At 44.7% G+C, this 288,358-nt stretch overlaps 1 protein-coding gene across 5 annotated transcripts; it reads right to left on the bottom strand.

Moving 5' to 3' along the window:
* Positions 1–66,499: 66,499 nt before the first annotated feature.
* Positions 66,500–262,221, bottom strand: LOC138295917 (uncharacterized). Of its 5 annotated transcripts, XM_069234543.1 has the most exons (6): positions 262,034–262,221; positions 238,542–238,685; positions 182,688–182,912; positions 164,113–164,217; positions 138,269–142,175; positions 134,960–136,020 (listed from the first exon to the last, which is right to left on the bottom strand). In XM_069234543.1, exons 5-6 carry the CDS (start codon positions 138,435–138,437, stop codon positions 135,266–135,268), a joined length of 924 nt encoding a protein of 307 aa, XP_069090644.1. In that variant the 5' UTR covers positions 138,438–142,175; positions 164,113–164,217; positions 182,688–182,912; positions 238,542–238,685; positions 262,034–262,221; the 3' UTR covers positions 134,960–135,265. The 5 variants fall into 5 exon arrangements, 2 of the variants coding, with proteins under 2 accessions (XP_069090644.1, XP_069090643.1); XM_069234542.1 differs by lacking the exon at positions 182,688–182,912; XR_011203713.1 differs by lacking the exons at positions 134,960–136,020; positions 138,269–142,175; positions 182,688–182,912 and adding an exon at positions 66,500–67,094 and having other exon boundaries at positions 262,034–262,201.
* Positions 262,222–288,358: the final 26,137 nt, after the last annotated feature.

Genomic DNA, 288,358 nt, shown 5'->3' with positions numbered 1-288,358 from the left:
TGGGAGCCAGTACATGTGTGAGGTACATTGCTTTAGTCAAAGCAAGGTCACAAACTCCTGCCTCTGCCAAGAAGAGACCTCAATATCCTTTCAGGGACTTTTCTACTGGAAAATCATCACAACCGCTGCCCCTGTTGGGTATCCAGAAGTAAATTGTGGTCCCCGTTCAGTCAAAATGTCTCTAGTTTTGGACGCTGCTCTCACCTTTCTTAGAGGAACAAAGTTTGTTCTAGCACACATGGTGCATACAGAACAGTAGAGCATAGGGGAGGAAAGGGCAGACTCTCAAGGTATTTGCATATATCCTGCTCAATAGATTTCCAAAATTGAAAGGGGCACCCTAATCATGTTCTAATCGTCCTGGAGAGCATTTCTCCATCTGATTAGTCAAGCTCCATCGAGATAAAGAGCTGTATATTGGATTTCCATGGAACAGCCACCATGCAGTGCTCCACTGGCCTGCACCCCATTTCATGCTCTTATTTTTAAATGTGTTACTGGAGTGCAATTAATCTCTGTTTCCCCACCGTCCCTCACTGAGGTTTGGCTAAGGGCTGGGAGTGCCATAGGAGTCACCTGTGGTAAACATCATTAAAGTCTTCCCCAATAGTGGGATGGGACCACAACTCCCTTCTAATATTAGCATGCGGGATCCATGAAGTACGTCTGGTCAGGGGTGTCAGATCCACATTCATGACTCCATATAAGACCTTACACACATTGTTATTGAAGGGGGGCTATTTTGCAGTCCTCCATGAGGGTGAGTTGCCTGCTTTTGCACCGAGATTCAGACTCCCTACTTGAAAAACAGACGACAGTTTGCACTCACCAAAGAACCAGTTTTTGAAACAGTTGCTCCATCAGCTTGTCGAGTGATGGGCTATGCAGTTGTTGATCATCACAGCTAGAAACTATATCACACACCATGCCAGTGTGTACCTGACATACTACAAGGTACAGTCTGTAAGTTACATTATCGCAAGTCGGTACATCGCCTAACCACTACATTGTATTGACTACACCCTACTTTTTTGCTCTACTCAACAAAATAAAGGTGTTAAAGGTGATGTAGTGGTCAGGTGATTTAGAGCGGGTGACACGACAGGCAATGTCCTGTGAGGATCATGCTATCAGTATCATCAGCAGAGGTGCAAGTTAGTGCTGGCTCCAATTTCCATAATATTTAACTCAGAAACTCAAATGTTCAAAACTCATTATTATGACTGGATTATGTATTATTTAAATTAAAAAATAAATAAACAAATAAAATAAAAACTGACCTTGCTTCTCGCCACACCGCTCCTCTCCTCCGTCTTGCTGCAGGCACCGTCTCCCAGCCTGCCCTGCTACCAATCCTGATGCTTCTGAAAGCAGCGTCAGGATAGGCTGAGAGCACCCAGCCAGGGCACTCCCACGCAGACTGGGAGCATGTGCAGGCTTTCTCCAGCCCGGCAACACAGTGCTGGGCTGCAGGGAGCCTAGAGCCATGTGTGTTTGGCCGGCCTGAGACGGCCAGCCAAACATACATGCGCACTGAGGAGAGTTCACAGTGCACTTCCCACACTGCTCGTCACTTGTGCGGCCCGCCCCTTTAAAAAAACGAAACGATAATAAACAGGGTTTATTATCATTTTGTTTGTTAAAGGTTTTGCAGCTTCTGCTGCTGGTGGGAGGTGGGAGAGATGACACTCCTCTGTGGAGGAGCCGCCACTGGTGAGATATGAGAGTATCAGAGGCCCCAACATTTTGTGTTGCGCCATGGTTGGAGAACACAATTTCACTCTGTCTCAAAGAAGAGTGGTGCACACGTCATTCGGCATGTTCCCAAAGAAATAAATAATTAAGGGCCAGATGTAGCTACAGAAAATTTTGCGAGTTGCAAATTGCGAGTCATACCGACTCGTAATTTGCAACTCGCAAAATTGCATGCAGAAAGGTGTCTCAGACACCTTCTGCGACTCGCTATGGGGTCGCAAAGACCCACCTCATGAATATTAATGAGGTGGGTCGCAAATTGCAACCCCATAGCGAGTCCCTGCACTCACAGGGATGATGGCCTGCTGGAGACAGCAGGCATCCATGTCTGTGACTTCTTTTTTTAATAAGGCAGTTTTTCTTTTTGAATTGCAGCCCATTTTCCGTAAAGTTGCAATTCCAAAAAATTATGAAACCATTTGGTTTCATTTTTTCAGAGTAGGCAGTGGTCCATTGGACCACTGCCTGCTCTGAAAAAATATTTACGGTGACATTCACAAAGTTTGCGAATGAGTTACCACCCCCTTCAAGTGGGTGTTAACTGCGAATTGCTTTGCGACCGCTTTCGCGGTCACAAAGCAATTCTGCATTGCGGTGCGAGTCGCAAATAGGAAGGGAACACCCCTTCCTATTTGCGAGTCGGATTCACAGTTTGCGAGTCGGTACCGACTCGCAAAATGTGAATCTGCATCGCAATGGCCATTTTGCATGTCACAAACTGCGTTTTTCGCAGTTTGCGACATGCAAATCGGTTCCTACATCTGGCCCTAAGTTCCTTAATACTTAAGAAACCAGGAATAAAAGGTCTACTTTATTATATTATGTGTTCAAATTGCACTTTATGCACCAAGAAAAACAGATCACAGATGTTTTGTGCAATTAAACATATTTTACAAAGAGTAGTCAAAAAGAATCTTATTTAACAGCAATAAGTAAAATGGCAAGTAATGCCATTTTATAATACCAGATTAAAGAGAGAATACATCTCGATATATATGGACATACATTGCACTCTCCACACCTAATACCTCAGCAGAGTAATACCCACTTGCAACCTGAAGACAATCTTTGAGTGTTTTGAATATATTAACAGATTGAGCCACTTTTCTCGATTGCATAGAAACTATTTCCCCACTGTAACCTTTCTTTTTTAATTTTCGCATTGTGTCATACTTTAGCGAGTACAGAGCTGTTGCTCTTTAGAATATAATAGTAAACATATTCTATTCATTCAGAAGAGAGCAAGCAAGGGATGAATCGTCTAGACATTAAATTGCCATAGAAGCAGAGCAATGGGACATGCACTTAAGCAGATAACGACTTGAATTTCCAATTTATAAATAAAAAGCCATTTCTTATTACATCTGTCTCAAGTAAGACTTATCTTTACAGTAACATCCTCTGCCTCCATTCTTTGCTCTAGTTTAATTTGTAGTTTCTCCTCTGTGGATGTTTTTTCTCAGCTATGTGTAACCATGACGACCGTCTCCGCACCACCATCAGTATTCTTCCCTATAACTTTGCATCCGGGTCCAAAAAAAAGATATAAACAAATTCAGTCTTGAGAGTGACCCCCTCTGGAATTTGTAGAAATATATTGTCAAGAGAGAAGGAAGAATGTGTTTCTATGGCGTTCTGGAAACAGTAGGCATAGTTATCTTGCTACTTTGCTCTCAGGAAATGTGGGGGTGGAGGTGTGACATGGGAAGGCTCTGTATGCTGGTGAAAACTCTGCTTACAATATACTCAAGTGGAAGTTTCGCAGGACACAGCAAGCTTGGAACCAAGGCCACAGTTCACCAAAAGTTTAAGTAAATTCAGGAAATGCTCTGACAAGCTCAGATTTATTCAAGGTAAAGAGGACCCTATGATCCCACTCTAACAAAGCATACACGCTCTTGAGGTCAATCCAAGGGGAATTGAGTGAGTCAATTTGAAAGATTGAACCTTCTTGATGCTCACTGAGAAATAGTATGACCCTCAGCTGTACAAGACAGCTCTATATGTGTATTTAAATTAATAAAGTGTCTGTTGAATTTAATTTTTGCGCTATGCAAAGACATGTAACAAGACCGAACTTCGTCGCAGGTTCTGACCATAGGATGGCTGATGCAGCTTTTTATCCATAGAATTAAAACTGTAGCACAAGGGGCACAAACTACAAATCCACAAGTATTGGCTGCATGATAAAAGAACAATCCGTACAGTCTGTAATTATGCAGTGCTCAACAATTAAAGCATCCGCTACTCAAAAATGTTACAAGAATGTCAAGAGAAAGCCATCCACAGTACAGTATAGTACTAATGTAAGCACACAGATTGTAACTTTAAAGAATGAGATACAGTTTATGAACTATAGCTCTTTGAATGTAATTGATGGTTTCTTCACTCAACCCACATCTGAATCATAATAAGAACAGCCATTGATTCAGGCTACAACAGATTCATACTAAGAACAGGTAACACGTTTCAACAAGGCTATTCAGCAGAGTGTTCAGCAGATTTCCGAATATAGTAGTGTTCGATGCAGTAAAATGAAAACTTGGCATCTCGAGTGTTGTTAATTGGATTCAAAGTTAGCAGAAGAAACACAATGCTACCCCCCCCCCAACCTGCCCATTTTAAATGAACACTGAAAATATGAAGGTACTAATGCAATACCAACACCCAGAAAACCAACACATTATACAGATGGATATGTTACAAATATTTTATTACATCATCAACATTAAATAATGTTTGAACAATTTTCTAAATATTCTTGAAACAGCAGACAGGCTGAGCAGCCAGTGCTGTCGCTGCACTCACAGATTTCATTTGGGACCTTATTCCATAACAAAGCAGGGTGCATGTGACTGCTACTCTGTTTTGTCCCTGGACCCCCATGGATGATGTGACAGGGACCTGATGTCAGGAGGACCCTGCTACTGAATCCACATTTTGCATAAGAGCACAATGATATGTATGGACTGCAAATGTCCTATTGGGATCTTTCACTTGTGGTAAAAATAAATGTCTAAACTGCACCTCTCGGGCATTTCATGAGAGTGGAGAACAGGATCTGCAATGCAGAAGACTTAAAATTCTTCCCTATACCTGCATTGCTTCATTGTCCCAAGCCGTCCAGCATTGGGTAAGGACCACCATGAGTGAATGGGGAGTGTACCAGTGGCAGATTTCAGTGCATTCATCTGTGAATAGAACATGGGCTTTAGTGAGAGTTTCATTTGGTCTGGGATGGCAGGTTGTGGGCACTGGCATTTATTTTTTGGACAAGCACTTATTTTGTCATTATCATACTTTGACCCAGAGCAACAGAAAGGGAGAGATATTTAGAGTTAATATCGAGTTAAAAATATTGGGAGACATAAATATCGGAAATTAAATATCATGACACACAAATATGTTGAAGCTCAAATATCGTTAACAAGAATATCATTTTTTGAGGTAAACTAATATTGTTTAAAAGAATATCAATGTTTTAATATCATTTTCAGTGATATCGTTGTTAAAAATATAATCTTTAAAATTATTTTAATGTTCTTTAGTTAATATATTTTTATGTATATCATATATTGTGTATATTGTTTGTATAATGTTTTTTTTTTTAAATAAAGATTGTCATTTTAAGTGATTGAAAATGATTGATTTGATTATTAAACGTAATTTAAAGGGTATAGCGGGTTCTTGGGCTTGTAGGGGTATAGGGTGGGAAGTTAGTTAAGTAAAAATTAATTAACCATTAATCAATAATTATTAATTCATTTTTTAATAGATGTTTTGCTATGCAAATTATGAACTGTTTCACTTAAAATTTAGTTGTGGGGGGCTATGTTTGTAGAGGTTTAGGGAGTGGAGTTAATTAAGTAATAATTAACATTTTATTATAAATTGTTAATTATTTAATTGATTGCTAATTATGATAGAACTGGAATACTGATTTATTTTAATAATATGTTCATTGTGGGATACTAGGTTTGTAGGGGTCAATGGTTGGAAGTTAAGTAATAATAATTATTTAATAAATAATTATTAACTGTAATGTAATCATGTAATTTATTTTGAACTATGTAACTTATGGAGTACTGATTATTTCACTTATAGTTTAGTTGCGGCCTGCTAGGCTTGTAGGGGTATAAGATGGGAAGTTAATTAAGTAATAATTAACTATTCATTATTATTAGTAAATGAAATATTTAATTGAGTTTTAAAAATGCAAGTCATAAATGGCATCCCTAATTATGTTTCTTATATTTTAGTTGGGGGCTGCTAGTTTGTAGGAATACAGGGTGGGAAGTTAATTAGGTATTATTTAATTAAAAATGAATTATTCATTAACAATGTTATGTGATTTTAAATATTTAAATAATGGAATAGTTATTTAGGTGAGGGCATCTAGGTTTATAGGTGTATAGGGTGGAAAATTGATTAATGAATAATTAAATAACAAGTATGTATGAATTGATAATTATTTTATTGTATAGTAAGTATATTAACTGAATTATTGACTTTAGAACACATATGTGTGTGTGTGTGTGGGCTAATATATATATATACATATATATATATCTTCCCCAAAAATGAGCTGGTGAGATACGGGTAGCCCTCCAGCTACCTGTATGTAGCTCTCTTGTATGAAGTCCAGCCTTCAAAATTAAAAGCTTTTTCTTGTCTGAATTAATATGACTATCAAATTTGAAAAGTGTGTGTTCAAGACAGAAAATGTGTGTATTTTTGGAACTCCGAAGCTGATGTTTGGAGAAGAATAATGGTTGAATTTGAAAAATGTATTTAAAGCTGATATTTGAGTGATAAATCATTTGGTGTTGGGTAGACTCACTACTAATATTATTGTCTTGGCACCATAGGTTTGTAGCTATAGCTGTTAGGTATTACCCCTGTAAAGCTATTCCAAATTGCGAATCTACTTTTGCTTATAGCTGGCAGCCCTCCCTGATGTACTAAACTGATCACTGATGCTAATCTTGCATAGGGTGGGCACTACTGTAGTCTTGTCTGATGTGGTGACTATTACTACACTACAATACTAATAATATTAGTAGCTCATGATGATTTTCATTGGACATAATGAACATAAGTAGGTCCGACTTATAAAAAGATCTATCTATCTATTTATCTATCTATCAATATATAGATATAGATATATCCATAGATAGATGGATAGGTATATATATCTATATCTATATACATATATATCTGGGGAGCGAGGTGTGTTGGAGGCATGCATCAAGACAGTGGCTTGTGTGTGCTTGTGGGCTTTGTCTGCCTGAGGAGTTGGTGTCCCAGAATACAGAATTTTGTAATGCCTCTATCAAGGATCACCTGTTCCTCTGCCCCTGAGAGCCCGGAGGTTGATTGAGAAACTATCATTAATATTACCAAAATTACTATTCCTTGTCACCTTTGACTTTTAGAGGTATTTTGAAATTTGTGCAGTGCATAAAGAAAATCTTTGCAGCACCTTTGGAAGTGCTTTTGAAAGTTTTCAAAGACCATGCAGTACTTCTAGCTTTATTGTTGGTCAGGCTTGTGGCGTGTGCGGTGGTGGCGGCGGCTATTAGCCTCGACTGGAGGAGGAGGTAAGTGGCTGATTTATTTATTTATTGTTGCGCATATTCAGTCTGATGGGTATACAGATTATAAATAAGTAATCAGTAGGCTAATTGGCGTTGCTGTATAGGAAGCTGTATAAGCTGTCTTGATCTGCTCAAGTTGCCTGGAGCTGTCGGAGTTGTTGATGCTGTTGCTAGGGCAAGGGTGTCGGCGGACCCCTCTGTCAGGGTGACTCAACTGGACTGAATTGGGCTGGGCCAGGTGGGCTTAGGCCAGTCTCACATCTGTGATATTTCAACGTTTAGCCCCAAAGGACTGCCAATGTCCTACCATCTGCCTTACTATTAGGAGTTTTCTATCCCCTGCTTACTCCCTCCTTTGCCCCTTTGCCCCTTGCTTTCTTATAGGTTGGATAAACGCAGGAGGAAGGCAGTGGACAAGACAAGTGCCCCCTCCATTGCAAAGAAGGACACCAAATCAGCTGGGGGAAATGTGTTATGGACAGAATCAATGACCTCTTGGGGAAAATTTTAAGCCCCTCTGGTGAACCCATTGCCCCCAAGGGTATTGCCTCACTAGCTTTGATCTCCACTCAGACAAGGAAAAAAAAGCCTGAAGAAGAGGGTGCCAGAAATGTTCATAACAAAAAAAAAGAACTTGGTCTGCCCCCCTCACACAACCAAGGAGGGAAATTCTTTGAATATCAGTAAAAACACTCAATGTGACAACCCTTATGTCCTGGGAGTGGCCAACCCTGATATGCTATGTGAGAAAAGGTTCTCCTTTTTCTGTTCTCTTGATGAAGGCGGGCTGAATGAGGAGGAGTTAGAGTCTACTGACTACATTACTCAGGCCAGTGAATTAAATTATATTGGGAAACATATGGGGGCATTTGCATGGCTGAGAGATGAGGCTAGGGACCAGAAATAGGTTGTATTAACCTTGGAAGGTAAAAGTTAAAAGTGGGTGATTTTAAAGGGTGTCATGAAGTCCCATTCCCATGTTGAGATCCAGCGGGAGATGAAGACAACAATACCTAATACCCCTTCCCTAGAACCTCCTTTACAGCAAGCGGACTTACCCCCAGCCCATATGCTTCCCACAAATCACAGGGGCCTGAGGTTTGGGGTCCGTTAAAAATCCTCTCAGGTCCTTCTAGCCATTTAGCATAGCTGCAGCCCCTACTGCAACCACAGTCCTGCAAATTTTGCAAGTAATGCAAGCATCCAGTTTCATCTACAAACTAAATGGAGGGAGGGGTCAGTGATTTTGGGGTCATTGGGAGCACAAGTGATGACAATAATACCTTTTTTTGAGGTTTTGATAATGGTTCCCGGTTTGGCTCTAATCAGGCATCACAGACATCTCAGAGCAAGGGGTCAATTTCTTATTGATCCAAGACAAATTATCACATCAGATCTCCTATGGTTAATCTGGACTTACCTCCTGACTCAGCCCCGTATGTATTATTCATGGTATCCCACCCCCTAAAGGAAATCAGTCTGAATCATGAAGCAAGCTTAAAAACAAATGTGTTCAATGGTTGCCGTGCAGGATTGGCATGGCTAATGATTTACAGCCAAACCTGATCATGGTTAGAAGGGTCAATTGGGTGGGTAGAGGACATAAGTCACGGGACAGGGATTGCATTGTGATCAACTTCCGCAAGCACGCCTGAGAAGATCCTTCATAGCTGCTCTAGTATCCCATTTTGCCTAAGTCTTTCATGATTGTTCCATTGAATTACATTTATAGGCAACCTAGGATTGTCGCTCCTTTAGAGTATCCACATCCCTTTTGTGGTATGGTTGGGATCGATTCACCCATAAATAAACATGCTTGACTCCGGTCTAATGACAGATTTATCTGCCAAACTGAAATTGACTGGAGGAGGGGAACACAATAGGATTGTTGCAGCAACCTGAATGGTCAGGATTGACTCTCCCTAAATAGCCCACAGTATGTTACTAGGGCATTGTTACCACAGAGGTGTGTACAAGTCCAGAGAATGACCAAAAACTGAGAGTATTGTCCTGGAACACGGCAGGCCTCAAAGCCAAATTGATCAGTGAAGAATAGGGATATTTTATAGATAGTTTTGACACATATGTCTTACAGGAGATGTGGGCTACTGATATGGTCCACAAGGTGGGGTTTCTCAACTTTAGTGTAGAAGCCTCTCCATCATTCTCTGGTTGCCAATCAGGGTGACTTATTATTTGAGTTAACATATAACTGAATCGCAGTCTTAAAAAACATGACAAACTTTAAGGACTTGCTAGCCTGAAAAATCCAAATATAAAAAAATCTGTTCTCCTGATTAATATATACAAAAGATTGTCTTCTCACAATCTGGACTCCCCGACTAGCACAGCCCTAGACAATTTCTTGGAAAATATAGGGGCATCAATTATCTATTACTTACAGGGGATTTGAACACTACCTATAAATCACTTAAAGTAATCTCAAATGTTGCAAAAGGACGTGGATGGGGTACGGGGAGTTCCTTTGCCATGGTGAATATGCCATGAATACAAAAGTAGCATTCCAACTAGCCTCATTGGCTTTTAAATATGGCTTGCGAGCCTGTAATGAGCGTTCAACATCATGCATGGTATTAAGACACATATATAAAAGAGCTAATTGCAGAACCAGAATATATTACATCTAACTGGATCTATCTTTCTAGCGCTACCTGATTGATATGAGGATGACTGACAGACTAGATAGTAATTACCATGCCTTGATATTAGAGCTGTACCCCTCGCCCCTCTCCTCACAGTCCTGACTGGAGGGTAAGATAATCCATCCAACTGTCCTTAATAATAAGAGAAGGAGGTGAAGTGGTTCGTGATTGAGAGGAACCAAGCTATTTTAGCAATAGTATACTCTATTGTGGAACAACCACATGAAGAAATTGAGTGCGAGTCAATCTTAAAAATGTTTTATGAACTTATGTGCAAGGTTAAAAAGTTATTTTATACGGTTGTGAAGTGTTCGGTGATAAACAAAAAGAAGAATAGTTTGATTATCGCTGTAAGGCAGCAAGAATGGAATTGATGGGTGCTATAAAAAATGGATGTAGAGCTACTATGCCATCAAAAGGGAAACAATACATTGCAATTCAAATGGAAGCCAAAAGCAAATGGGGAGTGGGGTTTTGAAGGGATCTAGCTGCAGCAGCCAAACAAAAAGATAGTAAGCAGTTTTGGCACATACTAGCAAAAGCGTTGAAGAGCCAAATCACTGAGTATGGCCTTTATCTTCAGCCCCAGACTTGGGTAAATCATTTTAGTATATTCTACCTGTGTTATGCAGGCAGCGAGCCAGGAGTAAGTGGAGCATCCCATCCCAACACACATAGAGAGACACAGGATGCAGATTTGATTCCTTTTAGTCTGGAGGAAACTGAGCTAGCCCTTAGTTCTTTACAAAGCGATAAAACACCCAGACTAGATACAATTCCAGACGACTTCTTTGTTTATGAGCCTGAAATATGGAGTGTCATTCTTAATCAATGTTTTAGTGCCATCTTTAAGGGTGCTGAGGTACCCAATTCCTGGCAGGGAGCGGAGGTAGTACCAATATATGAGAAGGGTGACAAAACCGAGCCAGCTAATTATAGGTCAATTAGCGTAATTGATATTTCATAGAACCTATTCTGCAGGCATCTGTTGTTGGGACTACAAGATTGGTTAAATGAGGACAAGTTCTTCTCACCCCTACAGGTGAGGTTTAGGGAAAACACAATCACTGGTCAACCAATTATTCAGGTTTTTAATAATAATATGGAAAGAACACATATGTGTAATGTTTGTGGACACATGTGCTGCATTTGATCTTATTCCTGGAGATAAAACAGGGGCATCTTTGGAGCAGTTAGGGGTTTCAAAGTACTTATTAGACACTATAATTAGGCTCCATAAATATAACTGTGCCCAGATAAGATTGGGAAGTAAGGATGAATTAACAGAACGTGTAAGGGTGAGCAGAGGGGTTAGGCAAGGATGTGTTTGGTCTCCTACTCTGTTCACTCCTTACATTTATGGCCTGATTGAGACTCTAGCTCACTCCAATGGTGACCCCTAAGATTTCTGGCCATCCAGTTGCCTCCTTGCTATTTTCTGATGAAATGTTACTTGTTTTCAAGTCCCCAATGGAGTTACAGAATCTTTTGGATCAATTTGTGGTGTCATGTGGGAACTTTGGATTGAAAGTGAATGTCGCCAAGATCAAATTTATTGCATTCAACCGGGTTAAGTCATTTAAAGGCAAGGTAAGATTGGGTGACACCCTTTTGGAACAAGTAGAGTGAAAGGTTTACAAAACACAGTAACCTGGGGTCTGCAAATCTTAAAGAGACACATTGAAGTACCTCAAAACGAGATACTGGCTTCATAATAATAGACTTTGGTTGAATCATAGTACTGTTGGGCAGCTAACAGAAAGGTTTTTTGATTTTGAAGACCAAATGCACTCTGAACAATTTCTGAGCAGAATTAAACCCCTTCAAGCAAACTCTTTTTATCTGAAATTCAGATATGGTATATTGCCAGTAAATGGTTTTGCAGTATATGGAATGGTGGCAATATTCCCCCAAAATGTTCATTGGGTGAGGCTAGCTGTGAAACAAAATATATATATATATTTTTTGCCCTAGATAAGCTTCTATTAGGAGAACTGGGGTTATCCTGAGTTGTTTTCTTCCCATGAGACACTTGAAGACTATCATCAGAATCCTAAGAAGTGACAGTACAGAACAGCTAATCTAAATACCCAGTTTATGTCTGGTGTTTAAGATGTAAAACATTGTAGTTAAGTGTCAGGATGTGCAATGAACTCTTGTTGCCAATGTTTTGTACTTAATTTTTGCACTTGCACTTTAGGAATCTAATTGCATATATGTATTTCAGCCCTGTCCAATAAACTGTTTTATTTACCTGGGAATGATCTGTACTCACTTTTTGCTCTTGCACTTTTCGAAATCCATTGCATTATGCATTTTATTCCAGTTCCATGAATTGTAATATTGATATTAAAACAGATGAAACCGGAAAGAATGTATTGTACAAACTACTTCTGCTATCAAGATGTAATTAAGTGATATTAATCAATGAGGGGTTAGTACTCTAGGGGCCTCTTTTACAAGGCCCTAATGGCACACTGCACCACATGCGTGTCATTTTCTTTTACACTCCAGTGGCGCAGTGTGCCTGCCCGTATTTACAAAGCCATGCAAAGCCACCTTGCTTGGCTTTTCATGACCTTGGAAATATGGCCCTCTTTCATGCATAGCTCAGAAAGGGGCGTTCCATGGGTGTTGCTGTGGGTGTTCCCATGCAACACCCATGGAACCTGATGGAATCTGATGCATTCCCAGATTTACAAGGCTGGTAATGCATCAGATTCCTACACCAGCACAGGGATGGCGTTAAAGTGGGGCAACAGGGAGAAATAACTTTATTTCTCCCCATTTTGTTCCTTTTTTATGTGTGCTGCTTTCAGCACCACACCTAGAAAGAGGAAAATGCCATTAATAATAGTTTATGTGCAGGAAGGTGCTCCTACACAGGGACCCCAGTCCACACCTCACACCAAGACTATCAGGGACCTGGGGTCAGTGGCATTGGGCACACCATGCAGGGGACAAAGGCACAGGGCAACAGGGACATTGGGAGGACCGCTATGCGCCAGGGGGAGGATAGGCCCAGGGTACCGACTCTCCAGGAGGCACTCACCAATGTCCTGGGGGCCTACCAACAATCCCAGGACACAATGTGCCAGATCCTTAGCAACATGCAAGAGAACATGCGGCTGCAGGAGGAACACCATCAGGAGATCAGGGAGGACTTGCAGGCTCTCAACACCACCATGATCACCATAGCAGGGGTGGGGGCAGACATAGGCAACATCATGAGGGAATGGACACAACACCAGCTGGCCCCTACCACTAGCCAGTCTATTGACCAGCCTCCACTTCCACTGCAGCTAGTGGGCAGAAGGCCCTGCCACAGGACCCACAAGCCACCAGCATCCCTCCCCCTGCAGAAGGTGAACCACCCAGCAAATGTTCCCTGCGACCCAGCCAGAAGGCAGAGATACTTGCCAAGACCAAAAGCACTGCCAGGAATTGAGGCTCTCCTGATTGTCCCCCTTGTGTCTCACCCTGTCACCTTGTCCACTTCGAACTGCCTTTGTTCCCCTTCCTAATGCCCCTTGGACACTGGACCTATGCTACAAACACACTGGAACAATTCCTTGGATTTTCCTCTACCATCACCCCATTCCATTGCACTGTTCATACAATTATTTGCACTACAATAAACACCATTGAACACAATTTGAGTGACACCATTTTATGTGTTGAAAATGTGCATTTATAGGAACCGTCACATATAGTGCAAATGATCTGAAAACTAGCATACAAATGATGACCTGTAGCTGTCTGGACACTGTTGTCATATCACCAACATCTGTAGAAGGACAAGCCATAGGTGCCAGACAGTTGTGCTGCAAAGGACGTGAATGCCTTCATGCTACAGCCACAGAGAAGACATCAATACTCTGAGTAATGGTGAGTTGTACTGTCTCACCTGTGTATCATTGAAAGTACTGACGTATAACTGATGTTATTTTGTCCACATCCTCATCCTCTGCCTCCTCACTGTCCTCAGGGTCCACTGCTGCCACAGGGCATCTCCAGGCCCCTCCTCCTGCAGAGAAGGCACATGTCATCTGAGGGCCAGGTTGTGCAACATGCAGCACGCCACTACTATCTGGCAGACCTTCTCGGGTGAGAAGCACAGGGATCTCCAGGCATCTGAACCTGGCCTTCAGGAGGCTGAAGGTCCTCTCAATTATTCTCCTGGTTCACCCATGTGCATCATTATAACGGTTCTCGGCCCCTGTCCTGGCATTCCTCACAGGGGTCAGGAGCCACAATAGGTTTAGGTAGCCAGAGTCACCTGCAAATAGTGAGGGACAAAATTTAGCCTTACGCAATCCTATGGGGATAACACTTGAAGGCATACACTGACATACAGTGGGTGGGGACTCTGGCTCACCTATTAGCCACACCCTGTGCCTCTGTAGTTGGGCCATCACACTTGGGATGCTGCTATTCCTCAGAACGAAGGCATCATGCACCGACCCAGGATAGTTTGCAGTGATGTGGGAGATGTACTGGTCCGCCAGGCACACCATTTGCACATTCAGTGAGTGGAAACTCTTGTGATTCCTGAACACAAGTTAATTCGGGCAGGAGGGGATAAACTCAATATGTGTACCCTCAATTGCCTCAATAATACTCTGGATATGTCCCATTGCATAGAATCCAGCCTTCACAGTGGCCAAATCTTCCACCTGGGGATTTTTTTTTTTAGCTCCACATGTGTTTCACCAAGGCAGACAATACCCTTGCCAGCACAATTGAGAAAATTGGCTTTGACATTCCTGCTGCCAAGCCCACTGTCACTTGGAAGGAACCAGTTGCCAGGAAATGGAGCACAGACAGAACCTGCACAACAGGGGGGGGGGGGGGGTCCCAGTCGGATGACTGACAGCTGATATCAGGTCAGGCTCCAATTGTGCACTCATCTCTGTGATTGTGGCCCTGTCCAGTCTATAGGTGAGTATAATGTGCCTGTCCTCCAGTGTAGCCAAGTCCACAAGAGGTCTGTACATGGGGGTTTGTCTCCTCCTCCTATTCGCCCGCAGTGGTTGGTATCTAAGGGACACAAGAGTGAGTAGGCCGTCAAAATGTGAAGAATGGAACCATCACCTCAGTGTGCATACAGCATTAATGTGATGGGACAGTGAAAATGGCGATGTATGTACAATTTTCGGCAATGACAGAGTTATGGAAGATCTATATGTAGTCCAGCACCATGAAATGGCGACCTTCTATCCTGTACCTAGGGACAGGTGGAAGTTGGGCATCGTGGCAGAAGGCGGTCTTGCACTGCCGTGCAAATCCTCATCGACTAATATGGGTCTCTATGGAGTACTGTGGCCATTGGGGATCAGCGTCAGCAGTGATGGTGTACACCGCCATGGACGTGACCTCCATTTTCTGTCTATAACCTCACTTGATTCCTGACTTTCCACAGGACAACACCTACACTGCCTGTGCTGCTGTGACCTGTGTCTGGAACCTACCATGGCCCCTGTGACCGGGGAAGGGCCCCTTCCGTCGCTTTGGAGGAGTTAGAGCACTTGGCAAGTGGGGTCCTACCCAAGTATGGGCAGCTGTATGGGCCTCCAGACCAACAGGTGAGTACACTTTGGGCATGATGCATGTGGAAAGGTTGCATGGAGATGTGTGTGCAAGCATCGTGTCATTTGGGGTGTATGTCTGTAGGAAGTGTACATGGTGGGCGCCGGGGGATGTGTGTGCCAATGGAGCTGGAAACGGGATTTGTGGGTCATATGTGTGACAGGCTGGATTGTATGTGCAATGGTGTCCTCCTGCCTGCATTCCCTCTGCAGGTCAGCCCCCATCAAAAGAAGGGATTGTGTTGTGCCATCGCCAAGGACGTGGGGACCATGAGGGTCTACAGCAGGCGGAGCTTCCACTGCAGGAAACAGTGGGAGGACCTGAGAGGCTGGGCAGAGAAGACCACGGAGGCCCAGCTGCGGATGGCCTCCCAACGAGGAAGGGGTGCCCTTCGGAACCTGACCCCTAAGTTGGCCCGCATACTGGCAGTGGCCTACCCTGAGCTGGATGGGTGCTTGAGGGAATCACAGCACCCACAAGGGGGTGAGTTCTGTGGGCATTACTACAATAATAGGTAGGTGGCATGGGATCCAGGTGGTGGGTGTGAGTTAGTGGGTGCCCCTTAATGCCAGGACAGACATTGCAGTGTGTTTCAGCTGAAGGGTAATGGGCGTATGGCAAATGCAGGTAATCTAGCTCATTTGCATTCCATGTCAGTCAGTGATTTGTGGGTCTCAGGGGGTGTGCAGTTGGCAGTGTTTGGCCCTCATCTTGCTGTGGCATCTAGCCAATTCAATGTCAGTGCAATGCATAGTGCTCAATCCTGATCCCTGTGTGTGACGGTGCTGTGTAGGTCAACTGTGGTGTTGGTGCTGTAATTGACCCAGTGCTCCCTTTCTCTCCCTCCCCATTTCTCCTTCTGTCATCCTGTCCATGTGTGCATTAGCATCATCTTGTAGAGGAGGAGGGGCACCGGCGACAGAGGGAGCTGCATCCCATAGGACCCAGGTGGCAGAGTCCACGACACCGAGTAACCAGTGGGACGGAGGGCGAGGGTAGCACCACGGCGGAGATAGGAGGTGACAACACTGACTCAGATACCTCTTCCGATGGAAGCTCCCTCTGATGGTGGCGGACACCTCTGTGACCACCCCAGCTGCAGGCACAGCTACCACCCCATGTACCAGCACTGCCCTCCCAGTAGCCCCTCAGAAACTTGTCCGTGTCCGCTCACCTAGGAGGGTGGGCATCTCCTTCACCCCAGCCATCTCAGGCCCTGCCCCAGTGACCACTGCTGCCCTGAGTGAGGAGGCTATTGACCTTCTAAGATCCATCTCTGTAGAGCAGTCAACTATTGTGAATGCCATCTAGGGGCTGGCATCCCAAATGCAGAAATGCAATGCATTCCTGGAAGGCATCCACAGTGGATTGGCAGCCCAACAGAGATCGAATCAGGCTCTGGCCTCCTCTCTGATGGCAGCCATTGTCCCTGTTCCTACCATCCCCCCTCCAACTACCACTTCCCAGTCCCCTCCACCCCAACCCATCCCATGCACACATACAGACAAGCATGCACACAAGATTTCACACAAGAGTGGATCAGTCAAACACAGGCACCACACTTCAGTCAACAAGCACTCACTCAAACAACAGAGAGTTGCACACACATCCACATCCACTGCATCCACTATCCCCCCTCCTCCTTCTCCTCCACCTCCTTCACAGTCACATCCACAATCAAATCTGAATGTATTACTTCAACAGCCATCACCAGCATCACCACACCAAGCAGCACACACATCTCACCAGCAGACACCTCTACAACATCCATCCACTCGTCCTCTGTGTCCTCTCGCACCCTGTCTGCCCCACCTTCCTAAATGACCCAAACACAGGCACTCAGACACCCAACAACCATCCACCTCATATCAGCACACTGCCCATGCATCTGCACCCAAGTCCAGTAGATGTACTCCTCCAACAACCACTCCCTCAACCTCCACTCCCATCCCACCTCCCTCATCCCAGCCTACTGTCCCTAAGAAGCTTTTCCCTGCCCACTTGATCTCTTCCCCCGGTCCTGCCCATAAGAGCAGGGTCCCAATGAACCAACCCAGCACCTCTGCCAAACAGTCAACAGGGAGAGTGGAGGAACCTCCTAGTCGTGGAGGCAAGATAGTGAAGGATCCCACTCCACCTGCCAGGAAAGGGAAGAATTCCACTCCACCAGCCAGGAAAGGGAAGGATCCCACTCCACCAGCCAGGAAAGGGAAGGATCCCACTCCACCAGCCAGGAAAGGGAAGAATCCCACTCCACCAGCCAGGAGGGGTAAGGTTCCCACTCCACCAGCCCAGGGGGGTAAAGTTCCCACTCTACCATCAATGCAAGAAAAAGTTCCCACTCAACCACCAATGCAAGGAAAGGTTCCCACTCAACCACTAATGCAAGAAACGGTTCCCACTCAGCCATCAATGACAGGCAAGAAGTCCTCACTTCCAGCTGGGACAGAGCAGCCCTCACCTCCAGCAGAGGCTGCCCAGATGACACCTCCCCCAGCAGAGACAATGCAGCACTCACCTCCAGCAGAGGCTGCCCAGGTGACACCTCCCCAGCAGAAACCATGCAGCCCTCACCACCAGCTGAGACACAGCAGCCCTCACCTGCAGAAGAGGACATGTAGGCCACCCTCCAGGGACTGTTGTACAAGGAGCCCCCTTCAGGGTCAGTGGGCAAGTTCCCCACCTCAGTGACTGTGATCTTGCACTCCCCAGCATTGGGAAATGGGCATGGAGCTCCCTGCAGAACCAGTGGGCAAATTCCCGACTTCAGTTGAGGTGCCCCCACTTCCCCCTGAGGTGCCTGTCCACTTCCGTGATGATGCCACTGCACATTTTTGTGCGCAGTTAGTAAGGAACAAGTTGGGGCTTGGACTGTGGCAATGTGGGCCTTGTGTACTTTGGACTGGGCATTGGACAGTTGTTTATGTCTATCTGTTAAAAATTGGTTCATATGGTGGCTTTTGCCTTGCAAATACACTTTTAGTACTTCTGACCTCTAGTCCTTGTATTATTAAGCTGAGTGTCACATGCCATTGGTTTACGTCTGCAGCTGGTTGTGTGTATGGTGTGTGTGTGGATGGGGTGTGTTGTGCGTGTGTGTGTCACTCTCCTTTTCCTCCCTTCTTCACTTGTGTGCTAGGCAGCTGTATTCACCGTCGTCTTCTTTGTCGGCATTGGTGTGAGCATAGCGGAGAAGAGTATCGGGAAGACTTGAAGATCCAGTTCCATGGCTGCGTTGATCTTCTCTGTGTCTCTGTTGGTGAGTCTTTGGTCTTCTGTGAGGTGTTTCCGCCCCAGTGTTGTGTAGCCATTTTAGAAATAGCTCCATGCACGTTAGTTTGACACATTAGGCCGCTGTGCACTTTAACCTAGATATATTTTATTCGGCTTTGCATTGTTATTCTTACAATGACCAGTTTGACGGTCTTGTTTTATTTTCATCTATCTAACTGTTTTTGCTCAACTCAGCACTGTATTCTCAAACAAGACATTCTTGATCACTGTGCTTCAGTCAAGGCTACAGTTTGGTACATTGCCGGTGAACGTGGTAGAAGTTTAGTCTCCAACATTTGTAGAAAATACACATCCTTACGTAGGGACATTTTCTTAGAACATCAGCTGTGTTATTATAAAAACACTTCCTAGTCCCATTACACGTTAAGAGGGAGATTCCAGCCAGGGAACCATGACTGTACGCTGATTGCTGAATGCTTCGCTACAGATGCTAACGCAGACTACAGGCCTTTGCTCAGGTATGAGGGTTAATGTCCTCCCGGGGGAACCTGAAAGGCAGAATTAGAGCTTAACATGCTGTGCTCAGATTATGACTTAGATAGGAAATAGTCCATCCATCCTACTGACAATATGATAGCGTTATTCTTATGCTTCACTCTTCTCATCACCATTTTAATATTGTCATGTTGTGCCGTCCTGGTTATTGCAGCTCACGCTTTGCTATCTAAGATGCAGTCGTTTTATTAAACCTATCATTGAAACATATACCGCTTCTGTCTATCATTTGTATATGAGACTGTATTGTGAATGAGAGAACCGGATGTGACCTGAGTGACCACGACTTCCCTGAGAAGCCTAATATGTCATGCGCTCGGCTGCCCAATCATCCCTATCTTCTGGTAGAGATGAGGCACTGCTAGTTAGCCCGAGCAAAACCCGGATTTAGAGCGACAGGTGTCAGACTCAGTCTCCCACACCGTGGGCGATCTTGCTGCTCAAAATCCAGTAGTCTCATTAGAATAATGAGAGCCTACGCGACACCAGAAATCGTGGCAGTGTGCTGTGTCATAATGTGGTGGGCAGTACCTTGTCTTCCGCCTGGCTGTTGATGGCTACAGCCGTGGTGTGTGGTGTTTATGCCCTGGTGGATGGTGAGGTACATTGGCTGTCTATGGGAGTGTCACTGCAATGATCATAATTTGGCGGTAATTGTCGCCAGCCTGTTGGTGGTATTACCGCCTCTTTAACAGTCACCGCCAATGTCATAATGACCACCTATGTTTTATATGCAAAGCTATGGAATGCTCAGTCATAAGATAAATGTTAGTCATGTGATGGACCAAAAACCAATTTGAAATATATGTTTTTACATTTCAATATACATCTAAATTTTAAAGAATGGTCTGAAAAAAATTAATCTGATTCATAGAGTTATTATTCCATATAAATGATCACATATTTTCTTAGGAAGTATTGTACACAAAAGTGGGCTAACAGATTTTTTAATAGCTGGAGTTTCTCAACAGATCACTTCTAACTGGAAAAATGCTGGAAATATCTGCTTTATATGCTGGTAGTATACTTGTTGCTTCAATTATAGATTACACAGAACATATATTTCTCCTATGACTGTGGTTACTAAAATAGAAGATGTGTGTTTGCCTTTAACAACATTTCATAACAAATCTAGTGTTGCAAATACTTCTTAAGATACACCTATTAAAGAAGTGAATAAACCTCCTTGATTCTATTTACTAATATACAAATATTTTGTTACTGACCCTGACGAGGTTTTGGATGACCTGTTTGATTTCATCAACGGTCAGGGGCTCATATAGGGGGTGATTCCGAGTTTGGCTGGCGGCGGGCGGCGCCAGCCAAACGGGAACCGCCAGAAGGCCGCCCGCCAGCCCAGCAGGAAACCCCCTTCCATGAGGATGCCGGCTCTGAATGGAGCCGGCGGAGTGGAAGGGTTGCGACGGGTGCAGTTGCACCCGTCGCGATTTTCAGTGTCTGCGTGGCAGACACTGAAAATCTTGGTGGGGCCCTGTTAGGGGGCCCCTGCAGTGCCCATGCCATTGGCATGGGCACTGCAGGGGCCCCCAGGGGCCCCACGACACCCGTTACCACCAGCCAGGTTCTGGCAGTCAAAACCGCCAAAACCAGGCTGGCGGTAAGGGGGTCGGAATCCCCATGGCGGCGCTGCCTGCAGCGCCGCCATGGAGGATTCCCCAGGGCAGCGGGAAACCGGCGGTACACCGCCGGTTTTCCGTTTCTGACCGCGGCTGTACCGCCGCGGTCAGAATGCCCATGGGAGCACCGCCAGCCTGTTGGCGGTGCTCCCGCGGTCGTTGGCCCTGGCGGTAGTCTACCGCCAGGGTCAGAATGACCCCCATAGTTTGTCCCTGCTGATGGGCGTGAGGAGCAGGAGGGGTTACTCCAAGGGGAACATCCTGACTTCTTCCGTTGATGGGCGCAAGGTTGTTGCATAAGCCAAGGAGAGAAGGAAACAAAAACATTGAGGATGGCTCATTGAGTGGGGAGGCTTGTACAAGCGGTGAGGAAATCTTGAGGACTAACCTAGTGTGGGAAACCTAGAGGAGAAGCCATGCAAGAAGGCTGCCTGATATATCCAACTTTCTGTGCACTTTGGCCTCACAGGCTTTAAAATGTAAGCAGCATAATTCTTCCAGGCGGTCCATCTAGTTGGATTTGGCTTCCAACAGCTCCACTCCTCTGAAGGCTTTTAGACCCACCGCTTTGCCCAGCACAGTAATAAGGCTTGGGTGATTGGGTTAACTCATAGTCATGAGTCTTACGGACAACTGATATTTCCCACTCAGCTGCTCTTGCGGATGCCATTTCATGGTTGTCATCGAAGTATTAAGTAATATGGTGGCCATGAAACTCCTGAAAGGAAGGGTACTGGAGGATCTCCATAGGCAGTCGCCACATGGGTGGCACAGCATTCCATGACATGTTGATTGTGTGCGCATTGTGATCGGAGAGTAGCCGGTCAAGGTTGTCCCCTCAGAGTATGATGTCCAAAAGGGTTGTTGATACTAAAAAGTGATCAAGGTGCACATACAGGTCATGTACCATTGAGTAGTAGGAGTAGACTCAGATGTGAGGGTGGACAGACCTCCACGGATCCACTAATGCCCAGTGATGGACCTATTTCGGAAAGTGTGCTGCCTGTGTTTGAGGGGTGAAACTGAGTGATGGGCAGGAGCGATCTGAGGACATGTCGAGCAGGCAATTACAGTCACTGGCAAGGATCCATGTGGCAGTATGTTAAAACAGGGTGGAGTCACTTTCCATCACTGAGGTGGGTTTGTGGCTTGGCTGCGGGGGAGTTCCAAATGGTAATGGTGAACGGCTACACAGTTATGTGGAGATGATTGGGGCCAAACATCGAGTGGGGATCAGGGTAGGAGCGAGGTGGGGGTTGGGGGTGAGGGCCAGGAGTTAAGGATGGATGAGCCAAGTAAAATTATGGAGTTTGCCATTTGTGGAGTGACCAGCCAGGGAATCTAGGATCCAAGGTACAGACCATCTGTTGCTTTTGATCCCTCATTGGTCGTGAAGATGTGGGGGTCCGGTCCTCCTCTGAAGAGGCAGCACTGTTCCTCAAAGATGCCACTACCTGTATTGCCTGCTGTCTGTCCACGAAGAGATGTTCAAGGGGAGGTGGCTTTGTGGATTTGGGGGGCAGGGAGGTACCTCAACACTCCCAATGTCACCTCTGCCATCCCTTTACCTATGGTTGATGGGGCTCCTCCTCTGGGGTCTCAGTAACCTGACCTGATGTCGATCTATCCAGTCCCAGCCATGTTTAGAGTCTTTGAAGAAGAGACTTGCCTTCTGACAGCAGTTTAAGATGGGAGGGGAATGGTAGGGAATATTGTATTCTGAGTTCGCAGAGTCTTTTCCTTGTGCTCAGAAACAAAGTTCTTTGGTCTTGCATTGCTGGTGTGTAGTCAGGAAACAGCATTACTGTTCAATTGGGGCCCAACATCGAGTAGGGGTGAGCGCAGGAGGAAGGTGGGGGTTGGGGAGGAGGGCCAGGAGCTAAGGATGGGTGAACCAAGTCAAATTATGAAGTTTGCCGTTTGTGGAGTGACCAGCCATGGAATCTGGGATCCAAGGCACAGACCATCTGTTGCTTTCGATTCCTCATCGGTTGTGAAGATGTGGGGGTCAGGTCCTCCTCTGAAAAGCCAGCACTGTCCATCAAAGATGCCACTGCCTTTATTGTCTGCTGTCTGTCCACAATGAGATGTTCAAGGAGAGGTGGCTTTGTCGATTTGGGGGGCAGTGAGGTACCTCGACACTCCTGATGTTGCCTCTGCCATCCCTTTCCCTGTGGTTGATGGGGCTCCTCTCCTTGGGTCTCAGTAACCTGACCAGATGTTGATCTATCCAGTCCCAGTCAGGTTTAGGGTCCTTGAAGAAGAGAGACTTGCTTTCTGACAGCAGTTTAAGGTGGGAGGGGAATGGTAAGGAATATTGTATTCCGAGTTCACAGAGTCTTTTCTTTGCACTCCGAAACACAGTTTTTTGGTGTTGCATTGCTGGTGTGTAGTCAGGGACAACATTACTGTTCGACTGTCTAGTTTTTGGGAGCCTTCAAATCTCACAGTCCAGAGGATGGCATCTCCATTTCTGTAGTGGAGCAGTTTGGCTAGGACAGGGCATGGGGGTGCTCCTGGGATTGACAGCCACCCTGTGCACCCTTTCTAGGGTGAAAAATGGAGTGAGAGCTGAGGGGGGGGGGGTGCAAAGGAACTGAACCATTTGTCCAGGAAAGTCAGCAGATCATTCCTTCCTGTCCCTCTGTAATGCATATAATAGAAAAATTGCTTGGATGGGGAGGCCCTCGGAATCCTCCACAGGCTCCTCCAGGGTACTTACTTGGTCCTGGAAGTCCGGTAGTGCCCGTTGGGCATCTGACATCTGAGGCTGCAGTGCTGAAAGTTTGTTTTCACCCTCTGCCACACAATCCAACAGTTTTCGCTGGTCATCTCTGAGGAATCCAAGTGCAGTCATCAGGGTACTTACCTTCGACTCCATGGAGAGACAGGAGCTTTCAATGGTGGCAAGGATCTTATGCAGTTTATCCTTGGAGGACAGTGAGTTGTCTACTGAGTAATTGGCAAGAGGAGTTTCTGGTGCACTTGTCTGTTGTTTGGTGGCCGGGTGTGCCGATGGAGGCACTGCTGACCAAAGAGAGCCATAGTGGCAGTAGGGCTCCAACCAGGCCCTGCAAGAAAGGGGCTGGATTAATAGATTGTCCTCTGCAATATTAGTTGGACTGCCAGACGGTGAGGGCCATGGCCAGGCCTGCAGCAAGGGTTCATTGTTACTTGTGAGCTTGCGATGTTCCAGGGGCATTAAGGCACCCAGGTCACTGACAGCCTGTGATGGGAAGAGAGTAGTTGGGGTGCTGTGGGGCAGGGCGGCAGGAGATAGCCCATGGGTCTCCAGGTAGGCCATAAAGTCTGATTGTCAGGAGACATGGCCACCTTAAGGTGGAAGCAGTTCAGAGGGAGAAGAAGTTAGGCCGAGCAGGGAGTCGGTGGGGGCAGTGATTACAGTCCCCTCCTGTAGTGTTTGAGGGCCTCCTCTCCTGTTGCTGTCGATCAATCAAGAAGGGGCACCATCACCAGTGCATGTTGAGAGCTGAGGGAAGTGAGCAGAGTCTGGTATGCCCCAGGGGGGCAGGAGATGTGCCACTGGTAGACCTGCCAAGTCACTTTATTGGGCCCCCCTCTTCTTGCCTATCAGTGCCTGTGCAGTCACTTCCTCCTTTTGGTGGTGAAGGTGGAATTCCGGGGAGGCCATGAGGACCATTTGACACTGTGCTGAGAGCCAGCTGGGCCCTTTGATGCTGTCGGCGAGGGCTCCACGTCACGCCTCTCCACCCAATCACATTGCCTGTAGTAGGGGGGGGGGGTCCTCCTCCCCGCTCCAATGGCTTTTGGCTTGTCTCCACAGGGCACTCTTCACATGCCACCTGCAGGACCAAGCAGGGTCATTGGGGCCTCTAAACAGCAATGCTGGGCTAGGGCTGTCAATTCCCACTGGTCCTCAGGCACCAAAGACAAATTTGTGCCATGCTCTGCAAGGCCTTACGAACTTGAGGCCAAGGGGGAGCAGAGTGACCACTGGGTCCTGATGCACAGGAGGGCCACTGCCAAGCTCCCACTAAAGTTGATGTCTCTGTGGCTGCTGGATGAGTCCTCCGTGGCGTGCAGCTGTTCCCCAAGTCCTCCCCCATGCTCAAGCTGCCCAGTGAGGAGCAATGGTGGGCCCTGGGGGAAAACTGCACAGAATTAAGTTGGCTGATGGCACAGAGTTCTAAGAGTGAGTGACCGCCATGTTGTCAGGCCAAGCCACGCCCCCTCATATGCAAGTCAATGTTATGGTGTTTTCAAGACATCCTTGAATTTATCAATCCAGGAAGGAGGTGAGGATTATGCCTCTGCCTCCTCCCTCGATTGGCTGAACCTGATAATGGCTCACAAGTCTGCTAGTGCCTTGGGACTGAAAATAAAGTGGCATGAGAACTGGCAGATGGCAGCCTCAACAGATAGGGTCTGCGTGGGCTCTTCTACCCCGCTTGATATCAAAACAATGATTATGCATGTTGGGCAAAAGGCAGTTGTCAGCCACACATTCATACTGGGTACATTAAATGAAAACTGAAAGCACAGTCCCTTCAACGGGAACAGGGTTTACCGGCAAACACTTTCAGAGAAACAAGACTTCTTGATGACGAATTAGTAAGGCATAGCACGTAGCTCTGAGTTTCGTAAGTGCTCAGCTTTGGCAAGTCTGGCAAGTCTGGGGAACATGTTGGTAAAAATATTGTAGGAATATTTGATTCTGCTTAAGGAAACAATCCACAGGAATGCTCCTGGGTAGATTCTGAAAACACAAATAGGAACCTACAAAGCCATGGGGCGAGCCATCCCTGCTCTTTCTTCCTGATGGAAATGGTCAAAGTCACTACACCTTCAATATTATCCTCATTGAAATTGTCATGGAATTGTCAACACCATCCAAAAGAAGAGTAGTACATGAATGAGGTTGAAAGAATTTTGCTCGTATAAATATTGTGTCCTAAATATTGTTTATGAAATATCATGACACTGGTGTTATTAATCAAATATTCTACACCTATTGAGTCAATATTTATATAAATGGTATTTAGACCACAATATTTCTGTCATACATTTTTTCTGTATATACAATTCTAAGAGGCAACACTCAGCACCCCCTGCAGATTACTCCTTTCACCCATATTGCTTCCTTTAGTACAATCATCAATAGCCACATTCAGTCATTTAGAAATGGTAATGATCATGAAGCTAGCTCATCAGATCTATTAGTTCTTTAAACTGTCATGTCCCTCTCCCCTTCAATGCTTCTTCCTTCAATAAAAATTTCACTGACCCTAAGTTAGCAACACATTCACCACGGACAGTCTTCCATGGCTTTTAGGGGCATATTTATACTCTGTTTGCGCCGAATGTGCTTCAAAACTTTTGACGCACAATCGGCGCAAACCCTGCCCCATATTTATACTTTGACGTCCGACCCCGCGGGCGTAAAAATTCCCCCATGTGCGTCATTTTTTGGAAAGGGGAACCAGCCTTGCGTTAATTATATGCAAGGTAGGCGTTCCCTTGCAAAAAATGACTTTAATACCTGTGCCCCTTATTTATACTCTGGCGTCATTTTGACGCACAGGAGGGGGTGGGCCTTAAAAAACGGCGCACAGCCTGATGGGCGCCGTTTTTTAACGCCTGGGTCAGGGCAGGCGTTAAGGGACCTGTGGGCTCGGAAGGAGCCCAGAGGTGCCCTCCCCTGCCCCCAGGGACACCCCCTGCCACCCTTGCCCACCCCAGGAGGACACCCAAGGATGGAGGGACCCATCCCAGGGAAGTAAAGGTAAGTGCGGGTAAGCGTTTTTTCCCGTTTTTTTTTGTGGCATAGGGGGGCCTGATTTGGGCCCCCCTACATGCCACTATGCCCAATGACCATGCCCAGGGGACATAAGTCCCCTGGGCATGGCCATTGGACAAGAGGGCATGACTCCTGTCTTTGCTAAGACAGGAGTCATGTTACTGGAGGTTGGGCGTCCAAAAAAATGGTGCAAATCCGGTTTGAGGCCTGAATTTTGCCTCAGACATGACTTGCCCCATTTTTTGACGCACAACCCCCATTTTCCCATACGCCGGCGCTGCCTGGTGTGAGTCATTTTATTTTACGCACACCAGTCCGCAGCGCCGGCTAACGTAATTCCATAAATAAGGCGCCCGCAAGGCGCGTTGGAATGGCGTTAGTCGGCGGTAAAATTTTTGACGCACAACTGCGTTGGCGCAGTTCTGCGTCAAAAAGTTGAAATATGGGCCTTAGGGGGTCATTTTAACCCTGGCGGTCCAAGACCGCCAGGGCTAAAATGACGGGGGCACCGCCAACAGGCTGGCGGTGCCCCGCTGGGCATTCTGACCGCGGCGGTTTGACCGCGGTCAGAAGTGGAAAACCGGCGGTCTCCCGCCGGTTTTTCCGCTGCCCATTTGAATCCTCCATGGCAGCGCAGCTCGCTGCGCCGCCATGGGGATTATGACAGCCCATACCGCCATCCTGTTCCTGGCGGTTCGCCCGCCAGGAACAGGATGGCGGTATGGGTTGTCGTGGGGCCCCTGGGGGCCCCTGCAGTGCCCATGCCAATGGCATGGGCACTGCAGGGGCCCCCGTAAGAGGGCCCCACAAAGAATTTCACTGTCTGCATTGCAGACAGTGAAATTCGCGACGGGTGCCACTGCACCCGTCGCACCTTCCCACTCCTCGTGGGAAGGTAGTTTTGCACTGGGCTGGCGGGCGGCCTTTTGGCGGTCGACCGCCAGCCCAGTGCAAAACCCAAAATACCCTCAGCGGTCTTCCGACCGCGGAGCTGTATTTTGGAGGGGGAAGTCTGGCGGGCGGCCTCCGCCGCCCGCCAGACTTAGAATCACCCCCTTAGTGTCTTATAGTACACACTAGTTTCCTAGCTCCTAAACTAATTAGAAACACACCATATGAGGGACTCATGCCAAGAAGACCTCTGCATATGCAAGAGAAATTAAACCCTAATCCTCACAATCTGAAAGGGTATACTACCCACTTTGACAATCTGCCTTGACCTTTTTGCAGTTTCTGTCACTATACTTCATGAGAAATAGATAGCAAAAAAGTGATCCTGTTATTTCCACTTCTGGGACAACCATCAGCTAGTCATTACCTTCCTCTTGACCCAAGTCCCACAGATCAAGCTTGAGCCCTATCTCCCTCAGCCACAGCTAGGCAAATTCATGCCTCCTCATATCCAAAAATCAACCCTCTCTCCTTTGCAGGTCAATATCACTGTTTTGCTGTGATGGTAAATCTCAGTTCTTTGGGTTCCATGATTGACTCCAATGTTGATGATACACAACTGTTTGGGACGTTTAATGTCCCTTTTCACAGATACACCAAAACTGAGAGAAATATGGCCACTGTAGAACAGTGGATAGTTAAGTACATTTTGAAAATAAATAGAGCAAAAATGGATGCCCTTCTTGTCTGGCCTCATTGTCTGCTTACATCGCTGAGTCACTGACCTTGCCGCTCCTTGTTTACTCAACCATCTAGCCACCATATGCTATTTCAACAGTGATCTCAGTATAAACATCCAAGTTAGGGGGTGTTTTAACCCCTTAGCTGCTGGGCCTTTCCCCCCCCCAGTGCTGAGCCCTTTTTTGGCTATTTGGGGTAGTTCGCGCTTAGGCCTTCATAACTTTTTGTCCACATAAGCTAACCACGCCAAATTTGCGTCCTTTTTTTCCAACATCCTAGGGATTCTAATGGTACCCAGAGTTTGTGGTTTCCCCTGGAGGAGACCAAGGAAATAGCCAAAATACAGTGAAAATTTCGTTTTTTCCAGAAAAATGGGAAAAAAGGGCTTCCGAAGAAGGCTTGTGTTTTTTTCCCTGAAAATGCCATCAACAAAGGGTTTCTGGTGCTGAAATCACTATCTTCCCACCTTTCAGGAACGGGCAGACTTGAATCAGAAAAACAAATACCCCATTTTTACTATTTTTGGTGCTTTCAGCCTCCTTCCAGTTAGTGACAGGAATGGGTGTGAAACCAATGCTGGATCCCGGAAAGCTAAACATTTCTGAAAACTAGACAACACTCTGAATTCAGCAAGGGGTCATTTGTGTAGATCCTACAAGGTTTTCCTACAGAAAATAACAGCTGAAATAAAAAAATATTGAAATCGAGCTGAAAACAACAGCCATTTTTCTTTATGTTTTACTCTGTAACTTTTTCCTGCGATGTCAGATTTCCGAAAGCAATATACCGTTTTGTCTGCTGGACTCTTCTGGTTGCAGGGATATAAAGGGCTTGTAGGTTCATCAAGAACCCTAGGTACCCAGAGCCAATAAATGAGCTGCACCCTGCAGTTGGTTTTCATTCTATACTGGGTATACAGCAATTCATTTGCTGAAATATGAAGAGTGAAAAATAGGTATCAAGAAAACCTTTACATTTCCAAAATGGGCTCAAGATAAGGTTTTGAGGAGCAGTGGTTATTTGCACATCTCTGAATTCCGGGGTGCCCATACTAGCATGTGAATTGCAGGGCATTTCTCAAATAGACGTCTTTTTTACACACTCTCTTATATTTGGAAGGAAACAATGTAGAGAAAGATAAGGGGCAATAACACTTGTTTTGCTATTCTATGTTCCCCCAAGTCTCCCGATAAAAATGATACCTCACTTGTGTGGGTAGGCCTAGCGCCCGCGACAGGAAATGCCCCAAAACACAACGTGGACACATACCATTTTTTTGACAGAAAACAGAGCTGTTTTTTGCAAAGTGCCTAGCTGTGGATTTTGGCCTCTAGCTCAGCCGGCACCTAGGGAAACCTACCAACCCTATGCATTCTTTAAAACTAGAGACCTAGGGGAATCCAAGATGGGGTGACTTGTGGGGCTCTGACCAGGTTCTGTTACCCAGAATCCTTTGCAAACCTCAAAACGTGGCTAAAAAAACACGGTTTCCTCTCATTTCGGTGACAGAAAGTTCTGGAATCTGAGAGGAGCCACAAATTTCCTTCCACCCAGCGTTCCCCCAAGTCTCCCGATAAAAATGATACCTCACTTGTGTGGGTAGGCCTAGCGCCCGCGACAGGAAATGCCCCAAAACACAACGTGGACACATCCCATTTTTTGACAGGAAACACTGCTGTTTTTTCCAAAGTGCCTCCCTGTAGATTTTGGGCTCTAGCTCAGCCGGCATATAGGGAAACCTACCAAACCTGTGCATTTTTGAAAACTTGAGACCTAGGGGAATCCAAGATGGGGTGACTTGTGAAGCTCTGACCAGGTTCTGTTACCCAGAATCCTTTGCAAACCTCAAAAAGTGGCTAAAAAAACAGGTTTTCCTCACATTTCGGTGACAGAAAATTCTGGAATCTGAGAGGAGCCACAAATTTCCTTCCACCCAGCGTTCCCCCAAGTCTCCCGATAAAAATTATACCTCACTTGTGTGGGTAGGCCTAGCGCCCGCGACAGGAAATGCCCCAAAACACAACGTGGACACATCACATTTTTTGACAGAATACAGAGCTGTTTTTTTGCAAAGTGCCTACCTGTAGATTTCGGCCTCTAGCTCAGCCGGCACATAGGGAAACCTACCAAACCTGTGCATTTTTGAAAACTAGAGACCTAGGGGAATCTAAGATGGGGTGACTTGTGGGGCTCCGACCAGGTTCTGTTACCCAGAATCCTTTGCAAACCTCAAAAAGTGGCTAAAAAAACAAGTTTTCCTCACATTTCGGTGACAGAAAGTTCTGGAATCTGAGAGGAGCCACAAATTTCCTTCCACCCAGCGTTCCCCAAAGTCTCCCGATAAAAATGATACCTCACTTGTGTGGGTAGGCCTAGGGCCCGCGACAGGAAATGCCCCAAAACACAACGTGGACACATCCCATTTTTTGAAAGAAAACAGAGGTGTTTTCTGCAAAGTGCCTACCTGTAGATTTTGGCCTCTAGCTCAGCCGGCACCTAGGGACACCTACCAAACCTGTGAATTTCTGAAAACTAGAGACCTAGGGGAATCCAAGATGGGGTGACTTGTGGGGCTCTGACCAGGTTTTGTTACCCAGAATCCTTTGCAAACCTCAAAATTTGGCTAAAGAAACAAGTTTTCCTCACATTATGGTGACAGAAAGTTCTGGAATCTGAGAGGAGCCACAAATTTCCTTCCACCCAGAGTTCCCCCAAGTCTCCAGACAAAAATTATACCTCACTTGTGTGGGTAGGCCTAGCGCCCCGACAGGAAATGCCCAAAACACAACGTGGACACATCACATTTTTTCATAGAAAACAGTGCCTACCTGTGGATTTTGGCCTCTAGCTCAGCCGGCACCTGGGGAAACCTAGCAAACCAGTGCATTTTTGAAAACTAGAAACTCAGGTCTCCCGATAAATATGATACCTCACTTGTGTGGGTAGGCCTGGTGCCCGCGACAGGAATAGATCACACAATGGTCAATGTTGGTCCTTACGTGAGGCAGCTGTTGACCCTGGGGTGATCCATTCCTGACGCAGGCACTAGGTGTAGGCACTCAAGTGGGCTAGTGTTTTTATCAGGACAGGTGAGGAGTCACTGGGTGGTAGGAATTTTGTGGATCCCAGCATATTCCTGTAGTTTGTGTGACAGAAATGCGAGAAAAATAGAGTTTTTATTCAACATTTCAGCTTTGCAGGGTATTCTGGGTAAGAAAACTTTGGGGAATCCACACAAGTCACACCTCTGTGGACTCCCCCGAATGTCTAGTTTCCAGAAATGTTTGGGTTTAGTGTGTTTCTCTATATGGTCGCCGAATCCAGGACCAAAAACACAGGTGCCTGACTTACAAAACCAGTTTGTTTTGCCATAGATAATTTTGATGTCTCCACAATACGATTTGGGTGGTGGAATTTGGGGCTAAACTAAATTGGGAAGCTCCCAAGAGAGCACTTTCTCTCTGCTTGCCGCCGCATTCACCTGCTCTCTGAGTTGGGCTAACCCACTATTACCCAGTTGCACAAACAGCTTGCGAAGGGACAGCAGGACTGTCCTCATCACCTCCCTCATAATGTACAGGAAGAGGAGTTATCGAATGGGACTCCTCCGACTGAAAAATCACTCCCAGAGTCTGCACCATTGTCCTATCCCTCAGATGCTGTCTCAGTATCTGATGTCTCAGTCTCTGATCCTATGTCAGAGCGGTCCTCTATAACCCGAGTGCAGGCAGCAGTCATCCATCAAGATGCCATCTCTGCTATTGGCTAAACTGTTGCTCTAAAACACTAGCCTACGTAGACAGTCACACAATCGATGGTGTGTGTGAGATACGTGCAACAGTAGAGGCCACCTTACCTGCGCTTCTTCCCTCAATCAGCACGTTCTTTCAAGACACTCAAAAAACACCTTGTCACATACCATTCGTCACAGTCTTTAGCGCCTCCTGCGCCCAGTCCAACAATCATTATTGGTGCTCCCACTCCCTTCTCCTCGGATTCCCTCATTACCACCCAGCAAAAGTGCCCTTCATCTCTCCATAGCCGCCCTCCACCCGCACATACATTTCATTGGTATTATAGCGCAGGTAATGGCTGACTTTACTAATGTACTCAGCTATTTACATAAAATACAGATTTGCCCTTTGCAGTAGGCATATAAACCTTCTGCGCTTCTTTATGGCACTAAAACTGCCACTAGACAAGTCTGACCCTTTTTCCCCCAGGGAAACCACACACATATTGACAAAAGTGATATATATATGACAGCCAACCACCTGAAACTCAACTCAAGCAAAACCGAAATAATCCTCTTTGGCCCACACAAAAACACCTGGGACCCCTCATGGTGGCCCACCACGCTAGGCCCTGCACCCACCCCCGCCAACCACGCACGCAACCCCGGCATCATCCTAGACTCCTCCCTCTCGATGACCCAACAAATCAATGCTCTCACCTCCTCATGCTTCAACATACTCCGTATACTGAAAAAAACATTCAAATGGATCCCCACAGAGACCAGAAAAACTGTCACTCACGCACCCATCACCAGCAGACTTGATTACGGAATCGCCCTCTACGCCGGCACCACTCTAAAACTCAAGCGCAAACTACACGCATCCAGAACTCAGCAGCATGACTCATCCTCGACCTCTCCGGACACAAACACATCTCTCCACACCTCAAATCCCTCCACTGGCTCCCCATTGACAAAAGGATCACCTTCAAGATCCTCATCCTCGCACACAAATCACTCCACAACACAGGCCCTGCCTACCTCAATGAGAGCCACCTTCCACACCCCCACACAAAACCTCCGCTCAGCTGACCTCTCTCTCGCCTCTGTCCCCCGCATCAAACACACCACCACCGGGGGCAGATCCTTCTCCTACCCTGCACCCAAAACCTGGAACGCCCTCCCAAACCACCTTTGCAAGACCCAAAACCTACTTCTTTTCAGGAAGGGCCTCAAAACCTGGCTTTTCGAACAGTGAACCTCCCAGCCCCTTTCCCTCCTCCCGTCCCCCCCCAGTGCCTTGAGACCCTCACGGGTGAGTAGCGCGCTTTATAACTCTCTTTGATTGATTGATATATATAGATCTATCTACAGTATATATATATATATATATATATCTACATAGATATATCTATAGATATATCCATGTACATAGATATATCTACATAGATATATCTATATATATAGATCTATATATAGATCTATTTTTTTTAGTTGTTGTATGGTTTCCTTGGGGGCCAAAATGGCCCCCAGGGAAACCCTACAACATCTAAAAAAAAATATTGCCCCCACAGGGGGTCGCCCTGCCCACGGGTCTTTTTATTTTTATTTGTATTTCTTTTTTTTTTTTTAAAAAAATTCCCCGGGGGGGCACCTACCTTTTTTTCTAAAAAAGTATGCCCCGGGGGGGGGGCGGCCCGTTTTCCGAGGGGACCGGCTCCCCCAAGTGAAATCCCTGGCGTCTAGTGGTGTTTCCTGGCCCCCCTTTCTTACAAGGCCTTTTGAAAGTTTTCCTGGCCCCCCGATCGCAGCTGTGCTGCGATCGGGGGGCCAGGAAACCTGAAAGTGTGCTGCGTGCTGCGACTGGGTGCCAGGAAACACTTTCAGGAAGGCCTCGTAAGAAAGGGGAGACTCTCCCCTTTCTTACGAGGCCTTCCCGAACGTGGGGAAGGCCGTTTTCCCCATTGAAGCAGGAAGCGGCCGCAAGGCTGCTTCCTGCTTCGATGGGGAAAACAACTTTGTAACGTCAGCGCGCCTCGCACTGGTCACACGTCACAAAGGGGTGGGTGGGGGGCAGGGGGGAGACACGGAAGCTTCCGTGACTCCCGGGGAAAGAAAAAAATAAAAATCCTCGGGTGCGACGCACCCGAGGATTTATTAATACCCTCCCTGGTGTCGGCCACTGGTCGTGACCCGCACCAGGGAGGGAGAGTGGGTGTCGGCCAGTGGCCAACGCCCGCAGTAAAAAGGTTAAATGTGATTTCCTTCAAATCAGACAACTCAGGAAGGTCTACTCTAACGACTAAGCTTGAATATGAGAGCTTCCTACTGTTTTTCACCCCTACATATCTACTGAACAAACTCCAAACAATCCATAACATGAAATCAAAACAATAGGACAGGGCCCTTAATTTGTCCACTGATCCTTGCGTTTCGCAAGGGATTCTCAGAGGTTCTGCCACTCTTTTACAAAATTAAATAAGATTAAAATTAATATATTAAAATTAATAAAGTATATACAAATAAAGAATCAAAATTAAACATTTGAAAACCTTTTCCATATTTGATTGTGAATCAAACAACATATTTCATTATTTGTTGTTGTATTTTTGTTTTTGTGTATTGTTTTGAGATTCAAATCATAGAAATTGCTTAGGTTGGGGGAGTCCCGGCTTCCAAAAATGACTCAGAGGTGGTCCACAGAATCCATTTATCATTGAGTGCTAGTACACAGAAGTTAAAAGGTTAAGAACCACTGATCTAAAAGAAGGTCATGGTGTGTCAGCACTTAACTAACTTCAATACACCCCATTAGATGTATCAACTTCAAAATCCTTTGCATAATGTGCAAATGACTTGAGATCTTAGACTTCGTATACCACTATACCACTATAAGAAAATCACATTTTGCATGGCTAACAGTTTCTTGTAGTCCCAAGCTCCATGTAGTGGACAGGGACCACCTATACTGTCCAGTGAGATGACCATCAAAATATAATATTTAGTACCAGCTCTTGAATCTTAACCACAAATAGTACTGACCCACTTCTCACTCTCTAACATCTCTTAATACTGAAGCAGTAAATCTTCAATGTGCTTAACTTATTTATCCCTGAGAAAACGTTCTACCCAAATTTCAAAACACAAACATTAATTGGTTCAAAAGCCATCTCAGTAAAGAAAAAGACATCACCTAAGCCCTTGCTTATTTGGTAATGGCAGCTATAATCCAAGCTAGTGTAGGACAACTATAGTACTTATTGAGCCACATTATGAACTGCAAATAACCACCATTATTCCACAAATTAGTTATGCAACTCTGCCTACAAAGAACATTTTCAAACTCATAGGACAGCAAATCATCCACCCTTAAGAAAATCATTACACTACTTTTTTGAAAAACTATGGGGCATATTTGCAAGAAACTGATGCATCAGAGCTGATGTGCCAGTTTTCCTGCGTCACCCCTGCCCCAACCAACAACACTATGAGTGTGCCTTATTTACCATGCGGTGCACCATGGCAGTCATTAGGAAAATAGGATCAGAAATGTTGATGCTATTGTGATGCTTTGCTGCACTAGCTCCAAAGATTTTGATGCTAGTGCAGCAAAGTGCAAGGAGGCCCATAGGTTTCTATGGGTGCATCATTTTCACGCCTGCTTAGAGCATTAAAAAAGCCAAAAATTACGCAGTGAAATCTTATGGATTTCACTGCACCATTTTTGCAGGCCCCCTACGGGCGGAACGTCCCCTTTGCATACATTATGCCTGGCGCAGGCATAATGTAGAGCAAGGGGGTGCAAAGTGGCACAATGGGAGTATGTTGTCACTTTGTAAATATGGCGCAACAAAAAAGACTTCCTAACGCCACATTACTGTTAAAACAAATGACGCTAATGTGATGCAAGAAGGCACTTGGGGCTGGTAAATTTGACCCTACAGGGAGTGCAGAAATATTAGGCAAATGAGTATTTTGACCACATCATCCTCTTTATGCATGTTGTCTTACTCCAAGCTGTATAGGCTCGAAAGCCTACTACCAATTAAGCATATTAGGTGATGTGCATCTCTGTAATGAGAAGGGGTGTGGTCTAATGACATCAACACCCTATATCAGGTGTGCATAATTATTAGGCAACTTCCTTTCCTTTGGCAAAATGGGTCAAAAGAAGGACTTGACAGGCTCAGAAAAGTCACAAATAGTGAGATATCTTGCAGAGGGATGCAGCACTCTTAAAATTGCAAAGCTTCTGAAGCGTGATCATCGAACAATCAAGCGTTTCATTCAAAATAGTCAACAGGGTCGCAAGAAGCATGTGGAAAAACCAAGGCGCAAAATAACTGCCCATGAACTGAGAAAAGTCAAGCGTGCAGCTGCCACAATGCCACTTGCCACCAGTTTGGCCATATTTCAGAGCTGCAACATCACTGGAGTGCCCAAAAGCACAAGGTGTGCAATACTCAGAGACATGGCCAAGGTAAGAAAGGCTGAAAGACGACCACCACTGAACAAGACACACAAGCTGAAACGTCAAGACTGGGCCAAGAAATATCTCAAGACTGATTTTTCTAAGGTTTTATGGACTGATGAAATGAGAGTGAGTCTTGATGGGCCAGATGGATGGGCCCGTGGCTGGATTGGTAAAGGGCAGAGAGCTCCAGTCCGACTCAGATGCCAGCAAGGTGGAGGTGGAGTACTGGTTTGGGCTGGTATCATCAAAGATGAGCTTGTGGGGCCTTTTCGGGTTGAGGATGGAGTCAAGCTCAACTCCCAGTCCTACTGCCAGTTCCTGGAAGACACCTTCTTCAAGCAGTGGTACAGGAAGAAGTCTGCATCCTTCAAGAAAAACATGATTTTCATGCAGGACAATGCTCCATCACATGCGTCCAAGTACTCCACAGCGTGGCTGGCAAGAAAGGGTATAAAAGAAGGAAATCTAATGACATGGCCTCCTTGTACACCTGATCTGAACCCCATTGAGAACCTGTGGTCCATCATCAAATGTGAGATTTACAAGGAGGGAAAACAGTACACCTCTCTGAACAGTGTCTGGGAGGCTGTGGTTGCTGCTGCACGCAATGTTGATGGTGAACAGATCAAAACACTGACAGAATCCATGGATGGCAGGCTTTTGAGTGTCCTTGCAAAGAAAGGTGGCTATATTGGTCACTGATTTGTTTTTGTTTTGTTTTTGAATGTCAGAAATGTATATTTGTGAATGTTGAGATGTTATATTGGTTTCACTGGTAATGATAAATAATTGAAATGGGTATATATTTTTTTTTGTTAAGTTGCCTAATAATTATGCACAGTGATAGTCACCTGCACACACAGATATCCCCCTAACATAGCTAAAACTAAAAACAAACTAAAAACTACTTCCAAAAATATTCAGTTTTGATATTAATGAGTTTTTTGGGTTCATTGAGAACATGGTTGTTGTTCAATAATAAAATTAATCCTCAAAAATACAACTTGCCTAATAATTCTGCACTCCCTGTATATCTCTCTATTCTCAAGATCTCACTTGAAATGTAAACAGAACACTCTGATTTTACAATGATTTATATAACACTTCTACTCTACAATTCTATCTTGACCAGCAGACTCAAAATACTGAAGGTTTTTCTTTCATACCATACCCTATTATACTCCTCAAATGATCAACTGCAAGAATTCTGTGCAGCTCTAGAACTCGTGATGGATGTCAAGAAAGGACTGGGTCGTCCAGAAACACTAAGGAAGCCTTAGTCCCTCTATTGATTGACTTAAAAAAGAGAGGATTATGATAGAATGCAGCACTGTTTCTTCTTGATCTATTGGCAGCTTTTAGTGTTGTCATGGGACCATATTTTTCTTTTTAGATTACCCTGTATATGAGTCAAAAACTAGACGCCTTTCAGTCTAAGAGATCCCAAATATTCTGCCCGCCTCAGTCACAGTCACATTCTAGAGTTCCCAGACTCTCCTGTAGGGTGCAAGGGTGTCCACAAAGGCCCCACGTTTTAATAGCATATCTCAGTCAAGTTAGCACCCCTTATATAATACTCCTTTATGGAAACTCATTATTTCTGTCTACTCCCCTACAAAACAGTAACATCTCTGCTCATTTACATAAAACCAGCGCTTTTACTTTTACTTTATGTAGAATGAACACCAAAACATCCATATTCAACCTGTAAATACTATGGTAAGCCTACTGGCTTCTTCAAATCAAATGGAAACTAAATGCAGAAATCAGAAATCTCCAGTTCGAAACCTGAGACCACATCACATCGGTGCTACATAACCTACATTGCTTACCAGTTTGATCCCACATGAGCTTTAAGACGAATACATCAGACAAACGGCAGTAGATTGAAGAGGACAGAATTCTTTGAAACCAAGGTAGTAAGATTGCTTCATAACCATGCTCCTGAGTGATTCTCAGCATACCCGCTCATTGTCTCATATCATCATACTGTTGTAAGCCTGATGTGTCCCGCAATCAATCTTCATGTTTCCATTTTCTGTTTTGCCTAACTGCTTTGTTCAATGTGGCAAATTCTAAATTAATATGACACATATTTTTGAGAGGTGCATTTTTGTACAGATGAGGCAGACTGTAGCTAAATGAAAGGACATGTTAAGTTAAACGAACAGATTTCAATGCAAGCAAATGCAAATATAAGATGATAGCTGCTTCTGGAATGACGTCTACAGATTTCTTACCACCAGGCAACAAACGTGTGACTATTTTGATCAGTATGCGCACATGGCCACATACTGTTCTTAATTACATGTTATGGATCTCTTGAGTCAGCTCTTAAAATCACCGAAGCATAACATTTACAGAGTTACACCCTTTCCCCTGTGCTTGACTCGTTTTCCCTCACCCTTTATAACCCTTTCATTAAGTATTATGCTGAACAGGATCTGGTGAGAGCACTAACTGTGAAAAGAGTTTCTTCAGAAACTATTGTATGTGGCCTATTCCCCATATTGATAAATTACTTCTTTGGCAGCCATAGATTTTATAATTAACCTTTCGTAAAATGCATGTTTTTCACTCGTTTGTAAACTATATGTTATTTTCATCCATTGCCACTGTTATTTTGTGCTTTTTATTGTTCTCAGTGCAAGATCAGTGCATGATTGAAAGAACGTGACAAACAACCTTTACCACGATCTGAGCCCCTCATTGCAAGTTAGGCGGGACATAGCAGGATATTTACCACGCATTAATACAAACATTTGTAATCCAACGGGACTCTTATTTGCTCGCGTTAGAGCTATTAGCGTTGCAAACTTCTTACCGGACTTTTATTGCCACATAAACTAATAATGAAAAGTAAAACATTTTCACATATGCGAGCAGATTGTCGCCATGAGCCTGAAGGAGACACAGAAAAGGAAACCGAAGTTTGCAGTGAAACTTAGTGGCAAAAGTGCAATGATCCATGTTACCGGCAAGAGTGCAATTATCCATGTAACCAGCAACAGGCCAATTATCCATGTAAGAGGGTCACTGTCATGCAAAGTGCTCGTCTTCTGCCCATGGCGCAAGAAATAAAAAGATGAGGTAGTTCAGAAACCAGCTGAAAACACAGAGCCTTGTATGTTTTCAGCAGTTTACCACTGCACTCGAGGAGGGCTAAACACCAGAAAAGGCATGACAGTCTTGAACGTGTAGGAATCTATCCTGGGAAAACAGCCAGGGTGTGATAAATATTTTACAAGTCATAATTCAGCACGGATCTGCATTTAGTCTCTCGCATGTAATTCCCCATGTGGCACAATACAGTTGCTCCAGCTCTTCCACGTAAGACCGTACACCCTAACATAGGCCCTCATTACAACCCTGACGGTCGGTGATAAAGTCGTGGTAATACCGCCAACAGGCTGGCAGTAAAAAAATTGAATTATGATCACGGCAGAAACCACCCACACAGACAGCCACTTTAACACACCGACCACCATGGCGGTAGCAACAAGCACCGCAGCGGTAACTGCCAACAGCCAGAAGGAAGACAGTATACCGCCCACTGTATTACAACAGGCCTATCCGCCACCTTTTCCGGGGCAGTACCAACGACATCAAGAGCACAGCGGAAACAAAACAAAGAAGGCAAAGGACTCACCTCTGGAGACTCAAGGAAGAACCACGATGCCATGGAGCCCGAGTTGCACATATTTCCCATGACTGAACACCTCCTCATTCACTATGAACAGCAACGGGGGCGAAGACGACCACGGTGAGTACTGCAGCCTAGCACACAAAGGGGGAGGGCGAAAAAGAGAGGGACACACGCAACATGCAACACCCCCACCCCTACCCCCACCCTCAACACCATACGCACAGACAGATGCAGTAACATTACATATACCCCGTACCCTTCAGGAATAATGCAAGGACAAAAGTAATTGACTAAAGTGAGTGTAATAAGATAAAATAGTAGAAATTTGTGATTCAAAATCAAAACAGTATATACATATATACAAATGGAGGGACACTGCCCAGTCCTCGATGTCCGTGGGCCACAGGGCCACATCACATGGGGCCAAGGCCCCACTTGACTCCTGCAACAACGCGGAGAGAACACTGCAGGGGCATCAGGTCTAAAAATACAGAGGCACCTCAGGGGGATGGGGAATGGGGGGGCACCTCAGTCGGAAGATGGTACAACACCACTGGGGCTACATGTAGTGATAGGTGTGATGGGATGGGGTAGTGGATGAAGATGTAGTGCAAGCAGGTGTGAGTGGAGATGCTACTGGGAGGGTGGTGGTTGACGAGGAGGAGGGGGACACAGTGGAGGCAATGGGTGTTGTTATGTCTGTATCTGGATGGTGTTTGTGTGAGTGCCTGTGGGATGATGTGTGGTGCTTGTGTTTGCCTGAGCCACTCCTGTGTGTTGTCTTGGGTGCATGCTGGTCTAATGGTGTGCTTGGGATAGGTTGGGGCTGAGGGGAATGGAACTGGGCAGAGGAAGTTGAAGGGGGGAGGCTAGAGACAGGGACAATGGCTGCCATCAGGGAGGAGACCAGAGCCTGGATTGATCTCTGTTGGTCCGCCATGCCAGAGTGAACGCCCTCCAGGAGTGCATTTGTTTGTTGCAAATGGTCTGCCAGCCCCTGGATGGCATTCACTATGGTTGACTGCCCAACAGAGATGGATCGCAGGAGGTCAATAGCCTCCTTACTCAGGGCAGCAGGGCTAATTGGGGCAGGGCCTGAGGTGCCTAATGCAAAGGAGATGCCCACCTTCCTGGGTGAGTGGGCACGGGCAACTCGCTGAGGTGCTGCTGGGAGGGCGGTGCTGGTACGAGGGCGGCTGTACCTGTAGTTGGGGTGGGCACAGAGATGTCCGCCACCAGTTGGGAGCATCCATCGGAGGAGGTATCACTGTCCGAACTGTCCTATCCTGTCTCTGCCGTGGTGCTCCCCTCGCCCTCCGTCCCACTGGTGAAGGTCAGGTAACAAGTGAGTGAACAGATAGAAAATGGTGGTCATGTCCGCGGCTGTGCGTACCGTCACCGCTGGCGTACATCACCATTGGGCACTGTATCCCATAGGGCCCATAGACAACCAATGAGGTGTTGCATGGTGGTACTCGCTTGCCTCCTGCAACGGCACACAACGTCAGCAGAATTACCTCATTTCCACCTGTCCTTCCAAACAGGACAGGAGAACGCCATTTCAGGGGGGGGGGCGGAGCCATGGCACCTAACTGCGTAACAGTACACATAGGCACCACTTGGGCCTATCAAACGACATACTGTTACAGTCACAACCTGCAATACAGTGTAGTGTTTGGAAATGTGCAATACTGATCATCTGCTCCCCGTTTTGCCCCCTAGATTAAAACCGCTGTGGATGAATAGGAGATGGAGACATCCCCCATGTATAAACCGCTGGTGGACTTGCACATTATCCTCACCTATAGACCGGACAGGGACACAATCACAGAGATGTGTGCCCAATTGGAGCCTGACCTGATATCTGCTATCCGTCACTCCACTGGTATCCCCCCTCTTGTGCAAGTCTTATCTGTGCCCCATTTCATGGCAACTGGATCCTTCCAAGTGACAGTGGGCTTGGCAGCAAGAATGTCACAACCAATGTTCTCAATAGTGCTGACCAGAGTGTTTATCTGCCCTGATTAAACACGTGCACAGCTACATCGTTTTCCCCCAGGTGGAGGATTTGGCCACAGTGAAAGCTGACTTCTATGCAATGGGACATATTCCCAACATGATTGGAGCGATTGATGGTACACATATCGCATTTGTCCCCTCCCCGGAGAAATGAACAGGTGTTCAGAAATCAAAAGAGCTTTCACTCGATTAATGTGCAGATAGTGTGCCTGGCGGACCAGTACATCTCTCATGTCAATGCAAAGTATCCTGGCTCTGTGCATGATGCCTATATACTGAGGAATAGCAGCATCCCTTATGTGATAGCTCATCTCCAGAGGCACCGGTTGTGGCTAATAGTTGATCCCTGGTTCACACCCAGTGGATGGTGGTGTATGGTTTGGGCCCCAAGGGTGAGTGTGTGGCTAACAGTTGTCCCTCAATATTTGCAGGTGACTCTGGTTACCAAACCTCTCCTGACCCCTGTGAGGAACCCCAGGACAAGGGCTGAGGAACGTTACAATGAGGCACATGGGCGAACAAGGAGAATAATTGAGAGGACATTCGGCCTCCTGAAAGCCAGGTTTCGGTACCTGCATCTAACAGGTGGATCCATGTGCTACTCACGCAAGAAGGTATGCCAGTTAATCATGGCATGCTGCATGTTGCATAACCTTGCCTTGAGACGCCAGGTGCCTTTTCTGCAGGAGGAGGAGGCTGGAGATGGGCGTGTGGCAGTAGTGGACCCTATGATGAGGAGGCAGAGGATGAGGATGAGGACAACAGAACAGCTATTATACAACAGTACTTCCAGTGACACACAGGTAAGACACTGTAACTTCACTTTGCATTGACAGTTTTGTATTTGACATTATATATGGCATGCAGATTCTCCAACTTCTATGGCCACTTACTGTGCCATTCAGCATCTCTATTTTCAGATATCTGTGCCCCCCTCTGGCACCTTGTATGTTGACTGCAGCCAACTACAGGTCATTACTATGTATACATTGCTGTACAGTTGTATTGCAGTGTTTAAACCTTGTTAAACAAGTACATAGTTAAATCATTTGACATACTCCATACTTGTATTTTTTCAAAGGGTGTTTATTTAAATGCTAATAAGTAGAGGGGTATGTGCAATGGGCTGGGGGTGATGGTGGAGTAAAGTACAGGATAGAGTCCAGTCTATTTGTATCTCAGGTGCATTGTCCAAGGGGACATAGGAAGGAGAGCAATGGCAGTTCAAGGTGGACAGGGTGACAGAGTGTGACACAAGGGTGACAATCAAGAGAGTCTTATTTCCTGGCAGGGGTCTTGGCAATGTTCTCTGGCTTCTGCCTGGATCACAGGAACCATTTGCGGGGTGGTTCTCCTTCTGTAGGGGGAGGGGTGCTCATGGCCTGTTGTTCCTGTGGAGGGGCCTCCTGTCCACTAGCAGCAGCAGAGGTGGAGGGCTGTTCTAGTGTCAGGGACCCGGTGGTGTGCAACTGCCTCCCTCATGGTGTTGGACATGTCTGCCAGCAGCCCTGCAATGGTGACCAGGGTGGAGTGGGTGTCCTTCAGGTCCTCCCTGATCCCCAGGTATTGTCCCTCCATCAGCCGCTGGGTCTCCTGCAACTTGTACAGTATCTGGCCCATCATCTCCTGGGAATGGTACTATGCTCCCAGGATGTTGGTGAGTGCCTTGTGGATATTTGGTTCCCTGGGCCTGTCCTCCCCCTGTCGCACAGCTGTCCCCCCAGCATCCCTGTTGTCCTGTGCCTCTGTCCCGTGCCATTAACCCCAGGTCCCTGATCATTCTGTGTTAGTTGGGTTGCCTGGGGTCCCTGTAGTGGTGGACACACTGCTGATTGACGTGTCCTGGGGACAGAGGTATGGGCCCGCTGGGTGGGTGCTGTGCTGGTGTTTCCTGGGGGGGGTGAGGCTCTGTGGTGGTATTGGACTGTGCCTGGGTAACCGACTGTCCGGAGATCCCTGATGGGCCAGGTTGGTCATCCTGACCTAGGCGAGCAGAGCTGCTGTCATCACTGTGGGCCTCTTCTGGGGGTGGACTGGAAGTTACTGGCACCTCCTCTCCCGTGAAGTTGGGTGGGGGACCTGTGGGGATGTAAATGCAGTGTTATTGTTTCTGCGTGTGACATCTTGTGCATGAGTGTATTGCCCTGTATGGTTGTGATTGCCCTGTCACCTTTGCCTTGTGTGAGTAGTGATTTTGTGGGCTAGGTGATTCTCTCTAATGTGCATGCTTTAGTGATGGGTGTCCATGCAGGTCTGTATTGGGGGTCCACGCATGGGTGTTGCATGCAGGGCTTGGTATTGGGATGGGTGGATTGTGATGGTGGGGTATATGTGCGGTGGTGGAGTGTTGGAGTGAGGGTGGGGTGGGAGGTTGTGATGGCATGCAGGTAGGGGGGTGATAGTAATAGTGATTTACTTACCATAGTCCAGTCCTCCTGCTACTCCTGCCAGGCCCTCAGGATGTTGGCAAGACTTGCTCCTCCCATTTTGTTAGTTGTGGGGGAGGAGGTGGGGGTCCACCGCTAGTCCTCTGTACAGCTATCTGGTGTCTTGCAACCAGGGAATGTACCTTCCCCCATAGGTTGTTCCACCTCTTCCTGATTTTGTCCCTTGTTCTGGGGTGCTGTCCCACGACGTTGACCCTGTCCACGATTCTCTGCCATTGCTCCATCTTCCTGGCAATGGAAGTTTGCTGCACCTGTGATCTGAATAGCTGTGGCTCTACCCAGATGATTTCCTCCACCATGACCCTTAGCTCCTCCTCAGAGAACCTGGGGTGTCTTTGTGGTGCCATGGGTGTAGTGTGAGTGGTGTGTGTGAGGGTGTGTGGGGTGATGTGTTGGGGTGTGTGCTATGAGGTGCGTGGATGGTGTATGGGTGATGGTGTTCTGTGGCTCTGGTTCTGTGGGTGCTCTTGGTGTCTCTCTCAGTTGTCATTTTTTTTTAGTCATAAAGGGTTGTGGGTAATGTGTGTGTTTTATAGTAGTGTGGGTGTGGTGTGTGTATGTGTGTCAGGTGTGTGTAGTTTGAATTATCCAATGTGGTGTTGTTTTGTATGTGTGTGTGTATTTTGATCACGGCGGTATGTATCGCCAATGTTTTACCGTTGTTGAATGTCCGCTGCGGTGATTTGTGGGTCATAATGTTGTGGTCCTAGTTATGTTGGCGTAACGGTGTGGGTTTTGGTACCACCAGTTTATCACTGACCTTTGGGCTGGCGGACTTGTGTTTGTGTCTGTATAGTGATGGACTGCTGTATGTGGGACATAATATGGGTGGCAGTAAACCGCCGCCGCCGCGGTATGTTGTCGGCAGTCGGCATTGCGGTAAGCGGGACTTACCGCCAATGTCATAATGAGGGCCATAGTGTTTGAGAGCATGCCTTAAGTTAGCATTTACTCTATTTAGAGTTTGGTGCAGAGGGTACTCCATTGCAATGGTAATGAAGCACTCTCTTCACCAAACTTTTGGGCCACCCGCCTCACTTAGCGGTGGGTAGAACAAAATGAGATCCAAAACCGAGCCTAACCTGGCTCCGTCACAACCTATGCCTCCGATGTAATATGGGCTACCATAGCTTACCTATCCTACAGCCCATCCTATTTCGAGTGGGCAGTCGGATGTGTTTTTTGGTTGTCTGTCACCACCAGGCAAAGCCTGGCAAGGAGGTGCGCAGAAAAAAAAATCATGGCTCACAGTCAGGAGAAAATTCCCATGGTGTGGAGATCATTAGTTTTTTCATTTTCAAAACACAACCTCCCGCTTTGTGAGTTTATTTTCAAACAATAAAAAACTGTGTAAATATGTGACAGACTGTCACCATCTTTGACAGAGTCGCCCACCAGAGTGCTACTACATTGACCAGATCCATCATAGTGGCTCTTGCCAACATTTAGGATTGTTCTTGGGGCTGTCAAACAGCTCTAGATTTGGCAGGCGGAGGTCACTCAGAATTGCAGAAGCAAAGTCATCTCTCATCCTGATGGAATGCTCTAGACCCTCCAAAGTATAGGTCAACCCCTTAGCATAGAAAAAGTCTTGAAAAACTGGCCTTTTTATTGTCACCTTGGAACAGTCACAGGATACCTCTCATCAGAACCTACTAGAGAGCACCTTACTCTTTTTTGCTACACAGCCGTAAAGTGTAACACGCTATGTTGTCAACATGACTTTATATTATTGAGGGTATTATTGAGTGCAACAGGGGCCATTCACAAAACCTTTTTTGACTGAAGTTATTTGATTACCTTGATAGTTAAGACATTATTTGCTATAAACGCTGTTTACCCCCATATTATGAAAGCAGGATTTTCAAGTTTGTAATGTGTGACAAAAATGTTTGCACATATTTTGGTGTGGCATGTGTTGTGCTGGCGGTTATTATGTTGTTGTTTTGCTGCTGTGTTTTTGTGATGCATTATTTCAATTACACGTATTGCAATGTTATTTTCTCTTTTGATTATGTTGACGTGCTATATTTTGTGTGTTTATGTTGTCATGTGTATAATGTTGTGCTATGTTCTGTTTGCTTTAGATAAGTTTATGAATGTTGCTACATTTTAAGCCAAAAGGAGGACATGCTATGTATGTTTCTTTGACAAGCAACTATTTACCTCTTTCCAAGGTGGTAAAAATACGCTGCCCAGCTCTTCAACTGATTAAGACACACCTAGAACAGTGGCAGAAAGTGTGACTTACCTCTCCGGCTGCTCACTCTGTGAGATATGGCTCTTTCCCTAGATGCATATTGGGAACCAAATCTTGTTCTAGAAACACACCACATATCTTCAGTATAAGGACACAAAACAATGCTACTGGACGTTTCTGTTAATCTGTTATTTAAGCTTATTTACATTCCCTGTCCCCGTGTTGTAATTATATTTTCATTAACCACTGAGGACTTAGGCTTTTGTCTAGAGGGAAGATAAAAGGGTGACAGTATGTCCTTGTGTTTTTTCTGCCTTGCATTATATTTGTACAGTGTTTGCATAAGGGCACTGATGTCCACAACTGAACATTCACGCTTAAGCTTTGGATGATTCCCTCTGGCCAACTTTATGCTAGATTTAATGCACATTCTTTTCATTTTTTCCTAATATTTGGTCTTCCTTGCAAGCTTTAGTAGGTAGGAAATTTAGACAGTTTTCCTTTTCATATTTTCAGTTGGAAACATTACCTGAAAGGGACCTGAGACTACTACACTTTAAGGCCAATCGTGCACTGCTGTTTACATTATTATATGGTGTTACCGATCTTACCTTTATTCACTGGAGACATGCAGTACTTATTTTATAAAAAACAAAATATAAGTTCGGAGGCTCAACGCTTTCGTAGAAGCCTGCTGTTGACACAGCTAAAACTTTGGCTGGTGAACAGCAAGGCTGCACACTCTCGAATCGCCCTCGTGCTTCTTTGAGGCACGTACTAACGTTCAGAGAGGCACAAACAAGTCACAAACAGGTTAGCGACTGCTAAAATAGCATTTTGTTATGGACTAGTGTAAAAAATTAAGTAGTCATAAAAACACTATAGCAGCATAAATTTTTATTTTTGTGACATTTTTTATTTGCAATTTCCTAACAAAAAAATCGCAAAAAATATACTAACGATTTGCAAATTGACTAGTCACAAAATGATGAATTTGTACTCTCTGAGAAGTATGCTAGGCTTAGGAGTATGAGGATTCTGTTCCCCAGTAAAGGAGTAGAAGGAGAGAATTTTAGGTTTAGGGTAACCCTTTTTTAACAAATGGATTAAGAAATCTTTACAAAGTACAAACTTATCAGTTAGAATATTTTTGATTTGATCGAAAAGCTAGATTTACCTTTAGCAATAGCATCTCAATGAAGCCAGACCATACTTACACAACTGCAGGTATTATGCTTCTGATAGATTTCAGAGCACTGTTTCACCAGCAGGTAGGGTGTTTACAGAGAGCACTTTCTAGGTTTTTAAAAAACTTTTTTTGATGGCTTGCTGAATTAAATTAAGGACCATATATTGTTCTGAACCTCCCACTGGAGCTGCAAGATACTAAGCTGCATTTCTTCAGATTTTTTAATTGTGCCCATGTAATATGCTTTGTCGATGGGACACAAACACATATGTGTCCCCCTTCTGCAACAGCTTTTTTTCTGTATACAAACAGAAGCAAAGCAACATAGCTTTAATATCCAGGTGCGCTGCAATGTGCAATGTATCATAACTGACATGTTTACAATATATCCTGGCAGTACACAGAACTCGTATATGTATAGCATTGTGCACTCAAAGGTCACCTTGCTAAAGGTGATCTTGGGGATGTTGTCTCATCAGGTACGTGTTATTTACTTACAAAGTTGTATACATTTTTTAAGCACAATAATGTAATTTCAAATTTCAAATTCAAATTCACGTAATTAATAATTGATCTTACAAATGGTTTTAAAGTTGACAGTGGCTATGCCATACATCTCTGTATACTCACAATGTAACTTAACGCACACACTTCAAAAGAAGGAAGATAAATCAGTGCACCAAACAAATTATGAAAAGTAAGATTCAGATGTTTTCACACAAGTGGTGCAGTACTTCTAGGATATCACATAAAATAATACCCTGCTGTGCAGTATTACAAATTATTGCAATTAGAAAAGGCACATCGTGAGTGCCAGTGGATGTAGCATCGGATGATCCTCCAATACTAGCCCAAAATAACTTGGGTAAGGATGCAGTTCGAGCTCTCGGAAGCAGAATATGACATACACAAATCATATACGGCAATTTTTAAGGTGTGTTTTTAATGCTGTAGAAAATAATTACTTTTTTAATGATAATCAATTACTTTAACTTGTGATCCTGTTTTTTGTTTTATTACAGGCTTCCATTTTGTTTAGCGTTGGGATTCTTAAAAGGAAGTCCAGTCGAGTAAAAAATGCAAAGAATGAAATACACAATATTGAACATTTTTTTCTCAAAAATCTTACATTATGGAATGTTTTAAATACATCTGAATCGAAGGTCTCTTTTTTCCTTTGCTACAGTATAAGGTTCAGTATTTAGTAATCTGATTCCTTGAACCTCTGAAGTACTTCTCTTTGTGCAACTCTCTTACTGATTCTTGGACAGGCACATTGCTTAAACATGACGCCTCTGCACTTTCAAAATCCTCTCTTGTTCCCCTGTTGTAATGTGTGCTGTTTGTAACTCCTCGACTCCTGTTACTCCTCAGCAGTATTAATCATCTGGACTAACCACGTAGAAGCATTTTCACTAAAAAGTACCCTCTGCCTGCAGATTTAAAGTACGCCTAACAAGGGAAGTTAAGGATTTAGTAAGTCTGTTAACTGGCCTGCTAAGGTATTCCATTTCATTATGTAATGTAATGACATTTCCTGCATCGTTGTATACTGCTTTAGTGTGCTGTAGCACTACGAAGTGCAGATACAGTATATGTAAATTCAGATACATTGGTAGTGAATTATAGAAAATGATGATTTGTGAAATGACAAAGCGCCTTACATACTTCCTCTATTTCAGTGCCTAGTATAGCATCTCTCCTATTTCTTAGTCGTATTGCTTTCAATTGTTGGTGCTGAACAACTAATACTGATGTTTCCAATACATTAAACTGCGAGCCTCTTTCAGAAAAGCCTCACTGTCTCCCAGCATACATGGCATCTGTTCTAGATTCTTGATCACTTATGCCTTCTCCTAGAAACTCTCTGGGATATTAGGAGTTGAGATGACTTTGTGATTTCTCCTGGTAGTCTCACTCCTCATGGCAAATAAGGGATATCTTGAGGCACATGGTATGTGGCAGGCATAGTTTCACTATCATCTGCCATTTAATTTCCCTGAAACTCCTCTTTCATCCCTTCTGATTCTTAATCTTTGTATGTTTCTAACGGCTTTTCCTGAACTTCATTAATATTTTTTTAATAAGATATAGGAACCACTTATTATTTTTTAAGAAACACATACTTTTCTAAAATATATGTATGGATATATATATATATATATATCTATATATATATATATATATATCTATCTATATATATATATATATATATATATATATGCTGCTTCGCCAAACTGCCAGCAAAAGGAGTGGTACGTGATGACCGGCATGGCCACCGGCAATGCAAATCCCGAACTGCACTCCTACGACTAAAACGCGCACTCACGAACGATCCAACATAGTTTTATTCAAATGTACTATTGCTCAAATTCAGTTCCAGCAACGCGTTTCAGCTCAACAGCCTTGTTCACGCTTGGGGTGGCTGTGCTCAACAACCAATATATATGCGTGAAATAGAACGCCATGAATGGACTAGAAAGCAGCATTAATTATCAATACATCGGGCCCACCATCTTTGAATAGAATTCATCGTTATAGATCCACAATTATCACTATTACAGCTTCAGATAACAGAACGTAACATGATAAAACATGCACTAAATTGAAATATGAGTACATTCCCCTTCACTATTTGGTATTTGAACATCAAGTGAACATAATTCCAAGTTATTTCAAAATGCATCAGATCTGACATTTTGGAATGGAGTTCATTGTTATAGACTCACAAATATCATGATTACAACTTCAAATAGCAAAACAATAACGTATTATAACATGTACCAAAGAACAATATCAGTACTCGCCCCTTCTCCGTATGGTATTTGAACATCAAATTATCTATAGTTCCTTTCATGTAAAACACTCTTTTTAACACAGTGCTAAATGCTACAACTAAATATCAAAATGAATATATGATCTTATGGAGTTTGTATATATGATTTTATTAATTACCCAATATTGCCCCAGTGGGCGTATGTTGAATGGGAAGCTTATGAAATGTCATACCAAAATACCTAAAAGAGGAGGGTCATATTATACTAACATTCATGCCATCAAGTCCAAGTGGGCTCGTGAAGTGTCATACCAAAATGCCTAAACCAGGGGAGTCATATATTATTGACATTTGCCCCTCAAATCCAAGTGGGCATGTGTTATCACATATCTCTGCAGGAAATACTTGTAAATGGGTCCATTTTACTTAGTGAATCATGGGCAACAATACAGGGGCTGTTCTCTGACATACAATGGAAGTCCTTGCATGAGGGCTACTATTGACCATGGAGTGATCCATTCCTGATGCGAGCATTAGGCACAGGCACACAAGTGGGGTTGTGTTTTTATCAGGACAAGTGGGGGAAAACAGTGTGGTAGGAACTTAGTGGATCCTTGCACATTCCTGTAGTTTACATGAGAGAAAAGCAAGGAAAATAGTGTTTGAATCAATGTCTCACCTTTGCAGGGTATTCTGGGTAAGAAAACTTTGTGGAATCCACACACGTCACACCTCCGTGGACTACCCCTTCTGTCTAGTTTTCAGAAATGTCTGGGTTTGGTAGGTTTCCCTCTATGGCTTCTGAGCCCAAGACCAAAGACACAGGTGACTGTCTTACAAAACCAGGCTGATTTGTGATAGGTAATTTTGAAGTATCCACAATACGTTTTGGAGCCCTTCCCTGTTGTGGTCACTTGCCGACCCACACAAGTGAAGCAATGTTTTTCTCTGGAGACTTAGGGGAATGATGGGTGGTAGGAAATTTGTGGCTGCCTGCAGATTCCAGGACTTTCTCTCATGGAAATGCAAGGAAATTTGTTTTTTAAGCAAAGTTTGAGATTTCAAGGGGATTCTGGGTGAAGAAAAACTGATGAGAGCCACACATGTCCTGCACCGTTAAACTTAATCCACCACTCACATTGGTTGATTTTAGCACCTGTGGAAATTATGGTTTCAAAGCATGAATACTTATCAAAGTATCCTGATATTCAAACCAAGCCTTCTGAAGGTGAGCCATGAAGCCACCTCACTGCACCAACTGCTTTTTGGTCCATTCACACACCATTCACGCACAACACACAACACTTTCATACCGCCGGCCACGGGCCCAATCCAACCAATCACTGCACTTACATAAACGTACCGCCGCCAGACATATCCATCACATTCACACACCACAGGATGGAATAAGTTTCACTACAGTTTGCCACCTGTCAAGTAATCATCTTCTTCTTCCTGAACATTACTGAAAGCACACGTAAGGAACCTTAACTAATGGCTCCCATGACAGCCACATGAAGCTCAGGAAGACATGTTTTTCATGCACCTTTAGCACACTCACTGTGCCAAATCCAATTCCTTCCAGTTTGTGGATGCAAGTTGAGGTTTTCCAAGTAGGCCATGAGAGCCCTATGTCTCAAACTGATCAAACACATCTACCTTTGAAACTAGAGGAGACACACAGGGGAATTTTCAAGGAGTTCCCTAAATAAATCGTCATAAACTACGAAGAAGGGTAGTGTTTGGCACAAAGGTAGTCTGTGAGAACATTGCATTTGTCTCAGCCTCCGTTATGTGCAGTGCTGTGACTGTTATGTACTTATCATACAGCAAATTGAACATCCACTAAGTTCTGACTGAGGAACATGGCAAGCAGGTCAAACACTGACCCATACGTGTCATTGTCCTTTACTATCTGCCTTATACCTGTGCAATATCCCTGGGAAAGCACACCTATTGCAAGCTTTTCTTACCCGTTCATGTCTCTGTCCTCATCAGAATCCTGACTAATCCTGTATAATTTCCAAGTAAACCTATACTAATTCCTTCCGCCATTAGCTACTTGAAGCTCAAGAAACCATGTCTTTCATGCAGCATCAGCGTACTTACTGTGCTAAATCCAACTCCTTCCAGTTTTTGGTTGCAAGTTGTTGGGTGTCTGGGTATGCCTTGCGAGGCCTATTCCTCGAACTTAGCAGGCATATCTACCATAGAATCTAAGGCAGACATGATGGTGAAAACGATCTGAGGTCTCTAATGTAAAAAGCCAAACAAATATCCTGTGGGACTCATTCACCAACAATTTTGCTTTGAAAGTGAGGCTACAAATTGAGTTTGCACACTTTCAAACAGGTAGAAATGTTGGTGAAAATGTCCCACAGGACATTTGTTTGACTTATTACATTTACTCTGGTTCTCGCTGGCAATCAGGGTGCCCTTTATGCAGCAGACATACGTTCCCTAACAAGCTCTTCAAAATTCAGTTACGCCTCTTACATTTTGCCACACAGGGTACTTGTGACAATGTTGTATATGTTCTGTCCACAAGTATGTGCAGTGTGGGGACAGTGATGCACGACAATCGAACAGAACACCTACCACGTTCTGGCGGTGTATAAAGGCGTCAAGAAGGCCATAAGGAAGTCCATGATTTCCTGAAGTAAATGAAGTAACATTATGTGGCTGCTTGCCTAACGAAGCAGTGGCCCATTGACGTTCAGCAGTGGCCCATTGACGTTCACTATCCATGCACAGCCATTGAAAGGTTTACCCAGTGGCAGCTCCACTTCAGTTGATTTCCCAGAATTTTGCTTTAGTATGATACAATGTAAAGCAAGTAGGCAAACAGAGGCCTGGCTGAGATTGCACTTGGGACAGAAATAACGACTCTCCTGACGCTTTCTATGCTTTTAGCACACTTTACAGCAACAACATGGATCCTTTTTGAGTGCTTTAGGAATGCAATCAGCAAAGTGTTGCGCCTGCAGCCTTGCCACATCCTCCAGAACATATGCAGTGAAGGCTGCTGCTTGTGTAGCAGCAGCGAGGCTTTCAATCATAGACAACTGGAAGTCAAGGAAATACATGAGTCTTCCTGTAGTTGTCTGACAATAAACAACATATACATTGTATTTTGCCATCTGAATCAAGTGGGTAAACAATTTCTTGTACCAAACGCAAGGTTTACGACACGCATTGTATGTTTGAAGAACCTAGTCATTCTTGTCCACTCCGCCCACGTACTTATTGTAATCAAGTATACAGGTGGGCTTGTGGACTTCGGCCATCTGACACCAGAACTGTGATGGGGAAGTGCTCTCATCATGAATTGTATTGAGCACACATATATCACGCCTATCCGAGAACTTGACTGCCCGCAGTTCATTGGAATGCAACTCAATACTCTGGGATTTTTGGAGCTTCTTTCAAACAAGCTTCTGCAGGAATCCTTCGTGGTGACAACGGACCATGCCACAGGTCACAGTGTCAGCTTTGTAGACCTCACTAAAAAACTCTACTTCTGTATAGAAATTGTCCACATAAAGGATATAACCTTTGTGGAGAAGTGGCTGGACAAGCTCCAATTCAATCTTCCCTGTGACCCCTAATGTGGGAGGGCAACCTATAGCATTTAGCGTGGATTCCTTCTCTGTATACACTCTCAAGTTGTACACATAGTCAGAAGAGCTCTCACACACAATGTACAGCTTGATGCCATAGTGAGCTCTTTGGCTTGCAATGGACTGTCTGAGCAGCAGCTGTTCTTTGTACAAGATCAATGACTCACCGACTGCTATATTCTTTCCAGAAGTATAGATCTCGGGAAACATGTCAGACAAATGTTCCACTACAAGCCGAATTTTTAACAACTCATCATGGTCTGGTTAGTCCCGGGGCAATGCAGCAGAAATGTCATTGAAATGCAGCATGCGCTGCAATAGCAAACAACGATCTCTGGTCTTGTACGGTGCGAAGATGGGGGTTACCCAAATCGTGCAAGTCATCCAGTCAGGCTACAAGGTGGGTTTCTGCACTAACCTCTTTTTTAGCGTAAGGCTAAAAATATCTTCACCTCTGCCAGCGAAGTGGGAGTCTATTGGTTTGCCCTAGAATGGGGCCCAGTAGTGCCTCAATGCTCCCTCAGAAATTGATCTGCACGCAAATGTGTTTGCTGCAAAAGTTGCTGATGGAAGTCAACATCCAAAAAGAGATCGACGTAGTCGACTGGCAAAAAGTTGACCGTTTTGACTTTACATCCAGCATCACCAGTAAAAAGTGGAATTTGGTATCAACAAACAATGGCAACAGTAACTTAATTAGTTGCACATCCTTTACAGTCTGAGTGTTGTGTTGCGAAAAATAAAGTGCTCTAACACTACAACACATCTGTTGCCACGATGTGTAAACTGGAAACCGGAAGACTCAGACCAGTAAATTGTAAGTGATAAATTAGTGGAGTACACAAGGTAAGTATTTTTCTACCTTACTCTTGGTCCATAAATATGTACTCACTATATTTAAATTCATAATACTCAAAAATAACATTAGTAACCAAAATGGTTCAAATAGCCAGGTATAGGTCACTTTTTCTTTTACTATAACCAAAATCTTTTTATAAACACAATTTTACCAAAGGTATCCTTGTTTCTTTTGAAGTACATATAACCATATACAATACCAATGTCCAGAAACATTTTAACAGACACATATTTTTAGCATTCCATCACTACAAATATCAAAAGCGTTAATTTTTCATAAATCATCCTGGCCCATTTTTTCATGTGATAATTCCAGCCATCATGGCCTGTTTTATCCCATAGATGATTTCAGCCGACACATGTTTCATCCTCTTTCAGGACTTCCTCAAGGCTAATTAAAAATTAACAATTGAAACTATATTAAAAACATATGCTTTATTATTCATTAGCATTTTAAAATCTTTTTTTATGAAATTTAGTATTAAGTCGAATTGTTATTAAAAAACATCCAGAACACACCAAACAAAGACCTTGATGTGTCCTATAATCCCAAATCAAAGTACATAATAAAAATACATTCATTATGATCTCATGAGTAGATTTGAATGAATGAAAATTAGTAAGCTTCCTTACACCCGATCATCCATTGGAAAGAGAAAAGAAGAAAGAAAGGGTTTGAGTGAAATTGGAGAAAGACAGAGGCGAACCAAAAAGTGAATTGTCCGCCGTATTACATTAGTCTTTCTGCATTTGTACCCTATTTATGCCAGTCGATATTTCCAACATATGTTTAAAAAAATCGTGTATCTTACATTTATCTATCTATCAGAAAAGGATACGTGATTCTCAAATTTCATATGGGCAAGTGACATAGCTATTATAAGCACAGGATCGATTCACAGGCAAAATGCCAACTTATAATATATTATTTCCTAAGATGCTCAGTTACCTAAAACTTATTTATAGCATCTATATTTAATACAAGAACAGCAAGTGGATCTCGGTATAGATCAGACTGCAAAATTCCTTATAATTATAAGTAAGGTGAACACAAAGAGAAGATGTATTGAAATGGGTAACTTGTGGTTAAGAAAGTGAGCACCACTCATCAAATGTATATAAATGTAATTAGTGTGGTCCCACAATTGATCTATATATCATTCAGTATCTTAAAATTCCTTTCATAATATACAACTTTCAATGATCATCTCATCCAATATGTACTTTAAAAAAAGATTCATAACTTCAACATTACAGGTCGTATTTCAAAACTGATTACTTTGTTTTTCATTCCAATTTAGGTCATTATCAAATCAAACACATGTACATCTAGTATTACTTGTGGAATAATTTATAGTGATATAGATATCTAACATAATCAGAATTATGCCATATTCTAGCCCAATAAACCCTCAAAATTCTATATGGAATTCAACTCACCAAAGTCTTCATCAATAAGCCTTATACGTGTTCTTCAATCAAGAAGAATTTCTATCACACAGAAAATGACCATGTTAAGGTGATCACCCAACATTCAATATTTCCATACAATGTGGTATTTATTTTGAGGGATACAGGTTTCATATGTGATTATAGAAAATTATGCATTTCACTATCCACATTCATACCGAGTTCTACAGTTCTAAATGTAATGATCCACATGCCTCATTTTTTCTCAATTCAGTCATGCAATAGCCACCTCTAGGGTTCATTTCAGTTTGACTGATCCCCATGAATTTAATCACTGGAGTCATCTTTCCTAATATGGCGTACTAAAAGGGAGAAAGAATCATTGTTCCTCAATGAGCAGATATGCTCCTGTATTCCCTATTTCAGAGCCCGAATTGTACTGCCCACATATATTTTATCACATTCACATACTAATAAATAAACCACTTATCTAGTGTTGCAGTGTACGAAAGTATCTATTGTGTGTGTTACTACGATTAAAACCAAAGCGGTAAGTTTTGTGCAGGGCTATGCTGCACGTATTACAAAAGCGGCATTTAAAAAAACACATATTTTTCTGGGTAACCAAGTTTCAGAATTTTCCTTATTGGGTGGCAAATTGCTGTTGCAAACCATATCCCTGATCGTTCTACCTCTTCTATTGATCTTCTTAGGTTTAGAAGGTGTTATGCGCAATAAAGTATTATCTGTGTGCAACACATTCCAATGTTTGTAAAGTATTTTATATATATCATCAATATTCTGACTGAAAGATGTACAAAAAGCCACAGTATTTCATTATGATTTTCTCCTAGATTTATTCTGTTTCATTATTAAGGATGTTCTAGATATTTTACTAACCCTCCTCCTGGTGGCCACCAAGATTTTCTTGCATAGCCCCTCTGCAGGAATCTGTTTTCTAGACAATCTAACTCAATTTCACATGACTCACTGCAATTCCTTTTTATTCTAGACATCTCTCCAAAGGGTGTAGGCGACATTCGGGTGTCAAAGATGGAATTTGGGGCTTAACTAAATTGGGGGGCTATTCACAAAATATACAGATCTGTTCTTTGCAGCAGGCATATAAAACGTCTGCCCTACTTTATGGCCTCAAAACTGCTAGTCAAAGTCTGATCTCTTTATCTAGCAGGAACATAATCACAAGAGTTATCTTGACATTTTTATTGCTGCCTGACAGCTATTTATGCCTGAAAGATAGATCTATCTCTCTCTATATATATAGATATATATAGTTGTTATAAAAATACCCCTAGCTAAATATATATATATATATATATATATATATATATATATATATATATAGAGAGAGAGAGAGAGAGAGACTGTCTCTTTATCACTTTTTTTTTTATATATGTGTGGTTTCCCTGTGGGCTGATTGCTGTCCCGAGGGGGGAACCCTTTTTTAAAAATAAAAACAATGCCCCCTTACATGGGGACTGACCCCCCCAACAAGATCCCTGGGGCAAAGGGCTGTTTCCTGGCCATGGATTGAAGAGGCACTGCGATCCACGACCAGAAAACTGTGCCAGGAAAGCATCGATGGAAAGGGGAGACTCTCCCCTTTCCATCGATGCATCCCTGGCATGGGGGGGGCAGTTTTGGCCTTTTTTTTCCCCATCAGGTTGGGGTGAAGATGCTCACCTGCACCTCGATCCCCCAGCGGGGAAAAACTGTGATGTCATTGTGCTGTCACAGGTGAATGGGCAAGGTTACACGGGGGGAGATGAGGGAGCTATTCCACCTCTCTCAAGGGTATTTTAAAGCCGTCCCTAGTGTCAGTCAATGGTCGTGGCCTGCTTCACGGAGGGTGTGTGTGTGTCAGCCATTGGCCGACACACGCACCTGAGGGGTTAATCATACTTCTATATATACTTGCATTACATAATTAATGCTTACCTGTTGGTGTATGCAAAAGTGTTTTTAAAGTCTATATTTTTGTGCAACAAAAAATGAGTATTAATTAAGTTATGTTGATTCCAGTAAGCAAATGATGAATTAATGTGATTATAGCTTAAACAAGTTTAATATGGGGATCAGAAGTGTGTTTATTAACATTATTTGTTTTGCCAGATTTAGGTTGAAACTCAATTTTTGGATAAAATGGATGCTGCTTCCATCATTCATTCCTGTATTCACCCCCTCCCATAAGTTTCTTCTGCACATCTCCTCCCCCCACAGGCTCTGCAAGAGCGAAGCCAGCTGATGTAATGTTTTTGTCATTGTTATGAATACAAGGCTTCTTTATGAATCTTTTGGCTTTCAGGTATCCTAACACATCCAAGGTCTTTTCACTGTAGTTTGATTGGACAAGGAAGTCCTATTCATTGTGTGAACTGATATTATTAGATTGATTCATATTTTGTTCGACCACCTACAGGTTGCGGTGGCACAGAAGATGCTTGGTGTTTTCCTAGAATGGGATACCACTATTGTATGAAGATGGTGACATTTCTTCTGATTTGTTAAGGCATAGATACATGCAATCATGCTATGATGAATCTGCAGTTTAAATTATTTGTTATGCAAGAATTGTGCATAAGAACCTCTTGATTTTTTGGGTTAGCCAGGTGGTTTTTGAGCTTCCCTAGATCTTAGTAGGAGTGCTGCTCAAACCTTTCTGATTTTGCTACTCATTTGGGACTTACTATGATTTCTGGTGCTTGACTACTCTGTAATAACATTACTTTTGAGCCTCCATCTCACTTGAATATGACATTTTCGTAATAAAAACCTTAACTTTTCCCTGTGATCTACAACTCATTTATTGACTGCTCCCAGTTACCTATTATAAGTCTCTGCTAAATTGACCCCGGGTAAGGAGGCCTTTTTTCACAAATATTTCCTGAGGGAAAACCGTAGGAGGTAAAATTTCCAGAATTCCTAACTTTTGGGGTGTCCTAAAATATTGGTGTATGGTTTTTGCTCCTACAGTTAGATGATGGTGCTTAAGTGTTTATATTGGTCACTCCTTACACTGATTCTGATTGAAGGATTCTCTCTATTAGCTCTTCAATAGATTTTGCAGGTGGTTCAGATGGAGACCTCCACCAATTTGAGCTACCTAACTTTGTCATTTGCCTTACTTTTATTTAGTTTGAGAGTGAAGGTCGTACCTCCTTTTTCATATTTTATCTCTGGCATATTTTATCACCCCAACAGCATTTTTACACGTGCTATTCACTCCTCACAAAAAACTGGTCATGATTTCTAACGAGTACTTTTGTGACCAGTAAATAACTTTATTAACTGACCTATGTATGATTAGGTTAGTTTGGAAATTAAGGTTAACAGTGGGTCACAATCTGAGCTACCGCATTAATATTCGTGAAGTAGATCACAAATTGGGACTCATTCCAGTTAGAAGCCCTCATAGGACAGACCATCATGTCTCTGCTTGCCTTTCAGTAAAATGTTTTTTTAAAAATTAAGCGTGTTTTCCTTAAAAGAAATGTAGCTGCGTTTAAAAAGGAAAGTTTGCTTTTGTTTGCCTGAGAGATGGCAATTGGCTTGTGGACCACTGTCTATTTCCCAACAAACGTTTGTTTTGTGTGAATAAGTGGGCACTCCAATATATGGTTCTGTAAAATGTCAATGTTGTGCTACCTGATTTTGGTTGCAAAACACTGCTACATATGATACTGATCGTTTTTTTTTACAGGGATGCCTACAGCATGTCCCTTGCAAATACCATTCGGAAATTCAAGTCACAGGGAAGAACCTCCTACTTGCAGGTTGTAGAACTCCCAGATTCCTGTTCCTTAACCTGGCAAATGAGAGAGGTAAATCAGCCACCCAACCTTTGGAGTACAGAGGAGTTTCTCAGTGTGGGACCCCAGATACTGGTTGAGAAATCTTGGTACCATAACTGATGGTTGCTTTTTCATACTTATACAAAGTTCTCAGACAGTGTTTGTGTATTCCACAAGTCAAGCTCTAGTTTTAGGCAGATCCTGGCATGTGTGTATTACTCCCAGTCTGTTCAAACCAAAACCTTTGTCTACTTGTCAACGGGACGTTAGGATGAAGCTGGTAGCTCCCTGTCAGTGGAGATCCAATAGAAGGGCACAAAGAGGGAGAGGCTTCCTCACTCAACTGCCTCTCAGTCCTGTAGAGAGTAACACCATTGTGTAAAAATGGTTTAGGGAGCGGACAATGGCTGTCCTTATACTCCAAAGTGACCCCACATCTCATATTCTCTATCCTAGTCCAATATATTACAACAGACATAGTATAGGTTTTATAGGAGTCCTGCAATTTTCATTTCTGTTTGGCAGAGTCCTGCCAGCCTCCACATGAAATAACACTCATGTAGGAGATTACAATTGATTCCATCTCCTGAGCTGCTACAATCATGTACCACACATACAGTCAATGCACATATTACCTTCTACACAGGAGAATAATTGAACAAGTGCCATCCATTTCCCTTATATGTGAAACAAATGGATGCAGGGGACTAAAGACTAATTTAACTCAGGAGAGGCTAATAGTCCACTGTTATTGTCAGTGATAGGTATAACGTCCTTCCCTACCAATATGATCTATTCTAGTCTATTCTTGGGGCAGATTTAAGGAAAGTGGCACTGCGCCCAGTGCAGCCCCACTTTCCTTGCGCCGCTTAGCGCCCCCCCTTCCGCTACCAAGTGTGCACTGTATTTAAAATACGGCCACCATAGGGCAGGGTAGGTGGCAACAGAGTCATATTTTTGACAGCATTGATGTACTCTGCAGGAGTAGGGCCAAAATGTTGGTGCTACTCCTGCACGGTACATAGGGGCACATTATAAATAATGGTATGCCCCCTTTTAATGCCTGTTCTGAGCATGCGTTAAAAGTGCCCCACTGGCATACATTATGCCTGGCGCGGGCATATCGTGGCACATGGGTTTAGAAAGTGGCACAATGCATGCATTGCACCACTTTGTAATTATGGCACAGGGAAAATGCCACTTTAGCGCCACCTTAGCGTAAAAAAATGACGCTATGGTGGTGCTAATGTGGCGCTAGGGGCTCTTAAATATGCCCCTTGGTGTTTTACAAAGCGCACAGTTCCCCTAGAGGTCACCCAGCCCTGAAGAGCCACACCTGCAGAATCTGACTACATAAGGCTGATTTTAGAATAGGTAAGTCTTTAGAAGTTTCCTGAAGGAAATTTCTGACTGCATATGTCTTAATTTGACAGGAAGCATGTTCCACAACTTAGCAATCAGAAAGGCAAAGGAGCGGCCACCAACCCTGGCTCGCTTTAGTTTAGGGATAGTCACTAACAAAGAATTCTCAGACCGTAGTGATCGTCTTCCAACCTACAGACAGAGCAATCTTCGAATCAGAAGAGGACCTTTACCCTGCATAGCTCTGTTGGCCATGCATAGGACTTTAAACAGGATCTGTTTTTGTATTGACAACCAATGAAGCACTGCCAACTCTGGGGCTACTGAGTGGTATCTAGGGATCTCGAAGAGTGAACATGCTAAGGCATTTTGATTGACCTGTAAGTACCTTATAACATATTGAGGGCCTCCCAGAAACAAGGCTGTACCATGATCAAGCCAGGGACTGATCAGTACCTGTATGAATGTCCTTTTAGATACAGGGAGTGGCCATTGCATGGTTTTTCATAGTATGAGTAATGGTCTAAAGCAAGATGCAGACTTTTTTTGGACTGAGTTTCTATGGTGAGTTTACTATTGAGCCAAAAACCCCAGGCTCTTTACTGTCGCAGAGGGAACTGGCTGCTCTCCAAGGCAGTGTGGCCAGAGCACATCTCTCTAACAGGAGGTACTATTGTCCACCACCAACACTTCTGTCTTCCCCCCATTGAGTTTTATCACTAGCTGGCATCAATTCAGTGGTTTCTTTAAGGCAGGCATTTAGTTCACAGGATACCTTCGGTGAGTCTGGGTCAAAAGCCAAGATCAGCTGAGTATCGTCAGCATAGGAAACAAGATCAAGGGCGTGTGACTGCACAATTCTTGCTAGTGGGAGGACATAAATATCAGAAGGAGTTGGACTTAGAGAAGAGCCTTGTGGAACACCCCATTCAGCAGGGTGACTAACTGAGAAAAAAGGTTCTTCATGAACCAGAAAACTTCTATGGTTAAGAAAAGCCTTGATCCATTTAAGAGCCGAGACTGTAATGATGGCAAATTCCAGTCTTTGGACCAGAGTGGCATGAGAAACAGTATCAAAAGCAGCACACAGATCCAGCATAATCAAAGCTGCTGAGCTCCCTGGTCAAGGATAGCCACAAATTCCTCAGTGGCAACTAACAAGGCGGTCTCCATGCTGTTACCAGGCCTAAATCCTGTTTGGGTAGGATGAAGAATGGAATAATTCTCAAAAAAATTAGAAAGATGTACGTTAACATGCTTCTCTAAAATTCTGCAGGCAACTGGAAGCAATGAAATTGGTCTATAGTTTTCAGCCATCGGGGGGTCTAAATCTGGTTTCTTCAGCAAAGTTTTAACTATAGCATGCTTCCCTGCAGAAGGAACACTACTGGATGCCAAAGACCTGTTTAGATTTCCCATCAAAGTAGGTAATATGATTTGAATGGCTTTTAATAGAACATCCAATGGGGCTGGGTCTATTGGCAAGCCCAATTTAATGGACTTTAATATTCTTTCATTGTCCTCTATATTCTGGTGTGGGAAAAATGACAGTGAAGCTGTCATTATGGTTCCTCAGAGGAAATTGGACCAGGTGATGTACTCTTTGGAAGAGTTTCTAGGATATTTTTTACTTTATTTATAAAAGCAGTTTTTGACAGAAGGCTTTGGGATTGCTATGTGAGGGGGTACCGTCATAAGAGTCATAACTATTCTGTAGAGCTCCCTAGAGAGGTTAGTGGCAGTTTCGATTTTAGTGCTAAAGTGAGACAATCTAGACAACCTTACAGCCTGTTGATATGTTTTTACTGCTTGCCTATCAATTATTTTATTTCTCGGATTGTACCCCTTCCTCCAAATTCTCTCAGTTTTCTTAGAGTCTTTCTTGAGCTCTGCCAAATCTAGGATATACCATGGAGCTTGGCTACCACTCTGCCTTGGAGGTGCCACCTCTGTCATTCCTCCACAGCTCGGTGATCAGAAAGTAGTAATAAACAGAATTGGAGACTACATGTGGTGTGACCCTCCATACCACATTGCACAACTCTGGCACAAATTCCATCTCACAGTGAACCCTAAGTGTAAATGTATGATTGCCATGTGCAGTGATGCCAAAAATGTAAAACATCATCAGAATCTATACATCTGGGCAGCTTGCATCTGTAGTGCACTTACCTAGGCCATGTGTAAACCCATTATAAATTTGTTTACTCAATGAGCCCCAAATTTGACAGGATCAAAGTTTTATTTTTTGTACATTAAACTTAATATTAGTGGAAACTGTAAAAAGGTTTGCAAACCTATTAACATTGCAACAATGGATTTTTAATTGGAGTGCTGTCCTAACCATAATGATAGCGGGGTGAACAATCTATCTATCTATCTATCTATCTATCTATCTATCTATCTATCTATCTATCTATCTATCTATCTATCTATTGAGGGCATTTATATAGCTCATGTAGGAACTTTACCACACAAATCTACACTTGTAAAAGAAAGAATTAAGTGCATTTTTAGGGAGTGAGAGTCAAAGTAACTACTTCATGTTTAAAGGTGGTGAAGAGGAAGACATTTCTCAATGGGAAAAATATGCTTATGTGGAGAAAGTAAAATGAATGTGTGTACAAATAAACAGTCCTGAATTACTTTCTATGGTGGCAGTAAAATCCCATGAGTGGCTGTGGTGTGTTTTGTGCAGACTAATTGGTTCCAATCCAATGTGCTATCATTTACCACACAATGAGCGGATTAAGGGCCTGATTACAAATTTGGAGGAGGGTGTTAATCCGTCCCAAATGTGACGGATATACCACCCGCTGTATTATGAGTCCATTATATCCTATGGAACTCGTAATATGGTGGGCAGGATATCTGTCACATTTGGGACAGATTAACACCCTCCTCCAAAGTTGTAATCAGGCCCTTAATCTTTTTTTACATGAAGATTGACTGGTGAGGATTGCACCTTGTGCTCTCAATGTATAACACATATGCAAACTGATACCTGGATCAAGTGTCTGATTTTGTCAGTTAGGAGCATGTATTGATTAGTAATCAGTTGTAGTCATGAAGAAGGTCACTGGCCAGATTTAGGATCTTGGACCAACAAACAAAAGTGACGGTCTCACAAGACCCACTTGAGGAGGTCATTGGTTAAAATCTCTAGGTTGAGCTCAATACAGAATAGTTGATACCATATATGTGAAAAATTGTACTACAATGGCAGTAACTACATACTGACATCCTTAATGGTGAACAACAATACCTGTGATGAGATTTTATCAACTGTTTTCTTAACCCATTATGTGACTAGAATAATGCATATCACTTTAAATTGGCACTGTTGCCATTCACACATATCACTGGAATATGTGCCAAACTGAGATACGATGCACTGTGCACAAAAACAGACAAACCACTAAGAAAATATTTGCTAAACTGAAAAGACACATTGTGTTACAAATGGTGCACTGATATGTGTAGCAGTGATGCCCCATGCTGTACATTCTTCTAAATTGAAATAAGGAGCGGTTTTACTTTGTGTCCTCACTACTTCATTGCAGTTGACAGCCTGAAGGTGGACATATAAACACCAGCAGACAGTGACAAAGGCAGACTCTGTTGACAGACCTACATGGCAATTTTTTAGATGTAAGCATATCTCAAGTCTGCCGGGTATTTGCAAAGTCTGCTTCTCCTTTAAATCTGTTTATTGGTCAATGGGGGAAGGACGAAGAGGACTCGGCATAGGTGTAAGCAGGGTGAAAAAATTGGTTATTTAGAGTAGTTTACAGTAGAGTAATTACTTTAAAAGAAAATGTTAGTCATGAAAAGATGGATCACTGACAGAATATCAGAAATCAGAATATTGTGTGGTCAGAATTTTGTGTCAGTAATATCAAGAACCAAAACATCGAGAATGTAAGTGCAAATAGGTAAGTATCAATTTACTATTCTTAACTCAACATCTATGTACCTTGAATATATGTATATATATATATATATATATATACATTTATCGTCAAGGAACATATATGTGGAGTTATGTACAGTAAACCTTGTTTACCTATACCTAGAAAATTACCTTTACAATATTTGTGTCCTCAATATTCTTGACACAAAATTTTGCCCACACAATATTTTTTCTCAGATATTTTGTCTAAACAACTGCAAAAATATAGAGGAGTAAATGAAGGTGGAATCTGTAGGTGCTGCTGATAGAGGCAATTAGAAAGAATGACAGCTGAAGTGAGTGACAAGAGCTAAGGAATGTTAGAGATAACTGAAGTTGCCAGGGTGGTAGGCACAATCAGGAATTCCAACTGTCATTGATTAACTTTATCCAAAAATATGAATTTCCCGCACCCCACTGGGCCCATGAGGTTGGATCTTTGAAATAGATAGGAGATAATCAGGAACTGCAAGTCAACAATTGATGAACTTATAAGATAATTTACATTTGAATGGAATTGAATAATGAGAGTTGAATTATGCTTCAAAATGTTCATTAGGTCTAGTAGTAATTACATTCTTTTATTAGCAATTCATCAAATTCACAATACAATTACAGAACAGTGCTTGAGGTGTGTTCCACAAAATCTAATCCCTATTCTAAGCTAATTCAAAGTGAAAAGTAAACATCAGCAGAACCTATAAAACGCTATAGCCTTGAAAGCATAAAAGCTGTAATAGAACGTCCAATAAAGACAGGTTGAAGAAACTCAGTAAAGTCTCAAACAGCATAGAACTGAACAGAATTAAGTAGCTCTCAGAGCAAATCTAAGATGCATCAGCAAAGAGTCTGTCAGAATGTATCTGAGTAAAAGTCCTCTCAAGAAAATCTGAGGTAGGGACTATTGTCTTGTTTGTCCTCCTCTCCCTCTTCTAGCTTGGGAACACGCATTTATACAATACTAAAAGGTAACAAGTTGCGAGTCTTGTGGCAATAACATCTGATTTTAGCCAATGAGATGATGATGTCTTCATGGGAACAGGACAGCTTCTGTTGGTTTTGCAAGTTTAAAAAAGAGCATCCTAAACACAGGATACAGTTAACTGTTGTCTGCAACATTTTCAATATTCTACTCCTTTCTTCGAGCGTTATACTCTATAAGTCAAAAACAAGTCAAGGTAAGTACAATACATTCCACAATGAGATCACTCCCACTGTCATACGCCTTCAGTGACACAGCTTATTCAAAAAGAAACAACTTTTACATGGGTCAACAGATATACACTTATAACCATGCCACAGGTCAAAACTAACAAATAAGGAAAGAAGAGGAAAGAGAAAAAATGAAGAGTATGTGTTTGTCAATGTTTTGTCACATGTCTCTATGCAATCTTCGAACACATCCCATGAGGGATGTTAGTATAACAATTCTATATCTTCAGCATCTTGCAGATTCCTCACTTTTCTGCCAGTAAAATGTCTAAAGTGTATCTGCTTTGCAAAACCATAAATTTATTCACTACTAGTTCTGTGTCTTCAATTAATAAAGCTCCTGATGTACTAGTTGCTAGCTTGTCTACTACTTGTGAAAGCTTTCTAATATTTTCATCATTTAGTATCACTCCTACTGTTGGAATAATTGCTCTAAGTATATCTTCCACTAATTGTGTTCCCCATTCATGTAAATGTGTGCTCAAACCTAAATGTAGTCTGCATACCGATATGTAATCCCCACCATTTGTCAAATGTTTGGAAGTAGAGGGAGTGACCAGACCGCAACTCCCAGGAGGCCTTGTGTCAGCAACTCCAACCACTGGCCCAGTGTTCACTTGTGCAAATACCCTTGTTTGTTAACTCTCAATTGAACTGTACTCACCTGGGAGGAGGATAACATTTGTACAGTGTGTATAGTAGAGAAAGTGACCTGATTGCAGCACCCAAGAGGCCTTGTGTCAATAACTTCAAGCACCAGCCCAGGGTTCACTTGCCCCAGTGCATCAGTTAGTGAACTCTCAAATGACGTTTACTCACCTGGGAGGAAATCAATTTTCAAGTGTTGGAAAGTAGAGGGAGTGGCCTGACTGCATAGCCCAATAGGCCCAGAGGGAGTGGCCTGACTGCAAAACCCAATAGGCTCTGTTTCTCTAACTCCAACCACCAGCCCAGTGTTCACTTGCCCCCATGCGTCTGTTAGTGAACTCTTGAATGAAGTTTACTCACCTCAGGAGATACAAGATGTCAATTGTTGGGAAGTAGATGGAGTGACCTGACTGCAAGTTCCAGGAGGCCTTGTGTCTGTAACTCTAAACACCAGTCCAGTGTGAACTTGTCCAAATACCCTTGTTTGTTAACTTGGAATTGAGTATACTCACCTGGGAGGATAGCATTTGTATATGGTGTGTGGTAGAGACATTGACTTGACTGCAACTCACAGGAGGCCCTGTGTCAGTACTTCTAACCACCAGCTCAGTGTTTACTTGCTACAATGCATCTGTTAGTGAACTCTCAAATGATGTTTATTCATCAGGAAGGATACCAATTGTCAAGTGATGTTTACTCATTTCGGAGGGTACCAAGAGAGTGACCTAACTGCAACTCCTAGAAGGCTTTGTCAGTAACTCCAATGACCTGCCCAGTGCTCACTTGCCCCAATTCATCTGTTAGTGAACTCTGAAATGACGTCACCTGGGAGGATACCAATTGTCAAGTGTTGGGAAGTAGAGGGAGTGACTTTACTGAAACTCCCAGGAGGCCTTGTGTCTATAACTCCAACCACCAGCCCAGTGTGCACGTGTCCAAATGCCCTTGTTTGTTAACTCTGAGTTGGAGTGTACTCACCTGGGAGGATAACATTTGTATTGTGTGTGTAGTAGAGAGAGTGACCTAACTGCAACTCCCAGGAGGCCTTGTGTCAATAACTCTCCCCTTGAGACCCTATAAGTACTGATTGATTGATTGATCGATTGACTCCTACCACCAGCCCAGTGTTCACTTGTCCCAATGTATCTGTTAGTAAACTCTCAAATGAAGTTTACTCACCTGGGAGGATATCAATTGTCGAGTGTTGGGAAGTAGAGGGAGTGACTTGAATGCAAAGCCCAATAGTCCCTGTTTCTCTAACTCCAACCACCAACCCAGGGTTCACGTGTCCAAATAAATCTCTTAGTGAACTCTTAAATGAGGTTTACTCACCTGGGAGAATACCAGCTGTCAAGTGTTGGGAAGTAGTAGAAGTGACCTGATTGTAAAGCCCAATATGCCCTGTTTCTCTAACTCCAACCACCAGGTGAGTGTTTACTCGCCCAAATACATTTGTTAGTGAAATCTCAATAAACGTTTAGTCACCTGGGAGGATACCAATTTTCACGTGTTGGGAAGTAGAGGGAGTGGCCTGACTGCAAAGACCAATAGGCCCTGTTTCTCTAACTCCATCCACCAGCCCAGTGTTCACTTGCTCAAATACATCAGTTAGTGACCTCTCAAATGAAGTTTACTCACCGGGGAGGATACCAATCGTCAAGTGTTTGGAAGTAGAGGAAGTGACCTGACTGCAAAGGCCAATAGGCCCTGTTTCTCTAACTCAAAACACCAGCCCAGTGTTCACTTGCCCCAATGCATCGATTGGTGAATTCTCACATAAAGTTTACTCACCTGGGAGGATACCAATTGTCAAGTGTTGAGAAATAGAGGATGTGACCTGACTGCAACTCCCAGAAGGCCTTGTGTCTGTAACTCCAACCGCCAGCCCAATGTGCACTTGTCCAAATACCATTTTTTGTTAACTCTCAATTGAAGTGTACTCACCTGGGAGGATAACATTTATATAGTGTGTGTAGAAGAGAGAGTGACATGACTGCAACTCCCAGGAGGCCTTGTGCCTGTAATTCCAAACACCAGCCCAGAGTGCACTTGTCCAAATACCCTTGTTCTGTAACCCTCATTTCTAGTTTACTCATCTGGGAGTATACAATTTGTATAGTGTCTATGGCAGAGAGAGTGACCTGAAGGCAAATTCCAGGAGGCCTTGCATCTGTAACCCCAATCACAACCCCAGTGTGCACTTGTCCAAATACCCTTGTTTGGTAATTCTCAATTAAAGTGTACTCATCTGGGAGGAAACCATTTATATAGTATGTGTAGCAGAGAGTGTGACCTGACTGCAACTCCCAGGAGGCCTTATGTCTGCAATTCCAAACACTAGCCCAGTGTGCACTTGTCCAAATACCCTTGTTTAGTAACTCTGAATTATAGTTTACTCACCTAGGAGCGATCAAGATACAGATCGTGCTCAACTCAGATGTGTCTGTCTTCCTAGCTCCATCTTGACATGCTAACCCAGGATGAAACTATAGAGAACAGGAATGACACCTTACCCAGTGTTTACAACAAGTATTCCTGAGGCCTCAAGCTGCATCACCAGATTGGTATGAGCAGCAGAAATATGACACAGCACTGTGCACATGATGACTCCAGTCACATTCACAACAATTTACTGTGTTTGCCTATATCTCACTTAACTAGGCCTCCAAATGGTCAAATGCACATGTTGCCTCTCCACTGTGTTGCCTTCCCTTGTGGTAAGATGTAATTTTCGGTCCATCTTCCAAAGTGCAACTGATCTGCACCTCTCATCAGCTGCTTGAGTCAAATAGTTGAGGCAAGCTTCACGCATGTAATGTCAAAGAACCCAATACCATGTTAACTTGGCAAAAAAGGATTACCTACAACTTATTCATGTCCAATGTTACTGCTTACTGTAACACAAAATGTATGGTGGCAGATGCCACAATAAACCAGTAACAATGTATGTTTTTCATCAACAGGTCAAGCTGCCACTGTGCACACGGAAGCCACAGAACAAACTACCACAACCCCCCTTGATTTGGAGGAAGGTCGTGGCCCATCTGGGCAGTTTTAATCATCTTATGCCCCCCAGTCCTGGATACTGAGGTGCAACTTGACACGTTGGACACTGAGGATCCAGGACCCAGTTGTAGAGGGCATCCTGTGCCAAGGGCAGAGGCTCTTGGGGGTAGGGTGTATGGGAGAGATGCTCTGGACCAGCAGAGTGAGGCGTTGGGGCTGCTGTCGGCCAGGACACCATCAGCCATGTCTATCATGAGTCCCAAGGAATGATGGGCAAGGTGTTAATTGAACTCCGGGAAATCAAACAGCTACAGTTTAGTTTAGTTTTTAGTTTTATGGGTTTCTAAAACACGTAGCTACCCTATGGCATCCCAGCGCTAAAGGTACACAACAACTCTCGGAAAGACCAAAGAAAACAGATTAACTACAAAAAAGGATAGTTTTCAGCTTCTTCCTAAAAAGAAGTTCTGAAGATTTGTGGCGAAGTTCAGAGGGCAGGGCATTCCAGAGACGGGCAGCCTTGATGGTAAAAGAGTTACCTCCCCATGATCTCTTGGCGCGAGGTATATAAATCTGCCGAGTAGATAGTGATCTCAAGTGTCTAGAGGGGACATAGATAGAGATCCGCCTTCTAAAGAAAAGCGGGCCCCTATTATGTAAGGCTCTATGGGTAATACACATAGTTTTAAAATGAATACGCTGTTTGATCCGGAGCCAATGAAGTGCTACAAGAGCCGGTTTGGCAGAGAGATGCCTGGGGGAGTTAGTAAGAAGTCTAGCTTCCGCGTTCTGCACAGTCTGCAGCCTCCTTATTACGTACTCTGGGGAACTAAGATAAAGAGAGTTCCCGTAGTCCAAACGGGAAAGAACCAACGCTTGGATAAGAATTCTTCAAGCTGTAAAAGGTAGAAGATTAAGAATCTTCCTAAGAGCTCTAATAAAACCAAAACAGACCGAGCAGATTCTTTTTACTTGCAGTTCCATTGTCAAATGAGGGTCAAGCAGGAAACCTAGGCTTTTTACCCTTGCCTTTGGAGGAGGCAGACTATTAAAGGCCTCTGAGTGCAGTGCCAAAGGAGAGGCAGGGGGGCCTTTGCCTACAATCAGTACTTCAGATTTACCATCATTAAATTTAAGTTTAGATTGGGTCATGCAATCACCGATATCCTTCATACAAGAGGCCAGATTACCAGAAAAAGAATCCCCAGTACTAGAAAGGGATTCCACTAATTGGGTGTCATTGGCATAGGTGGCCATTGAAAGATTATGGGGAGTGACTACTTTGGCCAAAGATGATAAATAAATCTTTAAAAGAGTTGGGCTCAGGGAGGAGCCCTGAGTGACTCCGCAAGTCAGAGGGACAACATCAGACAAAAAAGAACAATCCAAAACTTGGAAAGATCTTCCTATGAGAAAAGAGGAAAGCCAAGAAAGGGCCATGCTTCCTAACCCTGTCTTAGAGAGTCTGTAACAAAGGAGAGTTTGATCAACAGTATCGAAGGCTGCACTAAGATCAAGAAGGATAATAGCAACATGACCTCCTTGATCTAAAAGTTGACGAGCAGACTCAGTCACGGTAAGGAGCGCCGACTCCTTATTATTTTGAGCTCTGAAGCCCATTTGAGTGGGATGTAGGAGCTCATGACTCTCAAGATAACTGGTCAGTTGCAAATTTACATGTTTCTCCAGAATCTTAGCTAAAATAGGGAGGAGAGCGATAGGTCTGTAGTTATCCAAAACGGAGGGATCAAGCTTTGGCTTTTTCAGGAGAGGTTTTATAATAGCATGTTTGAGGGACTTGGGGAGAATGCCTGAAGACAAGGAGCTATTAAGTATTTTTGTCAGTGGTGAGACAATAATGTCTGCAGCCTTCAAAAGAATAGAAGGGGGGGCAGGATCCAGGGGTACGCCAGATTTTGGGGGTTATTCCAACTTTGGAGGAGGTGTTAATCCATCCCAAAAGTGACGGTAAAGTGACGTATATACCACCAGCCGTATTACGAGTTCCATAGGATATAATGGACTCGTAATACGGCTGGTGGTAAATCCGTCACTTTTCCGTCACTTTTGGGACGGATTAACACCTCCTCCAAAGTTGGAATAACCCCCTTAATGTTAGAGAGAAGTTTCAGAGTTAAAGTATCTGTGAGAGGTGGAAAAATAGTTAACGGAGTCCCAGCAAGAGTGGGATTCGTAGCCTGCTCATCTGACAGCTCCTGAGAGGGGGATGGAAGAAAACCAGAGTATATATTAGTAATCTTATCCTGAAAATGAGCTGCTACTAAATTACTATGTGTAGTGGAAGCTACTATCGGAGAAGCAGGCATAGGAGTTATAGTAAGCTCTTTAAAAATCTGGAAAATTTATTTCTGGGAGTTAGAAGAATTCTCTATTCTATTGCTATAATAGGCAGTTTGAGCTGCCTTAATATTACAGTGATAAGATCTAATAGCTTGCCTATAGGCTTCTTTGGCAGAGGGACTGTAATTTTTCCTCCAAATTCTCTCTAATTTTTTGCAATTCTTTCTGAGTTCTAGTAGAGAAGGCGAGAACCAAGGATTAGACTTACGAGAAGTTTTTTTATTCTCAGTTTAATGGGCAGAACTGAATTCAGGAAGGTAGAGATCCAGCTATCAAATAGATCTGTGGCATTAGGGGAGGAATAGTCACTAATTGTGGAAGAGGCACGGAGTGCAGTATGCCAAATACTTGGCACCAGCTTCGACCAGGTACGCCCCGAGGTGGTGAGCCTGGGTTGAAGATCTCTGGACACATCATAAGGAAAAATGAAAGACAGGAGAAAGTGATCAGTCCAGAGTAAAGGCAAAGAGGATGAAATAGTGAGATCAGAAATGTTACTAAAAATAAGATCTAAGGTATGACCCTTCAAATGAGTGGGGCCAGTGACAAATTGGGCCATGTCTAACGCGGTAAAAGAGGCTAACAGAGATTTCGCCGAGAGACAATCCAAGTTGTCAAGATGAATATTAAAATCCCCAAGGACAGTTAAATTAGGAGTCTTACCGATAAGACTGGCCACAATATCGGGTATAACTTCTAAAAAGCAAGCACAGGGGCCAGGAGGGCGATAGAGAAGAATTCCCGAGAAAGTAAAGGTAGAAGACAAGTATAAAGAGAAGGTCATACTTTCACATTCTGAAATCTCAAGTGGCAATGTCACACACATAATAGTGTTTTTGTAGATAATGGCTATACCGCCACCTCTCATCCGGGGTATCTTTCTATATGAGCTATAGAATAATTTGAAGGTAAGGTTTTACAAATATCAACTGAAGATTCTTCGTTTAGCCAAGTTTCCGTCAGGAACAAGGCATCAGGTGCTAAATCTTCCAGGAGCGTGTAAATATGTAGAGAATGTGCCGATAAGGATCGGCAATTGAGCAACAGCAATTTGCCCAATTGATGAGAAGGGGTATTAGGAAATGGGGCAACAATAGGCGACCAAGAGCAGCTAGGACAAGAAGAGCAAGCAAGAGGCTGAGGAGTACCTGCAAAGGTAGGACATATATGGGTGCCTCTAAGAGCCTGCAGTTAAGAAGAAGAATATGTAAATCTATTGGTGGAGAAATGGGCAGCATCCCTGGGCTCTGGGCGTGGACGGGCGCGGACGGGTGCAGACGGGCGTGCCTTTGGCACGCCAGCAGCGCGCCCACTGCGCCCGTCCGCCGCGCAGACGGCGTCCGCCCGTGTTTAAATAAGTCTTGCGGGAGGCCCGACCAGGCTCCAGGAACTAACAACTAGCACGGCAACAAAGATGGCTGCCGAAAATGGCACCATAATGGCTGACCAGTGAAGAGGATAAAAAAGCAACCGGGAGCCTCTAAAAACGCAGGCACCAGTGCTAAACAACACCCAAGAGGGATAATAATTAAAGATATTTAAAAGTGGTTCCAAACAGCCCTCCCGTGACCCTTTTAAAAAATAGGGAATCCGTACAAGAAAATATCGTCAGAGTGATAAAACACAACAAAGCAGCATAAAAACTAGCAACTATTAAAAATATTTAAAACTATTAAAATAGCAACAATACAGAGTTCAAAAAAGGCTTTCCAAAATATTCGTTTATACCTGGTGAAGCCGGTGGCCACCCGCGTTTAAATAAGTCATGCGGGTGGCCCGACCTGGCTCCAGGAACTAACAACTAGCACGGCAACAAAGATGGCTGCCGAAAATGGCACCGTAATGGCTGACCAGTGAAGAGGATAAAAAAGCAACAGGAGCCTCTAAAAATGCAGGCACCGGTGCTAAACAACACCCAAGAGGGATAATAATTAAAGATATTTAAAAGTGGTTCTAAACAGCCCCCCGTGAAAAAATAGGGAATCCGTACAAGAAAATATCGTCAGAGTGATGAAACACAACAAAGCAGCATAAAAACTAGCAACTATTAAAAATAGTAAAACTATTAAAATAGCAACAATACAGAGTTCAAAAAAGGCTTTCCAAAATATTCGGATATACAGAGGGAAATGCATAGGGGCATGGGCGAACAAATGAAGGCCCACAATTCAAACATGGCCTCCCCCACAGGGGTGCTGAAGAACAGTCATACATCCCTGAGCAGGGCTGTTCAAACCCAATCTTCCTCATCCTTTGGGTCAACAACATCAGGCCCATGCACATTGGTGCCAGCCAAAGGGAGGGAGGGTCTGCCAGAGGCACAACCAGCCAAAGGCACCCCTGCTTCTGTAGCAACTGCTCCCCCTCTCGTAAACGGGGACATCCAGCAAAGAATCCAGGAGGTGCAGATGGCAAGACACCCACCATGGCTAGCAATAATCCTCTTCCTTAAGGTCTTCTTTTATGTGTCAAACATTCACTCTGTGGACTGATCCTGAACCACCTTCCATTTCCAATGGGAGGAGTACTTTGGACGATGGACTTCCAGTGGTGTGGCATCTACTCCAATGATTTCATTCACCATGACTGATCCCTTCAGATTTGATTTTTGTTTGAGTCATGCCACATATATCTTCTGTTCATTGTAGCTTCCCGATAAAATCACCTGTCACTAACTCATTGTCTGTTTTTTTTAATTTCACAATTAGTAATGTAGATATGTCAGACCATGTCAATCATACGATGATAATCCAAGGTACTTGTTCAAGATGGGATTTGTTGCATGTACACAATGTCCAGCTCAGGATTACAACTATTCCACCCAAACACATACATACAAGTGTCTGGTCAAAGATGAAATTTTATTACATTGTTTAGCACATAGGCTGTCAAGATGTTTGAAACATTTCAAATCGTAAATGTTTGAGTAATACAGAGTACATGAACAAATTTATAGGTACAGACCTCCAGACCATAGAAGGATAGGATTTGTCAGACGTTGTTGGACCTTGCCCATTTTGCAGGGTCATCCCCAAATTTTTTGCCTCCTTCCTCCTAATTTTTCTGACCAGTTTTTTTGGCTTTAGGACTCTCGTCACTTTACCACTGCTAACCAGTGCTAAAGTGAATATGCTCTCTGTGTAAATTGTATCGGTAATTGGCTTATTTGGTTTACTAGTAAGTCCCTAGCAAAGTGTATTATAGGTACCCAGGGCCTGTAAATCAAATGCTACTAGTGGGCCTGCAGCACTGATTGTGCCACCCACATGAGTAGCCCTGTAAACATGGCTCAGACCTGCCACTGCAGTGCCTGTGTGTGCAGTTTTAAACTGCCAATTTGACCTGGCAAGTGTACCCAATTGCCAGGCCCAAACCTTCCCTTTTACTACATGTAAGTCACCCCTAAGGTAGGCCTTAGGGGGGGCCATGGGCAGGATGTAGTGTATGTTAAAGGTAGGACATGCACTGATGTGTTATACATGTGGGTTTCCCTGTTGCAAGGCCCATCTCTCTCATAGGTTAACATGAGGACTGCCTTTAAATGTCATTTAAATGCAATTTCCTATTGGGAGCAGACAGAGATATGGGGTTTGGGGTTTCCGAACTCACAATTTAAAATACACCTTTTGTTAAAGTTATTTTTTAGATTGTCAGTTTGAATATGCTACTCTTAGAAAGTGGGATTTTTCTTCCTTAAACCATTCTGTGCCTCTGCCTTCTTGTGTATTCCACGACTGGGTCAGACTGACAGTTGGGCTGTTGTGAATTCCCTCTAGAGAGTGACACAAAGGGAGCTGGGGCGTAGCCTGCATATTCTGATGAGTCTCCTGGGCTACAGTTGGGAGGGAGGAGCTGACACTTACACCTACAAGGGCTGTGCCTGTACTCACACAATGCAGTCTCAAACACCCTGGTGTGTGTCTGGAGCCAGGCCTGGGCAAGGCAGGATCTTGTCAACAACAGAGACATTCCTTTGAAGTTTGCCTACTTCAAAGGCAAAAAGGGGTATAAGTAGTGGAACCAAAACCCCAGACTGTTAGAACACTTCATGATCAAGAGGAACCTCTACCAAGGAGAAGAGCTGAAGAGCTGGGGGAGGAGTACTGCCCCTTTGCTGTGTGTGCTTCGCTGGGTCGGCCTGAAGTTTCTATTTTTGCCTTAAAGAGGGCAAAGACTGGACTTTGCTGTGTATTCTGCTTGTGAAGTTTCTCCAAGGACTTGGAGTAGAGCTTGCCTCCTGTTGGAAGTCTCAGGGATATCAAAGATTTCAGTTTCATCTGCCTACAGCACTGGGAACTGTGTGTTTTATGCTGCAACAGAAGAAAATCTACCACAAGGCCATAAACAATGCTGCTGACTGCACTGAGACCTGACAACGATGCACTGAGCCGTGCCCTACGTTGCATCTCAACCCTGGTCTCAGTGACCCCGCCACCTGACACCGTCACAGAGCCACTGCTAACACCATGACTTGTGGGCCCCACATTCCACATCGCCTTACTTACACCACAGCCTTAGCATCCCCACCGCCGCTACTCCACGCTGACACTGATGCTGCTGCCTGCACTGTGGCCTGAGGACACCACCCATGAGGTACACAAGGCACCGTCCCTTCCCACACCACAGCCCCGGCCCACCAATGCCAGCGGCATCGACTCCAGAGTCGTTAACAGATGACTCTGCACCATGACCCATTGCCGCCGCACAGAGCCCACCCCACGACGCACCGCCGCCTTGGGCCTACAGGCGACAGTGCTTCAGGAACGACAATGATGCTGCCTGCACCGCAACTTGGAGACACTGTACGTCGCACTGCCTTGCCCCATACCGCTGCCCTGGTCTCACTGACGTCGCAGGATGCCATCACCGAGCTGCTGCCTGCACTGTGACCTGTGGGCACTGTACATTGCATTGTTCCGCTTTGCACCACAGCCCCAACGCCATCCACACCAGAGCTGCTGACTTTGTCATCACTCTGGAGCTCGATCTGCAATGGGTGTGTCTTCACTGATGCGACGACCCCTGCAGCGACCTCCAGAACTGACACCTGCGATGCCAGAAACACCGCAGTCCAGATCTCATCGCTAGGCTCACGACGCCCTGCATTTCCAAGGTATATTTGCGAGTCTTCCCAACACTGTAGCTGCCCCGCGATGCGTGGATTTTTTTTTTACATTACCATGATAGCACCAGATGGGTCTATTGACTTCAAGGAACTGTATTTTTAAGTAGTTAATTCTTGCTAAATTCATATCTTTATTACTGTATGTTCGATTTTTCTCGTTTTGGTCTTGTTTTACACAGATAAATGTTGGCTATTTTTCTGGAAGTGGTGTGGTGTCCTTTTGTACTGTTTTCACTGTATTCCTGTGTGTTACGTGCAAATGCTTTACACATTGCTTCTGAGATAAGCCTGACTGCTCGTGCCAAACTACCAAGGTGGTGGACAGGGGTTATCTGAGCTGGGTATCTCCCTTATCTTGACTAGAGTGAGGGTCCTTACTTGAAGAGGGTACAAACTGACTGCCAGCTAGAGACCCCATTTTTAACAATTGTCCTGTAGAAAAGGCAAACTTTGAAGTGGTTGATGTCATCAGCTGGAGCCATATCACCTACCACACCAAAGTAATCCAACACCATATTTTGCAAGACTCAGACAGATGGCAGTACAACAGTTTCTCATCATAGGGTCATTACGGTACAGTGCTCATTCATCTGGTGGTAGGGCACAAATATGTCAGTGATTTGGCGCAGGCACTTTGTCCTACAATGATGAAACACATCAATGGCTACATACAGGTCATACTGTAAAAGTGTTTAGCCAATGTGAGGGGTAACTGACATGACTGTGGCCGACGACTATATATTTTCTGACCACATGATGACACACATGATGCATCAGGGCCAACACAGTACAAGAAACTAGTCCAATGCATTCTTACAAACATGCATCCTAACACTGTGCAAGCTGTCTTGGCACAGGTCTCTTACACCCAAAGTCTGTGACTTATATGCCGTGAAACAATCCATGTCCACTTCGTACATCCAAACAGCATCATACTCCTGCCAATGCCACACCTCTAAAATGCCCATATGAAGATGTCATGGTGAAGGTACCTGAATAAAGAACAAAGAACAAAAGAAGGAGTATAGGCATGAAACCATACATATGACACTTCACACAGAAGGCATCAGGAAAACAAAGTACATTGCAATAAATCTGACACAAACAAATCAACTTCATCAAAGTGGGGATGTGTCAAAAGCTATCTCACCACTGTCATGTTTATTTGGTATTTCAGGGTTTTCACCCTTTGGCACTGAGGGCTCCCCTTCCTCTGGGATGCAAGGGCGATGTTGTGGAGCATGCAGTGTGCCACGGTGATTTAACACATTTTCCCAGGTGAGCAGAGGAGGGCTCCACCAGTCCTGTACAGTCAGAAAAATCTGGCCTTCAGGAGCCCAATTGCTCACTCCACTGCCCACCGTGCTCTTCCATGGGTCTCATTGAAGCAGACTTCCCTTGGTGTAGTTGGATTCCTCACTGGTGTCAAACACCAAGAATGGTTTAGATATGCTGAGTCTCCTGTTTAGGAATGGGTCATAAGTGCAACAACGCGTCACTCACTTCATGATTACAGCACTTGACATTGCACATACACAATCAGGATAAATGTGACTTACCAACCAGCCAGGCCCTCTCTGGTTGCAGTTGTGGCATCAGCTCAGTGTGGTGCTGTTCTGCATTATGAAGGAATCATGGGTGATCCACGGAAACAGCTACAGACATTCGAGATGTAGAGATCAGATAGACAACTTGCATATTAATTGAATGGACGTTTTTCCTGTTGTGATAGAGTGGTCTGCGATGACACCAAGGGAAAATGTGTGCCATAGACCTTCATATTGGCCAAACCCTCATGTTGGGGGGATATGATATAGCTGTCAATGTGTTCAACATTGCTGATGGGAAATCTCTCAACACAAGACTGAACATAGGTTGGGACATACCACCAGATATGGCCACTGTATCTTAGAAGGACCCTGTGGACAGGAAGTGCAATACTGCCATGAGTCTCACAATGGGTCGAATGCATGTTGGATTGGTGTTTTCAGGCATCAGATCTGGCTCCAACTGATGGCATAAATCCACTATTGTTTGTCTATTCAGATGGTATAGTTGAATTATGTGGCATTCTTCTATGGTTTGAAGGTCCGTCAATGGACAGTACACAGAAGATTGTCGCATCGTCCCTCTGTGCCACAGATATTTCACCCTACATCTGGCCTTGCCAAACTGTTGTCTGGAAGGCATATCATGACTCACTATGCCGTTCATGCTACCACACAAGCCACATTGATGATGGCCACATGATGTACTGACATGCATGGGAGTGAGGGAAATGTGAGTATCCTGTAGGTTCTGTATGCTCAGCCTGCAGAGACGAGTGCCCGTCAAATGTATCTCACAGTATGGGACATACTCCAGGCTGTGGGAGAGTCACTGTAGCTATGCAACTGTGCCACTGTGCCCACTCCCTGAAGACCTGCAGATCATGTCATGTGGCTAATATGAGGCTCTAGTGCCAAAACTGGCCCTGAATGCCGCCTTCCATTTACTAGATTAAGAATGGGTACTGAGGTAAATCCCTGCACTAGTCCATATGTGCATTTTGCATCATTGTCAATGTGTGTCTTTGACTCATGACAGGTCCTGTACACCGGCAGATCTGTTTTCACATTCACATAAGTCATATTTGTCCAGTACAGGCATATTACACAGTTAAAAATCCCACAATGCAGGAGTGTGTAGATTCCAGTGAGTCCTTGACATGTGAATCAGTAGCTTGTTTACATAGAAGAAATTGAACCAAATACTACCTTTGCATGTTGGATGCCATCTCTATAGGTTTGCCACATATGTTCAAAGGTGTGTTATGTGGTACAGGTACATATCACAGAAACCCACCTTGAAGTAGCATGAGTCTACATTTGGTAGGCCACATGTCCACACTTGCACAGGGTAGAGACTTTCTGTGCTCATCATGCCAGCCCTTTCATTGTCACTAAAGTCTTAGGCTAAAATCTGTAATATGGTAGTTGCCTGTAGGGAATGTATGCATTGAGTCAAAGTTGCTAAGTGTAAATGTGTTTGTCCAGTCAGGCCCATGGAGTTTACCCTTAAGAAACCACTTTGAATTGAGGTGTTTCATTGTGGCTCGTATCACAGTTCATGTGCTGGAGCCTGGGCTACCTGATGCCAGTAGGCTTGCTTAGTCTTTGTAGGCCATAAGCAGGGTAGTGGGTTCATCTGCAGATAACTCCAAAAGTGAATAGCCATGCCCATGTACTTATCTGCATGTGTGCTTTACAGTTGTGGTGTGTTGACAAATTTCAAATTTTGTGCTTGGTCTTTCTGACGTGTGTGACACAACCACTTGTGCAAACATGTGTGTTTGTAATCTTTTGATTTGTCTCTTGCATTAATACAGGTCAATGCACATCCGAAGAAGGGGATTTGGAAAACCATCACTCGGAAGGTGTGGACCAGGGGGGGCCATAGCCGTTGGAGCTCCCACTGTCGGAAGAGTGGGGAGGACCTGAGACGCTGGGCTCGGAAGATCACAGAAGTCTATCTGGGGCTGCTCTCCCAATGTGGGTGGGAGGGCACATTGGAGCCTGACCCCCTAATGGCCCGCATTCTGGCAGTGGCCTACCTGGAGCTTGATGGGCATTTGAGGGGAGCACAGCAGCCACACGAGGGTGAGTATAGGGCATATACTGTCCCTTCTTAAGTGGGGAATGTCAATCAACATATTGTGCGTGAAATCACTGTTTCCTACATTCATGGGGCCTTATTTAGTAGGAAATGGTGCAATTCAGTGCTGCAAGTAATATTGCAGCGCCGAGCTGTGTCATTTCCAAAACAGAGGGACGAGCCATATTTACTAGAATATGGCACATCCCTGGGGTTTCCCCTATGCCAGCGCTGAATCAGCCACCTAGCACCAATTCAGCAACCCGTGCACCATGGCACAAGGATGCCTGGATTGCGGGTGTTATTATTTATGTGCAGGAAGGGACACATTTCTGCACATAAACAATCATTAATAGTGATTTGCTCCTTTTATGTGAGCTGCATTCTTCAGCACACATAGAAAGAGCACTGAAAAGGGGAGAAATAAAATAATCTCTCCTCATTGCACCACTCTAATGCCACCCTGGGGTGGCATTTGTTTTTGGTGGTGCCGCAGGTTTACGATTTTCTGTAAATCTGGGGCAGCATAAAACAAATGGGTGTTGTGTGGGTACACCTACAGCAACACCCATTGCACACCCCTCTTCAGTAGAAAACTGCATTGAGTGGCATATATTTACAAGGCCTCATTAAGCTGCCTTGTAGATGTGGAGCAGGGCACAGCACCACCAGATCATCGCTAAAAGTAATACTTATGTTAGCATGTGTTCCTTTCACTTTAAAAAAAATTATTTTCGCTGCTGTTTCATGCATGATTTACGTGTGTTCATGGGATGATTTCTGTATTCCCTCACATGTGTGTGCATGCCAACTTGCCAACATGAGTATGGAGTTGGACATATGCCATGGGGCTACTTTCATGTGGTGCAACAGGCAGGAGAGTGTCACCATTGAATGGTGACTCACACATCCCCACACATGCCCTCACCTGTCATTGCATGTCATTTGGCATGTACAACTGCAGTAGCAATGAAAGACATGACAGATAGGACTACAATTTTTACCCACAATGTGCATTTACATGCTATTGATGTAGCAACATGTAGCAAAGTGCTCTGAACATGTGAAATGTGGAAGGTTCATTACTTGACCGTTGCCATGCATCATGAAGTGACTTGGCCGCTATGTGGGAATCATATGTGATTGTGTACAACCATTTATATCCATGGAAATATGGATTAGCAGGACCAAAATGTAGACAGTGATTTAGCTTCCCATTTGACAACATGTTGAGGGCTTTCTATAAGTATTTGAGAATCCCTGGGCCTCTCCAGCATTCAAAGGACTATTGGCTACTACTGATGCAATCAGACTATGGCCCTCATTATGACATTGGTGGTCAGCTGACCTGCACACCAGCGATGGCTGTAGTACTGTCGCCAGGCTGGCGATGAAGATCACCAAATTATGACCGTGGCAGTGATCCCTCCCATAGACAGCCAATGTACCACTCAAACCACCAGTACGGTCCGTCCACTGACCCCAGCGGTAGCCACCTTCAGGCAGGTTGAAGACAACGACCCCCCCCACCACATTATGACATAGCAGACCGTCAGGATTTCCGGGAGGGACCACCACCACAAAAAGTGTGGCAGAAACGAATCATATAAAAGGAAACAGTCACCTCCAGGGACACAGAGGAGTCCACGGCTGCCATGGATCACGAACTGGAAGTCCTGCTGATGCTGTACCACGCGATGGTAGTCCAGGAGCACAAACGCAGATGAAGACAACGATGGTGAGTACAGCCGCTTAGCACACAAGGGAGGGAGGGGAGAGTGACACACCCCCATGCACAACAGACAACAAACACATTGCACACACCAAGGACAATCCGCAGAGCAAATCAACAGCAACATAATCCAGGAGCAAAGAAAGCTAGGTCACATACCTCTGGTCCAACCACTGTAATAATGTGGGAAAACAAGCTTAATTTAAAATAAATAAATATATTCATATGTACAAATGTACTGAAAGGGCCATGGGCCAGTCCATTGTAAGTACAATGCCACAGGGCAATGTCCAAGGCCTAGCTTGACTCCTGACAGCCAGGCACACCACTGGGAGGGACATTATGGTGAAATTAGGCAGGCACCTCAGGGGGCAGAGGGAGGTAGTGGGGTGGGGGGGCTTCTTCCTGGGAGGGGGGCCTTGGAGTTTGGTTTTGGAGGGGGCGGCTCTTTACCTTTCTGTTTAGGGGGCAGAGGAGTGGGCTTAGGGTGGGGGACTGGAGTGCCACCATTGTGCCCCATAGTGGCAGGTGTTGTCTTAGGGGCAGGAACAGGAGTCAACTGGGAGCTGGAGGTACTGGGCTGGGGGGAGGGAACTTTCTCTTACGGGCAGGACGGGGTGGGGAAGGGAAGAGGTCAAGACGGGAAAGGAAAAGCTTCTTAGGACCAATGGGGCGGTCTGTGGGAGGAGGATTTGGAGTGGAAGTAAAGGGAGTGCTTGTAGGAGTAGTAGGTGTGCTGGACTTGGGTCAGGTGCATGGACAGTGTGCGAGGTGGATGGCTGTTGGGTGTCTGAGTGAGTGTGTTTATGTGTAATTGGAGGGGGGCAGACACAGCGGGAGAGGACAAACAGGATGGGTGTATGTATGTTGTTATGGTGTCTGCAAGTGAGATGGGTGTGCTGCATGAGGTTGCGATGGTGGTGGTGGTGACTGCGCATGTGGTGTGTGGGGTGAATGTCTGCGTGTCTGCTATCGTGGTGATTGTGGGCAAGGCTGTACAGGTGGTAGGTTCTGGGACTGATGATGCAGTACATGCTGGTGTGAGTGTTGAAGTGACTGTAAGGGAGCAGGAGGAGGAGTAGGAAACAGTGGAGGCAGTGGCTGCTGCAAAATGTGCATCTGTGTTGGCTGTGTGTGCGCTTGTGGAGTGAAGTGTGGTGCCTGTGTTTGTCTGTGCGAGTCTTGCCTATTGTCTTGGGTGCATGCTTTTCAGATTGTGTGTGTGGGATGGGTTGGGAGAGAGGGCTTTGGGACTGCGAACAGGTAGTTGGAGGGTAGATGGTTGAACCAGGGAAACTGGCTGCCGTCAGAGAGGAGGACAGAGCCTGAAACGATCTCTTTCAGGCAGCCAAGCCACCGTGAATGCCCTCCAGGTAGGCATTGCATTGCTCCATCTGGGATGCCAGCCCCTGGATAGAATTCACTTTGGTTGATTGCCCTACAGAGATGGATTTCAAGATGTCAATAGCCTCCTCACTGAGGACAGCAGGGCTGACAAGGGCAGGGTCTGACGTGCCTGGGGTGAAGGAGATGCCCACCCTCCTGGGTAAGCGGGCACAGGCAACTGGGTGGGGGGCTACTGGGAAAGCGGTGCTGGTACAGGGGTGGCAGAAGATCTAGTAGCTGGGATGGTCCCAGAGGGGACCGCCACCACCAAGGAGCTTCCATCGGAGGTGGAATCTGAGTCTGTAGTCGTCGCTCCTGTCTCCCCCGTGGTGCTCCCCTTGCCCTCCAACCCACTGGTCCCATCAGTGTCTGTGCTCTCCGCATCCTGGGTCCTGTGGCCTGCAGCTCCCCCACTCGCCAGTATCCCTGCTCCTTCGCCAGATGATGCTAATGGACATGAGGACATGATGAGAAAAGGAGGGAGGGAGGGTGGGGGAGAAAGAAAGAGAGCACAGGGTCAATCACAGAAACAACAGCACATATGGCATACATATCAAAGACACACACTGGGACTAACACTGTGCAGTATGAACCACAATACCAAACCATTACCTGGGTGCAACAGCAGTTAAGAACCCAGACACTAGCATCTGCACACCCACCGGGGCTCACTCAGCCCTGTTTGCCATAGTATGCTAGCTACTTACCAATACAACTATACATACCACCCTACATAGCTAAGCAGGACCACACTGGAAAAGCTACAACAGTATATTGGGGCACCCACTTACTAGGACCTTGAACCCTCAACCCATGCCAGGCACCAAACATTTACTACCACACACTCTGTACTCACCCCCTTGTGGCTGCTGTGCTGCCCCCAAGCACCCATCCAACTCAGGATTGGCCACCTCCAGTATGTGGGGCATTAGGGGGGTCAGGCTCCAAAAGGCACCGCTCCCTCACTGGGAGGCCATACCCAGCTGTGTCTCCACAGTCTTCCGGGCCCAGTGTCCCAAGTCCTCCCACCATTTCCTGCAGTGGGTGCTCCACCGGCTATGGACCCCCAGGGTCCGCAGTCCTTGGCAATGGCATGCCACAACCCTTTCTTTTGATGGGCGCTGTCTTGCAGAGCGGACACAGACAGAAGGACACCATTAACTCAACAATCCATTCTTTTACACAAATGGCTTAAATTCAGCACATGACCCACATAAAGCACACACATGACCCCTACCTCTGCATACACCCTGCATGTTGCCATTACATCCCCAGATGACACACTGCCAGCATACACATACATCTTCATGCAGCCATGTTGCATTCAACGTACTTGTTGGTCTGGAGGCACATACAACTGCCCATACAGGGGTAGGAACCCATCCACAAGCTTCTGCAGCTCGTCCGATGTGAAGGCTGGGGCCCTTTCCCCTGTAGCACAGGCCATCGAAGGTTCCAGACACAGGTCACAGCAGCACACTGAGTGGAGTTGTTCAACCGTAGAGAGTCAGGAATCAAGTGAAGTGGTACACAGATAATGCCGGTCACGTCCACGGAGGTGAACAACGACACAGCCGGCACTGATCATCATTGGTTCCTGTACTCCATAGAGCTCCATGTTGGCCAATGAGGAGTTGTACGGCGGTGCAAACGCTGGTGGAGTGAGGTCACTTCCCCTGTCCCTGAATACAGGACAGGCGTTTGCTGTTTCCTTATGCTAGTACTCATGTTGGATTAATTTATGTGCAACATTGGTATTGATGGTACACACCTAGACATTCCAGTCTTCTACATACATACATGCTCTGTGTACTGTGATGTTGTGTTTCCATACTTTCTCTAGTCACAGACATTTTAATTTTGTCTCACTTAGATACCAACCACTGTGGAGGAATAGGCGGAGGAGGCAAGCACCCGTGTACAGACCCCTTGTGGACTTGGCTACACTGGAGGACCGGCACATCATACTCACCTCTCGACTGGACAGGGCCATAATTACTGAGCAGTGTGCACAATTGGAGCGTGATCTAACTCCTGCTATCCATAGCACTACAGCAATTACTACGGTAATACAGGTAGGGTCAGTGCTCCACTTCCTGGTAAGTGGTTCATTCCAGGCCATTGATGGAACCCATATTGCTTTGGTCCCTCACAGGGCAAATGAGCAGGTCTACAGGAATAGGAAGAGTTTCCATTCTCTAAATGTCAAGATGGTGTGCCTTGCTGATCAATACATCTCCCACGTCACTGCCAAGTTTCCTGGATCTGTGCATGATGCCTATGTATTGAGGAATAGCATTGTCCCACAGGTGATGGCATGACTACAGAGGCACCGAGTGTGACTTATAGGTGAGCTTGAGTCTTCACAGAATGTATGTCAGTGTAGGCCAACTGGAGTTGTAATACATTCATTGTACATGGGTAATGTGTGTCCTTCACATCTTCCAGGTGACTTGGCATACTCAAACCTGTCCTGGCTGTTGACCCCAGTTAGGAATCCGAGAACAGGGGCTGAAAATCGGTACAATGATGCACCTGGCCGTACCAGAAGAACGCACCTGGCCCCTCATGTCTTGGGATTTTTGCAATGCCCTAAGGACATGTGTATGTGCCTCCTGGACAGTTGGTTCCCTAAGCCTGGCCTCCCCCTGGTGCATAGCTGGCCTCCCACTGTCCCTGGCCCCCTGTGTCTGTGTCCCCTGAACGGTGTGCCTACTCCCACTTACACCAGGACCTTCATAGTCTTGCCTGTGTAGGGTCGACTCAGGTCCCTGTAAAGGTAGGCACACTATTGATTGACTTATCCTGGGGAAAGAGGTTTGGGGGAGTTGGCTGGCTGCTGTGGTGTTTGAGTCGGGGGGCCTGTAGTGGACTGGGTGTGGGGCATGGAAGCTGACTGACCAGTAGTCCCAGATGGGCCAGGGAGTTCATCCAGATCAGGATATCTAGAGTTGCTGTCATCACTGAGGGCATCTTCTGGGGGGGGGGGGCTGCTTGCCATGGCACTTGCTCACCGCTGACATTGGCTGGGGCACCTGTGGGGATGTAAGTGATTTGTTAGGGTAATTGTCTGTCACATACTCTGTATTTCCACCTTTCCCTATGAGTTTGCTTTTGTCCTCCCACCTTTGGTAGTGTATGGTGATGGATTGTGGGATTGGTAGTTCTACATGCTGTCTAATCATTGTTGGTGGGTGTGCATGCCAAGCTGGGAGGGATGTGCTTGGAGTGGGTAGGGCATGCAGGGGTACACATATAGGGGTGGTCATTGTAGTAATGCACTGTGTGGGATGGAGTGGGGTGAAGGGAGTCAGGGTGAGGGGGTGACATGCCATGCAGGTATCGGTGGTGGTAGGTTAGTGATGGTGACTTATCAGTGTCCAGCCCTCCGGTGACTCCAGTGAGGCCCTCTGGATGCAGGATTGCCAAGACTTGTTCCTCCCATGCTGTCAACTGTGGCATAGGAGGTGGGGGTCCACTTCCAGTCCTCATGATGGCGACCTGGTGCCTTGATGCAATGGAACGCACCTTCCCCCATAGGTCATTCCACCTCTTTCTTATCTCATCCTTGTACATGGAAATTGTCCCACGGAGTTCACCCTATCCATGGTCCTCTGCCATAGCTCCATCTTCCTGGCAATGGATATCTGTTAGACCTGTGCACCGAACAGCTGTGGCTCTACCCTGATGATTTCCTCCACCATCAACCTCAACTCCTCATCTGTGAAACGGGGATTCTTCTGTGGGGACATGTTTATTGTGTGATGGGTGTACTGTGTGTGTTGTGCGGAGTGTGATAGGTGTTGGGGTATGGTGTGTGGTGTGTGATGTGTGAAAGGTTAACAGGTGGATGTGGTTTGTGTGTGCAGTAATCTTTTACTGGCAAGGTGTCATTCATTTTTCGTGTTTTCAAGGGATTGTGGGTTATGTGGATATGTGTTTTATAGTGCTGTTGGTTGGTGTGTAGGATGCCGTATATGTGTCAGGTGTGGGTTCTTTGTTCTGGACACTGTTGGCTTGCATTGCTGTTAGGTGCCCAATTTGGTCGCGGCGGTGTACACCGCCAATGGATGACCACCGTTGAATGTCCGCTGTGGTGATTCGTGGGTCATTATTTGGAGGGCAGTGTATTGCTGACGTAGCGGTGAGGGTGGTGGATCGGACAGTTTTTCGCCTCCGTTGGGTCTGGCGGACTTGAGGTTGTGGCCGGTTTCTGTCAGTTTTGTGTTTGTGTGTCATGATCTGGTGGGTGGATTTCCGTTTCCACGATGGTCTGTTGGCAGACGTCACCACGGTGGTCTTCGGAAAATACCGCCAATGTCATAATGTTCCCCTATGTCTTTGTAAGGGGTGCCATAAAGGAGAGGTGATTCCCTGGGCTAGCTGATTCAATGTGTTGTGGATTTTGGAGAAATACCTCCCTGACATTATGCAAACTTTATCTACAATGAACTTTCCATGCTAGATGTGTAGTATATCTGAGCAACATTAGTACAACCTCCATGACTCCATTAGGACAGTTTACACATGGTGAAATGAGCATTGTTGATTTGTTTCCAGTGTCCCCTTCTTCAGGCTACTGTACTTCTGTCAGCAACGTGCCAGGATTTTGGTCCATCATTTCTTATTATTGTGTGTATGTGACAAATAGATGTATGTGTGACCTTATTTGGCATCTGTGGGAATGAACTTGGCATTGGCCTACTACTGTTTGACAACAGATAACTGAGGTACGCTACATGAGACAAAGCATTGAAAATGATAAGGTCTCCTACTTGTTCAGTAGTTACTGTGTTGCACAAATTCACTCATGCAACTGGAGTTGTCTAAGATTCTGATTTTCCTGTGGACAACTGTTGACAGTTCATGTGGAATGCATGCATATGGTGTGGTAAACATAAGAGTCACTTCTAAGGACTTTGTTGCAGGGGGCTACTTTACGCAATGATAATGTTTGCTAATCACAGCTGTTGTTCAAGTGTGATCAGGAACATGTTGTGACCTTATCTTTGTGTTTGCAGCATCCTACCAGTCAAGTGAAGGAGGCATGGCAGAAACAAGTGGGGAAGCATCTAGCCATGGTACCTCCAGTCATGAACTCACAGACACAGTGGCCTGGATGGTGAGGGGAGGGCCACGGAGGACATAGGATTAACCTCATCATCTTTGGATTCTACATCCAGTGGCCACTCCCTAGTGGTGGCGGACCCATCAGGACTTGCTCCTGTACCATCCGTGTCTACTACCTCCAGTTCTATCACCACCCTCCCTGTTGCTCCCCACCTAGTTGGCCCTGCCAGCTCACCCAAGAGGGTGGGATCACCTATGCCCCAGGTACCTTACCCCAGCCCCTGTTACCACTGCTGCCCTGAGTGAGGTGGCTATTGACCTCCAGAGGAGTATCTGTGTGGGGCAGACTGCCATTGTGAATGGCATCCAGAGTTTGGACAGCAAACGTCAGCAGACAAATACATGCCTACCTGGAAGGCATTCATAGTGATATGTATGGCCTACAGAGATCTTTTCATTCTCTGGCATCCTCATTGATGTCAGCCATCCACCCCCCACAACTCTCCCCACCACCTCCCTCTTCCCAATCCAAATTCCCTATTCCCCTACTTATCCCATGCACACAGACACATCTGCACACATCCACCTCAGCACACACAAACAACACACATAGACATAAGCATCACAAGACACATTGGCACTCAAGCACTCAACAGTTACAAACACCACAACAGTCAACATTTCCACAGACACACCCACCACCCACACTGACCCGCACACCACAACCACCATACCCACAGACACTATCACAACACCCAGTGACACAACCACCACACCTACCATATACCCAGACAACATCTCACAACCCACATACCCACACACCTCAGACACCATACCCTCAGACACCATCACAACACCCTGAGCCACATCAACCATACCTTCAGACACCAATGCAACGCAAACAGATACCCACCACAACTAATAAACCCAAAGACACCATCCCAACAGACACACACACATCCATCACTCCCAAATCACCCAGCACCTCCAACTCACAACCCCCATGATAAGCAAATGCCCACACTCACATACGCAACAGACACCACCCAAACACAAGCATATCTCACAAACACACACACACAGACACACACACTAGCAGCATCAACACCCACAGACAAGACCACCACTCCCTCAACTCTAAATCCCCAGTCCCTTCTGATGACCCCACCGGTTTCCCCAAAGAAAGTTTCCTTTTTGACCTTGACCTATTACCTCCAACCCCCTCCCAAACCCAAGAGGCCCCCACCCACATCCCAACCCATCCTTTCCACATCCAAGTCCTCCCCTGTCACACCTGTCTCCCTGCAAGCACCCACACCCCTTCCCTCAAAGAAGATGCCCCCCCTCTGAAGAAACAGCCCTCTTCCCAAACCTAAACCCACCCATCCCAAATCTCCCTCCACCTCACCCAAGCTTGATCCCTGAGGTGCCTGCATGCCCACTTGATGCCCCTTCCTATGGAAGTTCCCTGGCAGTGGTTGGAATGAGGCTTGAGAACATTACTGTGCATAGACTAATATGGACTGGCCAATGACCTTTGATCTAAACCATTTGCTATTAATAAACCCAAGTTGTTGTTTTGTTGGGTACACATTTGTCCGGCCCTTATTTTTCTACCTTTTTGTTGTTCCTGAGTAATTTGTGTCGGATGCCTACAGTTGTGCACGTTTCAAACTGATTGCTGATCCATTTGCTCTTGTTTGAAAAGTCTGACTTTGGGGGCAGTGTTGGTGTCACCCAGGACAAGGGTAGTTGTTCATTGTATGTGTCTGTTAATCCAATTGGGGGTGTCATTGCATTTTGTTATATTTGAAATGGTAAGTATTTCATCTTCAGTAGGCCAATGCCAGCATGTATCATATTAGAATTGTCCCCCTGATATGGATTGTGCATTTATCTTGTGTGTGGAAGCTAGAGCTTTATATGCCCACACATAGAGGGTGTTCAATTGTGCTACCTTCCTTTACATTTGACAGACCATGTGCCCGTTTAGATGTGTGTACCTTGCAGTTACTTCATCTGCATGTATGGCACATGCTGTTGCTGGTGTATTTGCTTCCTTGACTTGCAGTTACACATTATGCAGATTGGCATGTCACTTGGTTCAGCTATTGTTTGTACACAAGATACATGCAGTGCCAGTTTCTGTGCAAATTGTGTTTTAGGACATGTGCAAAGTGAAATGTGTTCCAGGGCAGCATCCTTCCAAGACTGATGCCCCCATCCCTACTTTGCAGGTATTATTTGCATTGGGAGCTTTGGATATTTGTCTCACAAGATATGTTGTATTCCATTGTGTTGCAATCTGGGTGATATGTGTGGGTCCATTACAGGGATGTTTAATGGGAGGGGTGTTTGTGTTAAATGACACATACATACATATATGTCTTCAATCAGATGACAATCCATGGCATGTGAGCAATGTGAGGGTGTCAATTGAATTGTGTGTGATGTTGATATGGTATGACTGTTGTGTGACACAATGTTATGCACAGTTCACTGTCCCTGTGACTAAGATAAGTAAACATGTTATTGTGGAGTGTGGCGGTGCAGTGTCAGTGACCTACCCAAATGGTGCATTTTATGGCTATGGATGTGCCATTTGTTGTGAATGACTCCAACCCAGAACACAATGACAAGTGTACTTGGCCCACATAGCGTGACCCCATATGATGTGGATGACGACATGACGATATGTTGTTGAGCTTAATGACAGAGGTAGATGTGTGTTCTTACCATTGGTTTCGTCCACAGTGGTGGTATATTTGTACTCAATCTATGAACAGCAGCAATGGCAGGACGTGTCTGATCAGCTCCGTGGTGGCACAGAACTTGTGACGCTGCCTGCAGGTGAGTTCCTTCCTTCTCCATTTTTTGCCTGCTGGAGAATGGTGGTTGGACTGCCACGGTCACGTAGGTGTAAGGCAGCTTCGTAATGTGTCCAGCTGAAACACTGGCTCCGATGGCCTCATTGGCCTGCCTCTCCGGTGGGACTGTGGTGGTTTTTCCTCTATGGGAACGCTTGCATCATAATATGGTGGCCCAATCGCCAAGCCGATGGTGTTCGGCACCGCCACGGCGTTCCATGGAATGCCAAACTCGTAAACAGACCTTATGCCACTCAACTCTGTTTCTTCATCATTTGTCTGAGGTATAGATCTAACTGACACACTTGAATTCAATTTCACCCCACCATAAACTTTTCGCCATCTAACATTATGGGCATCTCTTTTTGTCCTTGTTTCAGTGTTTATTTCTTCTCCTGGATCTTCTGGTTGATCTGAAGGTACCTCAACTGTCACTTCAGCTTGCATTCTCGCTTCTCCACCATTTACACAGGAGCTCACATGACACTCTGTGAAATGTCTGACAATTAAACTTCTTCTCCAGTATGCAGTTCTTCACCCCTTTCTTCTTGCCACCTTACATCACAAACCTGAGTAACTTGTACAACTTCTGGTGCTACATTCACCAGTGTTTTGAGTTCTGGCTAATAGAACACTATTTCTTCATATGGATCTCTTGTTCTCTGAGTATGAGAAGCATATACCACGTTTGACACTCCATCACATTTGACAGCTGTGTTTGTGATCAGGACTACTTGATAGTGGCCTTTCCTCCTTGGCTCCAGACAGGATATTCTCACATGCTTTTTTATCAGCACCCAGTCACCGGAGCTGAGATTACGACATTGCTCTTGATGCCAGTTTGCAGTGACAGCTTCAGCCTGTCAATCCTTTGCAGCAATCTTGTACCATGTCATCACTTATGTTCACAAGTGCATTTACAGGTACAGCAGGCAGGTCCTTTGCTTTCCCCATAATAATCTCATGACAGGATAAATCTGTCTTCTTGTAAGGTGTATTTCGAAGAAACATCAGCACCAAAGGCAAAGGACCACACCATTTCAATGAAGTGGAGGAACAGACTTTTGCCAACCAAGACTTAATTATTCCATTGATCTCTTCAACAATACCAGAATCTTCAGGTTGATAACTGCAGTATAGCTTCTATTCTACTTGTGATGCTGCACAAAACATCTTAGTGATCTCACTAATAAAGTGAGTTCCTCGATCTGACTCCAGAGAAACTGGTAGGCCATACCTAGGTGCTAGTTCCCTTAACAGCAACTTAGCTACAGTGCGACTGTCATGTCTCCTTGTTGGATAGGCTTCCACCACATCTAAAGAAAATGCACACAATAACCAGGACATATCTCAGCCCATTACAAACAGGCATTTCGATAAAGTCCATCTGCAATCTGTTAAAGGGACCACCTGATCTCCCTATATGACTCCTTGTGACAGGTGTTCATTTCCCACATTCATCTTTTGGCATGTTACACAATGGTGACATAATTCTTCGGCATGAGCTCTAAATCTTGGATTAAATCAATTTTGTTGACATTACCTGATCATCGCATCCCTGTCTAAATGTGTAGGTCCATGAAAATGTCATGTCATTAGTGATAACAAATTGTCTGCCAATACTGGTTTTCCAGCTGCTGAAACCCAAATGTCATTTTTATCCTTTCCACATCCTGTTCTAATCTAACCCTGCTGTCCTGCTTCAGTTACATTTTCTAGTATAGCTTTCAGATCTTCCCATATGTCAGCTATAGACATCAACATTGAAAATACAGTATCCTCTTGACACCTCCTGTGAATGTTCCATTAAATGTACAGGACATAATTGCTCTATAGTGTGCCACTTAGTCTGCATATCTGTTGCTGGCTGTGACATAACCATTGTCACTCCTGTGTGCTGCACACTTCACTGCAACAATTCTGGTCTGGAGCTGCAAAGCTTCTAGCAATTTTCTCATCTTTTCCCCATTTCTACTAGGGGATCCTGACAAGGTCATGAAACCTCTCTGTGACTGTAACTGACCGAAGTCATGAACCATATCAAAGCCACATTGACTATCTGTAAAAATAGTCACTCTCATGTGGATATTAAGATACAAGCTCTAGTAAGAGCAATTGACTCTGCAACTTGTGCTGAGGTAACTTCTGGAAGCCATCAAGCTTCTATAATTTCTTGAATTGTACGTACAGCTTAAGCTGCCCACAAAAAAAACATTTTTTGTTCTTAAGCATGAGCCATCTACAAAAAGGACATAATCAGGACTGTTTAAGGGCTCATCTTTTATATCAGGTCTTAGCTTGGTGCATTGATCCACAACTTGAGCAAAAGTCATGTTGAAAATTATCTGATGTTTCACTTTCAGGTAGTGGAAGAAGTGAGCTTGGATTCAAAATTTGACGCTGTCTCAGTGTTATATTTTCAGAAGCAAGAATCTGTTGCTCATACGTAGTCAATCTGGATCTTGTCCAATGCTGAGTTTTAGTTCTACTAAGCACAACTTTGATAGATTGAGGGACTATAACAGTTAAAGAATGTCCTATTACTATGCTTTCACATCTTTCAAGGCTGGCACTCACGGCTGTCACCGATATTAGAGAACCGGGCAGTCCTGCAACAACAGGGTCACTAGTAATTGAAAAATAGGCTACAGGTCTTCCTTCATCACCCTGCAACTGTGTAGGCACTGAGAGAGTACAGCCCTCCCTCTCACTGCAAAACAATTTAAATTCTTTGAATAATCAGGCATTCCTAATGCTGGGCAATGATAGAGAATTTCTCTCACATCTAGGAAAGCTTTCATTCATTTGTTGTCCCATGGAATCCAGTCAGGTACATCTCTGTGTGTCAGCCTCAGTAAAGGCTTTGCCAACAAAGAAACGTTGGGTATCCATTGTCTACATTATCCAACAATTCCTAAAAACATACTTCTCTTTGTGTTTTGGAGGGCCCATTTGCAGTATGGCCTCCACTCCTTCTTGTGACACATCTCTTGTTTCTTTTTCAATGATATGCCCTAAATACTGGACTTCTTTTTGACAATATTGCAGTTTGTTCAGGGACACTCTGGCCCTCATTACAACCTTAGCGGTCGAAGATAAAGCGGCGGTAATACCGCCAAGAGGCTGGTGGTAAATACCACCAAATTATGACCATGGCAGAAAGAGCTCAGACAGGCAGCCACTGTACCACAGCGATCGACACGGCGGAATCAACAGGCACCACAGCGATAGCCACCTACAGCCAGGCGGAAGACAATGTTCCGTCCACCGTATTAAGACACCAGAAACCGTCACCTTTTCCGAGGCGGTACCAACGACATCAAAAGCCTGGCGGAAACACTGCATAGAAGGGAAACGACTCACCTGTGGAGACTCAGGGAACAACCATGTCGCCATGGAGCCCGAGCTGCACATATTCCCAATGCTGTTCTATGTCCTGCTCCACCACGAACACTAACAACGGTGAAGACGACCACAGCCGCCTAACACACAGGTGGAAGGGGGAGGAAAAAGAGAGTGACACACACATGCAACATCCCCACCCCCATACACACAAGCAGATGCAGTAACATAACATATTGACCCCGTACCCCTTAGGAATAATGCAAGGACAACACCAATGGATCAAAGTGAGTGAATAAGATAAAAATAGTAGTAATACGTGCATTGAAATCAAAAAGTATTTACATATGTACAAAGTCCTCAATGTTCGTGGGCCACAGGGCCACATTACAAAGTCCAAGGCCCCACTTGACTCCTGCAACAACACGGAGAGAACACTGCAGGGGCATCATTTCGAAAATAGACAGGCACCTCAGGGGGACGGGGAATGGGGGGCACCTCAGCTGGCAGATGGAACAACACCACTGGTCCTGGAGGGGGCTCCATGCCCTGTGCTTGGTCCTGGGGAGTGCAAGGCCACAGTCTCTCAAGTGGGTGACTTGCCCACATGCTCTGGTGGGGGCAACATGCCCTGTGCTTGGTCCTGGGGAGTGCAAGGCCACAGTTTCTCAAGTGGGTGACTTGCCCACATGCTCTAGAGGGGGCATTGTGCCCAGTGATCTTCATCCTGGAGAGGATGAGGTGAGTAGATGGCTTCTCCACTGTTTCTGGAGGGGACATCGTGCTCAGTGATCTTCATCCTGGAGAGGATGGGGTGAGTGGATGGCTTCTCCACTGGTTCTGGAGGGGGCATCGTGCCCAGTGATCATCATCCTGGAGAGGATGGGCTGAGTGGATGGCTTCTCCACTGGTTCTGGAGGGGGCATCGTGCCCAGTGATCTTCATCCTGGAGAGGATGGGCTGAGTGGATGGCTTCTCCACTGGAGGGGGCATCGTGCCCAGTGATCTTCATCCTGGAGAGGATGGGGTGAGTAGATGGCTTCTCCACTGGTTCTGGAGGGGGGCATTGTGCCCAGTGATCTTCATCCTGGAGAGGATGGGGTGAGTAGATGGCTTCTCCACTGGTTCTGGAGGGGGCATTGTGCCCAGTGATCTTCATCCTGGAGTGGATGGGTTGAGTGGATGGCTTGTCCACTGGTTGTGGAGGGGGCATCATGCCATGTGATGAAGATCTTAGGGAGAGCAAGGTCACAGTCTCTCAGCTGGGTGTCATACCCACAGGATTTGCAGGGGGCAGGCCGCACAACAGCCCATGGACGCATGACACCGAGACGGGCTAGAGCTGCATTTTACGACCGTTCCACTGTCTTTACAGGGTCCCGACCCAAGGCTTATCAGGGCCTTTCTCGCTCACCTACCTTCTACTGGATCTCCACTCACCAACTGCCCCTTCACTGCCCATCCTTTGACTAGCTCACTAGCTCATACCATTTCTTCCAGAGCCTCTCAACTACATATTACTCGTTTACACCACCATCGACTCTACCCAATACTCGTTTCCCTGGCCAAACGGCCCAGCCTTGATGAAGTCACTTGTGTGACGAAACACGTGTTGGCTGTTTCTCGAAGACAACGCAAGTCTGTGACAAACTGTGCCTACAAATAAAGACACTGTGCATCATCGACTGTGGACTTTTCTAATTTGTTCTCCACATCCTGATCCTGAACACCAGGGACACTTGTCCTCAATACAAATTGTGATCATATTATTCTGTGTGCCGTGGTCCTATTGCTGTTAAGATCTTAGGGAGAGCAAGGTCACAGTCTCTCAGCTGGGTGTCATACCCACAGGATTTGCAGGGGGCAGGCCGCACAACAGCCCATGGACGCAGGACTACACACTGTCCGCCGACGGTGACGGCTGCTCAGTGGTGGCAGTAGTGGTGCTGCTGCTGGTAGTGGTGGAGGGAGGCTCCAGCCCATCCCCTGCAGCCTCAGACAGCTGCCCACTGGTGCTGCTGCTGGTGGTGCTGGTGGCGGTGCTGCTGTCGGAGCTGGTGGTGGTGGGGGGGAGACTCCAGCCCATCCCCTGCAGCCTCAGACTCCTGCACCACCATGGTTGGTGGTGTGGGCTCCGACTGAGTCCCAGCACCAGGCCCCCTGTCCTTTCTGCCTGATGGTGCAGGCCCCTTGCCCTTCCTGCCAACAGCTGGGGATGGGTCCTTGTTCTTCTTTGCAGCAGCTGGGGATTGCTCCTTGCCCTTCCTTTTAGCAGCTGGGGGTGGTACCTTGCCCTTCCTTGCAGCAACTGGGGGTAGCTCCTTGCCCTTCCTTGCAGCATCTGGGGGTGGCTCCTTGCACTTCCTTGCAGCAGCTGGGGGTAGCTCCTTGCCCTTCCTGGCAGTACTTGGGGCAGGCACCCTTTCTGTGTGGCTGCCTGGTGCCCAGGATCCTTTCCCACCATGAGTTGCTGGGGACACTACTGGGCCTGTGGACTGGGTGGCTGAGGTGCTTGGCTCGGTTTTAACCACCCTGGCCTGACGTGAAGGACAGGGGGAGGAGGGGGAGGGAAGAGGTCAACGGTGGAGAGGAAAAGCTTCTTAGGGATACATTGGGGCAGGAAGAGGGAGAAGGTTTGAGATTGGAGGAAGACGGAGTGGTTGTAGGAGGTGTCTGTTGCTGTGTTTGGGTGCAGGTGCATGGGCTGGATGCTGTTGTGAGGTGGATGGCTGTTGGGTGTCGGAGGGCTTGCGTTTGTGTACCTTGTGGGGGGGGGACAGACACAGTGGGAGAGGACACAGGGGACGTGTGCATGGATGTGGGGGTGGTGACTGCCAGTGAGGTGTGTGATCTGATAGGTGTGCTGGTGATGCTGGTAGTGGATGAGGATATAGTACATGCAGGTGTGAGTTTAGACGCACCTGGGAGAGAGGTGGAGGACGAGGAGGAGGGGGCCACAGTGGAGGCAGTCGATGTTGGTATGTCTGCATCTGGATGGTGTATGTGTGAGTGCCTGTGGGATGAAGTGTGGTGCCTGTGTTTGCATGTGCCACTCTTGTGTGTTGTCCTGTGTGCATGCCCGTCTGCCTGTGTGCTTGGGATAGGTTGGGGGGGCGGGGACTGTGATTGGGTAGAGAAAGTTGGAGGGGGGAGGGTGGAAACAGGGACAATGGCTGCCATCAGAGAGGAGGCCAAAGACTGGATTGGTCTCTGTTGGGCTGCAACTCCACCATAAATGCCCTCCAGAAATGCATTGGACTGTTACATCTGGGCTGTCAGCCCCTGGATGGCATTCACAATGGTTGACTGCCCAACAAAGATGGATCCCAGGAGGTCAATATACTCCTCACTCAGAGCAGCAGGGCTCACTGGGGCAGGACCGGAGGTGCCTGGGGCGAAGGAGATGCCCGCCCTCCTGGGAGGGCGGTGCTGGTATGGGGGTGGCAGCTGTATCTGTAGCTGAGGTGGGCACAGAGGTGTCTGCCACCACCAGGGAGATTCCATTGGAGGAGGTATCCGTGTCTGAACTGTCCCCTCCAGTCCCCGCCGTGGTGCTCCCCTCACCCTGCATCCCACTGGTGCCCTCACTGTCGGTGGACTTTGCCTCCTGGGTCCTGTGGGATGCAGCTCCCTCTGTCGCTGGTGCCTGTGCTCCTCCGCCAGATGATGCTAATGCACATAAGGACAGGATGACAAAACAAAAAGGGGGGGTGACAAAGGATACACTGGGTCAGTTGCTGCAACACCACCGTTGGTGTACACAACACACTCATACACAGGGAACAGCCCTACGCACTAGGCAATGCCCTACCAATAACAATGATAGTCACCAGGGCATGGGGAGGGACACATACAGGCAACTTCAGCATACCTGGGACCCACACACCCCTGCCCAGTAGTGTCTGTCCATGAGCTAGGTTGGAGGAATTTCACATCAGAACTCTGCCCAACATGGGTCCCACTCCGCAATGTCAGGTCTGGCCTAGGGGCACCCACAGGCACCCATCCACCACCGGATACCACCCCACCAGGCGTAAGTAGTAATGATGTGCACTGTACTCATCTCCTTGTTGCTGCTGTGACGCCCCCAAGTGCCCATCCAGCTCCGGATAGGCCACCGCCAGTATACAGGCCATCAGGGGGGTCAGGGTTCAACGGGCACCCCTTCCTCGTTGGGAAGCCATCCCAGCTGGGCCTCCACTTTCTTCCGTGCCCAGTGTCTCAGGTCCTCCCACCGTTTCCGACAGAGGGTGCTCCGCCTGCCGTAGACCCCCAGGGTCTGCACATCCTTGGCAATGGCACACCATATACCCTCCTTTTGATGGGCGCTGACCTGCAGAGGAAATATACACAGGGGAAGGTATTAGTCAGACCATCCTGCCTGTTACACTCATGGCCCACCATATCCCTTCCCATCCCCTTACGCACAGACATGACTCAGCATACATGCTGCATGCTGTCCAGGGCCCATCCACTAACCCCCCCTACATGAGGCCTTCACACACACCACTCCATGCATTCATTCCCCATGCATCGTGCTCACAGTGTACTCACCTATTGGACTGGAGGACCATACAGCAGTCGGTACTGGGGTAGGACCCCATCGACCAGTCTCTCCAACTCCACTGAGGTGAAGGCAGTGGCCCTTTCCCCAGTCACACGAGCCATGGTAGGTTCCAGACACAGGTCACAGCCGCACATGCAGTGTAGGTCCTCTCCTGTTGAAGGTCAGGCAGCAAGTGAGTGAACTAATAGAAAATGGCAGTGACGTCTACGGTGGGGCATCACCATTGGCCACTGTACCCCATAGGGCCCAATGATAATCAATGACGAGTTACACTGCGGTTCCCGACCACCTCCCGCAATGGTGCATAACGTCAGTGGAATTACCTCACTTCCACCTGTACTTCCATATGGGACAGGCGGACGCCATTTCAGGGGGGTCAGGCCATGGATCCCAACTGCGTCACAGTTCACAATTGTACATTCAGAACATATGCCACCAATAAATTACAAAAAATCACATCATGCATTGAACTGTAGTGGTTAAAATGTACAGATTATGACCAGCTCCTCACTGTTTTGCCCCATAGATTGCAACTGCTGCCGATGAATAGGAGATGGAGACATACCCCTGTGTACAGACCCCTGGTGGACTTGGCAACAATGGAGGACAGGCACATCATCCTCACCTACAGACTTCACAGGGCCACAATCACAGAGCTTTGTGCCCAATTGGAGCCTGACCTGATATCTGCTATCCGTCACCCCACTGGTATCCCCCCTCTTGTGCAAGTGCTATCAGTGCTTTATTTCTTGGAAACTGGTTCTTTCCAAGTGACAGTGGGCTTGGCAGAAGGAATGTCACAGCCAGTGTTCTCAATAGTGCTGACTACAGTGTTGGCTGCCCTGATTAAACACATTTGCAGCTACATCGTTTTCCCCCAGGCAGAGGATTTGGTCACAGTGAAGGCTAACTTCTATCCAATGAGACATATCCCCAACATTATTTGGGCGACTGATGGAACATATATTGCATTTGTCCCCCCCCGGTAAAATGAACAGGTCTTCAGAAATTGAAAACGTTTTCACTCGATGAATGTGCAGATGGTGTGTTTGGCGGACCAGTACACCTCCCATGTCAATGCTAAGTATCCAGGCTTGGTGCATGATGCTTTTATCCTGAGGAATAGCAGAATCCCAAATGTGATGGCCCAACTCCAGAGGCACATGGTGTGGCTAGTAGGTGAGCCCTGGTTCCCACCCAGTTGATATTGGTGTATGGGTATGGTGTGGGCCATAAGGGTTAGTGTGTGGCTAACTGTTGTCCCTCGGTATTTGCAGGTGACTCTGGTTACCCCAACCTCTCATGGCTACTGACCCCTGTGAGGAATCCCAGGACAAGGGGAGAGGAATGTTACAATGAGGCACATGGGCGAACAAGAAGGATAATTGAACATACATTTGGCCTCCTGAAGGCCAGGTTTCGGTGCCTCCATCTAACTGGTGGATCCCTGTGCTACTCACCCAAGAAGGTCTGCCAGATCATCGTGGCATGCTGTATGTTGCACAACCTTGCCTTGAGATGCCCTGTGCCTTTTCTGCAGGAGGAGGAGGAGGCTGGAGATGGCCATGTGGCAGCAGTGGACCCTGTGGACAGTGAAGAATAGGAGGCAGAGGATGAGGGTGAGGACAATAGAACTGCAGTGATTACACAATACTTCCTATGACACACAGGTAAGACAGTGTAACTTCACATTTCATTGACAGTTTACTGTTTTATATTGTAACTGGCATGCTGTGATTTGCCACTTCTATGCCCACTCACTGTCCCCTTTGGCAACTCTTTTTGCAGATGTTGGTGGCCCACTATCTCTCCTGGTGTGTTCACTGCAGCCAACTACAGGTCTTTCCTATGTAAACATTACTGTACTGTTAAAATGCAATGTTTAAACCTTGTTACACCAATACATACTTAAATCATCTGACATACTCCATACTTGTATTTTTTTCAAAGTGTGTTTATTGCAGTGCTCTGACGAAAACAGTGAAGTGCAATGGGCTGGGGTGATGATGGAGGAAAGTCCAGGATAGAGTCCAGTCTATTTGTTGTACACGTGCATAGTCCAAGGGGGCATGGGAGGGGAGCAGTGGCAGTTCAAGGTGGACAGGGTGACAGAGTGGGACACAAGGGTGACAATCAGGAGAGTCTCATTTCCTGGCGGGGTTTTAGGAATAGTCTCTGGCTTCTGCTTGGATCGCAGGGAATGTTTGCGGGGTGGTTCTCCTTCTGCAGGGGGAGGGGTGCTGGTGGCCTATTGGTCCTGGGGCGGGGCCTCCTGTGCACTAGTGGCAGCAGAGGGGGAGGGCTGTTCAGTAGTCTGGCTAGTGGCAGGGGCCTGCTGGTGTGACACTGCCTCCCTCATACTGTTGGCCATGTCTGCCAGCACCCCTGCAATGGAGACCAGTGTGGTGTTAATGGACTTCAAGTCCTCCCTGAACCCCAGGTTCTGTCGCTCCTGCAGCCGCATGTTCTCCTGCAACATGTCCAGGATCGGGCCCAGTGTATCCTGGGAATGATGGTATGCTCCCAGGATCGTGGTGAGTGCCTCCTGGAGAGTCGGTTCCCTGGGCCTGTCCTCCCCCTGGTGCACAGCAGTCCTCCCAGCTTCCTTGTTGTCCTGTGCCTCTGTCCCCTAAACCGTGTGCCCACTGACCCTAGGTCCCTGATTGTCCTGGGTGTGTGTGGTGGCCTGGGGTCCCTGTAGTGGTGGTCACACTGCTGATTGACGTGTCCTGGGGACAGAGGTATGGGCATGCTGGTTGGGCGCTGAGGTGGTGTTTCCTGAGGGGGAGGCTTTGTGGCAGTGTGAGACTGTGCCTGGATAACCGACTGTCCGGAGGTCCCTGATGGGCCAAGTTGGTCATCGAAAACAGGCAACCAGAGCTGCTGTCATCACTGTGGGCCTCTTCTGTGGGTGGACTGGAAATTGCCGGCACCTCTTCTCCGGTGACATTGGCTGGTATACCTGTGGGGATATAAAGGCAGTGTTATTGTTTCTGTGTGTGACATATTATGCATGGGTGGGTTGCCCTCTATGGTTGTTATTGCCCTGGCAGCTTTGCCTTGTATGAGTTGTTATTTGGTGGGCTAGCTGATTGTCTCTAGTGTGCATGCTTTAGTGATAGGTGTCCATGCATGTCTGTGAGTGGTGTCCATGCATTGGTGGTGCATGCAGGGTATGGCAATGGGATGAGTGAGATGTGATGGTGGGGCGTGTGGGAGGTGATGGGAGTGAGGGTAAGGGGGGAGGTATGTGGTGTCATGCAGGTAGGTGAGTGAAAGTAGTAAAGAGTTGACTTACTTGAGTCCAGTCCTCCCCCACCTCCTGCCAGGCCCACAGGATGCGTGATTGCCAAGACTTGCTCCTTCCATTTTGTTAGTTGTGGGGGAGGAGGTGGGGGGTCCACCGCCAGTCCTCTGTACTGCGAGTTGGTTTCTTGCTGCAATCGAATACACCTTCCCCCGTAGGTAATTCCACCTCTTCCTGATGTCATCCCTTGTTCTGGGGTGCTGTCCCATGGCATTGACCCTGTCCACGATCCTCCACCATAGCTCCATCTTCCTAGCAATGGATATTGCCAAAAAACACTTTCATGGGCCCACGACTAGAGTGGAGCCTCTTGGTGGCCAGGAGCTGGTTGAAGACAGGTCAGGGAGCTGTAGTAGAGCTGAGGGGAAGTTTTGTAGACTTCCAGAGCAGAAGACAAGCCAGCAAACCCTTGGTATCATTTTGTTCTGTAGAGGATGTTGAGAGCAAAGTCCAGTCCTCCTCACTCCCAGGCAAGAAGCAGCAGGCCAACACAGCAATGCAGTGGAGCAGAGTTGCAGTACCTCCTGGCACCACAGCAGTACTTCTTCCTGGCAGAATGTCCTTCAGATCCAGATGTGTACTGGTTTGGTGGGGGTTGGGGTCCAGTACTTATACCCATACTCACACTTTGAAGTGTGGGTGATTTCAAAGAGAAGATTTTGAAGTGTTCAAGATCCCTGCCCTTCCTTCCCTGGCTCCAGACGCTTCACAGGGGGTATGTAGTAATTTGTGTGGGGAGAGGCACAGCCCCATTCAGGTGTAAGTGTCAGTTCCTCTGGCCCATCTAGCCCAGGAAGACCGATCAGTCTGGTGATGGGCCATCAGGATGCAAATGTTACACCCCAGCTCCCTTTCCGTGTGACTGTCTAGAGAGAATGTACAAAGCCCAGCAGTCACCTATCCCCTTCATTAGGGATGACATATATAAAAAAAAGGAAGGTTTCGGTCTGGCAAGTGGGTACACTTGCCAGGTTGAAATGGCAGTTTTAAGCTGCACATACGGGCTCTGCAGTGGCAAACTTGAGACATGTTTAAAGAGCTACTGTAGTGGCTGGCACAACTAGTGCTGCAGGTCTACCAGTAGCATTTAATTTACCAGTCCTGGGCACATATAGTGCACTTTACTGGGGACTTACAGGTAAATTAAATATGCAGATTGTGGATAAGCCAATATTACCATGTTTTAGAGTACAGAGCACCTTCATATAGCAATGGTTAGCAGTGGTAAAGTGCACAGAATCCTAAAGCCAGCGAAAAGGAAGTAAAAAAACAGGAGGGCAGAAGGCAAACAGTTAGGGGAACCACGCCAAGGATGGCAGGTTTAACAAATAGGAATTGCCTATCCTCAAGTAATGGAATCGAGAAGAAAGCTTGACAAAAATCCACAACAGTGAATCACTCTGCTGTGCACGGAATTTGAAAATGAATGGTGGTTGTATTCGGTACAACAGGACAACATGGAATTGCAATGTCATTAAACTTTCTCACATTTTGCACTATCATTAATTTGGCTTTTGTAAACTCATTATCAGTGCTTTGCATAGACTCCCGATTATCTCGCTCAGTTTTCCTTTTTTTGTCATCCTCTTTTCTTGGTGTTATCCCTGCCATTATTTCTGGGGTCATGTGATAGGTTGGTGTTTCTGAAAGATGGCATTAGGCTTAACTGTGATTCGGCCTGGTTCTACAACTTTGATCAGTCCGATATCTTTTCTTGTGAAATCCCATATTTCTGGGTTTTACTGTCTGTTTTAAATCCAGAGGTAAATCTTCTACTGTTATCATTGGGTAGTGCCTTACCACATCTCCTTGGGCCAATTTTAACTCAACGTTTTCACTATGAGTCTTAAATTTGACTCTGTTTGGAGTGCAATCGATTTTGCAATTTAAATGGCACAACAAATCACGTCCCAGAAGATTTACAGGTCTTGAATTACAAACAATAAACTGATGATTTTCCTCAAAGGAACCTGTTTTTACAGTGACTTCATTAGAGACTGAACTAGTAATCTGTTTATTTGAAACACCTACAAATTTGATCTTCTTTCCATACATGGGTAGTCTGGCACTTCCTCTGTTCTAACAGTGGAACGGGTAGCACCAGTGTCAATAAAAAATGATACTTGATGGCTATTCACCTCACCTTCTACAAATGGTCTACTCTGGTTTACCTTTAACACTGCACCACATACGCAATCTGCATTCCCTCTCAGGCACAATCATTGTGACTTGTCTGCGTCCAAGCTCTCCTCATTAAACATAGGAAACTGTTGCATTCCTGTTTACTTGGGGCATTTAGTTCTGATTTACTTTGAAGTAACCCATATTTGGTTAAGCGTAGGGGCTTGTGGGATTGGCATCAATTGAACTTGTTTTTGCATTGGCACCTGCATCTGTTGTACAAACATGTTCTGCATTTGTATCTGGTTTTCTCCCTGCATCTGATTATTGTTCACTCTGTCCATATTGAGCCTACAATTCCAGGGTCCCACCTTGTTACAAAGATGACAAGGAGTCATTTTCTTCAATGTTGTAACATCAACACCCGTACTCATCTCAATTGAAACTCCTCTACCTGGACCCAGTGAAGTAGCTACATATCCTTGAACACCATGCATACCACTTTGAAACCCAACACTTTGCACTGCACCAAACAACTGATTCTGCAACCCTCTCTGTGCCATCCTCATCTGTGCCAGCATAAACCTTTCCTTTAACTTCTGCTGTTTCATCTCCTGCTTATCACTGCAACAGTTAGCGTACTTAAGGATATCATCCAGTGACTTTGTGTGCCAACAAAACACATTTTGCTGTATATACTGACTGATTTCAGGTCTCAACCCAAGAACATACTGTGAAATGAAAGATCCCATATCATTTGGCTTAAGATGTGTTTGACCATTATGCTGCTGAAATGCCTGTAACAGCCTCTAATAATATTGATACACAGATTCCTTAATCTCTTGATGAATCTGGTTTAGTTTAACATAATCCAAGTCCTTAGGAGGAAATCTGCCTTTCAAGAAAGTACCTGCCTCGTTGTATTTCTCCATCACAGCTGGTGGTGGTTCACTAGTGCAATAATCTCTTGGTGGTTCTGTATCTGGCCATTGAACAGCAATTTTATTCTCAGAACTCAAATCCTTTGGGACCACAATGTCAAACTTAGTATTCAAATCAATCCACAAAACATTTGAGATTTTCACAAACCTTTTCACAGGGAAAGTTCCCTGAACCACTTCATTTGTGGCAACAGAAGCAACACCTCTGCTAGTTGTGCTGTTGAAACCCTGGCAGCAGATGCTGGTGCAGAGTCACAATAGAAGCAGTCACATCATCAGGCATTACTGCTTTTACAGGATCAATTAGAAAATATATATTATTTGGGATAAAAGACTGAACAACAGGCTGTTTCATAACAGGTAGCGCTACAGCAGATTGAGCTACAACAGGCTGTGCTGTTCGTTCTGGTCTCTCAATTTGATATACATTTGGATCGACAGGAGCTTAAGCTACTGTTACATTAGCGGCTGTCGTCCCAACAGTACTTGTTCCAGCTACAACCGTTCCAGGACCCACATAAAGTGGTGGATATGCAGACAATAATTCTTCTAAAATATCATCACCCAAATAAGCTTCAAAATCTGATTTTGTTTCATCCTTTGCGTTGAATTCCCTCTTTAAATTTTCCTTTTTATGCTTTTTGGAATTTTCAGACTGCTCATTTTTTTCATTTGTAAATGCTGGGTATAATCTATTAACCCTCTACTATGTTTTTTCTACTTCTTTGTTGATCATCCCAAATTGCATCTCTATGATTTCTCATTACCTCTTGTGTTCGTTCCTGATACTTTTCTCTATCCCTGTTATGAGCCATCTTCTCCCATGCACTTAGTGCTTCAAATTGTGTTGCTCTAGGAGGAGGCTTCATTTCACAAAGTGTTTCTCATAATCGTTCAATAATTCTCAAATTAAATGTACTCCACCTAGGAAAACTCAGTGGACCCTCTTTTTCGTGATCTTGCACCATTGACAAAGCCATACAGATGTGTGTAATCCTTCCTCAGCCGTCATATGGTATGCTGACATACTTTTAGTAGGCGCATCTTCCTGTCCCAAACAGGAACAGTAACCCCTGATTAGACTTCTAATACCTTCAAAAAAATTCATGATTCTGAATTCAAATTAACAAATTGTAATGAAACTAAATTCATTTCTCCAGTGTTTTGGTTCAATTCTGCATTGTCAAAATTCTTCCAATCCCAGCACTGCTCAGTATATCAACAACCAATCACTGTATGGCTCTCCAAACAGCTCAGCCAATCTCAGTGAATCATTTCACACCAACTGACCAATAGCAGTGCAGCTCATTATGATGCAACCACCTGCTCCTTGCAACGGCTCAACCTCCATTGCAATTTCTCCGCATTCACATGAGCCACAAAAAATAACAATCTTTTTCGGCCTCTTCTAAAGGAACAAATGAACAATTTAACATTCGGAACATTCAGATTTTTACACCTTTTAACTTTCTCAATCAAAAAGAGTTTTGTTGAAATCTCAACCAGCGGAAAATCACCCTATCACTGTAGTTTCACCTTTGCGCATCAGGTTCCAACAACAATGTACAATCACCACAAATTATTACTGTTGATATTTCAAAAGTGCAGTCAACAACATCTCACAACTTGCACCACAAATCATTGGCAGACAAGAAATTCAATAAATCAACTCTTAATTATCTATCCCAGGATCTTGGACTACTTCTTAGTCCAATAACCTCTTTATCTTCATCAACAAAAGCACATAAGCATCAGCAATGCATAGACACAGATTTATAAGCTTCAATACACATTCAATACACAACCCCCCCAAATTTGACTCATAACTTTATTGATACTTTCACCTCCAAATCTGCAACCGCTTAAAAAAAACAGAATTCGTCAATCTGTCGACTCCGGCCGTGGGCATTGGTACATGGCCATTTATGTTACTTACGAGCACTGTTTAATTTTTGCAGTTCCTTTTTTCCTTACCACCTAACCGTCCTCTGCTACCAACGTCATTGCCAAGGTGGCCGGGACTATTGGGAACTCCAATTGGCATTGATTATCTTTACAAGCAAACATAAAGTTCCTGCACCCTAATGGGCCCAAGAGGTTGGATCTTTGAAGTAGATAGGATATATTTAGCAACTGCAAGTCAACACTTTATCACATTTAAGATGATTTACAATTGGATGGAAGTCAATAATAAGAGTTGGAATGTGATTCAAAATCATGAAGCCTTTTAACAATTGAGGGCCTGATTTTGAACTTGGCTGAGTGGTTACTCCATCACAATGGTGAAAGATATCCTGTCCGCTGCAATCTAAATCACATTATATCCAATGAGTTTTAGATTTCGGCTGATGGGATATCCGTCACAGTTCTGACGGAGTAACCACCCACCAAGTTCTGAATCAGGCCCTAAGTTCTTTCTTCACTAATTCATCAAATTCTCAATACAATTACAGAACAGTGCATAAAGCACGTTCTTTAAAATCTAGGACCAGATGTACGACCATTTTCTTTTGATACTCGTAAATTGTGAATTTTTGCGACTCTGAATTTGCAAATTGCAAAACTAAATATGTTAATGTGTCACAGACACATTTAGCAATTCCCAATGGGGTCGCACTTGAAATGCCTCATCAATATTCAAGAGCAGGTTGCAATTTGAGGCCCATTGGGAATGGGAAATAACACAGGCATGGTGGCCTGCTGGGAGCAGCAGACCACCATGTCTATGTTCGCTTTTAAATAGAGCAACTTTTCTTTTCCTTAAAGGAAAACGGGATGTATTTCAAAAAGAAAAATGAAACATTTTTCCTTAATTTTTTAAGAGTAGGCAGTGGTCATTTGGACCACTGCCTTCTCTTAAAAAAACATTTTTGCTAGCATTCACAAAGGCGAATGGGTCCACTGGGGACCCCTTCCCTTTTGTGACAGGCTTACTACCTACTTGAAGTAGGCGATAAACTGCAATTGTTTTGTGACCACATTCAAATGGCAAAATAACCATACACTCCCCTGCAACTCACTATTAGAAGGCATGCCCTTGGCATGCCCCTTCCCATTAGGGACTCAGAAACCCTATTTTGTGAGTCAGCAATAGGTTACTGACTTGCAAAATAGTTTATGCATGCCAGATGCTGTTTTAGCAGTTGCAAACATGCAGAATCTCCATTTGCGACCCCTAAAAATGGTTGTATATCTGGCCCCAAATCCCTATTCTAAGCGAATTCAAAGTGAAAAGGAAACATCAACACAATCCATAAAAAGCTCTAGCCTTGGAGGTTAAACTTTAAGGTTGTAACAGAACTTCCCATAAGGACATGTTCAAGAAGCTCACTAAAGTCTGAAACAGCATGAATTCAGCACATAATTAAGTAGCTCTCAGAGTGAATCTGAGATGCATCAGCAAAGAGTCTGTCAGAATGTTTCTGAGTAACGGTGCTCTCAAGAAAATCTGAGATAGGGACTCTCATCTTGTATGTCCTCTTTTCACTCGTGGAGCCTGGGAACACGCATTTAAACAATACTAAAAGGTAACAAGTTGCGAGTCTTGTAGCGATAACTTCAGCCAATGAGTTGATGATATCTTAATGGGAACAGGGCAACTTCCTTTGGTTTTGCAAGTTTAACAAGGAATGTCCTAAACACAAGATACATCTAACTATTCTCAGCAACATTATCAATATTCTACTCTTTTTACCCAGCGTTATGCTCTATAATCTAAAACAAGTCAGGGTAAGTGCAATACATTCCACAATTAGATCACTCCCGCTGTCATACGCCTTGAGTGACAGAGCTTATTCATAAAGAAACAACTTTTTAAGATTAATGCAACATTGCAGTAGTTTTTACATGGGTCAAATGGGGAAGAATGTTAAGACCTAACACTCTCTATATTAATTTTACAGTGGCAATAAAACATTTGCATCATGAAAATATATATACTTATGACCATGACACAGGTCAGAACTAACAAAGAGGGAAGGAATAGGAAAGAAAAAAAATGGAGTGTGTTTGTCAGCAGTTTAAACTAAATACATGCCTCTGTGCAAGTTTCAAATTTAAAGCCATGTTTAGGTACAGCAATTGATTTAGGCCTACAAAACATCTTCTACAGGTTAATGATTATTAATTTTAAACTAGTAAAAATGCTTTAACAAAGGTGATCGGTGTGTGGAAGATGCAGCATGTGGTGAGGTTGATGAAATGGGGGGGAATAAATAAGGCATTATGGGGCGTGGGTTAGTCCAACACAAGTCAACAGTGCAATGGGATGGTGGTATGGAATTAGTTGAGATTAAGCATAGAAATAATCATAAAAATTACAGTAAATTTCTACATTTTTATGAGAGTTAAAAAAATGTAGCCCATAGTCAAGTTTAACACTTTCGACCTGTGATCCTGGAAGTTATGCCAATCTCTTTGAAATTGGCTGACTCTTGATGCCCCACCTTTACACCAAGCTATCCAAATGCCTGAATTTTTACAAATAACTATTTATTTATTTATTTATTTTTTTCCTCATTCACCTCAGACTCCTGGTTGTCTCTTAAGCTGAGACCTTTGCCCAGACAGATCTCATTTCTTTCTCATGGATCTTGAGTCAAAGCCACATCTCTAGCCAAGATAATTGACAGGAAGTGTAGTCATTGGATTGAATAACGAGAGACCCTTCACATATATACCGATCTTGCCTATAACCCTTGCAAAAGCTAATGTCCCCCAACTCATCTAAACAGTAACTGCCAAAACCGTTTCCCTCTTTAGGGTCTACCTTCCATATCCATCCTCAATGCATATAGGAGTGAACGTAGCCAATCTGCATGGCACGCTGAGGTTCTTCCTACCCATTATTGACATATTTCCCTCCTAGCCAGGGTGGTAGAATAAAAAAGAAGCTTCTTCTTATCCCTGATAAGCTGCTCAGGGCCATCCATAGACCAAAAAATTATTAAAGAGAGGTCTATCTTCGAAGTTATCCCCATAATGCTTGACAAGGTGCACCCGACTTCCTCCTAAAATGGCAATAATGCTGTAAAGTTCATAAACATGTGAGTGTCTGTAGCCTCTTCTAGTCCCCATTTAGCACAATTAGCAGGCACCACTTTCCTCATTTTGTAGATTTTGTATGGAGATAAATAAGATCTATGAATTGTAAAAAGGTGGTTTCTTCTTAGAGAGGCCGGTTTGAGGACAGCAAATAGTCTCTACATTGATGTTTATCAGATGTCCTGTAATAAATCCCTCAGAAAACGTCCTCCCTAGAGCTCTTCTGGCAGCGTAAAACCTCCATCAAAAGCCTACAGAAGCTCCCAATAACAAATGGATAGTGCTTTCTTCCCTGGGGCAACCCCCACAAGCTTTCACTTCGAATGTCCCTTTGCAGACTTTTCACCCAACGAGCCAACTGCATATATTTGAACCTTGAGGGGGTTCCCCACATTTTTCTCACATAGGTCTTCCCAGGATAGTAGTGTGAATTTGATCTTTTTGAAAAACTCTGGGTCTCCATATTTGAACAGGAAATGGTTGTCTCCCCCTTTAGCCACACCTTACATGGCTGTAAGCAGGCACCTGATCCCTTAAGCACTCGGGGTGTTAAAAAGCATCCTCACGTTCTTTAACTGAAAAGCCCAGGCATAGTACTGCAAATCCAGCAATTCTAGGCCCCCCTTTTCTCTACTTCTTCGCAACTTCTTCCACACAATTCTTGACCCTCTATATGCCCATACGAAATCATTTATTGTCTGCTGGATCTAATTGAGATAACTTACTCAATTTGAGTGGAATTACGGTAAAAAGGAAACTAAACCCAGGCAATATCACCATTTTAACTCCATTGACTCTGCCCAAAATTGTCACGGGGAGATGTACCCAACCTTGCACCAACTTGCTGGCTTCTATTGGTGCTTATATCATTATAAGCAGAGCATGAAGTATTGTTATTAAAATGTTTGTAGCAACATGGGGCAGGGATGGGGTTTGTGGTTGTATTATTCCATTTTAAATTGCAGAATGTACTTGTTTTACCGGGTGTTATTTTTGCTCATTTTATTACTATGGTGACACAACTTCCTTAACTGAGAAGCATCTGTTTTTTTAGACAGCCACATTCTGTTTATAGAGTCCTGAATACTAATAATAATGTTATAACAAAAGAACAGTTGTTTTCCCTTATTTTCCAAAGTTTACTTCTTTGCAAAATTACCATGTGGATCACAAATCTTGAGAGAAACAATCCAAATGTGTGACCTGTTTTGCTTCTTCCAGCTGTGACTTATATTTTCAGTTCTAGTGACTACAGAATAGAAACCATAAATGCTCATAAATTTATATCTGAAAGGACGTTCAAGGAAAATGCCAACTTCCTTGTGTTCAATAAATGTAGAGTAAAAGTACTATTGTGAGATTGTTTGGCTATGCGTATTGTTTTATTCCTGCACATTTATTCTGATATACCCATGTGCCAAACAGCGAACCCACTTTGTCTGATACTTTGCATACATCTCATCCTCCTCTGTAAGAGATGGTCATGACTCAGCTCTTTAAACCAGGTCATTTATCTCTTCTGAAAAGCTATGTCAATTCCCCTTAATATTATAAGTAGATGGAAATCACTCTGGCACAAATAGCCTTTCTTCTAGGCATCAGGTCTCCGGTTTATCTGCACCAAATTTACAATAGGATGCAAAAATGGAGGTTAATATGAGCAAACAACATTGGCACCTGCGTTATACAAGTTAACGTTTTAATTAATATTCCTGCAATCTTTCCGATAAAGTTAATTGCACATTTCTTTCATAGTACTCAGTATTAATTTGAAAGTTTTACAGAGGGTCTCCCTTTAATGCTCTTTCGTACCTCTTTTGAATTCTTGCCTGCAAAAGGTTTGTTCTTTGTGGCTATTACTTCTTCTAGAAGGAAAGGGAACAGTGGCAGCTGGTAAATTTGGGAATGAGGGGGGCGGGACACACACGCACACTCACACTCACTCAAACATTCATTCACAGCACTCATTATCAAATATTGCAACCATAAATGAACGCACACATCAAACATTCATTTTAAAAAACACTTACATTCGGCTCTGCCTTGGAGGTCCCAGGAGCGTTGGGATTGCTGTCTTCCCTCACTGACTAACCTAAGGTCAGCCAATAAGGGAAGGCAGCAGTCCCAACTTCGTCACAGAGTGGGATGGGGTCAGTGAGACTTCTGACCCCACCCCACTCTGTGACGAGGATTCTCTGATTGACTTTCGGGCCTCGGCGCTTCAGGGCTTAAACCTGAAGCGCCCAGGTCAAAGTCAATGGGTGATGCTTCCCCTTGTCACCGAGGGGGAGGGCCTCAATGCACCTTTGCTGAGCTGAGGAGGTCATGCCCATAGGAGCTGTGACCTCTTCAGCTCAGAAAAATTCAGCAAAGGCAGCCAGGAGCCTGTGCAAATCGCATACGTCTGATCTTTGCTCAGCCTGACAGACACTCTTCTTGAGGGGCAAAAGGTGGGGGGGGGCATGGCCCCTCAGCCCCAATCGACAGGCGGCAGGTGGTAGGGGAACTAGGTGCTTTACTGTGCTGTTCTGCCTGAATACATACTTTGAAAGGAGGGCAGTTATTACAAATGCTCCTTTTTCCTTTCAGAAGTTTATTCTGTTTTTACTATGGCATTTTGTTTTTACGGGCATTCTTGTCTTATGCCCTAATCTTTCATCTCTTGAAGAAGTGGATTAACATACCCTAGATGTTCATAGAGCCCTAAAAATATACCTAGAGCACACTTCCACTTTTTGAATTATAGGTGCCCTTTTTGTCAAATTTGGTTCTTTTGAAAAGGACAATTGAGCCAGCAGCAGTTGGATCAATTTTGCAAGTATTGCAGCATATGCTGCTGTAGGAATACATCTTCAAGGGCAACTAAAGGCAAGTATTCTAGTTTGTAAGACTGTCTTTAGGGCAGAGGTTCGTGGAGTTAGAATGGCAGTCGAATCATATCATAAGGATTAATCCTGTCTGGCATGATCGGGTGGATGGCTTAAACTGTGATAGGGTTCAGATAGTGGTGAAAGTCGCTTTGAAAATCCCACTTTTCATGGCTTAGACCTCAGGCATTGGTCTAACACTTTTCAGTAGAAGCGGTGGAATTGGCACATTCAAGGCATTGCAGCCGTGATTTTTCTAATGTAACTGGCTTGCATCATGACCCTCAAATGAAACTGACCCGAGTTGTAGAGCAGGTGAGGTTTTGCAGGTAGTGTGAGATTGCTCTCCCATGCACTTACACAGAACAAAGAGAGCCAGTGGACTTTTTCAAGGCAGGAGTCATGTTGTTCATTTCTTTTATGCTAAGGAAAAGGTTGACTGCCTTTATTTGGATTCTCTTGCGCTTTTGGATTATTTGATTTTAATTAGCTGGAGTAGACTAAGGTTCAACAGCTCAACTGCAATAGTATCACTGGTTTAAAAATGTCAGCTCTATAAAAGATTTTTAATAGGTTGAGACTGCCTCTCAGCATCTTGATTTGGTGGTTAATTCGGATTTGATGGATGAAGCATAGCACCCAATAAGACACCAAGGATTTTTACTTTTTGTGTGAGTTGGTGCATCTTCCAGTTCATTAGACTGATTCAAGGATCAGCTATTGAATGATGTATTTTATTTCCTGTACATTAGTTTTGGATCACTTTTGCACAGGGGTCTTTTGTTTATCCATAATCTAGACGTCGGCCTAACATTTATGAGCCATGTGTAGGCAAGGTGCATCTGTATATCATCTGCATATTAGTGATATTTTAGGGACTGTCATATGTTAACTTGCACCACAGGCTATGCATATGGATGTGTGGAATAATGGTCACTTTAGCATAAATTCATCAGATTCGTGTTGAACACTGTGCACCCATTCTTAGTCGATGTGGCAGGTAAGCCAATTCTGACCTGTAGACTTCCACTTGCATGGTAGGACCTGATCTATTTCAAGGATGATTCTGCTACTTTCACTAATTTCTCTAAATTATTTTGGAGAATGTCAGCTCTTTTGTATGTTTTAGGACCAGATTCGAGATGGTGTTATTCAGGTCTAACTAGCAGCAATGCTTGGGTAATATTTTGTCTAGTAATGGGTAATATTGGATGTACTTCATTTAAGACCAGCTGTAAATATACAACCAATGGTAACTGTAACTCAAAAGAACACATTTATTGCCTATTAGAACATTGGAATGTTGGGAGCTCAATTGGCGACAATGGAGTGCTCTGGGCTGTTACTGGCCGGTAAAAGCCCGAGCGTCAGCATTCCATTGTTCTTTGTTCATAGCAACAGCTGTGAATAAAGGCCTTACGGGACCCGAGGGGATCTTAATCCCCTTGGGCTCCGTGAGGACTTTGTTTTATTTTTTAGAACATTCTGCTGTCTGGTGGAAGAATGCTCTAATAGCCTTTTAGCCCTTCATAGCTGGGCTAGACCGGCAATTAAAATCCTGCTCAATTGTTAAAGGCCCTCACCTTCAGTTTGGGCCTTTAACACTGGAGCGTGCCTTTAATGGCCAGTATAGCCCGCTCTGGCAGGCTTTAAGGCTATAGTGGTGTTTTCTCCTTTTCTATTGTAAGATATTTTAGCACTGGTTTAATTTTGACTTGACTCCTGGGCCCTCATTACGAGTAGCATGGTTTAGTTGCGATAAATGCAATAAATGCTTTTACCACATATATTGCAATTATGAGTTCTGTGAAAATATCTGCTGCTCAAACCTAATGATATTTTCTCAAAGGAAATTCCAAATATTTGCCAGAACATATGGATTTTCTGAAAAGCACTGGAGTTCGCATGTTATTCCTTCAAACTCGTAATTGGGTGGTATTTATTACACCCAATAAATTCCGCTTGGCATAGTCAAGTTTTATCATCAACATCTCGTCAGGGGTAATAAGTGCTGCATAAAGTAAATGCAATTTCAATTTCAATTCAAACATCGCTCCATTTACCGGCCGCTTGTAATGAGGGCCTTGGTGGTATTAAAAAGACTCCTGAAAAAGAACATAATTTTCCTCTTTTTTCTAATAAAGTTTGTTAGAAATTGGGTCTTTTGTTGGCAGTCAGGTTACCCCCTGTCCAAGCAAGGACCCTCACTCTAGTCAGGGTAAAAGAGAATCACCCTCAGCTAACCCCTTCTTACCCTCTTGGTAGCTTGGCATGAGCAGGAAGGCTTAACTTCAGAGTGCTAGGTGTAAAGTATTTGTACCAACACTCACAGTAACTCAATGAAAACACTACAAAATGACACAACCCAGGTTTAGAAAAATAGAGAATATTTATCTAAACAAAACAAGACCAAAACGACAAAAATCCACAATACACAAGTCAAGTTATCACTAAAAATTCAAAACGAGTCTTCATATAATTTTAAACACAACTCCAACGCTGTTAGCATGAAAATGTACCTTGGGCGCGTCAAAAATAACCCCGCACTGTCGAGTGTGCTTCAAAAAGGGCTTGTGATGTGTCGATATCACTCACTCAAGAGACCTTGCTTTGTTTCTCCTTCGGTCGGTTCAGCGTGTGTCATTTCTTCTCTCCGCAGGAGAGCGATCCGTCGATCCAGTCAGCACTCTCAGGTCCGGGCAGGCCTTGCATCGTTTTTACATGCCCAGCAGTGTTTGCGTCAGAAATCCAGCCTCCTGATGATCCGAAAACAACGCAGCACGGGTTGCGATCTCACCAGCCTCTGACAGCGATGCTGCGTGTCGTTTCTCCAGCCGCAGGTGTATATCTTCCAGTTGCATAAATTTTCAGCCACAATGCCGGCGGGGTGTCAATTTTTCAGCGCAGATCAGAGTTACATCGATCTTTTCCCCGCACGGCAGTCAGTGCGTGGACATCTCACTCTTGGGCTGCCAACTTCTCTTCTCAGGGTCCCAGGAACAGGATGGGCACCACTTGGCAGAGTAGGAGTCTCAGCAGGTGCTGGCAGAGAGAAGTCTTTGCTGTCCCTGAGACTTCAAACAACAGGAGGCAAGCTCTAAATCAAGCCCTTGGAGAGTTCTTCACAAGAAGGAAGGCAACACAAAGTCCAGTCCTTGTCCCCTAGCACAGGCAGAAGCAGCAACTGCAGGATAGCTCCACAAAGCACAGTCACAGACAGGACAACTCTTCTTTCTCAGCTCTTCAGCTCTTCTCCAGGCAAAGGTTCCTCTTGGTTTCTAGAAGTGTTCTAAAGTCTGTGGTTTTGGGTGCCCTTCTTATACCCATTTTTCCCTTTGAAGTGGGCTTACTTCAAAGCAAAGTCTCTCTTGTTTGTGAAATCCTGCCTTGCCCAGGCCAGGCCCCAGGCACAAACCAGGGGGTTGGAGACTGCATTGTGTGAGGGCAGGCACAGCCTTTTCAGGTGTGAGTGACCACTCCTCCCCTCCCTCCTTGCACAGATGGCTAATCATGAGATGCAGACTACACCCCAGCTCCATTTATGTCACTGTCTAGTGAGAGGTGCAACCAGCCCAGCTGTCAAACTGACCCAGACAGGGAATCCACAAACAGGCAGAGTCACAGAAATGGTTTAAGCAAGAAAATTCTCACTTTCTAAAAGTAGCATTTTCAAACACACAATCTTAAAATCAACTTTACTAAAAGATATATTTTTAAATTGTGAGCTCAGAGACCCCAAGCTCCACATGGCTATCTGCTCCCAAAGGGAATCGACACTTTAATTATACTTAAAGGCAGCCCCCATGTTAACCTATGAGAGGGACAGGCCTTGCGACAGTGAAAAATGAATTTAGCAGTATTTCACTGTCAGGACATATAAAACACATTACTATATGTCCTACCTTAACCATACACTGCACCCTGCCCTGGGGGCTACCTAGGCCTACCCTAGGGGTGTCTTACATGTAAGAAAAGGGAAGGCTTAGGCCTGGAAAGTGGGTACACTTGCCAAGTCAAATCTACAGTTAAAAACTGCACTCACAGTCACTGCAGTGGCAGGTCTGAGACATGATTACAGAGCTACTTATGTGGGTGGCACAACCAGTGCTGCAGGCCCGCCAGTAGCATTTGATTTACAGGCCCTGGGCACCTCTAGTGCACGTTACTAGGGACTTACTAGTAAATCAAATATGCCAATCATGGATAAACCAATCAACCATTAAATTTATACAGAAAGCATATGCACTTTAGCACTGGTTAGCAGTGGTAAAGTGCTCAGAGTTCAAAAGCCAACAGAAACAGGTCCGAAAAACATAGGAGCAGGAGGCAAAAAGATTGGGGATGACCCTGCAAAAGGGCAAATTCCAACAAAGTTATATTCTTAAAGTAAGGGGCATATTTATACTCCGTTTGTGCCGAATGTGCGTCAAAAATTTTGACGCACAATCAGCGCAAACGTTGCCCCATATTTAAACCCTGACTTCTGAGCCCGCGGACGACAAAAATCTGCAATGTGCGTCATTTTCTGGATGCAGCAACCCGCCCTGCGTTAATGATATGCAGGGTAGGCGTTCCCGTCCAAAAAACGACGCACACACCCGTGCGCCGTATTTATGCTTCTGGGCAAAAATGACTCTCGGCCGGGAGGCGGAGCAAAAAAATTACGCAAAGCCCGATGTGCGTCAAAATTTAGCGCCTGGGTCAGGGCAGGCGTTAAAATGGGACAAACACACCTGTATTTAATAAGAACACACAGAACAAACAGCAGAGCAGCAGAGCAGCAGAGCAGCAGAGCAGCAACAGGGAGACATGGAGGTGATTTTTCTTCAGCGTGCACGTAGACGCAGAGCCCTGCAGCAAAAACAGCAGCTACAACAACAACAGCAGGGACCCCAAAGGCAGCGCAGAAGGCAGGAGAGGATATTCCGCCCAAGAACAACCCTGCATGGCCTCAGGGAACACGACATCATACAGAGGTACCAGTTGAACTGGCAGGCCATTCAGCAGCTGCTGAGAAATATTGAACAGCAGTTGGCCCCCACTTTGGTGACACCCCACACCATATCAACAGAAACAAAGCTGCTTGCCGTTCTTCACCTGCTGGCAAGTGGCTCGTTTCAGACAACTGGTGCCCTGGTTGGTGGAATATCACAACCATCATTCTCCGCATTCCTGCCAAAAGTACTGGATGCCATCATTCGCCTGACACCCCTCCACATCTGCTTCCCTAACACACTGCAGAAGCAGCAGGAAACAAAACAGGGGTTCTACGCCATCAGTGGCTTCCCACACGTCCTTGGTGCAATCGACTGCACACACGTACGCCTTGTGCCACCTGCTGCAACAGAACACCTCTACCGCAACAGAAAGCACACACATTCAATCAACGTGCAGGCCATAGTCGATCACCAAGGATTGATCAGCAACATTGTGGCTAAATATCCTGGGAGTGTACATGACGCATTCATCTTCCGTCACTCTACCATCAACCAACACTTCCAGGATGGACGGTATGGCAATGGACTACTTGTTGGTAAGTACAAAAATCCAACTTATATACACACTGCACATCAACCCTCTAGGACAAACAACACATACACCACAATAGCAACACCTAGCCAGGAACACACTGATGTCCTCACATCACTAGCCATGTTTCTGAAGTCACCATTGAACCTGTCACACATTGGAATTTACTCTACAGCTTAATGTGAAGACATTAATGAGTGTGGTTGCCTAAATGTCACCTTGCAAATTGTAAGTGTCACAATAACCTGTACATTAATACATTGCATAAGTCTTAAGGTATGGGATGTCCAGGGTACTTTCATATGAACGTGTTAACTACACTTTCATGTTTTAACTCTGCATGGAACTATCATCTCACCCCCAGTGAAGACACACGGACACGTGTATCACAAGTCACAATGCTAGGGAGGGCACACTGTACTGAAAATCCAAATACACACTGCTGACAAAAGGTTAGCTAACAAACACTTGCTCAGCCAAGGGAAAAACTCAATGCAAAAGTTTTCTCCTACAAGTATAGGTTTTCACATTAGTACACAAAAGAGTCACAGACAACACAAGACAGCTACTGCCATCAAAGGTCTGTACAAGAGTGCCTCCTACATCTAATTGATCCCATTCTGTGTTTCTCTTTCAGCTGATCAGGGGTATGGCATCCAGCCTTGGCTAATGACACCATTTGGGAACCCGACTACTGCTGCAGAGCGGGCATACAACGACGCCCATAAGAGGACACGCAGCATTGTTGAGTGGACCTTTGGGATCCTAAAGTCAAGGTTCCGCTGCCTTGACATCACTGGCGGTAGCCTACTATATTCCTCAGAGATGGTCTGTAGGATCATACTCACTTGTGCCATATTGCACAATATTTGTGTAAAAAGGAACATTCCCCTCCTTGAACCAGACCCAGACATGCCTGAAGACGACGAAGAGGAGGATGCTGGCCTGCAACAGGAGGGGGAACAACCAAACACGGCAGCTGGAGTGCGTAGGCACCAACAGCTTGTAAATAATTTCCTTTCATAATTTCTTATATCAATACTTATTGCACAATTGTAAATAAACACAGATAACAAACACCACATCATGCTTTGGCCTATTCATTTTTGCCCACCTTTAGTTTGAATTTGCTGAAGAAGAATGTCGTCTCATTGAGCAATAATGACATAACACTCATCACACAAAAAATATACACCACAAATGTCTGCACAGAGGCTAGGATGTTTCATGATACATTACCATCCACAGAGGCCAACAGGAGTACAAATGTGGCAATGACACATGCCTGATCCAGACACCTGAGACATTCTCTCACTCAGCACAAAAATGTAGCTCATTTGAAAGTCTCATTACACGTGTTCAGTGACAGGGTGGGACCATCCATGTGTACGTGACCATGTCCTCAATGGCTTCTCTCTATTTTTGCTACAAACAATGCCCAATTGGAACAAGATTAGCTGCCACTAACTCATGAGGAGACCTTGAAGTTACAGTAACAACATACACCCAGACAGTTGATAGTGGATCTACATTCGCCCACACATATAAACATATGTCATCCAATCAACCAATTATTTGCAAGCAGCCGATCACAGTAGTGTCCCAGTTCGAACCTAGCAGGAAGAATGTAACATGCCACTAAACCAGGTAATGCATAAAGGGCCACATACATCAACAACCTATTTGTCATCAGCACATGAGGAACGCCAAGATTTTGCAAAATATTTCTGTGCAAAATGGTATGTCAGATTGCTCCTAATAATCAATAGGGCAAACGTCAAATGGGCTAATGGGCTTATTGAATGGCTAACAGTGATTCATACCCTATGGCCTTCCATGAGCCTGCTGCTGCAGGTTTAGCATAACAGAATAAATGAAAGCCATGGATAAATTAGCAAATCTGGAAGGGCAAACCCTAGGGTGCTGGGGGCCTAAGTCCACCTCTACCGCCCCCCAAATATACAATAATTATGTACATGTGAAGTAAACACATGCATAAGGCGCATGTGTGGCCTACATGTCAAAAGTAAAACACATATAAGATACACAAAATCATTATTAGGACATGGTTAGCCCCATAAAAAGTGTAAGTGACAATTGCACTACCTGTTTGGACTATAGATAAATGCATTACCGTGATAAATGTGGGCACATTTTTTAGAAGGAATACATCCTGGTATCCCATTCATCATTTCAAAATAGCCATCAGCAATTACCCAAAATATGTGTACAAAAATGGTTAATAACCATTTTGAGCAATCATTGATATTACAGTGTGAATGCCTTCTATACATCCAATAAGGGACATGTGTCACAGCTAACCACAAATGTGTATCACATAGCACCGTTTGCTCATGACAAAGTTCCTTTCACAACTTGAAAAAATGAAGACATTTTTGTCAAAATGCGTCATATTTCCACGCATACAGCATGGCGTTTTTGACGTACAGGAGTGCACAGAATGCAGAGTCAAAAAAAATCCAATTAAAACTAATAGATTAATACACTGCATTACATGTCCATCATATTTTCTATGATGCGTCATATTTCCACGCATACAGCATGGGCGTCATATTTTTTTGACGTACAGGAGTGCACAGAATGCAGAGTCAAAAAAAATCCTATTAAAAATAATAGACTAATATACTGCATTACATGTCCATCATATTTTCTATGATGCGTCATATTTCCACGCATACAGCATGGGCATCATATTTTATTGACGTACAGGAGTGCACAGAATGCAGAGTCAAAAAAAATCCTATTAAAAATAATAGATTAATATACTGCATTACATGTCCATCATATTTTCGATGATGCGTCATATTTCCAAGCATACAGCATGGGCGTCATATTTTTTTAACGTACAGGAGTGCACAGAATGCAGAGTCAAAAAATGTCCTATTAAAAATAATAGCTTAATATACTGCATTACATGTCCATCATATTTTCTATGATGCGTCATATTTCCACGCATACAGCATGGGCGTCATATTTTTTTGACGTACAGGAGTGCACAGAATGCAGAGTCAAAAAAAATACTATTAACCCCTTCGCTGCCAGGCCTTTTCCCCCTCCTGTGCCAGGCCTTTTTTTGCCTATTTGGGGCAGTTCGCGCTTAGGCCCTCATAACTTTTTGTCCACATAAGCTAACCAAGCCAAATTTGCGTCCTTTTTTTCCAACATCCTAGGGATTCTAAAGGTACCCAGACTTTGTGGGTTCCCCTGAAGGAGGCCAAGAAATTGGCCAAAATACAGTGAAAATTTCGTTTTTTTCAAAAAAATTTGAAAAAGGGGCTGCAGAAGAAGGCTTGTGGTTTTTCCCCTGAAAATGGCATCAACAAAGGGTTTGCGGTGCTAAACTCAGCAGCTTCCCAGCTTTCAGGAACAGGCAGACTTGAATCAGAAAACCCAATTTTTCAACACAATTTTGGCATTTTACTGGGGCATACCCCATTTGTGCAATTATTTGTGCTTTCAGCCTCCTTCCAGTCAGTGACAGGAATGGTCATGAAACCAATGCTGGATCCCAGAAACCTAAACATTTCTGAAAAGTAGACAAAATTCTGAATTCAGCAAGGGGTCATTTGTGTAGATCCTACAAGGGTTTCCTACAGAAAATAACAGCTGAAAAAGAAAAATATTGAAATTGAGGTGAAAAAAACATCAATTTTTCTCTACTTTTTACTCTGTAACTTTTCCCTGCAATGTCAGATTATCGAAAGCAATATACCGTTACGTCTGCTGGACTCCTCTGGTTGCGGGGATATATAGGGTTTGTAGGTTCATCAAGAACCCGAGGAACCCAGAGCCAATAAATGAGCTGCACCCTGCAGTGCGTTTTCATTCTATACCGGGTATACAGTAATTCATTTGCTGAAATATAAGGAGTAAAAAATAGCTATCAAGAAAACCTTTGCATTTCCAAAAAGGGCACAAGATAAGGTGTTGAGGAGCAGTGGTTATTTGCACATCTCTGAATTCCGGGGTGACCATAGTAGCACGTGAATTACATGGAATTTCTCAAATAGATGTCTTTTTTACACACCCCCCTATATTTGGAAGGAATAAATGTAGAGAAAGACAAGGGGCAATAACACTTGTTTTGCTATTCTATGTTCCCCCAAGTCTCCCGATAAAAATGATACCTCACTTGTGTGGGTAGGCCTAGCGCCCGCGACAGGATATGCCCCAAAACACAACGTGGACACATCACAGAAAACAGAGCTGTTTTTAGCAAAGTGACTACCTGTAGATTTTGGCCTCTTGCTCAGCCGCCACCTAGGGAAACCTACCAAACCTGTGCATTTCTGAAAACTGGAGACCTAGGGGAATCCAAGGAGGGGTGACTTGTGTGGCTCGGACCAGGTTCTGTTACCCAGAATCCTTTGCAAACCTCAAAATTTGGCTAAAAAAACACATGTTCCTCACATTTCTGTGGCAGAAAGTTCTGGAATCTGAGAGGAGCCACAAATTTCCTTCCACCCAGCATTCCCCCACGTCTCCCGATAAAAATGATACCTCACTTGTGTGGGTAGGCCTAGCGCCAGCGACAGGATATGCCCCAAAACACAACGTGGACACATCACAGAAAACAGAGCTGTTTTTAGCAAAGTGACTACCTGTAGATTTTGGCCTCTAGCTCAGCCGCCACCTAGGGAAACCTACCAAACCTATGCATTTCTGAAAACTAGAGACCTAGGGGAATCCAAGGAGGGGTGACTTGTGTGGCTCGGACCAGGTTCGGTTACCCAGAATCCTTTGCAAACCTCAAAATTTGGCTAAAAAAACACATGTTCCTCACATTTCTGTGGCAGAAAGTTCTGGAATCTGAGAGGAGCCACAAATTTCCTTCCACCCAGCGTTCCCCCACATCTCCCGATAAAAATGAGACCTCACTTGTGTGGGTAGGCCAAGCGCCCGCAACAGGATATGACCCAAAACACAACGTGGACATATCACAGAAAACAGAGCTGTTTTTAGCAAAGTGACTACCTGTAGATTTTGGCCTCTAGCTCAGCCGCCACCTAGGGAAACCTACCAAACCTGTGCATTTCTGAAAACTAGAGACCTAGGGGAATCAAGGAGGGGTGACTTGCGGGGCTCGGACCAGGTTCTGTTACCCAGAATCCTTTGCAAACCTCAAAATTTGGCTAAAAAAACACATGTTCCTCACATTTCTGTGGCAGAAAGTTCTGGAATCTGAGAGGAGCCACACATTTCCTTCCACCCAGCGTTCCCCCACGTCTCCCGATAAAAATGATACCTCACTTGTGTGGGTAGGCCTAGCGCCCGCGACAGGATATGCCCCAAAACACAACGTGGACATATCACAGAAAACAGAGCTGTTTTTAGCAAAGTGACTACCTGTAGATTTTGGCCTCTAGCTCAGCCGCCACCTAGGGAAACCTACCAAACCTATGCATTTCTGAAAACTAGAGACCTAGGGGAATCCAAGGAGGGGTGACTTGTGTGGCTCGGACCAGGTTCTGTTACCCAGAATCCTTTGCAAACCTCAAAATTTGGCTAAAAAAACACATGTTCCTCACATTTCTGTGGCAGAAAGTTCTGGAATCTGAGAGGAGCCACAAATTTCCTTCCACCCAGCGTTCCCCCCACGTCTCCCCATAAAAATGATACCTCACTTGTGTGGGTAGGCCTAGCGCCTGCGACAGGATATGCCCCAAAACACAACGTGGACATATCACAGAAAACAGAGCTGTTTTTAGCAAAGTGACTACCTGTAGATTTTGGCCTCTAGCTCAGCCGCCACCTAGGGAAACCTACCAAACCTATGCATTTCTGAAAACTAGAGACCTAGGGGAATCCAAGGAGGGGTGACTTGTGTGGCTCGGACCAGGTTCTGTTACCCAGAATCCTTTGCAAACCTCAAAATTTGGCTAAAAAAACACATGTTCCTCACATTTCTGTGGCAGAAAGTTCTGGAATCTGAGAGGAGCCACAAATTTCCTTCCACCCAGCGTTCCCCCACGTCTCCCGATAAAAATGATACCTCACTTGTGTGGGTAGGCCTAGCGCCCGCGACAGGATATGCCCCAAAACACAACGTGAACATATCACAGAAAACAGAGCTGTTTTTAGCAAAGTGACTACCTGTAGATTTTGGCCTCTAGCTCAGCCGCCACCTAGGGAAACCTACCAAACCTGTGCATTTCTGAAAACTAGAGACCTAGGGGAATCCAAGGAGGGGTGACTTGTGTGGCTCGGACCAGGTTCTGTTACCCAGAATCCTTTGCAAACCTCAAAATTTGGCTAAAAAACACATGTTCCTCACATTTCTGTGGCAGAAAGTTCTGGAATCTGAGAGGAGACACAAATTTCCTTCCACCCAGCGTTCCCCCACGTCTCCCGATAAAAATTATACCTCACTTGTGTGGGTAGGCCTAGCGCCCGTGACAGGATATGCCCCAAAACACAACGTGGACATATCACAGAAAACAGAGCTGTTTTTAGCAAAGTGACTACCTGTAGATTTTGGCCTCTAGCTCAGCCGCCACCTAGGGAAACCTACCAAACCTGTGCATTTCTGAAAACTAGAGACCTAGGGGAATCCAAGGAGGGGTGACTTGTGTGGCTCGGACCAGGTTCTGTTACCCAGAATCCTTTGCAAACCTCAAAATTTGGCTAAAAAAACACATGTTCCGCACATTTCTGTGGCAGAAAGTTCTGGAATCTGAGAGGAGCCACAAATTTCCTTCCACCCAGCGTTCCCCCACGTCTCCCGATAAAAATGATACCTCACTTGTGTGGGTAGGCCTAGCGCCCGCGACAGGATATGCCCCAAAACACAACGTGGACACATCACAGAAAACAGAGCTGTTTTTAGCAAAGTGACTACCTGTAGATTTTGGCCTCTAGCTCAGCCGCCACCTAGGGAAACCTACCAAACCTGTGCATTTCTGAAAACTAAAGACCTAGGGGAATCCAAGGAGGGGTGACTTGCGGGGCTCGGACCAGGTTCTGTTACCCAGAATCCTTTGCAAACCTCAACATTTGGCTAAAAAAACACATGTCCCTCACATTTCTGTGGCAGAAAGTTCTGGAATCTGAGAGGAGCTACAAATTTCCTTCCACCCAGCGTTCCCCCAAGTCTCCCGATAAAAATGATACCTCACTTGCGTGGGTAGGCCTAGCGCCGGCGACAGGAAACACCCCAAAGCGCAACGTGGACACATCCTAAATTTTGGAAAAAAACAGAGGTGTTTTTTGCGAAGTGCCTACCTGTAGATTTTGGCCTCTAGCTCAGCCGGCACCTAGGGAAACCTACCAAACCTGTGCATTTCTGAAAACTAGAGACCTAGGGGAATCCAAGGAGGGGTGACTTGCGGGGCTCGGACCAGGTTCTGTTACCCAGAATCCTTTGCAAACCTCAAAATTTGGCTAAAAATACACATGTTACTCACATTTCTGTGGCAGAAAGTTCTGGAATCTGAGAGGAGCCACAAATTTCCTTCTACCCAGCGTTTCCCCAAGTCTCCCGATAAAAATGATACCTCACTTGTGTGGGTAGGACTAGCGCCCACGAAAGGAAAGGGCCCAAAACACAACGTGGACACATCACATTTTTTTATAAAAAGCAGTGCCTACCTGTGGATTTTGGCCTGTAGCTCAGCCGACACCTGAGGAAACCTAGCAAACCAGTGCATTTTTGAAAACTAGAAACCCAGGGGAATCCAAGATGGGGTGACTTGCGGGGCTCTGACCAGGTTATGTTACCCAGAATCCTTTGCAAACATCAAAATTTGGCCCAAAAAACACTTTTTCCTCTCATTTCGGTGACAGAAAGTTCTGGAATCTGAGAGGAGCCACAAATTTCCTTCCACCCAGCGTTCCCCTAAGTCTCTCGATAAAAATGGTACATCACTTCTGTGGGTAGGCCTAGCGCCCACAAAAGGAAATGGCCCAAAACACAACGTGGACACAACATATTTTTTCACAGAAAACAGAGGTGTTTTTTGCAAGGTGCCTACCTGTGGTGTTTGGCCTGTAGCTCAGCCGGCCCCAGGGGGGGGGGGCAGAAATGCCCTAAAACAAATTTGCCCCCCCAACCCCCACCCTCCCCCGCAGGGAGCGACCCTTGCCTACGGGGTCGCTCCCCCTGCGTGACATTGGCGCCAAAAAACAAATGCCCGGTGCCTAGTGGTTTCTGCCCCCTTGGGGGCTGGTTGACCTAAACTCAGCCAATCTGCCCCCAAGGGGGGCAGAAATGGTCTAAATACAATTTGCCCCCCAGGGGCGCGACCCTTGTCTGATGGGTCGCTCCCCATCTCTAAAAAAAAGAAAGAACAAAAAAAAAAAAACACAAAAAAAAAATTTGCCCTGGCGCCTAGAGGTTTCTTCCCCCCCTGGGGGCAGATCGGCCTAATAATAGGCCGATCTGCCCCCAGGGGGGGGCAGAAATGGCCTAAAATAAATTGCCCTCCCCCCCAGGGAGCGACCCTTGCCTAAGTGGTCGCTCCCTTTGCGTGAAATTCACGCAAAGAAAAAACTCCCTGGTGTTTAGTGGTTTCTACCCCCCTTGGGGGCAGATTGGCCTCATCAAAATAGGCCAATCTGCCCCCAAGGGGGGCAGAAATGGGCAAAATATAATTTTCCCCCAAGGGGAGCGACCCTTGCCTAAGGGGTCGCTCCCCACCCAAAAAAAAAAAAATGAAACAAAAAATAAATAAATGGTCCCTGGTGCCTAGAGGTTTCTGCCCCCCCTGGGGGCAGATCGGCCTAATAGTAGGCCGATCTGCCCCCAGGGGGGGCAGAAAAGGCCTTCCCGAAAATATGCCCCCCTGGGAGCGACCCTTGCCCAAGGGGTCGCTCCCTTTTGTCAATTTCAATGAAAAAAAAAAAAATCCCTGGTGTCTAGTGGGGTTTCAAAAGCCGGATTGCAAGCAATCCGGCTTTTGAAACCCTCGGAGGGACTTCAAAGGGAAGGAAATACTTTTCCTTCCCTTTGAAGCCCCTCCGGGCCTCCCAAGTGATTGAAAAATAAATGCTTTTGCATTTCTTTTTCAATCGCGCTGGAAGCAGAGCTTCCAGCGCGACGAGGGAGGCCCCTGTGACACATCAGCGCGCGCGCTGACGTCACAGGGGGGGGTGGGGGGGGTCGGGGGTGGAAGGGGAAGGTCTTCCCCTTCCATCCCCGACTTGGGGGGGGAAGGGGGGTGCACGGGGGGCGCGCTAGCGCGCCCCCAAGTTCCCCTGTGCCATGGACGAGATGATCTCGTCCAAGGCACAGGGGAACTGTAGCCTTGGACGAGATCATCTCGTCCAAGGCACAGAAAAGGTTAAAAATAATAGATTAATATACTGCATTACATGTCCATCATATTTTCTATGATGCATCATATTTCCATGCATACAGCATGGGCGTCATATTTTATTGACGTACAGGAGTGCACAGAATGCAGAGTAAAAAAAAATCCTATTAAAAATAATAGCTTAATATACTGCACTACATGTCCATCATAATTTCGATGATGCATCATATTTCCACGCATACAGCATGGGCGTCATATTTTTTTGACGTACAGGAGTGCACAGAATGCAGAGTCAAAAATAATTGTCATATTTGGTTCTCTACTTTCTACTGTAGAACTGTAAACTCAGCCTCACACAAATGTAAGGGAACAATGAAGAAATTAGTTTCGACTCTGCATTATGTGCACTGTTATGCGTCAAAAAATATGACGCACAATCTGTATGCGTGAAAATATGACGCATAACGGAAAAATAAAAACGGCGGCCATTTTATGCAGGAAGTGATGTAACAGGATATCCTGTTTACATAATCTGTACTGTGAGTTTACTTTCACTTTCACTTTGCAGTCTCAGATTCTTCTAGACTGTGTGGCTGTGTGAAAAGTGTTGTCCTGTGTTTTACTGCTTTTGTGTCCTGTGTACCTTGTATATTGTGCTTTTGTGATCATAGTCTTGTTGTCTAATATTGTCTTAGTCTGTTTTGTATACTTTAGTCAAATCCAGTGTTTCTTTTTTTTGTCTGTGGGAGTCTGTTGTGGGTAGTTTAAATTCGGGGTTAGTTGGGCTATTTTTCTTAAGTTTCCTTTTTCCTTCACTACTCTACCTTTCCCCATTTCCCCCTTTTACTTTTTTTTCTAATTTTTTACCCTTTCTAATAGTAAAGATGTCAGGTAGGCCACGGCTTGCCAGGATGGGTGAGGAGGAATTGGGGGGATTCATTTGGCTTGTTTGCCATTTCCTCCCACTCATGCTGGAGGCTGGGGGCCGTGTGATACAGGGGTATCACACGGAGGCATGTAAAGTCCGGTGGGGGAAGGTGCGCCATCGCTTGGTCCGGGTGTACGGTAGCATGAGGAATGACTATCAACTCAAGCACCGCTGGGCTGATCTGATATCCAGGGAGCAGGATCTGCTGGACCACCTGGAAATCAGGATTGGTGGCCATGTTGGTGAGTACAAATCAATTAGATGTGAATAATTGAAAGCTGTGTGGGGACATGTGATGATTGTTACCCAATCTGCTAGATAAGTAGCTGACTGTGTGTAATGCTAGGGAAACCTATTGTGTATTTGTTGCACAATGTGTAGGAAGACCAATGCTAGCAGTCAGATGGCTCATGTTTACAACACATACCGGATGCCTGTAGCTGTATGTAATGTAGTGTTGCCTTTGTGTCAGACAAGCGACACGTTAATGCCTTGATTTGATCTCTACAGGTCAGAATTGCCAGTGAAAAAGGGATGTTGAAACATCATACCTACATATGTAGACGCCATAGCTAGACAGAAATTTGTAAACCCAATATGATGCTATAAATGAGTGGTGCCTTCACGTCACATGGAGTTAGCTATGTTGTCCACACATATGTCACATGTGTGTCTGGTTGGTGTGTGTTGAAAATGACCACCTAGCCTGTTTGAGTTTGAGGGGTCATGCAGTCCTCAAGTAAACAGCTTTTGGATGTCTCTCTGGGATGCACATGAAGAGATGAATGCAACCCGATATTGTTGGGGCATACTAATGGAGGTGTATCTTTGACACCACATGACTGTCCTGGCCACTGCACATGTGTAGTAGGGTGTGTAACTGTAGCAGGAGACTCATCCAATGTAAATGTTGATTAAGAATTCTTCCATGCAGTATGAGCATGTGTGAAAGTGTATCATTACGCATGTCATATTCACACAGTGTCATTGTAACTGCAATTGTTTGTCAGTGCACGGAGTCTGAGTATATTCTTCCTTCCACGCTTTACAGGTGGACCTGCACCGTACACTGTGGGAGAGGTGGCTCATTTTGAGGACCCCGACACCTTCAGTGAGTGTGGCCTGAGTGCTATTTTTATTGTTTGCTAGTGATGCATGATGGACTACTGTGTGTTCAACAGAATTCAAGGTTTGATGCGCTGCCCGTTCATTGGTATTGTTGCATTAGTGGGATTTCAAATATCACTTCAGTTTCTGTAGACCAATGCTTAGCCATCTCTCAGATTTAGGGGCTGTAGGTCATTCCAGTCGGCCCGCTATGGGGAGTGGGATGAGTCATGTGGAATACACTGGTTAATGTAAGAGTTGCTCTGGGACTTGGCTTGGACTGAGTCTGCATATCAGACTGACATTCTCCCAGATAGCTTCTGCAAAAGGCTTGTATTAAATATGCAGCTTCCGAGTTGAGGATGGACTGAGTACACTGTAGGTTGGATCTTCCGGGGCCATGTACTTCCACAAGTTGAACTAGAAGTGTGTGGGACTAGAGTGCAATGGCCTAGGTGTTCATTCGACTCATGATCATGGGTGTTCTTACTCCTCTGTGTGTGTGGTAAAATATGCCTCACTGGTAGTATGTGATGTTGGCCTGAGTCAGTGCATTTTGACATGTGTGGACCTTGGATAGGACAATGTTTGGCTGACTCCAAAGTGTTGCTAGCCCTTCATTGGTGTTGTGTGTGGAGGCAAATATTTGTTGAGCTTTCAATACACTCCTGGGTGTGCATTGAATTTGGGATTGTTGGTTGTTCTTCCCACCCCACCCTCAAAGACTGCCATGTGATTGGGAATAGGGTACCTAGGACTGTAGCAACCAGTATGTTACACATACTTGTGACCTTTTGCAACTTAGTTTAGAACCTAGTGTACACATTCGGTTAGGGCACATGGGTTCAATATTTGCAAACAACAATTTACAAATGGCATTGAGTGAGGGTTGTGATAGTTATCACATAGAGTGACATATGTAGTGAAGTCAGTATGCGGAAGAGGTTCAGCCATAATGTCTGCTGCATTAGCCATTATTTGGATGAGAAGTTTAGGCTGATGTCACCCATCATGTAGAGACATGGATATGCTAAGTGTGAGATGGCCTTTTGTATGCATGCTTCACATGTACTTCCTCTGAGACTTTCAATGAACTATGTTGTGACAATTGCTGTAACAAATACAGTACAAGTAATGTGCAAATGACCCATTGTGCAATTCCACCCAATGCATTTCCTATGGTAAATAGTTGCCATTTCTCTTCACAGCTGCAAACATGAGTGCCGCAGAGAGACACCAGTTTGAAAGGCGTGCCATGCAATACCGGCACATCCTGCAGGTGCAGTCGGGGTACAGGAGGATGGCCCGCAAATACCAAGCAGATCGGGCCTCCGGGGCATGGTGGGCCTCACCACAGGGTGGCCCTACATTGCCCACAACAGCCACCACCACCACATCCACCAGGTCTCCCCAAGTGGCCCCAGCAACGGCGGGGACAGTTGACCCTGCCTCGTCAGCAAGACCTAGACCCAGCCATTTTCAACACCCAGGACAGTCCAGTGGGCATACAACTACTGCCACACCGTCCACCTCGGCCAGCACACAGACTGCAGCAGCCCCTCCTGTAGACCCAGCCGCATTCCTGGCATTAAGCCGTAAAGTGGACAAAGTTTTTTCAAAGGTGGACAAGCTAAGCCAGGATGTGGCATATATTAAGAAAAGGGTTCGGTCCATCAGGCGGACCCTACGGAGGGCCAACCTCTAGTCCTTTTGCCATGTTTTACTTTTACCCCTCCCCTCTCTCCTCTTTCCTATTTTGTACTGATAGTTGGGTTTTGGGGATTAGTGTTAGGTTAGTGTAGGTTGTTAGCTTAGTTAGTGTTAGGGAGGAGGGTGGGGGATCCTTATTCTTTCTATTTTTCTTTTTTGGGTGGGTGGGGGTCAATGTTGGGATTCATGTTTGTTAAAAAAAAATATATATATATATATAAAAAATCACCAAAAAAATATATGATTGTTAGGATAATATAGTATGTGTGTAGGTTAGTATGTGTTGTCCTGCATGTGTCCTGCCTCATAATGGTGGGTGGGGGGTTGATGTTTAGATCGTTTCGTTATATGTGTAGAGTAAGTTTAGCTTAGGTTAGTTAGGGACAGTTGTGGGTTAGTAGTAGTCAGGTTAGATTAGTGTAGGTATGACTTTTCCCTTAGTTGCCTCTTGTGTGAATAAATAGGAATAAACATATAGTTAACCCTTTGCATGATGCGTTAAGTGCTACTTTATCATGGCCTTGACATCAGTGTAGTTGAATGTTTTTCTATGACATTAGTGTCCTATGCTACCCTCCACAGAAAATGGAGGTTTAACATGCCAGCTACCCGTGTGCTAACTTGGTATGTATCCACCATTTGGGAGACCCACCATTGGTAGTTTACATCGATCACCAAGGATTTGTGTTGATGAGTAGGCATTCTACATCACAAAGTGTGCTTCCAGACTTGTTATTGTGGGTAATTGAATAGGTCGGACTGCAGTGTGATGTTCAGGGAGATCTTTGTAGATGAGGTGTTGTTAACACTCTTGTCTTGTTGCCTTCATTGGTGACCTAGAACATGTGTGTAATAATTCAGCATGACTTTCCTTCATGGAAGTATACTCAGAAAGGGTGATTGATGCAGTGTTTTTTTTTTTGTTTGCTTAGATTTTGCTGCATCATTTCATGTTTTAGTATTGCATGGTGCCTACATTTATCAGCCACCATTAGTTGACTTGAATTGCTATAGATGGAGCATTACTCTGTCCAACACAGCATGATTGTGTGTGGTTTGTCCCTTCATCAGTTAATCTCCTCAGGATGGTAAGGCTATGATGCAATCCTGGCCACTGCACAGATGTATCAGACTACATGATGTCAGGACAGTTGTATTGACAAGCTACATGGTTGCCACACAGGCACTTTTGAGTTATCTACTGCACAGTTCATGTGTCAAATAACACAGAGACATATTAGGTGTGCAAGTGCTATTTATTGATAGGTGCTGTAGTGCAAAATGTCCATTGTCCATGTTTGCTGAGTCCGTTCTGGTGCATTCTTACATGGTGATCCTACAGAAGGGGTGTGGATGATGCTCCTGACATGCTGGGGTGATGTCACAGACAGTGCAGAGGGACAGGATTTGGCAAATAGTAGGAGAGAGACATTCACTGGCAATGGTGACAAGTCATACAGTGGATAGCAGAACAGTCATTGAGTGTAGTTGTAGTGAGACTGGCATTTGACAAAACGTAGGACCTTGGTCAAAGTAGGCCATGGTGCAGGGACTAGTGCTTCCGGGTGCTCTTCCGTGAGAATGTGATCTGTTCCATGTCTTCTTCTTCTGATGTGTGTGTTGCCTGGTTTGTCCTTGTTGGTTGTGAAGGGGCAACACACACCTCAGTGTTAGAAGACGTGGAGTCAGACATCCCGGGGGCTGCTCCCTGTGAAGTTCTTAAGGGCAGTACTGCAGCAAGGAGGGCCTGCTGGTTTTTAAGAATAGCAGCCACACCACGATGGTAGGCAGCCAGGTCGGCCCTGAGGGGTTCAATGTTGCATTTGTGCACACGTTGACTGGATTGCAGTTGTAGGTGTTGTGTCAACTGGATGACAGCTGTGCTGATTTCCTTCTGTGTTTTTGCAAGTTCCTGCAAGAGAGATGTTAGGGCTTGCATTGCAGCTGCCTGATCTGCAAATGACGTCATGCACAAACGCACCCCCTCAAGGCTGGCTGCCATGTTTTGCATCCCCACCCGCACCTCCTTGGCCAGCTCCCGCTGTACACCAACTACAGTTCTTTTAAAGCTGGTGCCAGTGTCGTCAGAGTCCTCAGCTGTGTTGGAGCTGGCAGGTCTTACAATTGGGGTGGTGGGTGGGTCTTCTGTGATGGCTGCTTGTTCTCTGCTCCTCCTTGTGACTGAAGGTGGGGTCTGGAGGGTTTCAAGGACCTTTTGGATGGTCTCCTGGGAAATGTTTATGGGCTCGTCATCCATGTCATCAGGGAAATCAGGGACAGGAATATCGGCTGGAGATCCATGTTCCTCTGCAATGAAACAGGGTACAATTAGTGTGTCTGTGTAGTGACAATTTTGCTGTAACATGCAAGCCTTTTGATGACTTTACTTTGTGCTCTGGTTTGGTATTGGTATCTGCTGTCCTTCATATGGGCATTGTTATAGGCCGAGGGCCCACCTGTGTGTCACATGTATGATATAGAGTTATCAGACTTGTCTGCCTAATCGCCTCTAGGTGTTGCTTTGTACCAATTAGGGAATAGCCATCTTTTTGTCCTACTCGACCCTCCGTGTATATCTATTCGTATGGAGAGACATTTTGTCGCGTGGGCTCTCATTATCCTAAATGAGACTACTGGATTTCTAGGCAGCAGGATAGCTAACGGTGTGGGGGACTGAGTCTGACCCACTTGTAAAGAACTCTATCACCCTAATTGTTTTTTTTTGTGCTCTGGCTAACTAGCAGTACCTCATGTCTCCCACGGCAAAGAAATGATTAGGCAGCCGAGCACATGACATCTTTGGAACTTCTCAGGGAAGTCGTGGTCACTCAGATCCAAACCAACTCTCTCATTTCCAGTATGATCTCATATACAAATGACAAAGACTGTATTTGTTTTATATGATGATTTCATAAAACAACAGAATTTTAGATAATAAGGTGTGAGCCGCAATAACACAAACAATACGACATGGTAGAATTGAAATAGTCACCAGGAGAGAAAAACATTAGAACAAAGCTATCATGGTGCCTAACAGTTTGTACTCTCCCTCTGCTTGTTCTATTTAGAGCACAGCATGTTAAGCTTCTAGCTTGCCTTTCCGAATCACTGGGGAGACATCAGCCCTCATACCTGAGCAAAGGCCTGTGATCTGGTTCAGCATCTGCAACAAGGCAGGCAGCGTCTAGTTGTGGTTCTCTGTTCGGAAACTCCCTATAGCGTGTATTGGGACAAGGAAGTGATTTTATAAATAACATGTCAGCGTGATCACAAAATGTCCCTACGCAGGAATGCCAAATCGAAACTCCTACCACGTCTATCGACAATGTACCAGACTGTATCCTTGACTGAAGCACAGAGTGAATATGTTATGGAGAACTCCAGTGCTGAAGTAGGCAAAACAGTGTGAAATGTATAAAAAACAACACCGTAGAACTGGCTATTTGAAAAATAACAGTACGAAGCCTAATAAGAAGCATTTAGTGCAAAGTGCACAGAGGCTCTAAGCTGTCAGCAAATTTATAAATACATTCAGGGCAAAGTGCAGACAGGCCTAAAGCCTGAAGCTACTGTGCAAAGGATACGTAAAACTTACCACACTACACTTTCACTGGCTGTGGGTGTTGTGATTGCCCTGGCAGCACACTTGCCTCTCAGGACCTGCCCCAAAAACTTTTTATTCACATTGACCTACATGTTATTGTTATGTGGCATATCCTATGCATGGCAATGTTAGGATGTGATATGGATGTAAACATTGTTGATGTTTCTAGATGATGTTGGGTAATGTGTGTTTAATTGGATTGCCCTGTTTATCGTATCAATGTCCTATTTGGTTCTCAGACTATGCAGGTGTGTTTCAGTGACCAGTTGCATGTGTCCCCTCCTCAATGTTGTTGTCTGAGCAGTATGACATTAGTGATGTTGCCTTGTTAGCCAGGCACGTGAGGGACCCTGACGTATGCAGCATGTGTGTGTCCTTAGTGCTGTGTGGCTCCTATTGCTGTTTACTTTGGCTGATATATGTGTCTACTATGGACATTGGCATTTGAGTGTACTGGTGCCTTTGTCTTATTTCGAGAACTAGTTGCAGATGTCATCCTCACCCCCTAATTTAGGTAGGTGTGTTCCATGGGGAGGTTCCTGCCATTTGCTACTATAGCTGCACAGAGATCAGAGGTGTTATTGTCAACTGTTGTCGCAGTTACATTGCAGTTGTTGTTTTGGCTACTGGATTACTGATAGGGACATAGTTGATGTAGGATACATTTTGACTGACAAGTGCCTGGATGTAAGTTTGACGTATTGGCCTTCCCACCTGTCGCTGCTTTCCCTTAGCTCCATTGTTGTCATGACAGGATGCCCCCATGGGACTGTTGTTGGTGCTGTATTTTGTCGTGCCCCAGCTTCTGTCTGTGCTGGCCATGCCCCCCTGCCGTGCACCTTTACCGATGCCACTTCATATATATGCTGACTTACATGCATTGTGTAGTAGGTATTCCCCCCCCCCGGTTGCAGTTATCATTATTGCATTATAATTCCCCATGTGACTTACCCTGCATGTGCGTTGTCTCGTGGTAGTCTGCGCTGTCCTGTCCTTGAATCCCTGTGACGATCTCCTCAGGGATGACGGCTGCGACCATCTCCTCCATGTGGTCCAGGGCCTCCTGGTGTGCTGGACTCCCCCCTCCAGTCTGCAGTGCTGCCTTCCTGTTCCTGGCCATTTTTTCCTTTGTCCTACGTTTGCAGTCATGCCAGCGTTTCTTACACTCGGTGACTGTTCTGCGTTCTTCAGCCACACTGTTGATCTTGTCCACAATTTGTTTCCATATGGCCTCTCTCCTGCTGATTGGCAACTTAGAGGTGATGAACAGTTGGTGCTGGTGTTCCGTCACCTCTTTAACCAGGATTTCCTGCTCCTCTGCACTGAAGCGACACTTTCTTTTTTTCTATAAATGTCCTGGTTCCTGTATGGATCATCCTGGCTGGTTCCTGGTCTGCTGTCATCTTCCTGGGGTCTGCTGTGGCATCTGGGATCCATTTTGGCTCTCCTCTGCTGAAAGGGCAGTGTTCGCGGGTGGATTTGACGCTATTGCGTAAAAAAAAACGGCGCTTTCCGGGTTGCGCTGTCGTAAATCGACCCACAGTCATTTGCGTCGCGTTAACGTTGGTTTCCTTTACGACTTGACGCCGCTGTGTGCGTCACGAAATAATGACTCCCACCTGTTGGTTGCGCCGCCGTGCGTCAAAGTATAAATTTGACGCCCGCACGGTGCATCGAAATGGCGTTAGCCGGCGGTAATTTTTTTGACGCAAAACTGCGACGGCGCAGCTTTGCGGCAAAAAGTATAAATATGGCCCTAAATGTTTAGTAAATGTTTCTTTGGTGATCTCAATCATGAAACTGCCAATACTTAATTAGAATGAAGACAAATGACACTCAATACATCAATTTCTAGCAGATTTATCACAAAACTAATAATTTTTAAACTAAAATACTACTTCATAACAAGGTGTATGATTTACTTGTCTAATATTTAAAATTCTAGACTGAGGTAAATTACATTCAATGGATAACAAATCTATCTGAACAGTAGAGCATGAATGACGTGTTGCAATTGCGGGATCCTGTTTCACTTAGCAAAATATATCTATTACATCTTATTGTGAGTAAATGTGTTTCCACTGCTAGACAGGATATCTGACTTGAAGCTCCCTGTGACATTTCCATTAGACTCTGTCAACAATAATGTGTTTTCTCAGGTGCGAGCTTTGGTCAGAAGCTGCGCAATTGGTACAAAACACTGGGGATTAAGAATATCGGGCATCATATTCAAAGTGTTCTAACATTCACAAACCCTCTGATTATATCAGAGGATTTGCAAATGCTAAAACCAGCTTTAAATGTACGAAACCCATTTAACTATTCGGAAAAGGTTTTCCGAATCGTTAAATGGGTTTAGGAGCCAATTTGCATTCCATATGTGTTAACGATGTCCCCGTCAAACACTGATTCCAAATCGTAATAAGATTTGTTTGTAAAACTTTTCATTTTTTTCAACTAAATAAATTCCGTTCCTTTTAGGAAAATGGGCTGCCTTTATAAAAAAGATTGTTTAGTGGAAAGCAATCACAGACATGGTGGCCTGCTAACCACAGCAGACCACCATCTTTGTGATTGTAGCCAATCCTAGTCAGTCACAACTTGCAACCTGCCTCATACTTATTATAAAGGTAGGTCGAATTGCGATTCTCTACAATTCTGTATTTTGAACGAACCTATTTATACATAAGTCAATTTGCACCATATAAAAGCAATTGGTAAAAGTTGGTGCACAAATTGTGATCCCGTTTACCAAATGCTTTCTTTGTAAATGAGTCCTGGTTCTCTTAAATAGCAAATCCTAGCAAATCACCATAAAAAGGCACTGAGCTTTTCTTACTTTTTATTTTGCAAATTCTTAAACAACAAATTGGTATAAGTCGATATTTTACAATTGGAAAATGTTATTTTTATACATGAGGCCCTACATTATTTATAAGCTGTTCCTGGTGTGTCAATTTTGACAGCATGAACATTTTTATGTTTTGGTTGCTCTGTAGTAAAGGAATTGTTTGCATTACATTTTATGCAAACTACCATGTTCTTGTGTTATGATTGTAAGATTGTAAAAATTCTGCTGAGGGAAATTTATGCCAAAATTGTGACAGTCAATCGACCTGTCTAGAGGCCCGATATTTCTTTGAGTTGATATATTTTTTTTTTTTATCATAAAGGCAACTGTGGGCAAGGTTTGCATCTTTCTATTTCTGAGCTATGCTGGTTGAATACAGAGCACTAACTCAGAAAAATGTTCGGTTAAATGAATTCACTTTACACCCTGAAGGCACTTTAAACAGGGTCTTGGCTCTTCTCTGCATCAGAAAAGACGATGTGGGGGCCTCATTTACAACAACTGATGCATTGCTGAGTTATAGCAGCAATGCGTCATAAAAACTTATGCTGCGTCAAAAAGGTTTATGATGTCATGGATGTTTCATATTTACAACACAACACTCTATGGCGTAGGGTTCCAGGATGCTTTAGGAATAGTGACGCATCCAAGGGAACAATGCCGCAAGGCATCCACTCAAAAGCTGATGCATTGCTAAAGTTGGTGTCAGAACTGACGCAACGTCAGCAATGCATCAAAAATTGAGGCGATGCATCAGTTCAGATTGACGCATGAAGCCTAATGTGTGAGGGCCAGTGTAAAAGACTGTAAAGTGGATGAATATCACCATCTACACTTTCACATTGGTCTGGGATGTAAGAGGTAATGTATGAAGTATGGCTATGTGTTACATTACCGTGGGCATAGTCTAAGTATGTGTATGTAGAGACCTGAGTATGTGTGACATAATGAGTGACAGTGTAATTTAAGTGAATATAAGTATATGTTGGAATGTGAAGTGGAAATATATATTAGCTACCTTATGTGTGTACTTACCTGTTGTCCTTTGGATTATGCAGACCTGGACTTGGAGACCCTTTCTTCCTTAGAGAAGTGACAATCCTGACCTGTCCATTGCCTTACTGCAGTGGATGATGGAATCATAGGTGCCATGGTCCCAGATTAATCAAGGGGTCCAACAACATGATTAGCACATGTGTGGACCTACTACAAACAGTGAAGGGTGCAAAAAACACATCTTCCAGGGTGTGAAGGGACTTCAAATGGCCAGATTCCTGTTTTAAAGCCACTGCATCAGTCCCCACACCTGACACACTTATGCAATCTATGTCATCTGGCCCCATGTATAGGTGGAATGTGGGTGTATTGTGATTTTAGAATAATAAATACATATTTTTGGAAATCCAACAGAAAGAAAGCTAGCCATTTCATTGAGGTTATGTTCTTTAAAGTGTATTGTATCAAGATTTGAAATTTCACCTAGGTGCAGCTGCAGTAAATTATTAATAGTAACTCGTTGGTTATGCTGCACTTATTTCATTACCATTTCTATGCAAATGTATCCATCAAAAAGATCAAAAAAAGAAGAAGGAAAAGATGAGATGGTTTCACCATGATAGAACTTGTGACTTGTAAGTAATACCACATGTCACTAAGTAGTGCATAAAATAAACTACCGTTTTGTCACAGCACAGACACACAAGAAGGTAAAATAATCGAGATCTCTTTAACTCAACACAGAGTTTTATGGATGTGACCAGACTCTCTGTGACACTGGAAACAATTGCCCAATCACCGACTTCCTGAGCTGTAGCACATTATGTGAACATTGGACGTGATAATTTAATACAGGACTCTGCCATAGTTTTGGCTGGTTGATGTGTTAAACAGTTGAAGAGCTGGAGAATGGTATTTTAGGACCTTAGACAGTTGTAAAATATTGTTTTTGTGGAAACTAAAACCATCTGCCGCTTTCATCTGGAAATTAAGCTGAGATTGTTGTCATATCTAAAGGAAACACGAAAAAAACACAGTAACGTATACAAAGCAACATAGCAACATGGTTAAACATAACAGGACACAAGAAACAGTCATAGCAGAAAGCAACACAATAACCAAAGTAAAGCACAACAACAATCTAATTGCAAAAATGGAGCATAAAGACACAGCAGCACATAAAATCAAGAAAACAGATCACACCAAAAGCCCACTCTACAAATATACGTAAACACTCTTGTCACACATAACTAACAGAATCCTGCTTTCATCATACAGAGCTAAAAGGTGTTGAGACCAAGCACTGGCTTAACTCACCACCCAGGACTTGAAATAGAGCCAGTCAAACATGTTTTGTGACACAGCCCGTTGTCTCCAAGTTCCTCACTGCCAGTTGATCCTTTCTCACCTGAGAGTTTGTTTTTAATGTGAAGATTGTCTTATCACACCACGAAAAATGTTAATACCTCCTGCCTCAAGGCATTGTTTTCAACCACAAAAAAACGTGTACAATCACTCACAGCATTCACCAATTGCTATGTATAAAATTCATAAACACACATATTACCTGCCTTCACTTGCATCCTATTTTCAGAACACTATACTGTTATTGAAAAACACAACTCACTTGATGTAATTGGACTCAATTTTATCTTTTTTTTTCCACCTAGTTTAAAGCACATTTTATAAATCATGAAAGCCTAACAAAAATGTATAATTTTGACGTTTCCTACGTAGACAAAATTAACACAGTACAAAACTTTGCCTTTAAAATTCCTTTTACTCTACTGCATGATCTACCTCTCCTAGAGTACACATAAAACTACAGATGCCTAACCAGAGCTATACAACCTTAATTGATTCCTTCTTTCAGAAGGGATGTCACAATCACACCTCTATTATTGTGCTCACCTGTAAGAATATCATTAGACATATCTGGGTTAACCCATTTCCAAGAAGTATGCTGATTAACTGGATGAGGGAGGATCAAACAGAGAGCATCAATTAAACATATCCTTAATTAGCTGGACCATTGCCGGGTTGCACTAAAAAAAGGACATCGACAATTGAGTGGATTGCGTTAATTAATTTGAAATCTGTTGCCTACAAGCATGTTGTTAAGGATTTTAGTAGAAAACAAAATCTGTTAACTAAATAACATGTGTGAGTGAAAACTAGCCCTAATCAAAAGCCGTATTTAAACATGCACTTTCTAAACTTTGAAAGACCTAGGTTTGCTTGAATGCTTGATTTGCTAAAGTTGACAAATTCTAACATTTTGATACAACATAAATGTTTCTATTGTAACTTTAGCATGGCCTATGCACCATGCAAACCCACTCTTCTAACAAAGAAAGTCAAAGTCATATTATTTTATTCTTTCTACCTGCCTGACCTACATTGGAATTTCAAAAGCTGCTAAACTGATGTGAAACCTGCTTCTTTATGAATAGGCTTTAGTGTGAAGATGTTTGGGAAAGGCATGAGCTACGTTCAATTGTAAAAAATATTTATGTGTGACTTTTCTTCCAGAGACCAAGAAAAGTGGGAAATTTTTCAGATATATCAACTTGTGTAGAAATATTAAAAACTGTAACTTGTACTAATACAGTCTTTGTTAGATTCTTCCATCACAACAAAAGCTGACCTCATCATCCGAATGTCAGCGTATTTGGCTGGCTGTCTAATGTTTGAGGAAAAACTATGTATTAAGTTATGTATATGTTGGAATTAATGTTTAAAGTGTTCCAGGGAAAGAATAGATGGGAATTAATGAGATAGACTGGCCACTTGCTCTCAGACCCAGATTGTGCCTCTCTCTCTGAGCTCTTGACACAGACAGTTTTGCTCTCTGCCTAGACTATTAAAAGACTGTTACAGTATTCTTTATTAGTACTGAGAGCTTCACAGACCGGGCTACTTCTAGAATCTGTTCTTTTCACTATTCATTGACTAATATCTTTTACTGATTCAGAATGCTAGAATAGGGCTAGATTGTGGGACATGTTTTATGTGATGTTCTGTACATTTTAATTGACTAATAAAGCAATTCAGTCACATTGTCATATCTACCTATCTACGGTATGGGTCAGCAAGCAGAATCAGTCTTCGTCCTCAGGTCATCAATCGATCAGTAAAGCATCACGCTCTCAGTCAGTGAGTATGAGCCCAATGACAAAATCTTGAGTCTCTTCTCCTCTCACTATCGCAGTAATTCCCTAAAATCTCTCTCTAGTCTGCCCTCAATAATGGTCTGCCTAAAAACTGAATAATTCTCCTCTGTCACGTTGTTATTTCACAGTCACCTAAACTATCCCCTAATTCCCTATTGGTCAGCCAATCATATGTTTATACACTACCCAATAATATTTCTATACCAAATCTATGAATTCTAATATTTCTTTCTTCACAAGAAATTGATTGGTTCACTTTACGATGCCCTCATCATCCGGCTCATCAGGTAACAAATTTGTTGCATCTTCCTCTCCAGTCAGTGTCTTCATTGTTCACGTCCTGGGAAAGTACGTCTCACACACATAACACACAAATTGATACATTATTAGAGACTTCATCTCCTGTCCGTTGATTCCCACAGAAAGTTTTCGTTAAGCACTTTTAATAAGACAATGGACTTTTAACAGTTTAATTCACTCCATCAGCATTTTACTAAACCCGCTAAAAAATACAGCTTCTGTATGAGGCCTGTCAAACTAGGCCAAGACACTCGCTAAGTTAAGGCCTACAATTAGTAAACTAAAGCATAATTCCATAACCCTAAATATGACATATTATTATATCAATCTAATACAATTTCAATAATTCATAAGTATTCATCATCAATTAGTATATTTTGTGAACACTGGTGGCCATTCTTTGTGGTCACATTTTCAAACGTGTGCAATATTTTTCTACGTTATTTCATTTTCTACAAAATTAAATTATTCAAAATACCTAAACACTCATTAATAATTTCTAATAACGAGACCTGCTTTAGCACTAATAACTTGCAACCCTAAAGCTTTGCACATGCTAGTCCATTCATTTGTACAGTTCATGGCCACCCTTGATTTACTGACTAAGGACCAGATGTAGGAAATGTTTGCGAGTTGCAAATGGCCCGAATCGCAATTTGCGACCCTGCAAAATCGGAAATGGGATGCAAAAATCCCATTTCCGACTCGCAAAATGTGTCGCGAGCCATTACTGACTCGCAAAAATAGCAACCCCATTTTGCGACTCGCAAATAAGAAGTCGCAATTTGCGAGTCACAACCCAAATGCAATAGCCACTCGCAAATTGCGACTAGTCGCAAAAAGCCCATTTTGCACTTCCAATTTACCACTAACTCAGAGCAGGTGGTAACCATTACCAAAGTATAAAAGGAGACCCAGAGGGCATCTGGGTTACTCAAGATGGCGGAGATATATGTGATAGAAATGAGGAGGAGAGCCGATGCCGCACAGCAGAGGAGGAGCCAGAGACAGGAGAAGATATACAGAACCAGGCAGACACTTTTCCAACAAACTGAGAAGGAGATTTATGATAAATATAGACTCAGCAGTGCAGCTAGATTTAATAGAATTACTCAAACCACAGATCCAACGCCAGACTGTGCACGGCTGCGCCATCCCTACGCATGCGCAAGTGCTTTGCTCACTGCACCTCTTGGCCTCGGGTAGCTATCAGGGGGTCATTGACGTGGCAGGTGGGGTATCCCAAAGTTCACTCTCACGGTTCTTCAGGGCATTCCTAGATGCCTTACTCACACACATGTCCAGATTCATATACCTACCCAGGAATGAGGCAGAAATCAACAGCACCAAGTTGGAATTATACAGGATTGCCAACTTCCCCCATGTCATAGGGTGTGTAGACGGGACACATATACAAATCTGCCCTCCTACAAACCTGGAATATCTGTTCCGCAACTGGAAATGTACCCACTCACTCAACATCGAGGTGGTATGTGACGCCCATTATGTTATCACTGACATGGTTGCCTAATTTCCAGGGAGTACTCATGAGTCCTACATTTTTAGGCACAGTGGGATACACCAATGCCTAGAACGTGGGGAGTTTGGAGACGGATACCTCCTAGGTATAGCTGAATACACCTTACAGACATACACACAGGTCAATGTGGAAACCATCAATGCCCAGCTAACATTGTACATTTTTGCCAAACAGGTGACAGTGCCTATGCACTTCGACCATGGATACTTACCCCGTACTTAAGACCCAGCAATGAGACAGAGAGGCGATACAACAGTGCACATAGGAGGACCAGACATATCATTGAACGGACCTTTGGACTGCTGAAAGCAAGATTCAGATGCCTCCACAGAAGTGGAGGTGCCCGTCAATATACCCCAATAACAGCTTTCAAGATTGTTGTCGCATGCGCTATACTGCACAACATTGCCACCAGACATGGGCTACCTCTCACCCCTGAAGACCCTGATTCGGGGGATGAAGAGCAAGAGCTACCACATCGCCATCATGGGGATAGAAGCATCGCAAATCAAGGCAGACTGAGATAGGAACACATTGCAAACCAATACTTTGGAAGGTACATGCTAACTGTCACCACACTCACTAATGTCACACACAAAGAGTCCAGGTGTTAAGTGGAAAGAACAGGTGATTTAATTTGTGCAACCCAAAAAATTATATACATTGTCAACAATTCAGGGGCTGTAAAAGTCCACCTGGCACGGGACACATTGACTTCATGTGCCCCAACCCCAGGACAGTGTGGAGCTCAAACCCTACGCCGGCCTCGGCGAGCATGGCTGGTACCTGGGGTGTCAGCAGTGCCTTGCCTTGCGCTTCCACTGCGCAATACCCTGGTGTCACTGGCAGAGACACTGCTGACGGTGGAGCCCTCCTCGCTATCTTGCGGCGTGTCAGCCTCGCCCCTGGCCACCTGCCGTGCCTCCATTAAACCAACAGCGTGGCTGAGACGGCCCAGTCCGCGTGCCACGTCACTGGCAAAGTGGCCCATGTCAACTTGGAGGCTGACCGTGCGCCTAGAAAGGCCAGTAGTGTTCACCGCCAGCCTGACTATGGATGCAGACATGCGGTCCAGCCGGTTCAGTAGCTGCCTGTCACGACGCCTTGCACCCTCTGTCTGCGTTAGGAGTCCAGCCACAAGTTGTCGCATGGAGAGTGCAAGGTCGCCCATATGTGTGTTAATTTTTTGCAACTCTGTATGCACAACAAGCTGCATGCTACTGCCTTGATTTTGCTCCATGCGCCGCAATGCCCCTGTAATTCTCCTAATCTCCTGTGTTTGCAGGCGCTGACCCCGTAGGAGTGCGGCCTCAGCACGTGACATGGAGGCGTCCCCTGACTCTGCCTGCCGCTGTGATGGGAAATTTCCACGTCGCCTGCGACGCAATGGAGGCTCTGTGTCTTCTACTGTGGCACTGTGGCTGGGACAAGGTGCTGGATCACACACCAGCATGCCAACTGGTGTATCATGAGGGGACTGAGTGTTGGTGGTGCAGGTCTCAGTGGTGGCTGGTCCTGATTCATCTGTTGGCTGCTGCCTGACCAGTGGCCCCTGGCTGCTTTGGCTGGTGGGGGTGTCTTGTGGGAGACCTGTGGGACATAGGGAACACACTGTCAGTATCTACTATCTGTTATCAAGTTTCTAATAAACTGTTGCCTATAAACTGCCTACTTGACTACATTGCCCATAATGCACCATTCTGGTGATTGCTACTCTGAAATGGAGCTATTTTGGTTGTGCATGCTACTGTGTACAAGGTGGGTGGGGGTATTGCATTAATGAGGGTACATGCATGTCTCATGGTACTCACCGGTTGATGGTCCTGGCTCAGATGTATCCAGCTCTCCCATCCCGCATACTGCCCCAGGCTCAAGGGTCTCTCTACTCTTTCCTCCAGGGGTGTGGGTGGTGGTATTGTGGACAGTCCCCCTCCAGTGCCCCTCATCTCCCGGAGCCACTCTGCCACCCTCTCCTTGGTCCGGGAGCGCAGGTCATACCACCTTTTTTTGAGTTCTTCCATGCTCCGGTGGCTGACACCCAGGGAGTTCACTTTCTCTTGGATGTCCATCCATATTCTTCTTTTCTCCACCTCTGGCACGGTGAGGGCTGCCCTTCCAAAAAGTTGGTCATGGTGCTGGCAGCGCTCCTCTGTCAGCACCTCCAGCTCTTTCTCTGCAAATTTAAGTTTGCGCTTCCTTGGGGTCTCTGCCATGGTAGCTGCTGTTCTTTCTGTTTGCAGTTCTGCTGTTGAAATGGGTGTGGTCCTCCCTCCTCCCAGGTGTATTTGTAAACTTCCTGGCTGTGATGTCATCATCATGTGCCAGGAAGTGTTTTCCAGAGTGTTCTGCAGCATCTGCATTCAATTTGCGGCACAATCGCAATTTGCGACACCCACTCGCAAATTGCGTGTCCGTTTTTAGCGCGGTTGCAAAAAGCGACCTCGCAAACAGCGGACTCGCTATCTGCAGTGCGACTTCATTTGCGAGTCGCAAATTGAAGTCGCGTTTTCTTCTTGCATTACATTTAGCGAGTCGGAAATTGCGAGTCGCACCGACTCGCAAATTCCGACTTGCTAATTTTTTCCTACCTACATCTGGCCCTAAATTCACAAATTAATTTATAATGGTGTGTGGCTCCAAGAGCATTCGGCTCTCAAGTCTTGTAGTGGGTTCCAATCGACTGTTAAGCACTAACACTTTTTCTTACCTGGAGGTTACTTTTAATGCAGCTGTTTCATGGGTACCAAGCAAAATTCAGCGCAGGATGAGGTTACGTAGGGCAATGTCTCACTCTTCTGTCTCCCAACTCCACTGAGTGGCAGGGCTCTTGCACCGCTGTTGCAGAGCCATACCTCCCAATGTGTTCTGGTAGCATCCCATCAGGAAGAAAATTTGGGCTATTGCAGATTGGCCATACAGGTAGAGGAAAATCATTTTTGTAGAAAATTTGTCTGTTCCCCTATCATCCCCCCATTATATGTGCCCTAAGGAGCTGCATTTAAGCTATTTGAGTGACTGGATATGAACGCATCCACCACTGTTATATTTATCCATTTGGAGCACTGAAGAGGTCTCTCTTACAAGAGATATAATTAGTGAGTGACTGCTTAGCTTGTGATAAGGGCCTATTCTGTTGACAACTTTTGTAAAGGAATGCTTTGAAGTGACTGGTCTAACCCATTTTTTCTCTAACACATGATCGAGCATCAACTTAGAGAGAAAGTATGTATAATCATTATTGTTAGCCGACGCACAAGCAAAGAAACTCGGCGTAGAAACATCAGAACCCACTATTGCAGCTTATTTGCATTTGAGCCCTGAAAGCTCAAAGGAGCTTCTATTGTAAGGGCTTCTGTGTGTTTTGTAGGATTACTGTCAACATTTTCTATGCTAATCCTGCAAAGCACCAGACTAGTGTCAAAAATGTTGATGCTAGTCCCCTAACTAATGTCATGGTGCCACGTAATTTAACCACAGCGCACACATGGTGGCATTGGGGGGGGGGCGCTAGTGCAGCACCATGTTTCATAAATCTGCCCCAAGTTTCTTGATTCAGATTCTGATTCAATTTTCATGCCAGTAACAAGAAGGTGACATAGGACTAGTTGCTCACTGCTATCAACAGAAGTGGAGTCAAATGGACTGAATCAGGCAAGGTAATCGTAATGCTTAATACATTGAGAACCAGATTTGGGAAAAGTGCACTGCACCTAGTGCAGTGTCACTTTTTGTGTGCCACTTAGTGCCCCCCTGATGCCACCATGGCTATATTTAGGAAACTAGCATCAGAATTGTTGATGCTAGTTCAGAGCTTTGAAGGAAATGTTTTGCAGGACATTTTTTGATGCTAATCATGCAAATCCCACTGAGGCCTGTTGTAAACAATGGCTTGCCTCCTTTTAATGCCTGCTCTAAGCAGGCATCAAAAGTGGCAAAACAAAATGACGCAAATAAATCTCTTAGATTTCTTTGAGCCATTCTTTTGGCCCCCTTAACGGGGGAATGCCCCTTTGTTTACATTATGCCTGGCGCAGGCATAATGTAGCACAAAGTGTAAATTTGACACTGCTATTTTGACCTCATTGGGGAACATTAACGTAAAACAAATGATGCTAATGTAGCACAAGGAGGCACTAGGGGTTCTTAAATCTGCCCCTGAATCACTTGACAAATGAGTTTAAATCTGTGATTGAAAACAGCTTGGTAGTGATATGTAGGTGATATGTAGGTGGCATGAACTGTTAGTTCTTAAAATGGAGGACTGCGTAACAACTGTCAAGCTAGGTAATGTTTTAAAAAGGGGAAGAGTAAAGAATCTTTGGATTAATAATGATTGTTTAGCGAACACGAAACACCTCAAGACATTGATGTGTATGAAGACAACTGGCAGCTCCGGATGAAGCCTTAAGGGCAGCTATAAGGTAATATAAAGCCTTGCTTAAGAAAAGAAAAAGTTGTAGGAGGAGCAAATTTGGGAGGAGTTACTTGAGGCAGTGAAATGTCAGACACCATCAAAATATGGGACTTAAAGAGAGGTATATATAACTGTGATGTAAAACTCTAATTATATTTATATTGCTAATAATGTGTGAGGAAGCCACTTTAAAACTTTATACAGCATAAAGAAGAGGCTGAAAGGACAGATCATGGTAACCAATGAAGCAGTTGATTTCATGAGTGAGTTTCGCTCCAGGGCAATTAGTGACAGTAAATGCTTCGGAATACTCAAACTTTTGAGAAAACGTTTCTGATGGATTCCTGTGAATTTGTGCAGAACCATCGTTCAGGCCCTGGTTATGAGTTGATTGAACTACAGGAATGCACTTTATATAGGCATGGCGGATTATCTATTCTCCCACATTCAGGTAATCTAAAATGCATCAGCCACGCTCATTCACAATAAAGATAGATTCAGTTCGGCCTCAGCCTGTTTAAAAACTCTTCACTGGCTTCCCATATACAAAAGAGCAAAATTTTAAATTATCTACAAAACACATAAAGCCTTTTATATATAAGGCCCAGTAATACTTTGTTCTAAACTAGAATTCCACAAACCGGCCTATGTTTTTGCTTTCGGATACGTCCAAAATCTTGGAAAGCTTAGAAAATGGCCAGTTAACTAACTTCCTGGAAAATAATAAACAGCTGGATCCCTTGCAGAAAGGCTTTTGAGCCAATGACAGCACAGAGTCTATTGTTTTGCCAGTACTGGATGATATCAGGTCAGTAGTAGTACAGGGCAAAGCTGTTGCTCTGTTGCTACTTAACGTGTCATCGGATTTTGATACTGTTTCCCTTTGCCTACTGATTAAAAAAAAACTCCATGAAATCGGCTTCCACTTGAGTGTATTACAGTAGTTTGACTCTTTTCTAAAGAATAGGCCATAAACAGTTTAGTGGAGTACTTTTAGATAGCGGTCACATGTTTCCAAAGGCAGAGTAGGTCAGGGCTCTTCCCTGATCTGTAAACTTTTTTATGTTTATGTTTCTTCTTTGGCAAAGATTGAAAAGAAATGGGGCTTTGAGATCAGTTTGTTTGCAGATGACACCCAGTTGATTATATCAATTGGTGAGAAACATAAGGAAACCTGAGTCATAATAACTAACTGTCTCTCTAAAGTGGCAATCTGGATGAAAGACTGTTCTACTTTCCTGCTCTTATCTCATAACCGAGCTTACAGAACCTCTCTGGAATGCACTTCTGAGTTTAAAGAAGACATTTATTGTTATTATTATTTCACTACGAGGATCCTGAGAGACGAAATTTGTAGATTGGAAGCACACGTTCAAAAGTAGTCGCAGCAAAGAAAGCAAAATATATCAAAGTACTTCTCAGTTGCAATGCACACAGAAAATACATGTGATTCTATTATAGCATAACTTCAAAGCAAAGCATAAAAGTCAAAATTCATCACCGTAGGGCAAGGCTGTAGGGCCTATATTCAGCTTCATCTTTCTGGGTCTTCAAGTTGATGACTCCGTTCAACTGTAAGAAAGAGATTTTCTACCCAAACGGGAGACAGGCAACTGACATCTCCGTTCCTGTCTGAAGTCAAGCAGATTCAATCTAACTCTGCTGTAGTCCAGAGTCATTGTTTCAAAAACGTGCCCCCTCCTCTCAGACCCGGGAAAACTAAGCAAGCTTTTGGAGACTGGACAGATCTCCTAGACCACTCCTTTTCCCAAGACTGAGCAGAAAGGAAAACACCAAATGTACTCTCTCTTATCAGCTATAGTCTGGTGTGAAAAACACAGCTTTGTCTATCATGTGGAAAAACACAGCTCATCTGCAATGTCTCAACTGCAATGTCTAACCCCATGTTAAAGCCAATAGGCAGCTAAACTGAATACAGAATGTAATGTCTAATGCCATGCCAAAGCCAATAGGCAGCAAAACTGAATACAAAATGTAATGGCTAATGCCATGTTAAAGCCAATAGGCAGCTAAACTGAATACAACATGCAATGTGCTATTGGTGAACATTGAGCAACTAATATGCACAATGGTGAAACACAAAGTCATTGGTCAAACACAATTAATAGCATCACAAAGACAACTGTCTACAATTAAATGATGACAAAACATAGATCTTGCTGATCGAGGGACCCACGAGATTTGGAATCCTACTTGGTGGCCTTTCTCATTAGAATCTGCCCTAAACCCAAGCAAGCAGTTAAAAATCTTGGGCTTTTTTTTCATCAACAACTCTCTTTCCATGCACATCCAAGTCAGCTCAGTTTGCTATGAATGCTTTGGTATCCTTAAACTCTTGAAAAGGCTGTTGAGATGGATACTGGTTGCTTGGTGAAGAACGATATTCCTAGCCCTCGAAACAAGTAGATTGGACTAAGGGAATGCCCTGTATGTGGGTAAGGCTGATTATTTATTTGGGACACTACAGGTGATTCAGAATGCTGCTACCAAGCCAATCTGCAATATTGACAGATACAGTTCAGCTTCAGCCTGCTTGACTACCCTTCATTGGCTACCAATGAAAAAAGAGCCAACTTCAAACTCTTATGTCACACATTTAAGGCTCTACATAAGATTGGGCCTGGAATTCCAGAGGCCAGAGTGGAAATTTATACCCCAGCACACAATCTAAGGTCATTTAACCATGCTCTTGCAAAAGTCAAGCGGATAGAAAAGCGAGCGCTGGGGGCTATTTGCTCTCTCACCTAGCGGCTTCCCACAGAAACACACTAGCCCTGAAATTGCACCTTACCGACAGCTAGCTAGGGTTTAGAAAAAAGCTCAAAACTTGTCTCTTTTGAATATACAGACTATTTTACTATAATGACTCTTTGCTCAGTCTCACAGTTGAAAGAATAGGGAGCTGTCAGGGCAGTGAATACAGTAAACAAATAAATCGGAGATCCCAGAATCTAACGCTAGCCAAAACACTGCGTATCAAAAAAGTAAGAAAAAGGGTCTGCTCCTTTTCCTATTTAGCAGTGGCCCAATGGAACTCACTGTCCCTTGATGACATTTGCCTTACGGATTACCATATTACCCTCAGAAAAAGAAAAAACTTGGCTTTTTCCAGATTAACCCTTATCTAACTGTACTCTTTACCCCTGTATTGCCCCACCTTTGACATTCACGTTCTTAGTGATTTCAGCACTGAGATATCCCCAGGGGATGAGTGTTGCACTTCACAAATTCCAAAATAGGTCAAATAAATAGGTACAAGTAAAGTGGGTCTCTGTATTGTGAATGATAATGAATACACTCATAAAACATTTCCATATTCTAGTATATTGGTGATCAGCAATAATCCTGCCATTATATAAAAACATGGCAGGAACTAACTTAAAAACTATTGTCCCAAAATCTTATCTGTATCTGTTAGTATGATATTTAGCAGGTGTAGGAAGCTAGCTCTCTATCTAGTGCCCTAAAATGTAAAAAGTACATTGTGCAGAGAGTCCAGTGGATCCTCAATAGATTTTGCAGAGGCAAAAGTGGAAAGGACTAATGCTCTATTTGGTGATAGTGTGGGTGAGCAGTTAGGTGTATCGTAGGGTAGTGTTAAGCATTTGTTGTACTCACAGAGGCAATAAACAAGACACACACTCAAAGAATAAATCTGAGACCAATTTAGAAAAATAACAATTCTTTTTATTTATGTTTCAAACCCAAGAACTTCGTAATCAGGTAAGTAGACTTTTAAGCATATATACCTTGCAGTTTCAGAAATTAACACACTGCGATTTTCAGAGTTCTCTCAATGTTATCCTATGGAGGAAAAACAATGTTCAGCAAACACGGGGTTAACAAAAAATTACAAAGCTAATCTCAGAAAGCAAATGTAAGTACTGGGCACTGATTAGAACCACACCAACAGGTCACACCGAACGACACTTCAGCAGCCGGGTGTAGAGGTGCAGTAAGTCAATGGCGACCCATGGTTCTCAATGGGAGTTGGACCTCGTGACAAACAGGCTGCAGGTTCAGGTTAGGAAGCCAGTCATGGCCAACAAGTAGGTGAGCAGAAGACTTGGGGTGTTCGGGGACATGGGTGCATCTTTGGTCCTCTTCTCCGGTGCCCAGGGGCGATGGATGCAGGGGTGTCTTTAGGCGTTGGGTTTTCTCATCTGGGAACACTCGCCGTCAGAGGGTCAGCGTGGTGAGGTTGCAAGCATTATAGGGGAGTCTGACAGGGGTGGACCCAGGATGGACTGCAATTCTACATAGATGTCATTGGCACAGGTGACCAACCTCAGCTGGAGTCAGGGATCACGGGTAGGTACAGTGGTTGCTGGAGGTTTCAGACTTTCTTTCACCACAAGCTTGTGGGAGAGGGAGCCTGTGTGCAGAAGCTGCAGATGTCTCAGACGAGTCCAAAATGGGTGAGACCACACTGGACTCGGTCTCTGGGCAGCTGGGGACCCGCATTGGCACTGTTGGTTGGTTTCACCTCGGGTCGTGGATGACAGGTGCAGTGGTCATTTCTCGTGCATGGTTTCCGGGCTCCAGCAGCTCTAGAATCTTTTGCTTGGAGTTTCTTGTTGTAGAGCAGTTCCGCTGCTTATTGGAGACTTGAGTCTTTATTGAAGGTTGGACGAGTTGGCTTTTTGGGAACAGTCCCCTGAGGTCAGCATGCAGTCCGGAATGGTCAGCTGCTTCTTCTTTTCCTTTTCTGTGGGTGCAACTCTTCTTTGTCCGGGTCTTCTTAGGCTGTCGAAAGCGGAGTTCTAGGATTCAGGGTTGCCACTTAAATCCTCAATTTAGGGATGTTACAGGGAGTGCCAGGTGGTAATCAATGGATTGACCACCTTTAGGGTGGCTACACCCTTCTTATGAACACTTTGGCTGGTAAGTGGGCATAACCCTAACCCTAGTGGCCCAATTCCTTCCAAGCAAGATGGAGGAATTTGAAAAGTAGTGTCCACTTCAGCTCATCCATCTTAGGGGTGGGACTGGCATGAAGTGAGCACTCCTCCTAATTTAACTAATGTTCTCGTTTGTGCGCCTGCCAAAAGTGGAGTCAGGACATAGGGTTTGATCATCTCTGCTACTTGGAGAGACCTGTGTCACATTACAAAGGCGGCAAAGGTTTGAAGCTTCCCACCTTGGAAAGCCCATCCTGCCTGGGTGTGGTGCTAAAACTTCTGCCCAGTGCAGGCCTTTGTCTCAGGCCCTTGAGAGCACTGGTTCGCACCCTGGGGGTTGGTGGGGGCAGAAACATGCCTGTGGTGGCTAAACTGGTCAGGACCAGTCAGTCAGCACAGTAGTACCTCTAAGGTGCCCTCTGTGTACATTTATGAATAAATGCATCACTAGGGTCAGTGAGGGTTTATTATTCCAAGATGCCTCAGAATCGACAGAGACATAGCAGGGGCATATCTGCTTATGTATATTTGCCATCACATGTGCTTTGATGCACCCTGCCTTATGGGTGACTTACACCTGGCATATGCAGCGATAAGGGACCTGACACACAGGTGTGTGTGAGACCAGTGGTGTTTTCAATTTAGCTTGCACCAACACATGCATTATGCAATGGCAGCACTGTGTGGGTTTGGTGAGGGGTCTTGTGGGTGGCATTACTGGTGCTACAGCCCTAAGAGAACTACCTTAGTACCCTAGGCCCTAAGTACCAGGGTTACTGTTTACTTGGGACGTACAATGATAGCTAAAGAGTATTCCAATTGGGCCAAACAACTGTTCAGAGATGTGGAAAGAGATCTGGCACTGGGGACCTATGTAGCAGGGACCCAGTGGACTAAGAGTCAAAGCCACATTAGAAACCAGGAAAAAAGTGGGGGCTAACCATGTCAAAAAGGTGTGCTTTCCTACAGCAGGCTCATATTGAATAGAATACAGGCATTGGTGAACTGCAAACAAATCATGGTTGACATACAGGCTTGATTTCAAAGTAGTATCTGGGCAGTAAACTAATGTTTTAGACTAATTTCAATCTGCACAAAATATGCTACTAGAAAAATAAGTCCACCATTCTTAATATCCATCAAACTACTTGTGACATTTGAGTCAATAGAGGACCAGAAGATCTGGGTAGGCTGGAAGAACAATGCAAGCATTCTAATATTCTGTACCTTCTGAAAAAGAATCATGATATCAATGATGCACATGTCTATTATTGTGTGTTAGCTGTCACCTTCATTAGCCTCTTAAGTCTCTCTCAGAATGTAAGAAGTTGAATTATTATTTGGGGTCCATGATTGACCACGTCAAGGATTATTCACAACTCCTGTCAGGGTGAACACTCAGGGGCTTATTTACAAGACCCTTGAGCTACTGGTGCATCATTTCTTATGACACTCTGGCGGCGCAGAGTGCACACCCATATTTACGAGTCCATGCAAAACTTTTCATTGGCTCATAGATATAGTGTAAGGCAAAGCAGCGCAAGTCACAGCGTTGCCTTACACTGCTTCAGGGGGCTTTACAGTGGGTTTTCATTCCCAGATTTGCAAGGATCTGTAAACCTGGGAATGTGTCAATACTGTATCCCTCCCCAAGGAGGCGTAACATATCAGGTGAAATATCTTTAGTTCTCCTTGTTGTTTCCTCTTTCTATGTGTGCTGCATCCTGCACATAGAAAGAGGAAAGAGGAAAAGGCCTTTATGGATTGTTTTTGTGCAGGAAGGTGTCCCTTCCTGCACATGGCAATCCTGCCAATAACGTAGACTCCCTTATACCATGGTACAAGAGTCCCTGGAGCTAGGCACCAAATTGTGCACCGGTGCTAGCTGAAAGGACAGGAATGAGCTGTATCTTGTTAGTGCGATGCATTCATGCTGTTTCAAATTGGCTTAGGGCAGGACAGCAAAAAGAATTGCAGTGCTGCCCTACACCAATTCATTGTAAATATGCTTCTCATAGTCACTAAACTAGCCTGAGCTCAACTCCCTGATAGCTAAGGAACAGAGCGGACAGGCTTAACTTATGACAGTTGGTCCTGCTGCTTTAAAATGATCTTTTGCACCTTGTCACTGTAGGAACATGGTAACAATCATCGTCTACATATCCCACTTTCAAATACCACCCACCCTGCCTTGCTGGCTACTAGGCTTTCATAGGGGTGATTTATTAACATTTAAAAGGGAAGCTTTTACCTATTAAAGGGGGTTTATTTTGACAGGCCACAATGCATGTGATTCACTGTTACTGTCAAGCTAAAATGCCAGGCATGGAGCCATGCTTGCACTGCCACTGTAGTGGCTGTCACAATATGTAAAGCAGTCCACTATTGGCAGTTGGCCTGCAGCCCTGAGTACATTTGGTACCATACACTAGGGACCTATAGGCAGATTAAATAACCAGTTACAAGCATAGAAATTAGACCATGTTTCAAGGGGGAGCACAGGCACTTTGTTCTGGTTAGCAGGGGCAAAGATCACAGAGTTTTATAACCAGCTAAATAAATAGGGAGACATCAGGCAAAAATATGATCATTTCATAAATGCACATTCTAAAATGTTGTTTTTTAAAACAGGGGACATTGTTGTCCCCATCCATTGTTGTCCCCTCTCTCTCCACCCCTCTTCTCACTGAGAGAAACCCACAGACATCAGCAGCGCGAGCTGCGGGTAAACATTAGGAGCAGCATAAGCTCATGGCCATTGATCCCCTCATGAGCTGGGACATTCCTTTAATTAGAGGGAAATAGTCTCACTGTATGGAGTATTTCATATGTTTGCCCAGAAAGTTCACAGGTTGGTGTAGGCTGTCCACAATGATAACACTGTGACCGTGTCTTAATTCAATTTTCACTTCTGCATGGGCAGTCAGGGCCTGAACCATTTGGTTTGTCAAATCCTGTCTTGGGTGAAACTGTTATTGCTGTCTCTCAGAGTCGTCTGTGTTTGAGGAATGGACACTATCCAGGCTAACACTTTGTGTTGGGTGGTGCTCTTTTTCCAGAAATTTGTCACGTCATTCCCAGTGGTTCAGACAATCTTTTGCCAGTTTTGCTCTCCAATACTTAATTCTTGATTTGTTCATTGATCAACACAGTGCTCAGGTCCCAGGCCTGTTAGTCTTGTGATAAGAGAAGAAGCTTTTTTTGGTTTCTCTTCCTGCCAATTCCCCTCTTTCCTTACCTCTTGGAAAGGGTACGGCGGGAAAGAGCGCATATGATTACTGTTATTTTACTGTGGCCTGGAAACTCTAGTTTCTCCTCCTTCACCACTTTTGTAGCTACAGAATAGGTGCTGATGCTAAATGTCATCCTTTTCTGGCGACTGTTTTTTTCCTTCACCCGAGACTGTTGGTGAGGAGGTTGAAAGGAGGGTTTCAAAGTTTGGGTGTTTCTCTCTGCCTACTTTTCTCTCTACTTAAGCTTCATGGAGGTGATAAACTCGGGAAGCAGACAACCAATTCTGTGCCTCATTTTCCAAATCACATCAGCACAGTTTTTGTTTCCTGTACATTGTTATCCTGAGTTGGTGCTCCAAATTCTACAAGGTTGATGTGAGAGGGTATTGGTGATTTCCACCTTAAACCTGTAATGCTGCTTTTCATAATTCCAAGTGTTGGTATACCATCCATCAAACCCTTGTCGACAGGCTCATCCACAACTTTGCTTTGTTGAAATCTAAAGTGTGGGTGTTGGCTCCTCCCTGGGATTTTCTTCTTATCTTGTCAGCTCCTCCGGATCCATTCTTTGAGCTCTAATGGAGGTCTCTGAGTATTTTTGTCCTTTAAAGTCTTTTTTTGGTGGGCATCATTACAGCACACCAGTTATGGGATTTGGTCTAATTTCTTTTTCGTCCACCATACTTGCCATCCTCTTAGATGGTCCATGGACACTGCTGCCCAGTTACATTTGCTTGATTTCATACAAGATGTTCACATTTACCTCTACAGTTCTTCTGAGGTGCAAGCAGTGTGGCAAACTGTTCACTAGTTTTGGGGCAGCCATACAGTTTGTAGTATCCATAGGGTGAATTTGGTAATTGGATGAAGTCTGTAATTTTTGCAAATCCTCAGTGGTGACTTTGGGTCATACCGACTTCCTTCTGGAATGGAGGTTTTGAAGGCCGATCAGGTCCATGAGCACTTTTTGGTATGGCAGCCTCCTGTAAAGCGTGGGCTGGTGCTGACATTTGCAAAGCCTCTAAATGGGCTTTTCTGTCATCATACATTACAGATTTGATGTTACTTTGTCTGCAATCTGGTTGCAGGCTTGGCACAGACGGAAGATGATGAAGTTGCATGCACCCTTCACAGTCTGCGCAGACAGCGGGGTGAAAAGAATATATTAAAAGAGAAGTAGAAAATTGGAAAGAGTACCAAAAGGAGGGGTTTGCCCTCATCTCGCCTTTATGTAAGTATTGATCTGAGGAAGGGATGATTATATTAGTAATGACAATTTTGATAAACAATCCAGACATTCAATACCAGGTGACAAGTAACTTTAAATATAAGCTGCCACATTTGTCTCTGGCAATGAGGAAGGCACATATACTGTTTAGATACACTTCACTGTCTGATTTCTAACAAAACAAAATTACAAGTGCCACATGCTGAAAGCAGGTGATACGTCTTGAAGAAATACCAGGGAAGATAAAAATACATAGTGGAATAGAATGCAATATTCTCAGAGGACACTCAAGGACTAAATCGTCATTGTGTGGTATTCTCCCCCACCCTCAAATCAAAACGCTAGTACCTACCATATACATAACTTGGGGGTGGGTAGAGAAGAATTGGGCTGTTTTATGGTCCACTCACATTAGGCCTCTTGCAGAGGAAACATTCCCATCCCTGCCTGCAAGAACATATCAGTTGACTGGAGTTTAGGGATGTCGTTATTTATGGGAGTGATTGTGAAGAGAATCTCCACTCACTGGCAGGCACGGCTCCTCTGCTGGGTCAGAGCATCGTCACCCCCTTCCCTCTCCTCAACCCCGCCAGCAGCAGCTGCAAACCTTTTACAATAAAACAATAATAAACTATGTTTATTATAGTTTTACAGTAAAAGGGGTGGGGCCACATGCTATGAGATGGATGGAGGGGGACTTCACAGCACTCTCTTTCAGTGCTCATGAATGTTTGGCCGGACGTCTCGGGTCTGCCAAACACACATGCGCACTGGGCTCTCTCCAACCCGGTACTGTGGTGCCGGGATGGAAAGAGCAGGCAGAGACTTTCACTCTGCCTCTGAGTGCCCTGACTGGGCGTTCCGGCCAATCCAAACGCTGCTGTCATGCTGCCAGCAGATTGGCCGCAGAGCGGGCTGGGAGCCTGTGCCTACAAATGCAGCAGCAGAGCGGTGCTATTATTCCCTCCCCCTTATGCTCTGCCCAGCCTCTTCAAAGCGCCATGAGCTGCTCCTGCTCAGTGAACAAACAAGAAAATGTCTTGTAGGTCAATGCAGACATGTGGTTAGAGTTAGAAATCCTAACAGGGCATGTTCATACTGTAGGAGGCTGGCCTGATTTGTAGTGGGTACCTAAGGTACTTACACCTTATACCAGGTCCAGTTATCCCTTATTAGTGAAATGTAGGCAGTGTTCTAGCAGCTCAGGCTGTCTAGAGGTAGCTATAGCAGAGCAGCTTAGGCTGAACTATGAGACATGCAAAGCTCCTGCAATACCACTATACTTACACAGTACTTATACAAAATAAAAGACAATACTCAGTGTTACCAAAAATAAAGGTACTTTATTTTAGTGACACAAGGCCAAAAAATTCTTAGAGGCAATACTCCATCTGGAGGTAAGTATTATACACAACATATACACTAGTAACCAAAATCAGGTAAGTAAACAGTCAAAGAATAGTGCAAACAGTAGAAAATACAATAGATTGCAATAGGCCTAGGGGCAACACAAACCATATACTAAAATAGTGGAATGCGAATCACAAATCCCCCCTTAGGCAAGTGTAGTGTGTAGATGGGTGCTGGGAGTGTAGGAAAACATCAAAGGTAAGTACAGTACCCCAATCCAGAGCCCAAGCAAGCAGGAGTAAAGTACAGCAAGTTTCCTCAGAACACACTACAAGTCGTGATAAGAGATTATGCAAGAACCAAGAAAGACTGCAAGCAACAAACAATGGATTCCTGGACCTGAAGACCTGTGGAGAGTGTAGACCAAGGCCAGAGGTCAAAGATGAGTCGAGGATGACAGGAGCCCCTGCCAACCTAGAAGATGGTGCAAAAGTGGATTCCCCGGTAAGAAGAACAGTACAGAAGAGCACCAAAGCTGCGGGTTCCTGCTTGGTGCAGGAGATGTCCCACATCGAGTTGTTAGATGCAGGCTTTTTGCGTTGCTGGATTCCACCAACAAGCCTTGGTTCAAGCAAGTACACGGTTTGCGTCAAAAAGGAGCTGCCCGGACCCAGGAGGGGCCTGGGTGTCTCAACTCAGACTGAGAAGACAGAGGGGGCTCTCAGCACTTCAGAGAGCCCTCAGAAGACCAGGCAGCACCCACAGGAGTCCCAGAACACAGGGACAAAGAAGATGCAAAGTGCAGTCATTACAGCACTACAAAGGAAGGTCCCATGCCGCCGGAGAACAACTAAGGGAGCTGTGCATCACAGGATGGTGTGTTGGGGACCTGGGCTACACTGTGCATGAAGACTTCTTGGAAGAAGTGCACAGAAGCCCAAGGAGCTGGCGAAGCTGTGGTGTACAGGGGTACTGTTGCAGCATGGGGAGGCAAGCTCTTACCTCCACCAAATTTGGACAGCTGGACCTTTGGACAGTCTTGGCCACTTCGGTCCACCACCTGCATTCCAGGGAGCAAGCTCATCATCAGGAGAGGAGACCCAGAGTACCGGTTGTCATCACAGAAGTGTGCCTGCAGAAGCAGGGAAGTGCTCCGTCACGCCACAGCAGATTTCTTTGGCTCTTCTAATGCAGAGTGAAGACAGGCAATCCTCAGAGCATGCACACCTTGGAAAGTGTTGCAAATGCAGGCTGGAGCTGAAGTTGCAGGTCACAGGAGTCATCCTGGATACTTTGTTGCAGTTACAGCGGTTCCTGGAGCAGTCTGTGGTTGATCCGACGGTCAGAAGCTGAAGCAGAGGATGAAGAGGATTACTGGAGAAGTCTTGTGAGCTGAATCTGAGGAAACTCCTAGAGGAGAGACTCTAAATAACCCTGAGAGGGAGATTGGTTACCTACCCAGGTATGCACCTATCAGGAGGGGTCTCTGACGTCACCTGCTGTCACTGGCCACTGAGCCATCTCCAGAGGGTCCCCACACCTTGGAATCCACCAAGGGGACACTCTGGAGGAGATCTGGGCACCACCCCTGGGATGGTGATGGACAGGGGAGTGGTCACTCCCCTTTCCTTTGTCCAGTTTTGTGCCAGAGCAGAGACTGGGGTCCCTGAACCGGTGTAGGCTGGCTTATGCAAGGAGGGCACCATCTGTGCCCTTCAAAGCATTTCCAGAGGCTCTGGGAGGTTACCTCTCCCAAGCCTTTAACACCTATTTCCAAAGGGAGAGGGTGTAACACTCTCCTCCCAAAGGAAATGCATGGTTCTGCCTTCCTGGGATTGAGCTGCTCAGTCCCCAGGAGGGCAGAAACCTGTCTGTGAGGTGCCAGCAGCTGGGGCTGCATTGGAAACCTCAGAGAGCTGGTTTGGCAGTACAGGGGGTCCATGTTGGAGTCCCTAGGGTACATGGGATTGGCCCCCCAATACCAGATTTGAAAAGGGTTGACAATTCCATGATCTTAGACACCTCACACGGCCATATTCCGAGTTACCATTGTGAAGCTACATATATATATATATTGACATATATGTAGTGCAAGCATGTAATGGTATCTCCGCACTCCGAAGTCTGGGGAATTGGCCCTGGACAACGTGGGGGCACCTTTGCTAGTGCAAAGGTGCCCTCACACACAGTAACTTTGCACCTTGCCTTCAGGAAATGAAGGTTAGAGATTAGGTGACTTATAAGTTACTTAAGTGCAGTGAAAATGGCTGTGAAATAGTGTGTGCACTATTTCACTCAGGCTGCACTGGCAGTCCTGAAGAAAGGCTTGTCTGGGCTCCTTATGGGTGGCAAAAGAAATACTGCAGCCCAGAAGGATCCCCTGGAACCCCAATGCCCTGGGTACCTCAGTACAATATACTAGGGTCTTGTAAGTGGGGTCCAGTGTGACAATTAGAATTGGAATATGGAGTCACTAAACTATAGTGGCAAATTTGGTAAGTAGAGAGAGCATAGGCACTGGAGTTCTGGTTAGCAGAACTTCAGTGACACAGTTAAGCATACTGACAACACACATAGGCCACAAACTATGAGAATTGGGGTCCTGGCTAGCAGGATCCCAGTGAGACAGGCAAAACACACTGGCAAATAGAGTTTTAGCTATAAGCACTGGGGTCCTGGCTAGCAGGATCCCAGTGAGACAGTAAAAACACACTGACAAACACTAACAAACAGGCCAAAAATGGGGGTAACCATGCTAGAAAGAGGCTACTTTCTCACACATACTCACTTGTGCGACAGCCGGTGTTCCTGGGTTCAGCAAGATGATTTGAGGCTCAGAATGGTCCAAAGACTCACACACATCTTGCTTCATGTATGGGAAAACCATTATGCACTGTAAGGGAACGAAATAACATTAACAGAACACGTGTCCTATAGTATATACAGTTTGAATCAAAATGGAACTCAAATGAACAGCAGCATTAAGTCTTTCAAACCCAACCACAAATTACCCTTATCTCCCCTCTATAGATTGGTACTATGCTACATTTTTATCCTGAGGCCTAAAAATCCAGATGGACATTACTCACAGACATCAACATGGTAGTGATAATTAGGACAAGGTGACGTTTTTTAAACAATAGTTTAATCTTGCGTTATTCAAGATTGTCATGTTACTAATATTTCACGTATTTTTATTTCACTATTACATACATTAGACTCATCGTTTTAAGTCACAGAACACTCAATTAAGCAGGAAAAAACCTATGAAACTGAATATGTGCAACAGCTACAACAACTTCTCACCTGACTTTAGAAACTGCATGGAAAATATATTCAACATATATCTATTGTAACTTTTGTACACAACTGCCTACCTCACATACAAATTGCATGTAGACTGCCACCAACCAGACATCTATAGTCAATGACCCACAGATGGGACTTCTAGTGTTCTTTGAACTAGTGCGACAACTCACCCACTGAAAAGGTGTCAGTGACGCTCAAGTTGACAGATACCTACCAGCATGTAACTTGGACAGACCATGCACTCATTATCTTTTTGTTAAAAAAGAGTTTGGCAACAATCTTTGCATACTGGTAAATCACCTCTAGAAAATAGTCAACATTTTCTTCTGCCAACATGCATCCACACACCACGTGGAAATTCAAAATAAATAATTTAAAGATAAGTGTTTGGCTCAGTCATGACTTTCAGAATATAAAATGGAGGAGCAAAGACCTGAGATGCCAATGAAACGAAACATGAGTACCTCTAGACAAAGTACAGAATGAACTTCTACAAGGCACTAAGGACCCACTACAAGACAGTACACTGAAGAAGAATATTCATGATGGAACTTCTGCAGATGCTTAGAGAAATGGTGGCCAACAAGCCAGGCTTTTACTGTAAAGGCTTCTTCCAGTGATCTATTGCTACACCCTAATGATCCTCTTCCACAACAATGTCAACTCCCTCAGAGAAAACACTGGAACATCAGGCCCTTCTCTGTACACCAACTGCACCACTGAATTGCAGGTTTGATTATCTTTCTCTAGAAAGCAAGATGGAAAGGGATATGGGGTAGATTGGAAAGGGTGGGGGAGTAAGAGTGGAGGAGAACAGTACAGAGGAGCAAGGGAAAGGGAGGTGGGATGAAAGATGAGTATAGATGGAGAAGGGAGGGAGAGACAGAGGGCAGTTGGAGGGGGGAAAGGAGATTAAGGCGAGGTAGAAAAGAGTGGGAGGGAAGGGATAGAAAGAGCAGAGGAAGATTGAGATGACAGAAAATGTGGGTAAAAGTTCAAGGATTGGTGGTGAGAGAGGCTGAGAGTAGAGGGGTAGGAGTAAAGAATGAAAGAGAGAGAGACAGCCAGGGAAGTGCAAGAGGAAAATGGTGTAAGAGTTTCCTCATAAGAAAAGTAGGTGGTAAGATAGTAGAACAATTGCAAAAAGGGGCAAGAGAAAGGAGAGTAGCTTAAAGCAGCTACTGAGGAAGACAGTGGGAGGATGGGAGATAAGAAGAAAGATGACCCAACATTGTTAAGAGGGAGGACGATGAAAGTAAGGGAAAAACGCGGATAGAGAAAGGATAAACCACAAAAATGACAGAAGTAAGCAAGGCAGGCAGGCAAAAAGGGGAGGATAAGGCAAGAGAGTTGGCGGAGTAGAAGGACAGAGGGGGTAGGAGGATGCAAAAGAAGGTTGAAAGAAGTCCTGAAGAAGAGTAGGTTGAGTCAGATTGTGAGGAAGAGAACTAGAGGGGAAAGAGAAATAAGGTTAGGAGAGGGAAAGATGAAAAGAAACAGAAGAAAAGTCTGAGTAGAAGAAGCAACACAAATAAGAACATGAGTAGTGAGGACAGGAGAGAAATGTAAGTTGAGAGAAGTGTTATCGATGGTGGTTAGTAAATGAGGGGAGGGAGAAGCCAGAAGAGGAATGGTGGGAGGCGACAAAATTAAGATCAATAGAGCATGGTGGCAGAACATAGAGATTTGAGTAAGAACAAGTGGAAAGTGAGAAGTCTGAAAAGGAGCCAGAATGACAGAGAAGAAGCAGTGTGGAAAGGTTCTACATTGCATAAGCAAAAAAAGGTGACAATTCTCAACACTGCCAATTTAATCTGAAGTGGTGCTTTTGCAGGTGTTTGTGGGTGAACATCATGATGGGGTTTGTTCTTAAATCCACCAGGAAAGAGCTCCTCACAAATGATGCAGCTCATGAAAAGAACTGATGATAGGAGGTGGGTGGGTTTGCAGGAGTGAATTTAGAACAGAAGTTCATCTTCACTTTCTGAAGCTCTGGATCAGCCTTTCTGATCAGATTGGAGAGGTCGGATAGACAGCAAGAGTTTTGTAGATCAGACAACTCAATTTTAACTTTATTCTGACTCTGATAGGAAGTAAGTGAAGCTCAGTGAGGATTGGGGAGATGTGATGGAATGTTTTGGAAGCTGACACATGTTTAGGTGCACAGTGCAAGACAGATTTGTAGGGTAGATATTGAAGAATGTAACTGTTTAAACAGTATGTCTACTTTCCCTACTCTATAGAAAATGTTGCAAGAATTTCACCTCTGTCCGAAATTACATTCAAAAAGATGCTCAAAACAACAGTAATCATCAAATTGTTCTCACAGCTGTAATAATGTTCTACTTAGTAACTGCAAATCACATTTACACTCATGTTCTGTAACTGTAGCTGTAACCATGCTGCTTAATGTCAGAACCTAGCTGCTTCTCATTTATATAAAGTTTAAAGGTGCAACATATTTCTACTTAATTTTCAACAGCATTTAAAACTATTGATCAGAAAGATTTCCTTTACAAACTAATTACATACACTACTTTACATGCTCATTATGCATTCTGTCACTAGTGAACCCCACAAGTGTTGCTCCTATTAAGTTTTGTGACATAAAAGTTACGTTTGTACTGACTGCAATCATTATCCTCTAAGACTATGTCAACGGTATCCACTCCCCAAAAAAGAAACCTCATGTTTTGGTTGGTTAAGAATCATTCTGCTCTCACAGTATTCTGCATAAAGTGCAGTGACCAAATCATGCATACTTTAATGTTGTACCTCTAACTATAGGTGAAAAGAGGTCATACTATAAGGCATTATGAGCAATCCGAAACTCTTATAAATCTTTTGGCCCTACCAGCCCTACAAACATGTGAAGTTAATCTCCTTTAATCAATTGGCCATCCATTCACCCAAATGCAAAGGATTTGGGGCAATCGTTTCCATCTGCAAAGCAGCCCTTAACATACAGCTCTGACTTAACCTACTACCTTGATACATCAAGCTAGGAACAAAGGTGCTGACATTTGGTCTTAAAATCATGCTGAATTGAACGACTACTCAGATCCAACAGTTGGTGAGCTATCTAAGACTATCTTTCCAGCTGTCTAGTACATGGCAAAAGTCTTGATATTACGGACTTCCAAAGCCAATGATTTCAAGCTTTTCATACATTTGGAAGATTAATTTGGCATCTACATTTAAAAGAATTTCCAAACTCACATGCAACATGTGCCCTATTACTGAAGTATATAAAGTTTGAATGAGCAGTGCGTTGGTACTGCCCAGTTTTCTCCCAACATGAACCAGAGATCGACGTGTCTGTACCAGGCCCAACTTATGCCCCATACCTCATCCCTCATCCTTCATCCTGGTTACGTCCCCTTACTGGTAACCACTACCACAAGCAGCTCTACAACTGGTGGAAATTATGATAAAATCAACTTGGGTTACTTGTATGGGAGACAATTCATATTGAGGAGGACAGTATACAGAAAGAATTAGATGTAAAAGTTGAAAAGCAAAATTAAAGCAGAGAAATAAATAAAGAAAGAAAAATGATGGCAGTAAGAAGAAGTGAGTGGGGAAAGAGTGGAACATAGAGGAAGAAACTGAATTAATTGACAGAAGTGGAAAAGTAGGAGAGGGGAATATAGATTGTGTTATTGAAAGAGAATGGCAGTACAGAAGAGAACGAGATGTTAGAGTTAAAGAAGGTTATGCAGTGATGGAGTTATGAAGTTAGAGAAACAAGATTTCTGAAAAACAAAGGAGAGAACAGGACTATACCAAGAATAAAAGATGATAGAAATAAAGGGCAATTAAGGGTGTAAATAGATAAGAGCACAATGAAATTTAAAGATTTAATTGTCAATGCTGGGGAAACAGAAAGACGTGTTGCCTCACAGAAGTGCAATTTGGGTTCCGACCAGGGCTGGGCACAGTTGAACAAACATTAAGGGGGTCATTCTGACCTCGGCGGTAAAAGGCGCTTACCGCCGGTCAGATGACCGCCATAACACCGCCGCGGCCGCGGTAAACCACCACGGTCATTCTGACCAGCAACTGGCAAACCGCCAAAAACCCGACATCAACAAAAGTCCGCCACACCAAAGGTCAGCGAAAAACTGGCGATGACCAAACCTCCACCGTCACGCCAACAGAAAAACGCCCATGCCATTACGACCCACGAATCCACGCGGCGGTCTTTCAACCTCGGTATTCCATTGCCGGTACACACCGCCGCGGTCAAAATACACACACCTTTACAAAACACAGCCACATTGGACAATTTAAAACACACACACCTGATACACATACAAACAACACTCCCACACACCCAATACAATATAAAACACACACCCACATCACCCACAAACCCCTTTGAAAAAAAAAAATCGCCAACAAGCCAGAGATAGACCGCACTGCTTAGACAACACCATCACACAGAGGCAAACCACACCATCACCCACACAATATACACGCATAAAACACCACACATCACCACACTCACCACACTCTACAACACATACACCACCCCACACCTCATCCACATCACCCTATGGCACCCCAAAGACACCCCCGGTTCTCGGACGCCGAACTCAGGGTCATGGTGGAGGAAATAGTTTGTGTAGAGCCCCAGCTCTTCGGGGCACAGGTGCAGCACACCACAATTGCTAGGAAGATGGAGCTATGGCAAAGGATAGTCGACAGGGTCAACGCTGTGGGACAGCATCCACGAAATCGGGACGACATAAGGAAGCGCTGGAACGACCTACGGGGGAAGGTGCGTTCCATGGTATCAAGGCACAACATTGCGGTGCAGAAGACTGGCGGCGGACCCCACCTACTCCCCCAGAATTTACAGCATGGGAGGAGGAAGTCTTGCACATCCTGCATCCTGACGGCCTCGCAGGAGTATCTGGAGGAATGGACTCTGGTAAGTCTAATCTTAACTACTTCTTCCCACCCCCTCCCCACCTGCATCCCAAATCATACCCCCACCCTCACCCCCACCCCCATCACACCAACTCCCTGCAAATGCCTCACCATCACAACCCACCCATCCCAACACCAAGCCCTGCATGCTACCACAAAGCATGGACACCCATCACCAAAGCATGCCCACTGCACACACACATCACCCCCACAAGCCACCCTCAGAAAAGCCCCCACAAGGGAATGCCTGCACTTGGGTACACGGCCACCCACCCATTACACGAAATGCCACACACAGAAGCAATAACCATACCCTTATACCCCTGCAGGACCCGAACGCCACCACACCGCCACGGAGGGTTCAGAGATGTCCATCCCACCCCCAGAAAAGCCCCCCAGTGATGACAGCAGCTCTGTCTCCCTGGACCCAGATGACCAGCCCGGCCCATCGGGGACCTCGGGACAGTCGGTTCCCCACAGACAGCCACAGGCTACAGCAGACCTAACCCCCTCTGGGAACACCAGCACAGCTCCCACCCAGCGGGCCCATGCCTCTGTCTCCAGGACACGTCAATCAGCGGTGTGTCCGCCACTACAGGGCACCCAGGTTGACCCACCACCCCAACAACAACAGGGACCTGGGGGCAGTGGTAGTGGGCACACCGTCCAGGGGACAGAGGCCCAGGAACACAGGGGAACTGGGAGGGCTGCTGTGCGACAGGGGGGGGACAGGCCAAGGGAACCCACTCTCCAAGAGGCCCTCTCCTCCATCATGGGAGCATACCACCACTCCCAGGAGACGATGGCTACGGTACTGGCCAGGTTCCAGGAGATCCAGGTACTGCAGGAGGAACAGTACATGGGGTTCAGAGAGGAACTGAGGAACATTAGTTCCGCAATGGGGACCATCGTCGGGCCCTAAACCAGATAGTCACCACATTGCGGGACCATGTGGCACCCCAAAGGGCCCCTGTCACTAGCCTAGACCAGGAACAGCCTACCACCTCCGCCGGCGCTAGTGGACAGGAGGCCCCCACACAACGACAGGCCACCAGAACCCCACCTCCTGCAGAAGAAGAACCACCCCGCAAGCGGAACCTGAGATCTCACAAGAAGACAGAGTAGGATGCCAAGACCCCCACCAGCATAAGATACCCCCTGATGTCATCCCACTGTCCCACATTGTCACCCTGTCCAACCTCAAACTGCCCCTGCTCCATCCTTCCACAGGCATATGGACAATGCACCTGTGAGACTGAGAACTGGACTCTGCCATGGACATTACTCCACCCCCACCCATCACCGTTTTACATTCATGTACCTAAATGTAGCACTTTAAATAAATCACTTATTTCACTCCAAAAATCTGGAGTCTGCTTGTATTATTAACAAATGTATTAGACATAACGGTGCAAAAATGTTCAGTTACATTGTGATGACAACATACCACTGTCATACAGCTGTAGTCCATGGGCAAACAAAGCAGAAGTCACGCAGTGGGGCATACAGCACTGAAAAGGGAAGGGAAATTCACAAATCAGTTAACAGGAACTGGGTGGAAACACCGACAGTAGAGAGGCAGGAGGCTGTAAGTAAATGTAAAATGGCATGGTTGATTCTTACCTGTGTGCTACTGAAAATACTGTTGTATCACTGTGTCCCTGTTGTCTGTGTCGTCCCCGTCGTCTTCCTCCTCTTCACTCTCCACAGGCTCCACAGCTGCTACAACACCACCATCTGGACCATCCTCCTGCAGAAAAGGCACCTGGCGTCGCAAAGCCAGATTGTGAAGCATACAGCAGGCCACGATGATATGACACACCTTCTTTGGTGAGTACATTAGGGATCCACCTGTCATATGCAGGCACCTAAACCTGGCCTTCAGGAGCCCGAATGTTCTTTCTATGATCCTCCTAGTTCACCCATGGGCCTCATTGTACCGTTCCTCTGCCCTGGTCCGGGGATTCCTCACTGGGGTCAATAGCCAGGACAGGTTGGGGTAACCAGAGTCCCCCAATAGCCACACACGATGTCTCTGTAGCTGTTCCATCACATACGGGATGCTGCTATTTCGCATGATATACGCGTCATGCACTGACCCAGGGAACTTGGCATTTACATGGGAGATGTATTGGTCTGCCAAACAGACCACATGGACATTCATCGAATGATAACTTTTTCTGTTCCTGTACACCTGTTCACTTCCTCTGGGGGGAACCAAAGCCACATGGGTCCCATCAATGGCACCTATGATGTTGGGGATATGTCCAAGGGCATAGAAATCACCCGTCACTGTAGCCAAATCGCCCACCTCAGGGAACACAATGTAGCTCCGCATGTATTTCATCAGGGCAGACAACACTCTGGACAAAACCTTAGAAAACATAGGCTGAGACATCCCAGATGAAATGGCCACTGTTGTTTGGAATGATCCACTTGCCAAAAAATGGAGTACTGACAGAACCTGCACCAGAGGGGGAATCCCTGTGGGTTGGCGGATGGGGACATCAGGTCTGGCTCCAGCTGGGCACACAGTTCATGTATAGTGGCTCTGTCAAGCCTGTATGTCAGTATGATATGTCGTTCTTCCATTGTCGACAGGTCCACCAGCGGTCTGTACACGGGAGGATTCCTCCTTCTCCTCGCAAGTCCCAGCGGACGGTGCCTAGGAAGGACAACATGGAGCACAGAGTCAAGCAACCCACAGGTACGTTCATACAGCTTGCACAGTACACAATTATCTATGCATTGAATGGCTTGTATGAGTGGCAATGCAAGGCCTAGGCCTGTGTGACGCAGTAGAATTTAAGCCATGTGGGCCCTTGAAATGGCGGCTGCCTGACCTGTGAAGTGTGACAATGGGATGTGAGGTCAATGCGCTGGCGTGGCACACCGTGGCGGTAGGCGGTCGAAGACCGCGGTGCTAAGCCGCATTGGTTAACATTGAACCCTATGGGTTTCAGGAGACAATGACGATGTGCGCCGGCGGTCGCGGTACGCACCGCCGCGGTACGCACCGCTGCGGGCGTGACCGCCATTTTCTAACTGCTTAATCACTCGAGACCTGATCATCCACAGGAGAGGACCTATACTGCAAGTGCTGCTGTGACCTCGGTCTGGGAGATACAATGGCTGCTGCGACTGGGGAAAGGGCCCCTGCCTTCACATCTGAGGAATTGGAGAAACTTGTTGATGGGTCCTCCCCCAGTATGCGCTACTCTACGGTCCTCCAGACCAATAGGTAAGTACGCAGGGAGCACGTAGTATGGGCTATGCCTGTGTTGAGTGGGGTGGATGTAAGATGGTGGGGAGGTGAGCGAATGAGGAGTGCAACGCACGACAGATGAGAGCATGTGCCACATGGCAAGGTTGGGGAGGGGGGGCCACTCACATCGACCATGCAGAAAAGTGATGATATTTCTTTTCCCACCCTGTACATGTCACATAGGTCAGCGCCCATCAGAAGATCGAAATTTGGCGTGCCATCGCCAAGGACGTCCGGGCCCTGGGGGTCCACAACAGACGGGGCACCCACTGCCGCAAGAGGTGGGAGGACATCCGCCGCGGGAGCAGAAAGACCGCCGAGGCTCTGCTGGGGATGGCCTCCCAACGTAGGAGGGGTGCCAGCCGCCAATTGACCCCCCTGATGTCCCGGATCCTGGCAGTGGCCTACCCCGATTTGGATGGGCGCGTGAGGACATCACAGCAGACACAAGGGGGTGAGTATCAGCACATTCTGCTATCTTTGCGCGCAGTGGAGGTGTCTGGGTGGGGGAGGAGGGCTGTGGCTATCTCTAGGCCAAGGCGCTTTTTGTAGGCTAGGCCCCTCCGTTAGGCATGGCCATGTGCCCCCGATCCCCACGGCTTCACCTATGTGTGCATTTGTCATCCATAGACCTGTAGGCCAAGTCACAATAATTGAGTAGTGTACCCCGAGTGCGCGGCGTAGTGCTGGGGGCTTCTGTGTCTGTCCTCTCCGCCAACGGTGTTGACAATGCATGCACTCAACCTGTCTTTATTTCCCCCCCCATTTTCTTTGTATTCCTGTTCATGTGTGCATTAGCATCATCAGGCGGAGGAGAAGTGGCATCGGCGCACGAGGGAGATGCATCTCACATGGCCCCGGAGGGCCATGCAACCGACTCCGAGTTCACCAGTGAGACGGAGGGTGAGGGGGGCTCCACAACGGGGACCCGTGGAGACGTCAGCGACACCGACACGTCCTCGGAAGGGAGCTCCCTTGCGGTGGCGGCAACATCTGTGCCCACCGTTACAACAGGTACAGCCGCCACCCAGCGCACCAGCTCCGCCCTCCCAGCAGCCCCTCAGCGTTCGGCCTGTGCCCGCTCGGCCAGGAAGCCGGCCATCTCCTTCGCCCCAGGCACCTCAGGTCCTGCCCCAGTTACCCCTGCTGCCCTCAGTGAGGAGGTCATTGACCTCCTGAGGACCATCATTGTTGGTCAGTCTACCCTTTTGAATGCCATCCAGGGTGTAGAAAGGGAGGTGCATCGGAGCAATGCATACCTGGAGGGCCTTCATTCGGGTCAGGCTGCCCATCGACGATCGTTCAACGCTCTGGCCTCAGCACTGACGGCAGCCATTGTCCCTGTCTCCAGCCTCCCTCTTCAAACTCCCTCCACCCAGTCCCAGTCCCCTGTTCCTCTGCCTATCCCATCCACACCATCAGACCAGCCTGCACACACCTCAACACCCAAGGGCAGCTCATCCAGACATAAGCACCACAGATCACACAAGCATTCACCCAAGCAACATCCAGATGCAGACATGCCAACAGTCACTACCTCCTCTGTGTCCCCCACCTCCTCGTCTCCCTCCTCCCTCCCTGTGACGTCTCCACTCACACCTGCATGCACAACATCTTCAGCCAGTACGTCCATCACCAGCACACCCTCCAGACCAGTCCGCACACGTGCAGTCACCACCCCCACTGCCATTTACACGTCCCCTGTGTCCTCTCCCAGTGTGTCTGTCACCCCCTCTTCCAAACCACACAAACGCAGGCAGCCACCCACCCAACAGCCATCCACCTCACCACAGCCTCCGTCACAAGCACCTGCACCCAAAGACAGCACACTTGACTCTCCTACAACCACATCCTCTTCCTCCACACCCATACCCACTACACCTACCCGTCCCTGTCTTTCCAAATTGATTTTCCTTTCCAACCTTGACCTCTTTCCAACAACTGACCCACCCCCTCCATCTCGTAAGAGTCCAAAATGCACCTCAGCCACCACCAGCCCTGCATCTACTAGGACCATAGTGGAGGGCTATTGGAGTCCACCAGCTCCTAGGGCAGGAACATCGGCCAGCAGCAAGGGGACAGCCAGCCCACCCCCTGGGAAGAGGACCAAAAAAGCGAAGGGCCGGCGCGACAAGCCAGAGACGGCTGCCACCAAGGACAGTAGCCTTGCCCCGTCACCTGGCGCATCAACAAAGGGAGGCAAGGGCCCCAGAGATTCAGTGAAGGAGGGCAAGGGCAGCAGGGCGGACAAGTCAGGCAGCAGGCGACCTGACCAGGAGGGCCCCACCAGCCCCATTCCGGGTGTGACGGAGGACACCCACGGGCCCAGGACTCCATCACAGGAGGGCCCGCAACCGAAAGGTCGGATGGCGACTGAGCGGGAAGTATTGGCCAGGTCTGGTTCCCTAGAAACACAAGACAAGCACCGCTGAACAGGGCCCCGCCAAGACAAGCACCGCTGAACAGGGCCCCGCCAAGACAAGCACCGCTGAACAGGGCCCCGCCAAGACAAGCACCGCTGAACAGGGGCCGCCAAGACAAGCACCGCTGAACAGGGGCCGCCGTGAGAAGCACTGCTGAACAGGGGCCGCCGTGACAAGCACCGCTGAACAGGGGCCACCGTGACAAGCACCGCTCCGCTGGGCCCTTCCTGTCAAGCACTGCTCCGCTGGGCCCTTCATCTCAAGCACCGTTCCGTTGGGCCCTTCCTGTCAAGCACCGCTCCGCTGGGCACTTCCTGTCAAGCACCGCTCCGCTGGGCCCTTCCTGTCAAACACCGCTCCGCTGGGCCCTTCCTGTCAAACACCGCTCCGCTGGGCCCTTCCTGTCAAACACCGCTCCGCTAGGCCCTTCCTGTCAAGCACCGCTCTGCTGGGCCCTTCCTGTCAAGCACCGCTCCGCTGGGCCCTTCCTGTCAAGCACCGCTCCGCTGGGCCCTTCATCTCAAGCACCGCTCCGCTGGGCCCTTCATTTCAAGCACCGCTCCGCTGGGCCCTTCATTTCAAGCACCGCTCCGCTGGGCCCTTCCTGTCAAGCACTGCTCCGCTGGGCCCGTCCTGTCAAGCACCGCTCCGCTGGGCCCTTCCTGTCATGCACCACTCCGCTGGGCCCTTCCTGTCAAGCACCGCTCCGCTGGGCCCTTCCTGTCAAGCACCGCTCCGCTGGGCCCTTCCTGTCACGCACCGCTCCCCTGGGCCCTTCATCTCAAGCACCGCTCCGCTGGGCCCTTCCTGTCAAGCACCGCTCCGCTGGGCCCTTCCTGTCAAACACCACTCCGCTGGGCACCGCCGTCTATGTACTGCTCCGCTGGGCCCTTCATCTCAAGCACCGCTCCGCTGGACCCTTCCTGTCAAGCACCGCTCCGCTGGGCCCTTCATCTCAAGCACCGCTCCGCTGGGCCCTTCCTGTCAAGCACTGCTCCGCTGGGCCCTTCATCTCAAGCACCGCTCCGCTGGGCCCTTCATCTCAAGCACCGCTCCGCTGGGCCCTTCCTGTCAAGCACCGCTCCGCTGGGCCCTTCCTGTCAAGCACCGCTCTGCTGGGCCCTTCCTGTCAAGCACCGCTCCGCTGGGCACCGCCGTCTATGTACTGCTCCGCTGGGCCCTTCATCTCAAGCACCGCTCCGCTGGGCCCTTCCTGTCAAGCACCGCTCCGCTGGGCCCTTCATCTCAAGCACCGCTCCGCTGGGCCCTTCCTGTCAAGCACCGCTCCACTGGGCCCTTCATCTCAAGCACCGCTCCGCTGGGCCCTTCCTGTCAAACACCGCTCTGCTGGGCCCTTCCTGTCAAGCACCGCTCCGCTGGGCCCTTCATCTCAAGCACCGCTCCGCTGGGCCCTTCCTGTCAAGCACCGCTCCGCTGGGCCCTTCATCTCAAGCACCGCTCCGCTGGGCCCTTCCTGTCAAACACCGCTCCGCTGGGCCCTTCCTGTCAAGCACCGCCCCGCTGGGCCCTTCATCTCAAGCACCGCTCCGCTGGGCCCTTCCTGTCAAGCACCGCTCCGCTGGGCCCTTCCTGTCAAACACCGCTCCGCTGGGCACCGCCGTCTATGTACTGCTCCGCTGGGCCCATCATCTCAAGCACCGCTCTGCTGGGCCCTTCATCTCAAGCACCGCTCCGCTGGGCCCTTCATCTCAAGCACCGCTCCGCTGGGCCATTCCTGTCAAACACCGCTCCGCTGGGCACCGCCGTCTATGTACTGCTCTGCTGGGCCCTTCATCTCATGCACCGCTGGCCCATTGGCAGTGCCGGTTCTGTGTTGAGCAGGGCTTCACGAAGCACTCTGGCCACCATGCCTCCTCCATGACCAGTGGAGTCTGTAATCCAGCTGATGGACTGTGGCTTTGCACTTCCCAGGATGGCTCAGTGGGCAACCCACCCACTGTATAGACTTGAGAGACTGTGGCTTTGCACTCCCCAGGATGGAACAGTGGGCAACCCACCCACTGTAGAGACTTGAGAGACTGTGGGTTTGCACTCCCCAGGATGGTACAGTGGGCATGGAGGCCCCTCGTGGATCTGGCGTCGTGGACTCATGTGGCTGAGGTGCCCTCCCTTCCCTTCCCCCTGAGGTGCCTGTAGTTTTATCATCTGATGCCCCAGCAGTGTTCTCTCCAATGGAATCTGGTCTCGTGTGTGGGCTTTGCCCATGTGTTTGTGCACATTGGCCCACGAACGATGGAACTTTGGCTAAATGTGCAGGACTTATAGCCTATGAATATATTTTTAACTATGTTCTGTATTTAATATGTATATTTCATATTTCATATTTCACATTACTTCATTTGAGCTATAATATACTTCTATTTCAATGATCATTTTATTTTGTCTTTGCATTATTACGTGGGGTTTGGGGGTGTCACTCTGACTTGTTGCTCTGCATTGGTGTGTAGGTATTTGGGGGGTGGGGGTGGGGGTGGGGGTGTATCGCGTATGTGTGTGTGCCCGTAACCTTTCCTCCTCCCCCCTCCCCTGTGTCGTAGGTGCAGTACTCACCGTTGTCGTCTGCGCCGGCGTTCGTGCTCCTGGTAGAAGAGCAGGTAGACAGTAGCTGGTAGGATGTTTAATTCGGGTTCCATGCTGCCCAGATTCCTCGTGGAGTTTATAGAGGTGAGCGTTTTCCGGTTCGTAGTCTGTTTCCGCCGTGTTTTTATCGACGGGGCTCCCGCCCTGGAAAAGGTGGCGGATTGGTGGGTTGTGATAGGGTGGGCGGTACATTGTCTGCCGCCTGCTTGTTGGCGGTGACCGCCGCGCTGTTTGTTTGTCCCGCCGTGGCGGTCGGAGTGTTAAAGTGGCGGGCTGTGTTGGCAGTTCCCGCCAGGGTCAGAATTCCATTTTTTTGACCGCCTGCCTGTTGGCGGGTTGGCCGCCGCTTTATCACCTACCGCCAGGGTTGGAATGACCCCCTAAATCTGACTTTGATAGCACAGAAATGTACAAAAGTCAAAAAGGGGTGTGTGCATTTAGCATTTATGGACTTATCTTGTGCTTTCAATACAGTTAATCGAGAGAAACTGTGGATGGTCATGTTAAAAATGGGGGTGTAAGGATATAATTGTCTTACTCAGCAGACTCCATGCATGTACCTCAGCAAGAGTCCGTTACTCCCAGGAGGGCGATTTAACAGAGAAGTTCTCTTTACTAAAAGGGGTAAGACAGGTCTGTGTGCTGGCCCCCTTTCTTTTTCTTCTTTATATAAATGGATTAGAGAAATTTCTCTGTGAGACAGGGAAGGACCTTCCAAGCATTAATAATTCCCCAACTCCAGTACTGCTTTACGCGGATGATGCCGTACTCATTTAAAGGACAGCAAATGGTCTTCAAATTTTATTGAATGCTTTTAATGTTTTTATGGGAAACCTGGGTCTTAAAATCAATAGATCAAAGTCATTTGTGATGAAGAGTGGGCCAAAGCTAGCAAAAACCAAAAAATGTATTTTGGAGGGGGAAGAAATATCTAAGGTTACACATTTTACGTATTTGGGAGTTCTCATTGATGTTGATTTTAATTGGAAGTTTTTAGTAAATGTACGCCTAACACAATTTCAAAGAGCTATAGACGCCATTTTTAGATTCTGAAAAAAGTTGGGGCATAAACCCATAAAAAAGACGATGACTGTATTTTCTAGTAAATGTCTTTCTATTGCGACATTTGGTGCAGGGGTTTGGGGTTATGCTGATTCATCAAGCATCCAGGTTGTAGAAAATAAGTTATTAGCAGTCCCACAATCGACTTCGGTAAAGTTCTGTCATGATGAAGGAGGTTTGAGGGCTGTATTAAATTATATAAAGCTCCAACCAGTATTACTCTGGTTAAAAATCTGGGCGAAACCGGAAGCTCATTTATGTAGGATGGTGATACAGGACTGCCTCTTGTTAACAAGATCAATGGACATACCTTGGCGAGACATAAAAAGGGTAAAGGAATTAGATTGGCAGCAAATACGGGACTCAAAGTTAAACTTATGCTCAGAGAGAAACCAGGAGATGATCCAGCCACAGCAATCACAACCGATGTTATACCTGGTGATTACTAGTTCTGAGCGTCAAAGGTTTCTTCTTACCAGGTTACGCCTGAATACATTGCACTATCTGGTGGCATTTCCTTCCCGTGGAACCTGGTTTAAGAATCTTCCACTATGTTCCTGTGATGGAAAATCATCTCAAAGCACATTGCACTTTATACTTTTCTGTAATTTTTATATTATTCCTGGAAAACGTTTTTTACGTCCTGTTTTTTTAGCTAAAGGTATCAGAACTAGTCAGCTTGCCTATTCATATTTGCACAAGTTGGGAGATGACGAGATAATACAGACTATGTTAAATTATTTACATGCTGCTTTGGGAATTCGGAACTTGCATTAACAATGTTTTATTTTCCTGTGAAGTTTGTATGATTGTATTTATTAAATGTCTTTTATGGTCTATTTGTACCGAATAAAGTATTGAAGAACAAGAAGAAATATGTGGAATTAAAAATAGAAGAACATGAATCAAATTATCCACAACCTAAACCTAATGTGCCCTCTTAAAAGGAACAGAGCCCAGTAGAGATCACAGAGAAAGATGGAAATTGCATAGGGGCTGTCAAGAAATACAGGGGTATATTTGGGACATTTTAGCTGCATCAAAGAGAAAGTACAGGAATGTGCCATATTTAAGCAATATGGCGCATTCCTGTCCTACCCCCCTGCACTTGCACCCTTTTGGCTGCCTAGCTTCAATGCAGGTACCCTTGCACCATGGTGGAAGGGTGTCTGCATTGCATGCAGGATTGTTTTTGTGCAGGAAGCGACACCTTCTTGCACAAAACAATCCTGAGAGGCTTTTTCCTCTTTCTATTTGTGCTGCAGAATGCAGTACTCTTGGAAAGAGGAAAAACGAAGAGAAATACAAATATTTCTCCTAGTTGTGCCACCCCTGGGAGTTGTACAGTTTTGGCACATACTCAGATTAAAAGTTCTTGTAAATCTGGCGATGCATCAGAATCCATGGGTGTTGAGTAGGTCTTGCATGTGAAAGTCAATGGAATGCCTACCCAGGGCAGACTAGCACAATACAGCGACTTGTGCTGCATTGTGCTACTTTAGATTTATGAGGCCACTCAAAGCCACGCACGGTGGCTTTGCATAGCTTCATAGAGGTCAGAGCCTTGCATCACACATGTACCACTTTGTGTGATGCAAACATGTCACAACTGTCTCATAAATATGCCCAGCATTCTTTGGTACTATTGTTTTGGCTGGACATTCGTTTGCACTTTGTTATACTTCTGCTTAGCAATAAGTTTGGCTCTAAATAACAAACACAACAATAGAACTTGGGTTTGTGCAATACCATTGATTCACAGGGAATTTCACTGCTCTATGCACCAATATTAATTTGTATATTTGCTTTTCCATACCAACCTGAAGTTTGACTACCGTTCCAAGTGACATATTTTAAAAAAAAACAAATATGACCATGTTTAGGTAGATACTCTAGTATTATGGGATTTGAGGTCACTGCCAGAGAAAACCCAAGCCTACATAATTAGGTATTAGACAGTTTTCAATACTGTACAATTGTCTACACATGCTTCCTCATGAATTTCCCAGAAGTGTGCTTATCCCTTATGATGCCTATTCTAGGATGACCAAGTGCCTTAAGCAAGGCTAGTAATGATTCGACCACAAGCTTTGCACTCCAGTTTTTCAGAGGGTAATTTGTTGCTACACAGCTGTGAAAGAATTCTGCAGAGATTACATATAATTAAGTTAGTTTTGCACTTCGAGCTGGTCTGACTAATATGGCAGGTGCAACGTGGTCATCCCACCTCTGGATGTCATTTATATAGGGGTTTTCATCCACCATGCTCCCTCGAAAGTAAAGATCTTGCATTGGTATTGAACTCTTGCCAGATTTTAAAATCTTTTGTTGAGCCTGAAACAGTTTCAGCAGCGATGTTTACATTTGCCTTTAAAGACTGTTGCACAGTATTCGAGAAATATTGTCAGACATAGTCTGTGCACGGTTCAAGGGGGCTTGACCTTACCACCAACACAATTTGTTGATAACCCATTTTAGCAGCCATAGCTACATCATTGTGAATCACAGACTGGGGGTTCTGTGTTCCTTGAACTTTCTTAAGTAAAGTGTTCTAGCATTCCTGGAAGATACATTTGTGCATGGGGCTATGAAGAAAAGGAGTTAAAGAGAATAAAGAGGAGCCAGAGAAAAGCAAAATGAGAGGATTATAGATACAAAGAGTTAAAGAGGGAATAACATAGGCAGAAAAGGAAACAAGCAGATACATCACACGAGGCCCATATTTACACTCTGTTTGCGCCGGATTTGCATCATTTATTTTGATGCAAATTCGGCACAAACCTAACTCCATATTTATACTTTGAAGCTAGACCCGTCCAGCGGCAAAGGTTTGGAGTTTGAGACATTTTTTGTACATGAAAACCTACCTTGCGCTAATGACATGCAAGGTAGGCGTTCCCGTGCAAAAATGACTCTAAGGCATGTGTGCCTTATTTATCCTGTGGCGTCAAAATGACACACAGTAGGAGGCGGGCCTTAAAACAAGGTGCCCAGATGGATTTGCACCATTTTTTAACGCCTGGGTCAGGGCAGGCATTAAGGGACCTGTGGGCTCATTTCCATGGTGGGAGACCATGGAAGCAGTCCACAGGTGCCCCTCCTTGCACCCAGGGACAACCCCTGACACCCTCGCCCACCCCTGGAGGACACTCATGGATGGGGGGACCCATCCATGGTGAGTGCAGGTAAGTGCAGGTAAGTATATATATATATTTTTAAGTGGCATGGGGGGCCTAAATTGGGCCCCCTACATGCCACTGTGCCCAATGGCCATGCCCAGGAGACAGAAGTCCCCTGGCCATGGCCATTGGGCAGGGGGGCATGACTCCTGTCTTTGCTAAGACAGGAGTCATTTCCATGGGGGTTGTGTGCCAAAAAATGGCACTAGTCATGTTAGAGACAATATTTTTTACTCTAACCTGACTTGCACCATTCTTTGGCGCACAACCCCCAGGTCTTCCCTTCGCCTCCGGTGCCCGGTTACCATCATTTATTTTGACACTAACCAGGCCGCAGCGCCGGCTAACGTCATTCCATAAATAAGGCGCTCGGCTGGCGCGTTGGAATGGCGTTAGCCGGCAGTAAACTTTTTGACGCAAATCTGCGCTAGAGCTGATTTGCATCAAAAAGTATAAATATGGGCCCTAGATTGACAAAGAGAACTATAGGCACGGGGGAGAAATAGACATAACATTACCTAATTGGTATCTTGTATAATATCACAACTTCATAACAAGAGCAGCATAACAAGTACCTCCGGCAACTCACCAGGAAGATACAGTTTCTCGCTCTTGTAACTTGACAACGTTGTGATACATTCCTCATCCACAAGTCTATTCTATGGGTCCAGGAGCACCTCAGAATAATCCCCTTTTTGAGTGGAGGACCAAGATGAAGTGGAAAACAAACCAAAACCAGATATAGGTCAGCTTTCCAGAATGGTTCCTGTAGATCTCCGAATCCAGCCTCCTTTATTTTTTCACAAATCTTGACCTAAAAGAGATAATACGGCACTAGTCCCCACATCACTTTCAATCAGCTCAGTATGATCAGGGGAGCCAAAACATAGCCTGTTAGACTTATGTAGGTCACTCTTCATTATGCTAAACATTACTAAAAATAGCCAAGCAACCCCAACGGATTTCTTATGCGCAAACCATCACATTGAAAAATAGCCACAGTCCAAGGTCGTACCATTGCCTTAATGATTCAGAAACAAACCCACTCAGATCCAATAAGTCACCATGCACCCTAGCCCAAGGGACAATGGCTGTCCACATGTCAGATACTATGGGCAGACCAGGCAAGGAGAGGGTGAGTACTAAAAATTACACACCTGCTAGTCCGAGCAGTCAATCCACCCTTGAAATCCAGGATGCCTTAACAAAACACCAGCCACTTAGGATGCCAACTACCCCAACAGCTAGGCCAGGCAGAAATGAGGGCAAGTTTTTGGATAGAGGTAGACAGATCTGTTACCACACCAAGAAAAGGAATGATGGGCCTTACTCATATAAGCCCCAATACCAGATTAGAGTCACGATAAGCAAATATGCCACTAAGTATTTTTCCCAGGTGGATGGAAAAATGGTTGTCAATATTGATAGTGAGGGTGCTTCTATGAATAAAATATCTCCCCAAACCCTGGTAAATCTTTATGGATCTGCCCAATAACAGTTTCTGGTCTACTCTCCATTTTTCCTCTAGTGAGCTTGGCAATCAATAATGTCCACTGGGTGAGGTGCATGTCACTTTTGATATTTTTGACATCAGATCTGTACTCATGTGCAAGGAGGGTACGCATAGTGTCTCCTGTCGCTGTCTGAGAATATCCACTACTTCCTCAAATCAAACTATATGGTGAGTAGCAGTGGTGGCAGCGTGATTATAGTCCAGTGGTGCTGTGTCTTTTACCTGAACACTTGGGTGGACACTGCCAACCAACTTTCCCAAGTCAAATGCCCATTCAGACAACATGGGTAGAGTTTGTTACATGGAAATAGGATGTTGCTTTGTGTGTATTGGATACCTGGTTCTCCAGTGGATTGTTGAACAATGCAATCCTTTTAGATCTACTGTGAGTGCTGCACAAGATGGTCATCTTCTCTGTGTAAGCTACTTATAACCCTCTAGGACACACTCACTTTCATGCAAGCCTCTTCTGTCTCCTTCCTCAAAACACCTTTGCTGCTGAGGGAGGGACACGGGAGATCTCTCTTCTGTCTTATTTGTCAAGAGTAGATTTCCACTTCTCTAGGTGAAACTCATCACCCCACACTTTCCTGTACTTTTGATACATTAATTGGCAACAGCAGCAAATGCTGGGCTCATATTGAGCCCACTACACATAAGTGGTCTGACGCGAAAATCCAAGCTATAAAGCCTGCAAAATCTGTACAGCCACAAGGACAGTATGGTCCTCAAGAACTGAATGTCCACACAAACCTTTACATGCTGCAGAACCTCTGGGTGGCACTGGTGTTCTAATGTGAACCTGAGGTGGTGGAAAGCACACAGGAATCCTTGGCCAGTATAGATTTTTATCTTTGTCACCAACTCCACACCAAGAAAGCATGCACATCAATGGAGGAAAATGAGAAACTGATTGTAACATTTCTATGGTTGTTGTCATTCTCCCTTCAGACTAGGCTTCAGTCTCCAAAATCTACCTTGCTGTTGTGACCTGCAGAGAGAAGAGTTTACATGCATCTTCTTACTGTTGACTCGGCTTACTTGGTCCACTGGGGAACCTGCAAAAGGCACAGTTCTATAGAATACCTTTGTGGGTGGCTTTTTGATCGTCTCATTAGTAATGTCTCCTTTTAAAATTCTCATCCTCTGTATTTCTTTAGGTGCATGATGTACAGTAATGGAAAGTTATATGTTGGGTGATGGTATTTATTGTTGGTCTATCTTGATATTTTACGATGGCAGATTTGCTCTTCAAACAAAGGAATAATATATTGTTAAAAACAGTAGGGGATACAAAAAGCTTAGAGATCAGTATTATTATGTTAATAAAGCCATTTCTGTGTATATTTTGCCATTTTAAATTCACTAATGCAGTTTGTGCGGTTGTGTATGCTTCTGGACCGTGATCAAAATCTGACGGTAGCCCCTTTTATGAAACAATATTTATGGATGAGGAAATCTTCTCATTTTTGATCAACCTCAACTTTCTGAAATCGTGCTAAGTGTCTCACTTGTACACGAAATTTACTGCAGAAATTGAGGCCCAGATTTACTAAGGACTTTTATTGTCATTGTGTGACATTTATGGCAATGTTCGTCCTTAGCTGGGATTTACAAATGAGCACAAGGGATGATTTGCATCACTTTGTGTGGCTTTATTAAAGAAATGTAACACAACACTGCTCATAGTGCTAGCGCTCTTTACTTTGCAGCAGAGAGGCATTCCATAGATGCGCCCACGCATCCTCCCATGGATTTGGGCATATTCCCAGATTTACAAAGACTTGTAAACATGGGAATGCATCAAAATCATGTGCCTCTCTGAGCTAGTCATAATGAGGAGAAATATTGTTATTTCTCCTTGTTACTTCTGTTTTCTATGTGCAAAGCATTCTGCATCACACATAGTAAAAGGGAAAGTCCTTTTAGGATTGTTTTTTTGTAGGAAGATGTCCCTTCCTGCAAAAATCAGACCTTTTAGTAATGCAGGCACTCTTGAAGCATGATACAATCATACCTGCGTTGACGCTAAGCTGCATACAGTGCACCAGCGCTAGGAGGGAGCAGAAGTCCCCCATAACTTAGTGGGTATGGCACATTGTTGCACTTTCCCTTTCATGCAGCACAGCAAGATTAGTAAATCTGGGCCTTTGTGCCTGGTTTTCAGCGGCTGAAATGGACTGCAAACTATCTTTTCATGCACGAGGCACAATCATTTTTGCCCAATGCATATTATGCCCTGAGCATTGCTAAATTGTAATGATGGAAAATGGCCAATGAGGATTGTTTGAATCAACCATATTTACAGTACTGGGCTATAATATTAGGTTAATTTCACATACTTGTAGAAGTATCTTCAGACATGAAAAATGAAACAGAATCGGAAGGATGAAATCAAGATTTTATAAGAGGTTATGTGGACCATATATATAAAACTGGGCGTTCCAAAAGTATGAATAATTTAAAAGTAAATAGTTTGTGAATTGGATAAAAATTTCAAAGCAAAATTTGTTTTCTGGGGGCCTCATCCAGAGTGTTTTGTAACTAGCATGAATAATGATTTTATTAAGTTAGTCTCTGAAGTAATGAAAGACGACGACGCAGTGCGTTATACATTTCCTGCTATTTAAAAAAGTTGTTTTTAAAACACATTTTTTATGTAAATGTGGTGGCAGACAATTTGCCACACCTCTGGGGATATGGATTGTTTCTAGGGATGCTGCTTGAAGGCTGGAACGTAAGACGGTTTATTTTAACTTTTCCCTTCCATAAGGAAGACACACTTCCTGTCAAAGCTTCAAAAGTCTCTGTCACCTTACAGTGTGCTTCTTCCTGTCCGATAAAGAGCCGCGATGTCACCAGAGCAAGACGGAAGCTGAGACACAAAAGCTTCCAATGTAAACACGCCAGCCATTGGGATTCTGTTTCCTCAGAATTCTATGACTGTTTTTTTTGCATTTCCTTTAGGCAAAAGGAGAGTCGAGGAACGTTAGGTTTATTGTGGAAGTTCCTGCTCTTTCGAGGGAAACAAATTGCCGCAGTTCTGTAGCAAACCGCGGCTAAATGTAGCATTGAGGAAACAGCAACTCAAAATTCGCGGTGCCACGTCAGATGTTGAAGAAACACTCTGGCTGGTGTGTTTGTTTGCTGCTAAGTTACTTCAGTGCGGTTTCTTAAAGCTGCTCACTAGCACAAATACTGTTTTTGTTTTTGAGCTGTTGTATACTTTGGGGCAGCCATAGTTTTGCAATTGACTTTGAGACCCCATTTATGTAAAGATTAATATTGGATAATTTGAAAAAGAGAAAGCGCAGCCAGGCGTGTAGGCTATTGCGGAGGATCAGGATGCCTGATATAGATGTGCTCCTCTGTGAATTAAAAGCGAGACATATTTACCCTAATCTGATTGCACACTATAGGGTCCATTTGTGAAAAAAATCATAGTAACTTTGCACCCTTAGATTTACATCTCTATGTGGTTGCAGATTTACTACTTTTGGGAATTTCTGAACTCTTCCAGACGTACGTCTGGGGAGCTTCACATGTCCTAGGTTTCCAGGTGTACTTACAGGATTGTCATATGACCAATCCTATTGCGTTCTCATTAGTGAAGAAGGCCACACAGAGGGAATAAGAGCACCATGTACCGACAGGGAAAACACATTTCCCTTCCTCCAGACCTGCATGAAATGTGGGTTGATCCATTCCCCATAAAACCCTTGAAGAGGAGTTACTCTGTCCCTGTGATGGAATAATCTTTCACCATTTCGAGCTGGGTAAGGGATGGAGAGGAATGTAAGAATGCCCGCAAATGTATATGCTTGTGAGCTTTCTCAAACTTAAGCAAACCACATCTTGGGATGCCCTCTTCCCACCACTTGAATGAGATTTACAATCGTATATTTCTCCACACTTGTGAAGAAGAAATATAACCTCATATATCGTTTCACAGTTCAAAGGTTGATGGCCCCCCTATAATAGGCCAACCTGTTCCCTTTTTTTCAGGCAACACTTTTACTCATTTTAAGCCTGCACACATGCGGATGTGATCAAGCAGGTCAAAAGAACTGGCTCTGCTCCCCTAGCAATCTCTATTGGATAACGTTCATTCATCTTGCTAGTGAAATCATTGGTGAGAAACTCAAAGCTTTCATAAATATGTCACTTAAGTTAAGTCAGTTACCTGTAGACTTGAAGGACACTACAGTTACTCCGTTATAACAAAAAAAGAAGGGAGCAGATTCTAAGGGGTCCTCCAATTATAGAAGTTTATTGCTCTTGCATTTTGACACTAAAGTTATGAAAAGCTTGGTCAACACTCAATTTTCATGTCAGTTGTAAAAGAACCTTGTGGATCCTTCACAATCTGGACACTGTCCTAGACAATCTAAATGTGACGACCAATAATGTCAATCCAGCACTGTTGATTCTGTTGGACGTCTGAGCTACTTTTGCATGTCTCCCACAGAGCTGCTTTTTCACAAACTATAAAAGATGGGGTTGTTCTAAGCTGGTTCAGCTACTTTCTGCAGAGAAGATCACAGTTAGTGTGTGTTAGAACTTGGGTCTCTAATTGGCAGAGGTATACACCCTTGTCCAAGTAGGGACCACAATTCTAGTCAGGGTAAGTAACACACAATCCAAATTATCCTATGCCCAACCTCTGGTAGCTTGGCACTAAGCAGTCAGGCTTAACTTAAAAGGCAATGTGTGAAGTATTTGTGCAATACTTTACACATATGCAATAAATCATGCAACACCACAAAAATACAACACACAGGTTAGGAAAAATATAAGATATTTATCTGAGTGAACTAAGGTCAAAACGATCAAGATTTGATAAGCACAAAGTCAGAATATCATTTTTGCAATGAGTCTTAAATCTTTAAAAAGCAACATTTGTCTGTTGCAAGAACAAAGTACCTGGTATGCCTCAGAATTACATGCACAGAGACTGCAGAGGAGGATATGAGGGGAAAACAAAGGGTGTGCGTTGGGTTTCCAGGTGCACACAGATGATGCGTCAATTATTTTCCATGTGGCAAGGACTTTGCGTCAAATTCCGGCGCACAGGTTTAAATCCTCTTTGCAATGTAATGTCTTTTGACCCCCAGGGACGAAGTATGGAAATCCTGGGTGTGCAGGACGAAGTCACAGGTGCTGCATCAATCCAGTGGGCGATGCATTGGAGTTCGTTTCGCACGGCAGGCGCTGCATCGATTCCTCCCGCATGAAGCCGAGCTGCATCGTTCCGGTTCGGCGATGCAGTGATTCTTTCACTAGTTGGCAGGCTGTGCATTGATTCCAGCAGGCTGCGCATCGACTTTCGCTGTACAAGGTGTTTCCTTGCAGAGAAAAAGTATTTTTGGACCTGAGACCTCTGGAACAGGAGGCCAGCTCAATCCAAGCCCGTGGGAAGCACTTCTCAGCAGAGCCAGAGGCCAGAAAGGCAGCGGGGCAACAGCAAGGCAGCAGTCCTTCACTGCAAAGCCATTCAGGTGAGTCCTTTGGGCAGCCCGGCAGCTCCTCTTGGGAGGTTGTAGGGTCTGGTTCAAAGTATATGTCTCAGGAGTTGTCTAAGTTGGTAGGGTCAGGGACCCAGTTTAAATACCCAAAAGTGCCTTTGAAGTGAGGGAGACCTCAAAGAGTGTTTTTGAAGTGCACAAGATCCCGTTTCAGTACAACCCTGTCTGCCAGGGTCCCAGTAGGGGGTTTGGCAGTCCATTGTGTGAGGGCTGGCCACTGTCCTTTGAAATCTGACAGGCCCTCCACCTTTCCACCCCAGGGAGACCCATTAAGTATGCAGATGTGTGCAGGTGTGACTGAGCATCCTGTGTTTGTGGTTGTCTGGGTGAAATGCACAAGGGACCTGTCAACCAGCCCAGCCCAGGCGTGGATTGGAGACAGTCTCTAAGGCACAGAAGGATTTTAAGTGCAGAGAAATGCTCACTTTCTAAAAGTAGCATTTCTAAAATAGTAATATAAAATCCAACTTCACCAATAAGCAGGATTTTGTATTATCATTCCAGCCGTACTAAATATGACCTGTTTACCTCTTTCTGATCAGAATCTACCACTCAAACAGCATGTGAGGGTAGCCAAATGTTAACCTATGAAAGAAGCAGGCCTCACAGCAATGGAAACTGGGTTTCCCTCTACCACAACATATGAAACACACAGGTTTATGTCATGCCTTTTACCTACACAGTGCCCTGCCATATGGGTTACCTAGGGCCTACCTTTGGGGTGATATACGCAGAAAAAGGGGAGTTAAAGGTTTGGAAATTACTTTTGAATGCCGAGTTGAAGTGGCAGAGAAACTTGCCACACAGGCCTTGCAATGGCAGGCCTGAGACATGGCTAAGGGGCTTCTTATGTGAGTGGCACAACCAGTGCTTCAGGCCCACTAGTAGCATTCATTCTAAAGGCCCTGGGTGCATGTAGTGCATTTTACTAGGGACTTGCAAGTAGATCAAATATGCCAATTTTGTATGAACCATGTTTTAGGGGAGAGGACATATGCACTTTAGTACTGGTTAGCAGTGGTAAAGTGTGCAGAGCCCTAAAACCAGCAAAAATGAGGTCAGAAAAAGAGAAGGAGGAAGGCAAAAATGTTTGGGGTGACCCTGCACAGAGGCCATTTCCAACAGTGTGCAAGATTGTTACAAAACGCAAATTGCCCACAATTTCATAGTAGTCATCTACTGTCCCAAAATTATCTATTATGTAGACCATTATCATCCCAAATTAATTTGTATGCTTTCACTTTCAATTGTTATGCAGATGACACAAACTAGATTTTATTATTTTAGCAAGGGTTAGGGTCCCACCTCCCCTATAATTTTAATGGTCACCCCCCCCCCCCCAGCCCTGGCTCACATGGGGTTTAATTTCAAGTGTGAAGTGCGAATAGCAGCAAAATAAAAAAAAAATTGTTTAACCCCTGGTGAGGTTCCTCTGGGAACCACCCCACCAGCTCTAGGAGGGTAGGGTATCCTAACTCTGCCTCATATATCTTTATTTTTTTTTTTTTTCCAGGATAGCGCTCTTAATCTGCCAGCAGTGCTGCCCTGGGATTAGGAGTCCCGTCTCTGCCAGCTTTTGCATGGCGGTTCCACTGCCATGCAACGGGTGCCAGAGATGGAGTGCCAGTGGCCCCTGGGGGGGGCCTGCACTGCCCATGCACATGACATGGGCAGTGCAGGGGCCCCCATGAACAGCTATGTTGCACTTTCAACTGCCTGAATTACAGGCAGTGAAAAGCACGACGGGTGCTATCGCACCCGACGCATCGCAACATTGCCAATGGCGAGCCGGCGTCAATGCTGTGTGTAGTTTCCTGCTGGCTCAGTGGGAAACTCATAATAGGGCCAGCGGGCGGAAGACCGAATTGGCAATCTTCCGACCCAAAGGGTGTGGTGGGTGGCCTCTGCCTCCCGCCACACTCATAATGATGCCCAGAGTCCTGAGTTCCAAGGTGGCTGCCCCCACATTGCTGTTGATATCTTCTTGAGATCTGTCAGATCCACAGATCCTCTGTGGCATGAAATATGCAAAGTTGTTTTAGCCTTAGTTTCACAAACATTACTGAACAGATTTAAATCAAATCACAGAAAGCACTCTTTCTAGGCCAAGATCTAGCATTCTGCCAAATTTTCTGTCAAGCGATTCAGTTGTTTGGGCTGTAACTGGTTCTAAAGTTTCTATGGAAAAACAAATGGGAAACATGTTTTAGGACCCCCCTTTTTCTTGGCCCCAGCTTGATGGATCACCCTGAAACTTTTCAGGATGAAGCTGAGATGGAAGGCCTATTTTCTGGAAAGTGTCATGGTGATTCGAAAAGCGATGCCAAAGTTATAGGCAAACCAAAAAATGCTTTTCCTATGGAAACATGATCCTAAGTATAGCTACCCAGTATATATATTGAACTAATTAAATTAATGAATTCAACATTTCTTTAATTTCTTTGAGGTTTTATTTTAATTCCATGCCTCTGTTGTTTTCTATGGGAATGGATTGCAGCACCGTTAGTTGGCCATGTGTGATGCTTGACAAGATCACCTGTTTTAACATTTTCATGGCTGTATTACTTTAAAAGTGTGCCTTATGAATTACAAAAGTCTTACTCTTTTGCAAGTCTTTGTTTTGTATTAGCATACCCCATAACCTACTCATTTCATTTCCCATAACTTCACACATTTATTAAGCATTGGTTTCCCCATCATCCTACCACTCCCTCGGTCCCTCCAACACTTCAATTTAGTACTGTTACATTTGTGGAGTCCTCGACTTCGGTAGCAGAGATCTTTGCACAGAAAAGTTAGGAGAAACTGTGGTCTCCAGCGAATTATATTATGCAGCATGGGAATAGTAGTACTGCAGTACTACTTAACGTGCTACAAAATGAGGTTTGGGAATTATGCCTTAAGTCTCTACTTCCTCTTGCACTTAAATCATGCCAGGTACTTCTTCAAAGCTCTACATAGGGCACTGAAAGTAGATTGGTGTAGCCAAAGCTTCGAACTATTGCTTCATTTTACATATAACACTCTAAATCATTTAGATATGAGACAGGTTTCACAGCCATTATCCCAGAAAAGGAAAGATAGAAAAGAATTGTACAAGCGGGAGATATGAAAATAGGCTACTGCTGCAGAGTTACCTTATATGAATCCTCAGGCTTAAGGCTCCATTAGACAGTGGCAAGTATTGAAAGCAAGGTATAACTTTGGGTCTGATGCACATTTAGGGCCAGATGTAGCAAAGGGTTTTTCCCATTCTGTGTCAATGGGAAAATGTGTTTGTACATATGGCCCTTAGTTCTACAGTACTGAATTTTAAAATCTATCCACCAATGCCTTTATTCAGTTGGGTAGTTTAACACCAGACACCCCTTAATTACAATGCATGGCACTACATGACATCAGCTCTCCTGGTCAATAGCACCCCTATACAAAATTTGCCTTGAGGTTCTATCAGACCTAGAACCTCAAACTAAGCAATCACTACATACATTTGTCATAACAAGTATGTTGTTTTAATTGTATCTGTTCTACCTGATCCATGTACCATAGCAGTTCCTTCTCTAAAATAGCAACATTGTGTACAAAAATCTTAATACTACTAGGCTTTGCATGTTTGCAAATGTTAATATCTGGGATAAATTACATGGCTGCACTAACTGTACTCATTGAAACATTAATGGATGCAGGGTTTTCTCTCTGAGAAATCCGATCCATTTCCTGATTTGAGATTGACTTGGTCCTGCAAACTGGTAGTTAACCTTATGTAGACATGACGAAGGGCAGAAGATGGGGTCTGCACTATGCAATTGTGAGAGTGGGTTCTGACCTTCTTAATCCCTCCACCCTCTTAAAATAAGGTTGCCACTGTGCAGCTGGGGTAAGAGGTTCATGGCTACAGGTGAATACATGTGCCCAGGAATGTGCTTACATGTGTGAGCTGGGTCAGGAACATTACTGTCAGCCTCATCCTGATATATGTGCACAGGTAGCCTGTTGCAGATTTGACTTTGAATTAATTGCTTTTTGTCAGACCATGCCTTGTAATATAATCGCCACCCAAAAGTAAATATGTCCATTGCTTTTTAACTAGAATGTCAGTCTTTAGTGATTTACTGTAAGTGTGTGTCACTTTATTGTATTTGCATGCTAGGTGAAAGCTGCATATAAATATCAAAATCAGTTTTGGATTGACTCAACACGGGGAGTAAACTAACTTTTCCCATGTTTAAAAAGGTTGTGGTGCAAATATAATATTATTTTGGCCATCTGTTCATTTCTTCATCTGCTTTGGGTTTCTCAATATTTCCCTGAACGATCCCTGAGTGAGATTTGGGTTTTGAAGTACTTTGCTGTGCCAAATTAATTACTCTGCAGGCCAGCAAGTACCTCAAAGCCTCCCCCAGAAAACAGGCCAATTTTAGGAAGAGTGGTCTTCTTGTGAGTGACAGTGGAAGAGTGTGTGGGAGAAATCTGTATAGGCTGATGAAGATGACTCTCTACTAATACGTATGGGAATGCCCTTTTCACAGGGATATAGGGAGGCCGCAGATCTCTAGCACCAACCACACATTGGCCTCCCTTTGAAGTCTTTAAGGTAAGGAAACACCTTTTCAATGGAGAATAGGGGTGATCCTAAGCTCTATTAGAGGGCTTTAGCGAACCAGGAATTGATATCCCATCTAGGAAAATTCCAGGAATCAATGCAGGACTTAGAGGGCCCTGTAGACTGTTCCCAGTTGGTGTCTGTCAGAAGTGGAGGGATGAAGTGGTATGTCTGGATTGGACAGAAATGCACACATTCTAGCTAGGGGTGGGTGGTGAACTCCGTTCCGCTCGTGGAGTTTGTGGAGTTTTTCCCACTCCCCGCCCCGCTTAGATCACGGAGTTCTGGAAAACTCTGCCTAGTGGAATTTTTTTCCTCATTCGTGTTTGCCAACATTAAGTGAGGAAACTCTTACTCAGGACACTTCCCTGTGAGATTTCTCAATGCGGGAAGCCTTCTGTTTGCATTGAGGAAGGTGCCTCTCGAGTAGAAAATCTACTTGAGTGGCAGAAAAGAAGCAGCTCCCTCTTGAGCTGTGCGTTGGGCCGTTCGCACTGATTTTTCAGTGCAGGACAAGCTCCCAGCACTAAAAATCAGCGCGAATGTTGTGACCTAACGCACTCTGCCACTTGCGGAACTCCACGTAGCGTGTCAGAGTTTTTGGGCCACTTCGCATAGTTCCGCGGAACTCCGCGAACTCCACCCAGACCTACTTCTAGCACACTTAACTTCTACTGTTAAACCTCTGCATAAGGCAGAAACTCTGAGAAAAAGAGTAACTTCAGTGTGTGGGCCCACTATGTAAACCAACCACTCCGTGGTCTTGTGCTTCCAGGGACCCTGTTGATTTTGTCTCCAGGGCCAGTGCTATTGACCACCACATGCCCTCTGGGAAAAAGTGGAGGGTGGATTTCCTGTGATTCCTGAGGGAGATTCCCCTTAAACTACTGCGGACTGGTCATCTGGAGGGGGGCTGCCTGACTCTTGCTGGAGACATAGATGCCATGTAAGTTGTCAGGAGACCAAGAGGCTGCAAAGAAATGCTGTGCTTCCTGGCTCGGGTGCTACAGGTGTTGCTGAGGAAGGCCCTGTGCCAAGGAGATTGATTGGAGCTTAGGTAGGTGAGTAGGCCCCAGGGAGGTCATGACATCTGGCAGCTGAATGAAAGCAGCTGAGAACCAAGGCTGTGGAAATGTTTCCATAAATACACCTGAAAAATAAGCCAACATTTTAGACACCAGAAGGAGTTGCATAACACCTCCTGATGGCTGGAGTGTACCACTAGCAGCAAACCCTGTGGAAATCCACCTAGTGGGGCCAGAAGTAGCTGCCATTATTTTTTTATTGTGGGGGAACCCTTCCCAGAGGGACTACCAGATTGAGGTAATTATGGCCATCTTCACCAGTTACCTCACTGTATTCCCTGGTGAGGACCAAGTCCAGGTGCCAGCCATGAAAAGAGCATGTGAGCTCTAACACCATATGGTATGACTCTCCCAGGGACTCAATTGAAGTGGGAGACCCCTAGCCTTAAAAAAGGGTCATGTTTCCGTAGGGTTCTCCTTTTTCTATGCATGTGAGTGCACTCACTCTCCTCCAGTCCTTATGTCTGTGTAAGAGAGAGATAAGGAACTGTCAGCTGTACTGCTTGCACCAGAGTAGGCTGATGGGAAAAAGCACAGTAGACAGCTTTTCCACTAACAGATAGGAGCATGTATTGTGGTCAGAGAGCTGGCTTGGCCAAATGGACTTTGTCTCCCATGTGCCAGGAAAAAGCATAATAGTGTCCCACACTTGGGTCAAAAGCACCCCACTATAAAAAAAAAAGGCTTTTGTTTTTCAAAGAAAAATGCATTAAGAAGGTTTGCCAGGGCAGTCTCATTGGCCTGAAAAGGAAACTGCTTCAGGGCACAATTGTGTTCTTAAAGTTGGGCAGGGGGTCCCTAGCCTGCCTGATATCAATCTAAGGAATGAGTTGGTGGGTGGGCTTACATGAGAACCCATCTCCTACCTAACCCTGCCCAATATCGCAAGACACTTCCATCTGTTCATGGGAGGGAGGGAGGTGAGAGAGAAGGTGGGAGGAGAAGCTTTTACCACCCTCTGTACCAGCTTCCCTCCCACTCCATCTCACTCAATCAAAATAAGAAATAAACTCGGAAGTGGGAACTGGAGAGGGAGAGACTAGGATTATTCCTAATTCCTACCATACCGATCACCGATTTCTGATTCAGCTTCACACAGCTGAGTCATCTCACAATGCTTTTTTTCTCCAAGAGAAGCAAAGCATAGTGAGAGAGAGGAGCTGTATGTTTGTGCCCTAGCAACAAGCCAGACATTGTTTGGGGTTATTTAGCCCAAGAGAAAACATTAAACAGTATATTTCTCCCATCTGAGGCACAGACATAGGAATGTATGCCACAGCAAGGAGTGAGACATGGTTTAGATTTGTTCTTAACCTAAATAAAAGTCCATACAGTATCTGGCTCCTTTCTGGCTCACAGGGAAATAGTTCTGTGTCCCAGCAAGGAGGCCAATGCTTTTTTGATTTTTTTCTTAGCCTAGGTAAAATCCAAACAGCATCTGGCTGTTTTCTGTGGCACAGACCTGTGCCCCAGTAAGAAGTCAGCTGCTGTTTACATTTATTCTTAGGCTAAAAAAAATCCAAATGACTTATGGCTTGTGACTGGGGCACAAAAACACAAGTGTATGTCCCAGAGAAAAGCCTGAACCTGCTTTCATTTCTCTTAGTGTAAGAAAAGGTTCAGACAAAGTCAGGCTCCTCACTGAGGTATAGAAATGCACATCTATGCTCCAGCAAGGAGCAGAAACAGTACAGCTTGGCTCCAAGAGAGGAGCCGGATATTGGTTATTTTCTTAGCTTAAGAAAACATACAAACAGCATCTGGTTTCCCGCATTTTTGTGCCTAAGTGACGAGCTGGGCATTGTTTGAATTTTTTCTTCATCTAAGTATAAATCCAAACTGTGTCCGAATTCTTTCTGGGGCACAGACACACATGCCTTTTGAGATCTTCTGAAACCTAACAACCCCAGATATTTCTGAATATAAGAGACCTGGAAGAATGCTGGGTGGTGAAAACTGCATAGATGCTACCACTTTTTCTTTCCCAGAATTCTCCGCACAAATCACACACAGGTTAAAAAAGAATTTACTCACCTTTCTGTGACAGAAAGTTGCAGATTTTGGGGAGCACAACAAAACTCACACCACTTGGTTTTCCCACACTTCTGCCAGTAACAACAGTACTTCACATGTGTGGGAGGGTCCATCATAACTAACAAGTGTGAAGTCAATTTAGTGTTAAGTTGGCTTCACATGGTCAAAATCTTGGTCTATTCATGTTCCATGTCATAGACCCAACCATGCATGTGGAGTACTGTTTTTATTGGGAGAAGTTTGGGAATGTTGGCCAGTAGGACTTTGCTTGTACCTGAAAATCTGGAGTTTTCTGTAGCAGATGATTTAGCAAATTGTGATTTTCGTAACCATACTTTTTGACATCTGCAGGAAAATCCGTTTAGTAAAATGAATAAGGATTCATGTAAGCCACATCACCATGGATTCCATGTGTCTCTAGTTTTCAGTAAAGTCTAGGACTGGTATGTCCCTCTCGGTGCCAGGCGAATCCAGATCTAAATATTGCTGGCTGACATTTCTGATCCAATTTCCCCCATTAAAAACATTCCCTGGTGTCTTTGAATTCCCTATTGCTTTCTACTGGAGATCTCTGGCCTGACATTAGAGCTCTCCTCCACCAGCTGGAAAATTAATAATAGTAACTGTTCAGTCATAAATGCAGTCATGGGAGTCTCTACCCCTCTTTTGAGGGAATGGAGAAGTAAGTGTACATCTTAGTGAGGAGTACACTTGGAAAGAGTGAATTCACTCTATTGCATGATGTAGCTTCAGATTCTTCTTTAGGAGCTTTACAGGTGCAAATCTACGTCATTGAATAGAAACCATGTTTTTTTATATCTGTCATCAAATGAACAGTTCGTAGTAAACAACAATTCTGCCACAATTACATGACCTGTACTAGAATTACATAATTGACTGTGCAGACTATGGCCCTCATTCCAACCCTGGCGGTCTATGACCTCCAGGGTGGAGGTCGCCGGAAGCACCGCCAACAGGCTGGCGGTGCTTCATCTGGCATTCCGACTGCGGCTGTAAAGCCACGGTCGCCCAGCCGGGTCCGGCGGTTTCCCGCCGGATTACCCCCGGCTGGGAGAATCCTCCATGGCAGCGCTGCAAGCAGCGCCGCCATGGGGATTCCGACCCCCTTCCCGCCAGCCTGTTTCTGGTGGTTTTCACCGCCAGAAACAGGATGGCGGGAACGGGTGTCGTGGGGCCCCTGGGGGCCCCTGCACTGCCCATGCCACTGGCATGGGCAGTGCAGGGGCCCCCTAACAGGGCCCCAGCATATTTTTCACTGTCTGCATAGCAGACAGTGAAAATCGCGACGGGTGCAACTGCACCCGTCGCACCCCTGCAACACCGCCGGCTCCATTCGGAGCCGGCTTCAATGTTGCAGGGCCTTCCCGCTGGGCCGGCGGGCGCTCCCTTGGCGGGCGCCCGCCGGCCCAGCGGGAAAGTCTGAATGGCCTCCGCGGTCTTTTGATTGGAATGACCCCCTATATCCCTTAGGAAAAGGCACACGTTTGCTATTGCTGGAGTCCAATGTGAAGGGCAATATTTCCTTAATTAGCATACGGGGATGAATGTTTTTCGTTTGTGAAATGAACAAAATATTGAGAAAATCTGTTGAAAAATGTAAATACACATTTTACATTATATCTTGAGATGGCCATGAAATATTGATGGGTTGTTTGTGTAAGTTTGCTGATCGGGCCACGCCCGACCCGGAGCACAAAGGAGACGCGTGCACACAGTAGTTAGCCTGTAGGGAAACTGCGTCAGCGCAGTCCCTCATTTATTAAACCACCTCGGTTCCGCGTTCCGTCCGGACATGCGGAACCAGTTACAAAGTATAGAAGAGGCCGGGTGGCTCTCTACATCCCTCCCATGTTTTACTTCACACAGAAAAGGGGAAACAACCCAAAACAATCGAATACACAAATGGATACATGTGAACACGCAAAAATGTCAAAAACACCAATAGGAGGCATGCGGCATCTGAGAACGAAACTCTTCTGATTACAAAACAGCCAGGACCTCACACACATATCTCTATGGACTCAGCGAACATACAAAGTCTCGGAACCGACGGTTAGGGACCGGATTGGGGCGTAGATTATAACGTCCGCCCCTACTTGGGGATCCCTCAGAAATGTCGTTTTCACCTGGATGATGTTGGGCACTTGGCGTCGCCACCGGAGCGTCCCCATTCCTGGCCTCCTCAGCCATAGACTCCAACGTGGAGTCATCGACCTCTTCCTCCCGATTTATGATTGGAGTTCCGGCACTCCTAAAGTACGATACATTTCTGGTGACCCTCTTACTGCCTCGAGCTGCTGTCACCATGGCACCCCGTACACTTACAACTTGCCAGGGTTCGGGCTCAAACGGAGTCTAGAATTTTCCTCCTGGCCGGCAATTCTTCACCACCACTTGGTCTCCCTTTTGAAACCCTTGATATTTACTTCGCCTTCGCTCAGTGGCTTTACGATTAGTACACTCCCTGCGTTGTTGCGTGGCTTCAACATCGAGCTCGGGTGCGACCCACTGGGGACCAGACGGAATGCAATCCCTGGGAGGGACCTTGAACATCAGTGTGGCCGGGGCACACCCTGTAGTACTGTGGGGGGTATGGCGATAAGCACTCAAAAATTTGTATAGACATTTCTCACTGTCTTCTCTTTGTTCCACACCGATTCTGAGGGCTCGGTTTAAAGTTTGCATAAACCTTTCAACATCGCCATTTGCCTGCGGCCAGTAGGGCATAACTTTGCGATGACGTATGGCCAAGCCCTCAAGGTAAGACCGAAATTCCTGTCCATGGAAAGGCGGGCCGTTATCTGTTCTGACTTCGTCGGGGAGGCCAAACATGGTAAATGTTTTCTGAAGTACCGGCCTCACATTCTCAAATGCCGTGGAAGACACAACGTCCACGACAGGGAACTTTGTGCACGAGTCAATAATGACGACCGTCAGCTGCCCATCCGGGAAGCTCCCAAAGTCCATACTCACTTTTGTCCATGGCTTCACACTCGCCGGCTCAGTGACCACGGGGCAACAGGGTGGCTCCCCTGAGGTGATGATACAGGAATGGCACTTTCCCACCAGTTCATCCACCTGGCTGTCCATGCTGGGGAACCATACCTTGGCCCGCAATCTTGCCTTAGTCTTTGCAGCGCCTTGATGGCCCTGGTGTGCTAGCTCCACTACTTTGGCCCACAGACTCTGGGGCAGTACGATTCTCCTTCCTCTCAGGACCAGTCCTTGTCCATCCGTGGACAATTCATCTCGCACCCTCCACATTCCTTGCATGGCTGCTTTGCACTCCTGATTGGCTGCTTTGGTTCTTTCCAGGAACAACTTCCACTCTTTGTGTTGAAGCGCTTCTTTAACCTGGTTGAGGGTTGCATCCACCTTGGAGGTGTCGACAATTTCTCCTACACTCAGGGCCTTAGGGCACGCCGATTGCACCACCATGTTGACAAATATCTCTGTACTCTCCTCGTCATTCTCCTGATTTACTGGACGTGACTAGGGACGGGTGACGAGACAAATAATCTGCAGGGTTATTCACTCCTGGCCGATAGACGACTGTAAATCGGTAGGGTTGCAACAAAACAGTCCACTGTTCTATCCGTGGGGGCGCCAGACGAGGACAGCCAGCAAACAATGCGACCAAGGGCTTGTGATCCGTCACTACCCGGAAGTCTTGGCCATACATGTATAAATGGAAATGCTTACACGCCCACCGGATCGCCAGAGCCTCCCGTTCTATTTGGGCATAGCGTGTTTCTACTGACGACAAAGCTCTACTGGCATATGCAACCGGAACCCACTCCTGCGGGTTTTGCTCCTGCAGAAGAATGGCACCCAGCCCTACTGAACTAGCATCTACCACGACCTCCGTTCGCCGGTGAGGGTTAAAGTACGCCATTGTTGACTTGTCAAGTAACGCTGTCTTGATGTCGGCAAACGCTTTGTCTGCCATTGGACTCCATTCCCACCGATGCCCAGTCTTTGTGAGTTGTCTGAGGGGTTCAGCCATGGTCGCAAACTGCGGGATGAACCTACCACAATATGTTGCCATGCCCAGGAAGCTTCTCACTTCTGTGGTGTTCTTCGGAATCGGTGCCTGACGGATAGCATTCGCTTTACGAGGGTCAACTTGCAGACCGTTCTTTGAAAAGACATAGCTGAAAAACTCTACTGACGTCTGATAGAACGCACATTTCTTTTTATGGAGTGTTAGACCTGCCTCTGATAACCTTTGCTGTGTAGCTCTTAGGTGTCGATGATGTTCTTCTCGGATTTTGGAGTATATGAGGATGTCATCACTCTAGTTGATTACCCCTTGCAGTCCTGAGAGCATCTCCCTTATCACGTTTTGAAAAACTTCGGCGGCCGAGGATACCCCAAAGCTTAGTCTTTTGTATCGCTTGAGTCCCACATGCGTTGAAAAGGTAGTGATATTTCTACTATCAGGCTCCAGTTCCAGCTGATGATACCCAGCATTGAGGTCCAGCTTCGAGAACCACTGTGCACCATTCAGATCTGCTATGATGTCATCCATTGTGGGTGTTATGTGCCGCTCCCTTTTGATCGCCTTGTTGGGTAGGCGCATGTCGACACATAGACGGATAGCACCAGGTTGCTTAGGTTTCGGCGCTATTACCAACGGCGACACCCACGGTGTGGGCCCTTCTACCTTCTCGATCACTCCTTGATCTTCGAGTAGTTGTAGTTCCCTTTTCACGGCGGGGCGTAGGTGAAACGGAACTCGTCTGTGCCTGAGAGCAACAGGTGTCACGCTGTGATCTATATGTAGCTTAACACTTTTGCCTTTGAGTCGCCCTAAGCCTTCGAAGAGCTGCGGAAACTCATTAACTAACCGTTCAGCGTGAGAGTCATATATTTGTCGTGCAAAAAATACTAGTTCAAGCTCCTCCGCGGTGTGGCACCCCAACAGCGTACCTCGGTCTCCAGCCACCACGTAGAACCTTGCCAGTGCTGCCGCTTGTTCACTCGACACTGACACCTCCACCGTGCCCTTCAGAGGAAGCGGTTCTCTGCCGCCATAATTGTAGATTTTGGTGGTGGTTGGGGAGAGCACTGGTGCAGGGGTTAGCTGCCTGAAGAGAGTCTCATCCATCACATTCACCGATGCACCTGTGTCTATGAGCACTGTCGCTGACTTGCCGTTGATGTGGACCATGCTCATGGGTGGAGGTCGCTTTTTCAGTTGCCTCTCACCAGTGAACGAGATGACAAAGCTGTCTTCATCTTCATCCTCTTCGAAGATGGGGGTTTTCTGAGCCATCGTCCCGCTAGAATTATCAGCCTTGGTGGTCACGCTTCTGACCTTGGTGTCTCTTCCTCTCCGGTTCCCTGGCCAGCCTTTTCCAGACCTGCATACTCTTGCAAAATGGTTGTCCTTGCCACACTTGTCACATTGTTTTCCTTTGGCAGGGCACGCCATGGGTGGTTTGTGATCATACCCACAGCTTCGGCAGGTGCGAGCATTTTGTCCGCCAAAGTTCACCTTTCGTCCTGACAGTTGACGCGTTTGGATGGCCTCCACTTGCTCTTCCTTCACCGGGACCGGGGGTGCAGTTGACGCAGCTGCCAGGGACTGCCCCCTTACTGCTGCCATGGCATCTGCTCTCACTGCTGATAACTCATGTGAACGCGCTAACACCTGAATGTCATCAAGGGGCATACCCTGCTGGCGTTGGATGAGTTTCCTTAGTGCATTTGACCGACATCCTTGAATGATCTGTGCCCTGATCTCCTCTTGTTGATTCAGGCCTACGCATGAGCTTGTTAGTTTTCTTAATCGGGCATAGAACATGTCCATTGATTCAACATCAGTTTGTTGAGCCTGCCGAAGTTTAAAACGCTCAAAGTCTGAATTTAGTTGTGGATCAAAATGCTTGTTGAGAGCTTCGACCGCCGCATTAAAGTCTGACTTATCACCTGTGTTGGGGAGCGCATCAAACAGTTCTTGCAGCTCATCCCCTCCCTTTAACAGCATAAGAGACCTGCGCACGGCCCCATCTGTCTCTCTCGTGGTGCAGAAGTAATTCTCCAGTCGGTTCAGCCATAAGCGCCATCATGGCGAAGCAGTGGCTGGGTCAATCAGTTGGCTAAATGGTGGCAGTGCGGTTACTGACGAGTGGGCACTGGGGCCCGCTTGCACAGGCGCCTGGGGGTTCTCCTGCGGTGGGGCACCCATGGTGTGCTTTGGTTTCTTGTGCCACTACTTCTTTATATGTTAATTTTCCCACTATTTTTTATTTCTCTCTACAGGGGCTGCATTTGTTTATTAATGTTCACTTTTGGTGTTCCAGGTTATTTGTTGATTTGAGTCTCTTTTTTTTTTTTCAAGGCCTCCTGCCCTCTGTACTCGGCACAGTTTCGTTTTATTTAACTTTTCCCCTTTTTTTGTTTTTTTGTTTGTATGGTGGGGGCTCCTGCCCCTCTGGCTCCTATGCTGTGTTCCCCTCTCTGGGGAGCACAGCCCGAGCGGCCTGAAGGCGGGGGTGCGTGTGCCCGAGATAGCACACACCCCACGTGGTGCTACGGGGCTGCCGGGCCGGAGTGCTGCCTCCAGTCCCGTTTCTGCACACTTTTACATTGTTTTTTCTTTTTCTTTTAGCTGCACTTGCAGCTTCCCTGTGCTGTGCGCGCCTTCTGGGCGACAGCACAGCAACTCGATGGGGGTACGGGACGCCAAATGTCCCTCGCGGCAAGGAGGCCGCAAATCAGAGCGCCCCGTGCCACTTGCCTGTTGGAGGTCCGACGCTATCGGCGCCGCCGGGCATGGAGCTCCAGCCCGTTTCCTCTTCACTTCTGGAGACGACGCGGGGTTTCAGATGGCCCGCTCGTCGCCACTGTAAGTTTGCTGATCGGGCCACGCCCGGCCCGGAGCACAAAGGAGACGCGTGCACACAGTAGTTAGCCTGTAGGGAAACTGCGTCAGCGCAGTCCCTCATTTATTAAACCACCTCGGTTCCGCGTTACGTCCGGACACGCGGAACCAGTTACAAAGTATAGAAGAGGCCGGGTGGCTCTCTACAGTTTGCACCAGTATATAGCCCTCAATGTTCAGTAAGCATGCTCATAGAGCACAAGGAGGCCAAAGCGGTACACGTGTTTAAATAACCTAATACCAATTTGTTTAAAAAATGGTCCCACTGTCAGATTCACAAGCACCTCTGCCTTGAAAGCAGTAATGTTTCTTTAATGTTGTACTAGGCACACATCGATTATTGTGTTCTGAGAGATTAGGGTTTTTTCTAGTGTGTAATTTGATAGAGGTGTCCCCAGTACACAGGGGCCAGGGTACAATTTGAGGTTATTGGACATATGTGACCTTTCTTTAGTGTGCATCCCCGTAGGTTGGGAAGTCCCTCAGTAGATACAACCATAAAGATATCCGTCAGCCATTTTGTGAATATTTATTAATTTGAGCATAGAATTTGGAAGATTTTTCAACAGAGTATTTTTCCATTTTTATAAGAAAAAACACTTGATGGACAGCAAATTAGTAGGTTTTGTTTGTTGGGTTGTTGAGTTCCAAGTCTTCGACAAATCACCTTCCCTGAGGAAGACTTGGGGGGTCATTCTAACTCTGGCGGGCGGCGGAGGCCGCCCGCCAGAGTTCCCCCTCCAGAACACCGCTCCGCGGTCCGAAGACCGCCGCGGTGATTCTGTGTTTCCCGCTGGGCTGGCGGGCGACCGCCAGAAGGCCGCCCGCCAGCCCAGCGGGAAACCCCTTCCCACGAGGAAGCCGGCTCCGAATGGAGCCGGCGGATTGGGAAGGGTGCGACGGGTGCAGTTGCACCCGTCGTGAATTTCAGTGTCTGCTAAGCAGACACTGAAATTCTTTGTGGGGCCCTCTTACGGGGGCTCCACGACACCCCATACCGCCATCCTGTTCCTGGCGGCCGAACCGCCAGGAACAGGATGGCAGTATGGGGTGTCGGAATCCCCATGGCGGCGCAGCAAGCTGCGCCGCCATGGAGGATTCCTTAGGGCAGCGGAAAACCGGCGGGAGACCGCCGGTTTTCCCTTTCTGACCGCGGCCAAACCGCCGCGGTCAGAATGCCCTTGAGAGCACCGCCAGCCTGTTGGCGGTGCTCTCGCGGTCGTTGACCCTGGCGGTCAATGACCGCCAGGGTCAGAATGACCCCCTTGGACTGTTTGTCTCCGTACCCTGAAACTCAAGTGCTATAAAAAGGAGCACTTGGTTCCCAGGTTGGTGGTCCGAAGTATGGGGGACTTAGACCTCAGTGGCAAAAATCCCAAGGTGTTACAGTTAAGCGCCAGCAACCTCCAACTAACTTAAGAACTGGAACCTGGATTTCTCACAACTATATTATGGCACCTAATTCAATTTTAGCTTATTTTATGGCTGTGAATGCTATTCATGCAAAGAGGAGTAATCCTAGAGATGGACTGAGCCAATTCAAGATGTGGAATGTCAGAGGGCTGAACACATTTATTACAGCCACATAAATAAAATCAACAGCTGAAGTCTGCTACATTATTCATTGCTAAGTTGAGTCTAACTCGGAGTGTATAGCCAAAGATATGGATATCATTATGTTTTAGGTCAATGTTATCAAGTAATGGAAGACAACACCTATAATCCATAGCCATTACGCTCCTTTCTAAAGCACCGCAGACCATTGTCATATATATCAGACTCTATGTGATGGGCTTAGAGGTAAATGGCTGTAGCCAAGAGGAGTCAAACAGTCAGTCACATTATGTATTGCGACTTGTAGTAAGTAGGTTTTTTACTAGCCTGAGCTATTGCAACTGGAAATTTCAGTAAACCTGGAATAAACCATAACGAACCTCTAGTTTTGAATATTGGCTAGTTTGCCAAACATGCAAACACTTTGTGAAAGAGTGTGACAGATTATCAAAAAGCAAATAAGGATTACAACATGTTTTCCTCTTTTGGCAAGTCATAATGGCAACCAGTACAACTAGATTTGTGAATATTGAATATAATTTATTTTCAATTACCACGAGTGTGGCAAGATCAATTCAGAGCCAATATGAAATGGTAGACGCTAAGCTAGAATAACACCATAGAGAGTTCATATGTTCTTTAATTATTGACATACAAAGTCCACCTTGATACAAGAAAAACGTCCTTGAATTTCAATAATATATACAGCAAACACAGCCAACACGTGTTTCGTCTTATGAGAATGTATTCCCACAGACTTCATCAGGGCTGGAAAAAATATATAAGAAGAAAAACCATTGTTGTAAAACATATTTAGACGTTCAGAGCAGATCTTAAACTAACTTCTCGTGATATTTGTGAGAAACAAACCATGCCATATGTAAGTTAGAGTGCCAGATAATATAATAGAAAATGTTCTATTACTAACTCATGCCCATTAGCAAGTTATCCAAAATGTGGGATCATCGTAGTGACTCACTGTGAGCGCCCAATTCCTATGACTTGCTTCCTATGTGCTTTTGTCTTAAATTGCTAAGCTAGAATAAGACAGCTAATTACTGACCTGACTTTGCTTCAAGATACAACAGAAACAGAAAATCTATCACTGGTATTCCAACTCAGCAACCTAAGCCTCAAACTTTGCAATTTCAGATTTTAAAAAAAAGCATCCAATACCCCACCACAACTGACAAAAGGACACCCTGGTCCGTGAGGTGAAATTATTCAGAATACCCTCAACCACCTGTATGTACCCTCACAGATTTCACAGAACAGAGATTTGCCAGAGCACAAGTAGAACACATCTGAAGAATGTCCATGGAGAGAAATCCCTAAGAAACGAATAGCTTAAAAAAAAATGTGCACATATTGCTTGGATTCTTTTGAAAAGTTAATTGGGGATGCAAGAAAATCGATTTAGAGTATCAATTGGGGAAGTTGCTCTTCTGTCAGGAGAGTCAGCAAAAGTGTGAAAGGATAATTTCACTTGCAGTATATGAACTGATAAATGGTAAATGACAAGTGGAAGAGCTATAACTGTGGCAGAACAGAATATAAACCTCTAGAGCCGGTGGCATGCCCCATGTCATTTAAAAAAAACTGCAAGTGCTCCAAAACTTTTATGATACAGCTTGACAATACTTAAATCAATTGCTATAAACAGAAGGTGTAAGGATGAGGATTCATTGGAGGGCATCAGAAAGAAGGCTAATCAGCGAGCATGAGAAAGAAGGTTGGTGAAAGGACAAGAGAAAGAAGTAAGGTCAGGAAGAGGGGTGTGAGGGCTTCAGAATAAAGGCTAGTCAGAGGGTGTGAGAAAGATGCCTATTTGGAGGGCATCAGAAAGAGGATTGCTGGGCAGGCATCAGGAAGAAGACTGGTTGGAAGGGTCCCGAAGGCAGGCTGGTCAGAGGGCATCAGAACAAAGTCTACCAAAAGTAGGCTGGCCAGAGGGCATCAGAACGAAGTCTATTGGAGTGTAATTTTAAGCTGACTCGAGAGACGCTATTAGCAACACTTGCAGTTAATTTAATGAGTTTTGACCTCATCAGAGAGTTTACATAGGTTACAGAAGACTAAGCTTATAATTCTGGAAGTTAAGTGAATAAGCTAGGCTGTGTGGCTATCAACAGCAATCTGTTAAACCAATACTGGAAATTTGACCCAATTTCCAGAATGGAATGCACTTTACAACCTTCATCCCAAATATCCTTTGTGGTGAACAACAACAAGAGATCCAACTACATCCTAGCTGTGACCATGCAGACAAGATAGACAGGTCTAGTGTCTGCACCTACCAAAGGGCTCTCAGTGCAGCATGGTTGCTGTTGTTTTTAGGTCGAGCCTACGCAGCGCATGCGATGTCTCTCGACATGCTGTATCTGCTTTTGTGGGCTTTAAGCCTTGTGTGGTATTCTATTGGAATCTTGGGGAGATTCCATGAAGGAATGTGAGGTGTGAGAGACTGGGAGTTGGAGGCAAGAGCGACGTTGCTGTGAGCACCGGTGGCTGGGGTCTTGTGTCGATCTTATCTTGAATAAACACATCGCCTGTCAACTGGATTACAGTCTTCTTGAAGTTTTATTAACCTCAATTACTACATTTTGGCGACGAGTGATTTAAGAACCTCTCTAGTGACCAACACGAATTAAACCTGGACCCTAACACCAAAAGAAAATCTTCATCTGAATCGAGTGACATCCTGTTAAACCTTTTATTATTTTCAACTGGGAAAGAAAATTAATCTCCCTTGTACCTCGGTAACAGCTGTTTTTCTTCTCGGGCTCACATTTCAAAGTGAGAAGCAGCACGAGGGAGCCTTGTGACATTCTTTTCTCGAGCCTTTCCCTTTCGAACTTGTGCTTTGTGCCGGATTCCTGCCTAATGGAATAGAAATCGACAAAGGACTATTCCTTATTGTCTCAGTATCTAGACTGCTAACCCTCTGATTAACAGGAACAATGCGGCTGCCCTGAATTTTTTAATAATCTTCAGAGAGGATTCATTCATCAACTATATCACCTTTATAAAGGTTATACTGAGGCTATGAAAATCTAAGTAATCGTGCAGCTAGTTTCATTTTACATATAAAAAAAAATTCAAAAAAATATATTTCATTTTTGGGTTATTCTTCAAGATTTTACTAGTTTTACTATTTTGGCACAGATACCTAGACTGCTTAATTCACATATAAAATGCAGAATGTACCTGCCCCAGCGTTCTTTCTATCCTCTCCAGGTGAACCACCAATTCCATGGGTTAAATGAAAAAAGGTGTTCTCGCATTATGCAAGAGTGTGTGGAACATCTTTAAGTGCCGAAAGGAAAACCTCTCTTCTAATGCATTGTTTGGGATCAGAGGGTCAGGATATTTTTGAACATCTTCCAGACCTTCCAGATCTAGAAGCAACGGACCTTAATGAATTCGAAATTTGTATCAAGAAATTGGATTTACATTTTTTGCCAAAAGTTAGCACAGTTCTGGAGAGATTTCATTTTGGACGACGTATTCAGCACTCAGGGGAAACTGCTGAACAGTACATTACTGAATTGCGTAAATTGGCCTCTACATGTAATTTTGGTCCGTCTTTAGAAGAAAGGTTGAGAGACCAGTTAATGCTTGGTAGTAGTGCTGAAAAGGCCTGGGAAGGCATGTGGTATAAAGACAACCCATCTCTTCAAGAGGTGTTGACCACTGCAAAGAATTTCGAACACTCTAAAGCATGTACTGAAGTTTTAAAAAAGGAAATGCCTTCAATGTCTAATCATTTTGAGAATAGTAAAGGAGACTTTGTTCACACCATTCAAAAGTCTAAATCCACTAACAAATACACTGAGGCTAGTAAAGTTATTAGTGGTTCCCAGCAAGGAAAATGTTTCAGATGTGGCAATGAAGGCCATTTCGCAAACAATAAAGGATGTCCTGGATGGAAGGCTACGTGTAAATCTTGCGGGAAGAAAGGACATTTTACCAGATGTTGCAGATCTGGAAAAGACAGGAAGAAAGTACAAGAAGTACAGTTGAGTGAAGATGAAGCGGATGAAGAATACAACATTTTTCAAGTCAAAGGATTTTCTCCTAATAGTCTAATGGAACATGTCAAAGTCAATGGGTGTGTAGTTAAAATGCTGTTTGATTCAGGCGCCACGATAATGTTAATTCCAAAGACTTTTTATCAACAGGAATTGGCGGGACGAGTTAAAATGTTTAAACCAGACATCAAACCTAAAGGTTATGGTGGTGTTCCTATACGTCTTTTAGGTTATTTCTGGGGAACTATCGAATTTGGTGACATGATCATACCTGGAAAGATATATGTCTCTATGAAGGGTGATTCCTTAATAAGCTGGATACATCAACGTGATCTTAGCGTATACTTAGATCCAAATGCTGATTTTCCTGTGTGCTTAAAGAAGAGAGTGGCTGAGTCTGTGTGTGTGGATTCTGTTAATGTACAGGAAGAAAACATATTGATGGTGGGACTAGAAAAGAGTATGAAGTGGACAAAAGAGTTTCCAGAAGTATTTCTAAAGAAAATGGGCTGTCTTAAAAATTATTTACACTTAATAAAACTTAAACCTAATGCCAACCCGAGAGTAGCTAAAGTTAGAGGGGTACCGTTATCAGTACGGGACAGCATGAAAATTAAATTGGATAGGTTAGTGAGTGAAGGAATTATACAGGAGGTGGAGGCTACGGAATGGTTGTCCCCTGTGGTTTTGGCCCGTAAGGCCAATGGGGAGGTGAGATTGTGTGTAGATTTGAGGGAGTTGAACAAAATGGTAGTGGTAGATCACTATCCCCTCCCTAATATATCTGAATTGTTGTGTTTCCTGGATGATGCTAAACATTTCTTATCCCTAGATTTGACCTCTGCATACCATCAAATAAGACTACATCCGGATTGCCAAGATTTAACTGCATTTGTTACACCATTTGGTACGTTCAAGTATGTAAGAATGCCGTTTGGTCTGGTTTCCGCCGCTGCGGTGTTTCAAAGAATCATGGAACATGTGCTCAGTGGTCTGGAAGGTGTAAGAGTATATCAAGATGACGTGTTAATTGTAGGTTCGAGTGTGAAAGAACATGATGTGCGTGTGAGAGAAGTATTATCGAGACTGAGAGACGCAGGATTAACCTTGAAGGTAGGAAAATGTAAATTTAATGTAGAAGAAATAGAGTATTTAGGTCATGTAATAAGCAACACAGGTATTCGGCCAAAAGAAGATCTGGTTAACACTATCATTAGTCTGAGATCTCCACAGAGTAAGGAGGAAGTGTCGAAATTCCTGGGGATGATTGAGTTTTATAGCAAATTTATTTCCAATATGGCTCTAAGAACCACATCCATGAGAGAACTATTACGAAAGGGGAAGGAATTTCTCTGGACAGAAAAAAGTGAAGAAGAATTTTGTTTTCTGAAAAGAAGTTTGAATTCGGCTCCAAATTTGGGTAGTTTTGATTGCAATGATGAGACCTGGGTAATTTCTGATGCAAGTTCAAAAGGTTTGGGAGCAGTTTTAATGCAAAAAAAGAATGAGGTGGAAAGGACAATTTTGTTCATCTCGCGTGCGTTGAGAGGAGCAGAGTGTAACTATTCAGTTGTAGAAAAAGAGGCCTTCGCTGTTTATTGGTCAGTACGCAAATTGAGAATTTTTTTGTGGGGAAGACAATTTTTAGTTAAGACAGATCACAAACCTCTGAAAGAAGTGTTCGGAAAGAAAGGGATTGATTTAGTATAACATAGAATACGAAAGTGGGTGGTGGCATTACAGGAATACAATTTCGAGGTGGTGTACATTCCAGGTGTTAATAATATTTTGGCTGATTGTCTTTCGAGGATTGTGGAGTTTGATAGCAAATTAGGAGAAGATGGTGAGGACTCCGAAGATGAGATTAAAGTGTGTGAAATTTTGGACGGAATTGTTTCCGAAGAACAGTGGAAAGATGAAGTAAAAAAAGATGAGGTGTTAATGAAAGTCATTCACAATGTAGGAAATGTGTGGTGTGAGAAGAGCAAGCACGAAGATGGAATGAAAGGATTTTGGCAAGTCAGAGACAAATTATCAGTGATAGACGGAGTACTCATGAGAGGCACGAAATTGGTTCCTCCTGTTGGTGTAAGGGACACTTTGATGAAGCATGCTCATGCTAGTCATATGGGCATAGCTAAAACTAAGGAGAGAGTGAGAGATGGTTATTGGTGGCCTGCTATGGACATAGAAATTGAAAGGTTGGTCAGGAACTGTTTCGAATGCTCTCAGAGTGATAAGTCTTTGAAGTGTAGAACTCAACTGATGGTCTTAAGAGAGCAAGCTATTGGTCCGTGGTCTGAAATAGCGGTTGACATCTTGGGACCCATAAAAGTTAATTTCCTTGACAAATATGTGTTAGTTTGTGTAGACATGTACTCAAGGTGGCCAGAAGTAAAAATAGTTAATTCAGTGGAATCAAGAGTAGTCATTACATTTTTGGAAGGTCTGTTTGAGAAGGAAGGCTTTCCTACCTCAATTTTATCAGACAATGGAGTGCAATTTGTTTCAAGGGAAATGGGAACATTTCTTCAAGACAGGGGGATTAGACATAAAAGAGCTGCTTTATACCATCCTGAGAGTAATGGAGTAGTGGAGAGATTCATTAAGGTCTTGAAGGAAAGTATACAGTTGGCAGTATCTTCAGGTGCTGATTGGGAAATTAGCATAACTAGAAAGGTGAGAGAATATCGCTTCACTCCACATTCGTCTACTGGAGTTTCTCCATTTCAATTGTTTAGGGCTAGGAGACCCAATACCCATGTTATGCCCTCATGGGTTATTGAGAAAAGATTGGTAGTCGACAAACGGGTTGACGATACTGGGCAATGGAAAGAGAGAGAAAAAGAGAGGATGACACATAGGAAGGTGTTGTTTGATAAGAGAAATGCTGTCAAAGAGACAATAGTGAGGGTGGGAGACTGGGTGAAGATAAAATCACCTAAGAAGCTTGGTCCGTCCAAATTTAGTCAACCATTTAAGGTAGTCAAGGTTTTTAAGAATGCTGTGAAATTGGACAATCACAAGGTGTGGAACCTGAATAGAGTGGCAAAACTTATTTCAATGGATGAGAGTAATTTGGAAAGAAGAATTTCAAGCAGTAAGCGTTCGGAAGACAACTCTATTCCTGTGTGCAGACCTCAACGTGTTCGCAAAAGACCTTCTTACATGAAGGATTATGTTTTGTAAAGGTTTAATGTATAATGTGAAACTGTCTCTCTTTCTGTGTTCCTTTCCTTTTCCGAGTTTTGTTATTTTACAAATTTTACAGGTTTGATTGGAAGTGTGAAAAAAAAAAAAATGTAAATTCAAGTTATGTTATTGTGAAGGTAGGGAGGTGGTGTGGTATTCTATTGGAATCTTGGGGAGATTCCATGAAGGAATGTGAGGTGTGAGAGACTGGGAGTTGGAGGCAAGAGCGACGTTGCTGTGAGCGCCGGTGGCTGGGGTCTTGTGTCGATCTTACCTTAAATAAACACATCGCCTGTCAACTGGATTACAGTCTTCTTGAAGTTTTATTAACCTCAATTACTACACCTTGCCCATCATCCGGCCACCTCTTTCATTCATTCCTTGGTCTGCCTTTCAAATTTCTTTTGTTTTTTTGGTCAATACTTTACATTTGTCCTGCATTGTGGTTGTTTTGTACCCGCCCTGGAGACTGTTGCTGCTACATGGATCCTTTCACTACCTGCCATGTGTTTTGTTTTGGTGCACTACTTTTTTCTTTCTGCTCTCTCCTTGCTGTTCGCTTGTTCATCTTAAGCGCCCGCCACTACTCCCAACGACCCCTCTCAGGATACAGAAAGCACATGACACACTAAATTGATTATTGGGTTTCACAAAAATATATAAGCATCATTGAAAAGTTGAACTTGAGCTCTGGTGCTTGTAAAGCATCAGAATGTGGGCTGTTGTGTTTGACTTGTTATGACAGGTCTGTTCTTATCTGCACTGCTTCTTGACTCCACCCTTAGTGGAAATCAAAAACTAAGCCATTGTAAACATTAGCTGCTTGTTTTTAATTTAAATATGTTCACCCATCTTGCTCTGAGAGCGCTGTTGTAAACAATGCTGTTGCTGTTATCATATTGGTGTTAAGGCTGTGGGAAACATTGATCTAGGCATTGGTTGGAGGCACCATTTGTTGTTTGTTTATTGGTTATGGGTCTCACACTGTAAAACATTATTTATCCTGCCATTCCTCAGTTAATGGATCATACATAAAGAGACACAGAACCACCCGCTTTTTAAATATTTAAATAAAAAAATAAAGTGTACTGAATCATTTGATTTGTCTTGCTTTAAAGTATTGTTTGATTTAAATTTGATTTGATTATTGAGTGATTACTGTGCAGGAGGAAACTAGCAAATGAGTCAACCTCATTGTCGAAGTGATACATTCTAGACTTAGATTAGCTGGGAGTCATCAGTTACTGATATGAAGAGGGTTAGTCCTTTTGAGGCCATCTCTCGCCATGAAGGCTGGACATGACCTGACCTGACCCGGCCTGTGCCGCCAAGCAGCGTGCTAAGCGTGGCCCAGCACCTGATAGTCCCTCGATCTCTACATTGGTCATGGAGCATCAGGTCCGATTAATGCTCCCTCACTCACCCGTCCCCTCTCTGTGTTTCTACCCAGTACAGTCACTAATGCGAGTACCTTTTGTGAGTATGGATCCTTTCTTGGAAGGTTTCTCTCCTACCTTACTGAGATTGCAGTGAGTGTGCCATTCAACTCTCAAATGGTTACCAAGTACACCCATTATATAACAAACAGCAGTTTACATTTTGAGATAGTTTTTGAGCCAATCATTACAGTGTTACAAGCGAAACTACTGGCCCCAAAATGTAACAAGCTTCTGCCTAATACCGTTAAACATCACATTAGAAGAACTTGCATCTATGGTCTAAACTGCAGAGGTGGGTGCAAGTAATAGCCTGTGCTAACTGCAGAGATTTTTGGAATTAAAAATATGCAAATCCAGACCCAAAGATGCATTGCATGCTCTCCCCTAATCTAACATTTTGTACACGTTCCTTTTGCTTATGATAACATCTTTTTTTTCTCCCTTCCACTATCAACAACATTTCTTGGCCTTTGCCAGCCTTACTCGCCTGTTTGAACTAACGAAATTTAGCTTGGTGCCCCTCTCCTTATAAACCATCTAAATATGACTCATGCTCATTTCCCATGCAGTTACTGTAGGAGTTGTTGCTCGTTAGTGCACAATAGTATAGCAAGTAACAAAATCCCATCTTTCCTCTGAATTAAAATGGACCCATTATCGTTCGGTCTCCAACTTCTTTAGCAACCCCTTCACTTTTCAACACGTTTTCCTCAGTACGAGACACTCTGCTATCACACTAAGGCCCATATTTATACTTTTTTAGTGCCTCATTTGCGTTGTTTTTGATGCCAAATCGGTGCAAACTTACAAAATACAACTGTATTGTAATTGTATTTTGTAAGTTTGCACCGATTTTGCATCAAAAAACGACGCAAATGTGGCACTAAAAAAGTATAAATATGGGCCTAAATTCTTTGATGTATTTCCATTGGCCTACTTTTATAATTAATTGGCTAACTCTAAAGCATACCTGCCCCTCTCCTAAAGTACTGAAAGCACCTAAGATGTCTACATCCAGTAGTTCATTTAACAGGTTTTGAAACTAGTTGGCAGGACCAAACACTGGACCTCGTGTACTAGGACATTTTGGGCCTTATTTATACTTTTTGGTGCAAACCTGCACTAACGCAGTTTTGCACCAAAATGTTTTGCACCGGCTTGCACCATTTTTTAGCACCAGCTGGGCACCATATTTTTGGAATGGTGCAAGCCGGTGCACAGGGTAGGCTAGCGTAAAAAAAGAATTACGTTAGGCAGGGTATAGTCAAAATAAATTACTCTAACCAGATTAGCGTCATTTTTTGACGCTAAAAGGCATATTTATACTCTGTTTTCACTGAATTAGCATCATTAATTTTTTTACTCTAATTCGGTGCAAAACGAACTCCATATTCATACTTTGGTGCTAGACCCGTCTAGCGCCAAATTTATGGAGTTAAAGTAATTTTTTGGAAGTGGAATCCTTCCTTGCCTTAAAGAGATGCAAGGTAGGTGTTCCCGTGCACAAAATGACTCTATGGCCTTAACGCCATATTTATACTCCCATGCATAAATGGTGCAAGGGAGGGAGGAGGGGTTTAAAAATGGTGCAAAGCTTGCTTTGCCCCATTTTTTAAAGCCTGGTCAGGGCAGGTGTTAGGGGACCTGTGGGCCTATTTCCATGGTGGAACACCATGGAATAAGCCCATTGGTGCCCTCCACAGGTCCCAGGGGCACTCCCACCCACACCAGAGGGACTGAGGAGGATGGGGGACCCCATCCCAGGTAAGTACAGGTAAGATTGCATTTTATTTTTGAAAGTGCCATAGGGGCCCCTGAAATGGGCCCCCATCCATGGCACAGGGTGCAATGCCCAGGCCCAGGGGACCCTTGTCATCTGTGCTGGCCATTGGGGTGGTGGGCATGACGTCATGTGGCATGGTAGGTTTAGCACCATAAAATGACACTAATCTGGTTAGCGTCATTTTGAAAAAAAAATCTAACCTGCCTAAAGTAATTTTTTGGTGCTAAATCCTCTTCTTCTATACCGCCAGCCCCACCCGACTAAAGTAATTTTTTTTTACTCTAGCCTACCCTTTGCAGCAGCTTGCACCATTCCATAAATATGGTGCCCGTCTGGTGCACAGAAATGGTGCAAGCCGGTGCTAAGCTTTTTGGTGCAAAACTGTTAGTGCAGTTTTGCAGCAAAAAGTATAAATAAGGGCCAATATTTTATAAGTTTGCGCCACTTTTGCATCAAAAAATTACGTCTAGCACCAACTACGGGTCTAGCACCAAAGTATAAATATGGAGTTAGTTTTGCACCGAATTAGGGTAAAAAAAATGACGCTAATTCGGTGCAAACAGAGTATAAATATGCCCCAGACTATAAATATGCCACTAAACATGGCGTTAAGGCCATAGAGTCATTTTTTGCACGGGAACGCCTACCTTGCATCTCATTAAGGCAAGGTAGGTCTCCACTTCCAAAAAATGACTTTAAGGCCCATATTTATACTTTTTGACGCAAACCAGCACCGAATCACAAAATGTTTTTTTAACCATGTTGCGCCTCTCTTCGCCTGCCTCATACAGCATGAGATAGTTGAGGGAAGCAAAAGACCCAGGTGGGACACACAAGGTGAGTATGATTATTTAGACATCACAGCCTCACTAATCGGACATCAGTGCTACTGTATACAAATCCTCTTTCCTTCTTCTCTGTCAACAGACAGCTCACATCAGCAGAAGTGGACACAGTTACCCAGAACAGCACACACTTTTGGTGTCATAGCAAGCAAAGGTTCAGGTTACACGTGGAACACTGCAGTGGATGCATTTGTCTTCTGAGCTCTGTTACCTGTCATTCAGCTTTGTATTTCCTGACTGGGTGGGCTTTAAAATGGAAAACCATAATTCTACTTCATCAGCTAATATGTTCACTAATTATGTATACTTCTTACCAAATGTTTCCTAGCACTGTTTTATGCAAATCAGCTATTAACACAGACCATAGTTGAAATAGAGGGCAATATGAAATAGGATACAGTGAAAATGTTAATTATTTTTTGTGACCCTACCTCTTGCTAAGCATCATTTCAATTGGCCTCTATTCTCTAACCAGACTGGCTATCAGTGAGTGAATATAACTAATTCCAAACTAATCCTTATCTGTAAATACGGATTATGCAGGGAATTAATGTAATGTTTTGCGCTTAAATGGGCTGCCTCGACTGACCTTTGCATGTATACTTATTAAAATATAGGCATTTAAGAATGCCATGTTTAGGAGCATTTCAAAAAAGCTATTGAAAATTAGGACAATATTAAATACAGTAGCCAATCAAATCCAGAATAGCTGTTAAACAGTAGCGAATAAACTAGAACTGAACCATAATTGTCAGTTTGTCTAACTGATTTAAGGTGTTTTCACCTCTATTTCGATTCCTCCTGAAACGTGTTTCTTGATTCGCTTTTATTCTATAACAGAGCATTTAAATGTACCTGATTGCATATATGCTATTCTGGATTCATTATAAAATATGCTATGAAATATTGTAGAATCATTAGTTCTTTGTATGGTGATTTACGAATTAAAGAAACGTATATAAATGTAAATGGGGTCATACTGAGTTTTGGTACAATGAAATGAGTTCCATATTAGCGGCGTTCCTACCCTACCAAACTTGCAGTTCGCATGCTTAATTTAGACGTGGTGAAAGTACTGGGTTTCTGAAGGCAGAACCCCTGCTGTTAGTCAGAAATCTCTGACCTTTCTTTTTGGGAATTTATTTTTGGAAAAATAAAAAATTACCTAATTGGTGTGTCAAACATGACAGTCGCTCAACAAAGTTTTAGTGCCTTCGGTCATGTCACCAAACCAGTGGCTTCACTGAAGGCACAGGGGTTTCAGATTGTCTGGAGGGCATCTCAAAATGTGAGTTTATATGTCCTAATGACCAGACTTCGCAACTTTGGATGTGGGGCACCAGATTTGATTCCTAGCGTCTACTCAACATCCCGTGATTCTGAGTAAATCACTTAATGCTCCTGTGCCAAGAAAAAACAAAAAAATCAGGGCCCTGATTTATACTTTTTGGTGCAAAACTGCACCAATGCAGTTTTGCGCCAAAAAGTTTAGCACCAGCTTGCACCATTTCTGAGCACCAGCCGGGCACTATATTTATGGAATGGTGCAAAGGGTAGGCTAGCTTTAAAAAAAAAATGAGGTTAGCCGGGTGGGGCTGGCAGTATGGAAGAAGGGGGTTTTGCACCAAAAAATTACAATAGGCAGGTTAGAGTAGAAAAATAAATAAATAACTCTAACCAGCATAGCGTTATTTTTTAACGCAAAACCATCTATACCACATGAATCCTGTCTTAGAAAAGACAGGAGTCATGCCCACCTCCCCAGTGGCCAGCACAGGGGACCAGGGTCCCTTGGGCATGGCCATTGCACCCAGTGCCAAGTAGGGGAACCCACTTCAGGGCCCCAATGGCACTTTAAAAAATATATATATACTTACCTGTACTTACCTATACTTACCTGGGATGGGGTCTCCCATCCTCCGCTGTCCCTCTGGTGCGGGTGGGGGTGTCCCTAGGGACTGGAGAGGGCACCTGTGGGCTTATTCCCTGGTGTTCCACCATGGAAATAGGCCCACAGGCCCCATAACACCTGCCCTGACCCAGGCGTTAAATAATGGTGTAAAGCAAGCTTTGCACCATTTTTTGACCCCTCCTCCCCGTGCGTGATTTTAGCACAGGAGGATAAATATGGCGCTAAGGCCATAGAGTCATTTTTTTGCATGGGAACGCCGACTTTGCATCTCATTGACGCAAAGTAGGTTTCTACGTCCAGAAAATGACTTTAACTCCATAAATTTGGCGCTAGAAGGGTCTAACGCCAAAGTATAAATATGGAGTTAGTATTGCACTGAATTTGCCTAAAAAATATAAAGCAAATTCGGTGCAAAACAAGTATAAATATGGGACCAGGTGCATCAATACCCTGGGGCTGAGGTTGCCCTAAACTAAACTACAAAGAAAGGAGGCTGCTCCACTTGGGGAACGGAATCCCTACCCTCTGCTAACCTGGCAGGCAAACACATCATCAGGTCAAGCATCATCTTTTAAGTTGACGCACAAACGCTTGAGGCCTGTTGTATTCTATTCTGTGGGCTTTAACTACTCCCATCTCACGCCCATCACTTTAATTCGTTCCTGGGCTTCCCTTTAAAAAATCCCTTGATGTCATTGCTACAGGCTTTACGTTTGTCCCAAGTTGGGGCAGTTTAGTTACTGCCTTGGACACCGACCCTGTTACAGGGTTAATTGCAGGATTGCCGATATGTTTTAATGTAAGCAAACTACTTTTTTATTTGCTCTCTCCCTTTCGTGCTCAATGGCCTTTCACATTTTACACAGTCCAGCTTTGGAGCTCTTTTCATGACTACCATTACTTCTCCTTGCTAAATTTGTTTTACATTTGTACTGATGGCAGCCACGCTTTGCATGACTTCCAGTTATTTCTCATTGTTTACTTTTTCAGTCCCGCTCATGGCAGACATGACTCTTTCACGTTTTACACAAAGCAATGGTCAGTATTGAAGCGCTTTGCATGACTACCATTTACTTCTCATTGTTTATTTTGTGTTTCATTCGCACTCCTGGCGGCCATGGCACTTTCACGTTTTACCCAGCGTGAACTTGATCAGCAGTACTATAGTGCTTTGCATGACTACCAGTTACTTCTCATTGTTAACTTTGTTTTTCATTCGCGGTCATAGTGGCCATAGTGCTTTCAAGTTTTTCAAGGCGCAATGGGCAGTATTGGGCACTTTGCATAATTATCTGTTACTTCTCATTGTTTATTTTGTTTTTCATTCGAGCTCATTGCAGACATAGTGCTTTTACCCTTTACACAGGGCAAACTTGATCAGAAGAATTGGAGTCCTTTGCATGACTACCTATTATTTTTAACTTTTTATTTCATTTGCACTCATGGCGTCCATGGTGCTTTCAAGTTTTACACAGGACGGACTTGATCAGCAGTATTGGAGTGCTCTGCATGACTACAAGTTCCTTCGCATTGTTAACTCTGTGTTTTATTCACACTCATGGCAGCCACGCTTTGCATGACTACCAGTTACTTCTCATTGTTTACTTTTTTATCCCCCCTCAGGGCAGCCATGGCGCTTTTCTGTTTTACACAGCATAATGGGCAGTATTGGAGCACTTTGCATAACTACCAGTTACTTCTCGTTGTTTACTTTGTTTTTCATTCACGTTCATGTCAGCCATGGCACTTTTAAAGTTTTATACAGCGCAATGGGCAGTATGCTTTGCATGACTATCACTTACTTCTCATTGTTTACTTTTTCATTTGCGCTCAAGGCAGCCATGGTGCTTTCATGTTTTACACAGCGCAATGGGCAGTATTGGAGCACTTTGCACGACTATCAGTTACTTCTCATTGTTTACTTTGTTTTTGATTTGGGCTCATAGTGGCCATGGTGCTTTGAGGTTTTACACAGTGCAATGGGCAGTACCGAAGCCCTTTGCATGACTACCAGTTAATTTTCATTGTTTATTTTGTTTTTCATTCGCGCTCATGGCGGCAGTAGAGCTTTCACATTTTACACAGTGCAATGGGCAGCATGGGAGCGCTTTACATGGCTTCCAGTTAGTTCAAATTTTTACTTAGTTACCTCACGTCACAGTTACGGAGAGGACAGTGCATCCCGTTGTGCACAGCTTACAAAATGGCAGCGCAAAGCTTATTTAACTATAGTTATGCACTTTCATTTTCTTCATCACTGTATAGTGCTGTGATATCCTATCCTTGACCATCCTTGTTTCATTGTTTCTCATTAAAAGTTCCCTTTTATCATGCATGGTCTTGCAGAGCTGCTTGCTCAGTGGAATTATGTGGCAGGAAAATTATGAGGCAGAGTTGACCAATTTATGTGGCAAAATAAAGTGCAATTATGCATTTACAACGCCAATAGCTCTAACTCTCATAAATGTGAGACCAATTGCATTGCAAATGCTTGTTTCGACATGCATTTATTGTGTAAGCCACTCCTGTTTGTGTAGTTAAAAACACTGGTAGAAAAACATAGGGCCTCATTTACAAGGCCCTAGAGGCAACCACCGAAACATAATTTTTTTTTAATGCTCTGGTGGCCCAGTGTGCTGACCCATATTTACAAGGCCACGCAAAGCCACCTTGCGTGGCTTTTCACTGCCTTGTAAATATGGACCCCTTTCATGCATAACACTGCATGAAAGGGGCATTCCATGGGTATTGCTTGGAGTGTTCCCACGCACCACTCATACAACCCGAAGGAATCTGATGCATTCCCAGATTTACAAGTCAGGAAAAGAGTCAGAGTTCATCCCCACCTCAGGAGTGGCATAAGAATGACACGAGGGTGAGAAATATCTTCATTTCTCATCCTTTTTTCCACTTTCTATTCTGTAGCACACATAGAAAAAGGAAATCACCTCTAGTGATTTTTTTTGTGCTGGAAGGTGTCCCTTCCTGCACAGAAACAATCATCCCTGCAATGCAGGCATCCTTGCACCAGGGTGCAAGGCAGTGGAGGACCGTCCTTTAGGGCAGAGGGGCCACGCACTCACCACCTTTTGCCCCTCATGAAGAGTGTCTGTCAGGCTGAACAAAGGTCAGCCTGGCAGACACTCTCCATGTTCAGCTCAGGCAGCCAGGAGTGAGACATGCGCGATTTGCGCACACTCCTGGCTGCCTGAGCTGAACTTTGCTGGGCTGAGGAGGTCACAGCTCCTATGGGCGTGACCTCCTCGGCTCAGCAAAGGTGCCTTGAGGCCCTCCCCTGGGTGACGAGGAAAGCATCACCCATTGACACTGTCCCTGGGTGCTTCAGTTTAAGCCCTGAAGTGCCCAGGGCGAATGTCAATCAGTGACACTTCATCACAGAGTGGGGGGGTCAGCAGTCTCACTGACCCCATCCCACTCTGTAACGAGGCTGGGACTGCTGCCTTCCCTCATTGGTTGACCTTAGGTCAGCCAATGAGGGAAGGCAGCAGTCCCAACCCTCCCGGAAGCTGAAGGTAAGTGTGTGTGCGTGTGTGTGTGTGTGTGTGTAAATTGAATGTTTGGTGCGCCCGTGCATGTTTGAGTGTTGTTAATGGATGTGTGTGCGTGCGTGTGTGTGTGAAAGAATGAGTGTGTGTGATCTTTTAAAAGGAATGTTTGGTGCGTGCGTGCATGTTTGAATGGTATGAGTGTTGTTAATGGATGTGCGTGTCTGTGTGAAAGAATGAGTGTGTGTGTGTGTGTGTCCCGCCCGCCCCCCTCCCTCCTAAAGCTGCCAGCCGCCACTGGTGCAAGGTTGCCTGGCTTGGCACTAGGCAGCAGTTTATGCACCAGCACAAGGGCAGAGGACAGAAATGCGCTCTATCTTGTAGGTACAGCACATTTCTGCCCTTTCCTGTTGGAGCAGCATGGCGCAGAAATACACTTGCTGCGCCGCCCTTAAGTTTCCTTAAGCTCACAGTTCAAATAATAAAACCCGATTTAGGACTTAGGGCTTCTGATTATAAAGTCAACAATTTTGCCACTGGACCAATCACTTCCTTCTGTGGCTGTCAGTCTGGTGATGAGCCTTGACAGAGCACACATTATTGATTTTTGAGACATATGCGCATTTGAATGAACGGGCTTTGGTCTGTAAATCCACGATTTTGCACGAGATTGCAGGTCAAAGAAAAAAATTACAGCGATGCGCAGTATGCCCTTTCCTTTGCCCTCAAACCTGTAATTGTGTGCACATGACGCACGTTTCACGCATCTGTTCGGTAGACCTGTATCTGTTACTTTCCTTTCATGTAAAGATGAGAATACAGGCGCTGATGGGAACAGGACAGCAGAGAATTCCCTGACCTTTCAGCACCTCAGGTTATTCATCCCAAATATGCAGCAGGAAACACGAACCTCCTCCTCGCCACATCCTGGTGTGACCACTGTAAAGATTCATCCATCCGTCATGTGGATCAAAACAGGAAAACCGCGCCGCCCCTGCAGCATCTCAGGAATTGTGTCAATGACAGGTCTGGCCTTCCTGGTGTGATCCCTGGAATGCCCACACCCACTCTGCGGAATGCACGCTACTGTTTACACTTACAAAATATGCGAACTCTATGCACCACAGACTTCCGTCTTTTTTCGTTGCCTTCATTCACATTTGTTTTTGTTTTATTATGACGTGTATAGTTTGAGTCATTTGTTGTGCCGTGCCATTCTTTGTGCAAGGCATCAATAATGAGGGGTTATTTAATACACGTTTGCGCAGACGCATTGTGTCTATTTACTTACCATTATGAAAGGCTGTGGGCCGATTGATCAACACTGCACCCATGCAAGGTCACAAAGAGTGAAGCAAAGCGACACATAGCGGCTTTTTGTAATGGAACGTAGCCTTAAAAATGCATATTACGCTTTGGCCTACTTTCTGTTACTTTGTGTCATGGGGCGTCTACTGAGTGAAACAGGGCTGTTAACTACTCTACCACCCGTGGTTTTTGAAGTAAAGCCCGACCTGCTAACAAAGATAAATAGGGCTTTGTGCCAAAAATAAAGTCTCATCAAGGAAGGTGCCAACCTGATAAACTATTTTTCTTTTTCTTTAATTTTCTCAAATTGAATGAGTGCTGCACTTCAAAGCAGCATACAAAGTGGGAAACGTTTTAAAGTATGTCTGTGCATAGTATTTTATACTTGAAGGGTACCCTTCTAGTGCAAAACCTATGCTAAACAATAGGTACACTCCTTTGCACTGTTGTGCAAATGTTTGTGCGTGGCACTGAGGAAATGAGCAGCAGCACCATATCTTAGAAGATATGGTGGGGCCCTGGTCTCTCCTCTTAGCTCAGTGCAGCACAGCATCATTGATTGCAGTGCCACATTGTGCTGTAAAGGAGTAAATCTCCCAAGTCGTGTGTCGTGAAAAACTGCGCAGTACCAAGCTAGCGCCTGTAGCCCTCACAAAATCTAGGCCAAGCTTTTGTCCTGAGTGCTTTGAGATAGCTGGAACTTTATACGTGGGGAGATCAGACAGTACACCTTCTCGGAAATGCCCATGAAGATTAGTAGTCAAGTATCTACAGGGCACTTTTGGTAACAATGGTTGCAGGAGAAGAAGGAAAGGTAATGAATATACCAATTAACACTCAGGTCTGTCTACAAAGGTTTTTAGAACAATTGAGTGAAAGCATTAAAGAAAGAGGAGGGAGGGAGATGTAGTCTATTGGCTAAGCTGTCTACTATGGAATTCAGAACATGGGTTTGAATCCCTCCATTGGCACATCAATGAAAATTATGTAATTGTGAGCAAATTCCTTGATCCATTGTACCTAAAGTATAAATAAGTGAAAGGCATACATACATATTTGAAATGTAATGATGTACAGCATGTTCGTGCTCCCCATATGTTTGTGCTATATGAATAACAATATCTACAAAGTAAGATGATTAAGACATACTGGAAATCAACAATTTCATGATGTTTGTGTTCATGCCACATTCAAAAATAAGGGCTGTCCTTTTCATTTGTTATGTAAATTTACACTGTGTAGCTATCCTGAAATCCTGGTATGGATTTGGCAAACCTGGACTGGATCAAAAGACATTGCTTGAGACCTAAACTGTCTAATAATACATTATGGTGCAAATTAGATCAAATTCTATTATACACGTTAAAGACGTGCAATTATGTTGGAATAAATGACATATTAAGAAAACCTGATATTTGCATTGCACAGTGGTAAATCTGTTAATGAAGCAATGGATGTACCAGTGGTTGTGGTGTTGCTTATTGTTCACATAGATGTGTTCTCTCAATCATCTGATCAATGCCTGTTAGACCTGACAGGCTTAGGGTGGTCATCCCCCAACATTTTGCCTGCCTCCATCCATTTTTGAGACACTGTTTTAGCTGGTTTTAGGACTCTGAGCACTTTACTAAAGCTAACCAGTGGTAAAGTGCATATGTTCTCTCCCTTAAACAGGGTAACATAGGTTAATTCCCAATTGGCATATTTGATTTACTAGCAATTCCCTAGTAAAGTGCACCACATGTGCCTAGGGCCTGTAAATTGAATGTTACTAGTTGGCCTGTAGCACTGGTTGTGACAACCACATAAGTAGGCCCTTCCTGTGTGTGCAGTTTCACTGCCACATTGACTTGGCATTTAAAAGTACTTGCCAAGCCTTAAGCTCCCCTTTTTCTTTATATAAGTCATCCCTAAGGTAGGCCCTAGGAAACCCATAGGACAACGTGCTATGTAGGTAAACGGCAGGACATGCACATGTACATGTGTGTTTTATGCGGCCTGGTAGTGGAAAACTTCTAAATTCGTTTTCCACTACTGTGATGCCTGCTCCTTTCATAGGATAGCATTAGAGCTACCCTCTTAGACTGTTTGAGTAATAGATTCTGATCAGAAAGGGGTAACCAGGTCATATTTAGTGTGGCCAGAATGGTAATAGAAAATCCTGCTTATTGGTGAGGTTGGATTTTATATTACTATTTTAGAAATGCCACTTTTAGAAAGTAAACCTTTCTCTGCACTTAAAATCCTTCTGTGCCTTACAGCCTGTCTCCATTCCACATCTGGGCTGGTTGACAGCTCCCTTATGCGTTTCTCAGTGTTCGTCCCTCAGCCCAACCCTCTTCAACATCTACATGGCCCGCTCGCTAACATCTTCCGATCACACAGCCTCATCATCGTCTCATACGCCGGCAACACCCAGTTGATCCTCTCCCTCACACAAGGACTCTGCCAAGATCAATCTCCACAAAGGAATGAAGGCCATTGCCAAATGGATGAAGATCAGCTGCCTCAAACTCAATTCCGACAAGGCAGAAGTCCTCATCTTCGGCTCCACCCCCTCCGCACGGGATGATTCCTGGTGGCTTGCCACTCTCGGAGCTGCTCCAACTCCCACCGACCATGCACGCAACCTAGGATTCATCTTGGACTCCTCATTATCCATGACCCAGGAAGTCAACTCCATCTCCTCCTCCTGCTTCAACACCTTCCACATGCTCTGAAAGATTTACAAAAGGATATCCACCAAAACCAGAAGAACAGTCACCCAAGCCCTCAGAAGCAGCAAACTGGACTACGGCAATGTCCTCTATGCAGGAACCATGGCCAAACTCCAGAAGAGGCGGCAACGCATCCAGAACGCCTCTGCATGCCTCATCCTGGACATCCCCCGCCAGTGCCACATCACAGACCACCTGAGAAACCTGCGCTGGCTCCCAGTCAACAAAAGAATCACCTTCAGACTCCTCACCCATGCTCACAAAGCACTGCACAACACCGAACCAGAATACCTCAACAGATGGCTCTCCTTCTACACCCCGACCCGGCATCTCCGCTCCGCCGACCTCACCCTCACAACCATCCCACGCATCTGCAGAACTACAACCAGTAGTAGATCATTCTCGCACCTCGCCGCCAAAACGTGGAACACTCTTCCCACCCACCTGCGCAAGACCAAAGACCTCCTTACCTTCAGGAAACTTCTCAAGACCTGGCTGTTCGAGCAGTAGCAGCACCTCCTCCTCTTCTCCCCCTCTTCCTCAGCTCCTTGAGACCCTCACGGGTAAGTAGTGCGCTTTACAAATTCCTGATTGAGTGATTGATTGATTTCACCCAGACAACCACAAATACAGGATACTCAGTCATACTTGCACCCATCTGCATATTGAATGGGTCTTCTTGGGCTGGGAGGGTGGAGGGCCTGACACTTACATTTCAAAGGCTAGTGGCCTGCCCTCACACAATGGACTGCAAAAAGGACCCTGGCAGACAGACCTTTACTGAAAGGGGACCATGTGCACTTCAAAACCACTCTTTGACGTCTCCCCCACTTCAAAGGCAATTTTGGGTATATAAACTGGGTCACTGACCCCACCAACATAGATACTTCTGGTCCTGTACCTAAAACTTGTCAAGAGGAACTGCCTGGCAGCTGGACTCATCTGGACTGCTTTGCTGTGAAGGACTGCTGCCTTGCTGTTGCCCTGCTGCGCTGCTGCCCTCCTGCCCTCTGACTTTGCTGAGAAGTGCTCCCCAAGGGCTTGGATTGAGCTTGCCTCCTGTTTTCTGAAGTCTCAGTGCCAAAAATACTTCATGTCTTCAAGGAACTCCTTGTGTGGCGAAATTTGCCACACAGCCTGCCGGAAATGACACACAGCCTGCAATGCAATGAGAAAATCACCACGCTGCAGAACCGGAATGATGCAGCCCGACTTTTGAGTGAAGAATCGATGGACCGCCTGCCTTGCTACTGGAAATTCAAAGCACAGCTCCACTGGATCGATGCACAGCCAAACCAAAATGCCGCAGCCCGACTTCCTGAGTGAATGGATCCAGCTCCTGCCATGCAACAGAAAATTTGATGCTTAGCCTACCGGATCGACGCAACGCCGGTGACTTTGTCCAACCTGCCCAAGATTTCCATGCATCGTCCCTTGGTGTCAAAAAGAAATCTGCATCACAGTTAAGAACCAAGTCTTTGCCCTGGAAAATGACACAAAGCCCCTTACAGCAGGGAAAGAAACAACGCAGCATCTGTGCCACGCTGGAAAATTTGACGCACACCCTATTTTTCCACACATCTCCTCCTCTGCGGTCTCCGTGCGTGTTTTTTCTGATGCACACCAGGTACTTTGTAAAATTAAGAGACAAAATAATTGTCCTGGCAATGGCGAGTAGTTCATGCTCCCTCCTTGCCATAGAAAAACATTTTTCAGCACTTTTTATTTTTATATTTTTGTATTTGTTTTGATCATTGCTTTCATAAGTAGTATTCCTAATGTGGTCAGCATTTTCTCTAATATTAAGTCGAAAAAAGAGATGCATTAAATATCAACAAGGTAATAACTCCAAGATCTTCATAAGCTTGTTTCCTAATGTAAGAGGACATAATTGACAACTTCTCCTTGTGGGCTTATTTTAATATTCTGAGCTTTCTGCTATTGTTAGCCACACCTTTCTATGTTGGATATTTTAATGCTATATCTTACCTTTTTAACTTAATTTTTCTACATTTGGGTGAAATTTCTCATTTTTAGTTTGTTTTCTATCACTTTTGTATTTGGAAATGGATATATGAATACTGAAACCCACACATAGATTTAAGAGTGTGCAAGGATAAAAATAGTGAAAAGGTATAGAAAAACTATGCAGAAAAGGAAAACATACAGTGTACATAAATAGAATAAAGTAGAGCTCTATTTTGTATTGCCAATATTAATGAAGACATCTTATACCAGGAAGGTATTCGATAATCAATTAAGTACATATTTTCTTCAGAAAACTGTCTTCTGCACAAGGGAGTAGTCAGATAAATAACAATCCACCACTCCACCCCATCACTTTGAAACATACAAGGAATGGCAAAGGCAAGCTACCAACATGTGTTTTAGAGAAAATAAAATGCTTAACATTACAACACCATTTTTAAGAATGTTATCAAAAAGCTCCTTTTTCCAGGGAATTCTGAAGATGTGTTCATGAAACCACGAAAAAAAAGGCATCCTGGGGTGTGGTTCCGCCACTGAAGATGGAAAACGCTCCTTCTTGAGCTACCTCAGCCCCGCAATGAAATATCCATTTTTGTCCTACTGGAATCACAGCCCACGTGGCCCACCCACTCAGGGTGTGGGGGTCTGGCGTGCTGTGGCAGCGCCTTGCTGCAATTATTTGAGGTCAGATGGCCCTTGGAGTGAACATTAGAAGCTGCTCGTGGTGGCAGCCTTGAAGTAGACCACGCTGATGGAGCCACGCTCACCTGCTGGCCATGAGGTTGGAGAGGGCTCAGGTGGCTGGAGGTGAGCAATGACCCTCGGGGGAGTACATGGTGGCTGTGTCGGCCCATGGTGGAAACTCCTTGCCACTGGGCACTGTGGTGGACATCTGCTGGACATCTGTAGGACATCTATCATAGCCTGCCTGGGTCTCTGTGGGCATGATTGGTAATAGAGGCGGTGCCCAGGGCCTTCTGGTGTGGCGTGCGATCACCGGTTTACTGTACTGCTGCATCTGGTGGTTCCAGTCACTGATTCCCATTCCCCCTCCAGATAGCAGGATCGGTGGCTGTATTGGGTCGCAAGGGGGACTGGGTAAAAATGAATGCAGCATCCTGCTTTGGCCTGGGCCTGCAACCCAGAAGTGCATGTCCCCCATCGGCTCAGGGGGCAGGCAAAGATCTGAGGTCTGCCTGCCTCGTAATACCAGACTGAGGCCTGATTTACGATCCTATGGCTAAACTGTCACGGCAGTGCAATAACACAACCCAGATGGACCTTTCTTGATTGGTTTTCCCACCAACACCTGTTCTGGGCCTGATTGCTTCTGTTGGCTTCCAGTAATTCCCAGCATCGGTATCCTGCTAAGATGACAGGGCTCAGGGAGACAAGTGCACTGCAGTGATTATTGACCTATGCCCGAATTATGCACTGTGCCTGAGACTATTGCCTCAGAGGTGTTAGGTGGGGGCCAAGAAAACCAGAGTTCCAACTTGGGCAGAGTGCGCTTCTTTGTGTCCAGCTCCGGTGAGGTGGTGGGCTTGACTGGACCCATTGCCATTTATGCCTTGTGGGGTCAAGTTGTCCTGTAACCCCTGACAAAGGATTATGTTGGAAGTTACCGGTAAAGGGGCCATGTGGGAGTTTTTGGGCTCTGTCTTGACATCGCTCCCAGGGCCTTCTCTGGTGGCTGCTTGTGTGGTTTACGCTGGTGCTGTGGCCATTACGTGAGTGTCCCACCTCCCTGGATTCTCCCCTGCTACTTTTCTCGTTCACATGCCATACTGGCCTGGACCATTGACTGGATCGGCTGCTAATTCTGGCCCTCTTTTAAAAGACCAGAGGTTGAGGCTTCCTCCTTGGGTACTGTCCATGGTGAAAGACAAACTACCTTGAGCCTCCTTGCAAGGTAAAATTGAAAATTTTTCAAAACCTGCTGCCGAGGCGGAATGCCCATCTGGGGGGGGGGCAGGGGCACTAGGGAGGGACCCACTACCTGCCTGGGGTGTCCCCCATTCTCCAGGCCATCCCGAACTCCGCTCCTCTGTAGAGAGGAAGGTTGGTGAATGCCATACTGACTTGTCCCTTATCTGCAAGATCTCCTCAACAGTGTTGAAAGGGTCACCACTCATAAAAATAGACTCTCTGAGGTGGAGGATTCCTTGTGGCCTGCCTGGCAGAGGTGAAGACCTTGTGGATTACTCCGGCACAACTATAGGCAAGAACCGAGGACACTGAGGGCCACTCCTGGAGGGACAATGTCAGGGTTGTGATGGTCTCCCAGGGGACGGAGGGACCCAAAGCAAGCACTTTGATCACGGTCCTGGCTGCTGTCAGACTGGGTCTCTTTGGCCCATATTTATGCTTTTTGCCGCAAAACTGCCCTAACGCAGTTTTGCAGCAAAAAGTTTAGTGTCATCTTGCATCATTTAACAATCACAGCCAGGTGCCATATTTATTGAAAGGCGCAAGCCGGTGCTAAACTTGGGCTAGCGTATTAGAAGAAGACGCTAGCTGGGTGGGGGAGGCAGTAGGGAATGAGGGGGGTGTGCATCAGAAAATGACGCTAGCCTGATTAGAGGCAATAAAAATGCCTCTAACCAGACTAGCGCCATTTCCTGGCACACAACCACTAAAAACATGACTCCTGTCTTAGGAAAGACAGGAGTCATGCCCACCACCCCAATGGCCAGCACAGGGGAAAAATGTCCTCTGACTATGGCCATTTCCCCCTGTGCCATGCAGGGGGCCCCAAGTCAGGGCCCCCGATGGCAAAAAAAAAATTACATTTGAGAAATACTTACCAATACTTACCCTACTTACATGGGATGGGGTCCTCAATCCTCTGGTGTCCCTCTGGTGTGGGTGGGGGTGTTCCTGGGGCTTTGGGAAGGCACCTGTGGACCCATTCCATTGTGGTTAACCAAGGGAATGGGTCCACAGGTCCCCTAATGTGTGGTTTGACCCAGGCGTTAAGTAATGGTGCAAAACAGGCTTTGCACCATTATTTAGCCCCTCCTCCCACCAGTGTGTCATTTTAGCACAGGGGATTAATATGGGGCTATAGAGATAGCACCATTTTTTAGATGGGAACGCCTACCTTGCATTTCATTGACACAAGGTAGGTGCACACATCAAAAAAACTCCTATATTTTGACTTTAGGTGTGTCCAACGTCAAAATATAAATATGGAATTAGGTTTGTGCCGAATTTGCGTGAAAAAAAATTATACAAGTTCTGTGCAACTGAAGTATAAATATGTGCCTTTGTGCTCTAGAGTGGAGCGCACCCACCGATCTCTGAGGGAGCGCCCCTCTCCCGGGGCTTCCCCGAGACCCATCACTGCAACTATGCAGATCGTGATGCCACACTGCAAGCCTCCCGGGCTAAATACATTGCAAGATCTCACACACGCCCTGCCGAGCACCGTGGCAATGTTCACTGTCTGTTTTGCATTGAAAGGGTGCTGGTGCACCCTGCTGGCTACAGCATTGCCGCTGGCTCGATTACGAGACAATGCTGTAGCCAGTTTAGATTTCTGTCCACCGACCTAGTGGGAAACTCTTAATGACTCCGTTGGGGAGGTCGCCTCGTGGGCGGTGGTCACCCTGTCACGAGTTTGGTAGATGTAGTTTTCCGTCCGCCAACCTCTTAATGAGGCCGTATGTGTTTGCTCGACCACTGACACCATCATCATCCTCTGGAGCAGGAATATACCTTCTGTTCTGGAGTACACAGAACCCTCTCTAGGATGGATTACTTCCTCCTCCCCAGGGCCCAGGGACACTCACTACCCATGCCAATATTCATGCACATGGGTGTCCGACCACTCTCCAGTTGAACTGCTGATAGACACTGTCGAACAGGAAGGTCCCCACCAGTTGCTGTAGTAGTAGTAAGCAATTGGACCCTGGCTGATGCTGACATTAAGACGGCCCTGCACTGTGCCAGTCAAAAATAACCACCATTACTTTGATTCTGTGGCCTCTCTGGAGAGTCTTTGGCTGCAATGACGGTAACTCTGCGCAGCTTTATTATTAGCTATCGCGCAACACACCATGACTGGGTAACAGCTGCAGTAGCAGAGATGGAGACACAACTCCTTGAGCTTGAAGCTCAATACTCTGAATCCTCAGATCCAATGATACTTAAAGACTTGCTTCACAGAGGCTCAGTCTCATGTCAAAATATGCTTGACAAGGCAAGGCTGTCTTGGATGGCCACCTAAAGCCATATTTATTAGTGGGGGGATAAATCTGGCTCTGTTTGAGGGTGGCTTCCCAGCACCCTGTTCTTTATATCTTGACTGGCCAAGGGAATTGAGTATTGGGGGATCAAAATATTTACGAGACCTTTACGGCCACTATGGACCATTATATGCTTGTCAGGAAGTGGTGAGCCACCTGGAAGGTGAGGCATTTGTGCGGGACCTCCCATCCTCTTCCCTCTCCAGTGAAGATAGGCAGGTCTTGTCCTTTTCATTATAGTGGACAAATTAGGAGGGGAGCTCCAGATGCTCCATCTGAGCAAATCTCCAGGCCCGGTTGAATTTCCTGCTGAATTCCACAAGACTTTGTGGACACTTACTGGTCCCCGGTTGTTGAGGGTCCTTCAGCAGACCCTGGAGTGGAGCCATTTACCATTAAATCTTAGAACGGCAGACATCATGGGTATCTTGAAACTCTGTCAGTCACCGGAACGATGAAAGTTGTACCAGCCAATTTCTCTTTTAAATATGGAGGTCATGGTGTGGGCCAATGTTTTGGCCAACCGCTTACTCCGGGTCATTGTCACATTGTTCTACCCAGACCAGTCTGGCTTCATGACAGGAAGGGCTATGCAACATAATATCAGAACGGCAGATATCACAATTCCTTTATCTAGATGCTGTCACACAGACGGTACTATACTAAGGTCAATTTCCGTAAGGCTTTTGACTCAGTTGGATGGCAGTTTCTATTCTCCTTCTTGGAGAGGTTACATTTTGGACCACATTCATTGGGTAAGTAAAGCTCCTCTATATAGACCTTTTCACACAGGGGAGGGTGAGCGGAGCTGTGTCCCCGCCCTTCCAGATTGAACGGGGAACAAGGCAGGGGTGTCCCCTCTTTCTGTCATTATTTGCCCTGGCCATTGAGCCCCTGGCTCTTGAACCAGGATAGATGCACAACTGCAGGGGTTTATGTGGAGTCCTGGGGCCAAGGCGAGAATAGCCCTGTACGTAGACCACAGGCTTATTATACTGGCGGACCTTTCACACTCAGGACCACGTTCGCTCCAAATGCTGAAGATCTTTGGAGATTTCAAGGAATTTCAGATGCACCTTGGCAAATCCTTGGTATATGTGGTGGCAAGGATCCTATGGATTTGATGTGGACCTCTGGGCTCACGGTTCTCTGTCAGGGGTTTTGCTATTTGGGAGTCTATGTCACACTGATGAGACCCAAGCTTGGGAGCTTAACATACAGCTCCAATTAGCAAGGCTGATGGCAGATTTTAAGTCCTAGGAGATTCTCCCCCTTTCCCTTTTGGGCAGGTCTGCTATTTTTAAAATGGTGATGCTACCGCATTTGATATACCAGCTCTAGAACTTCCCTTTACCCCTACTGGCTTCTCTATTCTCATGCATAGAGTCATTGCTGCAGGGCTTCCTGTGGAACCACAGTCTGCCTCGGATTGACCTATCCAAGTGTTGTAAATTGATCCATGATGATGGCAAAGCCACATCAGATGTACAGTCTTATTACAGGGTGGCCTAACATTTTTAAATGATTAGTGGTTTCAGGGATTTACAGTATCAGCTTATGCGATGGAAGGATGGGCCATGGGAGGAAAGAGACTCTCTCATCTGCTGTATGGGGTGAGATCCCTTTGTGGACTCCCTCAGCCACAGGAGTGGTCACTGGCACCTGGAGGCACACTGGGGTGACCACGGGCTGGAAGGATTGGATCACCCAAGAGATTCCTCTTTGAGCTGACACAGCCCTTCACGTGGTGGTTGGACTGCAGGGGCTTTGAAACTGGGACCTTATTGGTATCTCCCGATTAGGGGATGTGCTCAAGGGGAACTCATTGAAAGCTTTTGCTGATCTTCAGGAAGAGTTTCAGCTCCCTAAGTTTCAATTTTACAGCTACCTTCAACTCTGCCATTTTCTCACACCGTACTTGGCCCTCCCAGAAGAGATTCCAGAGTTTACACCTCTGGAGGGCAAAATATTTGACGCACATTCCAGGTCACAACATCTCTGCTATATACTGATCCTTAATCAATAGTGCCCTGGATACCTTTGGGTTCCTTCTGGAGACATGGACCCATGACCCAGGCAGCTTGAAGGCCAAAGACTAGAGAGAGGCACTGGCTTCTACTAGGGAGGTGGTCATTGCTTCACAGTACAGCCTCATTCAACTATGCTACCTACATGCAGTGTTATAACGGAGAGAGAGGATCTGGAAGACAGGGCTGATTCCATCCATGACAAGCCTGTGATGCCAGATGGACCATGTAGACTTTTACACACAGTCTGGAGCTGAGCTGTCCTAGCGGCCTTTTTGGGGGGAGTTTTTTACTGTTTAGAAGGGGTTGTTGATGCAGATGCTGCCCAAACCCCGCAAAGCACCTTTCTCCACATTTCCAATGACATTGACGGGGACAGAAATGTGCGGGCCCTGCTGTGGCTGGGCCTGGTTGTAGTAAAGTGGGATATCACACAGGCTTGGAAAGATGCTACTGCTCCTTCACTGGAGCGGTTGAAGGAGAGATTTGACCACTGATTAGGATTAGAACTCCCTATTTATATAGAACAAGGTTGCCCTTAGAAATATTATAAAATATGGGAGAGGTGGGTGGCTTATCACAGGATCCTCCTGGAGCCATGCTTCAAGCCATGGATGTTACTCGACGAAGAGATCAGAACTTACTCTGCATGACTGCACTTTTTGGGGTGGGATTGGGTGAGACAGGAGCTGTGGAACACTATTTAAGATGATTCACCCTTGATGTGATATTCTTAGAGGATGTTCTATAAGTGTTTTTGGTCCAACGTTCTTGATGTAGATGTTGTCATCATTGATCACAGATAATTGGCTGTTGATTTACATGGTATGCATAGGTCTTTACTTATTGGTCACTTTTGCCATTGGTGTTCAGATATTGATGTATGGTTTTTTCTGTTTCAAAAAATCTAATCAAAAGTCTTGGAAAAAAAGGACAGCCTTCTGTGGCTGTTCTTCCAAAGGGGCACAGAGAGTCCCGCCCAAACATTATTTGAAAAAATAGATTGAAACTATACATTTTAGAATAACATTTTCAATTAAATTGATTAAAAAGCTACAGGTGTTATGGTAGGAGACAGTCATTACATTATACAATATTAGTATGGAGAACCAGACAAGCTTTATTTGCCAACTGCTAACAAATGATGTCAAAACAGCATTTTGAAGTCCAATATTTATAGCAAGAACTAGCAATGCCAATAGATCTGACTTCAAAACTGGTGGATGGTGATGTGAAACATTACAAGTAAACACCATATAAATAAATAAGAATTTGAGTAGAAGCAAAGAACTATACAATAACATTCTGTAGATAAAAATGCCAGGTGACAATTTCACTGTTTAGCCAGACCTAGAAATACATGCAGGTTAATGACTGCCCTCCTCTCATCTGTGCTGCTGCTAGAGAAAACCAACACACATTATCTGGTGATCTAATACACTTAAATAGCATTACAATGTAATGCGTGTGCTGCTGAAAGATCAACTTTAGGCAGCTGGATAAAAAAAATGATCACATCTGAGTGGAGGGCAAGTCCTTTTTTGTGGAAGTACACGTCTGCCCAATCAATCCTGGCTCTCAACATGGAGGGTGGAGCCGAAGCCCCTCTCTAATGATATTCACTTAACTGTTTGGTGACAGCTGTGCTGTCAAGCCAGATGACAAAAAGTGATAAAGAAACAATATATTTTACAGGGAGTTCAAATGCAATTAACATGACATTATTTTATAATCAAAGCAGAACATGTAAAATTTTTTCACTTTCATCTCTGCCTCCTTTTTTCTTTTTTCTCTACTCATTTAATAATTTCATTACTTAGTACTTAGTAGGAAGTTTTAGACAGCACAGGACTTGCCCAATGGGATATCAAGCATTGTACAGAGGGAAAAGAACAACAGGAATTGAAGAGAAGAAGGGTGTACTCCACACTGGACCATCAAATGTAATGCAGACGTTAACGCTTTATATATATCAAGAGTTTATTAAGATTACAATATGCAAACTGTAATATGCAACAGGCCGGTCAGTCAGTAAAGACTTAGGCGGTCATTCTGACCGCGGCGGGCGGCGGGCGCCGCCCGCCATGCGGTCACCGCCAAATGGCCGCTCCGCGGTCAGGAGACCGCGGATGCCATTCTGGCTTTCCCGCTGGGCCGGCGGGCGACTGCCAAAAGGCCGCCCGCCGGCCCATGGGGAAAGACCCTGCAACAAGGAAGCCGGCTCCAAATGGAGCCGGCGGAGTTGCAGGGGTGTGACGGGTGCAGTGGCACCCGTCGCGATTTTCACTGTCTGCAAAGCAGACAGTGAAAATCTTCATGGGGCCCTGTTAGGGGGCCCCTGCACTGCCCATGCCAGTGCAGTGCAGTGGCCCCCAGGGGCCCCACAACACCCGTTCCTGCCATCCTGGTTCTGGCGGTGAAAACCGCCAGAAACAGGCTGGCGGGAAGGGGGTCGAAATCCCCATGGCGGCGCTGCAAGCAGCGCCGCCATGGAGGATTCCCTGGGCCAGGGGAAAACCGTCGGGAAACCGCCGGTTCCCCTTTTCTGACCGCAGCTTTACCGCTGCGGTCAGAATAGCCCTGGAAGCACGCCAGCCTGTTGGCGGTGCTTCCGCTGCCCTCTGCCCTGGCGGTCAGAGACCGCCAGGGTTGGAATGAGGGCCTTAATTGTTTTAAAGTTCAATAATTTTATCGCACAATGTCTACAATTAGTGTTAAGTCTCATATCACACATTTGTTTCTAGCAACACATCTTAGACAAACAGTCTTGCATACTGGGCCAATGTTGCCTATTTATAGCAAGAAAAACATAAACAATGTTTTAACTCTTTTTCATGTAATTTTGCAGCCTTCTTTGACATTAAAAAATTAGAAGCCAAATAACTCATCCAAATATATGTTAAAGCAATAGCATAAAGGAGAATTAATCTGAAGTCCAGTGACTTTGGTGGTGGTCTTTCACATGCTCCATAGTAAATAAGTTTGACTAAGTCAACAAAAAAAGCTACATAGGTACCCAATATTGTTAATTATTAGTTTTTTGCTCATCCTTCTGGAGCTCAAATCTAGGCATTCATCTCCTTACTAACAACATTGTTTGCAACTAAGCGGAACACCACATACTTACCACCCAGCCACTTTGTCTTAAGACATCATGGCTCTGTATAGTATGGGAATGGTGCATTCACAAGCAATCCTGCTTTCTTCATGCCATTTCCTGCTTTGTGTGCTAGGGTGGTTTGTTTAGAAACCAGAAATGACCTCTTGGAAGAATAAGGGAATGATTTATAGATTTGTGGTAATGTAAAAATTTCTGATTTTCAATGGATGTGGAAAATCGGCTGACAGTGGGATTAACAAGAGCGAAATTACAGCCAGATGAATTATCGCCACGTCTGTACAACAAAAAATCCTTTGGTGGTAACTCTGCTGGTACAGGCAGAATTTGTCATTGCCACCCACTTCTAAACTAGACTACAAGTAATATAAACAAATACACAGGGGCGGATATAAGAGCCCCTAGTGCCTCCTTGCGCCATATTAGCATAATTGTTTTTAGTCTAATGTGGCACAATGAGGCCAAAATCGATTAACCAAATTTACAAAGTGGCACAATGCATGCATTGTGCCACTTTGTAACCCTCTGCACTACATTATACCTGTGCCAGGTGTGCAAAGGAGGTGTTCCCCCATTAGGGGTGCTGAAAAAATGGTGCAAAGAAATCTAAGAGACTTCTCTGTGACATTATTTTAGGCACTTTTAACGCCTGCTCAGAGCAGGAGATAAAAGGGGGCATACCATTGTTTTCAATGGGCCCCTATGGCTTTGCAAGATTAACGTCAACATTTGTGACGTTAATCCTGCAAAGCTCCGAACTAGCATTGTTAGAAATGGGGTTTTTGGTTGGCAGTCAGCAAGACCCTCACTCTACTCACGGCAAAGGAGAAACACACACGGTTATCACCCACTCACCCCCTTGCTAGCTTGGCATGAGCAGAAAGGCTTAACCCAGAGGCAATGTGTAAAGTATTTGTACCAACGCACACAGTAGTACAGTGAAACACTACAAAATGGACACCACACAGGTTTGGAAAAATAGTAAATATTTATCTAAATAAAACACAAAATACGATAAAAAAATTACCATACACGATTACAATTATTTGATTTTAGCAATTAAAAACAACAAAATAGTGCATAAAGGCACAAATGCTCGAACCTGATATTAAAGCGGTGTCCTGACGGAGTCATTTCCCACAATGCGACGCCACTGGTGCTATTTATGGAGTCACACGGACCCCCCAGGTACAGTACTCTGTAATTCTCTGATGCTGTGTCAGTGTGGCGTTCATGCTTTTTTTGTCTGTTATATGAAAAGAAATAGAAATAATTTAAAAAAAGAATACATTTCTGTGAACACCCCTAACCAAAACTGATTTACAGCCATTATGGCGCAAATACATCATGCATGCTTTTATGTTTTCTTTTTCCATCTCTTGAAATATAAGATTGTTGAGAGTTTTCCTGCTCAATCAACAGGTGCGCAAATTATGCTTGAGAACGATTGGGAATATTGGTGAATATTCACATAGTTGTATGTTTCTGGATGTTCATTAAGGGCCAGATGTACGTAGCATTTTTCAAATCGCAAACGGCGAATCTGGCCGTTTGTGACTTGAAAAATGCTATTTGGGATGTACAAAGCCCAAACTGCGGTTTGGTAACTTGTTACCGAATCGCAGTTTGGGTTCTGTGATTCGGTATTAGGAAGGGGCGTGAGAAGGGCATCCTTTCCTAATACCGAATCCAGATGGTATGTATGATTGTTTTGTGAATGCGAATGCGGTCGCAAAACAATCGCAGTTAGCACCAGTTTCAAACTGGTGCTAACCCATTCGCAAACTGGAAGGAGTCCCCATGGGACCCCTTCCCCTGTGTGAATGGCAGCAAAAATATTTTTTCAGAGCAGGCAGTGGTGCCACGGACCACTGCCTGCTCTCAAAAAATGAAATGAAATGAAAACTTCATTTTTGATTTTGATCTGCATCTCGTTTTCCTTTAAAAAAAATGGGCTGCATTAAAAAAACCCCAAAAAAACAGCTTTATTTGAAAGCAGTCACAGACATGGTGGTCTGCAGTCTCCAGCATGCCACCATCCCTGTGAGGGCAGCCAATCCCAATGGGGTCGCAAATTGCGACCTACCTCATGAATATTCATGAAGTAGGTTGTTTGTGACCCCATTGGGAATCGCAAACAGTGTCATTGACACTGTTGTACATCAGGTTTTGAGACTCGCAATTGTGAGTCGCAAAACCTGAATTTCGCACATGTGGCCCTAAGTTCCTAATTACCGCCTGCTCTGTTTGTGGGTGGGAACAGCGATGTTCCCACCCAGTGCACTCAAACTATGATTTCAGAAATGCCACCAGATTTGCAGTTTTTCCCTGGTCATGAGTCAAATACCAGCAAATCTTGATTATGTGAATCGAATCACAACGTGGAATTTCTAACCGCAAATTAAACTTTTTTCATCTAAGAGGCACATAGGGCCTCAATCTAGGGTCCTGAAAGATGGACGTCTGGAAGTCTGTCCTGTATGAGTTATTTATATCAGAGGCATCAGCAACTCCGGGGGCAGAGTTACTGGCTCTTATGAATGTGGTCTTGATGGTCCCATTAAACGTGAGAAATTACTTTAGTAAACAGTATTTTCAATCCTGATTTCCTTAGTTATTCTTTATTTCCACTTAGTATTTCACAGAGTGGCTCCATCTGATTTAAGCAGGTAGAGTCCCCAAATGACAGTTGACAAAATATCTGGGGCAGATTTAATAAAAGTGGAGCTGCACCTAGCACAGCGCCACTTTCCACCGCCACCATGTGTGCGCCGTATTTAAAATACAGAGCACCATGGCGCAGGGTAGGGGACAGTAGCGTCATTTTTTTTACGCTATTGATGTACTCTGCAGGAGTAGTGCCAAAATTTTGGCGCTACTCCTGCAGACTACATAGAGATCTATTATAAATAATGGAAGCCCCCTTTTAACTCCTGCTCCGAACAGGCATTAAAAGTGCTGAAAAAATGGTGCAAGGGAATCTCTTAGATTTCCTTGCGCCATTTTTCTGCCCCCCTAAGGGGGGAACGCCCCCACTTGCATACATTATGCTTGGTGCAAGGGTTTACAGACAGTGTGGTTCAATGCATGCCTTGCCCCACTTTGTAAATTTGGTGTGGGAAGAATGCCGCTTTACTGCTGACTTAGCAAACAAAAATTACGAAATGGCGGAGCTAAGGTGGAGCCAGGGGCAATATACCCCGCTGTGTTTGTACAGCTTCTCACTCCTCTATCTTCGTACGGATCACATAACTCTTGGTACTGGCTCAATCAGAATTCTGAGTTCACTTATAACATGGGTTGTAGTGGGACAATGAGCCTGGCCCTTAGTTTGTACTTGTTATATAGGTTTGCTCTGGACGCATGGTACCTACCTTTCTTGCATCAGATCGCCTTACTTGTGGTCACTTGTAGCAGGTTCTGCAAATTCTAAAATGGTGCATTCACTCTAGGTCAATTTTCTAATCATTTCAGCATGGAAATTCCTCCAGCAAGGCAAATCGGGTTACTTTTATCAAACGGAGACCCATATTTATACTTTTTTAGCGCCGCATTTGCATCATTTTTGACGCAGAAACGGCGCAAACTTGCAAAATACAATTGTGTTTTGTAAGTTAGTGCCACTTTTGCATCAAAAAACAACACAAATGTGGCGCTAAAAAAGTATAAATATGGGCCTGAATATTTATACTGGTTCTTGAATGAAACATAAAGACACTCAGAATGGATTGTATTTTTCACTGTTGAGACGGTGATAACTACGGATTATACGTGGGGACTTGTAGTTTCTTCTTTAAATGGTGTATACAATGGAAACACAATGGGAACCATGCTACGTTCTTCCTTTTTAAGGTAATAGCTAGATGACGAAAACAGGAATGAATTTTGTATTATAACTGTATTTCTTCCAAGCAGCTCACCTTTTTGGCAAAACCCAACACATTCCTATCCTGAGTCACCCTAGTTCAGTAGAACAATCAATCCATTCTGTCTGTTAAATTAGAAACAAAAGGCAACTGTCAGCACATTTTGTTTTGTGTTAATATTGCTTGTTGGAATGCACGTAACTGACACATTCATCACTGATGATCTTAAAAAATAATTTATAGCCCGAAAGCTGCAGCTGAGTTCAGTTTAGGACTCGGGTTCCATGCTTTGATTCTGCCTTCTAAAGTTCAGACCAGTTTAGAGAATGTCCATCCCCTTCAATAAAGGCTGTCAGGCATATTTACTTTTAGGGCAAGGGATGATTAGAGAAGGGGATCAAAGTGGCTCCTCTGTAATACTGACTGCATACCCGATGATCTTCTCACTGATTGGGGCAGATCCCTAAACAACCTATGCCTTTATTCAAAACCAGAACTTGGAGAATTTGGGTTACTTGTTGTGAAGAAACAGGGTACTTCACAATCAATACACTTCTCTTTACTGGGAAAAAAGCACCCAGTTGTAGCACTTGACTTTGTCAGGGTAGTGAAGCAGAGAAGTCCAAGGCTTACTCAGAAGAAGTGGTGTGAGCTAGTAACCCCAGCTTACTGATAACACAACACCAACACTTACTAAATGTCAGGCAGTGCATTTTCTTATAAACAGGATAAGTATTTTTACTACACACATTATGGATACTATGCATCACTTACAAATATGCATAATCAAATAGATTGAAATACCTTTGATGACACTCTCATATCACATTATACCCCATGACCAGAATATCCCCATCTTTATTACATGCAATATCACAAGACAAAGGGGTGTCATTATTAGTAGGACATGCCCGCTGGCTTTTCCTGCACTACATTGACCTAGGCATAAATATGTAACAAGCAAATTCATACAGTGTTCTTTACTTATATTGCAACACTGCATCACAGTGTTTTCATTGTCTTTTTCTCTCTTGTTTCGGGTCCCTATGCCCACTGGCCACCTGGGTTTTGCCACTTGTGTTGGGGGTTAAAGGGGAAACCCCAAGACCCTCACAGCCCCAGCTGGCTCCACGCAAGTCTTCCTGGAACAGTATGGGAACCCACAGCACTAATTAGACAATATGGTAGACTCTTCCTGTGTTTCACTTTCATGGTCACTGCTGTAATCGTGTTGTTTAATTATTTTCATAATCGCAATTCTTGCCTTTTTACATAGAACACCGCTGTGTTAATAGACCCAATTGAACCAAGATCCTGCTCTGTTTTGTCTTTGCAGATTTGGGACTTGTCTAACTGAGAGAAAGAGGTATGATCTGATCTGCCACGAGTTCCCAGGAGTCGGAGGAGTCTGAGTGTCATGCGATAGGCTGCCACCAATCACTTTTACCTCTGGTACTGGTGAGATGCTGCTAGCTAGCCGGAAGGGTTAGGCCAGTAGCTGTCACACGGTGTGGGATCAGACTTAATTCTCCATACTAGGTGGTGCTGCTGCCCAAAATCCAAAGTCCTGTCCTTGTCCCATGACTGTAATTTATAAGATGCCAAGCATCCAATGGAGCCCTCTATGGAGCAGCTGGAGGTGCACAAACCTATATCATTTAAGAGCTACCTGACAGAACTAACATCATTGGTACATGTAGACACTTCACCTTGGATTTTGAATGTTAAGGGGCTGGAGCTCACCATTGCACATTCACAGAGTAGCAAATATATCCACCATACATGATTCTGTAACACTACTCATCCAGGGTCAGTATGAATAAGCCCATGGGCGATTGTAGCCACAGCACAGAAGGAACCATTTCTTTTTTGGCTTGAACGAGCTACAATTTGGCATTATATTGGAGATGAAGGTGGGAGGGGTCAAAGGTGAACATATGCTGTGAGTGTAGCAAGGGACATTGGATTAGAATGGGCCCAATAATAAGTTGTATAGTACAATGGGCCAGGGGAATAGGAGTCAAAAATCTTCTGAACCTATACCATGCAATTAAGTTTCAGTCCAGAATGGGGAATAAGAAGAGGGCCCCAGAATTAGCAGAGACTTTCTCTTTACATGGCACACAAATATCTCCTGCTTTCAGTGAAGTTACTTCATGTAAGTCTGCACTCACTCGTCTTGCAATAGTGTGGAATGCTATTTCCTCATTATCAAATTGAAATGCACATGAGCCATATGCATACTGATCCTTTTTGGGTTCTTGCTCTCAATTAAGGGTCAGGCAAATCCACAGAACATAGAGCGCAGTAGGTGTCAATCGGTTATTCCATGCTGTTCATAGCACTTCTTGCTCGCTCTCAGTACTTGTGTGCACTGGTCAGATTCCAAAAGCAGCTAGCTCATGCTTCTGTGGGACGAGATGCAGGTCCTAGATGTATGTTGCGTTGGATATGTGCTGTGTGTGCATGTATATACACTAATACAATATGTGCTGCTTTTTACGTCGATGCCTCTGATTATTCTTTCTAAACTATATGGAAAAGCAAAGTTGCAACAGCAAGATGGGGAAATTAAGGGCCTGATTCTAACTTTGGAGGACGGTGTTAAACCGTCCCAAAAGTGGCGGATATACCACCTACCGTATTACGAGTCCATTATATCCTATGGAACTCGTAATACGGTAGGTGGTATATCCGCCACTTTTGGGACGGTTTAACACCGTCCTCCAAAGTTAGAATCAGGCCCTAAGTGTTCAGTTTGTATGGAAACTAGGGCCCATATTTAAGGAAAGTTAGCGCTGCATTTGCGCCATTATTTTTGAAGCAAAAGTAGCATTAACCTAGCGCCATATTTATATTTTGTTGCTATACCAGTTTAGCCTTTGCGTTATTTTGTTGTAGCGTCACCCAACCTTGCGTCTTTTAAGGACAATGATATGCAAGGTAGGCATTCCCTCCTAAAAAATGACGCTAGGTCGCTAGCGCCATATTTATGAGCCAGTCGGTAAAATATGAGTGCCTAGGAAAAATGATACTAACACTGGCTTGTGTCAAAAATGTAATGCTTGGCCAGACCAGATGTTAAAGTGACTTTCAGCATAGTTACATGGGGAAACACATTGCAAACACCTTGGAGTCCACCATGGTGTCACTATTTTGGGCATCAAGAGGCCCACCCCAACCCGCAGCATCACCACTAACCACACCACAGAGACACTGCAAGTGGAGGGAGCCCATCCTATGTACCTATACATCCTTGACTGTAGTGTGCCACTGGGGGCTTCTTACATGAGGCTGCTGTTGGGGTTCTCCTGGGGACACTCGTCCCCTGTGTTGGGCATTGTTATTGTTGTACTGTCTCCTGTCTATTCTTGAACAGGTGTCATTTTTGGCTGCTTGTGTAACCGAAAAATGATGCTAGGCTGACTAGCGGCACAATTTTTGCAGCTAATCAGTCTACCATCACTTTTGGCCATTTTGTGTATCACCGTTCATCATCGGCTAGCGCCATTTTTTGGTCGAGCCTCGACAGCGCACATGCGCTGTCTGGAAGACCTGTTGTTAGGGATGTAGGCATTTTTGTCCCGCCTGCCACTGCCTGCCACTTCCAATAGGTTGAAGGCAGTGTTGCTCTTGTTGTGCTGCTGTCTAAGTGGTTTGGCAGCCAATATGTCACTTCCTGTATTTGGCCCAGGCGCACCGGCAAAGTACAGTTTACTTACACCTCACATGTTTTTCTGTTGTTTAGATGGACTATTTTTCTTTGTTTCCTGCCTCCTGTGTTTGTCAGCACTCATGTTCATGGGTGCAGTTTGTTTTCTGTGTTTGCCTATCACTGGGTCCCTACTTAACACAGTCAGTAATAACAAGTAGTGTTGCACCTGTTTTGTACTTTTTTTCTCCCTATATAAAACATGAAATCGACCTAGGAATGAATCCTCAGGCTCTCACGGGACACAGCGGGAGAGCCGATACTACAATGTTCAGTGCACTCAGGAAACCTCGACCCATAATGCTTTGCAAGCATTCGTTTTACAACACATTTGTGCCCATAACTCAGCCTGTGGTGGTTCTAGGACAATGGGACCACCCGCAAAACATTTATAATGATGTGCTCTTTCTGTACAAGCAATCTTGTGGGTCACACTAGGAGCGAGGGTGCCTAAATATCATAACCTCTTCCACCACGCAGTGCATGTTTAAATGTTTTGTAGGTGAAACTTTTGTTCTATGCCTGTGAGGAGTTGGTGTTAAAGGTAGGGTAGTTAGTATTCTGATAATTATGCTTGGTCTGGCTTACAGATATGTTATGTGCTATGATATTGATAGTGCTGTTTGAGTTGGCTCAATAGGGACATCTAGCCTCCACCACAGGTACTGCACTTTCTGCTGAAGAGCACAATTTATTTCTGATAAAGGTTTATTGTATTCTTTTAGCCTACAATGAGTTGCAGGCATTTGTGCAAATATCATAATCTTTTCCACCATTCAAACTTGTCTTTATAGCTTGGAGGAGTTTGTGTAATAAGGTCTTTGTTAGTATTCTGACAGTTCTGCCTGGCCTGCAGATGTGTACACTCCAGCTACACACGTCCGATATCAAAAGAATAACACTTTATTTTGATCACAAAACAATAACACACATTATTTTGCATAAAGGTTTTATGTATTCATAGAAACTCAGCCCATAATGAACACGTTCCCCTCCCCCTCTGCTACATGCTTCCGATATCAAACAAATAACACACATTATTTTGCTTAAAGGTTTAATGTATTCACAGAAACTCAGCCCATAATGCTTTGCAGGCATTTGGTTTACAACACATTTGTGCCCATAACTCAGCCTGTGGTAGTCCTAGGGCAATGAAACCACCCCGAAACATTTAGAATTCTGTGCTCTGTCTGTTCAGGCAATCTTGTGGGTCACACCAAGTAAGAGGGGGCCCAAACATCCTAACCTCTTCTACCACTCCTGATATATGAAACTTTTTTTTCTTTTCTATCTTCTCTATCAGGGAAGTTTGTGTTGTAAGGGCTTTGGAGGTATTAGTATTTTGATAGTCATGTTTGGCCTGCAAGCATTTGGTGCACTATGATTTACTCAAAATGATAATGTATTCCACGGCATTATTAGTTCATTTTGCTCAACAAGGACATTTAATCATTACCAGCAGTACGACATTGTCTGTTTTTGATTCTACAGGGACATCTAGTCACGACCTGTAATACTGCACCTTCCGCTATTGACTCTACAGGGACATCTAGTAATGATCTGTGGCACGGCACCCTTGTGCCACTGACTCCACAGTTAAATTATATTTAAAAGGCCTGCTAGGCCTGAAAATATGTAAAACACTATGCTTTTAAGGGGCTGATTATATGATTACATTGCAATAATCTTTAGTATTATTTTTTATGTGATTATGCCCTCTAGGGCCTGAATATCGGTTTATATAACCATGTTTCCTCAAAATGCTATTTTTACTGTGGTGCTCTGTAGGGGCTGTTCAGACCATTACAGTCTAATGCCAATTGTATGAAGGAATGCACAAATGCAGTTAGTTCTGATAAAAGCTTAATGTGCTGCATGGCTAAATATTAATAAGGTCCCAAATGTGAGGTTGTCATTATCATTTACAATGCCAAACGCTCTAAGTCTCGCTAATGCGAGACCTATTGCATTGCAAATGCTTCTTTATGATGCTAGCCTTTTCTCAGCAACATAGTGTGCCATTTCATGAACATGGCGCAGCCATGCTGCTGATAAACGCCATTATGCGGTGTTAACTATTTTGATGCACAACTGCGCTATATTTCATAAATATGGTCCTAGATTTTATAAACTAATGAAAGTATTTTTTTTTACTACTGATTAAACTTATGCCTAATTATCTAGGGTTAGCACTCCTTTACTCATGCTAACTAGCAATAATACTTAACATGGAATACTAGTTTGAAGGTGGAAGGACTGTACCCAAAAGAGGAATAGTTTCTTAATCAATTTTCTTTATCAGCGCCATTCCTACTTATTGTCTTCTGTTTCTAGTTAACGGGGACCAATTCACAAAGATTTTACCACCCTCCTTTCATTCATTATTTATTTATGTATTTTCTGCTTGCCTTATTAATTCTCGTTTACTCCTGAGTTCCAAGAGTAGAAGTCCTTGCATGAATTTGTGGTAAACGAACAGATGGTCATCTTGCAATTGTTAAGGTATAATTTCAAAATGCCTGCATTGCTGAGCACACGTGTATGCACAGGTGATTGTTTTGATATAATTTCTGTTTGAGTTTGACAAAAAAAAATCCAAGATGTCTACTTTTTCATAGAAAAGTCTAATGTATGTCGGAACCACGCCTGCCGGAACAACGCATGCATGAACAACGAGGTTGGAACAACGACCTCGTTGTTACCACTAATGCCTTTACCACGAATGCCTTAACAGCGATTTTTCCTTGTAAAGGCATTCCTGTTAAAGGCATTAGTGAAAGGCATGCATTGTTCCTGCATGCGTCCCCCTTGGCCCCCCACCCCCACCCATAAAAATTACCACGACCTCCCCACCCCCCTAAAACCACACCAACCCCCCAACCTTGCCCCTAAAACTACCCCAACCCCCACCTCCTCCCTAAACTTACCACACCCCCACCCTACCCCCAAAACCTAAAACAACCCCAACCCCCACCCCATCCCTGAAACCTAAAGTACCCCACCCCTAAAACTACTCCGAGCCCCCCACCCTGTCCATAAAGCTAAACCCCCTGACCCCCCACCCCACCCCCAAAATTACCCGACCCCCAACCCACCCCTAAAACCTAAAACCACCCCAACCCCACCCCTAAAACCACCCCAACCCCCACCCCATCCCTAAAACCTAAACTACCCCAACCCCCACCCCTAAAACCACCACAACCCCGCCCCTAAAACTAAAAATACCGCAACCCCCCACCCCTGCCCCTAAAACTAAAATCCCTAACCCCCATCCCGCCCCTAAAACTAAAAATACCCCGACCCCCCACCCCCACCACTAAATTTAAAACCCCAACCCCCCACCCCTCGCTCCACTTACCTGACTTGTTGCGTCGTCCTCCTCAGCCGACTCCCTTGTTTGTGCCTTAACCACTCATGTGCGTTGTTCAGCACATGCGTGGTTAAGGCACAAAACAATGAAGTCGTGGTTAAGGAAAGCATAGTTCCGCTTTCGTTGTCCACGACTTCGTTGTTCCGGAGTCGGCCTTCATAGTGGTTCCCAGAAAAATCTAATGTTATGCAGTTGTATAACGTGGGTGGGATCCCGTGCTTCATATTTGCACTGGACAGAGTTTGCCACATGTGTATATGAGACTGTGCATGTCAGGATATAATGATCTGAAGATGTATATGAAATAAGGTGGTGTTCTCGTATGTGTGATGATAAAGAAGTGTGCTTCATTTGTATATGATAAGTAGTGTGCTGCATTTGTGATGTTACAGGAATGTTAGCTACAGATGTAAATGAAAGGGAGAATTGTGCTGCATGTGTTACACTTGAGAACTAGTTGCATTAGGTGATAATGAGTTGCATGTGTACATGTATTGTAAGGGGACTGTAATAAATGAGTATATGAAACGGGGTAGTTTGCTGCATGGGATACTGGCACAGCACCTTGTGCTTGTGTATGTTTGCAGAAGTAGTGTGAATCCTGTGGGTATAGAAGGGGTTGCTTGTGAACATGGAACCGTACTGTGGGCCATATTTATACTTTTTGACGCAAAACTGCGCTAACGCAGTTTTGCGTCAAAAAAATTAGCGCCGGCTAACGCCATTCTGAAGCGCCATGAGGGCGCCGTATTTAATCAATGACGTTAGCCGGCGTTAGCCGGCGGCGCTGCCTGGTGTGCGTGGAAAAAAACGACGTACACCAGGCAGCGCCGGCGTAGGGGGATATGGAGCTTGGGCGCCAAAAAATGGGGCAAGTCAGGCTGAGGCAAATTTTTCGCCTCAACCCGATTTGCGCAATTTTTTTCGACTCCCAACCCCCATAGAAATGACTCCTGTCTTAGCAAAGACAGGAGTCATGCCCCCTTGCCCAATGGCCATGCCCAGGGGACTTCTGTCCCCTGGGCATGGTCATTGGGCATAGTGGCATGTAGGGGGGCACAAATTAGGCCCCCCATGCCACAAAAAAAAATATATATATACTTACCGGAACTTACCTTAATGTCCCTGGGATGGGTCCCTCCAGCCTTGGGTGTCCTCCTGGGGTGGGCAAGGGTGACAGGGGGTGTCCCTGGGGGCATGAGAGGGCACCTCTGGGCTCCTTCCGAGCCCACAGGTCCCTTAACGCCTGCCTTGTCCAGGCGCTAAAAAACGGCGCAAAATCGGCCGTACGTCATTTTTTTTGACCCGCCCACTCCCGGGCGTGAATTTTGCCCGGGAGTGTAAATACGGCGCACATGCTTTGGAGTCAATTTTTTAGACGGGAACGCCTACCTTGCATATCATTAACGCAAAGTAAGTGTCCACGCTAAAAAATGACGCAAACTCCATGGACTTTGGCGCTAGACGCGTCTAACGCCAAAGTATAAATATGGAGTTAGTTTTGCGTCGGAATTGCGTCAAAAAAAACAACGCAATTCCGGCGCAAACAGAGTATAAATATGCCCCTATATATGTATGATAGGGAACTATTTGCTACAAAATGTATAGAGATTGTGGTGTTCCTCTTGACGTTTACATTGCAGTGCCCGGTGTGCTTTCTTCGTAAGGGGGAAGTGTGAGTTTTTCAATCGCAGGTCACAGTGCACTGTGTATGTACAAAGGAATTGTACTGCATTTGTGTTAGGATGGAACATTGCAAAACATGTGTACATTAAAAAGGTACTGTGTGTATATTGTAGCGAATGTATATTGTATGGATTGAAAGACTCTGGGTTCACATGTGCATGCAGAAGCAGGAATGACAATATGTTTGTGTGGTAGAATCTTTACGACAATTTGTGCTACTTATGTATACGAAAGGGGTATTTTGTACTATGCGGGATGACTGTGGGGCTGTATGAGACAAGAGTTTTTGGAAGTTGAGTGTGCACTGACAGTGTGCAGGTAAGATTAATTTGTACTACATGCAGTTTTGAAAGGAGCTGTGTTAGAGTGTATGATATTTGGCTGTTTATGGTTTGTGTGTACGAAAATGGCATGTGTTCCGAAGGGGGCTGTGTACTAGATGCATATGGAGAAGGTGGTTGAGTGCTCAATGGCTATACTGCATCCACGAGCCCGTTTGTTTGTACATAAGAAAGAAGTGTGCAGAATGTGCACATGAAAGGGATTTGTATGAAACATGACTAGAGGAGGTTGTATGTTTCAGGGAAAGATGGAAACGAGGGCCACTGCAACTATGCAGCACGGGGGGCCAAATTATGTGGCAGGTTTGACTGAGTTAAGCAGCAGGAAAAGGCAAATTATACAGCATAATGTAGCATATGTTGTGATAGTATTATTTCATTATTTTCTCATCTTTACTCTTATTAACACTGTCTGGGCATAGTTTGGGCCTCGTTAGTATCAGGGTAATACCCAAATATGTAAATAAGAAATATTTAAATAAGCAACATAAAGTTGACCAGTCAAGCTTTCCAACGAGCTTCCACTGCACAGCAACATGTGTTGCCATGTTCTAAGTAAATTTTGAATAGTGTATGCTAGAAACACTTTTTTATCAAAATTTGTAGATCCTGCAGAAGATGATACGAACAATGCCAAGGCAGCACAAGTGCATATTTCCAGTAGCCTTGAGGGTAAGGAAATGTATGCTCCAAATGTTTATGGAATATAGTGGACTGCTACATGGTGGGTGCATGTTTTATGGTGAAGAAGTGTGCAACATTTGTATATTGCAGGGACTGCGTGCACGTGTGTTTTAAAGGAGATATGGTGCACTCACTGTATAGTGAAGGCTACTGTGTGGTACATATGTACTTTAAAGGCAGTAGTGTGTTAGTCTTGTAGAAAGTACTGTGGTGTGTGCATATTTAAGAGAATTGTGTGCTTCCTTTGTACTTTAGAAGATGGACTGTACAGTTAGTGTACCTGCCTCTCCCCCCAAAGGGTTACCATAATGAAAGCAAGAACTAGGACCCCCAGAAGAGTGAATATGTACTATATTAGAGTCCTAATTAGAGTAGTGACCCTCACACCTTGATTCCCAGTGCTGCAGTATTGCTAGCCTGTAATAACAGCAGCAGTCTTAAAACAGACCCACACATGTTCTCTAAAGTTACTGGAAGATGCAACAGTGCATACTGAGAAAATCAAAATCAAAATAATTGAAATGCAATTAATGAATCAAATAGTGCATTTATAAATAGTAACTGTGTGACAGTTTTGTTTCAAACATTATTTTACCAAACATGGAGGAACTGCAAAAAAGGAGAAATATGTTTACAGAAGCATGAGAGGAGAGAGCGAGAGACAGAGAGAGTGGAGTACATTTCACATGTTAGTGCTCTCTACCAGCAGTGACAGGGTGTTAGACCTGGCATCCTTGGCGTGGTCTCCCCTGTCATTTTTGCCTCTGCTTCCCTTGTTTTGACTGTGTGCTGGACTCTGTTTTTGCTGTTTTTGGTACTCTGGGTACTTTACCAGTGTTGAGCAGTGCTAAAGGCCAAGTGCTCCCTGTGTAAATTGTATGTGTAATTGGCTTTTCCATGATTGGCATACTTCATCATCATCAAAAAACTTTGGCCCATATTTATACTTTTTTAGCACTGCATTTGCGTCATTTTTTTACGCAAAAGCAGCGCAAACTTACAAAATACAATTGTATTTTGTAAGTTTGCGCTGCTTTTGCGTTAAAAAACGGCGCTAAAAAAGTATAAATAAGGGCCTTTGTTTGGCTCAAAAGAGCCATAATACAGTCAATTACAAACATCATAATCAGAAAAAACTTAACAAATAAAATAAATAACAGTGTCATGTACAAAAACAATTAAAACAGTTAATAACACTTATGAATTCGGATAGCAGCATTTATGAAATTTAGCACCGCCTCTATTGCCTCCTCTCTGCCCAAATCCTGTAAATAAGAAAAGGCAGGATAACTGCATCTGGTACCCGAGAAAAGAAGGGCCGGGCGTAAAGACCTTCTTCTGGGATCTGTAGATTACAAAAGAGGATGAAATGAAAGGCACTTTGATGTGATCTACAATCACAACTGCATGAGGGCAGATTCTTGAACCAGGTCTCTTTAGTTGGAAATGCCAAGAAAAAATGTATGGATTTCAGGCAGAATCTAGTAAAAAAAATAAACTGTGCCGTTCGGAGGTGATCATACTAAGATATAACTTGGGAAATAATGGCATTAGAGACAGATGCTCCCGAGCCCCAGACATGTTACCAGTTAAATCAGGGTTATGATTAAAGTGCGAGTACAGATCCTTAGTTCTCTGTATAACCACCTTCTTCCCCCCCTCCCGGCAAGGATGTAGGATCTGGAAATATTCCTTTGCCCCAAGACGTGAGAACATGGTATTTATATATCTAATCCAAGGAATATCCATTGAGCATGTCAGTGACAAACAGTCTCTGATCACAAATCTGTACAAGTGGGCTTCAGGATTTAGCCGTACTCTTGGCCAGAGCAGTAAAGGTTGCGTTCTTACATGATCGGCTATATCCCTCAGCCACACTTCATCATGGCAAAAAGCAGCTGGAGTGGATTGAGGGACTGCTAACAGCCTTCTCAAAAACTTATTTTTCACTACCAGTAGACTTGAACAGTCAGTGTAACCCCATACCGCAGCTCCGAATGTGATTGGCATACTTGATTTACTAGTGAGTCTCTAGTAAAGTTCACTAGTGGTGTCCAGGGCCAATAAATAAATTGCTACTAGTGGACCTGCAGCACTGATTGTGCAACCCACGAGTAGCCCAGTAAAGCTGGCTCAGACCTGCCACTGCAGTGTCTGTGTGTGCAGTTTTAAACTACCAATTTGACCTGCCAAGTGTACCCACTTGCCATGCCCAGACCTTCCCTTTTTATACATGTAAGGCACCCCTAAGGTAGGTCAAAGGCAGAGCCCCATGGGCAGGGTGCAGAGTATGTTAGAGGTGGGACATGTCCAGATGTGTTTTACATGTCCTAACAGTGAAATGCTGCAAAATTTGTATTTCAGTGGTGCAAGGCTTATCTCTCACATAGGTTAACATGGGGGTTGCAGTTAAATATCTTTTGTGTGCAGTTTCCCTTTGGAAGCAGACAGAAGTTTGGAGTTTGGTGTTTCTGAATTCACAATTTAAAAATACATCTTTTGGTAAAGTTGTTTTTTTAATTATCAGTTTTAAAATGTTACTTTTAGAAAGTGGGCATTTTCTTGCTTAAACCATTCTGTGACTGCTTGTGCATTCCCTGTCTGGGTCAGACTGACAGTTGGGCTGTTTGTGAATCTCCACTAGACAGTGACACAAAGTGAGCTGGGGGTATAGCCTGCCTATCCTGATGGACCATCTGGGCTAGAGTGGAGGAAGGAGTGGTCACTTACACCTGAATGGGCTATGCCTGCCCTTATACAATGCCATCTCCAACCCCCTGGTGTGAGTCTGGAGCCAGACCTGGGCAAGACAGGATCTTGTGAACATCAGAGACTTTCTTATGAGGTTTGCCTACTTCAAAGGCAGAAAGGGGTATAAGTAAAGGAACCAAAACCCCCTATTTTCAGATTACTTCTGGAACCAAGAGGAACCTGTGCCAAGGAGAAGAGCTGAAGAGCTGGAGGAAGAGTGCTGCCCCTTTGCCTGTGATTGTGCTTTACTGGGTTGGCCTGCAGTTACTGCTTCTGTCTGAAAAAGGACAAAGACTGGACTATGTGGTATACCCCTGCTTGTGAAGAATCTTCAAGGGCTTGGACTGAGCTTGCCTCCTGTTTTGAAGTCTCAGGGCCATCAAAGACTTCCTCTGCCAACACCCGGACTCTCTGCTCAGACTCATGCCCTGCCAAGTGGTGCCCTATCCACTCCCTGGGCCCTTGAATGGTGAAGCTGGTAGAACAAGAACCAAAATCAATGCACAGGGAGCCGTGCAGGGAAAATTGAGTGCACCACCTGTAACGTGGCTGTAAAAACAACATGCCACCCACCTTGTGGCTGAAATCGATGCACCATCTGCGTCCCAGTTGGGAAATAGATGCAACACCTGCATCGCAGCTAAAGAAATGACACAAAAATCCACGTGCAGCTGCTGAAAACTACGCAAATCCCACTCAGAGCAGTTTTTCCGTCATTGTGCGGCTGGATTTCTCACACAACATCGCTGAGTTTCAAAGTCATCGTGAACCTGCGTGGATCAAAGGTGCTCCATCTGGAAATTGACGCACCGCTCTCTTGCAGGAGAGAAAAATTATGCATCTCCTATCCGACCGAAGAAGAAACGATGCATGGCTTCACTTTTGAGTAAAGAATCACCGCATTGCTGACTTCTCCGATGCACAATTGCCCCTGCTGCTTTGTATTTTGAAGCAAACCAGGTACTTTGTGTAACAACAAAGTTTCCATTGCTTTCTATGGAGTAAGACTCTTATTATTTAATATAATTCATACCTTGACTTGTATATGTTGGATTTTTGTTGTTTTGGTCTTGTTTGATTTAGATAAATATTACCTATGTTTCTAAACTGGTGTGGTGTACATTATGTAGTTTTAAGCTGTACTACAGTGTGTGTTGATACAAATACTTTGTACATTGTCTTTGAGATAAGCCTGACTGGTGGAGCCAAGCTACAATGGGGGTAAGCAGGGGTTATTTTAAGTGTGTATCTCCATTGCCCTGACTAGAGTGAAGGTTCCTAATTGGACAGAGAGCAAACTGACTGCCAACTAGAGACCCCATTTCTAACACAGGAAACGTTGGAAAAGTGAATTTGTTTACTCTAGGATGTCTTGTAATTCCCATTTGGCAGTCCCAAAGAAAGCTGCAGTGTTGGCCTTAGAGCAGTAAAGTCATAGGGGCTGGGGAGTGCATGCCACACAGCTGCTGCAGAAATCACATATGGAAGGCTTGTCCATGTCCCCAAATCGAGCTTCTCTAAGTAAACAAAAGTTTATGCAAACACAACAGGGGTGGCTGCGGTGCTTCAGAGCTCCTTTTGCCTGCAATAAACAAGTGAATGAGTGCTGGAAAGGGTATCACTTGGCCAGCCCTCTTTTCAGCAAGCAAATTGGAGAAACGATAAACAACAGTAGCATTTGGGTAAAGTAAGGTTTGATAAGCAGTTGGATGGGAATCAATAAGGTGTTAGGGGGTGAGAGGGAGGGTTGAGAAAAGCAGAACACCAAGAACAGGAGAGAGATGAGAGAAAGCAACATGAAGCAAAAAGAGGAGAGAGAGAAGCGGATAAGGGAGAGAGACGGAAAACATGTGCACTCTCATATACTGCTTAAGCAAAGAGAAAAACGTAGTTCACTCAAAGTGAGCAGTGGAATGACACAAGTAAATAGGCTATGCTACTGGGAAGGACACACATGGAACTGACAAGGCAACCCATTGAATAAGAGGAAAGCAAATGAGAGTGACAATAAAGCCAGTCAGTGGTGATGGGTGGGCTCTAAATCCACTGTTAGTTCTTGATAAGCTGATAATATGTATTTTGCAACCGAACAGCTTGTGCTGACTGGTAAGCTTGACCAATAAAGGACCCAAACCAGTCATAACTAGACATAGCCAACAACTAGTACATCTCTTTGCAAATTCATATTAAAACTATTTCATGGAAACCATTACTGAAAAACCTTTTCACTTAAACTGTTTAATGGAAATTTAAATGATGAAAGGAATTTACCATTTCATAGAAACAAATTCATAGAATGTAGATGTTTTTAACATTTGCTCTTCAATGCATATTTTTTAAGGTGTAATTGCAATGGCTTCAAGTTGTACTTTCATAAACATTTTAGCCAAAACTACCTATTTAAGTGCTTTACATCAGGGGGCACCATTTCAGATTTATATATATTACATTGTCAAATAGATTGGATGCTTTTAATTTACTGATCCCTCACCACCCATAATCACTATCAATCTCTGCCCTTTAAAAACCTAGGCATGTCTAAGCTACACTCACCCTGACCACTAAACTCTACCCATTACTGAACCCTGAAAGCCTTTTTTCTAGCCCCAAATTCCACCTATCCTTAACTTTACAATCCCCTCATGACGCCTAAACTACTACATCCCTGACCCCTAAACTCCACCATCTCCTGAGCCTCAAAACCAGTTTCTAGCCTTAGACTCCATCCATCTCTAAACCTTAAATCCACTCACCATCTCTAAACTCTACCCATTATTGATCCCTAAAACCCATTTTCTACATCTTCACCCCACTCATCTCTGAGTTCTAAAAAACACTCCCCCATCCATGGAACCTAAAAACTCCACATCACCCCTAAACTTCCCAATCTATGAACCCTAAAAACCCTTTCTACATCTAAACTCCACCCCCTCTTGAACAATTGAAACCCCTTACCACCTTAAAGTCCACCTACTCCTAAACTCTAAAACTCTTTCTGTCCATAAACTCCACCCATCCCAAATCTCTAAAACTCCCACCAACTGTAAACTTCACCTATTCCTGAACTCTAAAAACCATGCACTGCCCCTGATCTTTACCCATCACTGAACCTTAAAAAACCCTAACCACCTCTAAACTCCATTCATCTGTGTACTGTGAAATCGCTCGCTACCCCAAAGTCCCCCCATTCCTGATCCCTAATAAAACCTTCATCACCCCTAAACATCACCCATTCTGTGCCGGAAAAAAATCTTCAATACCCATAAACTCCACCCACGTTTAATGTAATTTTGGATTTTGCCTTAAAATGATCTTTCCTTTAAAATGTTTCCTTTCATTGTCGATTTATTTGTATTTTCTTAAAATTGTCTTTCCTTAAAGCTAATTCTCCATGATTTGGTTTCCTCTAATGTGGTTTCTCAATATTTATTTTTCATTTAATTTCCATGCATAACACTGTAGGACAATATCCTCCCATAGAACATAAAATAGATATGGACTTCAAATACAACCCCATACGAACTATTGTAAATAATATATGTAAATATTTAAAATATTTAGAAATGTAAGCAAAAGTTATTTAATGTTAAACCAATTGTCAATAAATAAAACCTACTTATTACTACAAAATGCAGTTGTTAACAGGGCCCTCAAAATATGTGTTCATGTCAGTTTCACAGTATGAGTATGTGATATGAAGAGCTATTGGCAGCAAATAGTTTTAGAATCTCATACAAAAATATAATCATTAATTGTCAGAAAGTAGGATCCCGAAGTTCACAAAACTTTATTGTGGGTTTCCAGCTGTCAATTTCAATATTCTGCAGAACTCAAAAGTAAACTCTCCTAGTTTTTTTAAGTAACACCTCTTTCTAGCATACAGAAGCTTGAACAATAATTTGCATTGAAAGCCTCACACACTTACAACTGTAAAATGTAAGAGAAATGGTAATTCAGATTAATCAGCCCCGGAGGAAAAATGTCAGGTCTCACCAGAGATCCACAGCTCACACTTATAAAAAACATAGGATAACCCATTTGTCAGATGTCAAGTAAAACGGCTCAAAATTTATGACACGAATTGTACTAGGAAATATTGTATTGTTTGTGTCAACTGGTGTATCGTCTCAGGCAATGGAATGATAACCTTATCACAAGGCTTTACCTCTGAATGAAAGTTACAAAAACACAAACCACATTTGTTCCGTATAATTGTGCTCTACCTTCACTTTCACAGCCTGCTCGAGCCAAGCGCTCTTCCCCCCATTGTCTATGGCAACGTTATGTAAACAGGAAGAGAACATACTGATGACTGTAACCACAAATTCTGTTTCAGGTTTCTGTTTGTTTGTCTGCTACCCAAGATCTCTTACTTTTAGAGTGAAATGGGATTAATAAGTGATCTTAATGAACTAGTCATGTTAGTATTTAACCCTGTTAAAAGATAAATAATACCGGCTTCTTTTTTCTAACGAACCAATAATTAAGTATGAGCAAATATAACGAAAACAATAAATAAAACGATATACAGCGTCACCATCCAGGAAAAGAAGAAACACAAATTTGCAATGGAATAGGTCTCGCGTTTCCTCGAGTTAGAGTTATTAGCGTTGTAAACTCCCGGACTTATCTTGCCACATAAACTGAAAAGATAAACAGTTTCACATAAGTGAGCCCACGGCCGCAATGAGCACGAAGCAAACACACAAAACAAAACAGAAGTTCACTCGCAGTGAAACGTAAAAGCAAAAGTACAATTATCCATGTAACCTGCAAAAGTGCAATTATCTATGTAAATGAATGGATGTCATGGAAAATGCGCTACTAATGCTCAGAGAGATTGCCCTGCCTGCGAAATAAAGAGAAAATGTAGCCCAGAAACCATACAGAAAACATGGAGCCTCGTATGTTTTCAGTAGTTGGCTGGTGCCCTCCAGGAGGGCTAAACACTGGAAAAGGCATGATGTATGCATGCTCTTCACTAATCAAAACAAGCCAATTTCAAAAGGCAAGCCCACGAACCAACCAAAACGATGGGCGTGGTTACCAGCCCTTAGAGAGATAACAACAGTGAAAGAGCGCTTTGCGCGCTCAACCCTAAAAAGGTGGATGGGAATAACGTTTAGTTTAGTTTTACAGTTTTATAAAGCGCATAGCTACCCTAGGGCATCCCAGCGCTGAAAATGCGTGACAACAGCTGAGGTGAAAAAAGCGGTAGAACCGAAGTTAGCTACTAAAAAGGACGGTTTTTAATTTTTTCCTGAATAAACGTTACAAGGGTTTGTACCAAAGCTCTGAAGGGAGTGCATTCCAGAGACGTGCAGCTTTGACCAAAAAGGAATTACCTCCCCACGATCTCTTAAACTGTGCTATATGAGCTAGCCGAGAGGTAGAGGTTCTCAGACTTCTGGTAGGAGTGTGAAAGAAAAGCGTTGTCTGAGAAAGAGAGGACCCTTATTGTGAAGGGCTTTATAGGTCAAACATAAGGCTAAGGCTTTTAAATGGACACGTTGCTTTATGGGCAGCCAATGAAGTGCTGTAAGAGCCGGCTTCGCCGAGTTATGTCTGGGTAGGTTCGTGAGGAGCCTGGCTCCTGCATTCTGCACAACCTGTAGTTTTTTCACCACGTATTCAGGGGAGCTAAGAAATAAAGAGGTACCGTAGTCGAGGCGGGGGAGAATCATAGTCTGAATGAGGATTCTTCTGGCCGTAAGAGGTAGAAGATTAAAAATCTTCCTAAGAGATCTTAACAGCCCAAAACACATGGAAGAGATTTTTTTGGACTGATGTTCCATGGTTAGACTGGGATGCAGCCAAAAGCCCAGGCTTTTAATGTGTGCCTTGGGGGGAGACTATATAAAGCCTCAGAATACAATGCCAAAGGGATAGACGGGGACCCATTGCCCACAATCATCACCTCTGATTTCCCGCCGTTACATTTCAGTTTAGATCGGGTCATCCAGTTACCGATGTCGGCCAAACAACGGGACAGATTGGTAGAAGAGGAAGCCCCGGCACTCGAGAGGGATACTATTAATTGGGTATCGTCAGAGTAGGCGACCATTGAGAGGTTGTGGGGGTTAACAACTTTAGCCAGGGAAGATAAATAGATATTAAAAAGAGTCGGGCTCAAGGAGGAGCCCTGGGGAACTCCACAGGTCAAAGGACAGATATCGGATAGGAAAGAGCGGTCTAATACTTGAAACGTTCTTCCTATCAGAAAAAAGGAGAGCCAGGATAATGCGGTGCCCTCTATCCTCATCTTAGAAAGTCTGTGGCAGAGGAGGTTATGATCCACTGTGTCGAAGGCTGCACTGAGATCAAGCAGGATGATGGCTGCATGTCCGCCATGATCCAGAAGTTGCAGAGTAGACTCAGTGACCGCTAAAAGAGCCGACTCAGTGCTGTGTTGGGCTCTAAAACCCATTTGGGTGGGGTCTAGGAGCTCATGATTCTCGAGAAAACTGGTCAGTTGGTAATTAACATGCTTTTCCAGGATCTTTGCTAGAATGGGGAGAAGAGCAATAGGCCTATAGTTATCAAGAACAGCGGGGTCTAATTTGGGCTTTTTCAAAAGGGGTTTGATAATGGCGTGCTTAAAGGACTGAGGCAAGGAACATGAGGAGAGGGAATGATTTAATATTTCCATTAGGGGCAGAACAATGATGTCTGAGGCCAGGGACAGAATAGACAGAGGGGCGGGATCAAGAGGAGAGCCCGATTTAATATTAAGAAGAGAGTTGGTGACCAGAGCATCTGTAAGAGGTTGAAAGACAGTCAGCGAGATCCCTGAGGGTAGAGGAACAAGAGCCTGGCAATCCAGAGGTTCTTGTGGTGAGACAGAGGAGAACGAAGAATATATATTAGTGATTTTATCCTGAAAGTGAGCAGCTAACAGGTTACTGTGTTTAATAGATGCTTCCATAGGAGAGTCGGTTTGGGAAGCCAATGTAAGTTCCTTAAAAATCTGGAAGATTTCTTTCTGGGAGTTGGCTGATTGTTCAATTTTGGTGCTATAGTAAGCGGACTGAGCTAATTTCATGTTTTGTTGGTAACGTCTGATGGCTTGCCTATAGGTTTCCTTGGAAGAGGAGTTGTAGTTTTTCCTCCAGATTCTTTCCAGTTTTTTTACAGTACTTTGTAAGTTCTAACAGAAAAGGAGAGAACCAAGGATTAACCTTGTGAATTGCTTTTTTTAATCTCATCTTAATAGGCAGGATGGAGTCCAGGGAGGTAGAGATCCACTTATTAAACAACTCTACAGTGGTAGGGTTAGAGTGGTTGTGAGTCGAAGAAGAGGAGCAAAGTGCCTTGTGCCATTCACTAGGCACCAATTTTGACCAGATACGCCCAGAGATTTTAGTCAGGACTTGCGAACCCGAAGGGAAGTTGTACGAGGGAGTGAATGACAAGAGATAATGACCTGTCCAGGGGAGAGGCAGAGGGGAAAGATAGAGAGATCAGGGGAGTTGCTAAATACATGATCAATAGTATGGCCCTTAAGGTGGGTAGTCAGTAGAGTACTGGGTCAGATCTAACGCCAACAGAGAAGCTAAAAGAGATTTGGCAGAAGGGCAGTCTGCATTATCAATGTGAATATTAAAATCACCCAGAATAGTAAGATTAGGGGGTTTACAAATAAGACCTGCCACAGCATCTGGTAAGGCTTCTAAGAAGCTAACACAGGAACCTGGAGGCTGATAAATGAGAATCCCAGAAAAGGTGTAGGTGGCCGACAGGTATAATGAGAAGGCCATACTCTCATATCCAGAGATAGCAAGTGTTGATGTGGCACATTTAATAGTGTTCTTGTAGATAATGGCGATGCCGTCACCTCTTGAGTGAGGTCTATCTATATGGACTATTGAATAGTTGGGTGGTAGTGCCTTGAGGATGTCGAAAGAGGAGTCTTCCCTCAGCCAAGTTTCAGTAAGAAATAGAGTGTCAGGTTGATGATCTTCTAAAAGAGTGTGAATGTGCAGGCAGTGTGCCGGTAAAGAACGGCAGTTAAGCAAAAGCAATCTACCTAACTGGCAGGGAGAGTTTTTGGAGGGCAGAAGAGTAGTCGGAGTCCAAGAGCAGCTGGAGCAGGGAGAGGAGGCACGATAGAGCGGTGCGTCAAGGGGTGTTATACATGCTGTGTGGCTTCTAAAGGCTGGTAATTGAGAAGGAGAATAAACCAACCTATTGATAGAGGAAGGAGCAGTATTTCTTGGCTCTGGGCACTTCCGGGCACGGACGGGTGCAGACGGGCTTGCATTTAGCGTGCCAGCTGTGCGCCAGTGGATCGCCCGCTGCGCGCCTCCGCTGCATGGCCGGCGAGCAAGAGGCTTTAAATAGCACATCTGATTAGATGCTAATGGTAGAGGGGTCTAACGACTAGACCGCCGACATGAAATGGCGGCCGAGAATGGCCTTGCGAGGGAGAGAGGGAGGAAGAGGAAGGAAGCTGCCGGAGGCCTCTAAACACGGGCACCGGCAGCAAAGGAGTGAAATCAGAGTACAAAGTGAAGCGCAGTAAAAATAGTCACAGCAAAACAACAATAAAAACGATACCACTACTACGGTTTAAAAAGCTAAAAACGTGCAGATAACAATTCTGTGAAGTTCAATATACTAAGAATATTATTGACAGTAAAACAATGGCTCAGATAGCGCCAGCGTAACTCGTGCGGCTGGCAAGCAAGAGGCTTTAAGTAGAGCATCTGATTAGATGCTTATGGTAGAGGGGTCTAACAACTAGACCGCCGACCTAAAATGGCAGCTGAGAATGGCCTTGCAAGGGAGACTGGGAGGAAAAGGAAGGAAGCTCCAGACGCCTCTAAACAGGGGCACCGGCAGCAAAGGAGTGAAATCAGAGTACAAAGTGAAGCGCAGTAAAAATAGTCACAGCAAAACAACAATAAAAGTGATACCACTGCTACGGTTCAAAAAGCTAAAAACTTGCAGATAACAATTCTGTGAAGTGCAATATACTAAGAATATTAATGAAAGTAAAACAATGGCTCAGCTAGCGCTAGCGTACCTTGTGCAGCCGGCAAGCAAGAGGTTTTAAATAGAGCATCTGATCAGATGCTTATGGTAGAGGGGTCTAATGACTAGACCCCTATTCATAGATGCCGTCCGAAATCACTGAAAGCACGTTGAGCAGCCAATCATCCTGTGTTATGTGTTCCAGATCTTTTTTTTACACAGGTCGCAGATTTAGAATCATTTTATAAAGACTCCTCAATCCATTTCCATTTCTAATGCTACTGGGTGAATTTCATGTGCCATGCCCAAAAGGAAAGTGCTACTTTAGCCTTTCGATTTCTTGCAATGATGATTCTGCCACAGCATTGAGGATTAGCTCTATTTTCCTGGCAGTGGCCAGGGATAAAACCTGTGTAGAGCCATATTTAGACTTTGGCAAATGGGAAACTCTCTGACATATGTGACTGATATCCCGTTTGCCATATTACAAGTACATCAGAATGTAATGCACTTGTAATATTGCAGGCAGGACCTGCCACACTTGTGATGGAGTATCCATCCGCCAAACTTTAAATTAGGTTCTTAGGGCCAGATGTACAAATGTTTTTAAACGGTCGCAAATGGAAAATCGGGCCGTTTGCGAAGACTAAAAAAGGATTTCCTCATGTACGAAACACATTTTGTGATTAGGGAACCTATTACTGAATTGCAAAATGGGTTAGCGATTGGGTATTTGGAAGGGGCATGTTAAGATGTACCAATGTGTCTTTAGCACATATAGGGTCACATTTATGTCACATTAGCATCACTTTTATTGCACTTTTAACACCTGCTCACAGCAGGCGTTAAAAGGGGACTTCCATTATTTATAATGGGCTCCAATATACTCTGCAGGAGTAGCACCAATATTTTGGTGCTACTCCTGCAGAGTACATCAATAGTGTCAATACAAATTATGCTATTGCCCCCTACCCTGCGCCATGGTGCTCCGTATCTTAGATATAGCGCACACATGTGGGTGGTAGGCGGGCGCTAAGGGGTGGAAGGGAAATATGCCCCATAGTCATTCCCAGTGGGTCGCAAATTGACCTGCCTCATTAATGTTCGTGAGGCAGGTCACAATTTGCGACCCATTGTGAATAGCCAAAATTACAGGAACGGTGGCCTGCTCTGGTCAGCAGACAATGATGACTGTGATTACTTTTTAAATAAAGCAATTCTTTTTAGGCACCGCGTTTTCCTTAAAGTTTTCCTTTCCTTTTTTCTTTTCATTTTTTAAGAGCAGGCCTGCTCTTAAAAAATATTGGCACCCACATACACAAAGGGGAAGGGATCCCTTGGGGATCCCTTCCCATTTGCAAGTGGGTTACCACCAACTTGAAGTTGGTGGTAAACTGCAAATGTTTTGCGACCGCATTCTGGATGCAAAACATTCATCCAACCCCTTGTGAGTCCCTATTTTGCGACCCCATAGTGAGTCCCTGCACTCACAGGGTTGGTGGCCTGCTGAAGACAGCAGACCTCTATGTCTGTGACTGCTTTTTAAATAAAGCATTATTTTTTGTATTGCAGCCCGTTTTCCTTAAAGGAAAACGAGTTGCAATACAAAAAAAATAACAAAACCATTTGGTTACGTTTTTTCAGAGGACCACTGCCTACTCTGAAAAAAAAAATTTTTTGGCAACATTCACAAAGGGGAAGGGGTCCCATGGGGACTCCTTCCCTTTTGCGAATGGGTTACCACCAGTGTGACACTGGTGGTAACTGCGAATTGCCGTGCGACCGCGTTCGCAGTCACAAAGCAATTTAGCATCGCGATGCGAGTCGCAAATAGGAAGGGAACACCCCTTCCTATTTGAGAGTCGCATTCACATTTTGCGAGTCGGTAAAATCAGCGCAACCCTAACTCCATACACGTCTAACATCAAAATATTGGAGTTTGCACCATTTTTGGATGCGTGCACCTACCTTGTGTCAAAGAGATGCAAGGTAGGCATTCCCATCTAAAAAATGGTGCTATCCCCATAGCCCCATATTCATCCCCCATGCTAAAATGATGCACGGGTGGGAGGAGAGGCTAAATAATGGTGAAAAGCTTACTTAGCAGCATTATTTAACACCTGGGTCAGACCAGGCGTTAGGGGACCTGTGGACACATTTCCATGGTTAAACACCATAGAATGGTTCCACAGGTGTGCTCCCCAAGCCCCAACATCCCCCCATCCCCATCAGAGGGGGAACCCGAGGATGGGGGACCCCATCGCAGGTAAGTCTAGGAAAGGTTTTTTTCTTGGCATTTGGGGCTGTAAATTGGAGCCCCCTGCATGGCACAGGGTGCAATGGCCATGCCCAGGGGACTGTGCTGGCCATTGGGGTGGTGGGCATGACTCCTGTCTTTCCTAAGACAGGAGTCTTGTTTTTGGTGGTTGTGCGCCAGGAAATGGCGCTAGTCTGGGTAGAGGCATTTTTTTTACCTCTAACCAGGCTAGCGTCCTTTTCTGAATCACAACTCCTCCTTTCCTACCGCCACCCCCACCCGGCTAGAGTCTTCTTCTAAGACGCTAGCCCAAGTTTAGCACCGACTAGCACCATCCAATAAATACGGCGCCCGGCTGACGTTGTTAAATGACGCAAGCCGACGCTAAACTTTTTTGCGCAGTTTTGCAACAAAAAAGTATAAATATGGGCCTTGGTTTGCAAACTACCACGAATCATCCTTTCCACGTTCTGTGAATTCTACTGCACTTACTATTTCTCAAAGGGTGCAAATCCTCAATGTGAACAGAATACCTTATATTCTTGAGTCCTGAATAATATAGGATATTGCAGGTACAGAGGAATTGAATCTATATTGTTCAGAAGAAAAGCAGAACATTATTGTGTATCATTATGTTGTTCCAGCTGTTGACCTTGTAAAAATTAGAAACTCTTAGATCACACACTTGATTAATAAATCACTGAAGATAATCTCTGTAGAAATGTATATCACAGTTCGGTTTGTTTTGTACACCAATTCCAAACCATGACTATCTATCTATCTATCTATCTATCTATCTATCTATCTATCTATCTATCTATCTATCTATCTATCTATCTATCTATCTATCTATCTATCTTTCTATCTATCCATCATAAATGATGGCCTGAGAGATGTCATCAGTGATGACATTAATTATATCATTTAATATGTGATGAATGCTGCAATATGTGAGGTCAATAGCAGCGCAGGGTAAAGGTGCAAATCATAGTTAGCTCAGTAAATTATAATTGGTGAATTTCAAAGTTCATTTATTTTTTAAAAGTTAGGTTTTGTATTATTTCAACATCTAACTATGATGTCACTTCAATATTTGCATTACCTAGTGGCGGTTGCCACTAGGTAGTTGTAGTCAGGACCTAGTTTCTATATAAAAAGCATTTTTTTTACTTGAATATATTGTTTGCGTAGCTTGACGAATCTCCATGAAACTTTCCAAAAACATTTGCCAGTCACATCAACTGCTGCCTTGAATGTTTCAGGGCGATCCATCCAGGGGGGCAGAGAAAAAGGGTGAGTCCCAAAATGCATTTCCCCATTCATTTTCCCATAGGGATTTTAAACAGCGACAGCGCCAAAACTACTGGACGGAATTGCACCAAATTTGGCAAAATGGTAGGCCCTGGTCCAGAAATTGACTTTTTCTGTTTTGGTGTAAATCCTTTTGGTAGTTTTTGAGAAATTAAGGGGAAAACATTTGTACAGTATAGGGACATGAAGGGTTTGTGACCCCTCCCGATCTCGTGCAGAGATCTGATTGACTGCCAGCACTCCAACTAGGAGGTGATAGCAACCATCTTGGGACTCAGTAGCTGAGTCCCAGAAAAAAATGTAAAGAAATTAAAAGGGGGAAGAGTACAGACATCCTGACCACTAAGCTTTGGTGGTGGGCTCCCAGAAGATGCCTGCATCCCCAGAGCTAAAAGCATATATTTTTTTTAAATTTCAGCCGGATACGCTGCAGATCCACAGATCTGATGAAAATTTTGAAAAAAGCGTGTGATTCATGTTTATTCAGCCCCCAGTTGGTCCATGTCCTCCATGGGGGCCTCCTGGACCCCCACAGCCCTGAAACCGCCACCTCATTGGGGCAAAATGGAAATTAAGTGCTGGGGGTGCATGGCACTCCAACTCCCTGGGGATCACCACCTCCCTGGAATTACATTTTTTTATGTGTGGGGGAGGCCAAGGTCCGGGGACAGCCACCTCCCAGGGGCTTCAATTAATTAAGAAGAGAAGGGCCATCTGGCACCCCCCCACCCCAGGGCTCGCCACCTCCCGGGGCTTCATTAGTATTTCATTCTGGGGGGGCCACAGACTCTCCACTGCCCTGGGGATCACCATCCCCCCGGGGCATAAATACAAAAATATTTCCCCTTTACACCTGGGGATCACCACCTCCCAGGGGTATATCTTATTGGGGGGGTGGACGGCCCCCCTCATGGAGCCACTGATGGCCCTGGGGACCACCACCAGCCAGGGCCGGCTCCTGCTATGTCCCGGGGAGCCCATCCATATATATATATATATATATACATATACACATATATATGTATATTTAAATATACATGGAAAAAACAAAAAAAATGAAGGTTACAGGACGTTCTACTTCAGTTCATTTTTTACACAGACAAAACCATAGAAATTCAGCTGTTATAGTTACCTAAGCTAACTATAACTCTCACCTCTTTCAATGCACTACAATGACCTCACTAATTACATCGCTCATGAGATCCATGGTTGTATGAGTATGTGAGTAGTATGTGAGTGGGTGTGTAAGTGGTTGTTTTAGTGTGTGAGTGCCTATGTGGGTCTTCAAGAGTGTGTGGGAGTGACTCTGTGGGTCTCCGAGAGGGTGAGAGAATGGCAGTATGGGTGTGTGAGTAGGTGTGAGAATGGTTGTGTGGGTGTGTGAGTGTGTGAGTAGGTGTGCGTGTCTGTGAGTTTGTGGATGTGTTTTTTTAAATGGGGTCTGGATCCGCTGTGAGGCACATGGGGTTTGCACTGAGCATCATAGTGGATCTGCAGATCCTCATGTGCTAAATGGTTCTGGACAATTTCTTCCCCATGAGGTATCCCTCACAGACCCCTCCATCAGTCCTATGGGGTCCGGGTGCCTCTACCCCACCCCTTTGATCACTTTAGGATTTTATACCACTCCCAGAACCAAGCCCTGATGCATAAAATGATAGATGCAACTTTCCTCTCAGGTTGTGGCCAGCCAATCACAACATTGCCATTGGTGCATAGATCTACAGATGCGCCATGATGGATCTGCAGTGGAACCATGTTTCTAGATATACATAAATCTTTTTACTTTAATAACTCCAAAACTACAGAGCTGATTTACACCAAATAAAAAATAAATCACTCTTTCTGGACCATGATCTAGCTTTCTGTCAAATTTGGTGTATTTCCATTCAGCGGGTCCAGCTGTAGTCATGGCCAAAATCCCTTTTGGCAATTTCTTGGGCAAAACGTGTTTTGGGACCCCCCCACCTTTCTCTCTCAGCTCCTGTTTGCTGTATCTCCTTGAAATATTCCAGACAGCAACAGAAGTGACTGGCAAACTAATTTTCATAAGTTGTCGAAGGTTCATCAAATGGCATCAAAGTCATTAGCAAAACAAAAAATACACAGCTAAAGGTTGTGCACAGCGCTGGTTGGATTAACGTAAAATAATTAAAATTACTTTATGTAAAAAAAAAACATATAAATTCACCGAAAAACCCCAAAGGTACAGCTACATTATAGTTAGAAAATAGAATTAAAATAAAACATAGAAATTAATTTAAAAAAAGCCAAAGATCACAGGGATGTTACTGCTAGGTTCTGAATTTACTCATGCCTTAAGGGAACTATAAACTGGGCCATCGCAGTTAACTGCTAATTACCCCACATATTAAATCACTTATGACATCTTTGATAACATGATTCATAATATCAATGTAACATTTGTGGCAAAATTACTGAGGACAAAACTGTGCATGGCGGGGGCTCTCTGATGAACTATTTTGATACAGAAACACATGTCAGGGGTTACTTTTGCTCATTCCCAGTTGGCTTGGATGGTGTTATACTGTCACAGCTCCTGCCAAGGAAAAGCAAACATCTATCTCCCAAGGGTGTGCACCTCAGGAGATAACAGGAGCTGGCTGTGGGGGAGGAGCTCTCCCCCTGGCCATTACTGGCTCCAGGAGGGGGCCACATGGTCGTCCCTCCTTTAATTGGCACAGGCCTGTCCTAGGGAGTTGGTGGTCCCTGGGGCCTGAGGGGTCCTTGAGGCCCTCCCTACAAAGGTTTTTACTTTTAGCCCTGGAGAGGTGGTGGTCCCCAGGGCAATGTAAAGCCCCAGGAAGGGTGCCCATGAGGCCCTCCTCCAATTTTGCAATAATCCCTGGGGAGGTGGTAGTCTCAGTGGCTCAAAAGAGCCCTAGGAAGAGGCCCTGTGCATCCACCTCTTTTTTTTAATATGCCTACATGGCCCCGGGACCTGGCCCACCTGAGGGCTATACTGAAAAAGAGCAAGAGACCAGGCTTGGTTTAAAAAAAAAAGTTTTGCTCGATTTGTGGATCATCCAAGAATTTAGGCTGAATTTTTTTTAAATGCTATTTTACCCTGGCTGGCTTTCTGGGATCTGCGGAGCTCTGCGTCCCAAGATATCGCTATTTTTTAACTTTCAATAACTCTAAAACTACTGAATGGATTTACACCAAATAACAAAAAGCATGAACTGCACGTCAAGATCTAGCTTCCTGGCAAATTTGGTGTAGTTTCATTTAGGGAGTTGGGCTGTAGTCATGTCTGAAGATCCTTTCGGAAAATGCATGGGGAAAATGTGTTTTGTGGCCCCCCTGTTTTCTCGACCCCCACTTGATGGATCACCCCAACACTTTCAAGACAGACGCTGAAATGGTGGCATACTAATTTTGAAAATTTCATAAAGATTCGTCAAACGGTGCACCAAAGTTGCCAGTAAATAATTAATATATATATATATATATGCACTTTAAAAATGTAAAGGTTTGAGGGACGTTTTAGTTAGGTTCTAAATTTATTCACACAAAACCAAGGAAATTCAGCAGTTATAGTTATGGTTAGCTGAAACAACTATAACTCATGCCCTAAGGTAACTGTAACTTGCCCCCGCCATGCACAGTTTTCTCCTCAATTACTTTACTGCAAATATTACATTGATATTATCAATGATGTTATCACAGATGTTATGAGTGTTGTAATATGTGGGGCAATTAGCAGTGCATGGTGAGGGTGCAAGTTATAGGTAACTTAGGGCACAAGTTATAGTTACTTCAGCTAACTATAACTATAACTGCTTCTATGGGGTTTTGTGTGAGTAGATTCAGAACTTAATTATAACGTCCTGCTAATCTTTGGGTTTTTAAGTGCATTTCTATGTTTTTTTTAATTCTATTTCCTAACTATAACGTTCCTGTAACCTTTTTTTCAGTGAATTTCCATGTTTTTTTTAACGTAAAGTAATTTTAATTACTTTAAGTTAATCCAACCACCGCTGCACATAGCCTTCATCTGTGTGTGGAGTGGTTGGCTGCAGGCCATGCGGCCAACCCCCTATAAAAACCCAATGCCGCACCCTGCATGGCCTTTGACCATGTGTGGCAGGCCCTGTGGCCTACCCCGCAGCACCTGTGAAGTGCTTCTTTGTTTGGTGGAGATGTGATCATGTTCCTATGCATCGAAAACGCATCTCCAAAATTGGCGGGGAACGTGCTTGGGGGTCCTTTTAGTAAGTTTTCCATCTTTCAGGGGAAATGGAGGGAAGATGTTGCATATCACTAATGTATATGGAGCGGAAACAAAGGGGTGGGTCTTATAGACAAGTTACATACTTGTAGATTTTCAAATTTTAAAACATGAGCTCTGGTCTCAGCAGCAGTTGACATGAAAAAACCCACTTCTCACAGATCCTACATGAGATATGGTGCTAAAAAAGCAAGGATGCATACACCTCCAGCAAGGATTACAGATAACTGTTCATGATTACAATGCGTAGAAAACACAATTACTTTGCCTTGGCCATGAGCATGAAGTTAGGAAGATTAGGGGACAAGGGTGGAGCCTCAAGGTCCCCGCAGTCCAAGCCACCTGCCTGCCTCCTGAGTTAGGACTAGCCATAATTTAGAGCGGTTCACATGATCAAAAGCACTGTGTCAATCCATAAAGGCAAGGCAAAGGGAGACCTTTTTGGCAATGGTTAATTTTCCAATCAGTAGACTGAGGTTAAGACACCATTCCTGGGTCCATAGCCCCTCTCTAAAGTCTTACTGCACATTATTGAGGGCACCAGACTATTAGACTGAGGCCTCTATCCTGTGCAAGATGAAAGGACCAACCACTTTAACCACTGAATCCAAAAGTGAAATTTGACAGTAGCAACTGGAGTCCTGTCTATTACTCTTTTTAAATATTGGGACAATGATGGCCTGGCATTCAGGGTGTTAGTAATAATTGGGACACACATTGCAATGTTCTCTTAATAAATCTTTATAGGGACACCCATCTGTGCCAGGTGCTTTCTGACTTAAAACCTTCCATCATGGACAAAGAGTCTCCACAAATGCCAGAAACCCCTCTCCTTTCAGCAAGGAAAAGGCCAGGAGGTAAATTGCTAATATTTTTTCCGTTTTCCTATTGTGTAAAGGGTCACATTCATGAGGTCAGTGGAATGGCGAATGCTTGCTGAACATAAACTTTTTAAGGGGCTGTTAACACTGTTTCCTTTGTGAGGATACCTCCACAAGTGCCCCTACAGGGAGCAATTAAGCTTCTTGGACACTTTGGGGTGACTCTATCACTCTTTTACTGGTGTCATACTAAGGGTGCTATGGACAATGAAGGCACACTATGAGCTTTGCATGACATCTTCTGCTTTACCACTACCTCCTTCTATCAGGTCAACCTCTTGTCTCTCACCAGCCAATATCTTGTTGAGGTGCTCTTTGTACACAATTGTGTGTTGAAATTTTAGATGGGCTAAATGGTCCCAGTACCGTAAACTTCACCGGCTTACTATGAGGCACTGGTTTGTAGCAAAATGAACATTCTGAGATTTGCTCCTCATACAGTTTAAGTGTAAAAAAATACCCAAACCAAGGAGGAGCGCTTTCTTATTAGGCCAGTGTATGAAGACTTACCTGCAGTGGAGCTAGGTGGTTATTTTTGACTTTCTCTAGGATGAGCTGTGACTGCTGTAGGACTCGTAGTGATTTTGCAAGTTTTTGCATCTTGAAAAGTTGGAAGCAGGTGTTATTGGTTGTACTGCATGACTGCACAAGCAGGGTTAATAGTGTTGATCAGATCAGTAGCATAAAGAAGATGGGGAAGCAGTCTTTTCTTTTCCCATACAGAAGATTATGAAGCCGATGTATCCAATATAAAGCAGTCACAAAATCTTGCTCAGCAGCAAGCAGCAAGCTTTGTTCCTAACTCTGGAACATCTTATATAGTAGACTGTGGTTGCTTTTGAGTTTCATGTGAAGATGCAGTTTGCTGCTGGGAGAATTTGATTTTGGATTCCCTGTTCTCAACCGTGATTGCAGTCACCGCAGCACTGAGAGATATCTGCTTTGCCTTTTGGTGGTGGCTGTGCCTTTGTTGATCTGGGGTGATCCTCCTCCCAGTTTCTTCTTGTCCAGTGGGGGTTGCAGCAGTTATCCCACATTGCCAGAAAAATGATGTAGGTTTAATATTGGTTGTGACACTGGCAACAGACTGTTTCTCTTTTCTCTTAACTAGCCACTTTCTTAGCAGGAATCCTCTTATTTTGCACCATCTTCATTACTTCTTGTGTGGGTTCACCAATATGAGCACAAGCTCTTAGAAAACAATAAAGAAAGAGAAGACTAAGACTTGGCAGTTCTTGTTGATGTAATACATCCTATTGCCATCATTATCATCATAAAAATTGTATGACATTGATTACATTAACATAAAAGTACCTGGTTTCCCTCCAGGATCCATGGGGCCCCTATCGGAGGCAGGGGGAGATAGGCAAACATTGACTAAATTAATTAAAAACAACAACTGTATCCTAAAGACTACTACAACTGGCCACAAGAACATCTAAATGTATCAGGATAAAGCCAACAATGAACAAAACCACTCCTAGAAATGACTTTTAAAAGTGGAATAAAATTATTAACTACTAGAAACATCCTTTAGTAGCCACACACCACATGGTGTTGGCCAGCACAAGGTAGATGGCATGGAGAACAAAGACAAAATAGTTACCTATGGCCTTAGAAACCAACTCCACAAAATGGTTGTTGCTGCATTGCAGGCAAACAAGGAGAACAAATATGAAATAGCCATCTCTGCTACACACCCACACTGGATCCACAAGACTACAGTAACCATATGGCCAGCAAAAAAGGAGATATGAAGAACAAAAACAAAACATTGCCTCTCATACACCTACACACAAACACCCCCTACTTCCCCCTCACACACACGGTCCACAAAATGGCACCCACTATATGACCAGAAAAGGAGGAGGCATGCAAAACAAAGAAAACATGGCATTTTGCTCTGGGCTGGAGATCCCCCCCTCTACAAAATTTTGTTGGGAAAATATTGCACAAACACACATTCATAATATGATAGTGCCTATTTGTGGGCCTATATACCACAAATGACAAAGCAACAATAAATTTAACAGCACAGAAAAAGGAAACAGTGAGAAATGTTTAAAATACATTTTAAAAGAACCCCAAACAATTGCCTTTGCAAAATGCTTTAAGAAGAAAAACTATTAATTAACCACCTCACATAAGTAGCCACAAACAAAAAAGGTGCTCAGAAAAATTGGGAAGATCAAAGGGAAATGTCTGACTAAGTTGACCTGTATTCCTGGAGCCACCTGAACCTAGCCACCACATGCAGATAAAAAATAACCTGATCTTGAACACAAACTACAAAACCCTAAAATACTAAATATATAAATACACTGCTAGCACACAAGCATTGAGAATGTGAAAAATACATTATCAGATACACTCATGGCTTACAGCAGACCAGGTCCTAAAAAGTAAAACACATCACAGTAGTAAAACTAATCTGGACAAAATTCACAAAAACACAAGAAAAATGAATAAATGTTAATAATCCGAGACCTTCACTGCCCAAAATGCCCATTATCTCTTAATCTTACATGGGCCTGTCTGCAGCCTCCCTAACTTAAACTACAATTAATTAAAAAATGCTAAAAGAAAAAACTTTAAAAAATCATGGCTCTTGGACTTGATTTTCCCCAAAAAGTAGAGATTTTACCTTCCAAAGGTGGATTAAGCAGCAGAGATTACAGGTAAAGGAAGAGTGATGCTTCCCCACAGGATCCAAATCCAAAATGCCGAATGACTATAGAAAGAACAGGAAGGAGTCTTTAGGACAGTAAATTATTTTTCTACTGTATGCACAGTAGAATCACTCTCTCTGACACTTCATCTGTTGAAACCGAAACAACAGATTCATTCAATTTCAAAATTTACACAAATGGCCAACTCAGGTAAAACATTCAACAAAATCAGGTAAAAAAATTAAAGTAAAATTACTTTTCGTGTTACTTCATTAATGCGTATTTAATCCTGCACTCCCTGCTGCTGAGAACTCAAAGATTGGCCACCACAGTGAACGCAGAAGTGAGATGTGGAAGTGCACCAGCATTTCCCTTACAAGTTATAGGAATGCGGATAGGCCCTCCTATGAAGGCGAGCAAGGGCTTCCAGGATGCCGCCGAAAACCGGAGCACAGAGAACGAAAACCCATGTGCACACAAAATCGACCCTGGAGCAGCAAGAACAACAAGAAAAGAGGGACAAGATAGGAGGCATGCCAGGAGACGAGGCAGAGAGAGCATAGTTCAGCACGCATGGATGCGAGATGTCAGAGGAACCAGGACACGACTCAGAAAGGTAACAAACTAACAAGGTGTTGAGGTCCAGCAGTCTTCATGAGGTGGTGGATGCTGTAATTCTGCTTGCCACAACCCAGCAGGCCGGTGGCCACAGGCGAGTGCCACTATTTAATTTTTGTTCAAGACAGAGGAGGTAAGCTGGGAAATGGCCACAGTAAAAGGGTCACCTGGAGGGGTTCCACAAAGGGGCTGAAGGGACCAGCACAGCGGCATAAATTCATGGGTGTTGTGAGAGGAGAGCTCAATCATGAAAGGAGCGGCAAAGCACCTGACTGGCCTATTCCTATACTTTCCTGTAAAGTTTTAGCCCGAGGAATGTAGTTTACCACATCAACCACTGAGAAGAGTTAAGTGGAGAGAGACACCCAGGGATACCCACGAATACTGGGAAGCAGAACACACCTTAAAGGATGAAAGGGAAGAACAATAGAAACTTTAACTGGGATGGAACATTTCGTATGAATAATGTGGCAATGCTTGCAATAAAGCATCTAAAAAAATGCCATCATGACTGGATAGTGTCTCTGTAGGGAGGACTGAGTAACTATGGCGTGTTGCACCTGTCAGCTTTAGGGTTGTCTTCCCCTAAACATTTTGCCTTTTCTCATCATATTTTTGCTGATCTTGTTTTACCGACTTTAGGGCTTTGTGCACCATTGTTAAACGGAGCTAAAGTGCACGTGTTCACTCTTTAAAACATGGTAACACTGGCTTATTCATAATTGGCATATTTAGTTTACATATAAGCCATGAGTACAGTGGTACCCCATGTACTAACAGCCTTTAAATTAAATGCAACTAGTGGGCCTGCAACACTGATTGTGCCACCCACTTAATTAGCCCTTTCAAACCTGTCTCAGGCCTGCCATTGCAGCCTGCGTATGCTGTTTCGGCCTGTCATTTGGAACAGGCAAAATAAACATTTTGCCATGTCCAAACCTGTCTTTTAATACTGTTAAGTCACCGCTAAGGTAGGAAACAGTCCAGAGGGAAGTTATTCCGAAGATGGTCAATTAGGAAATTAGAATGCACAGTACACAAATATTTTAGCACAAGCTCCATTTACTAATAGTGCTTGAAGGGGAGGGATGTCAGCCCTGCATCCCTAGACTTAGATGGCTAACAAAATAGAAACAAGCCCCCAAGCACAAGCTCACTATTCAAAATACAATTATACAATTTAATCTCAAAGATCCATTTATTCCACAAGTTCCCAGATGGCAGTGTTCAGTGTTTTTAAAAAGGCTGGTCCTGTACTTTTAAGTTTTGCATGTCCTGATAGTGAAAAAAAATCTTAAATTTGTTTTTCCCTATCTCCCATAGAATAACATTGGAGTTATCATATTACCTTTAATAAACTAACTTCAAAATGAGAATAGGTATCAAGTTCATGTTTGGTGTCTTTGGGACTGTAGTTAAAAAACTCTCTTTTATGATGATGTCCATTTTACATTACAATTTTGAAAATGCCACTTTTAGAAAGCTGACATTTTCCTGCTTTAGCCATTTAGTGCCTGTAGCCTGTCTCTGTGTCACGTGGCTGGGTGTAGTTCAAAGTTGGGCTTTGTGTATTACTGCTAGACAGCCACATGCAATAGAGAGGTTATGTGTGCCTGAATGGGCTATCACTGGAAGGATATGGGGCAGAGCTGGGCACAGCCCTATTTGCACTTAAATAGGCGTGTGTCGAGCCTACACACAAAGGGCTGCTTCCCCCCTGCAGTAAGACTTTAGCCAGGGCAGAGAAGGCAGAAAGCATGTGCACTTAAAATAGAAACATCTCAAAGCTTCTCTCACTTCAAAGAAAGGCCAAGGTATATGTATTGGACCTCAGACCCAACTCTTCAGTACACATCTGGACCTGAGAATACTCTTTCAGGAAGAAGGACTGCTATGCTGCTGAAAGGACCGCCACTCTGCTGGACTGCTGCTCTGCTGTGCTAATCTGTTGTCTGCTGCTCTCTTACTGGGTCGGAAAGACTGGACCTGCTGTTTAACCTAGAACCCCAAAGTGACTCCAAGGGCTAGCTGGCTGGCCTACTGATAAGGGTCTCAGGGACAGAAGGCTCCAACAAACCTGAACCCAGATTTTGAACTCTGCAATATGTGAGTCCTATCCTGGCAAGTAGTGCCTCTCCAGTCCTAGGCCCTTGAAAGTGGGCCTGAAGGTGATCTGTGAATCCAGCAGAACGGACTCATCTCCTCTGCTTCCCATCGCAATACTGAGCAGAACCAACACATTACCTCTGCTGTGAGGATTCTCTCAGTGCAAGGGCTCTGCACTGACCTCACAGCACACATTGGAACCATTGATGTTCAATGCCTGAATCAGGCCCTTGCATCACAAATCTCTTGTTGCCTACAGCCTCATCGATAATGCAGGTTAGCGCATCGCAGCCTCACAGGTCCTCAGAAATAATGCATTGTTTAGACTGTGTGACGCATCCTCAATGCTGGACATTGCATCGCAAGCCCCTCATTGATGCGATCCTCAATGACGATACAGGACCTTACATCGCACCTTCGGAACTGGCGCATTGCTTCAACTGCACTGCATCCTTGACATAGGACCTTGCAATGCTCTAAAAGCAGGATTTAAGGTACTCCTGCTCAGCATTCCTAACTGGGTCTCTTTAGCTGGCTCACGCTCCATCGCGGTTCGCTTGAACTTCTGACTTTGTCCCGGTCTAGCACAAACAGATATCCACAGTTGGCACTTTGTGCTTTTTGGAACTTTTTCACTGAAACCTTTAAACCTGCTATCTCTCATTCTACTGATTGGATTTTTCTTATTTTGGTCTTGTATTATTTATTAATCATTATTTATTAATGATTATTTTATTTTTATAAATTTGATGTGGGATCTTTTTGTGGTGTCTTTTCATTGTGTTCCTGTTTGGAGTGTTGCACAAATACTTTACACATTGCCTCTAAATTATGCTTGAATGCTCTGTGCCAAGCAAGCTCCCAAAGGGTTGAACACATGTTAATTTGTGGTGTGTTTGTGACGTCACCCTGACAAGGATTTGGCTTCTGCTTGAATAGGGTTTTACACCACTCAAACAGTAACCCAATTTCTTACAGTGCGTAAGTAAAAGAAATGCTGCTTCTCGTTCAGGTCAATATCATTGTTGCTGCACATCAATTGCATTGTTCCCATAGCAGAAAGATGACACCTACATTCCTCAGATCAATAACAATTTATCCCTATTGAGAAAATTCTCACTGTAGCTCAGCAATACTTAAGCATGTTATTTAGCTCAGGGAAAACAAATGTATTTGTTTGCTTTAGGACTTTGGGCGCTTTACCACTGCTAACCAATGCTAAAGTGCATATGCTTGCGGTGTAAAATGTATTGGTTATTGGTTTACCCATGATCAGCATATTTCATTTACTAATAAGTCCCCAGTACAGTGCACTGCATGTGCTCAGAGCCTTTAAATCGAATGCTACTAGTGGACCTAAAGCACAGATTGTCCCACTGACTTGAGTAGACCTGTAAATATGACTCAGACCTCCCACTGCAGTGTCTGTGTGTGCAGTTCTAAACTGCCATGTCGACCTGGCAAGAGCATTTACCTGCCAGTCCCAAACCTTCCCTTTCACGACATGTAAGTCACCCCTACAGTAAGCCAGGGGCAGCCTCATGGGCAGGGTGCAGTGTATTTCGAAGGTAGGACACTTACTAGTGTGTTTTACATGCCCTGATATCTCCCATGGGGTAAATGGGGATTGCCTTAAAATATCTTTTAAGTGTAATGTTCCATTGAGAGCAGATGAAAATATGGAGTTTGAGGTCTCTGAACTCACAATTTAAAAATACATCTTTTTGTCAAGTTGTAAGTTTGAAAATGCCACTTTTAGAAAGTGGGCATTTTCTTGCTTAACCATTCTGCCTGTCTGCTGAATACACATCTGGATCAGGATGACAGTTGGGCTGTTTGTGTATTCACCCTAGACAGCCCCACAAAGGGAGTTAAGGTATGCCCTGCATATCCTGATGTCCCATCACCAGGTTGATGAATCTTCCTGAGCTAGAGTGGTGCGAGGAGCTGACATTTGCGCCTGTCTCAGTCCCACACAGAGCAGTACCAACCCCCTGGAGTGTGACTGGGGCCAAGGCAGGGAAGGCAGAGTCTTGTGCTCTACAAAGACTTCTCTTTCTCATTTTCCTACTTCTAAGACAGAAATGGGTATACGTACTGGATTTCTGACCTTACATAGTTAGAATACTTCTGGACTGAGGACTATCTTCTAGGGAGAAGAGCTGGTGCTGTAGGTGGGACTGCCATTCTGCCTATTGCTTTGCTGCGCTGGCCTGCTGCTTCCTGCTTCTGTCCTGGGAGTGAAAGGACTGAAGTTGGCTTTCTACATCCTGCTTTCCAGGGTTCTCTAAGGCCTTGAACTGAGCTTGCCTCCTAATAAAAAGTCTAAGGGCCATTAAAGACTTTACCTGCAGGCGCCTGGGCTCTCTTGGTGAGAGTCCTGACTTGCCAAATGGTGCCAAATCCAGTTCCTAGGTCCTTGGAAGTGAGCTCTAGTGCAACAAAGAAGAAACTAAGCACATTGACTCCAGAGCATCTTTGGAACAGGTGCTGCTCTCTGACACTGCACCGCTGCCTGCGCTGGAGCCATGGTAGTTAAGGCTCTGTCCTCCTCTCCCATTTTATCCGAATTGGAAAACACTCAAGAATTCTGCAATAATACTGCCTGGAAGGAGACTATAGTGATCCCATTGAAGAAGAAGGCTAAAAGTGACCTTTTAGACCTTAGTAACTTGCGCCCGATCGCCCTCCTTCCCTTTTTGACTAAAATATGCGAAAAACACATGAATAAGGAGCTAATGGCTTTCTGAACAACAAAGGGAGTATTAGATCCCTCACAACATGGCTTCCGAAAACCTCACAGCACTGAGTCTTCTCTGATCACATCCTCGGACGTCATACGCGAGATGGTGGTCAGTGGAAAAGGGGCCATTTTGATCTTACTTGATCTCTCAGCAGCCTTTGACACCATCTCACCCCAAATTTTACTAACTCGATTATTCCAGGCAGGCATTAGAGACCAAGCATTAGCTCTGCTGGGATCATTTCTGATGGATAGATGGACGACAGTCAGTTGTGGTGATTTTAAATCAGCCGCCTATCTTCTTCCGTGCGGTGTTCCTCAGGGCTCTTCTTTGAGTCCTACCCTATTTAATGTTTATATGTCTCCCCTGACCAACCTCATACGATCTTTCGGATTTCTGCCAACATCCTACGCTGATGACACTCAGCTTATTATACCTGTGGACAAGAATTGGGAGGAGACGGCTGATCGCTGCAATAACTGCATGTTAGCAATTAATAATTGGATGGGCAACAACTGGTTGCAATTAAATGGGGCTAAAACCGAAATTATCTGTTTTGGATCTGGAATAGAGCGATGGAATGCACATTGGTGGCCCACTGAGTGTGGAGCTCTCCCTACTCCCACTACCTCCAGCAGAAACTTAGGGGTCATCTTCGATGATCATTTATCTTTTAAAGCTCAAGTTAACCAGACTGTTGCAACATGCTTATGGAAACCAAAAATGCTGAGGAAAATGTTCCCCTATCTGAAACAAGAGTGGAAAGTTACAGTCACTCTGGCTTTGATCATGTCAAAGCTTGATTACTGTAATGCCCTTTTATCTAATCTGGACAGGGTCTCGATGAAAAAACTCCAACTGATCCAGAATATGGCCACAAAATCCATCCTAAATCTCCCACGCTCTGCCTCAGCCACTGGTAGCATTAAATATCTACAGTGGCTCCCAGTGCCTCAACGGGTGACTTTTAAAATATTGTGCTTGACTCACAAAGCAATACATGGTACTGGCCCCCACTATTTGGTCACTAATCTCTGTTGGTACAGCCCCCAGAAAAATTTAACGTCCTGTGAAGCTTTTCGGATTCAGGCTCCACGTACTCAGAAAGCCAAGTGGGGGGATAAAGCCTTCACTGCGACCGCTGCTAGACATTGGAATGCTCTCCCTATTCATATCAGAAAGGAATCTATTTACTTGAGCTTTTGAAAATTGATCAAAACTCTTCTCTTCCCGCATTAATTTATGTCTTTTTCACCCTGACTTTTTTTTCTATTTTTTCTCTCCTAGCATCGCGACTCTGCTTCCCTTTCCTTCACCTTTCGACTAGCACTTCGATGCTCATTCTGAGCCGGAATGAGTTCTATAAATCCCACCTACATACATACATACATACATGGTCCCCCCTGAGTGCACCGACCACAACCTGCAACACACGCCTGATGCCGCCGCAGGCCCTTAGAAGTCCCACCACAGCATTAGTGTTGTGTCACCGACATCTGTGACACCCGACTTATCTGCAGCACCCGTGGCCCCTTGGTGTGATTACAACACTGCAAAGTTGACGCTTCTTATCTTGACCTGCGGGATTCATTGACCCCGCTTTTCATAGAGAACCGATGCCTCGCCACATCACATCCCCTGCAACCATAAGGCACCGACATTTCACCTTCCCTACCTAGCAGTAAGAAACCAACATGTTACCTACCCGGTAGCAGTAAGGAACTGACACTGCACTGACTCCAGCGACGCCTCACTTCCCCGACTCCATGCAACATCTTTGTTTCCTCATTCATTTTCAAGGTACTGTACCCGGGTCCATGCAATTCCATGACTGGCCTGCACTCCCTTGAGAGTGGCATCGAACTGTTGGAAGTGACTCCATCAAGATGCAGTAATAGCCTCAGTTGGAGGTATTGTGTTTCTAAGCGCTATACTAAAATTTTATCTTTGAAAAATCTTTACTTATATATGTTGGATTTTTGTAATTTTGGTCTTGTTTTACTCAGATAAATAATGGTTATTTTTCTAAAGTGGTGTGGAGTACTTTGGTAGTGTTTTCACTGTGTTACTGTGTGTGTGTGTGTACAAATACATCACACATTTCCTCTGAGATAAGCCTGACAGCTCGTGCTAAACTACCAACGCGGTGAGCAGGGATTCTCTTAGATGTGTGGCTCCCTTACCCTGACTAGAGTGAGGGTCTTGACTTGGACAGGCTGCAAACCACAAACTACAGACCCCATTTCGAACACACACCTACACTAGAAGCAGCAATAAATGGTTGTTTTCTCAATGCTCACAATCTACACCTAAGTCTTTCAGCTCAACATGGGTTTAGCAAATGGATTCTACCCGTTTCATTCCCTTGGATTTTTTGCTATATTACTTCCCAGTTTTGGACTTATACTGTGAGCCTCACTCATGTTAAATTCTGTGAAAATGAGCTGATAGTGCTAACCGCTAGTGTCTGTCTTTTAAGTTAAGACCACTGCTGCGCAGCTGGAATAAGAATCACTGGGCTGGTTACACACAAACACATGAGCACACATATGCACACAAGCATTGACTGCGTATTTGAGACAATTGTTTCCTGTATTTGGGCACAGGTGGCAAATGTTTCTCCCTCCCGAAACACAGAACTGCTCTAGCCTACTGGGAACAAAAGAAACTCCTCCTGCCAAGTGGGAACAATGCCAGCTGTACCCATGATGGGTGCAAGCAAGGAAGCAGGTGGGCTGTGGAAGGGCTGGGGGAGATCACCCTGCAGCCTTCACTATAAAAAGAACTGAGGGGTTTTCTGGGTGGACTGTGTGGCAACAACCTATAAAGCGCTCCATGGGTAGGTGCTGTAGTAGTATCCTACATGAAAGAAGGGATGCAGGGTGCACAGCCTGAGAAAAGTTTATCCAACTTTAGACAACTGAAAGATAGGGGTCAGATGAATCACTATAATTTATGAGGATTGTCACTCAGCCCAAGAGATCCTCAAGTTTTCCAGTCTGTATGAGGCCTTCTGTAGGCTCTGAGGAATGCAGAGCACAGGCCCCGGTGAGTCTCCTAATGTGCCCCAGGACCAACCTGTCTGCCTGGACAGCTCAAGTCAGCCGAACAGCAAGCACTGGTGGCCGCCCATAGCACAGGTCCCTCCAAGGGTCTCAGGAAGGGTGGATCAGTGCCTGCTGGGAGGAGGTGGTGAACCCACTGTGTGGTTTCTCTACAGCCAGAATGCTGGTCTCAGACAGGTCCCGGGGGACCCTGTCGCCAAAGATATTCATCTAGTTATGGTGGCAGAGCACCTCACCCCTGCGATCTGTGCAGAAAGCAGGCAGTGCTGTGGGTCTCAAGTCTCCCCCACTTCTGCCAAAATCTGCATCCTGACATGCCTGCCGTTCCTTATCCTGTGGGGCTCCAAGGGACCAGCGTGCCTAACTCTTGCTGCCTGGAGAAAGGAAAGGCTGCCTCTGCTGGGTCATTGTTTCTTTGTTTCATCCACTGATGCCATGGGCACCAGGAGCATAAAAGCCCAGGATTTCTCCAGATGCAGGAGCAGGCAGTAGGTTTCGATTTAGAATGCAACCACCATGTTCTGCTGCTGGTCATGCCCCCACTTCTCTTCTCAAGAAGCTTTGATCCCGAGCAAAAGAAAAGAAGGACAGAAAATCAGTGATGAAAAAGAATCTCCAATATTGAGATAAAGAAACGGGTAGTGTCTGCTGGTGAATTAAAGAACCATTAGGTGGCATCAAGACTGGTCAGCCTTGGAAGTTGGCACCTCGTCATTCGATTTGTTTCTGAACAAATATTTAGGCACTAACACTGATTATTTAACAAATTAAGTACTAGGAATCCTCACATCATATCATTGGTTTTCTAGCAGTTTCAGGTCAGTTTGTGTAGATTAAAAATATTGCTTCTTAATTACCAGTAATTGCTTTACTCCAAGTCCTCCTCTCACTTATTTCCATTACACAGTGAGGCCCTTGTGCCTTGTAGGCATGCCCCTACCCCTAAATAATGTTCACGCCCCATCCATCTCCCCTGTTTGTTCCAAGCTGCCGTAGACACAGTTGGCCTGACAATCGGGAGGGAGGGTTGTTATGAAAATAAGCAATTGTAGGACTCGGAGTAATGCAATTACTGGTAAGTAATAGAAGCCTTACCTCCTCATCCCTCTCACCTATGTGCATTACACAGTGAGACATAACAATGAAAAAAAACAGGACAACTGCAAAATTTTCTGCTCTGACACATCCAAAAAATGAACATTTACTGTCAAACAAAAAGTAAAGAAAGCACAGATATAACACAGAAGACAGATCCTAGGAGCCAAAAACCTCCCCCAGACCCTGAACAGTCAGATAGTGAAACATAAATATGTGGGGCTTGGCCCAAGTTAATGCCCTGCAGAGCTCAGATAAAGAAGTGCCCAAAATATCCACAATGAATGCTGACATCATCCTGGTTGACTTCCCCAAAGTAGACAGGAGACCAAACTGCTTGTAGGCCAAAGTCACGAAAAACTGAATCCATCTAGACAAAGTCCACAAAAAAGGTTTCAAACACTTTTTTGTTAGTCCAAAATAAACAAACAGAGAGGAAACCAGCCGTAAATCCTGAACTCTGGACAAGTAAATCAGAACAGTTGTGCCTGACATGTAGCGCATGCCACTCAACCTCCTCTGAAGACTGGGGATTAGGAAATAGATCCAGGAGGAAGAATGAAAAGTAGAATTGATGTTTGTAACATAGCCTGACCGTAGAACCAGCTGATACTAAAAAATATGAAGAAAAGGAGCTTTGCAAAATAAAGATCCCTACCTCCAGGCATCTGGCAAATGTAATCGCCACCAAGAAAAAAATCCTTCTGTGTCAAGATCTGTGTAGAGCCACATACTCATGAGGCTCAAAGGAAGGATATTTCAATGCTTTTAGCACAATGCGGATATCCCAGCAAAGACCAATCTGTATGGGAGAACCCAGCAAATTCCAAAACCCCTTAATGAGTTTAACCACCAACTCCAAAGAGTCAGACAGAGTATCCCTGGAACTCTGAAAGTACATGTGGCAGCCCATTGAACCTTTAACGTGGAATACTTTTTTTAAACCTCTTTTTATTGTTTTTGAAGGTAACAACAAAAGGGAAACACTGCTAGGTTTAAATGTTACATTGGGAACAGGAGACATACAGGAGTACACATTTCAGTGACAAATACTGATCTCAGTTTTGCCGCAATAAAGCTGGAGTGATGTGTGCGAAAACAGGTTAAAAACTCTGACATTAGAGCATTTAGAATGGAGTCCCTTAAATTTCAGAAACAGCAAGTACCTTTCCCATAATGCTATGGATGCTGGAAATTAGGAGGAAAAGAGTAGCATCTATAACAATTCAGCACACTATATTGGTATTAATGAACTTCAAACCGAGCATCACATTGTCCACGCTAGGTATCAGTTAATGTGTAGGTAGGAAATCTGGTGTTAACTATAGGTATCCTATAACCAGTCCTCTCATGGTGGCCAGTTATCATTCCTGGCCTCTTTCTTAATGATATAAGTACCCAGATTCCCCACTCCTGTTCTGAGTAATCAAGCAAGTGCAATGTATTGGTTTCAGCTTGGGCCCACAATAGGGGTTATGAAGCCAGTGTTTTGTGTCTGGCATTGAGAGTGATTTCCGGGTCATGGCTATCTGTTGATTTAAGAGGAAAAATGCAAGACCTATGAACTGTGTACTTGTCTGTCCCTTTTAGCTCTGGGGTGGAGGCCCAGGAGACAAGACTTGGGGGTAGGTAGCAGCGTGTGCCCCACAAGTTCTGCTGTGGTGATTGTAATCTCCTGCCAGGTTACTTGAAGCAGAGTACAGTCCCATACCATGTGATATAAACCAGTGTCTGAGAACCGGCAACAAGGGCATTTTGGTTCTGTGTTGGAAAACAATCTGGATAAGGTGAGTAGATAGATAAGTGTTGTGTGTGTAATTAAAGTTTGTGCATTGAAATTTGGGGTTTCCTGAGACTTCTTACTTTTGTAGCAATGCTTTTGCCTATGATTTGGCTGTGAGTGGCTGAGGAAGTACATTGTCCCATCTAGTCTTTGCTGTGGTCATGTTGCCCATTGTGTCTGTGAGCAGTGTGGAATATAGTGTGGAAACAGCACTTCTGATATTCACACAGGTGGGAAGGGTGGTCAAGATAGGTGATGGAGTTTGTTCAGCTTCCCCCACCTCCCACCTCCCAAGTGGTTCGCACAAGTTGTCTGATGACATGATGACATGATGAATCAGAAAGTGATTGACCCCTACTCTGTATTCACCCCTAAAATCCTGGAAGGACATCAGAGCTCCCTCATTAAAAAAGTCACTCATTGAACGATCCCAGCCACATGCCAGGGCGGTATATTGTGACTAATGGGCACCGGGTTAGCTCGCAGGAATTGCACTAGTGGAATCAATGGTGAATATGGTGCATAATTGTTCACATTACGTACATAGTATTACCAGCATGCTCATGCTGCGGACATCTAATGTGGTTCGCTCGGTAGACAACAGTCACGGTCTGGGAGCCAACTGTAGATACCAATGGAACCAGGGTGTCTCAGATCACAGCTTGTTTGGGACTGGTGGACGTGTCCAGCCATCGCATCTATCACTGGAGTTGTGCATAGTATGTTCAAAATTCGAGGCGCACCTTCCCTCCAATAATGGATGGTGTACCACAGCCAGTGTCACCCCATGTCTGCCCGATCCTCATATTAAGTCTTGAAGTAGACTATTTAGTTCTAGGAAGAAGGCTTTAGGGAGTGCCAGCCTACACGTCCCAGTGGCAGGAAAGGTAAAGATTGCTAGAAGGGAAGGAATCCACGGATTGAGCTGACTACCTGATCGATTACCTTCTCTGAGGGCTACTTCTGAGTCGAATATATTGATGTCTAAATATTTAAAGGTGTTGTAACATACATTGGTATATCGTTCCTGAGGGGCTTGGGAATTGGGCAGAGTGGGAACAAACAGAACTTGGACCAATTGAGTCAAAGTCCCAAAAATGGAGCAAATGTTATCTAATAATTGCATCAAGATCAGAAGCGAGGTCTCAAACTGGCAAAGAAAGATCGGTGCATCAGGGCACAGGGACACAACATGATGCATATATAATTCTGGGATCCCCTATTCTCTCACCAGCAGGTGCAGCTGTCAAGCCAATGCTCCATGGCTGTAGCAAAAAGAAAGGGTGATAGTTGGTACTCCTGGTGAATACCCCTCTGGATGGGGAGACTGTCTGAAAACCATTGACCAGTTTTAACTCTGGAAGTCTTTCCCAAGTATAATGTACGCACCCAGCCCAGGAACCCATAGCCAAATCCCATGTGTCCCAGTGTTGTTAACAGAAAGGCCCAACTTAAGGTGTCAAAGGCCTTTTCTATGTCTAGAGAGACTGCTACTTCACCATGGGCCCCCCCTTGGTGTATCCCAAACCAACATCTGCAGGCACCTGATGTTAAGGAAGGTACCTCGTCCAGGTATAAACTCCGATTGATCGGGATGTAGCGGGGTGGTTATCAAAAGAAGAAGTCTGTTAGCCAGGATCTTCCCCAGTACCTTGCAGTCAAGGTTAAGGAAGGATAGAAGGCAGTAAGAGCACACTTCAAGTGGGTTACATCTTGGTTTGTGGAGGACCACAATCAGGGCATGGTGCATTGATTCTGGTAGCCGACCGGACGAGTGTGCCTCAGAGAAGACCACTAGTAGGTGTTGGGAGATCAGTGCTGAATTAGTAGCATAGTACTCGATGGGTAGTCCAATTTTCATTATTGCCAGTTTAACTTCTTTCAATTGGATTTGTTCATTGAGTGTGGCTGTCTGGAGGGGAGACAGCTGAATCAAGGGCAAGCCCCTTAGAAACTCAGGTATACTGTTATGTTTACGTTCATCTGCAATCGCATACAGTGTATGATATTGGTCTCTGAATACTAGGTTGATGTCAGCCTGCAGGTTGGCCATCAACCCATCATTATTATGGATGACACCTATAGGGGTGCACTGGTGATCCACTCAGATCAATCATGAAAGCTGTTTGCCAGAGTAAGCACCTTCTGCATGTAGAGAAGTTAGTCAGCGTCTGTGGTCGTGTATGCTCACGGGGAGTTCTGCTTCTTTGTACCGTTTGATATGTTTTTAAGTTGCTCAACTCTATCTGTATGAGTGGCTACCTCCCCCTCAAATTAATGTAAGGCTTTTTCAAGGGCAATCAGTTTGTTATGTCGTGTATAACTAACTCCCCATGATGCTGCCATACAGTGGCGGTGCACCACCACCTTGTGTGCATCCCATTCTATTGCCCTAGATGGTGTAGACCTTTTATTATGTGCGAAATATTATGTGATGCACTTTGAAGTATCTTTGTGAAATGGGGTTCGAGCAGGGCCTCTAGCTGTTGATGCCATGTAGGGATATTTGGACACAGCCTGCGCTCTGGAATACTACCTGGAGCAGACAGTGATCTGACAGTTTGCAAGTATTCCAATCGGACAACCAGTGCCCTTAGTCGTACAGTGCATAGCACTAAGTCTCGTCTAGTGTGAATGTCATGTATTGTAGAGTAGAATGAATATTCCTGATCATTCAGGTGTCCCATGCACCAGATGTCGTACAGCAGTCTATGTGTTAACCACATCTTGAACTTTAGCATTGTTTTAACGCAGG

This window comes from Pleurodeles waltl, chromosome 5, assembly GCF_031143425.1.
Source record: "Pleurodeles waltl isolate 20211129_DDA chromosome 5, aPleWal1.hap1.20221129, whole genome shotgun sequence".
Taxonomy (NCBI): Eukaryota; Metazoa; Chordata; class Amphibia; order Caudata; family Salamandridae; genus Pleurodeles; species Pleurodeles waltl.
Note: the sequence above shows the minus strand (reverse complement) of the source record. Positions and strands in the feature narration are given on the sequence as shown.

What these genes read in the sequence shown, in the direction of transcription:
- LOC138295917 (XM_069234543.1), bottom strand. Translation starts at nt 138,437, where the DNA reads ATGGCCAGGAACAGGAAGGCAGCACTGCAGACTGGAGGGGGGAGTCCA. An exon ending in CGAGACAACGCACATGCAGG is followed by an intron (nt 136,021 to 138,268) that starts GTAAGTCACATG and finishes GTTTCATTGCAG; the next exon opens with AGGAACATGGATCTCCAGCC.